General features: G+C 42.5%; 2 protein-coding genes and 1 long non-coding RNA gene across 10 annotated transcripts in view; 1 reads left to right on the plus strand and 2 right to left on the minus strand.

Moving 5' to 3' along the window:
• Positions 1 to 105,111: 105,111 nt before the first annotated feature.
• Positions 105,112 to 243,189, plus strand: CLDN10 (claudin 10). 3 transcript variants are annotated; one of them, XM_025364387.1, is made up of 5 exons: positions 105,112 to 105,560; positions 225,290 to 225,451; positions 225,540 to 225,621; positions 242,177 to 242,284; positions 242,848 to 243,180. In XM_025364387.1, exons 1-5 carry the CDS (start codon positions 105,347 to 105,349, stop codon positions 242,960 to 242,962), a joined length of 681 nt encoding a protein of 226 aa, XP_025220172.1. In that variant the 5' UTR covers positions 105,112 to 105,346; the 3' UTR covers positions 242,963 to 243,180. The 3 variants fall into 3 exon arrangements, with proteins under 3 accessions (XP_025220172.1, XP_025220173.1, XP_025220171.1); XM_025364388.1 differs by having other exon boundaries at positions 105,112 to 105,503; XM_025364386.1 differs by lacking the exon at positions 105,112 to 105,560 and adding an exon at positions 217,811 to 218,114 and having other exon boundaries at positions 242,848 to 243,189.
• LOC112610831 lies at positions 146,968 to 198,806 on the minus strand. The gene is made up of 4 exons (XR_003116495.1): positions 198,598 to 198,806; positions 193,038 to 193,133; positions 163,915 to 163,983; positions 146,968 to 147,486 (listed from the first exon to the last, which is right to left on the minus strand). It is a non-coding gene; the product is annotated as an uncharacterized LOC112610831 (long non-coding RNA).
• Positions 243,190 to 252,169: 8,980 nt separating the features above from the next.
• Positions 252,170 to 281,726, minus strand: part of DZIP1 (DAZ interacting zinc finger protein 1) — a 63,799-nt gene continuing 34,242 nt past the window's right edge. For 3 of the 6 annotated variants that reach the window (XM_025364383.1, XM_025364380.1, XM_025364381.1), the window contains 10 exons: positions 280,979 to 281,035; positions 277,225 to 277,281; positions 270,506 to 270,565; positions 265,059 to 265,201; positions 261,380 to 261,542; positions 260,908 to 261,037; positions 260,264 to 260,317; positions 258,641 to 258,831; positions 257,106 to 257,236; positions 255,651 to 255,983 (listed from right to left, as the gene is read on the minus strand). In XM_025364383.1, the coding sequence (XP_025220168.1) occupies positions 255,720 to 255,983; positions 257,106 to 257,236; positions 258,641 to 258,831; positions 260,264 to 260,317; positions 260,908 to 261,037; positions 261,380 to 261,542; positions 265,059 to 265,201; positions 270,506 to 270,565; positions 277,225 to 277,281; positions 280,979 to 281,035 (1,250 nt within the window). In that variant the 3' untranslated portion in view covers positions 255,651 to 255,719. Of the gene's footprint in view, positions 253,359 to 255,650; positions 255,984 to 257,105; positions 257,237 to 258,640; positions 258,832 to 260,263; positions 260,318 to 260,907; positions 261,038 to 261,379; positions 261,543 to 265,058; positions 265,202 to 270,505; positions 270,566 to 277,224; positions 277,282 to 280,978; positions 281,036 to 281,726 lie in introns of those variants that run through there. The other 3 variants (XM_025364384.1, XM_025364382.1, XM_025364385.1) reach the window with 2 other exon arrangements.

Below are 281,726 nucleotides of genomic sequence, written 5' to 3' on the forward strand. Positions count from 1 at the left end.
TTCATATAACCCATCTAGCAGCCTCAACCAAAGAAGAATCACAGTAACACCACCAGGAAATTAAAGTCAAGCAAACCCTATAAATAGTTCGAATATATTTGTGCACACGCTTAGTTCCCCAACATTGCTGTAAATTTGTCCTCTTTGTTGATTAAATGATACAAAAGTTTAGAGCTCCTCTTTTAATCTTCAACGCCATTTCCTTTCTTATCCCATCAGAACTGGGTGATTTAACCTGAGCCCTTTGGTTTTTCTTTTTTTAAATATTAGCCTGTATTGTCCCCCAACAATGTGAATTTGCTTCTTGCTCAATATGTCTATTACTGACTAATGATGCTTTAAAATTCTTCGTCCTGTGGATTGATTCAGATCCAACTAACTTTTACTAAATTCATAGAATACAGTGACAGTGCTTGGCTTTCTTAGGGGTGAAATTTCAGTTAATCCCCAACATAATTCTGTGAGGTGGGAGATATCGTCTGAATTTACAGGAAAAGAATCTGAGGCCCAGAGAAGGTCCCTGATATGCTGAGGCCACACATGTTTTCAGTGACAGTGACAGAGCTGGGCATACACCTGCAGTGTTTGATTCAAAACCAGTCATCTTGGCTTTTCACCAGCCAATAGGCCGTTCACTATCCAGATGTGGCTGTATTACCTTGGCGATGGTCAGTTTTATATGAGACCAAGCTAACGTTAACATCAGAGGGTACTACCACATTTGGGATTAAGTTAAAAAAAAATCAGAGGGTAAATTTGTTAAGGGTTTTTTTTGTTTTTGTTTTTTTTGTTTGTTTTTTTTTTGTTTTTGTTTTGAGAAAACGTCTTGCTCTGTTGCCGAGGCTGGAGTGCAGTGGTGCAATCTTGGCTGACTGCCTCCTCCACCTCCCAGGCTCAAGTGATTCTCACGCTTCAGCCTCCTGAATAGTTGGAATTATAGGCAAGTGCCACCAAGCTCAGCTAATTTTTTTGTATTTTTAGTAGAGACAGGGGTTTCACTATGTTCTCCAGGCTCGTCTTAAACTCCTGGCCTCAAGTGATCCTCTCACCTCAGCCTCCCGAAGTGCTGAGATTACAGGCGTGAGCCACCGCACCCTGCCGATTGAGAAGATTTGTCAGCAAAACCCCAAACAAGATGCAGAGAAAATGGAGACACAGGTAAGAGGAGGGCAGGATACCTGTCTTGGGTTCCTGGGGTAGGGAGGGTTGGCAGGAATAGGATTGGAAATAAAGAAACAAATAACTCCTAGTCATCATTTCATCATTCTGCTGCATTGAGCTTTCCCGGAATATTGCCCAGATAGGCCCTTGTTGCTCATGTATGATTGGGACCTCCCTTCTACCCACACAGTCCTGTGAAGCGTCACATCTGCTGGCCTGGGTCTCACACACATAAACCCATCTCTCCCAGTTCCCCTGTGTTAATCCACCCTTGCATTCCAGAAGCTGGACGCCAAGTTGAAGATGAATACTTTGTGCCCTATAACCCAGATGGCCTAGATTTATATTCATATCTTCTTTTACAGCTGTTCTGAGTCCAGCTGAACCACCCTGGGAAATTCACTTATATTTGCTGAAATCAGTTTCTCATCTGTAATATGGACACAAAAGTAGTACCTAATTCATAGGGTTATTGTTTTTTGTTTGTTTGTTTTTATGAGACAGAGTCTCACCCTGTTGCCCAGGCTGGAGTACAGTGGTGTGCGATCTCAGCTTACTGTAACCTCTGCCTCCTGGGTTCAAGGGATTCTCCTGCCTCAGTCTCCCAAGTAGCTGGGATTACAGGTGCTCCCCACCACCCCCGGCTAATTTTTCTATTTTCAATAGAGATGGGGTTTCACCATATTGGCCAGGCTTGTCTTGCACTCTTGACCTTGTGATCCGCCCACCTTGGCCTCCCAAAGTGCTGGGATTATGGGCATGAGCCACCGCGCCTGGTCTCATAGGATTATTGTTTATGCGACAGTGTTTATTACAATTCCTGGAACATAGAAGATGTTTAATGAGAAGAAGCTATTATGGTAAGATAATTTATCAAAATATTAAATTCAGTTGTTCCTATATCTCCACCCTACCTCTTCTCCAACTGCAAATAAAATAAATGAATAGCTAGATTTCAATTTCTTTCTTTCTTTTTTTTTTTTTTGAGACAGTTTCCCTCTGTCACCCAAGCTCACTGCAGTGGTGCGATTTCGGCTCACTGCAACCTCTGCTTCCCGGGTTCAAGCAATTGTCCTGCCTCAGCCTCCCCAGTAACTAGGATTACAGTTGTGTGCCACCATGCCCGGCTAATTTTTTGTATTTTTAGTAGAGACAGGATTTCACCATCTTGGTCATGGCTGGTTTCAAACTCTTGACCTCAAGTGATCTGCTTGCCTCGGCCTCCCAAAGCGCCAGGATTATAGGCATGAGCCACTGGGCCTAGCCGCAATTTCTTAATTCAGGAATTTTGGCACCAGAAGAAGGAAAGAGGAAGAGGTGTGTGGAAACCAGAACATACCAAAATCCCCACACAAGCATTCCAAACATCCAGAACCGTGTCTCCCAAATGGGGGTGATCTGCACTCACAGGGGACATTTGGCAATGCTTGGAGGCATTTCTGATTGTCACTACTGTGGGGAGGGTGCTGCTGGTATCTAGTAGGTACGGATCAAGGATGCTGCCAAATATCTAACAATGTACAGGACAGCCCCTCAAATGTCAGTAGTGCTGACGTTGAGACACCCTGATCTAGGGCCTTGAGGCTAACTTGCTTGGTTGACAGGTGAGAAACTTGAGTAGAATGTGAGATTGAAGTTGTAAGTGAACAGAGCTGAGCCTTATAAACTGAAAAAAATATAGAATCACTTTGAGAATTCATTAAGGGAAAGAGGATAACATAGACTAGTTTGGGGATAACAAAGATCATAGGCAGCATTTTGGGGGGAAAATCAATTTACGTATTTACCCTAAAGCGCACAAATCTTAGTATTGTAGCTGTTGATGAAATTATTTTGGCTGGGTACAGTGGCTCACACCTGTAATACCTATACTTTGGAAGGTCAAAGCAGAAAGATGGCTTGAGCCCAGGAGTTCAAGACCAGTCCGGGCAACATAGTGAGACCCCCATCTCTAAAAATAAAAATTAATTAATTAAAATTTATAAAGAAACTATTTTATCAGGCAGGGTTACTTTCCTTTTGCAATCTCATTTTTTTTTTTCAGTAAAAGCTCTGTATATATTTCTTGTGCTGCTTTTCTGCAGGATGTAAAAGAAGTCACTGGTGCCCATGTTTTTGTCCAGAATGTATGGTGGCAATAACAATCAGGAAGAGAAAGTGGACCTTCTCTTTCCTTTGACACCCTTGGAAAATCCGAGTTGCAATTTGTTATGCTCTACATACAAGATAAGGCAACAGGCCTTCTTGGAAAAACGGATTCTCGTGGCTGATATCAGACACTGGAACCCCCCAGCAGTGGACCCAAGAGCCCCAGAATCAATTCAGATCTAAATCTGCTCAGCTTGTCAAGTACACCCATTGGGCATCCCAACCCAAGTGTTGCCAAACAGAGTGGGATGACCATGGACCATGGACCCTTAAGAACTATTTATATTCTGCTTCATTACACATGTTCACTCTCAAATGCTGCCCTACATATTTTTAAAATGAAAAAACCAATAGCTATATACCTTTATTTATTTATTTATTTATTTATTTATTTATTTATTTATTGAGACAGAGCCTCACTCTGTCACCCAGACTGCAGCGCAGTGATGCGATCTCAGCTCACTGTAACCTCCACCTCCTGGGCTGAAGGGATTCTCGTACGTCAGCCTCCCGAGTAGCTAGGACTACAGGCACATGCCACATGTCTGGCTAATTTTTTGCATTTGTAATAGAGATGGGGTTTCAACATGTTGGCCAGGCTGATCTCAAACTCCTGGCTGCATGTGATCCACCTGCCTCGGCCTCCCAAAGTGCTGGGATTACAAACGTGAGCCACCACGCCCAGCCTAGCTATATTCTTTGAAACATATTTATTCCTAATATATAAACACCTTGTGTTTTTTTTCTCTTTCAGAATTTCTGTTTATGACTAACTCTGATTTATCTGAGTTTTAAACTGTTAGAGAAACTCTTATCTAATTTTTGCTTGTTTTACTTTTGTTTATTTTTTTTTTGAGGTAGAATCTTGCTCTCTTGCCCAGGCTGGAGTGCAGTGGCACCATCTCAGCTCATTGCAACCTCTGCCTACCGGGTTCAAGCAATTCTCCTGCCTCAGCCTCCCAAGTAGCTGGAATACAGGCATGTGCCACCACGCCTGGCTATTTTTTTTTTTTCTGAGACAGAGTCTCACTGTGTCGCCCAGGATGGAGTGCAATGGCGTGATTTCGGCTCACTGCAACCTTCACCTCCCAGGTTCAAGTGATTCTCCTGCCTCAGCCTCCCAAGTTGCTGGGATTACAGGAGCCCACCTCCAGACCTGGCTAATTTTTGTATTTTTAGTAGAGATAGGTTTCGCCATGTTGGTCAGGCTGGTCTAGAACTCCTGACCTCAGGTGAACTCCTGCCTTGGCCTCCCAAAGTGCTGGGATTACCTGTGTGAGCCATCGTGCCTGACCTGCCTTTTTTTTTTTTTTTTGTAATAGGGAAGGGGTTGCCTTGAACTCCTGACCTCAGGTGATCCACCTGCCTTGGCCTCCCAAAGTGCTGAAATTACAGGCATAAGCCACATGCCTGGCCTGCTTTTTTACTTTTGAAATGTTTGTTGGATATTCACCTTTCCATACCATCATCAGTTAATTGAATCTTTAGCAGAAATGTCATCTCTGTATCCTCATGCATCATTTCCTTGTATTGTCTCTAATAATACAATACAGTGGGTTGAAATCCTTAATGCAAGGGCAGATTTGGCACTCATGTTGTGTTTTCATGGTGCTCTGCCAAACTTCGGGGTGAGCATTGAGCTACTGGAGAGTCAAGGGGCCTGGGATTAAATCCTGACATCATGTTTTGGCAATAACGTATTTTTGGCGAGGCATCAAATACCTCTGTGCTTCAATCTCATGCCTGTAAAACAGGGGTCATCATTCCTACCCTGCTTATATAAAGGAAGATTCATGTGCTGAGCCTTGAGGGATGGGACACCTTCTAAATATGATGGTAGAGAAATGGCACCCTTGGGGAGAGAACAGCACGTGCAAAGATGAGATATATACAGGGACTCTAAGTGGTACACCTTTTACTGAAATGTAGAGTATTAATGAAAGAGGAATGACAGGCCAGGCATGGTAGCTCATACCTTAATCCCAGAACTTTGGGAGGCAGAGGTGAGCGAGGCACCTGAGGTCAGGAGTTCAAGGCCAGCCTGGTTGATATGGTGAAATCCCGTCTCTACTAAAAATAGAAAAATTAGCCAGGTGTGGTGGGGGGCACCTGTAATCCCAGCTACTTGGGAGGCTGAGGCAGGAGAATCACTTGAACCTGGGAGGTGGAGGTTGCAGTGAGCCAAGATCGCGCCATAGCACTCCAACCTGGGTGACAGACTGAGACTGTATCTCAAAAAAAAAAAAAAAAAAAAAAAAGAAAGAAAGAAAAGAAAGAGGAATCACAACAAAGACAGGGAAAGTGGGCTGAAACTAGATTTTTAAGGCAGTAGAATGACATGTTAAGAACATTTCTGCTGGACAGGCCAACTCCCTTCCTCTAAAAAAAAAGGAAAAAAAAGTTGGCATGGTGCTGTGGCTCACGCCTGTAATCCCAACACTTTGGGAGGCCAAGGTGGGCGGATCACAAGGTCAGGAGTTTGAGACCAGTCTGGCACATGGTGAAACCCTATCTCTACTAAAAAAATACAAAAATTAGCCAGGCATGGTGGCGTGCACCTGTAATCCCAGTTACTCGGGAGGCTAAGCCAGGAGAACTGCTTGAACCTAGGAGGCAGAGGTTGCAGTGAGCTGAGATCGCACCACTGCACTCCAGCTGGGCAACAGAGCAAGACTGCATCTCAAAAATAAATAAGTAAATAAAATAAAATAAAACAAAATTTTATAGGACAGGGTCTCACTATGTTACCCAGGCCAGTCTTGAACTCCTGAGCTCAAGTAATGCTCCTGCCTCAGCCTCCCAAAGTGCTAGGATTACAGGCACGAACCTCCACGACCAGCCCTAATTCCCTTCCTAGAAGCCTCAAAGTACTGCCAACAGTCCCTTCTGAGTGGGTCTTTACACACGGATGGCCATCCAGATGGACCACCACCTAGCCAGACAATGGGGGGACCTGACTCATCATCCTTTATGGGGTGGCCAGTAGCCTATGGGTACAGTGGCCTGAAGGCTCTTCCTCACAGGGCCCCTTATGTTAACTGATTACTGGTGGGACCATTTGTTCTCTTTCAGTGGACATATATTGAGTCCTTCAGCAGAATCAGTAAACAGAGAGAGGAGGTGAGTAACTAAGAAGTGGTAGGTGCCTGTTGATGGGGTGTAACAGCTCAACTGCTGGCTCAACTGTGCTACAACCTGAACGATCTTCTGCTTCTCGATTACCCGTGAGGGCTACCTCTGTGGAGTTTTTTTTGTTTTGTTTTTTCTTTTCCTTTTGTTTGAGACAGAGTCTCAGGCTGGAGTGCAGTGGCGTGATCCCCGCTCACTGCAACCTTGGCCCCCAGGCAATTCTCCTGCCTCAACCTTCTGAGTAGCTGGGAGTACAGGTGCACAACACCAGGCACAACTAATTTTTTTTTTTTTTTTTTCAGTAGAGATGAGGTTTTACCATATTGGCCAGGCTGGTCTCCAACTCCTGACTTCAGGTGATCCACTCACCTCGGCCTCCCAAAGGCTGGGATTACAGGTGTGGGCCACCACACCTGGCCACTTTTTAAATTTGTGGTAACACCTGTGTTCTGAACCACATCCCTGCTGTGAGCAATGACATATAAAGTGCGAGGTGCAGCCAGTGACCACAAGGCATTTATTTTGCCTGAACACATCCAGCTGTTACACAGAGCAAGCCTCACTTCTTCCTATTAGCAGAATCCTTTTCTACCCGACATGAGCTCGGTGTTGAATTTCAACCTTCATCTTATCCTTGAGCTATTGTTGGAGTTTCAGTTTTTCAAGACGCTCATAATCCTTGGCTTTCCTCTCAAGTAAAGAAAAAAAAGCAGCATTTTAATTTGTTTAAATAGAGATGGGGTTTCACTATGTTGCCCAGGCTGATCTTGAATTCCTGGGCTCAAGCGATCCTCCCGCCTTGGCCTCCCAAAATGCTGGAATTATAGCCATCAGCCACTGTGCCTGGCCGTTTAATTTTTCTTCAATTTTTTTTTTTTTTTTTTTTTGAGATGTTGCTCTGTTGCCCAGGCTGAAGTACAATGGTGATCTCGGCTCACTGCAACCTCCGCCTTCTGGGTTCAAGCCATTCTCTTGTGACTTTATTATTATTATTATTATTATTATTTTTTTTTTTTTGAGACGGAGTCTCACTCTGTCGCCCGGGCTGGAGTACAGTGGCCGGATCTCAGCTCACTGCAAGCTCCGCCTCCCGGGTTTACGTCATTCTCCTGCCTCAGCCTCCCGAGTAGCTGGGACTACAGGCGCCCGCCACCTCGCTCGGCTAGTTTTTTGTATTTTTTTGGTAGAGACGGGGTTTCACTGTGTTAGCCAGGATGGTCTCGATCTCCTGGCCTCGTGATCCGCCCGTCTCGGCCTCCCAAAGTGTGACTTTATTATTTATGATAACTTTTTAAATTTTAAGGAAAGAGACCACTACTACTCCTGCTGCCCTCCTTCGCTCACCTTGCCTAGTTCACAAGACAGGAGGAAAGAGAGAAAGGAGCAAAAGTAAGATAAATAGCTAGACAACCTTGGCACCACCACCCGGCCCTAGGAGTTAAACAAAGTAATAATAATAACATCAACCCCTGACTTAACTACTTGTGTTATCTGTAAATCCTAGACACTGTTTGGAAAAAAAAGCATTGTAAAACTTTTTGTTCTGTTAGCTGATGCATGTAGGCCCCAGTCACATTTCCCATGCTTGCTCTATTTATCACGACCCTTTCACGTGGACCCCTTAAAGTTCTAAGCCTTTAAAAAGGCCAAGTATTTCTTTTTTGGGGAGCAAGGCTCTTAAGATGCGAGTCTGCTGACGCTCCTAGCCGAATAAAAAACCTCTTCCTTCCTTAATCCGGTGTCTGAGGAGTTTTGTCTGCGGCTTGTCCTGCTGCATTTCATGGTTCCCTGACCGGGAAGCGAGGTGATTAAAGGACGGTCGAGGCAGCCTCTTAGGCAGCTTATGCCTGCCCTGTAGAGTATCCCTGCAGGGGACTCTGGCCAACTTGAGCGATGCGGATCCTGAGAGCGCTCCAGGGTAGGCATTTGCCCCGGTGGAACGCGTCGTCGAGCAGTGCACAGCAGGCCCCTGTGGGGGATCAACACAGTGGCTGAACACCGGGAAGGAACTGGCACTTTAAGTCCGGACATCTGAAACTTGGTAAGACTGGTCTTTGGAACTTGCCCACTCCATTTGAGTGGAAGCGTGGCCTGATCACCCACGGCGTGCCTGTACCGGCACTTTGGTTTTTGTTTTTGACTTGACTTGAATTAATTGCTCGATACTTTGGTTTTAGTTTTGATTTTGACTTGACTTGAATTGCTTGATAAACAGGGGTGCCTTTATTGGCACTTTGGTTTTGGTTCTGATTTTGACTTTGGCTTAAATTGCTTGACCAACAGGTGTGCCTTTAACAACACTTTGGTTTTAGCTTTGATTTTGATTTAGTGTGAATTAGGTGAGTGAGTGACTTTGAACCTTTCCTTCTTGTAGTGTGAATGTTGTTTTGTCTTGAGAGAAGAATAGATCAGACACAAAGTAAGCCCACTCCGCTAGGAACTGTGTTAAAAAATTTCAACAAGAGAAAAGGAAAGTCATCAAATCATCAAAACTTACTCTATTAAAATGCATGTTACAGAACCTTAAGAAAGGTTTTGCAGGAGATTATAGAGTTAAGTTAATCCCTTAGAGGTTAAGATCTCTGTGTGAATTAGAACTGCCTTCTTTTGGTGTTGGATGGCCCACCGAAGGAAATATAGACAAAGAACAATTGGCCATGTATTTAAGGTGGTGACAGGGGTCAGAGCACAGCCAGTGTACCTAGATCAAATTCCTTTATATTGACTCATGGTTAAATATAATGTAGACAAAACCAGCATAAATTTAGCCCTGTTTAACAGCTTATTGCAAAAAAGCCAAAAGTAAAAGTAAGAGCAGCTTCACCAGCAGACACGGAGTTAGAAAAGGGAGTCCCAGAAACAGCAAGAGAAGCCAGTTTTGCAGGAGCCGCCAGAGATAATAGAAATTCTTTCTCCATATGTCCCAGCCTACCGTGCTTTACTGAGGCCAATAGCTCCCTCAGAAACGAGATTCAGGAGCTCCCTCTCAGGGAGACACGAGGACCTGTCTATTACAATGACCAGGCCCACATGGCAGGGGTGGGCAACAGACTTTCATCTATCAGCCCTTTTCAACCATTGATCTACTAAACTGGAAACACCCTGAACCCACCACCTTGCTCCCGGCAGCTAGAGCCCTGTCGAGCACGACTGTGTAGAGGTGTTGGACTCAAGTTTACTCTAGCAGACCTGACCTCCGGGACCAGCCTTGGGCATCAGTAGACTAGGAGCTCTATGTGGACCGGAACAGCTTCATCAAACCACAAGGAGAGAGATGTGCAGGGTATGCGGTGGTAACCCTGGACACTGTCGTTAAGCTGAGCTCATTGCTTTAATTCGGGCCCTAGAACTCAGTAAAGGTAAAACTGTAAACATTTACACTGACTCTCGGTATGCCTGTTTAACCCTCCAAGTGCATGGAGAATTATATAAAGAAAAGAGCCTATTAAACTCTAGGAAAAAGGGGAAGAAAACACCCAGAGAATGCAACTCAGCTTCAGCGTTTACGGAGGTACTGAGAAGCACTTCTGCAGAGGCTAAGAGTTGGTAGAAAAAAAGCAAGTAATATAAAAAAAGATTCCAGGAATGCTTCAAGGAGCTGACAAGAGCCTAAGTCAGTTTTATAAGAGACTGTATAAAGCATTCTGGCTTTACACCCCATTTAACCCTGAGGCTGCTGAAAATCAGTATATAGTGAATACTGCATTTGTAAAGCAAGTCCATGGTAATATCAAGCAGAAGCTGCAGGCGTGAATACCACCTAGTCTATAAAAGTGGCCATCGAGGTGTATGTTAACTGTAACAAAGAAACAAACCTGGGAAAGAGCAAAAGAAAAAGAAAGACTAAAAGTAAGTGTAAAAAAAGAGAAATTAGCAACGTGAGAGGACATGGACGTGGATGTAGATATGAAAGAAGTCAAGTTAGGCAAAGATGCAAGAGCCGGACCAGGCTAGAGAGAGATTAATGTGCGAGATGCAAAAAGAAAAGGACACTAGAAGGGTAAATGTTCAAAAAGGCAATAAAGGAAATGGCCAAGGCCGCAAGACAAAGAGGCCATCAGCCAAGGGCTGCTGCACCTTGGAGGAACCAAATACTGATCTGATCAGACTGACAGGAGCTGAATAATGTAAAGACTAGGGCAGACTACGCACCTTCTCATTAGGCTCCCAGGAGCCCATGGTCACATTAGAAGTTAAAAGCAGCAAGATTCTGCCGTATCTGGATTCCAATTTCTCACTGAAGGCTAAGCCACTAAATAGAGTTACAAAGGGGGGGGTGGAGGGAGAAGAACCCCTCCTCTAAGAAACTTAGACAGTAAAAAGAACCCTACCTTGTGAAAACTTGCTTATGGACTTTACAGAACTGCCCCGTGCTGGAGGCTGTCGGTACATGCTAGTGCTTGTTTGCTCATTTAAGATAAAATCAGGTTTTTGCCTATGGTCCTCCTCCGAGTCAGGTGCACCCCCACCTAACAAACTAGGTATTTGCCCTATAAGATTTTGTTTGGTTGGCCACCCCCAAATCATAGGTCAAATTAAAGGTGACCTCCAGAAACTAAAGAAATTAACCTTAAGAAAGCAAATGCAGGTTTTAAAAATAGCCATACAAAGTGTTCATAATTAAATAAATGAAAATGCCTATAAGCCTGACACCCCTTTAAATCTAGTGACTCTGTTTAAAGTAAAATCTAATTTTTCTAGGACCCATATAGGATGGGCCCTATACTGTAACCTTGTCCACTCCCACTGCTGTTAAAGTTGCAGGTGTTGTGTCTTGGATCCACCACAGTCAGCTAACACCAGCAGCTCAGGGCAAGTGGACCAGCCAGCAGGACACAGATCATCCAACCTGGCTGACCCTGAGACGAGACCAAGCTGCTGCTGAGGATGACAGCCCTGTTCTGGTCACTCTGGATACTGACCAGTCTACGCACGGCTGAAGCTTGAGGAGACAACAAGCCCTGCTCTAGTCACACACCGGCAGCTGACTAGTCTACACATGGTCGAAGCTTGAGGACTTGTCAAGCAAGTAAATGTAGTTAAAAGTCTTAATAGTTTTCCTGCAATACTAACTGTTTTCCTATTGTTCTGTCGCTGTATTCAACCTTTTTCCCAGATAAGGACCTCTTTTGTCCTTGCTGTACATTGTTTTGTTGTTGTTACCCCCCATAACCACGCTAGAAGAAACACCTATATAAGGTGTCCCCACTGTACACATACTACTTAGGAAATCCAGACCCGTCCAGTCCAGCAACAATTCCGAGTCTTACAGTCATTCTTTAAACATATAAACCAGAAGTTACCAGCACCTCTTCCTTTAGCAAAAACAGAAAAAGCCTATTTGCTCAGTTGGCTGAAAACATTGCTGGCAGCCTAGATATTTCTTCATGTTATGTTTACAAAAAGGCTAACATAGGAGACCAATGGCCTTGAGAAGCAAAAGAGTTAATGCCTCAAGATAACTTTACTTTAACTAACTCTTTCCCCAAACAGATACCCCAAGTTCAAGCATCTGGCTCTTAAAAACTTCTGTTATTAAAAAATACTGTGTTACTCGCTAAGAAAAAGCTTTTCAGACCCAGTGACAAAACTAACCTGCTTAGGACATGACAAAGTTGATACATGTGCCTGTACAAGTTTAACACAGGTTTGATCCTCGGTCTTCATTTAGAAAACAGTTTCCAGCTATAAAAATTTAAAACCCTCATTATAAGTATATTACTGGTAATAGAAAGTTGCTTGCTGCTCCCTGTGTATTACACTTGTTCCTTCAAATGATAAAAGGTTTTGTAGCTACCATCGTTCATCAGAAATCTTCAGGACAAGTGTGTTACATAAAACACTATCGCTCTGTCTCACAGAGACTCAGAAAGTAAAAATAGAAGTGAGAACTCCCAGTAATTAGTGAAAATTCTCAAAGCGGGGGACAAGGTCTCTGTCACATGAGCTGGAATGCAGTGGCGTGATCGTGGCTTACTGCAGCCTCAACCTCCCAGGCATCAGTCCTCCCACCTCAGCCTCCTGAGTAGCTGGCACCACAGGCATGCATTAGCATGCCCAGCTAGTTTTTGTATTTTTAGTAGAGATGCGGTGTCACCACGTTGCCCAGGCTAGTTTTGAACTCCTGAGTCCAATCAATCCAGCCGCCCTGGCCTCCCAAAGAACTGAGATTACAGGCTTGAGCCACTGCACCCAGCCTATTTATAGTAATTTTTAAGTGGCCTAGGTCAGTGCCTCACAATCTTTAACAATCACGTGAATCACATGGGAGTCTTGTTGAAATGCTGATTCCAGGCTAGGCGCAGTGGCTCCCGCCTGTGATCTCAGCTCTTTGGGAGGTCGAGGTGGGCAGATCACTTGAGGTCAGGAGTTCCAGACAAGCCTGGCCAACATGATGAAACCCCATCTCCACTAAAAATACAAAAATTAGTTGGGTGTGGTGGTGCATGCCTGTGATCCCAGCTATTTGGGAGGCTGAGGTAGGAGAATTGCTCAAACCTGGGAGATGGAGGTTGCAGTGAGCCGAGATCACGCCACTGCACTCCAGCCTGGGCAACAGAGCAAGACTCCATCTCAAAAAAAAAAAAAAAAAAGAAATGCTGATTCCAATTCAGTGGGCCTGAGAATCTGCATTTCTTACACCACCCAGATGATGATGGTGCTGCTGGCTTACAGACCAAATGGGGTATAGAGCATTTTATCTACCTGTAATCGTTAATGAACTGATTAAAAAAAAAAAAACTCTCCAAAAATCAAAACAGCAGCTATTGATGTTTTCCTCTTACTACCAGGATCTTATGTTGCTTACAATATATTAAATATTCTGTCTATTTGTGGTTATCGGTCTCCTTGTCTAGATTAATCGTACTTATTAGCCCAGGAATCTGTGCTAAATCTCTAAAGCTGATTTAGGTCTCCATGGCAATTTTGTAGCTTTGCCACCCTCGCTGCTAGGTAGGCTACCAAAACTCCAGAATAAATACACTTTCCAGGCAACTTTTTTGGATCACTTCCTCCACTTCCAACCTGGCGGACCCAATGGCTGATGTTCAGGTTGTGCTTACGTACAGTGCTGAGCAGGGCACTGAAGACCCAGGTGGGCTAAATCCTGCTTGGCAGCTTCCTGTGATGTGTGTGTGGTTGTGTTAGAGGATTTTATTTTTTCCCCTTCAGCAGTTCTGATGGGATCTTTTGCCTTCTTGCACCATTTCTGAAGTTCCCGGGCCTGTTGTTTGACCCAGTGTGTCTCACAGTCATCCGCATCATGCCTGTGGTCTTCTTGGGTGACAATGGGAATGCCCTGGTGTTAGAACCCTGTGCTCCTGACATAAACAGCGATATCATAAACAGCGTGGTATCATTTTTGCGTCCCTGCAATCCCTTTGTTCCACTGTTGCCCTTTCTTTTTTTTTTTTTTTTTTTGAGACAGAGTCTCGCTCTGTCACCCAGGCTGGAGTGCAGTGGCATGATCTCAGCTCACTGCAAGCTCCGCCTCCTGGGTTCAAGCAATCTTCCTGTCTCAGCCTCCCAAGTAGCTAGGATTACAGGTGTGCATCACCACGCCCAGCTAATTTTTGTAGTTTTAGTTTTATAGGATTGGGGTAGGTAAAGGAAAATTACAGTCAAAGGGGGTTGTTCTTTGGCAGGCAGGGGTGGGGGCGTCCCGAGGTGCTCAGTAGGGGAGCTTTTGAGCCAGGATGAGCCAGGAAAAGGAATTTCACAAGGTAGTGTCATCAGTGAAGGCAGGAACAGGCCACTTTCACTTCTTTTGTGGTGGAATGTCATCACTTAAGGCAGAAACCGGCCATCTAGATGTGTATGTGCAGGTCACAGGGGATGTGATGACTTAGCTTTGGCTCAGAGGCCTCACAGAGACCATCCTGGCTAACACGGTGAAACCCCATGTCTACTAAAAATACAAAAAATTAGCCAGGTATGGTGGTGGGCTCCTGTAGTCCCAGCTACTCAGGAAGCTGAGGCAGGAGAATTGCTTGAACCCAGGAGGCAGAGCTTCAAGTGAGCCAAGATCACGCCACTGCACTCCAGCCTGGGTGACAGAGCGAGACTCCATCTCAAAAAAAAAAAAAAAAAAAAAGAATGAATGAGGTTGAGGTTGGCCAGGTGCAGTGGCTCACACCTGTAATTCCAGCACTTTGGGAGGCCGAGGTGGGCAGATCACCTGAGGTCAGGAGTTCGAGACCAGCCTGGCCAATGTGGTGAAACCCCATCTCTACTAAAAATGCAAAAATTAGCTGGGTGTGATGGCGGCGCCTGAGGTAGGAGTTGCTACTCAGGAGGCTGAGGTAGGAGAATTGCTTGAACCCAGGAGAAGGAAGTTGCAGTGAGCCGAGATGGCACCACTGCACTCCAGCCTGGGCGACAGAACAAGACTCTGTCTCAAAAAAAAGAAGAATGAATCAGGCATCTGTTACTACATAGCAATCCACCCTAAGACACAGGTGATTAAAAACAGTCATCGTTTACTTATTTATTTAGCACAATTGTGAAGGTTGATCAGGTAGTTCTGCCACTGGCCTCACGTGGACTCATTCCTACAGCTGCAGAAAGCTGAGGGCTCAGCAAGAGCTGGGAGTCCACAGTGGTCTCACTCACATGTTCAGGCTTCAGGTAGGACAGCTGGAAGAGCTGAGATGGCCTTTCTTCCCAGGCTACTTCACAGCGTGGTGGTCAGGGAGAGATTCTGTGATGCAGTAAGCTTTGAGCTGAGGTCTTCTGAGGGGTTCAAAGGCTATTGTAAGTAGGCAAAAGGGGAGAGGCTGGTAAGAACAAGGGAACTTATTTACAAGAAGGAATCACATGAGTTGAGAACCCATGAGGTGGGAAAGTGTATGATGGTTTCTAGAAATAAAGGAATAGTCAGTTCGGCTACTACACACAAGAAAAGGGGGAGCATGGAGGATGGATCACGCATGTTCAAGGAACTAGGGATTTTTTGTTTTAATTCTCATGCTAACATTACCAGAAAGGGGTCCCAATCCAGATCCCAAGGGAGGGTTCTTGGCTCTTGCACAAGAAAGAATTCAAGGCAAAACCTCAGTAGAAATTAACTCAACAGTATCTGGGTGGATAAAGTGAAAGGAAGTTTATTAAGAAAGAAAAGGAATAAAGAATGGCTACTCCATAGGCAGAGCAGCCCCAAGGGCTGCTGGTTGGCTATTTTTATGGTCAGTTCTTGATTATATCCTAAACAAGGTGGGGATTATTCATAAGTTTTCTGGGAAAGGGATGGGCAATTTCTGGAAATGAGGGTTCCCCCCTTTAGATTATATAGGGTAACTTTCTGATGTTGTCATGGCATTTGTAAACTGCCATGATGCTGGTGGGAGTGTCTTTTAGCATGCGAATCCATTATAATTAGTGTATAATGAGCAGTCAGGATGACCAGAGGTCACTTTTGTCACCATCTTGGATTTGGTGGGTTTTGACCAGCTTCTTTACCGCACCTTTTTTCAGCAAGGTCTTTGTGACCTGTACTTTGTGCCAACCTCCTATCTCATCCTGTGACTAAGAATGCCTAACCTGGGAATGCAGTCCAGTAGGTGTCAGCCTTATTTTACCCAGCCCCTATTCAAGATAAAGTTGCTCTGGTTCAAACACCTCTGGCACTAAGAATAATAGGAAACCACTGAGAGGTTTTTTTGTTTGTTTTAATACAGATGGTATTTTGCCATGTTGCTCAGGTTGGTCTCAAATTACTGGGCTCAAGCAATCTGCTCAACCTCAGCCTCCCAAAGTGTTGGGATTATAGGAGTGAGCCATGGTGTCCAGCCTGAAAGGTTTTAAGTGTAGGGAAGTTTAAACTTTCCCTCTGAAAGCTCAAACAAACTAATAGGCAGCTAACAAGAAAAAATGCATACAAATTTATTAAAGTGCCCATGGACACAAGAGACTCAAAGAAGGGCCAGGTAGTTGAGGCCTAAATAGCACTCTTTTCACAGGGGAAAGGGAGATGGAGGACATAGGTGATTGTGAGGGAATAATGAATGAGCCCAAAGAACAGAAAATGTCCTGGGACAAAGGTTTTCTGAGCTCTGAGGGAAGTTTCGGAAAGGGGAGGGGTGGAACTTCACTGAGAACAAAGGTTGTCTTATTATGTAGATTAAGTCTCCCAGATAATGTCTTAGAGCTTCCCTCAGGAGAATAGATGAAGTCTGTTGGATATGGTGATGGTGATGACTTTTAGTCTTTTCTCTGGTGGTTAATCATTCCCGGCTATTTGATGAGTTTCCTAGGGAGGGGGTTTTTATTTTTTTAATTTTTTTATTTTTTTGAGATGGAGTTTCGCTCTTGTTGGCCAGACTGGAGTGCTGTGGTATGATCTCGGCTCACTGCAACCTCTGCCTCCCAGGTTCAAGCGATTCTCATGTCTCAGCCTCCTGAGTAGCTGGGATTACAGGTGTTCACCACCATGCCTGGCTAATTTTTGTATTTTTAGTAGAGATGGGGTTTTACCATGTTGACCAGGCTGGTCTCAAGCTCCTGACCTCAGATAATCTGCCCACTTTGTCCTCCCATAGTGCTGGGATTACAGGTGTGAGCCACTGATAATTGCATTTCTTTTGAAAGAAGCTTTCCTCAGTGAGATAAAGTAACTTCCAGGGAGAGCTCCTCCCTGCACCAGGGGGAGAGAAACAAGAGGTTAGAGAGGCCTTGATTCTGAGCAGCTTCTAAGGCCCTCGGATTTCCATTCATTTAAAAATGCTCAGCATGCCCAAGTATCATACTTTTGGGTATCATTCTCTGTGCCCTAACATAAGCAATAGAGTGACATGATCTGACTTGCCCTTTCAGGAAACATCATGGTTCTATACATGAGGCATTGCAGGGGAACTAGAAGCAGAGCTTCTCAACCTCAGCACTACTGACATTCGGGGTTAGGTAATGCTTTACTGTGTGAGGTTGTCCTGCACATTGCCACATGTTTATCAGCATCTCTGGCCTCTACTCTGTAGATGGCATTTGCACCTCTCCCCCTCTTAGTTGTGACAACCAAAACTGTGTCCAGGCTAGGCATGGCGGTTCACGCCAGTAATCCGAACACTTTGGGAGGCCGATAGAGGAAGATCACTTGACCCCAAAAGTTCAAGACCAGCCTGGACAACATAGAGAGATCCTATCTCTACAAAAAGTAAAAAAAACAGAAAACAAAAAACAAACCCATTAGGCATGGTGGGGCATGCCTATAGTCCTAGCTACTCAGGAGGCTGAGGTAAGAGGATCGCTTAAGCCCAGTAGGTCAAGGCTGCAGGGTGCCATGCTCATGCCACTGCACTCCTGCCTGGGTGACAGAGTGAGACCCTGTCTCTGAAAAAAATGAAAAAAGAAAGAAAATGTGTCCAGACATTGGACATGTCCCCAGGGGGACAAAATTACCCATTTGGGAAACATTGTGCTAGAGTGAATACAGGGCTTCTCTCTCACTATTACAGTCATCCAGGAGAGAAATAATGATTACTTGGACTTGAGTGGCCAAGGTAGAGCTGGGGATGAGCAGATGGGATTTGAGAGACAAGGCGATGAACTCAACAGTATCTGGGTGGACAGAGCCATCACGGCAGCCCTATCCTCAACTCTCCTCTCTACTTTCTTCCTTCCACATTCTACCTGCTCTGAAAAAAGAATCCAGTCTAATTTGTGTTGATAAATACTCATAGTCAGACGGCAAAAAGGATAACACAAGGAATAGAGGGCTCATTTCCACTCTTCTGCAGTCGGTTGATAAAATGTGCATGGAGGGTTAAAGTCTGACCAAGGAATTGATTGAAGATCAGCGAAGCAGTGCATTTCCAGGTTTATGTTTGAACAAGGGAAGTCTAGATATGTGAATAGCAAATGCTGAGAGGTGACAACAGCGGAGGGAGAGTTCTGAAATGAAGTTATATGAGAGACTTCCAACAAACCTGGACCAGTAAGGGCTACAATTGTCCAGCCTCCCAACCCTCAGCCTGCCTGTCTGCAGAGGCCAGCTTGTTCTCTTTCATTTCAGCAGTGCCCCCCCGCTCCTTGGTTTTTATACAAAGAATAATAATAATTCCCTATCCCTTGCCTTCCTGTAAGGAAGCATTGTGAGGAATGGTGAGTTCCCATCCCTAAAACACTTGAAATTCATTCAACAAAACATCCTGCCTTTATTTCATTACCTATAGAGTGCAGTTTTCTGTAAGAAAGGAAAGGTTGCGGTTTTCGTTCCTATGAAGGAAAAATAGAAGCCACAGCCCCTTTCAAATCAAAGTTTTGTTCTTGAGTCAAAGGCACTCCTGAGGCTCCTGCCAAGAACAATGAAAAGGCTTTGTTTGATTCTCTAAAGCTATCAGAGTTCATAAAGGTCATCATTTCATTCATGCTGGGTTTGAGGACAGTGTTCTTTCTCTGCTTTTGACAAGCAGCTGGATTTGAAGGCTAAGTTTTCATTTTGTTGCTACTTGGCCCTTTTTCCTTTTTTTAATGTATATCTAATCACCCAGAAGGTAGTCAGTCATGTTATGATCTATTTTACTTTAAAAGTGTCATCATTATATAAGTTCATGGCAATGTAAGCATATCAAAACTCATAGTAAAATGACAAAACTGAAATCCAATTCCTTTCTTCAGGGTCAGAAGGCTGCTCCCTTTCCACGGGCCTAATTTCTCCCCTGGACAGAGGCAGCCATGAATCATCGTCAAAAACCAGCCAGGCAGCAGCCCCACTCTCACTTAAGAGTGGGCAGAAGGCTCCTTTATACAGGAAATTCCAGTAAATAAACCTAGAGGCGGAGCTGGGGACCCACAAATGGGATTAACAGACAAGTAGATGAACTCAAAAGTATCTGGAAAGAAAAGACGACAGAAACTTAAAACCACCTTGTGGCAAATACCACCACAATAATAGTTGCAAATACCACCCAGGTGGCTGGGTGTGGTGGCTCATGCCTGTAATCTCAGCACTTTGGGAGGACAAGTCAGGAGGCTCACTTGAGCTCAGGAGTTCCAGACAAGCCTGGACAACACGGTGAAAACTCATCTCTACAATAATTAGCCAGGCATGGTAGCATATGTCTATAGTCTCAACTACTTAGGGGGCTGAGATTAGCCATGATTGTACCACTGCACTCCAGCCTGGGCAACAGAGCAAGACCCTAATAATAATATAATATTATTATTATTATTATTATAGTTGCTAGCAAGAGTAAATGGTAAAATTATTAGTAAGCAAAAGCACAAAGGCAAATAGGATATTTGCACAGACTCAAAGTATAATCCCATAAGACTCTTCCTAAATTCAAAGTGAAATCTGTGATGGAGTTAACATCACCAGTATTGAAACATATCTACATCACGTATCTCCTAATATGATATACTGACAAGGACACAATATCATGTTTGTGGTATTCTGGCCCAAAACCCATAATCTTCAATTTTTTTTGTTTTTGTTTTTTTTGAGACAGTTTCATTTCTTGTTGCCCAGGCTGGAGTGCTATGGCACCATCTTGACTCACTGCAACCTCCACCTCCCAGGTTGAAGTGATTCTCCTGCCTCAGCCTCCCAAATACCTGGGATTATAGGCACTTGCCACCACATCTGGCAAATTTTTGTATTTTTAGTAGAGACAGGGTTTCACCATGTTGGCCAGGCTGGTCTTGAACTCCTGACATCAGGCGATCCACCCTACTCGGCCCCCCAAAGTGCTGGGATTACAGGCGTGAGCCACCACACCCAGCTATAACTTTGAATTCAATTATAAACAAACATTAGAAAAACACTAAGTGACTAATGACCTTTGTTAAAAGAAAAACTTTAGGCCAGGTCCAGTGGTGTGTGTCTGCAGTCCCAGTTACTCAGGAGGCTGAGATTGGAGGATCACTTGAGCCCAGGAGTTTGAAAACAGCCTGGGCAATATAGCAAGACTCTGTCTCAAAAAATAAATTTTAAAAAATTAGACAAATTAAATTTAACAGGCCAGGTATGGTAGTTTGTGCTTGTAATTCTGGCACCTTTGGAGGCCAAGGCAGGAGGACTGCTTGAGCCTAGGAGTCTGAGATGAGCCTAGGCAACACAATGAGACCCCCATCTCTACAAAAAATAAAATATTTGGCCGGGTGCAGTGCCTTCTGCCAGTAATCCCAGCACTTTGGGAGGCCAAGGCGGGTGAATCATCTGAGGTCAGGAGTTCAAGACCAGCCTGGTCAACATGGTGAAACCCCATCTCTACTAAAAATGCAAAAAATTAGCTGGGCATGGTGGCAGGCACCTGTAATCCCAGTTACTTGGGAGGTTGAGGCAGGAGAATGGCTTGAACCTGGAAAGTGGAGGTTGCAGTGAGCCAAGATCGCATCATTGCACTTCAGCCTGGGCAACAGGAGTGAAACTCTGTCTCAAAAAATAATAAATAAATAAATAAATAAATAAATTTGGCTCATGACTGTAATCCCAGCACTCTGGGAGGCCGAGATGGGTGGATCATCTAAGGTCAGGAGTTCGAGACCAGCCTGACCAAAATGGTGAAACCCCGTCTCTACTAGAAATACAAAAATTAGCTAGGTGTGGTGGTGGGCGCCTGTAATCCCAACTACTCAGGAGGCTGAGGCAGGAGAATCACTTGAACCTAGGAGGTGGAGGTTGCAGTGAACTAAGATTACACATTGAACTCCAGCCTGGGTGACAGAGCAAGACTCTGTCTCAAAAATATTTATTTTTTTGAGTCAAATGGTAGGCTGGTATTACAGGCAGGAGCCACCATGCCCAGCCTACACACTCTTAAATGTAAGCATACAACTCTTTCATTTACAACTCATCAGCCAGAATTGAGTCACATGGCCACTCTTAGTAGTAAATGAAGCTGGCCATATACCAAGTTGCAAACAGGGGTTCTATTATTATGGAATAAGAGAAGGACAGACACTGGGAAATAACTAACAGACTCTTCTACAAGTAATCTTTTTAAAAATTTTTATTTTTGCTCAGGCTGAAGTGCAATGACACGATTATGGTTCACTCCCTCCACCTTCCACGCTCAAGCAATAGCGCACCTTAACCTCCCAAGTAGCTGGGACCACAGGTGCGTGCCACCACACCTGACGAATTTTTTGTAGACATGAATTCTCACTATGTTGTCCAGGCTGATCTCAAACTTCTGGGTTCAAGCAATCCTCCCACCTTGGCCTTCCAAAGTGCTGGGATTACAGGCATAAGCTGGCCAAGTGGTCATTCTTATTACATCCTCAGGGTAGCCAGTGCAGAAATCAGATGGCTCTAGAATAAAAATGGTGGATTATTATAAATTTTATTAGATGCTAATGCTAATAACAGCTACTGTTCTAGGTATAATTCGTTCCTGGAGAAAATCAGCACAGCTTCTGTACTTGATATGTAGCAACTGAGCTGCCAATACCTTTCCCCTAACCCAATAAACAGAGAATATAAAAGGCAGACGGAGGGGCAAAGTGACTGACACCTGTAATTCCCAGCACTTTAGAAGTCCAAGGCAAGAGGACTACTTAAGCTCAGGAGTTTAAGACCACTTTGGGCAACATAGCAGGACCCCATCTGCTCAAAAAATAAAAAAACAGCTGAGTGTGGTGGTGCATGCCTATAGTCTCAGCTACTCAGGCGGCTGAGGCAGGAGAATCACTTGAGCCCAGGAGACTGAGGCTGCAGTGAGTCATGATCATGCACTGCACTCCAGCCTGGGTAACAGAGTGAGACCGTCTCTCTCTCTCTCCCTCTTTTTTTTTTTTTTTTTAAGGCAGTTGGCTCTTATCTGAGAAGGACATAGCCTCCCTTCATACCCCAGTACAGGATGACACGTTTTCTGGCACTATGCCACAGAGACCTTTATCGTCTCATTATTGCACAGGTTGTACAATAATGGCCCATTACGTAGATAATATCATGCTGATAGGACCAGGGGAGCAGGAAGAAATAGGCTTTGCACAGCATCCTTACAGCAGGGAGAGGTGAACTGCTTTGGTGTTGTCAGACACAGCTGGGGAAGAACACAATGAGTTGATGGGAAATCCTCACTGTAGGAAACAGTGTGAGTGATAGAAACATACCATTATCCACCTCCCCTAGAAAGCATGGCCTGAGGTAGGGGTCTATGACATTTCCTTTTCTCCCTCCCTCTTTTCTTTTTTCTGTTTATATATCCTTCCTTCCTTTCTTCTTTTTCTTTCAGTATCACACATTCCCTTTCACCAAACTCACCCGGCTGCTGTCTCTGCTGAGTGTCCAGCTCGCCCCCAGCAGCCACCAACCTTGACACCTCAATAGGGCACCGTATTTTGGGGGAGTCAGCCAGCAACCTTGTGACATGTTGATAACTTGGACCGTTCCATCATAGCTAGGACAGCAATTTGTCCTTTGTGGAATAGACACATTGTGGTTTGGATCTGATCTCCTATGTGCCATACTTCTGCCAGCCCTATCCATCTGTGGGACTGACTGAATGCCCTATTGTTTCTTTTTATTTTTTTGTTGTTTTTTTTAAAATTTTTTTTCTAGTTTTTTTGTTTGTTTGTTTCATTTGAGTGCCTTATTTATTTGAGAAAAGGTCTCACTCTGTCGCCCAGGCTGGAGTGCAGTGGCACAATCTTGGCTCACTGCAACCTCTGCCTCCCAGGTTCAAGCGATTCTCTTGCCTCAGTCTCCCGAGTAGCTGAGACTACAGGTGCGTGCCACCATACCCAGCTAATTTTTTGTATTTTTAGTAGAGACAGGATTTCACCATGTTGTCCAGGCTGGTTTCAAACTCCTGACCTCAGGTGATCTGCCTGCCTTGGCCTCCCAAAGTGCTGGGATTACAGGCATGAGCCACCGCGCCCAGCCTGAATGCCTTATTTTTTTATTTTTATTTTTAGAGGCAGTGTCTTACTCTGTTGCCCAGCCTCGAGTGCAGTGACGTGACTGTAGCTCACTGCAGTCTTGATCTCCTGGGCTCAAGCAATCTCCCTGCCTCAGCCTCCTGAGTAGCTAGGACAACAGGCATGCACCGCTGTGCCCGGCTAATTTTTTTATTTTTTGCAGAGTCAGGGTCTCACTATGTTGCCCAGAGTGGTTTCAAACTCCTGACCTCAAGTGATCCTCTTGCCTCAGCCTCCCAAAGTGTTGGTATTACAGGCATGAGTCACTCCACCTGGCCCTGAATACCTTATTTAAGGTGATGCATTCCACTCCAGAATTGATGCTAATCAAGAAACTCATTGATGCAAAAGTAGTAATGCAGAAGGCCCGGGCATGGTGGCTCACGCCTGTAATCCCAGCACTTCAGGAGGCCGAGGTGGGCAGATCACAAGGTCAGGAGTTCAAGACCAGCCTGACCAACATGGTGAAACCCCATCTCTACTAAAAACAAAAAAATTAGCCGAGTGTAGTGGTATGTGCCTGTAAGCCCAGCTACTCAGGAGGCTGAGGCAGGAGAATCACCTGACCTTGGGAGGCAGAGGTTGCAGTGAGCCAAGATCACACCACTGCACTCCAGCCTGGGCGATAGAGTGAGACTTGGTCTCTAAAAAAAAAAAAAAGAAAAAAAAAAAAGTAATGCAATGAACTGATACCCTTTGGATTTACTGATCTATCTTGCCACATACTCCATTGCCACAAAGCATGTGGCCTTAAAGAATAGTCCATTGAAACCTTAGCCATGTCCTCGGCTGGGAGGCAACTTACCTAGCTCGGTTGCATTTAACCATGAGCATGAGCATTGGACCACAATCTCGGCCCAATCCATTTCACTAGAATAGTTCTAATTGGCCAAGAATCTTGATTTCCTTGCAACGTAATTTCTTCAGTTTTACCACACCATCACCCATACCTTTTTTTTTCTTTTTTAACCTAGCAACTTTTCCTCCTCCAGAAAGACTATCTTCATCTAAGTTTTGATGACCCCACCTGACCCATTCTGAGAACTGTTGCTTCTTCTAGCCTCCAGAACGATGAGAGAATACATTTCTTTCTCCTTCTCTTCTCTTCCCCTCCCCTCCCCTCCTCTCCTATCTCTTCTTTTCTTTTCTTTTCCCAGATGGGGTTTCACTCTGTCACCCGGGCTGGAGTGCAGTGGTGCGATCTTGGCTCACTACAGCCTTGACATCCCAGGCTCAAACAATCCTCCCGAGTAGCTGGGATCACAGGCACATGCCACCACACCTGGTTAATTTTTGTATTTTTTGTAGAGACAGGGTTTTGCTATGCTTCCCAGGCTGGTCTTGAGCTCTTCGGCTAATGCGATCCTCCTGCCTCAGCCTCCCAAAGTGCTGGGATTACAGGCATGAGCCAGCAGACCCAGCCTAAAATTCTTTATATGTATATCTTGATATAGAGTCTCGCTGTCACCTAGGCTGGAGTGCAGTGGTACCATCACGGCTCACTGCAGTCTTGACTTCCCTGGGCTTTGATGATCCTCCCACTTTAGCCTCCCAAGTAGCTGGGACTACAGACATGCACCACCATGCCTGGCTAATTTTTTATACTTTATTGTAGAGATGGGATTTGCCATATTGCTCAGGCTGGTCTCAAACTCCTGGGCTCAAGTTATCCTCCCATCTTGGCCTCCCAAAATGCTGGGATTACAGGCATGAGCCACCACGCCCAGCCAAATTTCTTATGGTTGTTCTATACCACCCAGTTTATGCTACTTTAGTATGGCAGTCCAGGGGAACTAACATACCCATATTCATTCATTTATTTCAGAAATACTTATTGAGTACCTACTTTGTACTACTAAAAGAAAAACTTCATTTTTTTTTTTTAGATGGAGTGTTGCTTTGTCACCCAGGCTGGAGTGCAGTGTCATGATCTTGGCTCACTGCAACCTCCGCCTCCTGGGTTCAAGTGATTCTCCTGCTTCAGCCTCCCAAGTAGCTGGGATTACCACCCACCACCACACCTGGCTAATTTTTACATTTTTAGTAGAGATGGGGTTTCACCATGTTGGCCAAGCTGGTCTTGAACTCCTGACCTCAGGTGATCCTTCCGCCTTGGCCTCCCAAAGTGCTGGGATTACAGGTGTGAGCCACCAGGCCCAAATCTTAAAAGAAAAACTTTAGACAAATTTAACTGAACAGAGTTTAAATTGAGCAAAGAATGATTTGCTAATTGAGTAGCACTGCCCCCCTCCCAACCCCCGCAACAAACCAGACTAGGTCCAGAACAACTCTGGAACGGCCTCGTGGTCAGATAACATTTATGGACAGAAAAAGGAAAGTGATGAACAGAAAACAGAAGTGAGGTACAGAAACAGCTGGATTGGTGACCCCTTGTTTGCCTTAATTTAACAAGAGAAACAGGATCCTTGCTCCTATGGAGTTTCTATGCTAACAGGGAAAAACAGGTATAAATAAGCAAACAATAATTTTAGGCAATTGAGAGCTGTGAAATAAATACAAGAGAGGTATAGGATAGTGTGTTTGCTTCCTAGGGCTTCAAAATAATGTACCAGGCTGGGCAAGTTGGCTCACACCTGGAATCCCAGGACTTGCATGAGCCCAGGAGTTCAAGAGGCTGGCAGATTACATGAGCTCAGGAGTTCAAGACCAGCCTGGGCAGCATGGTGACACCCCATCTCTACAAGAAAATACAAAAATTAGCTAGGTGTGGTGGTGTATGCATGCAAGTGCAGCTATCGGGGAGGTGCAGGGGTGGGGTCCTGAGGCAGGAGCCCAAGAGGTAAAGGCTGCAGTGAGCTGAGATCAGGTCACTGTACTCCAGCCTGGGCGACAGAGTAAGACACCCATCTCTTAAAAGTAAAATAAGAATTTTTTTTTTTTTTTAGATGGAGTCTTACTCTGTCACCCAGGCTGGAGTACAGTGGCAGGATCTCAGCTCACTGCAAACTGCCTCCTGGGTTCAAGCAATTCTCCTGCCTCAGCCTCCCGAATAGCTGGGACTATAGGCGCCCGCTACCACACCCGGCTAATTTTGTATTTTTAGTAGAGACAGAGTTTCACCATATTGGCCAGGCTGGTCTCAAACTCCTGACCTTATGATCTGCCCGCCTTGGCCTCCCAAAGTGCGGGGATTACAGGTGTGAGCCACCGCGTCCAGCCAAAATAAGATAAATTTAAAAACCCACAGTGTACCACAGACTGGGTGGCTTAAAACAACAGAAATTGATTTTCTCACAGTTCTGGAGACTGCAAATCCGAAATCAAGGATGTAGGGAAGAATCTTTCCTTGCCTCTCTTTCAATTCTTGTGGTTGCCAGCAATCCTTGAAATTCCTTCCATTTCTATCTCTGGATTTAGGGCCACCATAATCATCTTAAGTTGATTATATCTGCAAAGACCCTATTTCCAAATAAGGTCACAATCAAGGCGGGTGGGAGGAGGGTAGTGGGTTAAGACCTTAACGTATCTTTTGTTGGACACAATTCAATGCACAACATAGTGACTGGGAGGAGTGACATTTCTGTAAAGAGAATAGGTAAACTAAGTCCCAAATGATAAGCCAAGCTCACAATACAACTGCAGTTTAGAACCCCAGTTCTGGGCCGGGTGTGGTGGCTCATGCCTATAATCCTAGCACTTTGGGAGGCTGAGGCAGGAGTATCACTTGAGCACAGGAGTTCAAGACCAGCCTGGGCAATATAGCGAGACCTCATTTCTATTAAAAAAATTTTTTTTTTTAAAGAAAAGAACCCAAGTTCTTTTAGCTCTTCTAGACTTAGAGCCAGGCGTGGTAGTGCATGCCTGTGGTCCCAACTACTCAGGAGGCTGAGCTGGGAGGGTTGCCTGAGCCCAGGAGTTCCATGCTGCAGTAAGCTATGATCTGCACTACCGCACTCCAGCCTGGGTGACAGAGTGAAACCACTTCTCTAAAAAAAAAATAAGACTTTGAAAGACTTTCCTTCACCTCCCTTCTTTTGGAATAGATTCCAAGGCATGGTTCTGAAACGATCCTATGTGTCCTGCTATGATTTCAGAGAATTTTGGTAGTCAGTGGGTTAACTAAATCTTGCCTCTAGATTGCTGTACCTGTTTCAAACCAACCTTTCAATTGAGAGGTTGTCAGAGCACCTACAAGTACAGACAGCAGGGACTTCGTGGAATTTATAGGACAGAATATGCGGTTTTATGCCTGCTTGTTCATAAATGTTTGCCTAATAAATGATTGTGTGTGGCAGAATTCAGTCTGAAATCAGCTCTCATTATCATCCAGGAACAAGATTGTAAGGGGTGAGTTGATTCTCCTCTGTCTGTTAATTTTTGGCAGCTAAAGAATCTGCCAAACGGAAGCTAATAGTTGTGCACAAGCAAGCGGCTTCTGTCAGTTCCTACCACCATGGGAACATTGCAAGCCAAGGCCTGGACAGTCGCTGAGGCTGTATTCTGGTGGCTCCAGGGACCTGTGCAGGCTCTGACTCCAGCCTCCATTCTGGCTCCCTTATTGGGCCTGGTTCTGATCATTTTTTCAGACTCACCCTAGACGTGGACATTCTTCTTCTCTCCTGGTTTCTTTGATTGATGCCTAGGGGGTGCAATCCCTGCCCCTTCTTCTCCTTCAGTTTCCCTCCAGATGCTATCTCCTGGCACATCTTGGCTCCAGGTGCTGCTGCTGAAATCTGGTCCTGTCCACCTAGGAGCTCAGCCTGGGTCCCAGGAACTGCCTGGAGCAAGCATCTTAGCTTCTCTTTTATGGTCAGATCATTTGGCCATGTTTTTTTCTTTCTTTCTTTCTTTCTTTTTTTTTTTTTTTACAGCCACAGGAAAACTTAAAAGCCAGTCCCTACAGAGTGTTATATATTCCATATTGACAGCTAGTCAATTTATAATGACACATTTATTACCTTGCATTTCAGATTGAATTGAAAAAACCAAGAGGCTCTGACTTTAAGCTGTAGTCCTTAAAAACATACTGAGGAGAGGGGTGGGGTGCAAGGCACAGTGACCCATGGCTGCACATTGGGATCTGAATGTTTATGCTCTAGTCTGGGCCAAGACCTTACTCTCTGAACTGCAAGATGCTATTGCTTGCTTGCCCCAGAGCTTACCCCAACTGGAATTTGGAACCAAAGAAGGTCAGAAATTCCAGGGGGAAAAAGCGTATTCCCCCAAAACTGACTTTGTTTATCCCTTTGAAAATTCAAAGGTAAAATTGACATCCAAAAACATTTTAATGAAAGAGGTCCTTTTTTAGTAAAAGTCATCAGGATATATTGATTTATAGCGCATTTATATTTAAAGCAGTTTCCTCTACAACGTATCAGCAGAAAACCAACAGCACTCGAAGGCAATTACAAATACATAGATGGGGCCTAATGTCAAATATGTAGATGGGGATATAAGGTAGAAACAACATTGTCTTCATGCAGGCAAAACTATCTTGAAGTTTCCATGAACTATGAATTCTTCGATACCTGACCCTTTTTTTTTTTTTTTTTGAAACAGAGTTTTGCTCTTGTCGCCCAGGCTGGAGTGCAGTGGTATAATCTTGGCTCATTGCAAACTCCGTTTCCCAGTTTCAGGTGATTCTCCTGCCTCAGCCTCCCGAGTAACTGGGATTACAGGCGCTCACCACCAAGCCTGGCTAATTTTTGTATTTTTTAGTAGACAAGGAGTTTCACCATGTTGGCCAGGCTGGTCTTGAACTCCCAACCTCAGGTTATCCACCCGCTTCGGCCTCCCAAAGTGCTGGGATTACAGGCATGAGCCATCATGCCCGCAACAAATAAAAATACATTAAAAATATATAAATATATATAATATATAATATATTTATATACTTTTTTTCCTGTTCTTTTGTTTTGTTTTTACTTCCCATACTATACAGATGTAATTACCTGAAATACCTGAAATACACAGGGTAGACCTGTGTTTCTAAAGGGATCAATCAAAAGTCCTCAAGGCTAGGATTAACCTTGGGCTGAGGACTAAAGAAACAGCCTTTACAAAATTATGACAGTAAGAGAAAACTACTATAGTTCACTCCATCTTGCTTCTACCTCCAAGCTGTCCTCGGTCATTCCTGGGCATAGTCCAAGGTAACTTTGGGAGGACGTTAGCTTATAATCTAACCTTAAGCAAGAATGATAATAATCCTTCCCAAAATAAACCACCTTTGTAAAACCAAAAACAGTCCACAAGGTTAGGATTGTGAGAAGGGCCGGAATTCTGCTAAGAGGTAGGCATAAAGGATAACCAGTTATTGCTCTGGGGGTCACAAGATTTGTGACTTCTTGAGCCACTCCTGTAAATAACATCACTATTCTACAATAGTAGAACGTAAGATTGTTTTTGAGGGTTTTTTTGTTTTTTTTTTTTTTAGGCTTTTGCATTTTTTGCTGGGGGAAGAAAAGATTTACCTATTGGTCAGACACTAATAAGGCATCAAATAGGAAACATACATTCTTTCATTCAACAAATACTTGTATAAGCACCTGTGTGCCACCAACTGTCTTTTTTTTTTTTTTTTTTTTTTTTTTTTGAGATGGAGTCTTGCTCTGTTGCCCAGGCTAGAATGCAGTGGCACAATATCGGCTTACTGCAACCTCCACCTCCTAGGTTCAAGCGATTCTCCTGCCTCAGCCTCCTCTAGTAGCTGGGATTACAGGCTTGCGCCACCACGCCCAGCGAATTTTTTTTATTTTTTCTTTTTTTTTGAGACAGAGTCTCACTCTTGTCTCCCAGGCTGGAGTGCAGCAGTGTGATCTCGGCTCACTGCAACTTCCGCCTCCCAGGTTCAAGCGATTCTCCTGCCTCAGACTCCCGAGTAGCTGGGATTACAGGTGCACGCCACCAAGCCTGGCTAATTTTTTGTATTTTTAGTAGAGACAGGATTTCACCATGTTGGCCAGGCTTGTCTTGAACTCCTGATCTCAAGTGATCTGCTTGCCTTGGCCCCTCAGTGCGCTGGGATTACAGGCATGAGTCACCGCACCTGGCCGAATTTTTGTATTTTCTGGTAGAGATGGGGTTTCACCATGTTGGTCAGGCTGGTCTCAAACTCCTGACCTCAGGTGATCCACCCACCTCAGTCTCCCAAAGTGCTGGGATTACAGGCATGAGCCACCACACCTGGCCTCAGCAACTCTTCTAAAGAGAAAAGAATGACACAAAACATCTGCCCTTCTGGAGCTTACATTCTAGTAGAAAATATTCACAAGATAAATAAGTGTATTCACAGCATGTTAGAGAAGAAGTGATAAGGAGGAACAGAAAGCAGGAAGAATGGATAAGACATGGGGCATCATTTTTTAAAAAACAAATCTTGGTTTTCTAGAAATATCTATTCTAAAATACCCCATAAAAGACACTTTTCTGTTTCCTAGTCTTCTTCTTTCTCTTTGACGTAGCTAATATAAAAGGATATTTTCATCACTAATTTACATTTCACCCCAATATCCAGACAATACACCTTCTATGAATCTATGCATTCACAAGTTGCTCATCCACACCACCTCTCCCAGTGGCAGAGAGTCCTTGATTTCCATTCTACAACTTACATTTTAGAGTTATCTGTTTTCTGCTAACCACTCAGGAAAAGTTTGAGACTAAGAGGTAAAGTTGCTGATACTGAAAATCTTGCAGGCACATTTTCTAGGAGGCTACAGCAGCACCCTTGGGTTCCTCTCTGTGATTTAGAAAGTGTCTTATCTGGTCGGGAGCAGTGGCTCATGCCTGTAATCCCAGCACTTTGGAAGTCTGAGGCAGGCAGATCACCTGAGGTCAGGAGTTTGAGACCAGCCTGACCAATATGGTGAAATCCCATTTCTACTAAAAATACAGAAATTAGCCGGGCACGGTGGCGGGTGCCTGTAGTCCCAGCTACTCAGGAGGCTGAGGCAGGAGAATCGTTTGAACCTGGGAAGAGGAGGTTGCAGTGAGCCGAGACTGCGCCACTGTACTCTAGCCTGGACGACAAAGCGAGACTTCGTCTCAAAAAAAAAAACACACACACACACACACACACACACACAAAACTAGCCAGGTGTGGTGGTCAGCACCTGTGATCCCAGCTACTCGGGAGGCTGAGGCAGGAGAATCACTTGAACCTGGGAGGCGGAGGTTACAGTGAGCTGAGATGGCACCACTCCACTCCAGCCTGTGCGACAGAGCAAGACTCTGTCTCAAACAAAACAAAAACAAAACAAAAAAACCAAAGTGTCTTATCTTCATCTGAGAAATCACTTCCACTGGAACTCCACGTTATATCTGGAAGCCCACTGATGCTCTTAGATGTGGTGGTTTCTTTTTGGGGTCTAGGGGATAATACAAGGCGCATGTCTTTTCAGCTGTTAATGACTGAGCAATGCTTCAGAGAGGACAGCAGCTACCCTTGCTGTCCTGAGACCTGCTGTTGCCTTTCTCCTGGAAAAGATGAGCATTTTTTTTTTTTTTTTAAAAAAGATGGAGTTTCGCTCTTGTCACCCAGGCTGGAGTGCAATGGCATGATCTCAGCTCACCGCAACCTCCGCCTCAACCTCCAACCTCTTAATTTATTTTTTTTTTTTTTGTAATTTTTAGTAGAGATGGGTTTTCTCCTTATTGGTCAGGCTGGTCTTGAACTCATGACCTCAGGTGATCCACCCGCCTTGGCTTTGCAAAGTGCTGCGATTACAGGCATGAGCCACTGCTCCCGGCCAGGATGAGCATTCTATATCCCAACTCATTTTTCTCTCGGGGCTGCGAGCACTGCTGTTGCCGGCATCTACCTGAACGCCGCCTCCTCAGCTCACTTCTGGTCCCACCTTGGCGAGCCCTACTGCCTTTGTCTTTTGCATTTCTGATGACAGGCTGACTCCATAAATTGTAACACAATCACAATTGGCCCCAGGCAGAACCTGACTCAACTCACAAGGACTGTTTATTACATCCCTGTGATGTTATACCCACCCAATCAACATTCCCCATTCCCTAGTTCCTGCCCACCAAACTATCCTTGAAAAACCCTAATCTCTAAGCCTTTGAGAAGACTGATTTGAGTAATAACTCTGTGTTCCATGCGGCTGGCCTTGCGTCAATTAAACCCTTTTTTTTTTTTTTTTTTTTTTTTTTAGTTTTTTGAGACGGAGTCTCACTCTGTCGCCCAGGCTGGAGTGCAGTGGCGCAATCTATGCTCACTGCAACCTCCGCGTCCTGGGTTCAAGTGGTTCTCCTGCCTCGGCCTCCCAAGTAGCTAGGACTATAGGCGCATGCCACTGTGCCCAGCTGATTTTTGTATTTTTTGTAGAGACAGGGTTTCATTATGTTGGCCAGGCTGGTCTCGAACTCCTGACCTCAGGTGATCTATCTGCCTTGATCTCCCAAAGTGCTGGGATTACAGGTGTGAGCCACTGCACCCAGCCAATTAAACTTTTCTTGTTTTTATTTTTGAGACAGGGCCTTGCTCTGAAACTGCCTTTGCAAAAATTATAACTGAGATAATTATGATAGTGAAAGAGAGCTGACCTAACTGATTCCATATTGCTTCTCACCTCCAAACTGTTCCTGCTCATTCCCAGGCATAGGCCAAACTAACTTTGGAAGGAACTTACTTTATAGTTTAACTTTGAAACAAATAAGATAACAGCCCTTTTTTTTTTTTTTTTTTTGAGATGGAGTCTCACTCTGTCGCCCAGGCTGGAGTGCAATGGCGTGATCTTGGGCTCACTGCAACCTCTGCCTCCCAGGTTCAAGCAATTCTCCTGCCTCTGCCTCCTGAGTAGCTGGGATTACAGGCATGAGCCACCACGCCCAGCTAATTTTTGTATTTTTAGAAGAGACGGGGTTTCACCATGTTGGTCAGGCTGGTCTCGAACTCCTGACCTCATGATCTGCCCACCTCAGGCTCCCAAAGTGCTGAGATTACAGGCATGAGCCACTGTGCCCAGTCCCCTTTCCTAAAACAAACCCCCTTTTGGCCTAGGGACCAGTTGGCGTTTGTAGAACTAACGAATTGCTTCAAGATTAGAAATTATGGTTTAGGGGTCATATATCTGGTGGTTGCAAGATTCCGAACCTCCCCAAATTGCTTCTGAGAATAACATCACTGTTTAAAACCTAAGAACAGACCGAGCGTGGTGGCTCACACCTGTAATCCCAGCACTTTGGGAGGCTGAGGGCGGGTGGATCACGAGGTCAGGAGTTCAAGATCAGCCTGGCCAAGATGGTGAAACCCTGTCTCTACTAAAAATACAAAAGTTACCCAGGCGTGGAGGCAGGTGCCTGTAATCCCAGCTACTCGGGAGGTTGAGGCAGAGAACTGCTTGAACCCGGAGGCAGAGGTTGCAGCGAGCTGAAATCACACCATTGCACTCCAGCCTGGGTGACAGAGACTCTGTCTCAAAATATAAATAAATAAATAAATAAATAATAAAACCTGAGATCAGTACTTGACTACTTTGCAGACCCTGCATTCTGGTTCTCATGCACCAGCGGTCGCCACCCAGATTGGTAATCTGGCTCAGCTGGTCTTATGGCCCCTACCCATGAGCTCATTCAGTGCCAGAGGACAGCTTTGACTCTCTGTGATTTCATCTTCCACCTGACCAATCAGCACTCTCCACTTCCCAACCATCTACCCACCAAATTATCCTTAAAAACCCCAATCCCTGAATTTGGGGAGACTGATGTGAGTAGTAAGAAAACTCCAATTTCCCATACAGCCAGCTCTGAGTGAAATACACCCTTCCTCTATTGCAATTCCCCTGTCTTGATAAACCAGCTCCATCTAGGCACTGGCCAAGGAGAATCTGTTGGGCAGTTACAGCTCTGTTGCCCAGACCGGAGTGCAGTGTTGTAATCACAGATCACTGCAGCCTCCACCTCCCAGGCTCAAGTGGTCCTCTCACCTCAGCCTCCTAAATAGCTGGGACCACAGGTACATGTCACCACACCTGGTGAATTTTTAAGTTTTTTGTAGGCACAGGGTCTCACCATGTTGCCCAGGCTGGTCTTGAACTCCTGCTGTTAGCGTAGTTAGGCAAACATGAGCAGGGCAGAAGAGGCCTCCCGCTATCAGGAATGTCAAGCAACCATCAGATGATGGTCAGGTAGTTGTTACACAGTCTCTCTAAAATAATAATTGGTTGCAACCAGTGCCAGAGAAATGCAGTCTTCCAATAGACAGAAAACACCTGAAGCTGGTGATCGGCAGTTTCCTGATGAGATCTCAGAAGTCGGGCGAGTGGGCTTAAGCATGTGCACTAAGAGGAAAATGGAGTTTAACTGGCATATGACCTTGCTCTAGGAATACTCGACTGGAAAGGGGAACATGCCTCAAGTGAGCATATGTACAACTCCAGTAAACAGGCTGTGCATGCGGCCCCTCCCCAGCACTGGCAGGCCACTGTGCAGGCAGACAGCCCGCCCCAAGGGAAGAGTCAAGGGAGGAGAGATGCAACCCCCAGAAACACGCCTACTTATAAAACCCCAAGTTAAAGTGAGAGGATAGTTCTCCTGACCTTGACCTCCTTCGTGGGCAGTAGCTGGAGTGGGTCCTTTCAGCCCACCGCTGGCCGCTCCTGGAGAGAGGGAGTGCAGGCAAGCATGTGAGTGCAGGAACCGGAGGGAACGAGCACTGGAACTGGCTGGTCGCTCCTCTCTGGCAGGAGCAGGCTCTGTGCAGTCCCCACAGCAGTATCCAAGCCCCTGCCCTCTCGGCACCCAGGTTCTTGTTGTTGTTGTTGTTAAGAGTCTTGCTCTGTCGCGCAGGCTGGAGTGCAGTGGCGCGATCTCGGCTCACTGAAAGCTCCGCCTCCTGGGTTCACGCCATTCTCCTGCCTCAGCCTCCCGAGTAGCTGGGACTATAGGCACCTGCCGCGCGGCTAATTTTTTTGTATTTTTAGTAGAGGTGGGATTTCACCGTGTTAGCCAGGATGGTCTCGATCTCCTTGGCTTCCCAAAGTGCTGGGATTACAGGCGTGAGCCACTGCGCCTGGCGGGCACCCAGGTTCTTGTCCGGCATCCAGGAAGAATCAGGTTCACACAAACAGATTGAAGGGTAGTATATGTGGAGTATTTTATTTGGCGATGGAAGCGGCTGTCCTCTGGACAGGAGTTGGAATGGGGATGGTGCAGGAAGGTGATCTTCCCCTGAAGCCGCACCATCTGAGGTTAGCCGTGTCTATCCATAGTCTCCAAGGCTCAGCTGCTTGTGTTGCTCTGCCAGCTGAAGTCTTTTTACGGGCACAGGATAGGGGCATGGCATGCCCAAAGGTAAACATTTGGATGGAAGAATAAGCGTCAGCTGTTTTCACTTGGGGGCTGCAGTTCCAGGCTTAAGGGTGGGGGGTTTAGCCAGGAGCCCAGCTATTCCCTATCAAAAGGTCAAACCAGGCACTTGGATCTCTCAAGTTGCCTGCTTGACCCTCTTCCAAGGGTACTTTACTTCCTTTTGTTCCTGCTCTAAAACTTTTTAATAGAACTTCACTCCTGCTCTGAAACTTGCCTCAGTCTCTCACTCTGCCTTATGCCTCTCAGATGAATTCTTTCCTCTGAAGGGGCAAAAATCGAGTTGCTGCAGACCCCTACGCCACAGACCCGCTGCTAACACTGGGCTCAAGTTATCCTACTGCCTCCCAAAGTGCTGGGATTACAGGTGTTGCAACTGCCCAGTGGATTCGCCTTGCCCAATGCCTAGACAGAGTCAATTTATCAGTACAGGGGAATTGCAATATAGAAAGAGTAATCACATAGAGCCAACTGGATGGGACACCAGAGTTTATAATTACTCAAATCAGTCTCCCCAAGCATTTGGGGACCGGAGTTTTTAAAGATAATTTGCTGGGTAGGGTACAGTGAGTTGAGATTTGCTGATTGGTTGAGTTGGAGATAAAATCACAGGGAGTCAAAACTGTCCTCTTGTGCTCAGTCAGCTTCTGGGTGGGGGCCACAAGACCAGATGAGCCAGTTTCTTGATCTGGATGATGCCAGCTGATCCATCAAGTGCAGGGTCTGCAAAATATCTCAAGCACTGACCTTAGGTTTTACAATAGTGATGTTACCCCCAGGAGCAATTTGGGGAGGGTCAGAATCTTGCAGCCTTTGGCTACATAACTCCTAAACCATAATTTCTAATCTTTTGGCTAATTTGTTAGTCCTACAAAGGCCAACTAGTCCGTAGGCAAGAAGGGGGTTTGTTTCAGGAAAGAGCTGTCATCTCTTTGTTTCAAACTATAAACTAAGCTCCCCGCAAAGCTTGTTCAGCCTACGCCCAAGAATGAACAAGGACAGCTTAGAGGTTAGAAGCAAGATGGAGTTGGTTTAGGTCAGATCTCTTTCACTGTCTCAGTTATCATTTTGCAATGGCAGTTTCAGTGTGAGCCACCAAGTCCAGCCTAGACTCTTTCTTTTTTTTATTTTTTATTTATTTATTTTTTGAGACAGAGTGTCTCTCTGTCGCCCAGGCTGGAGTGCAGTGGTGCGATCTCGGCTCACTGCAAGCTCCGCATCCCAGGTTCACGCCATTCTCCTGCCTCAGCCTCCTGAGTAGCTGGGACTATAGGCACCTGCCACCTCGCCTGGCTAATTTTTTGTATTTTCAGTAGAGATGGGGTTTCACCGTGTTAGCCAGGATGGTCTCGATTTCCTGACCTCGTGACCCACCCGCCTCGGCCTCCCAAGGTGCTGGGATTACAGGCATGAGCCACCACGCCTGGCCTAGACTCTTTTCTTTACTGCAGTGCTGAGGTCTCAGTGAATTCATTTTGTCTGTGCAGTCAGCAGGAAGAATCCATTTGGTGATTACACAAAAGAAACCCTCACAAGACCAACAGAGCAAAATCTAATTCCTCCAGTTGTGGAAAATTAGGAGAGACTCCTAAGTGTCAGCATCTGCCCTTAGGGAGGTTCAAAGACCTGCCTCCTCAGTCATGTGTGACTGCCTTTCCACTACCTCTCCCTGCTTTTGTCCTGGTAAAACCAAGAACAACCCCAGGAGTGCCCTGGAGACTTTACAAGAAGGCAACTTAAGGGAAGATGAAAAAGAAAGAGAGCTGGGCCACATTTTGCCCGGGTGATAATGGAGGGCTTTATGAAATCATCGATTGTAATGAGGGTCCTGGGGTGAGGGTGTTGTTGGGGCCCAGGACATACCACCCCAAACTATTCCTCTTTGGCATATTATTAGCCTGCTTGGCTTTTTTTTTTTTAGAAACCGCAGACAAATGAGCAGCTCTGAAAACCTGCCCTTTTGTAAAGGAAATTTCCATCTATGAAGGAAATTTTCGTTAGTAAATGTGCCTGCACCAGGAAGAAGGCTGTTCCGGGCAACTTTTATCACTTGAAAGACGTTTTTCTGCCTAACAAGGCAAACTTCATTTACCATACATTTCCCCTCCTGCCCTCCCATAATTTGTCACCCCTGCCCCTCTCCCATCAGGGTGCAATGCTTGTTTACATATAAGATAACAAACAAATCATGGAGAGATGTGCTAACTACAAGGGTTCATGATAAAGGATTAATCTTTGTAATTACCACCTTTTGGAAGAATCGATATTATTATCTTTAAAGTTAAACTTATTCTTGGACTAGGACTGCTTTTGTTCTTGAGATATGGGGACATCAGGACATTTCTGGGTCTCTTAAGTCCTGTGTCTGTCTAGTAAACATTATTAATTTGTTTCCTTAACCATAAACAGCTTGTGACTAAGAATGCCTAACGTTCTGGGAATACAGCCCAGCATGTCCCAGCCTGGTTTTTTCTCAGTCCCTATTCAAGATGGAGTCACTCTGGCTGAAGCAAATCGACAGTATTAATAGGAGGGTGCCTCCCTCCATGCCTGTGTGAGTTTTTCCTAAAGCTGAGCTGGAAGGACAACAAACACAGTTTCCACCTCAAGTGGCAAGATACCATCACAACACCCTGAGAGATACATGCTGTCAGCAGGTGACTGCTTGACTACAGTTAAACCACTTTTGCAAAATTTATAGCAGTGAGAAAATTATGACAGCAAAAGGGATCTGACCTGACTCACTCCATCTTGCTGCTTCTTTTTTTTCTTTTCTTTTTTTCTTTTTTTGGAGATAGAATTTTGCTCTTATTACCCAGGCTGGAGTGCAATGGCACGATCTTGGCTCACCACAACCTCTGCCTCCCAGGTTCAAGCGATTCTCCTGCCTCAGCCTCTCGAGTAGCTGGGATTACAGGCATGCGTCACCACGCCTGGCTAATTTTTTTGTATTTTTAGTAGAGACAGGGTTTCTCCATGTTGGTCAGGCTGGTCTCAAACTCCCCACCTCAGGTGATCCACCCGTTTCAGCCTCCCAAAGTGCTGAGATTACAGGCGTGAGCCACAGTATCCTGTCCTTTTTTTTTTTTTTTTTTTTGAGACAGAGTCTTGCTCTGTCACCCAAGCTGGAGGGCAATGGCACAATCTTGGCTCACCACAACCTCCACCTCCCAGATTCAAGCGATCCTCCTGCCTCAGCCTCCCAAGTAGCTGGGATTACAGGCACCTGCCACCATGCCCAGATAATTTTTGTATTTTTAGTAGAGACGGGGTTTCACCATGTTGGTCCGGCTGGTCTCAAACTCCTGACCTCAGGTGATCCACCTGCCTTGGCCTCCCAAAGTGCTGGGATTACAGGCATGAGACACCACCACCCGGCCTCCATCTTGCTTCTAACCTCCAAGCTGCCCTCGTTCATTCCTGGGTGTAGGCCGAACTAACTTTGGGAGGAACTTAGTTTACAGTTTAACTTTGAAACAAATGCTGACACAGAAGGTAGAAAGAAATTATTTGGGCAAATAGTGAGGGCAACAGAGTCCTCGGCAGAACTTCTCTTCTAACAAAAGCAGCCCCCAAATCATTTCTTTTCTAACAAAGAGCAGCCTGAAAAATCGAGCTGCAGATATAGATAAGGAAGCTAGAAGCTTGCAGGGCAAATGCCAGCAACTGTGCCAATAGAAAAGGGCTACCTGGTGGCCAGGCATGTCCAACATCAAGGCTCCATCTTCCCTTTTTTTGTTATCACATGTGCAGTAATAGAGAAATGGGCAACATGGCACAGCCCAGGCAGAGAACCTGCGTGCATGAAAAAGATTAGGTTGGGGATACAAGAAATTCACGCCCTATGCAAATGGCATAACCAGTTTTTTGTGCCCTATGTAAATCAGGCACCACCTCCTCGCCAGCTTATCTATAAACCCCCCTGCATTTCACCATGGATTTGGCAACCCATTTTTCCAGGACCCCTCTCTGCAGCAGAGAGCTCTTCTCATTCTTTTTCTTTTTAAACTTCTGCTCTTAACCTCACTCTTTTTGTATCCACATCCTTGTTCTCCATGACCATGGCACAACAAACTTTGGGTATTACTCCAGACAACAAGGCCATTTCAATACGATAACAGCCCTTTCCCAAAGCAAACCCCTTTCTTGCTGGGGACCAGACTGCCTTCGTAGGACTAACAAATTAGCCACAAGACTAGAAATTATAGTTTAGGAGTTGCCCAGGTGCAGTGGCTCATGTCTGTAATCCCAGCACTTTGGGAGGCTGAGGTGGGTAGATCACAAGGTCAGGAGATGGAGACCATCCTGGCCAACATTGTGCAACCCTGTCTCTACTAAAAATGCAAAAATTAGCCAAGCGTGGTGGCATGCACCTGTAGTCCCAGCTACCTGGGAGGTTGAGGCAGGAGAATTGCTTGAACCTGGGAGACGGAGGTTGCAGTGAGCCGATATCATGCCACTGCACTCCAGCCTAGGCAACAGAGCAAGACTCCATCTCAAAAAAAAAAAAAAAAAAATTATAGTTTAGGAGTCATGCAGCCCCAGAGGCCACAAGATTCCACACCTCCCCCATTGCTCCTAGGGATAACATCACTGTTGTAAAATCTAAGATCAGTGCCTGAGATATTTTGCTGACCTTGAATTCTGATGCACCAACTGACACCATCCAGTCCTGTAATCTGGCTCAACCAGTTCTGCCATCCCACCCAGGGACAGAAGACATCCACTTTGACCCCCTATAACTTTATCTCTGACCTGACCAATCAGCACTCCCCACTCCCTGTCCAAATTATCATTTAAAAACTCCAGTCTCATAGGAAATGGATGGCTCAGTATTATAAAAAAATGAGAAATGAAGAAAATTTTAATCACTTAAAAAAACTTAAAAAGTATGGCTGGGCACAGTGGCTCGTGTCTGTAATCCCAGCACTTTGGGAGGCTAAAGTGGGCAGATCACGAGGTCAGGAGGTTGAGATCATCCTGGCTAACACCGTGAAACCCCGTCTCTACTAAAAATACAAAAAATTAGTCAGGCGTGGTGACACGTGCCTGTAGTCCCAGATACTCAGGAGGCTGAGTCAGAAGAATTGCTTGAACCCAGGAGGCAAAGGTTGCAGTAAGCCGAGATTGCGCCACTGCACTCCAGCCTGGGCAACAGAGCGAGACTCCATCTCAAAAAAAATAAAAAATAAAAAATGAATAAAATAAAAAGTAAAAAAACAAAAACCCTGGTCTCTGAATTTTGGGGGAGACTAATTTCAGTAAAACTCCAGTCTCCTGTTCAGCTGGCTCTGCATGAATGAAACTTTTTCTCTATTGCAGGACCCCTGTCTTGATAAATTGGCTCTATCTGGGCTACAGGCAAGGAGAACCTGTTGAACAGTTACAACCGGAGGAGAGCCAAGGCTACTCATGAGCACAGGTGATGCTGTTTGGGAACAGCCTTGGAAACTTGGAGGACAGATGGATTTCATTGATGTTACAGATGGAAGCTGGGCCAGGGACTGCTAATGGGTCTCCATGATCTTACTTCACCCCTAAGCTAATGTGGCTGGACAGCTTCCTTGGCTAAGTGAGCCTTGGGTTCCCAGCTCCATTTCCCCTTTCTCAGTTTCATTATCTGTCTCTACAACAGCACCCAAAGTTCAATGACAGCAAGGACCCCAGCTTTTGCTACTGGAGGAACAGCTCATGGAAGTGTGCAAGGGAACATATTTTCTTTTTTTTCTTTTTTTTTTTTTTGAGATGGAGTCTCGCTCTGTCAGCCAGGCTGGAGTGCAATGGTGCAATCTTGGCTCACTGCAACCTCTGCCTCTCAGGTTCAAGTGATTCTCCTACCTCAGCCTCCTGAGTACCTGGGATTACAGGTGCCCAGCTAGTTTTTGTATTTTTAGTAGAGGCAGGGTTTCACCATTTGGTCAGGCTGGTCTTGAACTTCTGACCTCGTGATCCACCCGCCTCAGCCTCCCAAAATGCTGGGATTACAGGCATGAGCCACTGCGCCCGGCACAAGGGAACATACTTCTAAAGCAGATCCTGGCCGCAGGCTTTTGATTACTCCTAAACTACAGGATACTTACTGGAATCCCAACTGTGAGAAAAAGAACATGTGGTTATCTTGCTAGAAGATGCAACTATCATTTTTTAAATTTAATTAAATTTTTTTTGGAACAGGGTCTTGCTTTGTTGCCCAGGCAGGAGTGCAGTGGCATGAACACAACTCACTGCAGCCTCGACTTCCTGGGCTCAAGTGATCCTCCTGCCTTAGTCTTGCCACCTCAACCTGTGTAGTTGGGATCACAGGTGCAAGCCGCCATGTCTGGCTAACTTTTTGATTTTTTTGTAGAGATGGGGTCTCACTTTGTTGCCCAGGCTGCTCTCAAACTGACACAAGCAATCCTCCCACCTTGGCTTCCCAGAGTGCTGGGGTTATAGGTACGAGCCATTGTGTCCGACCTAACAACTATGATTTCTCTAGAATGTCAGAATTCACACAATGAGGAGAATGTTGGACATTCACTTTGGCATTATAGGCATCTCAAACCCCTGAACTTGTTTTCCTACCACTAATTGGAGGCCATTCTGCTTTTTTTTACTATTATTTTTTTTTGTAGAAAAAGAGTCTCACTGTGTTACTCAAACTAGTCTCTAATTCCAGGCCTCCCAAAGTGGTGAGATTACAGATATGAACCACCACACCCAGCCAGGTTGCCATTCTTGACAACCCTCTCTTTATTTTTCTTTCTAGCTGAGATTCTAAAGTAGTCATCTTTGACACATACCTTTCCCTTCCCTAATTTAGTCAAGCAAATATTCTGTTAATTTCCCCTTTGCAAATCTTTTTATTTTTATTGATTTTTAAAAATACTTTTTAATTTTATTTTTATATAGATGGGGTCTCACTATATTGCCCAGGCTGGTTTCAAACTCCTGGACTCAAGCAATCCTCCCCCGTCGGCCTCCCAAAATTCTAGGATTACAGGCATGAGCCACTGTGCCCCGACTCCCTTTGCAAATCTTTTCAACTTCAATGTTAAAACTAAAAGAAAACATAAGATTCAGTTCCTGTGATCAAGTAGTTACTGAGTTCTGAGCAACATGTAAAGACGGAATAGTCTGTGTGTGGTAGCACACACCTGCAGTCCCAGGTACTCAAGAGGCTGAAGTGGGAGGATCACTTGAGCCCAGGAGCTGGAGACCAGCCCGAGAAATATAGCAAGTCCCCATCTTTTAAACAAAACAAAACAAAAAAAACCTGTATGGTTTTGGCAAAATAGACTGCAATTGTGTTGGTTGAAAAGTTTTCATTTTTGCTTGGCTTGATTTTATGTATTTATTCATTCATTTATTGATCTTTATTAAAAGTCATCTTTACTAATTTAGCTCTGCAATTCCAGTCTTAGAACCTCCCATGAAACTCAAAGGAAGATATAGGAAGAGGTGAGGATGTTGCAAGTGGACGGGTAGTTCTCAACTTGGGGCCCCAATTTTGCTCTAAGGCAAAAAACACAGGCTCTAGCAAAGAAAAAAGTCACTGTGCCTGGGGATGATTGTTCAGATGGTAAAGGAGGCCCTCAAGAGTGGTCAAATCAGTATATTCAGAAGGTAGTGCTAGAGTTGGCCTCATGAACCAGGGGATTTCTTTTTTATGCATCCAAGTCCTTTTGAATTTCTTCAAGTTCTTTTTTTTTTTTTTTTTTTTTTGACGGAGTTTCACTCTTGTCACCCAGACTGGGGTGCAATGGCGCGACGCTGGTTCACTGCAACCTCTGCTTCCCGAGTTCAAGCGATTATCCCACCTCAGCCTCCCGAGTAGCTGGGATTATAGGCATGTACCACCATGCCTGGCTAATTTTGTATTTTTAGTAGAGATGGGTTTCTCTATTGGTCAGGCTGGTCTCAAACTCCCGACCTCAGGTGATCCGCCACGTCGGCCTCCCAAAGTGCTTGGGATTACAGGCATGAACCACCACGCCTGGCCGAATTTCTTCAAGTTCTTTAGCCAGATTTGGTTTGTCATAGTTCTGAGCCAGATGCATTCCAACCACGGTGTCCAAAGTAAATCCAAACAGGAACCAGAACATGATGTTGGGGCCAGGCAACAAGGGCGCAAAGGGCAGCTGGTTTATATTTCGATGGGATGTTAGCAGTTACCTTTTTTTTTTTTTTTGAGATGGAGTTTCGCTTTTGTTGCCCAAGCTGGAGTGCAATGGCACGATCTTGGCTTGCTGCAACCTCCGCCTCCCTGGTTCAAGCGATTCTCCTGCCTCAGCCTACCGAGTAGCTGAGATTACAGGCACACACCACTACGCCCGGCTAATATTTTGTATTTTTAGTAGAAACGGGGTTTCACCATGTTAACCAGGCTGGTCTCGAATTCCTGATCTCAGGTGATCCACCCACCTCAGCCTCCCAAAGTGCTGGGATTACAGGCGTGAGCCACCGCGCCCAGCCAAGATACTACCAGTCATTCTTTTTGTTTGTTTGTTTTTTGAGACAGAGTTTCACTCTTTTGCCCAGACTGGAGTGCAATGGCTGTGATCTCCGCTCACTGCAACCTCTGCCTCCCGGGTTCAAGCAATTCTCCTGCCTCAGCCTCACGAGTATAGCTGAGATTACAGGCATCTGCCACCACGCCCGGCTAATTTTGGATTTTTAATAGAGATGGGGTTTCTCCATGTTGGACAGGCTGTTCTTGAACTCCCGACCTCAGGTGATCTGCTCACCTCAGCCTCCCAAAGTGCTGGGATTACAGGCGCCCAGCCAATGCTACCAGTCATTCTTAAGGAATTACCCTTCCAAAACTGTAACTGCCCAATGGGTTCACCCTGCCCACTGCCTACGTTACCAGTGGAAGGTATCCGAGTTACTAGCAGTGTATCATATGGGTCTGCAGCAACTTCAATTCTTGGCTCCTGAGAAGAAAGAATTTGACCGAGAGGAGTAAAACAGAAAAAGAGACCAAGGCAAGTTTCAGAGCAAGAGTGGAAGTTTATTTTAAAAGGTTTTAGAACAGGAAAGAAAGGAAAGTTCACTTGGAAGAGATCTAAGACGCACCTGAAGGCCAAAAAGAGCATTTAACATTAATCTGAGGACTTCATAGGCCCACCTCTTTCCCATGGTTCTTCCCTTAGTGGGCACTTCCCGCTTGCACAGCGCTCCCTCTACCCTTGGGAATTGGGCATGTGCAGTGTGTTTAGGCGGTTCTACGCATGCCATCTGAGGCTCTCTTCCCTTTTCTGGTGAAGTATCCCCGGAAGGCCATATTTTGCCATTTTATCTCTTAGTGTGCATGCCCAGGAAGTTTCTTCTCCCTGGCATCTGCCTTCAATTAACACTTCAGTGTTAACAGCTGTGGATCATCAGGAGATTGTCTCTCCCAGGCACCCTGGCACCACGGCAGAGTTATCATTTTTAGAGAGACAGTTTGATAATTGTCTAATCACCTGACATTCCTAGTGGGTAGGAAGAGAGCCCTCTCCTGCCTGGCTCATGCCTATCTAACTACCTGTAACAACTAGACAGAGCTGATTTATCAAGACAGGGGAATTGCGATAGTTCATAAGATTCTCTTGACTCAGCCTCCCGAGTAGCTGGGATTACAGGCACCGGCCACAATGCCTGGCTAATTTTTGTATTTTTAGCAGAGATGGGGTTTCACCATGTTGGCCAGGCTGGTATTGAACTCCTGACCTCAGGTGATCCACCTGCCTTGGCCTCTCAAAGTGCTGGGATTACAGGCGTGAGTCACCATGTCCACCCCCAGAGCTAGGATTTGGACCAGAATCTGGCTTCAGAATTTGTGCTCTTGGGCCAGGCACGGTGGCTCACGCCTGTAATCCCAGCCCTTTGGGAGGCTGAGGCAGGCAGATCACAAGGTCAGGAGTTCAAGAGCAGCCTGACTAACATGGTGAAACCCCATCTCTACTAAAAATACAAAAATTAGTCAGGCATGGTGGTGCACGCCTGTAATCTCAGCTACTTAGGAGGCTGAGGCAGGAGAATTGCTTGAACCTGGGAAGCAGAGGTTGCAGTGAGCCAAGATTATGTCATTGCACTCCAGCCTGGGTGACAGAGCAAGACTCTGTTTCAAAAAAAAAAAAAGAATTTGTGCTGTTACACTCACACATCACAGAGTATGAATACTTTTTTTTTTTTTTTTTTTTTTTTGAGACAGACTCTTACTTTGTGGCACAGGCTGGAGTGCAGTGACACAATCATGGCTCCCTGCAGCCTCAAGCGCCCAGGCTCAAGTGATCCTCCCACCTCAGCCTCCCAATAGCTGGGATCACAGGTGCACACCAATACACTCAGCTAATTTTTTATTTTTTGTAGGGACAGGGTCTCCCTATATTTCCCAGGCTGGTCTTGAACTCCTGGGCTTAATTGGTCCCTGAAACCCAACCTCCAAAAATGTTAGGATTACAGGTGTGAGCCACCATGTCCGGCCCTTAATATGTATTTTTTCTTTTTTTCTTTTTTTTTCCTTGTGTTTTTTTCTTTATTTTATTTTATGTTATCTTTTTTTTAAATAGTCATTTTTAAATATTTTCTCTAGGTTGGATTTAGTTTTGCCATTTGTAGTTTTCTGGAATGGGTGCAGAAGCAACAGAATTCTTCCCTGAATTTCCTGCAAAGATGATTTGGCATCATGGAGAACAGGATGGGCATACTCTGTGGTCAAACAATCCTACTTTTCTTTGTTGAACTAGCTCTGTGAATTCTAACAGAATTGGCCAATAAATGAACTTCATCTTAATCATCAAATTGCTCCAATTTTGAGTTGTAACCATACGCACACAGCAAGTCAATATGCCGAGACATTGGGTTGCAGCAGAGAAAGGGTAATCAAAGTTCACCAAACGGATATATTAGTCAGTTCTCACACTGCTATAAAGAACTACCTGAGACTGGGTAATTTATGAATAAAAGACGTTTAACTGACTCAGTTCTGCAGGCTTAACAGGAAGCATGACTGAGAGGCCTCAGGAAACTTACAATCACGGCGGAAGGAGGAGGGGAGGCAAGCACCTTCTTCACAAGGCGGCAGGAGAGAGAGAGTGTGCAGGGGAAATGCCAGACAATGATCAAGCAACCAGATCTCAAGAGAAGGCAGTCACTATCACAAGCACAGCAAGGGGGAAGTCGCTCCCATGATCCAGTCACCTCCCACCAGGTTCCTCCCCTGACATGTGGGGATTACAATTTGAGGTGAGATTTGTGTGGGGACACTGAGCCAAACCATATCAGGGGAGATGGGAGGAAACCTCAAATCCATCTCCCTGAGGAGTTTGGGATAAGGTTTTTAAGGGTTTTGGGGTGGGCTGAAGTGTAGAGATTGTTGATCGGTTGAAGAGTGCAGGCTGAAGTTATGGGAAAGAAGGATGAAGAAGCTGTGTTCTCATGCTAATCCTGCTCCACAGTGGAGGACTTCAAACTGGTTGATTGAATGCAGTATCCAAAAACCATCTTAAAGGTGGCCAGGCACGGTGGCTCACATCTGTAATCCCAGCACTTTGGGAGGTCAAGGTGGATGGATCATTTGAGGTCAGGAGTTTGAGACCAGCCTGGCCAACATGGTGAAACCCTGTCTCTACAAAAACTACAAAAATTAGCTGGGCATGGTGTCACATGCCTATAATCCCAGCTACTCAGGAGGCTGAGGCAGGAGAATTGCTTGAACTCAGGAGGTGGAGGTTGTAGTGAACCGAGATTACACCAGTAAACTCCAGCCTAGAGAACAGAACAACACTCTGTCTTAAAAATAAAAATAAAAATAAATAAAAATGAAAAACATCTTAAGGGATCCTTAAACAAAAGACCCTTAAATTAAAATTAGAGTTAAACATAGTAACATATATAGAAATGATCTTATAGTAATAGCTTGATTCGTATTTTTCACATAACGTACTGATTGGACTTCATAAAAACTTACAAGACGTTACAGACCACAGGCTGTTTGACTCCCCATGTAATAAAAAGGTAACACTGGGCCAAGCAGATTTCCTAGACACGACTTTTATTTTGGGGCTTGTGCTCAAGCACAAAGGGAACAGCACAGGGCAAGGATCCTCAGAGTGACTCTTCGAAAAAGCTGGTAGAATTTTTTTTTTTTTTAAAGACAGTTTCACTTTGTTGCCCAGGCTGGAGTGCAGTGGCATGATCTTGGCTCACTTCAACCTCTGCCTCCCAGATTCAAGATTCTCCTGCCTCAGCCGCCCAAATAGCTGGGATTACAGATGCCTGCCACCACGCCCTGCTAATTTTTTCTTTTTCTTTTGAAACAGAGTTTCGCTCTTTTTGCAAAGGCTGGAGGGCAATGGTGAGATCTCGGCTCACCACAACCTCCACCTCCCGGGTTCAAGCAATTCTCCTGCCTCAGCCTCCCAAGTAGCTGGGATTACAGGCATGCGCCAACACACCCAGCTAATTTTGTATTTTTAGCAGAAAAAATACATGTTGGTCAGGCTGGTCTCAAACTCCCGACCTCAAGTGATTCACCCACTTCAGCCTCCCAAAGTGCTATGATTACAGGTGTGAGCCACCATGCCCAGCCAATTACAGCATATTTAAAGAACAGAAAACAAATTGGCTTCAGTTAATGGAATTTGTACAAAACGCATTTGTAAGAACCAAGTCAGGATCCCAAATTGATGCTATATTTATAGAATAAAGATTTTAAAAGTTGATTACTCAATTAAAGCAGTCCCAGTATTAAAAGATATAAACATTTCTCTTTTTTTTCCTTTTTTCTGATTTTTTTTTTTTTTCTTTTAAACAAGAGGTCTCATCGTGTTGCCCACACTGGTCTCAAACTCCTGGGCTCAAGTGATCCTACAACCTCATCCTCCCAAAGAGCTGAGGTTACAGCCATCCACTGTGCCTGGCCAAGAATTTCTTTAAGGAGTAATAATCTGTATGAGTGTCACAGATAAAAATTTCAGCATGTTTTGCATTTTCTCAAATCACACTCCAAAGACACGATATTCAGGACAATATGCCCAAGTTAAGCTCGGTTGTTGATTCCCCTCTTCCTTAATACTCTGCCATATTTCTCCTGTTCTTTCCTTCTTTTTCTTTTTCTTTTCTTTTTTTTTTTTTTTTTTTGAGACCGAGTTTCGCTCTGCCACCCAGGCTGGAGTGCAGTGGCGCAGTCTCAGCTCGCTGCAACCTCTGGCTCCTGGATTCAACCAATTCTCCTGCCTCAGCCTTCCGAGTAGCTCGGACTACAGGCACTTGCCACCACACCCGGCTAATTTATTTTTTAATTTATTTTTTATTTTTTTTGTGTGTGAGATGGAGGCTCGCCCTGTCGCCCAGGCTGGAGTACAGTGGTGTGATCCCGGCTCACTACAACCTCCGCCTCCCGGGTTCAAGCGATTCTCCTACCTCAGTCTCCCAAGTAGCTGGGATTACAGGCTCCTGCCACCGTGCCCGCCTAATTTTTGTATTTCTAGTAGAGATGGGATTTCGCCATGTTGGTCAGGCTGATCTGAACTCCTGACCTCAAGTGATCTGCCCACCTCGGCCTCCCAAAGTGCTGGGATTATAGGCGTGAGCCACCGCGCCCAGCCTTTCCTGTCCTTTCTAATTTAGTAGATGAGCTCCTTGTATTTTGGATGCAATGAACAAGGCCCACCAAAGGGAAAGATATTTATTTAGGGTTCCCAGGGACAGGGACTGATGAGCCATCTATGTCTGAGGCTATTCAGGGGCCAGGCAGCATGGGGGATTCTCACTAGCCCCTGGTTGCCCCACTTGCTTGCTACTGAACACCTCCGCCTCATGCCGTGCATGACTTCTGCCCTCCTTGTCTAATAACCCGCCAACTCTTTCTGCTTTCTCCAGCCCAAGAGGGAGCCCATCTGCTTTGTTCAGCCAATTGCCTCATCCTTGCTGGGCGGAATTCATTGCTCCAGGCTGCTCGTGCATTGATGTGCAGAAGGATAGATGATCCTGCGCTCAGCTGCCCAGGCCTGGTTCAAGTCCTGGTTTGACCCTGGGCAACTCACTTGATGTTTCTGGTTTTACTTTCTCCCCTGTCTAGCTACAAACACAAATCTCAGTGGCATTGCTTTGAGAATAAAATGTGCTGGCCCCTGAACTGCAAAATTTATATTCTTCCAAATGACTAAGGAGAAAACCCAAAACATCCAAGAGCAGCTTTCTTCAGCAGGAAACTGTAAACTGAGTGAATTTAAGGTCATCTGGTAAAGGGGCCTTAAAAATAAGCAAGGAAAGATAGCAAACATCCTTTTCAAAAGTTGTGAAACACTGTACGCACACACAGTTTATTTTAACCTTAAATTTCAGATCTGTACCTTGTTTTACCATCTCCTTTAGAATTCTTTTTCCTTTTTTTTTTTTTGGCCAGGCGCATTGGCTCACACCTGTAATCCCAACACTTTGGGAAGCCAAGGTGGGCAGATCACGAGGTCAAGAGATTGAGACCATCCACCGCCAACATGGTGAAACCCCGTCTCTACTAAAAGTACAAATAATTAGCTGAGCGTGGTGGCGGGCGCCTGTAGTCCCAGCTACTCTGGAGGCAGGAGAATCGCTTGAACCTGAGAGGCGGAAGTTGCAGTGAGCCGAGATTCAGGCACTGCACTCCAGCCTGGCAACAGAGCAAGACTCCGTCAAAAAAAAAAAAAAAAAAAAAAAAAAAAAAAGATTTCTGTTTTTTTAATACCCTCTACTAATACCCTTTTTCTAAATTTAAAGTAATTTTTTTAGATTGTTAGGGGTCAGTCATGGTGGCTCACTTCGGGAGGCCAAGGCGGGCAGATCACAAGGTCAGGAGTTCAAGATCAGCCTGGCCAACATGGTGAAACCCCGTCTCTACTAAAAATACAAAAATTAGCCAGGCATGGTGGCGGGCACCTGTAATCCCACCTACTCAGGAGGCTGAGGCAGGAGAATTGCTTGAACCTGGGAGGCAGAGTTTGCAGTGAGCCAAGATGGTGCCACTGCTCTCCAGCCTGGGCAACAGAAAGAAACTCCATCTCAAAATAAATAAATTTTTTTTAAAAACTAACATAGCTCTTATGGGCTCATTGTACCCCTCCTAGAGTTTCAGAAACAGAAAACCTTCCTGCATTGCCACCTACCATCCCCAGCAAGCACATGTGGCTGAATTTATTCATCAAAATGTTCTTTTCCCGTTTTTTTATTTTATTTTATTTTGCTTTGAGATAGGATCTCACTCTGTTACCCCAGCTGGAGTGCAGTGGCGTGATCTTGGCTCACCACAACCTCCACCTCATGAGTTTAAGCGATTCCCCTGCCTCAGCCTCCTGAGTAGCTGGGATTACAGGCGTGACCCACCACACCCAGCTAATTTTTGTATTTTTAGCAGAGATAGGGTTTTGCCATGTTGGCCAGGCTGGTCTCTAACTCCTAACTTCAGGCCTTGGCCTCCCAAAGTGCTGGGATTAGAGGTGTGAGCCATTGTGCCCAGCCTTTTTCCTTTTCTTTTTGTTTGTAGTGGGTAACCCCACTGTGTTTTGAAATTCTCAGGCTGTTGCAGACTCACTGAATCAGAAACTCTGAGACAGGGACTGGTGGTCTGTTATTTATTTATTCCTTTATGTATTTATGTGTTTGAGACAGGGTCTCACTCTGTTGCACAGGCTGGAGTGCAGTGGCACAATCATAGCTCACTGTAACCTAGAACTCCTCAGCTCAAGCCATTCTCTCACCTCAGCCTCCCGAGTAGATGGGATTACAGGCACACATCACCACCCCAGCTAATTTATTTTATTTATTTATTTTTTTGAGATGGAGTCTTGCTCTGTCACCCAGGCTGGAGTGCAGTGGTGTAATCTCAGCTCACTGCAATCTCTGCCTCCCAGGTTCAAGTGATTCTCCTGCCTCAGCCTCCCAAGTAGCTGGGACTATAGGAGTGCTGCACCACGCCCCGCTAATTTTTGCATTTTTAGTAGAGACGGGGTTTCGCCATGTAGGCCAGGCTGGTCTCAAAAAATCCTGGCCTCAGGTAGTCTGCCCGCCTCGACCTCCCAAAGTGCTCAGATTACAGGCATGAGCCACTGCGCTTGGCAATGTACTTTTTAAACTAATTGATACTGGTGCCTTACTGTCTCAACTCAAAGTCTGATATTTAACATTTTTTTACTGCCCCTGCCAGCATAAGGAGTGAAGTTACAGAAACTGCCTCTGTATTGGCTTAGCAAAGAGAAGTCAAGCACATGAGGACCAATTCTGCAATATTAATTGGAAAGTGAGTAAATACAAAAAACAGGCAAGAATTGAGACTTTTCTTTCCCAAACGAAAAACCTTGACTACTTTGACTTTATTACTATTTTTTAAATTTATTTTTTTCTTTCTGTAGAGACCTGGTCTCACTACCTTGCCCAGGCTGGGGTCGTTCTGGGCTACAGTGATCCTCCTGCTTCAGCCTCCCGAGTAGCTGAGACTACAGACACGCACCACTGAACCCAGCTATTTTGATTGTATTTATTAATTTTGAGACAGGGTCTCACTTTGTCACCCAGGATAGAGTGCAGTGGCATCATGTTGGCTCACCGCAGCCTCAACCTCCCAGATTCAAACAATCCTCCTGACTCATCCCCCTAAGTAGCTGGGACTATAGGCACACACCACCACACACGGCTAATTTTGTATTTTTAGTAGAGACAGGGTTTGCCATGTTGCCCAGGCTAGTCTCGAAATCCTAAGCTCAAGGGGATCTGCCTACCTCAGCCTCTTATATTTTGACTTTAATAATCCATTTGAGACTTGCCATCTGTAAGTATTAGTAGTCATTTACTACTTCATGAGTTTTGTTGCTTAATTTGTTTTAAATCTATAATTTTATCCTCTGAGATCAAAGGGATGACCAACAGAGCAAATGAATTCACCTCTTTGCTATCCCCTCAAGTATCATTGTGCTATTTTTTTTTACATTATTTTTCTTTTTATTTGTTTTTAGAGACAGGGCCCCATTCTGTCACCAAGGCTGGAATGCGGTGGTGTTATCATAGTTCACTGCAGCCTTGACCTCCTGGCCTCCTTAAGCAAGATCCTCCCTTCTCCACCTCTCAAAGTGTTAGGATTACAGGTGCGAGCCCTGTACCTGGCCTGTCATTGTCCTTTAAGGTCACAGGTCTAGGGAAGGAAGTGATTCATGACTCTTGTCTTTAGAGCTTGAAATCCTGTTGAGATGATAATATAAGTTCATAGAAAGATAAGTAAACATATGTCAAGCACCAAAGCCTGGCATAGACAGAAACAGAAGGAGCAATTTACATGAAGGAGCCAACTGTGTGGCCTCCAGTGTAAGAGACAAATCATTTAAGGCCATCGGTGTATCCGTTCATCAAGTCCAAGTACAAATGCAGTCATACCACTTTCATCTTTTCCAACAAACCACTTGTGCACCCACATATGCCAATAACTAGAAGTCTAGTGTGCCCCAGCTCTTTGGAGCATCTTTACAAACACCCCCCACCCCTGCTGCCTTGTTTAAGAGACCTGAGGTCTTAATCTTTCTCAGTGCAAAAGAACAATTAATTCTGTTTGCAAAAGCAAAGTAGGAAGAACTGAGTCTGATCGGACTACAGCTACTGTAACTTCTCACTCCTAGATCGTGTTACCATGGGACCACTGGAGGTTGGACCTGAAGTGTGACTGATAGAGCTTGTCTTCTGTGGCTGGGATGCTCTGCTGCTCTAGGTCTCTGCCCAGTCTCTGCAGATGGTGCCCTCTTTAGTGTGCACCCATCCATGTGCTGCCATGGTCACTATCAAAGTACAGCCCATGTCAGAATGGCTGGTTGAGAGGAATATGATATGCCCAAAATGTCCTCAGGTCCTTGTGTCAGAGGCATTTGAACCAGAGCAACTCTATCTTGAATGGGCTGAGTAAAATGAAAATGAGACCTGCTGGGCTGCCTTCCCAGGAGATTAGGCATTTTTAGTCACAGGATGAGATAGGAAATCAGAAGAACTGGTATAACAAGATAAAGACTCTGCTGATAAAATAGGATGTGGTAAAGAAGCCAGCCAAAACCCACTAAATCCAAGATGGCAACAAAAATGATCTCTGGTCATCCTCACTGCTCATTATACACTAATTATAATGTATTAGTGTGCTAAAAGACACTCCCACCAGTGCCATTACAGTCTACAACTGCATGGTAACATTAGGAAGCTACCCTATATAGTCTAAAAAGGGGAGGAACTCTCAGTTCTCGAAATGCCCACCCCTTTCCTGGAAAATTCATGAATAATCCACCCTTTGTTTAGCATGTAATCAAGAAATAGCCATAAAAACAGCCAACCAGCAGTCCTCGGTGCTGCTCTGCCTGTGGGGTAGCCATTCTCCTGTTTCTTCTTTTTCTTTTAAAATAGCATTTTTTCTTTCTTTCTTTCTTTTTTTTTCTTTCTTTTTTTTTTTTTTTTTAGAAACAAGGTCTCACTATGTTGCCCAGGCTGGTCTCAAATTCCTGAGCTCAAGCGATCCTCCCATCTCAGCCTCCCAAAGCGCTAGGATTATAGCATGAATCATTGTACCCAGCCATAAAACTTGCTTTCACTCTATGGACTCTCCTCAAATTCTTTCTTTTTTTTTGTCTTCTTTCTTTTGTTCTTTTTCTTTTCTCTTTCTTTCTTTATCTTTTCTTTCTTTCTCTTTTTTTTTTTTTTTTTTTTTTTGAGACAGGGTCTCGCTCTGTTGCTCAGACTGGAGTGCAGTGGTGTAGTTACTGCTCACTGTAGCCTCAACCTGCTGGGCTCAAGGGATCCTCCCACCTCAGCCTCCTGGGTAGCTGGGTTTACAGGTGCGTGTCACCATGCCCAGCTAATATTTTGTATTTTTTGTAAAGATGGAGTCTTACCATGTTGTCTAGGCCGGTCTCAAACTCCTGGGCTCAAGCAATCCATCTGCCTCGGGCTCCCAAAGTACTGAGATTAGAGGCCTGGAGCCAAATCCGGTCCCGAATTCTTTCTTGCATGAGATCCAAGAACGACCAGATTCCCCCTTTCTGGAAGGTCATTTCATTTTTGCACCTCATATGCTTGTTTAGCATGGGGTCATGGTCTAGGTCTCTTGAGCACCCTCACGCATATTTTCCTCATGTGGGTGCCTTTGCGAAAGTGATCACCTTCTTCTTTACAATCGGCTCTGAATATCAAGGGCTTTGGGGACTGGCAGCACTGAATGCATCATAAAAGGTGTTGTCACCCTCTCCCTCCTGTCCTTCCTTACCTAATTCAGCAGGGCTTTCAAATGACTCCTCCCTGAATAGCCAGGTCTCAGGCAGCCATGGAGGTGCACCACACAGCTCTCCTTCCCAGGAGAAGCTACAGCAAGGAGTCCAGCGAGCTGAGAGCCTACAGCTGCACAGCTTCGGGATCTGCTGCAGTAGAGGAACTGAGGCCATGCTTTTCTGGGTAGCTCCAGTCATGACTGAGCGTGGTGGGCTTCTAGGGTCTGGTGATTTCTGCCAACAGAGGACTCCCCAAAGGGAAACCTTTGTGCTGGAGCTCTCCATTGGGCTAGCTATGTGATGCCATACGTGATACCATATAGCTATATGATGGCCGCACAGCCATACAAAACTTTTCCTATCCAAACCCTTTCCTTTCCCCTCTCCTTCCACAGTTCTCAAACCTGCATCATGGCCTGAAGGCTTTCCTTGCTCCCATTTCCTTTATCTTTGCCTGGCTTGCCCCTAACAAATCTCTTTTTTTTTTGAGATGGAGTCATGCTCTGTCACCAGGCTTGGCTCACTACAACTTCCGCCTCCCAGGTTCAAGTGATTCTCCTGCCTCAGCCTCCCGAGTAGCTGGGACTACAGATGCGTGCCACCATGCTCAGCTAATTTTTGTGTTTTTAGTAGAGACAGGGTTTCACCATGTTGGCCAGGCTGGTCTGGAACTCCTAACCTTGTGATCCGCCTGCCTCAGCCTCCCAAAGTACTCAGATTACAGGCATGAGTCACCATGCCCAGCCTCTTGCACTTCTAACTCTACCTCATGTCTGCTTCCCAGAGGATTTGGATCAACACAGTCGCTTCTGAGGTGACCTGCAATCCCTATTCCTAGGTAGGAGAAATTGAGAATCTAGTTGTAGGTTCTTCTTTTTTTAAGAGCCTTATTGAGATATAATTCACATACTACACAATTTACCCTTTTAAAGTGTACAGTTAAATGGTTTTTAGTATATTCACAGATATGTACAACCATCACTACAGTACTTTTATTTATTTATGTTGAGACAGGATCTCACTCTGTTGTCCAGGCAGTGGTGCGATCATAGCTCACTGCAGCCTCTATCTCCTGGGCACAGGCAATTCTCCTGCCTCAGTCTCCCAAGTAGCTGGAACCACAGGTGCATGCCACCATGCTTGGCTAATTGAATTTTTTTTTTTTCTTTTTTTGTAGAGACAAGTTATCCCTATGTTGCCCAGGCTGGTCTTGAACTCCTGGGCTTAAGGGATCCTGCCCCATCGGCCTCCCGAAGTGCTGAGAGTACAGGCGTGAGCCACTGTACCTGGCTCTACAGTGCATTTTAAAACATTTTTATCACCTCCAAAAGAAAGACTGCTCGCCTTCCACAGTCAATTCCCTACTAGGCATCCCTCTGCCTCAGCCCCCAGAGACCACTACTCTACTTTTTGTCTCCACAGACTTTCCCAATCTGAATATTTCCTATCATATAATATGGGGTGTTCTGTGTGTGGCTTCTTTGGTTTAGCCTAATGCTTTCAAGCTTCATCCATGTTGTAGCATGTGTCAGTACTTCATTTCTCTTTATGGTGAAATCATAATCTATTGTATGGATAGAGAAGTCGTTTCTCACAGGAGCCTGCTGCCTCCCTCTGTTACTTACCGTTGGCCTCAGTCACTTGAGGCCTTCTTTCCATTCTCTCCATTCCCGCTCTTGCCAAGCTTAATGCTGGCATCTGGCCTGTGGACTCACTGTCTCTTCCACCTGCACACCTGCAAGGCCCTTCACCCAGATCCTTACCTCCTTCTCATTCAGATTGCAGGCATGAAGTCACCTCCTCAGAGAAGCCTTCCCTGACCACAACAATCTCACACCATCCAACATCCATAACCTCACCACCCAATTTTACGTCCTTCAAATCTCTAGTTATTATCTGAAATTATCAGTGCATCTTTGTTATTGTCTCTCTCTCCACTAGAACATGAGTTCTGTAGGAGCCATGACTTTGCCTTGTTCTGTTTGCCACCTACAGCAGAGCCTGGTACATCAAAGGAAATTAACAACTATTTGCTGAATGACTGAATGAAAGTTGTCTTTGATTTATAAAGAGAACTACAAAACACTGCTGAGAGAACTCATAGATGATACAAACAAATGGAAACCCATCCCATGATCATGGATTATAAGAATCAATATCATGAAAATGCCTGTACTGCCCAAAGCAATCTACAGGGTCTGTACAATTCCTATCAAAATACCAATATCATTTTTCACAGAATTAGAAAAAACAATCCTAAAATTCCCGTGACACCAAAAAAGACCCCAAATAGCAAAAGGAATCCTAAGCAAAAAGAACAAATCTGGAAGCATCACATTACCCGACTTCAAATTACACTATAAGGCTATAGTTACCAAAATAGCATGGCACTGATATAAAAGTAGACATATAGACCCATGGAACACAATAGAGAACCCAGAAATAAAACCAAATACTTACAACCAACTGATCTTCAACAGAGCATACAAACACATAAATTGCAGAAAGGACACCCTATTTAATAAATGGTGCTGGGAAAACCGGCAAGCCACATGTAGAAGAATGAAACTGGATCCCTGTCTCTCACTTTATACAAAAATAAACTCAAATCAACTCAAGATGGATCAAATACTTAAATCTAAGACCGGAAACCACAAAAATTCCAGAAGAAAAGCCTAGGAAAAACTCCTCTGAACATTGACCTAGGCAAAGAATTAATGATTAAGACTCAAAAGCAAATGTAACAAAACAAAAAATAAATAAATGAGACCTTATTAAACTAAAAAGCTTTTGTACAACAAAAGAAATAATCATCAGAGTAAACAGACAACCCACAGAATGGGAGAAAATATTTGCAAACTATACATCTGACAAAAGACTAATATCCAGAATCTACAAGGAACTCTAACAAATTAGCAAGAAAAAAAAAAAAACAAGTAATCCCATCAAAAAGTGGGTAAAGGACACGAATAGATATTTCTCAAAAGAAGATATACAAATGGCTAACAAATATATGAAAAAATTCTCAACATCACTAATCATAAGAGAAATGCAAATTAAAACCACCGTGAGATACCACCTTACTTCTGCAAGAACAGCCATTATTAAAAAGTCCAAAAACAATAGATATTAGCATGAATGTGGTGAAAAGGGAAGGCTTATACATTGTTAGTGAGAATGTAAATTAATACAATCTCTCTCTCTTTTTTTTTTTTTTTTTTTTGAGACAGAGTTTTTTTCTTGTTGCCCAGGCTGGAGTGCCAGTCTCGGCTTACTGCAACCTCCGCCTCCCGGGTTCAAACGATTCTCCTGCCTCAGCCTCACAAGTAGCTGGGATTACAGGCATGCACCAACATGCCCAGCTAATTTTGTATTTTCAGTAGAGTCCGGGTTTCTCCATGTTGGTCAGGCTGGTCTCAAACTCCTGACCTCAGGCGATCCACTTGCCTCGGCCTCCCAAAGTGCTGGAATTACAGGCATGAGCCACTGCACCCGGTCAATTAATACAATCTCTATGGAAAACAATACGTGGTCGGGCATGGTGGCTCATGCCTATAATCCCAGCATTTTGGGAGGCTGAGCTGGGTGGATCGCTTGAGGTCGGGAGTTCGAGACCAGCCTGGCCAGCATGGCGAAACCCCATCTCTACCAAAAATACAAACATTAGCCTGGCATGGTAGCATGCACCTGTAGTCCCAGCTAATTGGGAGGCTGAGACAAGAGAATCGCTTGAATCCAGGAGGCAGAGGTTGCAGTGAGCCGAGATCACGCCACTGTACTCCAGCCTGGGCGACAGAGCAAGACCCCATCCAAAAAAAACTCACTAAGTATGGCTCCAAGTCAATTGTAAAATACAAATGAAAGAAAGGCATGGATATTGGCCAGAGCCATAAAGAGAGTAGGTAAGGTTAGGTGATCGCCATCTAAAAAAATCCAAACTATTTGTTTAAGTATTAGGTTAGTGCAAAAGTAATTGTAGACTGGGTGCGGTGGCTCATGCCTGTAATCCCAGCACTTTAGGAGACCAAGGCAGGCAGATCACTTGAGGTCAGGAGTTCAAGACCAGCCTGGCCAGCATGGCGAAACCCTGTCTGTACTAAAAGTACAAAAATTAGCCAGGTGTGGTAGCAGGTACTCAGGAGGCTGACATAGGAAAATCGCTTGAACCCAGGAGGTAGAGGTTGCAGTGAGCTGAGTTTGTTCCACTGCACTCTAGCCTGGGCGACAGAGCAAGATTCTGTCTCAAATAAATAAATAAATAAATAAATAAATAAATGCAGTATTTACCATTTGAAAGTAATGGCAAAAACTGCAATTACTTTTGCACCAGCCTAATATAGCTGACGAGTAAAGCTGACATTTTAAAAAATAGATCAGTCATGTCTTTGTTAGATTGAATTTTGTCTTTCACATATTTGAATGCTCTAGTCCTTGAGTTGTTCTTTCATTACCTGTGACTTTCACAGGTGGTCTCAGTGATAAAAGCTGTAGTACCATTTCTACAAGAGGTTGTGTGTTACTGTCTGGGTAAGACATCTAGAATAGTTCTTTAGAATAAAGAGCACAATGGCCAGGCATGGTGGCTCATGCCTGTAATCCCAGCACTTTGGGAGGCTGAGGCGGGCAGATCACCTGAGGTCAGGAGTTCAAAACCAGCTTGGCCAACATGGAGAAATCCTGTCTCTACCAAAAATACAAAAACTAGCTAGGTGTGATGGCAGGAGCCTGTAATCCCAGCTACTCGGGAGGTTGAAGCAGGATGATCGCTTGAACCCAGGAGGCGGAGGTTGCAGTGAACCAAGATTGTGCCACTGCACTCCAGCCTGGGACACAGAGCTAGAGTCTGTCTCAAAAAAAAAAAAAAAAAAAGAAAAAGAAAAAAAAAAAAAAGTACAAGGCATTGCCTAAAATATCTGGTTGCTACATATTGCCAAGATGACACTTATTTAATGTCAGATTGGACCCCTTTCAGGTCACACTAAAGCATTTGATGATTGCCCTTCCTCACTCTCCCTGTTTTTTTTTTCATGCACCAGAGAGTAGAAAGGGCATAATCATTTATAAAATTATCTTTGGGAACCTGGTTTAAGAATGACTTTCCTGCCAAATTAGATGATTCTTGCTCCATTTTGATCTAACTTATTTTTATTTTATATTTATTTGTTCTTTTCTTTGAGACAAGGTCTCTCTCTGTTGCTGAGGCTAGAATACAGTGGTGTAATAATGGCACACTGCAGCCTCGACTTCCTAGACTCCAGCAATCTTCCTGCCTCAGCCCCCTAAGTAGCTGGGATGATAGGTGTGGTCCACCACCCCTGGCTAATTTTTGTATTTTTTGTAGAGTCAGAGTCTTCGATGTTGCCCAGGCTGGTCTCAAACTCCTAAACTCAAGTGATCCACCTGCCTCAGCCTCCCAAAGTGATGGGATTACAGGTGTGCCACTGTGCTCTGCCAAGGTTTTTTTTTTTTAGTCAACTCTTGAAAAGAAAATTTATGAATGTGCTTCCAGAAGGCAGTATTTCTCATTAACTTAGTCCCTTCCATAATTGTGGACTTGCCTGGTTGTTTCTCACCAAAAAAATTAACAGCTAATTTGTCAGCACAGTGGTTAAATTGCCAGCTTTACAGACTACCTTATCAACACTTCTAAAATTTATTATTAACATTTTGCAAGATCCTAATCTGTATTGTCACGAGAACTCTCCACAGTGGCTTAACAAATCCAATGTTTTCAACCAAAATATACTTATATACCGCCACTGTAAACCATTTACACATTGCACACCTTCTCTACACAAAATAAATGGGGATGTGCCCTAAATTGCCTTGCATACTAGAAGTTGTTGATATTCAATCTCATAACTGGCATGCTGTAATCTTTCCTTTACCACTGAGGCTGAAAATATGCAAACTACATGTCTCAGACTCACCTGACTGGTGAATTCTGATGGATGCCATGGGAGACATCCATTCAGATTAGAAGGTGGAGGAAGGTTGTGCAATTCTGTTTCTGGCAGAGGTGTTGGCAGGAGTTCTGGGCCGTGGGTCACTGTTAGGTATCAGTAACAGGGAGCAATCCCAGGCTCCAACTGTCCTGCCCCGTAAAGAGCAGCTCTAGCCTGGCTGTGGGCTTGGGGCTCTGGGTAACACAGCTGTCCCTGTAAGCTCCTCCAGCCCAGGAGCAGGAGCAGCTGCCTGCAGGGTAACACCACCCTTCCCCATTTGTCCCTATAGGTCTCCTGACCCCTTTTGTAACCAATTCCCTGTTTCAAGTGCTCCTATGCTCGAAAGGCATGTGTGTCAGGCACCAAAGACTGGATGAGACAAAAAGAGAAAGATTAATTTATATGAAAGAGCTTGACTCAGTGAGCCTCCAGTATAGGAGGCAAGTTATTGAACGCGTCAAGTTCAAGTACAAATATAGTCACCCCACTTTCATTTTTCCATCAAAACACTGGAGTACCCACCTACTCCATTAACCAGAAGTCCAGTATGCCCTGCTTTTCTTTAAATAACTTCACACACAGCCTTCTACCCCCTGCTGCGGTGTTTAAGAAACCTGGGATTTTAATATGATTCGGTACAGAAGAATGGTTTTTGAAATACATACAGTCAGGTTTTTCTGAACTGGATACTAACTGATACAGGGTTTGGTACCAGAATGGTATAAAAAGAAATGACCGGCTGGGCACGGTGGCTCACACCTGTAATCCCAGCACTTTGGGAGGCCGAGGCGGGCAGATCACCTGAGGTCAGGAGTTTGAGACCAGCCTGGCCAACATGGCAAAACCCCATCTCTACTAAAAAATACAAAAATTAGCCAGGCTTGGTGGCATGCGCCTGTAATCCCAGCTACTTAGGAGGCTAAGGCATGAGAATTGCTTGAATCCAGGAGGCAGAGGTTACAGTGAGCTGAGATTGTGCCTCAAAAAAAAGATTCCGTCTCAAAAAAAAAAAAAAAAAAAAAAAAAGACCCTCAAATATGGGAATCTCAATTTGGTTATTAAACTGATTGGGCTGGAATATAGTGGTGACTTCTTAGCCAGTGAAAAATAGGATACAGGAAGTCTATGGCATGCAGTAGCAAAACCGTATTTTAATTATGGACTGTGGTTGCCTGGGATAAAATGCTTATTGAGGACAAGGTTTTAGAACACCAGGTGTCTGCTGCATTTAACATTTATGTTGGGAATGGCACAAGGACCGTGAAGTTGGATGGCTCCCTCTGACTACCTTGAAGAGCCTTACAGAAAGAAAATGACAAACTCAGGACTTTAAATTCTCAGCCCAAGGCTATCAGAGAACCAGAGGACTTTGGCAGTGGCCCTAAAAGGATCTCTGGTTTCAGCCAAGCACGATGGCTTACAACTGTACTCCCAGCACTTTGGGAGGCCAAGGTGGGAGGATCACTGAACCCAGAAGTTTGCAACCAGCCTAGGCAACATGGAAAAACCTGGTCTCTACAAAAAAATAACAAAATTTGTCTGGGCATGATGATGCACACCTGTAGTCCCAGCTACTCGGGAGCCCGAGAGGTTGAGGCTGTGGTAGCTGAGATGGTGCCACAGCACTCCAGCCTGGGCAACACAGAAAGACCTGGTCTCAAAAAAACAAAGGCAACCTCTGCCTCCCAGGTTCAAACGATCCCCTCATCTCAGTCTCCTGAGCAGCTGGGTCTACAGCCACATGCCACCGTGCCCAGCTAATTTTTGTATTTTTAATAGAGATGGGGTTTCACCATCTTGGCCAGGCTGGTCTTAAAATCCTGACCTCGTGATCCAACACCTCGGCCTCCCAAAGTGCTGGGATTACAGGCGTGAGCCACCGCGCCCGGCGGGGCTTTTGTTTTTTTGTTTCTTTCTCCAGGGTCTAGAAAGGGAGGAGGATGCCATACAGGCCAAGGAAGAAATGAAGAATGCCCTTGAGGAAGAGGAGGAAGAGCTGCTGTCGGGAAAGATTAACGGGCATGAACATTACTTTAATCAATTTCACAGAAGGAACGAACTTTAGTCATCCCCATTGCAGATAAGGATGACTAGTAAAACCTCACTGCTACTTTAATCTATGTTTAAAACTCAAATGTCTACATGGTACTTTGTCCAATTTTCTTTGAAAAATGTTTCACGCTTCTCAGTGAGGTTGGTTGCATTTCCCCTGGTGACCCCCTTGTACTGAGAAGTTTCCTCTTGACAACTCCACGCGCTGGAAGCCAGAGGCCAGCAAGGGGCTGGCCAAAAACATGATCCCTTTTCTTAATTCTTAAAGTGTTTTTATAAAATAAAAGTTGGCCAGGCAGTGTGCCTCATGCCTATAATCCCATCACTTTAGGAGGCTGAGATGGGCGGATCACTTGAGCCCAGGAGTTCAAGACCATCCAGGCCAACATGGTGAAAACCTCTCTCTACTAAAAATACAAAGATTAGCTGGGTGTGGTGGTGCACACCTGGAGTCCCAGGTACTTCAGGCTGAGGCTGGAGGATTGCTTGAGCACAGGAGGTAAGAGGTTGCACTACTACACTCCAGCCTGGGCAACAGAGTGAGATGCTGTCTCATAGATAGATAGATAGATAGATAGATAGATAGATAGATAGATAGATAGACAGACAGACAGATAGACAGACAGATAGATAGGTAGATACATAGATAGATAGATACATAGATAGATAGATAAACTTATTTTGAAAAAGAACGATGTGTGCTATCTTCTGGTGGTGAGTCATTAACAACAAATAAGAAAATCTTCCAATATGAAATCTTTAGGCCGGGGGAAGTGGCTTGTAATCCCAGCACTTTGGGAGGCTGAGGCGGGTGAATCACTTGAGGTCAGGAGTTCAAGACCAGCCTGGCCCACATGGTGAAACTCCATCTCTATTAAAAATACAAAAATTAGTCTGGGGTGGTGGCATGCCCCCGTAGTCCCAGCTACTCAGGAGGCAGAGGCAGAAGAATCTCTTGAACCTGGGAGGCAGAGGTTGCAGTAAGCTAAGATTGCACCACTGCCCTCCAGTCTGGGCAACAGAGTGAAACTCTGTCTCAATAATAATAATAATAATAATACTAGTAATAATTTGTTCAACCAGGTGCAGTGGCTTACGCTTGTAATCCTGGCACTTCGGGAGGCCGAGACGGGTAGATCACAAGGTCAGAAGTTCGAGCCCTGCCTGGCCAATATGGTGAAATCCCATCTCTACTAAAAATACAAATTAGCCAGGTGTGGTGGCAGGTGCCTGTAGTCCCAGCTACTCGGGAGGCTGAGGCAGGAGAGTCGCTTGAACCTGGGAGGCAGAGGTTGCAGTGAGTCGAGGTGGTGCCATTGCAGTCCAGCCTGGGTGACAGCGCGAGACTCCACCTCAAAAACAAACAAACAAAAACGTCTGGTTTCTGGTAGCCATAGGACTGATATAGATCCAAGTTTTGGTGGTTTGGGTTGCAGAATTAATTTTTTAAAATATTTATTTATTTATTTATTTATTTATTTATTTATTTTTGAGACAGAGCCTTGCTCTGTCACCCAGGCTGGAGTGTAATGGCACAATCTCGGCTCACTGCAACTTTGCCTCCTGGGTTCAAGCGATTCTCCCGCGTCAGCTTGCTGAGTAGCTGGTATTACAGGCACGTGCTACCACACCCAGCGAATTTTTGTAGTTTTAATAGAGATGGGGTTTCGCCATGTTAGCTAGGCTGGTCTCAAACTCCCGACCTCAGGTAATCCACTTGCCTCGGCCTCCCAAAAGTGCTGGGATTACAAGCGTGAGCCACTGCGCCCGGCCGAGGTTGCGGAATTATGATAAGCTGATTTAGAAGCTGATGCAGGACAAGGAACCCCCAAAACTGGAGCTTGGCCTAGGAGTGTTCTTGGCTTCCTCCAGGAAAGAATTCAAGGGCAAGCCGGTGGTATCAGATGGCAATCTTTTATTGTCGTGTTCCTTGTGGAGCAGAGATAACTCAGAGGCAGTGTTCCCTGTGCAGTGTACGGGCTGTTGGGAACTATATTTATGCCCACTTTCAATTATATGCAAATTAAGGAGTGGGTTAATGCAAATTGAGAAGAGCGTTGTTTAGAACTTTCTAGGAAAGGGGCGGTAACTTTTGTTTAGTTACCCTGGCATTTGTAAGCTGTCATAGGCTGAAGGGAGTGTCTTACGCTAATAAGCCGTGAGGGCAGCCAGAGGTTTTCTTTGGTGCCATCTGCTGGTTCCTGCCAGCTTCTACCTTGTTTCTGGGAACCTGGGGCGTAAATTCAGAACCAGGACCTTGAGAAATTTTTTTTTCTTTTCTGTTTTTTTTTTTTTTTTTTTTTTTTTGAGACGGAGTCTCGCTCTGTCTTTCAGGCTGGAGTGCAGTGGCAAGATCTTGGCTCACTGAAACCTCCGCCTCCTGGGTTCAAGAGATTCTCTTGTCTCAACCTTCCAAGTAACTGGGATTACAGGCACGGGCCACCACGCCCAGCTAATTTTTGTATTTTTAGTAGACTACCAGCTTGGTCAGGCTGGTCTCAAACTCTTGACCTCAAACGATCCACCCGCCTCGGCCTCCCAAAGTGCTGGGATTACAGACGTGAGCCGCGGTGCCCGGACAATGTCTTTTTTTTTTTTTTTTTTTTTTTTTTTTTGTAGAGACAGTCTCCCTGTGTTACCCAGGCTGGTCTCGAGAACTCCTGGGCTCACGCAATCCTCCTGCCTCGGCCTCTCGAAGTGTTCAGATTACAGGTGTGAGCCACTGCACCTGGCTGAGAATTGGGGATATTTGTGTGGATTTGGACGAACATAAAAATCTTGAAACACCAAAGGCCCCTGAATACCCATTGCAAGTGGAATCACTCTTCTCTCCCATTTCTGAGAAGACTAGGCTCCTTTTCCAGGGTGAAAACACCCCATTAGCTGGAGTCTGTTCTATGTGATGGGGTATGTGTTTTGAACCAGCAATCAAAATAATATTTCTCTCATAGTCAGAACACGGGTCCAGGAATCAAGTGGTACAAGCTGGAATAGCTCCTCTCACTGTTAAATTTAGTAGTCCTAAGTTTTGCTTCCTGGTCCTGAATATTTTTACTTTTTTAAAAAAATCTTTTTTTTTTCTTTTTTTGAGACAGGGTCTCACTTTATCTCCCAGGCTGGAGTGCATTGGGACAATCTTGGCTCACAACAGTCTCAACTTCCTGGGGTCAGGTGATCCTCCCACCTCAGCATCTCAAGTAGCTGGGACTCTACAGGCACACATCACCATACCCAGCTAATGTTTTCATTTTTTGTAGAGACAAGGTCTCACTATGTTGCTTACGCTAGTCTCAAACTCCTGGACTCAAGCAGTCCTCCTGCCTCGACCTCCCAAAGTGTTAGGATTACAGGTGAAAGCCACTGTGCCCGGCCTTACAGGTCATTCTTTATTTCCAAGGGAAGAACGCTTCCACCAAGGGACACATTATTGTTTCCAAGTGAACCAACTATTTGGGGCTCTTTATGCCACTGAACCAATATGCAAAGAAAGAGGCAAAGCACTGACTGGAGTAATTAATTCCAATTACAAGAAGATGTAGAGTTGTTACTACGTAGTGGAGCAGGGAGGACTAAGTCTGAAAACCTCTCTGAATGATTCTTTAGTTTTGAGACAGAGTCTCAAAACCTTCATCTCCCAGGTTCAAGCAATTCTCCTGCTTTAGACTCCCAAGTAGCTGAGATTACAGGTGTGTGCCACCATGCCCAGATAATTTTTGTATTTTGAGTAGAGATGGGGTTTCACCTTGTTGGTCAGGCTGGTCTCAAACTCCTGACCTCAGGTGATCCACCTGCCTCAGCCTCCCAAACTGCTGGGATTACAGGCATGAGCCACCATGCCCAGCCTCTGAATGATTCTTAATACCTTCAAGCCCAGTAGTAATAGTTAAAAGAATGATTGCATCAACTCAATGAAGGCTGAGTGACTAGGACTCTGATTCATCAAGAATGAAGGTTTATGTCACACCATAAGGTAAAGAATCCCAGCTAGCTGTGTTCCTTGCTGTGGTCAAAGAGAAGGCAAAATGGGTAGTTGAAAAAAATTATAAGTATCAACTAAACCTTATGCTCAGTTACAAAAATGAGGACTGTAGCAGCTATGCATATTTTCTACTTCGCTTGTTATACACTTATTATTTATATAAGAATCATTGATGGAGTTTAAATTTATAATCTATTATTTAGGTAAAAGAATATTACAGGCCAGGCATTGTGGCTCATGCCTGTAATCTCAGCACTTTGGGAGGCCAAGGCACCCACATCACTTGAGTCCAAGAGTTTGAGACCAGCCTGGCCAATATGGTGAAACCCCACCTCTACTAAAAATACAAAAATTAGTCGGGCGTGGTGTCACACGCCTGTAGTCTCAGCTACTCAGGGAAGATGAGGTGGGAGGATTGGCTGAGCCTGGGAGGCGGAGGCTACAGTGAGCCAAGATTGTGCCACTGCACTCTAGCCTGGGTGACAGAGTGAGACTCTGTCTTAAAAACAAAACAAAACAAAAAACAAAAGAATATTCCAGTGGGATGATGACTGAACTAGAAAATAATTAACATAAACTAGAGACAGACTGAGTTATTGTTTAATGGGTGCAGAGTTTCAGTTGGGGAAAATAAAAAGTTCTGGAGATGGATGGTGGTGATGGTTGTATAACAATGTGAATGTACTTAACGCCACTAACATGAACATTTAAGAATGGTTCAAATGAGCTGAGCGTGGTGATGCGCACCTGTAGTTCCAGCTACTCTGGAGGCTGAGGTGGGAGGATCCAGACCAGCCTGGGCAACATAGCGAGACCTCATCTCTAAAAAGAAAAAAATGATTAAAATGGCAAATTTTATGTGCTCTATAATTTACTACAATTTTTTAAAAAGCACAAAACTATTATAGGATGCAAATTGGGATTCAAATATGAGTAGAAGGGTATGGCATAGTCAAAGGAGAAGGGGAAATTAGTAATCTAATGTCTCTTAGCCCTAAACCCATCCTTTCTCTCTCTCTGTTACCCTCTCTAGCATGTTGGGGCTGGAGTTCTGTAGACCAGGCATCCCAACCACTGGGCCACAGACCAGTTACTTGTCCCTGGGCCAGGAACTGGGCCGCACAGCAGGAGGTGGGTGGTGAGCTAGCAAGTGAACCTTCATCCGTATTTACAGCTGCTCCCCATCACTCTCATTACTGCCTGAGCTCCGCCTCCTATCAGATCAGCAGGGCATTAGATTCTCATAGGAGCACGAACACTATTGCAAACTGTGCTTGCGAGGGATCTGGGTTGCCACCTCCTTATGAGAATCTAATGCCTGATGATCTGTCACTGTCTCCCATCACCCCCAGATAGGACTGTCTAATTGCAGGAAAACAAGCTCAGGGCTCCCACTGATTCTACATAATGGTAAGTTGTATAATTATTTCATTATACATTACAATGTATTTTTTACTTTTATTTATTTTATTACTATTATTATTGATATGGAGTCTCACTCTGTTGCTCAGGCTGGAGTGCAGTGGCATGGTCTTGGCTCACTGCAACCCTCCCAGGCTCAAGCAATTCTCCTGCCTCAGCCTCTCGAGTAGCTGGGATTACAGACACGTGCCACCACGCCTGGCTAATTTTTGTATTTTTTATTAGCAACAAGGTTTCGCCATGTTGGCCAGGCTGGTCTCGAACTCCTGACCTCAGGTGATCTGCCTGCCTCGGCCTCCCAAAGTGCTAGGATTACAAGTGTGAGCCATCACACCCAGCCTAAAATGGTAATTTTTGAAGAGAGCATTTTCCAGAAGTGAAGAAAAGCAGGGGCTCCCAGGTCAAATAAGATTTAAAACAACAGTAAATTATGATAAACATAATGACACTGGAGGTAGAAAGAAATTATTTAGGCAGATAGTGAGGGCAACAGAGTCCTCATTGGAATTTCCCTTTTAACCAAAAGCAGCCCAAGATATATATATATATATATATATATATATATATATTTTTTTTTTTTTTTTTTTCTCTGAGATGGCATTTCGCTCTTGTTGCCCAGGCTGGAGTGCAATGGCAGAATCTCGGCTCACTGCAACCCCTACCTTCCGCGTTCAAGTGATTCTCCTGCCTCAGCCTCCTGAGTGGCTGGGATTACAGACGTGCACCACCATGCTGGCTAATTTTGTATTTTTAGTAGAGATGGGGTTTTCTCCATGTTGGTCAGGCTGGTCTTGAACTCCTGACCTCAGTTGATCCACCCTCCTTGGTCTCCCAAAGTGCTGGGATTATAGGTGTGAGTCACCGCACCTGGCATCTATCCAACATTTAAAACCAAACAATTAAAACTAATTTTAAGGGAGGCCTAGAGCATTGGGAGGGGCTGTTATGGCAACTTTTCATATCTGTCACAATTTTAGGGGGCCTGGTTCTGGCAAAAATGCTATGATGTTTGTTTTTGGATCGCATTCCATGCCCCATATCCCAATTTAAAAGCAGAGAGAAGTAACAAATCAATACCTCTGACCCTCATCCCATTTCTGTCCCCTCCCCTCCTTCACTTGCTCTTATGGGTAAAGCTGCTCAAATATCAAGGAACATACTTTTAAACCACATATGAGTTCACTTCAGAATGATTTTGACTCTGTGGTAGAACTCTAGAGAAGTCCTGAATGCATTTGAGGGGAAGCTCACGGGCAGGATACAAGGGCAGATGGGAATAGAAGGGCTGAGATGACAGCAGAAGGGGACAGTGGAGGATCTGCTGGGAGACTTGGGAGCTCTCATTCAAACTCTCTCCATCATTGTCTCTCTTTCTCGGGCATAAGTCCGCTCAAACATCAGGAGGCTGGTTGCAGAGGCATGGTGAGCCTTCTGCTGGCCTCAGCCTGGATTTTCTGGGGAAGGCAATGAGGAATTTGCTGTATCTCTGAAACCGCCCTTGCAAAATTATGCCAGTGAGAGAAATCTGACATGGTTGACTCCACCTTGCTTCTGACCTTCAAGCTGTCTTTGGGCATTCCTGGGTGTAGGCTAAGCCAACTTTGGGAGGAATTTAGTTTATAGTTTAACTCTGAAACAAGAATGATGACAGTCCACTCTAAAACGAATGCCCTCCCTGTTTTCAGGGCTGAAACCACCTTTGTTAAGACCAACAAGAGGTCCTAAAATAAGTGTGGTTTCTGTAAGCCCTTACTGCTCAGGAGTCATGGCCAGAGGTCACACAATAGGTGGACTTTTTATAATCCCTTGCTGTTTCAGGGTCATGTGGCCAGAGGTCACACGATTGGTGACCTTCCCAATTTCTCCTATAAATAACATCACTATTGTAGAACCTAAGATTGGGTTTTTGTGAGATGTTTTTCAGACTGACCCCACCTAGACTTGAGTCATGACTCAGCTGATGCTGTGGTCCCACCCAGAGGTAGACTCAACACATGAGGACCCTTTCCTACATCCCTACAATTTCATCCCCAACCAATCAGCAGCACCCATTCCCTAGCCCCCTGACCACTAAATTGTCTATAAGAACTTCTAGGCTGGGTGAGGTGGCTCATGCCTGTAATCCCAGCACTTTGGGAGGCTGAGGCAGGTAGATCACTTGCGGTCAGGAGTTTGAGATCAGCCTGGCCAACATGGCAAAACCCCGTCTCTACTAAAACTACAAAAATCAGCTGGGTGTGGTGACACATGGCCTGTGATCTCAGCTACTCGAGAGGCTGAGACAGGAGAATTGCTTGAACTCGGGAGGCAGAGGTTGCAGTGAGCCAAGATGGCACCACTACACTCCAGCCTGGGTGACAGAGCGAGACTCCATCTTAAAAACAAAAAAAGAACCCCTAACACCTGAACCTTTGGCGGGGGCTGCGGGGGAGGAGAGACAGATTTGAGTGACAACTCTAGTTCTCACATGTGTGCTGTCATGTCAATTAAACTCTTTACTGCAATGCCTCATTCTCAGTGGGTTGATTCTGTCTGTGCAGTGGGCAGGAAGAACTCATCAGGTGCTTACATCTCTGTAGGAAAAAGATGGTCATAAATGGGTGAGTAGGATACATTCCCCAAAGTCAGGAACAGCCCTTGGTGAGGTTTGTAGGAGTCTCTTCTCTCCATTCTCGGTGTGGGAGGCATTTTGCTGCAGCTACTAGCAATGTCTTTGGCACATTCCCATGTGATCTTTACATCAAGTTCTTATTTTTCTTCTTTTTAGAAATATATTTTATTGGTCAGGCATGGTGGCTCACACCTTTAATCCCAGCACATTGGGAGACTGAGGCGGGTGGATCACCTGAGGTCAGGAGTTCAAGACCAGCCTGGCCAAAATGCTAAAACCCCATCTCTACTAAAAATATAAAAAATTAACCAGGCATTGTGGTAGGCGCCTGTAATCCCAGCTACTCAGGAGGCTGAGGCAGGAGAATCACTTGAACCAGGAGGCAGAGGTTGCAGTGAGCCAAGGTTGCATCATTGCACTCCAGCCTGGGTGACAAGAGTGAGACTCCATGTCTATGAATTTGATTACTCTTAGGTACCTATGTGAGTAGAATTATCCAGTATTTGTCCTTTTGTGACTGGCTTATTTCACTTAACATAATGTCATCGAGGTTCATCCATGTTGTAGTATGAGCCTCTGTTGCTTTTTTGGAATTGCAGTAAAGAACACAATATAAATTTATCTTCCTAACAATTTTAAGGTTCAGTATTGTTAACTATAAACACATTGTTGTAAAACAGATCTCTAGAACTTCCTCATCTTGCATGATTGAAACTCTATGCCCATTGAACAACTTCCCTTTTTCCCGGCTCTCTGGCCCCTGGAAACCACCACTCTACTATATATGTGTGTGTGTGTGTCTGTGTGTGTGTATATATATATATTTGTGTGTATATATATAAAATATTTATTCCAGTCTAGGTTCACAATTTTTTTCTTTTAAAAATGTTTTATTTCGTTGTCTTTATTTAATAGAGATGGGATCTTGCTACGTTTCCCGGACTGGTCTTAAACTCCTGGGTTCAAGAGATCCTCCTTCCTCAGTGTCTCAAATTGTTGGGATTACAGGCATGAGCCACCACGTCTGGCGTAAGTCAAGTTCTGAATTAATTTGATCTCCTTCCCTAGGGAGCTCTGCTGCGTGGATTTTTTTGTGTAAGCTGATTTCTTCAAGAGATGTTCCTGTACCCTGCCAAACTCTCCCACAGCCAACTTGGGCAAAGGCCAAAGGAGGTCTTCAATTAATTCCATTCTTTCTGTGTTCTGGATTTATTGTAGAAATCAAGATGTCGTTTCCACATTGAAATTGGAAGCTCTGTTATTATGAATGAAAACAGAAATAACTTGTTAACAACACCAGTTCTTAATTGCCTGTTGTTTAGTCTGGCAAGCTTTCCTGCAAGAGAAGAAAAAAGATGTCTGCACAAAAAAAAGACGGGGTGGGGGTGGGGGTGGGGGGAAGCTAGCACTCATGGAATCTAGAGGGTCTTCTGGCTCTAAACTGAATGAGCTCAAGACAAGGAATCACCAGACATGGAAAGTGATGGAGATGGGCAGACTGTGGTGCCTATACCTTGTTTCTTCCTGCTATTTTGTATTTTCTCTGCCATCTATAAATCATTTCTAGGCTTTCTGGAGAGCCTCCACAGTTTTGTTTTGTTTTGTTTCCTTTAAAAAAATTATAGGAAAACAAACATAATACAATTTTTCATTTTAACCATTTTAAGCTTATGTTTCAGTGGCATTAAGCAAATCCATAGTGTTATGCAACCACCACTGCATCCCTCTCCAGAACTTTTTCATCTTCCCAAACTGCAACTATGTACCTGTTAACTCCCCATTCCCCCTTCCCTGCATAAATAACTCCCCATCATCCCTTTTTCCTAGTCCCAAGTAACCGCTCTTCTACTTTCTGTCTCTATGAATTTGATTACTCTTAGGTACCTCATGTGAGCAGAATTATCCAGTATTTGTCCTTTTGTGACTGGCTTATTTCACTTAACGTAATGTCATCGAGGTTCATCCATGTTGTAGTATGAGCCTCTGTTGCTTTTTTGGAATTGCAGTAAAGAACACAATATAAATTTATCTTCCTAACAATTTTAAGTGTTCAGTATTGTTAACTATAAACACATTGTTGTAAAACAGATCTCTAGAACTTCCTCATCTTGCATGATTGAAACTCTATGCCCATTGAACAACTTCCCTTTTTCCTGGCTCTCTGGCCCCTGGAAACCACCACTCTACTTTTCTGAGTTTAATTACTTTATACATCTCATGTGAATGGCTTTATGCAGCACTTATGTTTTGTGATTGGCTTTTTTCATTTAATGCCTTGAAGCTTCATCCGTGTTGTAGCTTATGACAGGATTTCTTTCTTTTTCAAAGCTGAATATTATTCCATTGTATGGACATACCACATTTTCATTATCCATTCAACCATTAATGCACATTTGAGTTGCTTCTACTTCTTGGCTATTGTGAATGCTGTTGCAATGAACATGGGTATGCAAATATCTTTTTGAGATCCTGTTGTCGAAATATATTCAGAGGTAGAATTGCTGGATTGTGGGGTAATTCTATGTTTAACTTTTTGAGGAACCTCTGTATTGTTTTCCATAGTGGCTGCATCATTTTTCATTCCCACCAACAGTGCTCAAGGGCTTCAATTTCTCCACATTCTTGCCAACACTTGGTATTTTCCATGCTTTTGAAAATGGCCATCCTAATGGACATGAGGTGATGTCTCATTGTGGTTTTAGTTTGCATTTGATTAGTGCTATTGAGCATCTTCTCATGGGCTTGTGGCCATTTGTATATTCTCCATAAATTTTTCTCTCACCCCACCCCTGACTTTTTCTGAGCTTTTTCCTTTTTCCACAGTCATACATCCATGCTAACAACAGATGAATCTGTTACTGTATTTGTTCTTATCAAGAGGAGGAAGCAAGATAACTGAAAATAACAAGATATATTTGAGAGACGAGCTAGAAAAAGAAAGCAGGTAGGAAAAATTAGAAAGTGCACAGTGGCCGGGCGTGGTGGCTCAAGCCTGTAATCCCAGCACTTTGGGAGGCCGAGCCGGGCGGATCACAAGGTCAGGAGATCGAGACCATCCTGGCTAACCTGGTGAAACCCCGTCTCTACTAAAAAATACAAAAAAAAAAAAAAAAACTAGCTGGGTGGAGTGGCGGGGGCCTGTAGTCCCAGCTACTCAGGAGGCTGAGGCAGGAGAATGGCATAAACTCGGGAGGTGGAGCTTGCAGTGAGCTGAGATCCGGCCACTGCACTCCAGCCTGGGCAACAGAGTGAGACTCTCTGTCTCAAAAAAAAAAAAAGAAAGTGCACAGTGGAGGGGCAGAAATGGGAGGGAGGGAGCAGCAAAGCAGAACTGGGGGTGAGAGGAAAGGACACTGCCACCACGTCCCCAGAAAATTCTGAGTCAGAGGTCTTCCTGATCACCTGCCTTACCTCCAAGCAATCTGCAGAGCAGAATTCCCATCCCTTGGTGCCATCATGACTCTGGAAAAATCTTCTGAGAAACGGGGCTACAAATAAGTCAGGACTCATATCCTGGTGTCTCTTAGGACAAACAAGTGTCGTCCCCAAACTGCCTCATTCATCCTCTGATGTGATCCATGCTGGAGTGGGGTTTTAGTAGAGATGGGGTTTTGCCGTGTTGGCTGGTTTCGAACGCCTGACTTCAAGTGATTTGCCCGCCTCAGCCTTCCAAACTGCTAGGATTACAGGCATGAGCCATTGTGCCTGGCCTGAGACTGGATAACTTATAAAGAAAAGTTGAATTGACTCACTGTTCTGCAGGCTGTACAGGAAGCATGAAGCTGCTATCTGCTTATCTTCCTGGGATGCCTCAGGAAACTTACAGTCCTGGTGGAAGGCAAAGTGGAAGGCAGCCAGTCACATGGCCAGAGCAGGAGCAAGAGAGCAAGGTGAGAGCTACACACATTTAAACGACCAGATCGGCCTGGCGCGGTGGCTCAAGCCTGTAATCCCAGCACTTTGGGAGGCCGAGACGGGCGGATCACGAAGTCAGGAGATCGAGACCATCCTGGCTAACACGGTGAAACCCCGTCTCTACTAAAAAATACAAAAAAAAATAGCCGGCGAGGTGGCGGGTGCCTATAGCCCCGGCTACTCGGGAGGCTGAGGCAGGAGAATGGCGTAAACACGGGAGGCAGAGCTGAGATCTGGCCACTGCACCCCAGCCTGGGCGACAGAGCGAGACTCCATCTCAAAAACAAACAAACAAACAAACAAAAAAGACCATCTCTACCAAAAATACAAAAAATTAGCTGGACATGGTGGCGGGCGCCTGTAGTCCCAGATACTCGGAGGCTGACGCAGGAGAATGGCGTGAACCCGGGAAGCAGAGCTTGCAGTGGGCCGACATCGTGCCACTGCACTCCAGGCTGGGCGACGGAGCGAGACTCCGTCTCAAAAAAAAAAAAAAAAGAAAGAAAAGAAAAGAGGCTCAATTGGCTCATGGTTCTGCAGGCTGTGCAGGAAGCCTTATACTGGCATCTGCTTCCGGGGAGGCTCCAGGAAGCTTCCAATCATGTTGGAAGGTGAAGGGGAAGCAAGCGCCTCATATGGCCAAAGCAGGAGCAAAAGGAGAGAAGGGAGATGCCACACACTTTTAAACAACCAGGTCTCACGAGAACTCACGATCGCCAGGACAGCACCAAGGGGATGGCGCTAAACCATTCATGAGAAACCCACCCCCCCCCCCGCGATCCATCCAATCACCTCCCACCAGGCCCCACCCTCCAACGCCGGGGATTACAAGTCGACATGAGATCCGGGCTGGGTCGCATATCCAAACCGTATCACCACTCTTTTTTTTTTTTTTTTTTTTTTGAGACGGAGTCTCGCTCTGCCGCCCAGGCTGGAGTGCAGTGGCCGGATCTCAGCTCACTGCAAGCTCCGCCTCCCGGGTTTACGCCATTCTCCTGCCTCAGCCTCCCGAGTAGCTGGAACTACAGGCGCCCGCCACCTCGCCCGGCTAGTTTTCTGTACTTTTTAGTAGAGACGGGGTTTCACCGTGTCGGTCAGGATGGTCTCGATCTCCTGACCTCGTGATCCGCCCGTCTCGGCCTCCCAAAGTGCTGGGATTACAGGCTTGAGCCACCGCGCCCGGCTACCACTCTTTTCCCACCAAATGGTCTGCCCTTAGCCAGTCCCTCTGCCTTTCTCAGTAAGAAAGTGGGAACTGAGGTGCCTGAGTGGCAGAGCTGGGATTGGAAAGCAACGTAGTGGACCCCGGAGTCAACATTACGTTTTTGGGGGTGGGGGTTGGAGGAGTTGGGAGCTCTTACTATATTGCCCAGGCTGGTCTCCAATTCCTATAGGCTCAAGCGATCCTCCCGAGTGCGGAGATTACAGGTGTGCGCCACGGCGCCCGGCTCCAAAGTCAACATTCTTAACTTCTGCCTTACGCTCTCTCCATGTTCTTAGCTTTCATCCACTTTCTCTGGCTCATCTGTCCATTTCTCTTCTCAGGGTCACTCACCACCTCCGCCAGACCTTTCCCGGACAGACCCAAGCCGGCAGAGCAGCCGCTCGCCCCAGAGCCGTGGTGTCTTCCTGGTGCGTGGGTGCCACCGCGTGGCAAAACAGGGCCACTGTAGGAATCGACTTTCCATCACTTTGGAGCTCATCAGTGCTTTTCTTTTAGGTGACAACAGAGTTTCCAGCAGGTTTTTCCTTTCTTTTCTTCAAGTAAGGTAACATTAGTTCACATCTGCTCAAAATAATTTATGTTCCTATTCCAACAGACTCATATGGCAGGAACAAGAAGTGCACATGCCAAAAGAAAGGCAGAGGGCTGCAAGATGGGTTGTTAGGGGCATGATGACTAATGCAATCCTGGCACCTCTTCTTCCAGCATTATAAGGACACAGTAGAATAATCGTGCATGAGTTATTGTGACAGTAGCACCTTTCAAAAATATATAGCATTGTGGAAACAGAACCCTCCGAATATATGTTCCTCACTGCAATAAATGTCTATGTAAAAGTAATATCCAAATCTGGTTATGTATCTGCTAGCCCTTACTTGTACATCTGATACTGTTCCACAATTCCTTTGCAGAAGCCGTGGCTGACTTTCCCACCTGGGGTGATTTAGGACAATATTAAGGTGCTTTGTTCTCCCTGTAAGGAAGCAAGTTAGATAATGTACACAACTAAAAGGATACATTCAGTATAGTTAATAAGTAAATTGGTGATCTGTAAGCCATATTAACATAAATAGAATAAACAGTATAATGGAACAAACAGCAATGTTCCTCAAAGATAGGAAATCACTCTGCACCCTATAAGCTGACAGCTGTGTCATGTCATGCCTAAGTCAACCACACATTGGTGATACCTAGTGTGGTCCCATTCTGGCCCCATATGCACTCTGCCCAAGAAAAGGGAGATAAGCCCAGTGCTGCTCAGTGGGCTGACTAGCCAGCTGCAGCCATGGGCAGGTATGCGTGCCCTGTGTCTTCTGGTGGAGGAGGGGATGTGTCGGCTCTGGGTGCAGCCATTTCTTGGGTCCCTCTACTGGAACTTCCATGCTGGTCCTTACATCCATGCTACCACGAGGCTGATATAGCTGAGAAAAGGATAGGACATGTAAACTTTGCATGATCTGGATCCAGACAGTGTGCTCCTTCTGTCCCACTTGCATCCTATCCTAAGCTTGTTAACCTTTTAGACTGTGTGTCTTTCTGCTTCACGACCCTGGGATGGCTCACCTTGGTAGTGCTCTGGGAGCTACTGGTGCATCTAGGTAATTTCCTATACAAGTACAGGTAAGGGTTAAGCTGTTTCGGTGTCAGAAATTCTACGTACGAGGGGCATAGGGAAAACAATTTATTTGGAAAAAGAGGCTGGAACGCTGGTCTTGAAGCTGTATTTTCTTCTTTCTTTTTCTTTTATTTTTTTTTTAGAGATGGGGAGTTTCGTGCTAGTCACCTAGGCTGGAGTGCGGTGGTACGATCTTGGCTCACTGCAGCCTTTGACTCCTGGGGTTCAAGAGATTCTTGTGCCTCAATGTCCCAAGTAGCTGGGATTACAGGCATGCGCCACCATGTCCAGCTAATTTTTTGTAGTTTTTAGTAGAGATGGGGTTTCACCATGTTGGCCAGGTTGGTCTCGAACTCCTGACCTCAAGTGATCTGCCCACCTCGGCCTCCCAAAGTACTGGGATTACAGTCATGAACCACCATGCCTAGCCTGAACCTGCATTTTCTTAGTATATTAGTCAGCTCTGGCTGCCCTAACAAAAAGCCACAGACCCAGTGGCTTAAACAAAAGGAATTTATTTTCTTACAGTTATGGAGACTGAAAGTCCAAGTTCAAGGTGCTGTCTGGGTTGGGGCCTGGGTTCTCTCCTTGGATTGCAGAGGGCTGCCTCCTTGCCTTGCCTCATGGCTTCTCCTTGGTGTGTGGACGGAGAGAGGAAGAGGAAGCAAGCTCGCTGGTATCTCTTATAAGGGCACTGATTCCATCATGCAAACTCCACCCTTATGATCTCATCTAGACTTCATCACCTCCCAAAGGCATCACCTCCAAATACCATCACAATGCGGTAGAGAGAGCTTCACCATAAAGACTTTTAGGGGGACATAATTCAGTCCACAGCATTTAGCAAACACGTTTTTTATTTAGAGTGATGGAGGTGGGAGGGGGCAGTTCTGAACTAGCCTTCACTGAAATGAAAAATATTTATTCCTGGGAGACGCAATATGTTGACCAAAATCCACACTAACCTGTAGGTGGCAGCGGGTCCCTGCCTGAGAGCAGCTTGGGGTTGGGGGCGACGAAAGAAGGGCGTGGGCAGGGGGTGCTGATGATGGGGGACTCATCAGACAGGGAAGAAAAGGGAGAAGAGAACACAGTCATCCTTAGGTTGGGAACCAGGGCAAAGACAAACTTCTGCCTAAATCACAACCCTGACTCATGGAGGTCCTGTTAAGCATCTGGCAAATTTTATAAAGAAGAATGTTCTGGGCCTCCCAACTACAGGTTTAAAAATCTACATTTTCTCCACGGCTAGTAAAATATGCGTTTCTCATCCCAAAGAGACATGGACATTACTTCCGCCATTCCTTCTACACATCACCTTCCCCATGTCCATCGGAAGGTGTGTACGAAGCACTCACCCTGGACTCCAAGGCTTGCCTGCGACCCAGCTCACTCCATCTGCAGAGTCCGTTAAACAGATTTTGCTACAAACTCAAGTTGATCCACAGCAGTTACAAATCCAGCACTCCAGGCCAGGCATGGTAGCTCACACCTGTAATCCCAGCACTTTGGGAGGCCGAGGTGGGTGGGTCACCTGAGGTCAGGAGTTCAACACTAGCCTGGCCAACATGGCGAAACCCCCATCTCTACTAAAAATAAAAAAATTAGCCAGGTGTGTAATCCTAGCTACTCGGGAGGCTGAGGCAGGAGAATTGCTTGAATCCAGAAGGCAGAGAAGGCAGTGAGCAGAAATCGCATCACTGCACTCCAGCCTGGGCGACAGAGTGAGACTCTGTCTCAAAAAAAAAAAAAAGCCAGGCATGGTGGCAGGCACCTGTAGTCCCAGCTACTCGGGAGGCTGAGGCAGGAGGACAGCTTGAATCCGGGAGGGAGGTTGCAGTGAGCCAACATCATGCCACTGCATTCCAGCCCGGGTGACAGAGCGAGACCCTGTCTCAAATTAAAAATAAACAAATAAACTAACAAGCAAATAGGCCCAGTTTGAAGGTAGACATGGGGTCATTTATATGGATGCAACTACTGGCCATTGATTGTATGCCAAGAACTGTGCTTGCTTTCCATATTTTTTCCTAGCTTTTTTTTTTTTTTTTTTTTTAAAACAAGGTCTTGGTCTGTCACTCGGCATGGAGTGCAGTGACACAAATGCGACTCACTGCAGCCTTGACCTCCCAAAATTGATCCTCCCATCTCAGCCTCCCATAGCTGGGACTACAGGCTCACACAACTATGCTCAGCTAATTTTTAAAATTAATTATTATTTGTAGAGATGGGGTCTCTCTATGTTGCATCTGGCCAAGACATCATTCTAACTTAAATATGCCAGTCACAAAAGGACAAATACTATATGATTCTGTTCATGTGAGATGCCTAGAGTAGTCAAATTTACAGAGACAAAAAGTAGCATGGTGGTTGCCAGGGGCTGGGGATAGGAGAAATGGGGAGTTATGGTTTAATAGGTACAGAGTTTCAGTTTGGAAAGATGAAAAAGCCCTATAGATGAATAGTGGTGATGGTTGCACAACAATGAGAATGTGTGTGGTGATATTGAATTAATAAGATAAAAAAGGTTAAAATGAGGCCAGGCATGGCGGCTTACACCTGTAATGTCAGCACTTTGGGAGGTCAGTGCAGGAGGATCACTTGAGTCAAGAGGTTCAAGACCAGCCTGGGCAACATGGCCAAACCCTGTCTCTACAAAAAATACAAAAATTAGCCAGGTGTGGTGGCGTATATCTGTAGTCTCAGCTATTCGGGAGGCTGAGGTGGGAGGATGAGCTGAGCCTGGGGAGGTCGAGGCTGCAAGAAAACAAACCGAGACCCTGTCTCAATAATAAATTTTATGTTACGTCTATTTTACCATAATTCTTTCTTTTTTTATTTTTAGTCTCACTCTGTTGCCCAGGCTGGAGTGCAGTGACATGATCTGAGCTCACTGTAAACTCCACCTCTCAGGTTCAAGCGATTCTCCTATTTCAGACTCCTGAGAGCTGGGATTATAGGTGTGCACCACCACGCCCAGCTAACTTTTGTATTTTTAGTAGAGATGGGGTTTCACCACGTTGGCCAGACTGGTCTTGAACTTCTGACCTCAAGTGATCTTCCTGCTTTGGCCTCCCAAAGTGCTGGGATTACAGATGTGAGCCACTACACCCAGCACCCCTCCTTTTTATTTTGAGACAGAATCTCACTGTGTCTTTCAGGCTGAAGTGCAGTGGTAGGAACACAGCTCACTGCAGCCTTGACCTCCTGGGCTCAAGCAATCCTCCTACCTCAGTCTCCCGTATAGTTGGGACTACAGGTATGCACCACCATGCCCAGCTAATTTTTGATTTTTTTTTTTTTTTTGGTAGAGACTGGGTCTCACTTTGTTGCCCATGCTGGTCTCAAACTCCTGGGCTCAATTGATCTTCCCACCTCAGCCTCCCAAAGTGCTGGGATTACAGGTGTGAGCCACTGCACCTGGCCCACAATATATATTTTTTAAAGTTTAAAGTAAGTGACTTTGTCTTAGATAGCACCTGCTGAAAAGTTTCTGGCCAACCCAGCTTTTTCTGGCCCCAAAGCTCCTATCTGTTCTTTGTCACCACAATACCCCACTCCTTAAAAGCAACGTCTGTCCTAGGCCCCACTCATAGAAGCAGAAGGTAGACAGGGCTGTACCTGTCGTTTCCTCCTCTTCACCCGAGCATCCCCAGCTTCTTGCTCATAGTCCATTGCTGTAGGTGTTTTGACAATGGGGCCAACCTCAAATGGCAGCTCGACTCCATATAAAATATAATTATGTTTTTTAAATTTTAGGTTAAGCTTTGAATCATTGCAAAATAATCAAGAAAAGGCAGTGGTGGCGCAAAATGATGATATAGTTATGAAATTGTCATCTGAAATCTGTCTAGAATGTATCGAAATCCATATAAATTTGGAAAGACGTAGAGAGAGGATGAGGTTTTGACATGTAATCTGGAGATGAGGAATCACTTTGGAAGGAGCTGTTGAGGGGTACAAAATATTGAACTAGGATAAAAATTTGCTTTGAATGATCTTTCATCTTCCTAAAGATGTCAGGAAGTTTCTCAAGGGAAGTTAGGGTGGTTTGCTATAGGCTAGCAACCCGACCTTGATCCATGCCATAATTCACATGGCTTCTCCACCCACTCAGGGAGGTGTAGATGCCACAGACGATTCTGGAGTCATCTCTCTAGGTTTAGATCCTATTGGGGTGAGTTGGGGAGTCAGTCTGAAGTGAGATCCAATAATATGTCAACCAATAACAAGAGAGGATTCTGGAAAAGAGATCTGGAATGTGTTTTTAAAAAAAAAAAAAGTTAAGCTTACATCCATACAGAGAAACAAGAAGATAGATGCTTGGGTGAGATAACTAACAATCTAGCCTGGGCACAGTGGCTCACACCTGTAATCCCAGCACTTTGGGAGGCCAAGGCTGGTGGATTGCTTGAGCCCAGAAGGTCAAGACCAGCCTGGGCACATGGCAAACCCTGCCTCTATAAAAAGTACAAAAATTAGCTGGGTGTTGGGGGCGCATGCCTGTAGTCCCAGCTACTCAGGAGGCTGAGGAGGGAGGATGGCTTGAGTCCAGGAGGTCGAGGCTGCAGTGAGCCATGATGATGCCACTGCACTCCAGCCTGGGTGACAGAGCAAGACCTTGTCAAAACAAAACGACAACATCAAAAAACAATCTAGAGGTGATGGTCAAAGGGTATGAAGTTTTAATTATACAAGATAAATAAATTCTGGAGATCTCTATACACATCGTGCCTACAGGTAACAATTCTGTATTGTATACTTAAAATTCTCTAAGAGGGTAGGTCTCATATTAAATGCTCTTACCACACATACACACAAATAATAATTATGATAGGAGTGAAAGGAAACTTTAGGAGGTGACAAATATATTTACAGCCTTGATGGTGATGATGGTTTCATGGGTGAATACTTATCCCCAAGCTCATTGGCTTGTATATGTTAAATATGCACCACTTTTTACATGCCAGTCTTACACCACTAAAGTGGTTTAAATATTCTGTTTTTAAAAAGAACAATTTGGAAATAGACATGGAATTTGAAAACAAATGCATGAATACAAATGTACAGGCCATTAATGAGAATTGAGTAAACTAGCTCTCTGAGTGGAAACAGCTGAAATTCTCCTAGTAAGCACGTTATCCACACCCAGTAGTGTTGTATGTTACATTTTACTCTCTTGTGTGTGTGTTATATTTTACAATAAAGAGAAGAAAAAGTGCACTGTCTGAGCATAAAGTGGGGGGGGGGGGTGCGTGTCTATCACTGCTTCATGTAGTCATCCCTGCTGTGTGTGTGATCTTCACCATGTTGCAATTCATTTAGGAACCGAAGACGAAGCCCGGTTGCTGTTTTAATGTTCTGCCTTCTCTGAAGTTGCAGGGTGGTTATGTTAATGCTGTGGTTTGAAAATGGAAGCCTGAGATGTCAGCAAAATTCCCGGCTCCCACCTGCCCTTCCGGGGATGCACAGGAGGAATATCCCACAAGGATCTCCATCCTGCACATTCCAGGGCAGATTTGGGCAACATCAAACATCAAGAGAACCAGCCGAGCTCACACTTGTCTGGATCCAGTGAAAGCTCTTGCCCGACTCTATAGCAAACAAAAATGCTTAGAATACTTGCTCCTAATTTTGTTTGTTTATTTGTAAGTAGAAAGGCATGAGTCTTTCCATCCTGGGTAAAAGCCAAATCAAGCAATTTGATTCATTATTCATGGTGCTACTGACCAACTTGAAATTAAGAAATAAGAACTGGGTGAAGGCCAGGCACAGTGGCTCATGCCTGTAATCCCAGCACTTTAGAAGGCCAAGGTGAGCAGATTGCTTGAGTTTAGGAGTTCGAGACCAGCCTGGGCAACATGGTAAGACCTCGGCTCTCCTAAAAAAATTAGCCAGGTGTGGTGGCACATGCCTGTAGTCCCAGCTACTTGGGAGGCTGATGAAGGAGAATCATTTGAACCCGGGAGGCAGAGGTTGCAGTGAGCTGGTATTGCAACACTATACTCCAGCCTGAGTGACAGAGGAAGACTCTGCCTCAAAAAAATAAAACAAAATAAAATAAAATAAAATAAAATAAAATAAAATAAAATAAAATAAAATAAAATAAGAAGGAACTGCGTGAAGACAACAGCTTTCTGTAAAACCTATAAATCAGTTCAAACCTATAAATCGGAACTATCTGAACCTTCCGGTTCTTCCTGTGTGCCTAGTACCATGCATCAGAGTATCTGCTGAATAAAATGATGAATATTCAGCAGCACGTTTTTATACCACCACACTCTTGGATGGGGTTGTTTGTTCACTGATCCCAGCACTGGTTGCTTTAGCAGACCTCTCTATTCAATTTACTGTCTATAATGAGTCCATTATATTTGTTTTGAAAGCCACTTTAAAATAAGCATGTCAAAGTGAAAACACATTTGGCAAGGCAATACATTTTATAATTTCCTGCAGCAAAACTATTATCATGACTTGTGATTACGTTAGTATAATCGCAGAGAAATAGATGCAGAATAGCAATGCTTCCTGATGTTGGATACTTTTCAGTGACATGGAGCAAAAAATACAGTTACTGTTAATAATGAGTTTCTCCAAGGGAGGTAGGTGTAGGAACATGCACGGATAATACTGTAAGCCTCTACTTCTCTACCCACTGTCAGCAAGCTCACTATTTTTTAAATTGGACTTCTTTACTCAAGAATACCTTACACTGCGATTTTTTTTTCTTTTCTTTTCTTTTTTTTTTTTTTTTGAGACAGGGTTGTATTCTACAACCCAGGTTTGAGTGTGGTGGCATGATCATAGCTCACAGAAGCCTCAAACTCTGTGTTCAAGCCATCCTCCAGCCTCAGCCTCCCAAGTAGCTACACCTACAGGTGTATGCCACCATGCCTGGCTAATTTTTAAAATTTTGATTTATCTTTAGCAGAGATGAGGTCTCACTCTGTTGCCTAGACTGGTCTCGAACTCCTAGGCTCAAGCAATCTTCCCACCTCAGCCTCCTAAAGTGCTGGGATTACAGGTGTGAGCCACCACTCCCAGCCTAAACTTAAGTCTAAGCACAAACAAGAGCATTACATTTGGTCGGGTGCGGCGGCTCACACCTGTAATCCCAGTACTTTGGGAGGCTGAGGTGGGCGGATCATGAGGTCAAGAGTTTGAGACCAGCCTGGCCAACATGGTGAAACCCCATCTCTACTAAAAATACAAAAAAATTGGCAGGACATGGTGGCATGCACCTGTAATCCCAAATACTCAGGAGGCTGAGGCAGGAGAATTGCTTGAACCCAGTAGGTGGAGGTTGCAGTGAGCTGAGATCACACCACTGTACTCCAGCCTGGGTGACAGAGCAAGACTACATCTCAGAAAAAAAAAAAAAAAAAAAAAAAAAAAAAAAAAAGCATCACATTTTTTAGGTAATTTAAGACCTAAAATGAAAGCATATATATCTAGCTATTTACTTTATTTCCATTCCCACGGTCTCTTCTTTATCTTACTGTTGCCTAAAAATGCTAACATTGTATTGTGCATGTTAGAACATTATTTGGAAGTGGAAGCCAAGTGAAAGTGTTTTACATTGTGAAAGTGGAGGTGAGCAGCCTCTTGGTGAACTGGAGTGTATGGGCCGGGGATGGATTGTAGGAGATAGAGAAAGGCATGGGCAGTCAGGGAAGAGCTTGGTTCTAGGATTTTGGACTGAACTGATGAAGGAGCACAGGAAATTCTACAGGCCTCCAGGCTGTCCAGTGTAAGGACCCTTTATGGGAACTCACCCTGCCTCACTGTTCTCAGCTTCACAGTGAAGCACACAGGGGAACCCTAGCATAGCCAAGCCATCAAGTTGCCACCTACTTTAGTGTCAAAAGGTATATCTCTCCTCAGTATCCACTTCTCTTGATGGCAAGAGACAAGTCCTAACCAAAAATAAACGTCCTGAGAAATCTTCACTCTATAGCTGGGCATGGTGGCAGGTGCCTGTAATCCCAGCTACTCGGGAGGCTGAGGCAGGAGAATCACTCAAACCCGGGAGGCAGAGGTCACAGTGAGCTGAGATCTCACCGCTGTGCTCCAGCCCGGGCAACAGAGCAAGACTCCGTCTCAAAAACTAATATTAAATAAATAAATAAATCACTCTGTTTAAAAGTTCCGAGCATCTCCTGGGCATAGTGGCTCACACCTATAATCCCAGCACTTTGGGAGGCCGAGGTAGGTGGATCACCTGAGGTCAGGAGTTCGAGACCAGCTTGGACAACATGGCAAAACCCCGTCTCTGCTAAAAATACAAAAATTAGTCAGGTGCTGTGGTGCACACCTGTAGTCCCAGCTACTCAGGAGGGTGAGGCAGGAGGCTCACTTGAACCCAAGAGGCAGATGTCACAGTGAGCCAAGATCATGTCACTGCGCTCTAGCCTGGGCAACAGAGCAAGACTCTGTCTCCAAAAAACAAAACAAAACAAAACAAACAAACAAAAAAATTGGGGGGTCGGCTAGAAATAAGGTGAGGAAGAATTAAGGAGAAAAATAAGCTCCTTTAACTTTGTGCTGAAAACTCAAGATCTGCAACTCAAAGAGAGCCAGAGGCTGCCAGATTTCTCCATGCTTATGACAGAAGCTGCCTGCGTGGCTCATGCGGCTCAATGTGGCAGGAAAGCAATGTCCCCAGTCGAGTTGTTCCATTTTTGTTTGTTTGTTTGTTTGTTTTTGAGACAGAATCTTACTCTGTCTCCCAGGCTGGAGTGCAGTGGTGCAATCTCGGCAACGTCTGCTTCCTGGTTCAAGCGATTCTCTTGCCTAAGCCTCCCAAGTAGATGGGATTACAGTCGTGTGCCATCACGCCTGGCTACTTTTTTCTGTATTTTTAGTAGAGATGGGGTTTTACCATGTTGGCCATCCTGGTCTCAAACTCCTGGCCTCAAGTGATCTGCCCACCTTGGCCTCCCAAAGGGCTGGGATTATAGATGTAAGCTACCGCACCCGACCCCCAAATTTATGTAAAGAGTCAGAGCTTTCCAGCTTAATTTCTGAAGCCCATGTAATCTTGATTCCCACATAAGGGACATTCAAGAAAAGAAAATTATAGGTCCATCTCATCTTTATATTAGGATGTACAAATAGTAAATAAAATATTAGCAAATTGCACCCAATAGCATATTAAAATAATACATTATGATCAAGTGGGGCTCAACCTAGTAAAGCAAGAAGCCTTGGCCATTAGAAAATCTGTCAATAGGCCGGGCGCGGTGGCTCACACCTGTAATCCCAGCACTTTGGAAGGCCGAGGTGGGCAGATCATGAGGTCAGGAGATCGAGACCATCTTGGCTAACACAATGAACCCCATCTCTACTAAAAATACAAAAAATTAGCCAGGCGTGGTGGCGGGTGCCTGTAGTCCCAGCTACTCAGGAGGCTGAGGCAGGAGAATGGCGAGAACCCGGGAGGCGGAGCTTGCAGTGAGCCAAGATGGTGCCACTGCACTCCAGCCTGGGCGACAGAGTGAGACTCGGTCTCAAAAAGAAAAAAAAGAAAGTCTGTCAATATCTTCCATCATTTCAATGGACTGAAAGGGAAAAATCATATGATTAACTCAATTTTTACATGAAAAGTAATTGATAAAGGGCATTATCTATTTATGATTAAGGAACAAAAAAAAAAAGAGCAAACTAAAAATAGAAGAGCACCTTCATAACTTGGTAAAGGCCCACTGCCACACCCCAGAGCAAATATTATACTTCACAGAGAAATTGTAGATGAATTTTATTAATATTAAGACTAGTAACAAGGTATTACTGTTGATATGTAGCCTTGAACTGGAGAGCTGAATAATACTATAAGGCAAGAAAAGGAAATAAGAAGATTTAAGGTTGGTAGAAAAGAGTCAAAACTGCCATAATAGGCCAGGCCTGTAATCATAGCACTTTGGGAGGCTAAGGCAGGCAGATCAATTGAGCTTAGGAATTCAAGACTAGCCTGGGCAACATATAGAGACCCCATCTCCAAAAATAAATAAATAAAATAAATAAATAAGTAAATAAATAAATAAATAAAAACTAGCAAGGTATGGTGGCATGCACCACAGTCCCAGCTACTCATGAGGCTGAACTCGGAGGATCACTTGAGGCTGGGACATTGAGGCTGTAGTGAGCCATGATTTAGCTACTGTACTCCAGCCTGGACAACAGAGCAAGACCCTGTATCAAATAAATAAATAAATAAATAAATAAATAAATAAAACCTGGTCAGGTGCGGTGGCTCACACCTGTAATCCCAGCACTTTCGGAGTCTGAGGCAGGCAGATTGCTGAGTTCAGCAATTTGAGACCAGCCTGAGTAACACAGTGAAACCCTGTCTCTACTAAAATACAAAAAATTAGCTTGGTGTGGTGGTGTGCACCTGTAGTCCCAGCTACTTGGGAGGCTGAGGCAGGAAAATTGCTTGAACCCAGGAGGTGAAGGTTTCAGTGAGAGGAGATTGTGCTACTGTACTCCAGCCTATGCAACAGAGTGAGACTTTGTCTCCAAAAATAAAAATTAAGAAAAATCTGTCATAATTTGCAGACTATATAAACATTCATCTAGAATAAACTAACCAGAATGAAACTATGAGGACTAATAATAGAACCTAGGCAAGCTACCAGATGTGAGATTAACATAGAAAGCTCAATAGCATCTCCTTACTTGAACAATAATTAACTAGAAAATATTAAAAAGCTATAATTCATAAAATTAATAAAAATCATAAAGTATTTAGAAATTAACTCAAAAGGGAGGGGGGAGGGATAGCATTAGGAGATATACCTAACGTAAATGACGAGTTAATGGGTGCAGCACACCAACATAGCACATGTACACATATGTAACAAACCTGCACGTTGTGCACATGTACCCTAGAACTTAAAGTATAATTTAAAAAAAAAGAGATTTTCACACACACACACAAAGAAATTAACTCAAAAGACACAACAGCCCTCTCTATGAAGAAAACTGTAATAAAAGACATAGAAGAAGATCTGAACAAATGGAGAGACAGTTCACTCAAAGAGTGATCACTTGCTGTTACAAAAATGTTAATCACCTTCTCATGAATCAATAGATTCAATGCAATACTAACACAAATTCCACTATGGTGTTGTGAAGGCTCACAACTATAATCCCAACACTTTGGGAGTCTGAGGTGGACTACTTGAGTCCTGGAGTTTGAGACCAGCCCGGGCAACATGGTGAAACCTCATCTCTACTAAAAACACAAAAAATCTAGCCAGGCATGGTGGTGCGCATCTGTACTCCCAGCTACTCGGGAGACTGAGGTGGGAGAATCACCACAGCTCGTGGGGTCAAGGCTACTGTGAGCTAAGATCGTACCACCGCACTCCAGCCTGGGCAACTGGAGTGAGACCCTGTCTCAAAATATAAAAATAAACATAAATTAAATGTATCTCAGAAAATAAAGGTTTACCTAGTTAGGTTTGAGGGACCTTTTGAATAAATTCAAAATTAGATGTGAAAATGAATATTCATTTACAATGAGAAAAGAAAGTACAAAATACTAGGAGCTTGGAAATTCAGGTCCCTTTCTTGTGAGTTCTCTTTATGTAACTTACCAGATGTGCTCACTTAGAAATGCTGGCTGACTGGAACTTACTTTTCTTTCTCCACCTAGAACATTTTACAACTCCCAACTACTTTCAGGGACCCCCAGATGTGTACAAATGAGGGACTTTGAAACTTAAGCTTCTTACTCTTCATGACAAATCCACCTCTGATACACAAATAGCAAAATCAACCTTCAAGGAGACTAGGGCTGTCTGGCCACCGAGGCAGGCTTTAGGTGTGCTGAACCCAAATTTCTTCACCATGGAGACCTAGGAGTTGCAACATTGGTGAGGATTCTGGTCAATACAGGGTTAATTTTGCCCAGGCTCCAGAGACCGCTGCTGAAGTGTGAAGGAGATAGGGCTGAAGAGGCTGGAGAAAGAAGAATGAATCTGCACAGGGCCCTGCTCCTCTCAGGGAAGCAGAGGGATCATGGAATGTAGTCTTCACTCCTGTCCCTGGAAGACTGGTTGCTTTGCTTCTGAGGAGATAAAAGCCCATTTAGACAATTCTCGATACACATTGTTAATGTTCTATGGTTTCCTTTTTTTCACAACATTTTGTTTTTAAAATTTGCAAACCAGAGAAGTTGAAAGTCATGTAAAGAACACCAGACACCTTCATCCAGTTTCATCAATTATCAACAACATCTTGCCACCTTTGCTTTCTATGTACTTACTCTTCTGAACCATTTGAAAGTAAGCTGCAGGCCAGGCGTGATGGCTCATGCCTGTAACCCCAGCATTTTGGGAGGCCGAGGCAGGCGGATCACCCAAGGTCAGGAGTTTGAGACTAGCCTGGCCAACATGATGAAACCCCATCTCTACTAAAAATTTAAAAATTAGCTGGGTTTGGTGGCGAGTGCCTGTAGTCCCGGCTACTTGGGAGGCTGAGGCAGGAGAATTGCTTGAACCCGGGAGATGGAGGTTGCATTGAGCCAAGATCGTAGCACTGCACTCCAACCTGGGTGACAGAGTAAGACTCCCTCTTAAATAAATAAATAGCAAAGAGAAAGGACTTATCTACCAGATAATAGGACATATCAGGAAGCCAAAGTAATAAAAAATAGTGTGGTACTGGCAGAAGAATGGAACAGAATGGAAAGACAGATTCACAGACATATGAGAACTTAATATAGGATGAAAACTGCAATGAACCAATGAGAGAAGGAGGGATAGGTGGTGTGGATAAAACTGGTTCATTATGTGGAAACAAATAAAACTGAATCCCTGTCTTACATTATACAAGGATGGACTCCAGATGGATTTAAGACCTAAGTATGAAAGGTGTATTTCTACAATCGTGTCTGGAATGCGTGGAGCCAGCTATATTTTGGAATTCAAAAGTTTTCAAATTTTAGAAAGTAAGATGGTGTATATATTGCATAACACCCTCAACTGGGTCTAGGGTAGCATCCTATAATCAAAGTCCTATGTATTTCTGCAGTAAATGGAGTAAAGAACTGCAATTGACTTGGCTTAGTTCCAGTTGAATTTTGCCACCAAATCAGTGTTGGGGGCTGTGCTGGGTTTCTTCAGTTTGCCCCTCTAGCCCCACTTTTTCCCCTTCCCTACCTTGCTCCTTACCTGGAAGGCAGCTTCTTTGGATGTCATTAATAGGCTTGCCCTCTAGTGGAAGATCAGAGTTAGGGAGGAGAGCAGGACTGAGCCTGACCCTCCACTGAGGGATCCAGATCTTGTAAGGCAGTGTTTTCCACAAAACCTCTCTGTCATCCGGTTCTGGGAGCCACTTCCCTCCCTCTGTTCCTTCCAGTCTTGGGGTAACAACCTGCAGGCTGGTATTAGCTCAAGGCACAGCGCTATCTCACTCAGGCTCTCTACCCCACTGGTTTTTAACTGAGAGCAATTTGGCAATATCTGGTGACATTTGTGGTTGCCATGCCTGAGGGGCGGAAGGGTGCTACTAGCATGTAGCAGATAGAGATCAGGGGTGCTGATAAATATCCTACAATGCACAGCTCCTCACAATAAAGAAATATCTGCCCCCAAATGTCAATAGTGCCAAGGCTGAGAAACCCTGCTCTTGGCCTGGCGTGGTGGCTCAGGCCTATAATCCTAGCATTTTGGGAGACTGAGGTGGGTGGATCGCTTGAGCCCAGGAGATTGAGACCAGCCTGGACAACATGGGGAAACCCTGTCTCTATAAAAAATACAAAAATTAGCCGGGTATCGTGGTGCACACCTGCAGGACTAGCTACTCCAGAGGCTGAGGTGGGAGGATCACCTGAACCCAGGGAGATTGAGGCTGCGGTGGGCCATGATCACTCGTGTTGCCCACTGCACTCAAACCTGGGCAACAGAGTGAGACTTTGTCTCAAAAAAAAGTAATAATAATAAAAAATAGCTGGCCGGACGCAGTGGCTCACACCTGTAATCCCAGCACTTTGGGAGGCTGAAGCAGGAGGATCTCTTGAGGCCAGGAGTTCAAGACCAGCCTGTGCAACATGGCAAAGCCTCAACTCTACAAAAAGTACAAAACTTAGGTGGGCATAGTGGCGTGCACCTGCAGTCCCAGTTACTCAGGAGGCTGAAGTGGAAAGATCATTTGAATACAGAAGGTCGAGACTGTGGGGAGCTATGATCACACCACTGCACTCCCCAGCCTGGGTGGCAGAGCAAGATCCCATCTCTAAAAAAAAAAAAAAAGGAAAGGAGGAAAATAGAAATGAGGAATGAAGATAAAAGGGAACAAATTAGACAGTAGCTTCAGAGAGTACAAAGAAGTTGCATTGTGAACTGAAGTATATGATTAATTCAACCTTCTGCATCTAAAATCAGAACTAGACCAGGTGAGGTGGCTCACACCTGTAACCCCAGCACTTTGGCAAGCCAAGGCGGGAAGATTGCTTGAAACAAGGAGTTCAAGACCAGCCAGGGCAACATGGTGAGACCCTATCTCTAAAAAAGTAATAATAATAATACAGAAAAATTAATGAGGCATGGTGGCACAGACCTGCAATTCTAGCTACTTGGGAGGCTGAGGCAGGAGGATTGCTTGAGCCCAGGAGATCGAGGCTGCAGTGAACTGTGATTGCACAACTGCACTCCAGTCTGGGCAACCAAACCAGATCCTGTCTCCAAAAAATTTTTTGATAAAAATAATAAATGAATAATAAAATCAGAAATGAAAACAAGAAAAGAAAAAAAGAAGGTGGAAAGAAGGAGGGAGGGAGGGAAAGGAAGCATGCATCTTAGCTTGGAAGATAGTTTGTACTAAAACTTAAAGGGAGGCATAGAACCTGCCTGGATCAGGGGACGGAAGTTCTGGAGGATGACTGTTAGCTGGGTGATTTGGAGCTTGCCCTCTGTGCTAACTGCTGATTGTTGCAGAGAACATGAAGGCAAGAGTTCACTTCAGTTTGCAGGCAGGTGTCCGTGTGAGGGGAAGATAAGGTAGAAAAAGAAAACGTGGTGGGCCTGTGACAAGAGGCGATTATTATTTGCTTGTGAAACATACGAACTCTGTCTGTTTCCTCCACCCACTCCTATCTCAACAAAAGCTAAAAGCCGCAGGCCGCTTACTTCCCCTGAGCCCAAGAGATTCCCAGGACACAGAGCCGTCAGTACGGAAGCCCAGCCAGCCTGGCCAGACTGAAACAGTGGGTCACTTGCATAGCAGTATCCTCATTTTTCTGGAAATATTAATAATAACAGTGATCGATGACATCTATTTAGCACTTACTCTGTGCTCTACATGTATTATGTCATTAATCCTCCCACCTAAGAGGAGAAGCCAGCTGGGCTTCTGGGTTAGGTGGGGACTCGGAGAACTCAGTCCAGCTCGAGATTGTCAAAACGGACCAATCAGCACTCAGTAAATTGGACCAATCAGCACTCAGTAAAATGGACCAATTAGTACTCTGTAAAATGGACCACGCAGCAGGATGTGGGCAGGGTCAAATAAGGGAACAAAAGTAGGCTACCCCAGCAGGCGGCAGCAGCACACTGGGGTCCCCTTCCACACTGCGGAAGCTTTGTTCTTTCGCTGTTTGCAATAAATCTTGCTGCTGCTAATTCTTTGGGTCTGCACTATCTTTATGAGCTGCAGCAATCACTGCAAAGGTCTGCAGCTTCACTCCTGAAGCCAGTGGGACCACGAACCCACCAGAAGGAACAAACTCCGGACACATCTGAATATCTGAAGAAACAAACTGTGGACACACCATCTTTAAGAACCGTAACACTCACCGGGAGGGTCCGCGGCTTCATTCTTGAAGTCAGCGAGACCAAGAACCCAACGAGACCAAGAACCCACCGGAAGGAACCAATTCCGGACACACCAACTAAGGAGGGAGGTATTTGTGATACAATAAAATTTATTAACCTAGAAGAGTTTGCCCTTCTAGAACAGATTGCCCCTCCCTTCAAAGAACAACATCCCTAGAGTTTTGTGTTCTGGGCTTTAAAATATATATATACACATATATTTAAATTTTTTTTTTTGGAAACAGGGTTTTCCTCCGTTGCTCAGGCTGGAGTACAGTGGCCCAATCTTAGCTCACTGCAGGCTCGACCTCCGGGGCTCAAGCAATCCTCCCACCTCAGTCTCTTGAGTAGCTGGTACCACAGGTACACACCACCACGCCCAGTTAATTTTTGTATTTTTTGTAGAGATGGATTTCGCCATGTTACTCAGGCTATGTGTTCTGTGCTTTAAACTGTTTTTTCCCTAATATTTCTGTCCTTGCAGACTTAATTCTTCCCCTTTTATATTTTCCTATGATGAGTTACAATTGAGTCACGTCACTGCCCTGCATTTACTTTTTGAATTCCAGGAAGCTTTATAAAATATCAAGACATCTACAATTTGATATGTCTTAGCAAATTTGACAATGGTTCGGTGAACAGTGTTGGCTGAATTATCCCAGATAAATAATCTCTTCTGTTTCCCCCACAGCGGGAGGTGAACTAGGAAGGCAGTCCTTGCCCAAAGCACTTGCAGGCTCACCCAGGTGATATTTCTCTCAGCTTTCTTTCTTAGGTGTTGATCTGACTCTTCACATAAGAAAGCAGACTCTAATATGTGTTTACATCTGAAAAAACAAATCAAAGTACTTTTTTGGCTAACAAAGTGAGAGACTATTAACTACTTATAGATAGAAATATTTATTTGATATTTGTTTCATTTTTTAGGTGTCTGGAAGATTTTTTTTTTTTCGAGATGGAGTCTCGCTCTGTTATCCAGGCTGGAGTGCAGTGGTGCGATCTCTGTTCACTGCAAGCTCCTATTTTTGTTTTTGTTTTTGTTTTGAGATGGAGTCTTGTTCTGTCGCCCAGGCTGGAGTGCAGTGGCACGATCACGGCTCACTGCAACCTCCACTTCCCAGGTTCAAGCAATTCTCCTGCCTCAGCCTCCTGAGTAGCTGGGATTACAGGTGCCCGCCAACACACTCAGCTAATTTTTGTATTTTTAGTAGAAACGGGGTTTTGCCATGTTGGCCAGGGTAGTCTCAAACTCCTGACCTCAGGTGATCTGCCTACCTTGGCCTCCCAAAGTGCTGGGATTACAGGCATGAGCCACCGTGCCTGGCCTGGACTAATTTTTTTAGTGTGCTCTGACTTAGCCCTGGAATCAAACTATTGGCAAATGAAGTGGATGTTAGTGTTTCTAAATTTTAAGAAATCTATTTAAAAATCTCATTTGAGCAATATAAGAAAATAGGTCCGTCCTTCCTTCCTTCCTTCCTTCCTTCCTTCCTTCCTTCCTTCCTTCCTTCCTTCCTTCCTTCCTTCCGTTCTTTTTTTTAAAGGCAGGGTCTTGCTGTATCACCCAGGCTGAAGTGCAAGTGGCATGATCACTGCAGCCACAACCTCTCTAGCTCAAGTAATCCTCCTGCCTTGGCCTCCTGAGTAGCTGGGACTATAGGTGCACACCACCATGACTGGCTACTTTTTTTTTTTTTTCTTTTTTAGTAGAGACGAGGTCTTACTAGGTTGCCCAGACTGATCTCACACTACTAGGCTCAAGTGATCCTCCCACTTTGTTCTCCCAAAGTGCTGGGTTTACAGGTGTGGACCACCATGCCTGGCCTAGAATTTCTAAGAATTTCTAACCACAAACTCACACTCACTCTGATTTAAAACCAGAATTCACAAGAGTTGAGTGGCTAGAAAAAGCTGAGAATTTAATTTAAAGTGGTTTGGGGTTGCTAGCTCCCCTAAGTAACCAGGCAGAAGCAAATATAAATTTTACCTGGGAGAACAAACCTTCAATTCAAACCTCAAAATATTTCCATAAATACCGTTGGAAGGAGCATGAGCTCACAATCACAACTCACAAAGCATGTGACTTAACAAACCACCAAGAGTAAGAGAATCAGTAGAAAAAATACAATAAATCCAAACTGAAGAAACAACAGATATAAGAATAATTAGATACAGAATATAAAATAAGTATGTTTAAACTTAAAAATAAAATGGGACATTTTTGAATAGCATTTGAATTATGACTAAAGAATAAGAGGTTGAAGAGGAAACAGGTAGACTTGAAAAAGAATAAAATAAAACCTCTAAAAATTTTTTTAAAAAGGATAGTAATAGAAATTAGATATTCTGGATGGGTTAACAGCAGATTATACATAGATGTCTATGTATAGATTCATCTATACGTGAGGTCAGCTGTACATCGACAAATATACCTGAAAATATTTCTAGAATGCTGCATAGAGAGATGAAAAATATTAAGGAGAGACTGAGATATAAGACAGACTAATAAAATTTTATCAGAGTTACAGAAAGAGATAAAGGATGGGGCAGAGGTAATATCTGGAGACAAAAGGGACTAATTAGGTTTCAGAATTGAAGATATGAATCATCAGATTCAAGAAGTTCAGTGAATCCCAAACAAGACTAAAAAAAAAAACAAAAAAAAACAAAACCCTTACTGCTGGGTGTGGTAGCTCACACCTGTAATCCCAGTAATTTGGGAGGCTGAGGCAGGAGGATCACTTGATACCAAGAGTTCAAGAGCAGCTTGCAATATGGTGAGACTTTGTCTCTACAAAGAAACCTAAAAATTAGCCAAATATAGTGATGCACACCTTTGGTCTCAGTTACTGAGGAGGCTGAGGTGGGAAGATATCTTGAGTCTGGGAAGCAGAGGTTAAAGTGAGCCGAGATCACACCACTGCACTCCAGCCCAGGCAAAAGAGTGAGATCCTATCTAAAAAAAAAAAAAAAAAAAAAAAAAATCCACATTAAGAAAATCAAAGTGAAGCTGTTAAAACCAAAAGCAAAGAGAATATTATAATCAACTAAAAAGAAAAAAGTAGATAAAAAGAAATAGCAAATCTTGGCCAGGCACGGTGGCTCATGCCTGTAATCCCAGCACTTTGGGAGGCCAAGGCAGGCAGATCACCTGAGGTCAGGAGTTCGAGACCAGCCTGACCAACATGGAGAAACCCCATCTCTACTAAAAATACAAAATTATCCAGGCGTGGTGATGCATGCCTGTAATCCTAGCTACTCGGGAGGCTGAGGCAGGAGAATTGCGTGAATCCGGGAGGCGGAAGTTGCAGTGAGCTGAGATTGCGCCATTGCACTTCAGCCCTGGCAACAAGAGTAAAACTCCATCTCAAAAACAAAAACAAAAACAAAAAAAGGAAAAAACAAATCTTGTTGTTGACTTCTCAATAGCAACAATTGCAGCCAGAAGTAAATGGCATTATGTTTTCGAAGTACTGAGCTAAAATAATTGTCTACTTTATTTTTAAATGTTTTTATTATTATTATACTTTAAGTTCTAGGGTACATGTACACAACGCGCAGGTTTGTTACATATGTATACATGTGCCATGTTGGTGTGCTGCACCCATTAACTCATCATTTACATTAGGTATATCTCCTAATGCTATCCCTTCCCCGACCCCCCTCCCCAAAATAGGCCCCAGTGTGTGATGTTCCCCTTCCTGTGTCCAAGTGATCTCATTGTTCAATTCCCACCTATGAGTGAGAACATGCGGTGTTTGGTTTTCTGTTCTTGTGATAGTTTGCTGAGAGTGATGGTTTCCAGCTGCATCCATGTCCCTACAAAGGACACAAACTCATCCTTTTTTATGGCTGCATAGTATTCCATGGTGTATATGTGCCACATTTTCTTAATCCAGTCTGTCACTGATGGACATTTGGGTTGATTCCAAGTCTTTGCTATTGTGAATAGTGCTGCAATAAACATATGTGTGCAAGTATCTTTATAGCAGCATGATTTATAGTCCTTTGGGTATATCCCCAGTAATGGGATGGCTGGGTCAAATGGTATTTCTAGTTCTAGATCTTTGAGGAATCACCACACTGTTTTCCACAATGGTTGAACTAGTTTACAGTCCCACCAACAGTGTAAAAGTGTTCCTGTTTCTCCACATCCTCTCCAGCACCTGTTGTTTCCTGATTTTTTAATGATTGCCATTCTAACTGGTGTGAGATGGTATCTCATTGTGGTTTTAATTTGCATTTCTCTGATGGCCAGTGATGATGAGCATTTTTTCATGTGTCTGTTGGCTGTATGAATGTCTTCTTTTGAGAAATGTCTGTTCACATCCTTTGCCCACTTTTTGATGGGGTTGTTTGTTTTTTTCTTGTAAATTTGTTTGAGTTCTTTGTAGGTTCTGGATATTAGCCCTTTGTCAGATGAGTAGATTGCAAAAATTTTCTCCCATTCTGTAGGTGGCCTGTTCACTCTGATGGTAGTTTCTTTTGCTGTGCAGAAGCTCTTTAGTTTAATTAGATCCCATTTGTCAATTTTGGCTTTTGTTGTCGTTGCTTTTGGTGTTTTAGACATGAAGTCCGTACCCATGCCTACAAACCACTGCTCAGTGAAATAAAAGTGGACACAAACAAATGGAAGAACATACCATGCTCATGGATAGGAAGAATCAATATTGTGAAAATGGCCATACTGCCCAAGGTAATTTATAGATTCAATGCCATCCCCATTAAGCTACCAATGACTTTCTTCACAGAATTGGAAAAAACTGCTTTAAAGTTCATATGGAACCAAAAAAGACCCCGCATTGCCAAGACAATCCTAAGCCAAAAGAACAAAGCTGGAGGCATCACGCTACCTGACTTCAAACCATACTACAAGGCTACGGTAACCAAAACAGCATGGTACTGGTACCAAAACAGAGATCTAGACCAATGGAACAGAACAGAGCCCTCAGAAATAATACCTCAGAAATAATACATCTACAACCATCTGATCTTTGACAAACCTGGCAAAAACAAGAAATGGGGAAAGGATTCCCTATTTAATAAATGGTGCTGGGAAAATTGGCTAGCCATAAGTAAAAAGCTGAAACTGGATCCTTTCCTTACTCCTTATACGAAAATTAATTCAAGATGGATTAGAGACTTAAATTTTAGACCTAAAACCATGAAAACCCTAGAAGAAAACCTAGGTAATACCATTCAGGACATAATTGTCTACTTTTGACTTTATACTGTTAAAGGGAAAAAATTATTCAATGACACTTGTTAAATATGGTAAGGCAGACTTTATTCAAGGAAAAGGGGGACTATTGCAATAGATATAGACACCACTGCAATGGGATTTTGCAGTAGAGGAGAGAGATTGGACCCAACTCTGAATACAGCATGGGCAAGTGAGAATTTATAGTCAAGGAGAGGGTAGGGGCTAGTAGATAGGAAATGACTAAGAGGAAACATCAGGGGAAGTGGGGATGCTGGCTAAGCCATTGTGACAAGATTCTTACTGAAGGCAGGCTGGGGTGATGAGAGACCACCTGTGGGATGGTGGAGCATGAGGAACCCAATCTGATACAGAGGGTGGTCAAAGATGAGAGATTCTAGCTAAACTGACTTAGCAGAATTCTTGCCAAAATTAGACAATCCAGAGACAAACAAGTCTAAAAGTCAAGGCCTACTTGAAAAAGACCTCAGGGCACCCTGAATAAAGTTTTGTTAAAAAGAATCTTTGTTAATACCTAGCAAAATTACCTAACAAAAATAAGCCCTGAATAAAGATTTATATCTATAGGTATAGATATATATCTATACATACACACATATATACATACAGATATCTATCTAATAGATATCTATCTCTCTATATATACATATATTTATCACTATATATGTATATATAGATATTTGAGATGGGGTCTCACTCTGTCACACAGGCTGGAGTACAGTGGTGTGATGTCGGCTCACTGCAACGTCTGCCTCCAGGGCTCAAGTGATCTTCCTGCCTCAGCCTCCCGAGTAACTGATACTACAGACATGCATCAATACACTTGGCTAATTTTTATATTTTTTGTAGTGATGAGGTCTCACTATGTTGCCCAGGCTGGTCTCAATCTCCTGAGCTTAAGAGATCTGCCTACCTTGGCCTCCCAAAATGTTGGGATTAGAGGCAGAAGTCACAGTGCCTGGCCTGAGTAAAGATATTATCTGACAAACAAGTTGCTCACTAAAGAAACTTCTCAAGAATGGCCTTTAGGAAGAAGAAAAATAAACTGACAGGGAAGGTTTAAGATACAAAATAGAATCACAAGCAAAAAAAAAAAGAAGATAAACAATGACAGTATATAATTGTAATAATGTTTGTGGGGCTAACATTTGTGTGACTAAAAATCCAGTTTCTGGGTCTAAACATCAAACAAGATAGAAGTAAAGTAATAACAGAAATCAGAAGAGGAGTAGTTCATGTTGAAACATCTTAAGGTTCTTAAGACCATTCAGGAGGAGAATAAAGACACTGATTACTTTTTTTTTTTTTTAAATTATACTTCAAGTTCTGGAACACCTGTGCAGAACATGCAGGTTTGTTACATAGGTATACATGTGCCATAGGTGTACACGTGCCACACCCATCAACCCATCATCTACATTAGGCATTTCTCCTAATGCTCTCCCTCCCCTAGCTCCCCACCCTCTGACAGGCCTTGGTGTGTGATGTTCCCCTCCCTGTGTCCATGTATTCTCACTGTTCAGCTCCCACTTACGAGTGAGAACATGTGGTGTTTGGTTTTCTGTTCATGTGTTAATTTGCTGAGAGTGATGGTTTCCAGCTTCATCCATGTCCCTGCAAACGACATGAACTCATCCTTTTTTATGACTGCATAATATTCCATGGTGTACATGTGTCACATTTTCTTTAACCAGTTTATCATTGACGGGCATTTGGGTTGGTTCCAAGCCTTTGCAATTGTGATTTTCTGAATAGTGCTGTAATAAACATATGTATGCATGTGTCTTTATAGTAGAATGATTTATAATCCTTTGGGTATATACCCAGTAATGGGATTGCTGGGTGAAATGGTATTTCTGGTTGTAGATCCTTGAGGAATTGCCACACTGTCTTCTACAATCATTGAACTAATTTACACTCCCATCAACAGTGTATAAGCGTTCCTATTTCTCCACATCTTCTCCTGCATTTGTTGTTTCCTGACTTTTTAATGATCACCATTCTAACTGGCATAAGATGGTATCTCATTGTGGTTTTGATTTGCATTTCTCTAATGATCAGTGGTGATGTCCATTTTTTCATGTCTTTTGGCCACATAAATGTCTTCTTTTGAGAAGTGTCTGTTCATATCCTTCACCCACTTTTTGATGTTTTTTTTTTTTTCTTGTAAATTTGTTTAAGTTCCTTGTAGATTCTGGATATTAGCCCTTTGTCCGATGGATAGATTGCAAAAGTTTTCTCCCATTCTGTAGGTTGCCTGTTCACTCTGATGATAATTTCTTTTGCTGTAGAGAAGCTCTTTAGTTTAATTAGATACCATTTGTCAATTTTGGTTTTTGTTGCCATTGCTTTTGGTGTTTTAGTCATGAAGTCTTTGTCCATGCCTGTGTCCTGAATGGTATTCCCTAGGTTTTCTTCTAGGGTGTTTATGGTTTTAGGTCTTACGTTTAAGTCTTTAATCCATCTTTAGTTAATTTTTGTATAAGGTATAAGGAAGGGGTCCAGTTTCAGTTTTCTGCATATGGCTAGCCAGTTTTCCCAACACCATTTATTAAATAGGGAATCCTTTCCCCATTTCTTGTTTTTGTCAGGTTTGTCAAAGATCAGATGGTTGTAGATGTGTGGCATTATTTCTGAGGCCTCTGTTCTGTTGCACTGGTCTATATATCTGTTTTGGTACCAGTGTGTCAAGCTGTTTTGGTTACTGTAGCCTTGTAGTATAGTTTGAAGTCAGGTAGCGTGATGCCTCCAGCTTTGTTCTTTTCACTTAGGATTGTCTTGGCACTACAGGCTCTTTTTTGGTTCCATATAAAATTTAAAGTAGCTTTTTCTAATTCTGTGAAGAAAGTCAATGGTAGCTTGATGGAGATAACATTGAATCTATAAATTACTTTGGGGAGTATGGCCATTTTCACGATACTGATTCTTCCTATCCATGAACATGGAATGTTTTTCCATTTGTTTGTGTCCTCTCTTATTTCCTTGAGCAGTGGTTTGTAGTTCTCCTTGAAGAGGTTCTTCACATCCCTTGTAAGTTGTATTCCTAGGTATTTTATTCCCTTTGTAGCAATTGTGAATGGGAGTTCACTCATGATTTGGCTCTCTGTTATTGGTGTATAGGAATGCTTGTGATTTTTGCACATTGATTTTGTATCCTGAGACTTTGCTGAAGTTGCTTATCAGCTTAAGGAGATTTTGGGCTGAGATGATGGGGTTTTCTAAATATAAAATCATGTCATGTCATCCGTAAACAGAGACAATTTGAATTCCTCTCTTCCTATTTGAGCACCGTTTATTTCTTTCTCTTGCCTGATTGCCCTGGCCAGAACTTCCTATACTACGTTGAGTAGGAGTGGTGAGAGAGGGCATCCTTGTTGTGTGCTGGTTTTCAAAGGGAATGCTTCCAGCTTTTGGCCATTCAGTATGATATTGGCTGTGGGTTTGTCATAAATAGGTCTCATTATTTTGAGATACGTTTCATCAGTACCTAGTTTATTGAGAGTTTTTAGCATGAAGGGGTATTGAATTTTATCAAAGTTCTTTTCTGCATCTATTGAGATGATGATTTTTTTTTTTCTTTTTGAGATAGAGTCTCGCTCTCTCGCCCAGGCTGGAGTGCAATGGCATGATCTCAGCTCACTGCAAACTCTGCCTCCCAGGTTCAAGTGATTTTTCCACCTCAGCCTCCTGAGCAGCTGGGATTACAGGCACCTGCTATCATGCCCAGCTAATTTTTGTACTTTTGTAGAGAGGGGGTTTCGCCATGTTGGCCAGGCTGGTCTCGAACTCCTGACCTCAGCTGATCTACCTGCCTTGGCCTCCCAAAGTGCTGGGATTACAGGCGTAAGCCACCATACCCAGCCAATTACTTTTATATATTAAGCTAAATATACATTAAAGCTTCTATTAGTAATCATTAAACAATGCAAATAAAGTGTAATTTCCGATTTAATGGAGAGAAAAATTGAAATGTGAAAAAAGGTCCCAATTTCAAAACAACTCAAGAAAGGAGAAAAACTATATGTGTACTCAAGAAAAAAACTGAACAAACTGTAAGTACAAAATAGATGTTAGAATGAGTCCTAACTTTAAGAATAAATATAATAAAAAAGTAACTATTTTTAGAAATTAAAGTATATAACTTCATTAAAAGCATTAAAGATGGGTTAAATAAATGAAGAGATATATGATGTTCATGAACAGGAAGACTTGATTTTATAAAGCTATCCATTTTCCTCAAACTGAATAATAGGTGCAAAACAATTGCAACAAACCTCCCAATCTATTTGTATGTGTATGTGTCTAATTTGATAAACTGATTCTAAAATATATAAGGGCCAGGCACAGTGGCTCATGCCTGTAATCCTAGCACTTTGGGAGGCCCAGGCAGGTGGATCACCTAAGGTCAGGAGTTTGAGACCAGTCTGGCCAACATGGTGAAACCCTGTCTCTACTAAAATACAAAAATTAGCCGGGTGTGGTGATGGGCACCTGTAGTCCTAGCTACTCGGGAAGCTGAGGCACGAGAATCACTTGAACCCGGGAGGCAGAGGTTGCAGTCAGCCAAGATTGCGCCTTTGCACTCCAGCCTGGGCAACAGAGTGAGACTTTGTCTCTAAATAAATAAATAAATAAATAAATAAAAATATATAAGAAATAGCAAAGAGCTAAAAAAAAAAATCCGAACATGCTTAAAAAAGAAGAGCAAGGTAAGCAAAGTAAAACACTCACCAACAAGATTTTGAGATATATTTATAAAATTAGAGTAGTTAAGAAAGTATTGTACTGGCCTAGGAACAGTCAAGCAGATAAATGGAACAGAGTAAAGAATCCAAAACCAGATCATGTGAATATTGATGCCCAGTATGTATGACAGAGGTAACATTGCAGATCAATAGAGAAACAAGGGACTACACAAGAAAATTGGAAAAGTGGGTTTCCACATTGCAAAATAAAATAGGTCCCAAATCACATGACACAGAAAAATCAACCTGGATTATTTAAACACTTAAATATGTAAGTTAGAAGTCTGAAGTTTTTTGAAGTGAAGAGGAAAAAAGTTATTTTCTTTTAGATAGAGATTTCTTTTTCTTTTTTTCCCTTTTTCCTTTTCTTTTCTTTTTTCATTTTTTTCATTTCTTTTCTTTTCTTTTCTTTTCCTTTCTTTTCTTTTCTTTTCTTTTCTGAGACGAGGTCTCAGCTCTGTCACCCAGGCTGGAGTGTGTGGTGCAATCATGGCTCACTGAAGCCTTGACCTCACAGGTTCAAGCCATCCTCCTCCCACCTCAGCCTCCCAAGTAGCTGGGACCACAGGCCTGCACCACAACACTCAGCTAATTTTTGTATTTTCTATAGAGCCAGTGTCTCAATATGTTGCCCAGTCTAGTCTCAAACCCCTGGCCTCAAGTGATCCTCCCACCTCGGCCTCCTAAAGTGCCGGGATTACAGGTGGGAGCCACCATGCCAGGCCCAAGATAGGGATTTCTTAATCAAGATCTCAAACCACAAATCACTTGGTGAAACTTGATAAATTTAGCTATATTAAAACCAACACTGTTTCTCAAATGGCCACATAAAGAGAAACCACAAACTGGGGGAAGATACCCGCAACATAAATAATCCACAAAAGATTACTACCTTGAGTATATAGATAACTAAAAATAAGTTATAAAAAGTCAAACAACTCAATAGATAGGTGAGCAAAAGTTGCATATTTCATTGTAGACAAAAACATAACCAATAAACACACAAAAAGATGCTCAACCTCCTTAGTAATCAGAAAATATAAATTAGTAATTATAATGTGACACCTTTATACCCATCAGACTGGCCAAAAGAAAAAATAACAGTCTCAACAACCCCACAGGTACTGTGTCATGAAGTGGAACACGGAGGACTTACCCACTGCTAGTGGGACTCTAAATTGCTGTAACTACTTAGTCAAACGATTTAGCATTGTCTATAAAGTTAAAGATGAGTGTTTCCTACATCCTAGCAAAATTCTGATTCTAGGATATGCCCTAGAGAAACTCTCGCTCACATGCACAAGAAGAAATGCCCAAGAATGTTTATAGCTGCGCCAATGGTTATTAGGGAGAAAAGGGAACAGCACGAATGTTCAGCTCTAGGAACATGAATAAATCGTGTTCCTTAAATTGCATTTAATGAAATACTATATTCAGCTGTAATAGTTAATGAATGACAACTACATTCCTGAGCATAGATAAATCCCTCAAATACAGTGTTATGTGAAAAAAAAATAGGTTATAGGAGAATTTCTACAATATGATTCAATTATGTAAAGATTCAAAAGCAGGTGAGACTAAAGCAATTGATCAAATAAGCCTTAACTGTTACTGTATAATTTGTACTTTGTAATATCTGGTAGTTGCACGGTTCGTTAAGCTTCAGGCTAACAGAAAATTAAGCATTAACTATGGTGGCAAGTTAAAAAAAAATCTGCGAAATCAAAACCCTTAAAATTCATCTACGAAATTTTAATAAATATCCGTGTAGAAAATCAGAACGACTCTTTCAGGCCATCTTTAAAATGACTTTGGTAAACCATACTTGATCCTAAATTCCTGTACTTCCTCAGGCCATCCGAGCATGAAACGCTGTCACCTACCCACATCCGCTGGCTGTGACGCTTGTCAAAGTGTTCTCTATCGGCTGCATGCCTAGACCACCAAAGCGTTCTGTCCGGACAGTGTCACTGGCGAAGGCGGCGCGACATGTCCAGGGCGCAGATCTGGGCTCTGGTGTCTGGTGTCGGAGGGTTTGGAGCTCTCGTTGCTGCTACCACGTCCAATGAGTGGAAAGTGACCACGCGAGCCTCCTCGGTGATAACAGCCACTTGGGTTTACCAGGGTCTATGGATGAACTGCGCAGGTAACGCGTTGGGTTCTTTCCATTGCCGACCGCATTTTACTATCTTCAAAGTAGCAGGTAAATATAATGGCTTTGTTTGGGGTGGAGGTAAAATGTACTTTCCCCCTCCAACTGTGCTGAAGTAGCTGTCTATGGCTGGTTGTTAACTCTCTGAAGACTGAGTGCTTAATCACAGTGCCACGATTTGCCTAGGAAGGATGGGGTGTATGAGTATTGGCTGAAAGAATGACATTATTTATTTTATTTGACAAAGGAGATGTAAGAATAACCTTACGGGGCTTTTGGAATACCCAGTGTGACTCCAGAGGGAAGAGTGGAAGTGATTAGATTGTTTTAAAAGTCAGTTTCAATTTGCCTTGAGTCATGGAGGAATCTTGAGGGGTCATCACCTCTATATAGGAAACGTTCTCATTGATTTAAACTTGTCTCTCTTCCTCTCTCTCTCTCTCTATATATATACACACACACACACACACACACACACAGAGGTATCTATATGTGTATATATATGCACACATGTGTATCTATACATACACATATATAACACACAGGTATCTGTATGAATGTATATACACATATACATGCACACACATATATAACACACATATATATGGAATATGCCATTGATAGATTGGAACTGGCAAATGATGGCAAATGGAAACTGGCTTTTAAAACAATGCAGCCACTTCCACTCTTTCCTTTGGAGTCACACTGGGTATTCCAAAAGGCCTGTAAGGTAATCCGTATGTCTCCTTACATCTACTTTATCCTAGATTCCTGATAACAAAGGAAGGAATTCTATTTTCAGAGGGGTTTCCATGTTTTTTTTTTTAAATGTTTGTCACAGCCTAGATATAAAACAAAACAAAACAAAAAAACCATATTGAATGATAAAATAACAGCAAGAAAAGTTTGAAAGCAGTTAAGTGAAAGAAAATGCTGTTTACTTTCCCCTTTGGTTACCTGGTTTTATTTATTTGTTTTAAAAATACATGGGGCAAGTTTTCATCGTTGTGCATATTAGAAATTCTATCACAAGTGTACATATCTCAAAGAGGGAACATGTATTTTTTAAGGACATTTTCATACTCCAGGATGCCTTCAGGGAAACAATTGTCATTTGCTTTCATATCATTATGAGAATTACTATCTGCCTCTGCTTTCTGCACATTTGATACATTTACAAATCTGCCACAAGTTGTGGGTTCATTATCTTAAAAATTGCTCCTTGTTTTTTGGTAAAATACAGACTTTTCACAGTCAAATAGTAAAACTGTACCTTGGCCCCAGTAAAGAAAATGAAATAAAATTTTAACTAGGAAGTTACTGAAGCAAAATGTGTTAGGAGATTTTGTGTCAAGTATGCACATCATTAGTCTACAGCGAGTGCCAGGGGATAAAGAGAGAATACTTAACTAAATCCAGGAGAGTGCTAATGACAATCAAAAGAAATATTCAAGCATGGATGCCTCAGTTAGGCCCTGAAATAAAATGGACTTTCCGAGGTACCCATTTGAGGAATCCATGCTGTGTCTCTCTTCAGACTCAACTTCTAAACTTATTTTGGGGTATTTCAACACTGTTCCTTCTGCTATAGAACACTGCCTAGAAAGGGGGGAATTTTTAAAGGGAAAGAAGAGTGTGTGTGGAGACCCTGTTGTCACTCTGCACGTCTTATAGTCGTTCTTTCTCCAGGGGCCCCCCTTGGCCCTTTTTCACCTAAGGAATCAGGTAGAAGAGATGGCATGTGGTAAGTCTGTTTGTTTTTAATTGGGTTCATCTTTTATATGTTCAATTATTTTATATATATATATTTTGAGATGGGGTCTCCCTGTGTTGCCAAGGGCGGTCTCAATCTCCTGAGCTCAAGAGATTCACCTGTCTCTGACTCCCAAAATGCCGAGATAATAGGCCTGAGCCACCGTGCCCGGCCTCATTTTAAAATGTCATTGGTAAACCATACTTGATCCTAAATTCCTGTACTTCCTCAGGCCAAAAAGAAACAGAAAGAAAGAAAGAAAATTGCCTTAATATGTTTCATTCTGTATTTCTTAATGAAACCCAGTTATTGGAAATATGTGTTCAACTTTAGTTTCAAAGTGGGTTAAAGAACCATGGTACATTTTACATGACTTCAACTCGCTACTTCCCCAAACACATCATCACAGAGTTAGGAATTTTATTACTAGCATTTATGATGGTCCAGATATCTCTCACCCTTAAAACCTTCTTAGTTTGTATTTATTGTTTTTGAGACAGAACCTTGCTTTGTTGCCCTGGTTGGAGCGCAGTGGTGCAATCTCAGCTCACTACCACCTCCACCTCCCAGGTTCAAGTGATCCTCCCACCTCAGCCTCCCAAGTAGCTGGGAGTACAGGCACATGCCACCACACTTGGCTAATTTTTAAAGGTTTTTGTAGAGATGAAGTCTCACTATGTTACCTAGGCTGGTCTTGAACTCCTGGGTTCAAGCAATCTTACTGCCTTGTCCGCCTAACGTGCTGGGATTATAAGCATGAGCCACCACCCTGGCCAAAACTTTATTTTTAAAGTTAACTTTGCTTCTTGATTGTAAAAATAATTTATTCTGTATCTCCTGTATACTCTGTGCGTAGGTGATTTGAAAATCTCACCCACTGACAATGCTTCCCCAAGAACAAGTACAATTAAATTAATATAATCTCTCTACCTTCTTCATCCTGAGTCACAATCTTTGTAAATGATACACTTTGCTGCAGAAATCTATTTTCAATGTCAGAAACACTGATTCTTATTTCCAAAGGAAACAGGGATTGACACATTTGGATTTCCTTTCCCATGGAGTCATTGCTGGTTGCTTTTCTTTTATTCCTATTTGAAAACATAACAATGAGGGAATTGGAAAAGCTATCTATGCCAATAATCTCTCCAACGTCGCAATAATTACAAATTGAGAAAAGAACTCAGAAGTCAATGAAGAATGAAAATGGTTATATCACCTTTTAAAATAATAAACTATTTAAGCCTGCATTGTCAATTTGAGACAAATCTTCTTAGACTTAGGCCAGATTAAACCTCCTCTAAGAAAGAACAGCAGAAAATCTTTCTAAGCTGTCGGGGTTGTATTTTTTTTTTTTCCTTGCTGATTATATAACTTCATTGCTGGAGTCATACCTTCTCATAGCTAACCCTCTTGAATGCTCCAGTGTAGCCACAGCTTTTTAGGGCTTCATTTGGATTAATAGTGACTACATCCCTTAAAAAGTTGATGTTAGCAAACAGCTTTTTGGGTGAGCAGCATTTATAGCTATTGTAAAAAAATACAGAGGCCACCTTCAACTGTCATTCTGTGAAATAAACCATAGGGACACCTGCAATTCAATTCTTATTACAGCCTGAAAGCTTGATTAAAATCCAAAGCCAATTCACTATCTTTAGACACTAAGTCTACCATAAACTAGGTCTCCTGTTTTGTTGTGTTTTGTTTTTCTCTCATAGCAACATTAATAGGAATGCTTTCACTGTGAAAGTAAAGCATCTCTCATAGTAGGGAGAGAAGCAGTTCTTTCTGAGGGGGAAGACTGGATCCCAGAAGCGTGGCTGCAGTGAGAAATTGAAGCAAATCATGATCACCTTGGGACAGGGGCTGGATCTGTCATGTTCCTGTCGTGCCCCTGGCACATGCTGGGTTCCAGATATAGAGCTGCAAAATGACTGAATAAGCCAAATAATGAGTGAGACTACAGATGGTTCACGGTGAGGGCAAAATTGTATTCCTGGAGGAAGGCTGGACTGTGCTGAATTGAGGAGCGAGTGAGGAAATGCGTGCAGGCAACCCAAAGGAAGGTCACTGGATTATGACTCAGCAGACTGAGCCTCACATTCTGCCTCCTTTATGACTTGCTGTGAGACTTTGACTTCAGCAATGACACCTTCTGTGCCTCATCCTTAAATTAAGAGAACGGGTCTCCAGGAGTTCCTTCAGATATCTTTCAACCTGAAGTTCAATTCGAGAACTTCACAGTGCTTGGCCACCTGGCAGTAGAAGTTTCCCAAATTATAGCCATAAAACTATCCTCTATTATAATGGTTATAGTTGCTCATGGGATTAAGGTCTTTCCTTCTGTTTTTAATTTTTGTTTTTTAAGACAGTGTCTCACTCTGTCACCCAGGCTGGAGTGCAGTGGCATGATCATAGCTCACTTCAACCTTGACTTCCTGAGCCCAAATGATCCTCCCATCGCAGCCTCCTGAGGAGCTGGGACTACAGGCACGTGCCACCATGCCCGGCTAATTTTACTTATAAGTAATTATAATTTTGTTTATTTATAAACAAAATTTGCTGGACATGGTAAAGACAGGGTCTTGCGATGTTGCCTGGGGTGGTCTCAAACTCCTGGGTTCCAGTGATCCTCCAGCCTAGGCCTCCCAGAGTGCTGGGATTACAGGCATGAGCCACCATGCCCTGCCAAGGCCTTCCCTGCCACCTGCCTTATCTATTATCTTGACCAGCTTCCTGTGTTCCTGACTGTTTACAGTCTTCTCTGCATCTGGGTTGAGATAGGTTTAAATGACCTTAAGTGACCACAAGACCCAAGTAAAAGTGCCAGGATTTCAGTGGAATGAAACCAAACAGTCATCTGGAAGCTGCAGTCAAATGATGCTGGCTGTCTACAGGAGTGTGAGCCTTCTCTCCTCACTTTCCAGCTGCTTCACCTCTCTCCCCACTCCCTTATTCGGCCATGCCATAAAAATGGGGGTAAAGAGGCCAGGCATAGTGGCTCATGCCTGTAATCCCAGCACTTTGGGAGGCCGAGGCAGGTGGATCACCTGAGGTCAGGAGTTCAAGACCAGCCTGACCAACTTGGTGAAACCCTGTCTCTACTAAAAATACAAACATTAGCCAGGCGTGGTGGCAGGTACCTGTAGTCCCAGCTATTTGGGAGGCTGAGGCAGGAGAATCACTTGAACCCAGGAGGCAGAGGTTGCAGTGAGCCAAGATCGAGCTGCACTCCAGCCTGGGTGACAGAGCAAGACTCCATCGCAAGGAATGGTACTTGCTAGAGAAAGAGGGTTTTCTGGGGGTTTAGTCACATCTAGGGAACAGCTGGGAGCCATCTGATGTCATCACTTTAGACTTCTTGCTAGTTAGAATGTATGCCTGTGTTAGTCCACTCAGGCTGCAATAACAAAACACCATAAACTGGGTAATTCATTAACACCAGAAACTTATTTCTCATAGTTCTGGAGGCTGTGAAGTCCTAAATCAAGACACTGGCAGATTCAGTGCATGGCGAGGGCCCATAGATGGCACCTTCTCACTGCATCCTCACGTGGTGGAAGGGGCACGGCAGCTCTCTGAGACCTCTTTTTTATTTTATTTTATTATTTTTATTACTATTTTGAGACTGAGTCTTGCTGTATTGCCCAGGTTGGAGTACAGTAGTGCAATCTCAACCTCTGCCTCCCAGGTTAAGCGATTCTCCTGCTTCCGCCTCCCAAGTAGCGGGGACTACAGGCGTCCACCACCACACCCAGCTAATTTTTTGTATTTTTAATAGAGACAGAGTTTTGCCAGGTTGTCCAAGTTGGTCTCAAAATCCTGTCCTCAAGAGATCTGTCTGCCTCAGCCTCCCAAAATGCTGGGATTACAGGCATGAGCCACCATGCCCGGCCTCTGGGGCCTCTTTTATAACAGCACTAATCCTATTCATGAGGGCTGTGCCTTTCTGACCTAATCACCTCCCAAAGGGCTCCACCTATGAATACCATCATTTTGGGGGTTAGGATTTCCACATATAAATTTGGGGGTACACAAAGAGTCACAACATAGCAGTGCCTTAGTCCGTGATTAAATAATAATAGTAAATATCAAACAATAATAATGAATAAATGAAAATGAATTACTATGTTAGTGAGGGAAAATTAATAAGTTAGATGCCTCCAAAATATTAACACTTTTCTTTTTTTTTTGAGAGAGAGTCTCGCTCTGTTACCCAGGCTGGAGTGCAGTGGCATGATCTCAACTCACCACAACCTCTGCCTCCCGGGTTCAAGTGATTCTCCTGCCTCAGCCTCCCAAGGAGCTGGGACTACAGGCTCGTGCCACCATGCCTGGCTAATTTTTGTATTTTTAGTAGAGATGGGATTTCACTATCTTGGCCAGGCTGGTCTCAAACTCCTGACCTGGTGATCCACCCACTTCAGCCTCCCAAAGTGCTGGGATTACAGGCGTGAGCCACTGAGCCTGGCCAATATTAATACTTTTAATAGATAACTGCACCCTTGGATAACACTTACCTTTCCATTCGCTAAGATCCTGATGCTGCTTTCTGAAACTAAGTTTCATTAAATAAACTTAAATTTAATTTCAGATTAGTTTTTATGCTATGTCCCAAATGCATATAAAATTATTTAAAAGTATAAAGAAGCTGGGTGTGGTGGCTCATGCTTATAATCCCAGTACTTCGGGAGACTGAGGCAGGAGGGTCACTTGAGCCAAGGTGTTCAAGACCAGCCTGGGCAACAGAGGGAGACCCTGTCCCTACAAAAAAAACATTTAAACATAGCCAAGCATGGCAGCACATGTCTGTAGTTCCAACTACTTGGGAGGCTGAGGTGAGAGGATTGCTTGAACTGGGGAGGTTGGTACTGCAGTGAGCTGATATTGCACTGCTGCATTCCAGCCTGGGTGAAGTCCAAGAAACATTTAACATGTTTCTGTTCCAACAAACAGGGGCATAATATTATATGTGTACTGACACAGTCATAACCCAAGGTAGGTGAATTGGACTTTTGCAGTAGAATCTGGACAGGTTGAGCCACTGTAAAATTGTCTCTGTATCAATATGGTTAGAAGGCACAATGCTGAAAAGTGCCCTAGCCTTACAGTGGTGAAGATGGCGCTGGAGTGGTCAGACTGACCTCAGTTGCCATAGCAGTGGACGATTGGACTGGGGATCCTAAGGCAGTGTGCTGCAGGCTGTTCTTTCATGGAAGCATCAGACACTTTTTAAAAGATATCTTGTCTCCACCCATAGCTCCTGTCTTAGAGGCTAGGACCTTATCTCATTTATCCTGGTCTCCCCCATACCTACGCTATGTCTGGCTTAGAAGGCACTCAACAAAGGTGTGTGGATTGAATAAATGGAAGGAGAAATTGTTCATTGAGTTAAATTCTGACATTTATATTGCAGAGGGAATCTCTTCTCATGTCACCAAGCTCTAGAAAAGGGAGAGAGTCCTAGGGAAGTGCTTAGAACAAGTAAAAGAGCCATGGATTTGTTTTTGTGGTCTTTTCTTTCCTTTTTGAGACAGGGTCTTGCTGTGTCTCCCAGACTGGGGTGCAGTGGCGTGATCACAGCTCAACTTCCTATGTTTAAGCAATCCTCCCATCTCATCCTCCTGAGTAGCTGGGACTACAGGTACATGCCAACCGTCCAGCTAATTTTCACATATTTCACAGTGAGACGGGAATCTCACTGTGTTGCCCAAGTTTATCTCAAACTCCTGGCTTCAAGCAATCCTCCTGTCTCAGCCTCCCAAAGTGCTGGGATTACAAGCTTGAGCCACCACACCTGGCCCACCATGAATATTTTTTGTGATGGTATCTAAGAAGCACAAACATTTAGAGTATTGCTTCTTGAAATGTGGTCCACCAGCCAGCAGCATCTATATCTCCTGGGAGCTTGCTTGAAATGCAGAATCTCAGGCCCCACTACAGACCTATTGAATCAGAATCTGCAATTTTATAAGATCGCCAGGTGTCTTCCATGCACATTAAATGTTTGAGAAATCTTTGCTTGGAGTTTGGTCTTAGGAATCTGATGACGTAACATTTACTAACGGGTCTTAATCCCTCTGAGCTTCAGTGTGCTTTCCTGTTAAATGGTGATTAAATAAGACACATATGGCCAGGCATGGTGGCTCATGCTGTAATCCTAGCATTTTGGGAGATGAAGCCAGGCGGATCGCTTGAGTGCAGAAGTTTGAGACCAGCCTGGGCAATATGGTGAAACCCCATCTCTACAAAAAAATACAAAAATTAGGTGGCCATGATGGTGGGCACCTATGGTCCCAGCTACTCAGGAGGCTGAGGTGGGAGGATCACCTGAGCCAGGGAGGTCAAGGCTGCAGTGAGCTGTGATTGAGCCTTTTCACTCCAGCTTGGGTGACAGAGTGAGACCCTGTCTCAAAAAAGCCAAAAACAACCAACAAATAACACAGGCAAACTGTCTTAGGTAGTACCAGACACAAATAAGGCTCTCCATAAACAATGGCGATTATGTCCATGAATATCTCTTTCAATGCCTTGAAAGGTCACATCTCAGCTGTAGGAAGGTGGCTATTACTCTGCTGTATCCATTTGTTTCCAACCAGGACTGCAGTAGCTGCCTCTTGGAATGCAGACCCTGATAGAAGCATGCCTTTGCTCCTTTGCCGCGTGCCCTATGTCATATTTTTCATGATGTGAAGGATATTGTGCTCATGATGTGAAGGATATTAGACTGTAGTTTGCCCTTAAGATTTGCTATTTTGTATGAGGCAAGACCACCTTGCATTTCAATGTCAACTTCTCACTAAAGACATGGATCTATTCCTTGTGTCAATCACACATTGTAATAGCTCAGAATGGGGAGAAAAGGCTCCCTTTGGGCTCCACAGGGGAAGGCAGGGCTCCGCCAAGCTTAGGATATGTTTGGTATGCCGGGCAGCCAAAAAGAGCAAATGTTTACTTGAGTATTCTTAGTTCTGAGGGCAGGGAAAAACTTTGGGACAGACAGTTTAATATATGGGTTTGAATCATAGCTCCACACAGAGCTAACAGTGCAAACTCGAGCACATTCCTTAACTTCTCATAGACTCAATCTTCTCATTTGCAAATGGAGGTAATAATACTAATTATTAATTAATGATTATTAAATCAACTCATAGGGTTGTTGTCAGGGTTAAATGAAATGATAATGTAAAATACTTTACATCATGAGCAGCTGTCACGATCATAAGTTAGCCGTCATGTTATTCATTGATGACTTTAATCATGTAACATAAAGTCACTGGTTTTTAAATGCATGTATACAGTGTGTTTTACAAAGTGCTTTCACATACATTGTCATAGTTCTCCAGAAGACTGATACTCTGTAGTCTCCATTTTATATACGAAGCAACTGAGGTTCACTGGGGACCATATTTCTAACTTCCTATGGGCTTCTGCAAATCTTTTTGGGGAAATGGCCAGCATCTGGTACTAGCCCCCAAATTTGTGTTTAAGTCCCAGCTTGGCCATGTTTTGTGGACCTTCGGTGAATCCCTGGCATTTGCCCTTGTTTCCCTTTCTTAGCTGTAGTATAACGATGATGATGATGTTGTTGACAATGATGATGTCTAGTTACACACTTCAAAAGCTTGTGGGGAAGGTTAAGGAAAAGAATCTTATTCTATGACGTAGACTAACCTGTGTTTAAAATGAACTGGGGATTTGTTTTAATCGGGTATGGTAAGATGCACAGACATGGAAATGACTGTCAGGAAAGAAGTTTTATACTCGTTGATCCCGACAAGTGGGAGACACGGCATGGCATGCGGGGCCACGCAGGGAAGAACCAGGGTCATTCAGGAGCTGGGTGGGAAACTCATGTTCATGAGTCCTTGTTGTGATTTTTGTGGGAAGGAATAAGCCAGGCTGGGAAAACTAAGCAGGTTTAGGATTGGCTCGTTTTAATACTTTCAGCAGGCTCTGGAGTGTAGGAGTCCCAAGTTGTAGGAGTCCCAAGTTGTCTGGTTGCCACCCTGGGGTGATTAGGGCAAGGAAATACCTGCTTAATGGGTAAACACTTGGGAAAGGAGGTAGTTGGGGGTGTGGTCTTTGGGATGGTTGGTTTGCTTATGAAAGATGTGCTTGTAGGGAGTCATTTACTATCTGTAATAACTGGCCAGCCCTTGGGTTGGAGGAGCAGTTTCCCCCAAGTCAGCGAGGCCCCAGATGCCAGAGCATGGAGAATACAGAAAACAAGAAAACAGAGTTAATACAGCGTAGATACCAGAGCCCTTGGTGGTGTTTGGACTGTAGGACAGCAAGGCATGGATTTTGCTGTCCCCCACTCCTTTGAGACTTCATACTTACCTGATTTTCTCCTGGTGAACATGTAGCATAGAAAAGGTTCAGGTTTATCTTTCACAAGGTTCACAGCTCCTCTCCCTGCTCATTGCCCATCTGGTTGTCTCCACTGCACAGCTTTCCTCGCGCCTCATAGACTAAATTGTATCCTAAAAGAGATGTACTTGAGGAACATCTTCTGAGCAAATGGTGTGCTGGGCTTAGTCATTTAAAACCTTCCTGCCCCTGTGCCTGTGTAGGTAATGTACATTATAGGAAGCGCCACTGCTCCTAAATGAACTTGGGATAATTGACTTGATTTTCAGAAGCCAGCAGGTCTACAATTAAACTTTTGACAGATTTTTATGTGCATTGCAGGAAAAATTGATTACTGAAGGATGATAATTTGGCAAATCATTCAGTGGATTCCTAGTGCAGAATATAGGCTCTGAGGACTCAGGGAGGAACAGGACAGGGGCAGGTCTTCAGATATATGCTGTTGGCAGTAAATTTAGCAATTAGCCCCAAAAGCTAAATGTTATTGGACGGTTACGTTCAGAGGGAGGCAGTCTTCCCAAAGAGCTGAGGCTTGTACTGTCTTGAAAGATGGGCAGAAGTTTGATAGGAAGTTTGCTGAGGAAAGGAGGGCATTTTAGGCTGAGGGACTCATCAGCTGCAAAAATCATTAACTGCCTGTTTCTGGGAAGAACGGTTAACATTTGAGCTCCCTCATCTATTTTTTGTTTCAGTTTGGTTTTCTTTTTTCTTTTCTTTTTTTTTTTTTTTTTTTTTACAGAGTCTCTGTCACACAGGCTGGAGTGCAGTGGTGCTATCTCAGCTCACTGCTACCTGCTCCTCCCAGATTCAAGCGATTCTCGTGCCTCAGCACAGATGTGCACCACCATTCCTGGCTAATTTTTCTGTTTTTAGTAGAGACAGTGTTTCACCATGTTGACCAGGCTGGTCTCGAACTCCTGACCTCAGGTGATCCGCCTGCCTCGGCCTCCCAAAGTGCTGGGATTACAGACAGGAGCCACCATGCCTGGCCTGAGCACTCCTGTCTGTTAAATGGGAATATTATCTACTTCAGAGGATGATGGTGAGGACTGAATGTGTGAATTTGCATACAGCGTCTAGAGCAATGCCTGGGACATACAAGCAAAGCCCTAAAAGCAGGAGGAAGGCAAGTGCGTGCAGGAACAGGAAGCACATAACTGGAATGGCTGATAGCTAAGATGTGTACGGAGGGAGGGAGAGCATCTGGCTGCAGACGTCGATAACAAAAGCGCCCAAAGAGACCTTTAAGCCCTCCAAGGGGATCCAGACTTTGTCTGGAAGAAGCTGAAAGCTATTGAACCATTGAAACCCTTGGGATTTGCACTTAACGTGTTAGAATCTGAGCAAAGGGCATAGCAGCGGGAATACAAAGGAAGATATTTAGAGGCAGAATTGTTGAGTCTTGGTGACTTGTAAGGAATGAGAGGGGTCAAGGATGTCTCCAAGGATTCCTTCCAGGAAACTTGATGGGCAGTGGGATAGAGAAAGCTGATCCCAACGTAACCTCTAGTTCCTTCTCCTGCGGTGTTTTCCAATACGTACCAAGATCTCAATCAGTCAGTTTCTTAACTTAATGGGGTTTGGTCTTGAAAAACCAATTGTAGACAGTGAGACAGATTAGCTTAACTGAGTTTTTTTTTTTTTTTTTAACTGTGCTCTTTAGATGTCTAATACAAATCAAGAGGAAAATGTGATAGCTACAAAGATTAATGCAATTGTAGGTGACACTAATAGCACAGGAATAACAAAGTGAGATGGGTAATAGTCCCCAACTACTCTGTAGTCAAATTGCATAGTTCTAATCTTACACACCATATATTTTAAGGGACATGAACATAAACCAATTCACTGATTCTAGAGGAGGGTGACTAGGAGGATGAGAGATTTTGAAATCACTTCCCATGGCCATTTGTTTCACCTGGAAGAAACGGAAACAAATATATAGGGCACAGAGTGGGAGAAGATATTGAGTAGATGTTTCCAGAGAGTCTGGCTTAGGATCACTTTGAAGAAGTCATTTCTATCAGAGTTGCCCTGCAATGGGACAGGCTGTCTCACAGAGACCCGGCTAGAAGTTTCCAGAGGAGGCTGATGGTAGTCTGCTAAGAGGCTGTAGAACCCCTTCTTGCACTGGCTGGGAAGGTAGACGAGGTAATCTCCCAAGCAATTTCCAGTGTGAGAGGTCTGAGGTTCTGTGCACATGTACAAATAAACACAAATATTTAAAAATCTATGTCTTTGATTTGCATATTGACTTCAGTAGTTTTGAACAACTGCCAAACTCTGTGCTAGATAACTTGGAATACAGCAATAAAAATACCTCATCTCTGCCCTTAGATGTTCACAGCCTAGAAGGGACCAGGAATTGAAGCAGTAAATGTTATATATGTTATGTTAATACCATTCTATTTAAACCTATATGTTAATCAATGTTAGAATTAATATAAGAAGTCTGGATGCAGTGGCTCATGCCTGTAATCCCAGCACTTTGGGAGGCCAAGGCAGGAGGATCACCTGAGGTCAGGTGTCTGAGACCAGCCTGGCCAACGTGGTGAAACTCCGCCTTTTCTAAAAATACAAAAATTAGGCCAGGCACAGTGGCTCAAGCCTGTAATCCCAGCACTTTGGGAGGCCGAGACGGGCGGATCACAAGGTCAGGAGATCGAGACCATCCTGGCTAACACGGTGAAACCCCGTCTCTACTAAAAATACAAAAAAAAACTAGCCAGGAGAGGTGGCGGGCGCCTGTAGTCCCAGCTACTCGGGAGGCTGAGGCAGGAGAATGGCGTGAACCTGGGAGGTGGAGCTTGCAGTGAGCTGAGATCCGGTCACTGCACTCCAGCCTGGACAACACAGCAAGACTCCGTCTCCAAAAAAAAAAAAAAATACAAAAATTAGCCTGGCATGGTGGCAGGCACCTGTAATCCCAGCTATTCGGGAGGCTGAGGCAGGAGAATCGCTTGAACCTGGGAGGCAGAGGTTGCAGTGAGCCAAGATCATGCCCCTGCACTCCAGCCTGGGCAAGAGAGCAAGACTCTGTCTCAAAAAAAAAAAAAAAAAGGGTTAATATAATTAATATAAGAAATATGTAGCTCTCCATCTCTAATTGATATCTGGAAGGGTGCTAAGAAGCCCATAGTGTGTGCCATCTAACCTTTTCTGGGAGATGGGATGACTACTTCTAAATCTAGGGACAGAGTGATGGTGGGGGCGGGGGGATACAAGAGAACAAGTCCTGCCTTTAACTAAATTTCCTTGGGTTATTTTTAGTTTATACTCACCAAATATAGTCCATGCATAAAAACGGACCCGCCATCCTACTGGGAGGCTGATTTTCTCCAGAACACAGAATGTGGACCTTTGTGAGGTGGGCAGGGGAAAATGGAAGACAATTTTCTTATCTTACTACCGCCAGATGTTCCCCTTCATTTCCACCAGCAAGCCTTGAGCCAGTCGTATCAGGGGATTTCAGCCTGCACTGGAGGACTCCTACAAACGTCCCCACTAAACTGACTCTGCTGCAGTGGCCGAGGTCCTTCCTTGACGCTGCGCCCTGGCTCTGTGTTTGTGCCACTTTGCTCAGCCTTCCAGCTCCTGGAGGTCAGCTGCTGCCCACTCTCCTGTTTAAACCTGGACTGCAGACCTCTCACTTTTTTCCTGGCGACTGATGTCTGGTTCCAGGTGGTAGATCTGTCTTTCGACGGTCCCATCCCCCAACTCCAGCATGCCTGGCGGCTCAGTTCTGACCCAGTGCCTGTCCTGAACATTATGCTCTGGACATCATTGATCTGCCTGATCCCCAGTGCCTCTCCTTTGCCTCCCTGCTTCAGGTCCTTCACCAGGACTTGCTTTCTCTTACCCCACACCTCGGGAAGAACTGTCAAAGCATGGCTCCTAGCTGTGAGAATTTGGGAGAAAATGAGAAAGGGGAGGGCACGTGTGTGTATGTATGTGTGTGTGTATGTGTGTGTATCCATTTTTTCACCTGGAAAAATATGCATGTTATCCTAGTGGCTCCCTCTATTCCAGCTTCAAGTCAGGAGTGTCCGTGACAGCAGGTGTGGAGCCGGAGAAAGTCCTCCCCAGGAGTCTTCCCATCCTACCTGCAGCCTCAAAGCTGCCCTGCGGGGGTCCCTGCGGGGGTGCAGCCATGCAGCCTCTCCCTTGCCAGGCTCTTTCTGCCTCTGCTTCCTGTGCCTTCGGTGAGCCCTCTTGGGAGAGGTAGGGTGATCTTCCTTTGCACAGGTGCTAAGCTATCCAGCTTTTGCTCCAATTCCATCTAGTATTATGAAATAAACGTACACTAGACTGCCCACACCACACAGGCACACACATGCACACGCATATGCCAGGCAGGTTCTACAGCTAACTACTCATACACACAATCTCTTACCATGCAGACACCTCTACACACTACACACGCACACACAGAAAAATACACACTCACCAGTCAGCACATACACATCACACATACATGTGGACAACACACACACACAGCCATTTGCCATACAATCATAAACACAGATGTGCATTCACCATACAGGCAGGCACCACACACACATAGACACCCATTGACCCAAATACAACAATGCAAGCTCCACACCTAACTACATACATATACATACACCATGCACCTTGCAGACACCTCATACATATCACATGCATAGTCTTCAGAAGGAAAGAAAGACTTAGGGACCAAGATTTTCACAGATGGTGAGGAATCTGACCCCCCTGAACAAAAACAGCTGGGGATGGCTGCTTATCCACACTATGCTCAGAAGTCATTCATATCGGGGCAGGGGTCAGCACAGAAAAGTTAGCTCCTGCCTCCCCAGATGGCTCTCACAGGCCTATGGGGTGCCTAGAAGTGACCTTCCATCACATCATCATCTTTGTCCACTAAGCCATATTATATTATATTATTTTATTTTATATTATATTATATTAATTTTGAGGCGGAGTCTCTTTCTGTTGCCCAGTCTGGAGTTCAGTGGCGTGATCTCGGCTCACTGCAGCCTCCACCTCCCGGGTTCAAGCGATTCTCAGTCCTCAGCCTCTTGAGTAGCTGGGATTATAGGCACACGCCACCATGCCCAGCTAATTTTTGTATTTTTACTACAGATGAGGGTTTCACCATGCTGGCCAGGCTGGTCCCAAACTCCTGACCTCAAGTAATCCGCCTGCCTGGGCTTCCCAACGTGCTGAGATTACAGGCGTGAGCTACCATGCCCTGTCCCACTAAGCCATACTTTAAATCATCTTACCTCCTTCCAAGTCTCCCAGCTTCCTAAGGACTCCCTTGGGAGAAATTTGGAGTCTGACAAATTATAAATACTCCATAATGATCCATTTCCCTCCTTTATTCCTTCCAGACCACAGACCTCGAAGCCTGACATCCTGTTGAAATCCCAGGTCTGCTGCTACTAGCTGTACTACCAACCTAGTGACTTAACCTCTCTCTGTGTTTCAGTTTTTCTTTTTTTTCATTTATTTATTTATTTATTTATTTATTTTAATCTCGCTCTGTCGCCCAGGCTGGAGTGCAGTGGCGTGACCTCAGCTCACTGCAAACTTTATTTCCCAGGTTCAAGTGATTCTTCTGCCTCCGCCTCCCGAGTAGCTGGGATTACAGGCATGCACCACCACACCCAACTAATTTTTGTATTTTTAGTAGAAACAGGGTTTCACCATATTGGCCAGAATGGTCTTGAACTCCTGACCTCAAATGATTCGCCCGCCTCTGCCTCCCAAAGTGCTGGGATTACAGGCGTGAGCCACTGCACCTGGCCACTCAGTTTTCTTTTCTTATTGTTTTATTTTTAGAGACAGGGTCTTGCTCTGGCATCTAGGCTGGGGTGCAGTGGTGTGATCATAGCTCATTGTAACATTGAACTCCTGGGCTCAAGGGGTCCTCCTGCCTTAGCCTCTGAGTAGCTGGGACTATAGGTGCACACCACCATGCTGGCTAATTTTTAAATTTTTTTGTAGAGACAGGGTTCTCCCTATGTTGCCCAGGTAGGTCTTGAACTCCTGGCCTGAAGCAATTCTCCCACCCTGGCCTTCCAAAGTGCTGGGATTACAAGCATGAGCTACTGTACCTGGCCTTGTGTGTCCGTTTTCTTATCTGTAAAATGAAGATAATGGCAGAATCTCCCTTATGTGAAAGTTAATATATGAGTTAGCTTTTGTTGTTTGCTCTGACAATTCTAGCTTTTCAAGACTGCTTTGAAACCAGACTTTGTTACAGTGTTTGTGTTAGCTAATCTCCCAGTTTGGCATCACCTAAAACCCTTCTGCACATTCCCTCTGGGTCTCTGTGGGAACCCTGCAGGGATTAAGAGCCCTCCCCCATTTTTCTCATGTTGCTCTGAGATGTCTGAATCCAGGAGGGTGGCAGCACATTTCTCTTCTCCTCTCTTTTCCCAGAGCGCTGATCCCAGGCTCTCGCCAAGCTCCCTGCTTTCGAATTCCATGTTCTTTGCCATGTGTCTTCCTCACAGTCCCCTTTGACTTGCCTGCTTCTCCATTCAGCTGGTCACCCAGGTTAGACACCTGTAGCACGTAAGGCCCACCTGCTGCTGCTTCAGACTGCACACACGGCCAATGCCAAGTCCCGTCAAATCTGATGGTCACCCCTCCCATTCTCCCTGGAGGGAGCTTCGCCCTGTCTCTAGCTCAGGTTATTGTCTACCTGGGCTCAGCATCAAGGCTGTCCCTGCTAAGTTTAGATTGTGGTCAAATAGTAAAAAGAAACCTATTCGCCGTTCTACTTGCTCGAATCAAGGCTACAGATGAGACCCCCAAAGGCAGAGCTTCCTCCAGTTTAAACCTGGGCTTTGTTGAGCTGCATTGAGAGCATTTCCTCTGTGCATGCACCACTGTAACTATGACCTCGCTTGGTTCCCAGAGTGAGCTTTTGTACTAGGAGCTTTACCCATGCCCGTTTTGCAGGTGAGGTCACTTCATAGAGCTTGGAGAAGGGCCATAATTTTCTCAGTGTCATGGCTAAGGTGGTGGCCGTGGCAGGATTCAAATGTGAGACTGTATAATTATTGAGTCCCAACGTCCTATCACCCATCAAGGATGCCCAGAAATGTCCAATTCCTGGCAGGAAGAATGCATCACAACAGCCCTGACTGCCCTTTTCAGTCCTCCTGCTTCTCAGACTGGACTTCGAGATTAGCTTCTCCCTTCTCTGTGCCTCTGCTCATGCCATTCGGGGCAAACACCTGCTTATCACTCCACCTCTCTCTCTTCCTTCAAGCTGCACCACCAATGACATCTCTTATGCAAAGCCTTTTTAATCTTCTAGCTAGAAGGACCTTTGTCTTCAAGGTCCCCCTGGCACTTGGTACTATGCAGGAAGGGCACCCTGCATAAAATCCAGGCTGTATCCATGTATATGTTGAGTTAGTGCAGAACCATTTGTTGAGTTGAATGAGTGAGAGCAAGAAGCAGACCACAGGGCAGAGAAAGAACCTGGAAAGAAGAGACTTTCCAGTTTCACCTTCCTTGGTGTCGTTACCAAGTCTATCGGAATGGTTATCAGCCCAACTTCAACCTTCTTGTCCAAAGCATAGTGTGATAGATGTTTCAAGGCATCCTAGCGAACTTTTCAAAAAAGAAAGCATTTGATACACATCTCTTGCTCTTAGAGGCTCACCCTGGTTCTCAACAGGAGCCCCTTTTATCCTAAGGTTCAAACACCATCTCTTTAATGATCTATTCTCAAATTTTCCTATCGTTTGCTACCAAGCTAACAATGCTATTATCAAAGCTACCAATTGTTATCATTGGCAATTTTCAAAATGTACCCTTTTGAAATTTGAGACATTTTCTTAACCCCTAATTTTCTCCCTGCTCACATTTTCCTTCATTGTATGATCACATCTGGTCCTTTCATATAGATATTAACATGAAAAATCTCAGGCACCCTTCAAAATGTTGTCTTTGGGCAGTAAGAAACAGCCCTCCCTGTATTTGAAAGGTGCTGCTGAGAAAAATCATAATTTATTATTTTTATTTTTAAAAAGCCTCTGATTATTTGAACAGATTCCTTCCCTGAGGACTTTCATCCTCTGAGTGATTCTGGGTTAAGTCCCTCTCTTGGTCATTAATGAATTTGAGATATGGATGTGGTTGTTGGTCTTGCCCATAAATTATCCAGTCATGCATGACCGCAGTCAGCAGAAAAAGAACTTCCCAGCTCTTCAGCTGCTGGATTCAGAAAAGTGACTGGGTTGTGTGGACATTTCTATGAGGGCTCCAGTCTCTGAATGTTATGAGCAACTTAGTAAAAGTGAAAGGTAAACATAAAGTACCATTCACTGAGAGCAGACTAAATTACTAGCCATAACCTTCTCGAGATAACCTGGTACCATTTGGGTTATCTCTTTTATAAAACGTGTCTGAGGATGATTGGTCTGGAAATAGTTGTTCTTTCATGTGTCTTACTCTATTTTCCTTTGACTCAAATGGTTAAGATGAGAAGTGGAAATAATTTTCTAACAATAAATTATTTCCTATCTGAACTTGTTTTTCTGTCAGGACTTTCTGTTACTTCCTCTGTCTCCAACCACACTCACACTCCCCAACTCAAATATTGCAAATAGTGTGTTTCTTAAAATATTTGTAATTACCTTTTATTATTAACTTCAGTATACAGGTCTTGCCTTCCTATTTATAAACCTTGATTCTTCCCTTAATCAGCATGTTTTTGTTTTTGTTTTTTACTTTTTAACCTCTCTTATATCTCATACTTTTAATTTTATTTTTGTAAAAGGTATTCTCTGTAATATACCAGCCTATGGGAACAAATGCTATTATCTTTACATTTATGCCCCAATTCACATGAAATCTAGGCAGAAACTCCAGACTTTTCCAGGAGTCCCCTCCCTAAACATCTCTTCCCTAGCAATATTTGTAATTATCTCCTCTTCTCCTACCTGCTCTTGTCTGTCGGGAGAACCCACTCTCTTGTCAGCAGGAGTGGGCTGGGCTATCATTCCACCAACATCCTCACCCACCAGCCTCAAATTCCATGAGCCTTACCTCTAAATAAACAAGCACAGGCCGGGCTGGTGGCTCAAGCCTGTAATCCCAGCACTTTGGGAGACTGAGACAGGCAGATCACCTGAGGTCAGGAGTTCCAGACCAGCCTGGCCAACATGGTGAAACCCCATCTCTACTAAACATACAAACATTTAGCAGGTTGTGGTGGCACACGCCTGTAATCCCAGCTACTAGGGAGGCTCAGGCAGGAGACTCGCTTGAACCTAGGAGGTGGAGATTGCAGTGAGCTACGATTGCACCACTGCACTCCAGCCTGGGCAGCAGAGTGAGATCCATCCCAAAAAGAAAAAAAAACACACACACAGTGATTAAAAATTATATGTTTTATGCTCACACTGCTTCTAGAAAAGGTCCATAGGCATGGCTGTCCCAGTAACATTTCTGCATATGAGCTCTTCCCACTTGAGATTCTAGTGCCTTGCTGGGCATGGTGGCTCACGCCTGTAATCCCAGCACTCTGGGAGGCCGAGGGAGGCGGATCACCTGAGGTTGGGAGTTTGAGATTTTACTGCCAACATTGCCCCTCAATCTCATTCCCCCATGCTGCCTTCTGATAGCTCTAAATCTACCTTCTCTTTTTCTCACTCTCCAAGGGTCCCAAGCGTGGTAACAATTTCAATTTATCTTTGGACAAGTGTTTGCCAGAAGATCTACCCGCAACCAGGTTGACCAAGTCAGGATAATTTGAGTGCAGGTGTCCCCTGGGCCAGGCCTGCACTTCTCCCCAGTCATTGAAAGAAGGCTAGGCCAGGCGAGGTGGCTCACACCTGTAATCCCAGCACTTTGGGAGGCCGAGGCGAGTGGATCACCTGAAGTCAGGAGTTCAAGACTAGCCAATATGGTGAAATCACATCTCTACTAAAAATACAAAGATTAGCCAGGTGTGGTGGTGCATGCCTGTAATTTCAGCTACTTGGGAGGCTGAGGCAGGAGAATCACTTGAACCCGGGAGGTGGAGGTTGCAGTGAGATTGCACCATTGCACTCCAGCCTGGGTGACAGAGCAAGACTCTGTCTCAAAAACGAATGAACAAAAGAAAGAGAGAGAGAGGGAGGGAGGGAAAGCAAGCCTGATGCTGAGTCAGAATCTCTGGTGCAGGCTCCCCTCCCCTCTCCCCACCCAAGGAAAGTGTTCTTTTTGTATACTCCAGCCTTGTCACAGAAGATTAGTGGAGAGGCAGCAGAGGGGATGAGGTGTGAGTGTGGAAGGATGAAGGGAGGGGTGTGGGAGCCTTGTCAGGGTCCTGGACCCTTTCAGAAAACTTCTTGACTCCTATGAAAATTCATGAATCTGAGGGTATACTAAGGGCAAAGATGCTGTCCAACTTTATAGGCAGCTTCTGGTTTTTAAATGCAAATGAATATTTTGAGGGAGATGTAGCACCTACTTCCACCCCTTCACAGTCAAGTTTGAGTCACAAGCCTGCAAGTCCAGTCAAAACAATATCTTTGGCTGGGCATGGTGGCTCATGCCTATAATCCTAGCACTTTGGGAGGCCAAGGAAGGAGGATCACTTGAGGCTACAATACAAGTTGGAGACCAGCCTGGGCGACATAGTGAGACCTTGTCTCTACAAAAAAATCTTAAAATTAGCTGGGTGTGATGGAGTACACCTGTAATCCCAGTTACTTGGGAGGCTGAGGTGGGAGGACTGCTTGAGCCCAGGGGTTAGAGGCTACAGTAAGCCTTGATCACACCACTGGGATTACAGGCGAGTCACCGGGCCCAGTCAAGGATTATTTTCTATAGCCTCTAATGGGGGAAAAAAAAAAAAAACTATTTTAAAATTCTCTTCCTGCAGCCTATTGGCCAGTGGCCACAGGATTCTGTCTAGCCAATACACACATATCCTGTCCAGTGGTGCAAAGTACAAAAAAGTGATTTTGTTAGGCTTTTCCCACAGAGAGCATGTAATGTCTTCTTAAAGGTATAAGGGAATTGTTCATGGTTTATTTCTTCGTGAAGTTTTTGATTGAATTTAAACACCAATATAAATTGGACTTCAACTGTCTAAGAGCAAATTTTCTATAATAAATAAACAAAATTCTGAATTTCTAGAGAACAGAAACTATGGCTTATAGTTCTGCCCCCACTGCACAGTACTTACCTAGCTTCGTGCATGGTAAAAATAAGGGTTCTGTAAGTTCATTTGTTGGATGAATGGATTTATTTATTCATGAATAAATTCTTTATTCATGAATAAACTTATTTATTCACTCATTACATTTCTTCCTTTGCTTGCATTTTACCTTTCATTTTCTTTATTCTTTGGACTCAGTAACACTTTTCATATCATTTTCAATAAAAGAGTTGAATAACTGTATATTGACCTGAATTGAAAAGAGAAATAGAAACAGAAAATCTTTAGCAAATTGAACTAAAAATCTCCCAGTGAGTTACAAATTAATCCAGTGAAATGTTCCGGATGTTTTGGATGAGGGAATTCTATTTCATACAGGTCACACTCCCTTACTAAACTCAGGCCTGGCTGAAGGAAGATTCTTCTAATCCAAAATATCCTGCAATTTTAATTTAATTATGAAACAGCATGTTGTGCAAGCTAAGTTAGACTTCAAGATGACTTAGCAGAAATTCCCTGGTTTGATAATAAATACAGATACCATCCAGTGCAATAAAAATGACTGCATCAGGCCAGAGGCAGGTACAAAAATGCTGAAAGAGGCTTTTATTTATTGTGATGCCAGAGACAATAAAATTGTGTGTCATTTGGGGTGAAACTTTTAATTTCATATCCTGTAGGTATTAAACTACACTTGCTATCTGCACATCCAAGTAGATCATCTCCCATCTTTACTCCCTGTCTTTACTTTCCCAAAAATCTTAATCCTGGGTTCTGCCAACACTGCTTTCTTACCTATTCCTTGTCTGTTCCTTGTCTCCACAAATCTCCCAACCCCTTTCCCATATCTACTCTCCTATTCCACCCTACTTTTCTCTAAGGAACTCCAGGAAGCCGAGGTAAAACCCCTGTCCAAGAATATTCAAATATGTATTTATTCCTTCATGCAACAAAAATCAGGTGAGCATGGTGGCTCACTCTTGTAATCTCAGCACTTTGAGAGGCTGAGGCAGGAGGTTTGCTTAAGGCCAGGAGTTTGAGACCAGCTTGGGCAACATAATAAGACCCCTGTCTCCACAAAAAAAACTTTTTAAAAAAACTTAGCTGGGCATGATGGAGCACAGCTGTAGTCTCAGTTACTTAAGAGGTTGAGATGGGAGGATTGTTTGAGCCTAGGAATTCAAGGCTGCAGTGAACTATCATCATGCAACTACACTCCAGCTTGTGCTACAGAGGGAGACCCTGCACCAAACGAAACAAAAAAAACCAACCAAAAAAAAAAAAATGAAAACATTCATTAGGCATCTTCTATGCATAAGGCATTTTGCTTGGTTTGTAAGGGCAGATCACAGAAAAACAAGTTCTTGTGTCTTTTCTCCAAGGGAGATTTAAATTTGCAGGCAGCATTGAAGCAGAATGGGAAATAGGAAAAAGATGGAGCTGATATGTACAAATATGTAAGACAGGCAGTGTCCCTGCCAGGCTGTAAATAGCATAGGTCCCAAACCAAACTCATCATGTTCCTCTGCAAAAGCACTTCCTTCCACAGCCTTCCTGTTGTGTCCTAGTCCCACAAGTGTTCCTGTGATCCAGAAGCATTTTATTGCACCCATCTTCTGGTCACCTCTGTTGCTGTGTATGCATTTGCTTGCTTCTTTAGCAGGACTGTGTCTTAACCCTGGCATATGGAGGCAGATCCAATTCCTAGTCCATCCACATCTCTGGAGATTATTCCAGTTTTCAGGATTATTGCATACTAAAAAAGTTTGTTGAGTTAAATTACATTCTTACCATTGCACAAGCTTACAAAATCTGCTTCAGATGAAACAGCCAACTTCTACATTGCAGAGTTTGTTTCGTATGCAAATGGATCCTCTTTCTTTGAGAAGCTGGGTGTGTAGAAACTCAAGGAGGACCAAAACAAGGTGCCGGGGGCTCTGTGTTCTCTGCAGTCTTGGGAACTGACAGGGAAGTTGTGGTTATCTGTTTGACCTTGTATTTGGCGAATCACATACTGATATAGGGGGATTCCCTGTTGCTACCACTGTTTGTTCCATTCTCTAGTTTCCTACTCGAGTTTCAGATACTCTGCAGCTAGAAATGATCTTAGTTCTTCCCAGTTATCAGATATTATTTTCTGACCCTCAGTTCCCCTGGGGTTCCCACTAGCCTGGCATCATATGAATGGTTTCCAAATAAGGATCTCTTCCAAACAGAAGAGGCAGCCTGGGTATATAGTTATGGTTTCTGCCCTTTTCCTTGGGTGTACTCCTTCAAGACCCTCAAGGAAGCCAAAACTGAACTGGGCATATCTGCAGCAATCTCTGTCATCTCATAAGGGTATGTTGAAAATAAGTCGACATGTGAGTTAGCTATTGTCAGAAAATTGCTATGTAACCGACAACCACAGAGCCTCATGGTCAACAACAATAATGAACATTCATTTTTTGTACCTCTGAGGTTCAGCTAATCTAGGCTGGGCTTTGCTGATCTCAACTGGACTCAACTCATGCACTTGGGGCCTAATGGGGGTTTGCTGATGTTAGATGAGGTTGGCTGGGGTGACTTGGTTCTGCTCTGTCTACCTCCTAGGACCAGTAGGCTAGCCTGAGCACATTCTGTTCATGGCAAAAGTACAGCAGAACAAGTCTAATCACATGAGTGGTTGTGTAGACCTCTGATTGTATCATGTCTGTGACATCCCATTGGTCAAAGCAAGTCATATAACCAAACACAGAGTGAAGAGGTGGAGAAATAACCTCCGTGTTTTTGTTGTTCTTGTTGTTTTGTTTTTTGAGACAAAGTTTTGCTCTATGACCCAGACTGGAGTGCAGTGGTGATCATAGCTGTATTAGTTCATTCTCACATTGCTGTAAGGAAATACTTGAGACTGGGTAATTTATAAAGGAAAGAAGTTTAATCGAGTCATGGTTCTGCATGACTGAAAAGTCCTCAGGAAACTTACAATCATGGTGGAAGGTGAAGGGGAAGCAAGGCACCTTCTTCACAGGCAGCTGGAAGGAGAAGTGCTGAGTGAAGGGGGAAGAGCCTCTTATAAAACTATCAGGTCTTGTGAAAATTCACTCACTATTATGAGAACAGCATGGGGGAAACTGCCCCCATGATTTAGTTACCTCCACCTAGTCTCTCCCTTGACACGTGGGGATTATGGAGATTATGGGGATCACAATTCAAGATGAGATTTTGGGTGGGGACACAGCCAAACCACATCATTCTCCCCCTGGCCCCTCCCAAATCTCATGTCCTCACATTTCAAAACATAATCATGCCTTTCCAATGGTCCCCCAAAGTCTTAACTCATTCCAGTATTAACCAAAAAGTCCAAGTCCAAAGTCTCATCTGAGACAAGGCAAGTCCCTTCTGCCTCTAAGCCAGTAAAATCAAAAGCAAGTTAGTTACTTCTGAGATGCAATGGGGGAAGAGCACTGGGTAAATACACCTGTTCCAAATGGGAGAATTGGCCAAAACAAACGGGCTACAGGCCCCATGCAAGTCCAGATTTGGCAGGGCAGTCATTAAATCTTAGAACTCCAAAATGATCTCCTTGGCTCTATGTCTTACACCTCTATGCCAGAGGTGGTCTCCCATGACCTTGGGCAGCTCCACCCCTGTGGCATTGCAGGGTACAACCCCACTCCCAGCTGCTTTCATAGGCTGGCATTGAGTGTCTACAACTTTTCCAGGTGCATGGTGCAAGCCATCAGTAGATCTACCATTATGGGGTCTGGAGGACAGTGGCCCTCTTCTCATAGCTCCACTACTCTATGCCCTAGTGGGGACTCTGTGTGGGGGCTCTGACCCCACTTTTCCCTTCCACACTACCCTAGCAGAGGTTCTCCATGAGGGCTCCACCCCACCACAAACTTCTGCCTGGACATCCAGGCATTGCCGTACATCCTCTGAAATCTAGGCAGAGGTTCTCAAACCTCAGTTATTAACTTCTGTGCACCTGCAGGCCCAACACAACGTGTAAACTGCCAAGGCTTGGGACTTGCACCCTCTGAAACAATGGTCTGAGCTGTACATTGGCCCATTTTAGCCATGGCCAGGATGCAGGGCACCAAGTCCTGAGACTGGACAAAGTAGCAAGACCCTGGATCTGGCTCATGAAACCAGTTTTCCTCCTAGGCCTCCAGGCCTGTGATGGAAGGGGCATCCATGAAGACCTCTGACATGCCCTGGAGACATCTTCTCCATTGTCTTGGTGATTAACATTTGGCTCCTTATTACTTATGCAAATTTTTGCAGCCTGCTTGAATTTCTCCCCAGAAAATGGGGTTTTCTTTTATGTTGCATTGTCAGGCTGCAAATTTTCTAAACTTTATGCTCTGCTTCCCTTTTAAATATAAGTTCTAATTCCAAATCATCTCTTTGTGAATGCATACAACTGAATGCTTTTAAGAGCACCCAAGTCACCTCTTGAACACTTTGCTGCTTAGAAATTTCTTCCACCAGATACCCTAAATGATCTCTCTCAAGTTCAAAGTTTCACAGATCTCTAGGGCAGGGGCAAAGTGCTTCCAGTCTCTTTGCTAAAGCATAGCAAGAGTCACCTTTATTCCAGTTCCCAACAAGATCCTCATCTCTATCTGAGACCACCTCAGCCTGGACTTCATTGTCAATATCACTATCAGCATTTTGGTCACAGTCATTCAACAAGTCTCTAGAAAGTTTCAAACTTTCTCACATCTTCCTGTCTTCTTCTGAGCCCTCCAAACTCTTCCAACCTCTGCTTGTTACCCAGTTCCAAAGTTGCTTCCACATTTATGGGTATCTTTATAGCTGCAGCCTACTCTCTGTGGTACCAATTGACTGTATTAGTCCACTCTCACATTGTTATAAGGAAATACCTGAGACTGAGCAATTTATAAAGGGAAGAGGTTTAATTGACTCATGGTTTCTTGTGGCTGGGAAGGCCTCAGGAAATTTACAATCACGGTAGACGGCAAAGGGGAAGAAGGCACCTTCTTCACATGGCAAAAAGGGAAGAGCCCCTTATAAAACCATTAGATCTCATGAAAACTCACTCAGTGCCATGAGAATAGCACGGGGAAAACCACTTCCATGATTCAATTACCTCCACCTGGTCTTTGCCTTGACATGTAAAGGTTTTATGGGGATTATGGGGATTCCAATTCATAATGGGTGCGGACACAGCCAAACCATATCAATGGCTCACTGCAGCCTCAACCTCCTGGGTGCAAGCAATCCTCCCACCTCAGCCTCTCTCCTCTGGAGTAGCTGGGATTACAGGCACATACCACTGCACTCAGCTAAACTTTTATTTTTTAGCTTGGCGTGGTGGCTCACGCCTGTAATCCCAGCACTTTGGGAGGCTGAGGCAGGCGGATTGCCTGAGGTCAGGAGTTTGAAACCAGTCTGGCCAACATGGTGAAGCCCCGTTTCTACTAAAAATACAAAAAAGTTAGCTGGGTGTGGTGGTGCATGCCTGTAATCCCAACTACTCCAGAGGCTGAGGCAGGGAATTGCTTGAACCATGGAGGTGGAGGTTGCAGTGAGCTGAGATCAGCCCACTGTACTCCAGCATGGGTGACACAGCAAGACTCTGTCTCAAAAGAAAAAAAACCCTATTTTTTAGAGACATGGTCTCCCTATGTTGTCCAGGCTGGTCTCAAACTCCAAAGCTATCCTCCCACCTCAGCCTCCCAAAGTGCTGAGTTTACAGGTGTGAGCCACCATGCCCAGCCTTGCATTCTGTGTTCTTAAATAATAGTGTGACCTTGAGTGAAGTTCAGCTAAAACACTCCAGTACTTCTCCACCTCATTCTATTGCTCTTTGATTTGCTCTCATTCTATTGCTCCATTGAGTCATTCAGGAGAGGGAAGAACAGATACTTCTTGAGGCCTTTATTTATGCTAAAAGAAACTTTACCTTTTTCCTTTGCCTTTGATTCCTATTCACTCTTGTCCTCAAGTTATTTGGCTTTTTTAGTTCTATGGTGGTGTCTCCAGCATCCTACTTTAGAAAAGGAAGTTAGTGGTCTTTCCCCTGTCCCATACCATGCCCCATTATCATTAGCATGGCTGTTTTCCTGACCTGGTCATGATTTGTGAATCCCACAGTTCCCTTGGAGAACTGAATTATTCCAGGTAGAAAACTTTGAGATAAAACAACTTCAGCTTCCTCAACCAAATTCCTGATGACAGTTCTGCTTTATAAATCAAAGCTACCACTTGATCTCACAAGTGCAAATGCTTTAACTGTGCACTTCTGTGAGACACAGAACAGCAGAACTTGTTCTTAATAAAACACTTGACCACGCATGATGACTCGTGCCTGTAATCCCAATACTTTGGGAGGCCAGTGCAGGAAGATCACTTGAGGCTAGGAGTTCAAGACCAACCTGGGAAACATAGCAAGATCCCATCTCTACAAAAAAAAAAAAAAAAAAAAAAATTAGCCAAGCACAGTGGTGCCACTTGTAGTTCCAGCTCCTCAGGAGGCTGAGGTGGGAAGATCACTTGAGCCCAGGAGGTGAAAGCTGCAGTGAGCTATGACAGTGCCATTGTACTCCAGCCTGGGTAACAGCGAGACCCTGTCTCAAAAATAAAAATAAACACTTTACATGCAGTAGTACGTAAACTCTATTGAAGAATTTTGTGAGGTAAACCCTGTAAAATCCAGTTGTAATACTTCACAGAGTCCTGCATTAATTAATCATAACTACTAATAAATAACTCACGAGTTAGTGATGGTCATTTGTGTTTGTATGAGAGTTATGATTTTACCTCTTTAAAAATTGCCTTTCAATACGACATTGCTAAATCACATTCAGATTATAATCTTTATAGCCGCTTTTACTTATTTGGTTCATTCTGCCTGTAATGAAAGGTATTTAAATTTATTAAAACCAATATTGATTTCATGTCATCATTCTCTAAACACTTTTCAGAAGTAAATAACTTTCATAAAGGCAAAGACTTGGGTATCAAAGTAAGCCAAGAGGCCCACAATAAACATGTGGGCAGGACCTAGGGTGGGCACAGCCCTATTACACGGTTCCCTTTACAAAGGTGGTTAGGAGTCTCTTAGAAGCTGGAAGTGAGGAAAAAGGAGTCAGGGCCTGGGGACCACTTGGCAGAGGAGTTAGTTTCTAGGCCAGAGCACACAAATCTGTTTGAGGCATTAAGTATTTGGAGAAGAAGACAAAAAACAGAAATGGTAGCCAAGTTCCACCTCATTCTAAACAACAGCTGAGTTTTAGGTAGAAAAAGGAAAAGAAGAATGTACAAAGGGAACTGGAAGCAACCAGAAATGGGGAAATATAAACAACTCAAAAGATACTGTGATGCTATAATTCCGCTTCTAACAGTCCAGTTTCTGCAAGGTTCTTACCTGATTGGAAGAAGAAAAACAATCTATGGGCTCAGGGATACAAAAGAGTAATGCCTCATTTATGCCTTGTTCCCCTCATCGGTGGCTGTAAGCTGCTTGCCAAGGACTGAGGCCTTCAGAGCCTTTGTGTTTGGCTATGTTGATGCTTCTGAAATGTTTCTCATATAAATCCTTGTCGACAGGGCAAGCCCCCTAACCAGGGGCCCACGTCTCTCTATAGTAAAGTCCTTAAGGTTTTCTCCATTGTTTTGCCCATGAGAGCATTTGAGTCTGACTCTTAACTATTAATATCTAACTATCTACCTATCTATCATCTATCTATCTATCCACATACATATATGTATATATATTTGTGTGTGTATATACATATAGTTGAGTCAAAAGTGCAAACTCTTTATATATTAACATATATATGACATATATATATATATATATATATGTCTTTTTTTTTTTGAGGCAGAGTCTCCCTCCGTTACCCAGGTTGGAGTTAATTAGCGTGATCATGGCTCACTGCAGTCTTGGCCTCTTGGGCTCAGGTGATCCTCCCACCTGAGCCTTCCGAATGGCTGGTTCTACAGGCACGTGCCACCACGCCTGGCTAATTTTTGTACTTTTTGTAGAGATGGGGTTTCGCCATGCTGCTCAGGCTGCTCTCAAACTCCTGGAATCAAGCAATACTCCTGTTTCAGGCTCCCAAAATTCTGGAATTACAGGCATGAGCCACTGAGCCTGGCCTTAACTATACTTTAAAGCAGGTTTTGAAACTACTTACACAGCTTTAGCCATGTGACACTATTTACAGCAGTCAGTCAGAACTGAAGGAAGTTCACACTCTGCCTCCATATGGACAACATCATCCCTTGGCAGTGACCCAATACACAGGCTAACGACTTGCCCTGCAAAACCCTTTTTTTTGGACAACTCAGCTAGGGCTATCATTTGTTTGTGCCACTTATGGGTTTATCTGAAATACACAACTCCCGCAGTTGTCTGAATCAAATTTCACTCTGTGATCAAACTTTTGTTTCATTTTCAAGGTTATTGGAGCAAGGTTATTCATTACACAAGGACATTAGTCATTCTTAACTTGGTATTATGAAGCTGTCTAGTCTAACATTTATGTATACAACTGGCAAACCTAATAGTCCCAAGAGAGACCTGTGATTTTTATGGTCTTGGATGTTGTTCATGATGACAAGGGTGTCCGTGTCCCAGATGCCGTGCTGCGCATTTCAAAGATACTGTGTTTTTGCTTTTTTTTTTTTTTTTTTTTTTTTTTGAGACAGGGTCTCACTCTGTCATCTAGGCTAGAGTGCAGTGGTGTGATCTTGGCTCAGTGCAACCTCTGCCTCCTAGGCTTAAGTGATCCTCCTCTCTCAGCCTCCCAAGTAGCTGGGACTACAGGTGTGCAGCACCACACATGACTAATTTTTGTATTTTTTGTAGAGATGATGTTTCACCATGTTGCCCAGGCTGGTCTCGAACTCCTGACTTCAAGTCATCCGCCTACTTTGGCCTCCCAAAGTGCTAGGATAACAGGTTGTATTAGTCCATTTTCACACTGCTGATAAAGACATACCCGAGACTGGGAAGAAAATAGGTTTAATGGACTCACAGTTCCATATGACTGGGGAGGCCTCACAATCATGGCAGAAAGCAAAAGGCACTTCTGCCGTTTGGTGGCAGAAAGACAGAATGAGGCAGATGTGAAAGCAGAAACCCCTTATTAAACCAGCAGATCTTGTGAGGCCTATTCACCACCATGGAAACAGTATGGGGAAAACTGCCCCGTGATTCAAGTATCTCCCACCGGTCCCTCCCACAACACAGGGGAATTATGGGAGTACAATTCAACATGAGATTTGGGTGGGGACACAGAGCCAAACCATATCACAGGTGTACCATGCCCAGCTGATATTGTGTCTTAAAACCCTCACCTTATGGTAGCAGAATTATTATCCTAACTTTAGAGATGAAACAATAAGCAAAATGCTGAGACTTTAAGGTTAAGTAATTTGCTTACAATGACACAGCCAGGAAAGTTAAGTTTAAGTCTAGAGTGCTTGCCCTAAACCTTCAAGCCATTCACTTCAAAAATACTCACTGGCCACCTGGCAGGTGAATAACTATGCCAGTGGCAAAGGAGGAATACACACATTTTCTATCGTTTAAGTTTTCATTCTACGCTCTCTTAGATCTTGGATAAGTCATTCATGCTGGCATTGTTTATGATCAAAGCAGATTTACAAAGACTTTCTCCACTAGATTCAAAAAGATATTTTTTCCTGTGGCAGTCTCTGAGATCCATTCACTTTTGATACTCAGAGTCTTTCTTCACTACTGTCATCTCCTTATGTTTAGAGATCCTCCAAAACAGGTGCTCTTAATCTGGGAGTTATGAACTTGGGTTTTGTCAAATGCATTTCTGTGTCTACTGAAATGATTGTATGATTTTCTTTTTATTCTATCAATATAATGTATTCTATTAATTGATTTTCTAATATTAAACCAACCTGGAATCCCTGAGATAAATTCCATTTAGTCATGGTGTATGTTTATGTTTATTTATTTATTCTACTATTAAAAAAATATTTTTATGTTACATATATTTTACCACTATTTATTTTACTATTAAAAATAGTGTTAAAATATATATAACATAAAATTTGCCATTTGAACCATTTTCAAGTATATAATTCTTTTTATATGTGTCTGGATTCAGTTTGCTAGTACTTTATTGAGGATTTTACTATTCATTACAATGTGGATATTAGTCTGTAGTTTTCTTTTTCTGTCTTTTTTTTGATGTCTGGTTTTGGTATTGGGGTAATATTGGTCTCATAAAATGGATTGAGAAGTGTTTCCTCTCTTCTATTTTTTGGAAGAGCCTGTCTGATGTGTTGGGTAGAGCTTGATTATGATAGGCTTTGACTGTTAAAGTGAGGCTGCCTGGCTGTATAACAAGGCAGTGAGAACCCACTGGAGCTTGAACCAGAGAATGTGCATTTCAGTAATAATTTTGAAATAATTTAACAAATCACTACATGTAAATATGTATGACAAAGTAAATGGGAACCCTTCTTACGAGATAAAGGAGAGCTGAAATCATATATTTGAGGAAGCTAATGAAAAAAAATCATACAGTTTAGGAGGCAAGTGGAAACATATGTGTGATAGACAAGAAAGGAATAAGTTGTCACTGATGCCTTAAAAATACAAGTTTAATGTTGAGGTAGGCAAAAAAACTAAAGCATTTACTTGCAAAAATTTTAGTATAGAAATAATGTACAAAAGTAGAGAAAATAGTATAATAATCCCCCATATTCTGATCTTGTATTCTTCAACGATTATCAACACTTGACCAGTTTTGTTTCCTCTATATCCCCTCTACTTTTTTTTTTTTTTTTTTTTTGAGACAGAGTCTCGCTCTGTCACCCAGGCTGGAGTGCAGTGGTGTGATTTTGGCTCACTGCAAGCTCCTCCTCCTGGGTTCACACCATTCTCCTGCCTCAGCCTCCCAAGTAGCTGGGACTACAGGTGCCCGTCACCATGTCCGGCTAATTTTTTTTTTTTTTTTGTATTTTTAGTAGAGACGGGGTTTCATCATGTTAGCCAGTATGGTTTTGATCTCCTGACCTCGTGATCCTCATGCCTTGGCCTCCCAAAGTGCTGGGATTACAGGCGTGAGCCACTGCACCCGGCCACCCCCTCTATTTTTAACTCATCCTCCTACTCTTGATGAATTGTTTTGAAGCAGATTCCAGATACTGAAATTATTTTATTCATAAGCATTTCAGTATATATCTCTGAAATTTAAGGACTTTTTAAAGCATAGCCCTGTAAATGTCATTGCCTCCAAAAAAATCAACAATATTTCCATAACATCATCAAGTATCCAAGCAATGTTCCAAATATCCCTGATTGTCTCATAAGTTTTAAAAAACTTGGTTTGTTCAAATAGGAATCCAAACTAAGGCTCCTCCATTTCATTTGGTGAATACGCCTTTTAAATCTCTTTTAATCTATAAGTTACCCTTCCTGTTGTTTTTTTGGGGGGAGACAATTTATTTGTTGATAAGTAATAATTTCAGTTGGCTTATAAAATGTCCTATACTCTGCTTTTTGTTGATTTTATCCCTGTGGAGGTGTGGCTTAGCCAAGTTTCTCCAGAGAAACAGAACCAATAGAAGAGAGAGAGAGGAGAGGGATTTAGTATAAAGAATTGGGTTGGCCGGGCGCGGTGGCTCACGCCTGTAATCCCAGCACTTTGGGAGGCCGAAACGGGTGGATCACGAGGTCAGGTGATCGAGACCATCCTGGCTAACACAGTGAAACCCTGTCTCTACTAAAAATACAAAAATTAGCCAGACGAGGTGGCGAGCGCTTATAGTCCCAGCTACTCGGGAGGCTGAGGCAGGAGACTGGTGTGAACCCGGGAGGCGGAGCTTGCAGTGAGTAGAGATCGCACCACTGCACTCCAGCCTGGGTGACAGAGTGAGACTCCGTCTCAAAAAAAAAAAAAAAAAAAAAGAATTGGGTCACAGAATTATGGAGGCTAGCAGGTCCCAAGACCTGCAGTCAACCACCTGGAGCCCCAAGAGAGTGTAACCTGAAAAACTGAGAAACAGCAGAACTGATGGTGTGGTTCAGTCCACAGGCACGGGCTCAAAACTCAGGAAAAGCTGATGTTTCAGTTCTGGTTCAAAGACAGGAAAAACGTTGATGCTCCCTTTGGAAGGCCGTCAAATGTGAAGAATTCTCTCTTAGTTAGGGTGGGTCAACCTTTTTGTTCTATTCAGGCCTTCAACTGTAGGATGAGGTCTACAATGATCCATACAGGGAGGAATCTGCTTTACTTAGTCTACCAATTTAAATATTAATATCATCTAAAAACACCCTCACGGAAACATCCAGAATAATGTCTGACCAAATATCTGGGCACACCATGGTCCAGTCAAGTTGACACATAAAATTCACTGTCCTAGAGTGTATTTCCTATAAGTTTGTAGTTAGTAGTTAGATTCTGATTAGATTCTGGTTTCCTGTTTTTTGGGTTTTTTTGTTTGTTTGTTTGTTTTTTCTGGTAATTGTCTGACCTCTGGCCAATAGGCTCTTCAACCTGGTTCCTAAGTCTTTTTGGAACACTCTTATGGTCTTTGATAGTTTCCTTGCTGGATGATATGACAAGATGTTCCAAACTTATCCCTGATGTTGAATCGACCATTTCTCCAAAGAACTCTGTTCCCTTTAGCCAGAAATGGTATTTAGAGTGCATGAGGCCAGGCCAGATACAGTGGCTCAGGCCTATAATCCCAATACTTTTGGGAGGCTGAGGTGGGAAGATTGCTTGAGGTCAGGAGTTTGAGGCCAGCCTGGCCAACATGGTGAAACCCCATCTCTACTAAAATTACAAAAATTAGCTCGGTGTGGTGGCGTACACTTGTAATCCCAGCTACTTGAGAGGTTGAGGTGGGAGGATCATTTGAACCCCAGAGGTGGAAGTTTCAGTGAGCCAAGATCATGCCACTGCACTCCACCCTTGGTAACAGAGAGAGACCCTGTCTCAAAAAAAAAGGAAGAAAGAAAATGGCCTGGGTGCTAAGGACATTCTTTGCTACTGTTAGTCAAGGTATCTAGGCCTTTTCAACAGACAGAGTTAGGAATAATGTATTTTAACATAAAATACATCATGTGTTCTCATTAGTATTTCCAGTTCAAACTTAGGATAGAGGTTTTTATTTAACTTCTTTGATTTGATATTTATATTTCTTTTTTCTTGCACTGAAAACCTTAGTTCCTAATGAAATAATGTAATTTTTCTACTAAATATATTTTGATTTCATGATAATCATACCTTACTATCAAATATCATATGAGAGAAAAAATTATTCTAAAAAGAGAATTACTGAAGACCACTTCAGATTTCTTTACAGTTTTTTGGTTTTGTTTTCTGTTTCTTTTTTTTTTTCTCCTTTGGCATTTACCCCACTAGGATTATGTGGTCTCATGACTGTAGTTTAAAAATAGAATCTTAAAAAAGTCTAGATTCAGCTGACACCAGGCATTTTAGCCAACTATGAAGGCAGAAATGATGTGCCATGGAGAGGTTATGATCTGAGTGATGCAGCCAACTATTTATTAACCCAAGTTTCTGCGAATTCAGGGGATGTGGACAGCTATAGTTCATATTTAACTTCGCCATCTATATTTAGTAGGAGCACATTGTTGCTACTGATTAGTTATTCAACGGGATGAGAGTTAAATTCACTCATGAAGCTTTGGCTTTTAGAGGAAAGCACAAAGTTTTAGAGCCACAAAGGGTTGCAGTGGTACTAAATCTTGAAGGCCACCTGGTTTAATCACCATAGTCTACAGAGGAGGAAGCTAAGATCCAGCAGTGTCTAGCAACTTGCCTAAGAGCTCACCACTAGTTAGTAGCAGGGATAGAACTGGAAACTGATCTGTTGTCTCCTTTCCATTGATCTGTGCTGTTCCCTCGCTCTCCTTGTGTAAATGCTAAAGAGGATCATGATGAGCCCAGGATGAGCAAGGGAGGCCCATTCTGAAAGTTCAATCTGAAGACTGAACACACTCAAAAAAATGCTTATGAGACATTTGGTGAGCTATTTGGTAAATATTCAGTAATTGGCTCTAAGTATATAGCAAGACAGCCTTTATTGTCTTTTTAATTTTTTACTTGCCCAGGTAATAAATTGAATAAGTATCTGGTACGATCTGAAAGCTGGAGACACAATTTCAAACATTTAAGACAATCTTCTCACCATATTTTGTTTTTAAAACAATACAACAGTACTTGAAAATAATTTCTAAAGTCTTGATTATAAATGTTGTCTGTGTTCATGTATCTCATTCAATAAACCACCACTACATACAAGATACTGGGCTACACAGACTTTTTCAACAACTAGAACCCTGCAAATAAGGAACTAGGCTGTCCCACAAGTTAGTGAAGTGGAGAACTGACAGCTAGTGGATTAGTGAATTCTTATCAGAAATCTGCACAGGGAATACCTGTAGAGGTCAAAGGATGGGACTTGATGACATCTGGTGTCCTTGTCCTTTCTAATCCTAAGATTAGATTGTTTTTGTTTTGCTGTTTTATTTTAGACACAGTCTTGACATGTTAACCAGGCTGGACTTGAACCTTGAACTCCTGGGCTCAAAGGACCTCCCACCTCAGCCTCTCAAGCCGCTGGAACCATAGGTGCACACCATCATGGCTGGCTAGATGACAGACCTGTATTCTATAATTTGTGTGAAGCCCCTATTAAAGTAGCTTGTTTGGGGAGAGAGTAGTAACCATTTCTACAAAGAGACGCAACATGTTCTTCTCTCCCCTTTTTCTTCTAAGTCCAAGTTCAGTCTCTATTTATAGCCAACCCCCAAAGAGTCAACATACCAGAGAATAAGGCATAGTGAGCCCTTAGGGAAGGTCTCCATGGAACTGGCATCTTAGGACCCTCTTCACAAATGAAAAGACATGCTTTGTGGGAATCACAGCATCTTCCTGCTGGCCGTGCACATCTTGCCCATTGCGTTCTCCTCTCTCCAGCTGTCTTCCGTTTCAATCACCCACTTGTCTCTGTTACTGATACCCCTTCCCACTCCAGGTTTATTAGTAGCTACGTTCTCAGCCCGAGAGTGAAAGAGAAGCAAGTGGATCGTTTTGGGACCTGGAAAGTTATTTAGCCGGTGTGCTAGTTCACGTTAACGTCAGCCAACAAATGCATGAGCCCCTGCTGCAGGCCCAGCTCTGAGATAGGTGCTGGGGAAAGTGAGGGAGACACAGTTCCTGCTCTTCCAGGCTGGAGGAGGGAAGGAGATGAGAAAGGAGAGGTTACAGGAAAGCCCGTGAGCATGAGCACGGAAAAGGGTAAAGTCCTAGCCTCAGAGAGGATTAGAAGCCGCTCTGAGCCAAGTGATTTCACTGTGACCTGAAGGAAGAGGGGAGGAGAATCTCCAAGCAGGGGAAAGACAGATCCAAAGGTCCAGAAAAATGGAAGTTCAGGGAATTCGAGGAACTGAAAGAGTAAGGCGTGTTGCAGCAACTGTCTCGAGATGACTCAAGTGAGGAAGGCAGGAGTTAGACGGTAGAGGGGCTTGTCACAGAATTCTCAAGAAGTGCTCACCAGAACTTCAGGTCTGACTTATGGATATGTGTGTGTATAACAAACCTACACATCCTGCACATGTACCCCAGAACTAAAAATTAAAATTAAAAAAGAAATAGCAACAAAATCTAACAAGGGCTGAGGAAGAGATGGGCCTCGGGTGCCCCAGGCAGCCTGCATGCCAAGTGATGAGGACGGGGAACCAGGGAACAGCTGTGCCCTGGGCCACTCACCACCCCGGGATCCTTCAGTCTAAGCTGAGTAATAATAGCAAATTCCATTCACATGATATTTCATTAGGTTCTCACGTGCCTCATTCAGCTGACCTCTCGTGAGAGCGTGCCTGAGAATCACCCAGAAGGGCTGCAGGAACGGAGGGCCGGGTGCCATCCCCAGAGCTCTGACTCGGCAGGTCAGGGCGGGACTGAGAATTGCATTTCTCACAGGTTCCCGGGCCCCGATATGCTGCTGGTTCAGGGACCACACCTGGAGAATCACTGGTGAACTCATTTCATGGAAAACCTTCAAAGGCCAGCTCTGCCGCCAGGCTGTTAAGCTTCGGAGGGAACAAACCCCTGCCCTCAAGGGGCTCGCCCACAGTGGAGGAAACAGAAATAAATAATAAAGTATTAGAATGTAACGCAGTAGAACAGCGGTCCCAGCCTTTTTGGCACCAGGGACCGATTTCGTGGAAGACAATTTTTCCACTGACAAGGGTCGCAGGGTAGTTTCAGGATGATTCAAATGCATTATATTTACTGTGCATGTTATTTGTATGATGACATTGTAATATATAATGAAATAATTATACAACTCACCATCATGTAGAATCAGTGGGAGCCCTGAGCTTGTTTTCCTGAAACTAGGCGGTCCCATCTGGGGGTGCTGGGAGACAGCGAAAGATCATCAGGAGTGACAGATCATCAGGCATTAGATTCTGATGAGGAGCAGGCAACCCAGATCCCTCGAGTGTGCAGTTTGCAATAGGGTTCATGCTCCTATGAGAATCTAATGCCCGGCTGAGCTGACAGGAGGCGGAGCTCAGGCAGTGATGTGAGCCATGGGGAGCAGCTGCAGATACAGATGAGGCTTTGCTCACCTGCCTGCCGTGAGGCCTCGTTCCTAACAGGCCACAGACTGGTATCAGCCCATGGCCTAGGGGTTGGGGACCCCTGCAATAAAACAAAGGCTCAAATGGAGGTTAGAGGAGGCTGCTATGAGCGCAGAGCGGAGGAATGGGCCCACCTCAGTCAGGGAAGGTAAGAACAGGTGAGCCGTGCCTTCTAGCAGGGAAGAGAGTAAAAGAACAAATCCAAGAAGCAGCTGTGTACTCAGAAACAGCAGGGAGGCCTGCAAGGGCAATGCCCTGTCTCAGTGAAACTGGGGAGGAAACCCATATGTAGAAAGGGACCGGGGAGAAGAGAATGGAAAAGGCAAGCGGAGATTGATAAGTGTCCGAGGAGGAGTGAGACCTGGTAAGATCTGCCTTTTTGGAAGCTCACTCCAGGGGGTAGGGAGGAGGAAGATGGGGGCGGGGCGGGCGTGGAGCCAGGCTGGAGGAGGCTGTTCTGTGCTGCAGGTGCCAGAGGGAGGCTTGAGCCCAGCAGAGGCAGGTGGGTGGAGGGGCTGAGCCTAATGGGATCTCAGGGATCTAGCAGTATACATCTCACATCTTGGTGGAGAGGAGGGTTCAAAACTTGCAGGTCCCTTGTGTTTTGGCTTCACAGACAGAGTGAATCGGCTCCTCTCTGCTAAGGGGTCAAGAACACATCATGCTGGTGCCACACAGAGGAGGAAACCTATAAGCCGGGAAGTAGGAGCACACACCCAGTGCTGTCCCACAGCTCAGGTCAGACGGCAGCAGCTCCCTGCCAGGGATTAAGAGCCAACCCCTGCCCCGTGCTCCCTTGCACTCTACATATTTGTAGGGATGGGGTCAGGGGACATCCCTGTGATTATGGAAATTCCTTGGTTGAGAGAAATGACCTTGGTTCAAAAGGGGAGCAACTGCAACCAGCCCGACCTCCTGGGAACCTGGGCAGATCTGCTGAGCCTGATCTCCGCTAAGCTTGGGAGAGGGGAGATGAGGCTCCGCAGCCACCATCCGATGCCCCAGCCAATTCTTGGAGACGGAGAGTGCCAGGAGCTTTGCCAGCCCACCTCAGCTGTGCTGACTGAGCACTGGCCACCTGTGGGCTTCTCTGCTGCTCCTCTAGGGAGGGAAGTAGCCAGCAGGGTTTGAAAGAGTTTCAGTGCTCTTTGCCCCAGTGGCCTCTGGGGCCCTGGTGAAGGTGACTGGCTTGGAGCTCCAGGAAGGTGGCAACAGCTCCATTCCCACCTCGTGTCCTCCAGCTGCCTTTCTCTGGGTGGTGTCTCAGTGAAGCCAGCCTGGGGTCTATCTTCGTGCGCTCCCATGATCCCAAGTCCACCTGCATGGGTCAGAGCTCCCTGCTTCTCTCCCTCTCCCTCTTTCCACCGCCTCGCTCTGCCTGTTGGGACTTGAGAACCATGGCTCTGCTGTGATGTGACTTATGATTGATGCTGCCCCCTGAGCAAGCTGAGTGGTCTTCTATGCTTGTCACAAATCTCTGCCATCTAATTTTACCCCACATTGCCCAGATTGCTTCCTTCCAGATAGGGGAATTGGTTGGGATGCAGACGCTGGGTTGGTTTTTATTTGCAAAGCACACCCCCAGGAGGACTCCTTCCAGGGGCAGGAGGACAGTGAGGGAGACATATTATTGGGTTGCCCAGAGCAAGGTGTGTCCTGCAGATGCACACGGGGCAGATGTTAAAGCATCAAGTTTACAGAAAGGAGAAACATGGTTAATACAGAAGCAGAAAAGGAATGCAAAACAGCTAGAGAACAACTGCAAAGGTGCACATGCGGAAACACAGGATGATGGCCTGCCAACCCAGGTGTGGATGGTCTGTGGACCAGCAGCACCTGGGACTTAGAGATGCAGCATCTCAACCCCACCTCAGACCTAATGAATCTGAATCTGCATATTAACAACACCCCCAGGTAACCCGTGCGTATCTTAAGCCATGATAAGTACTGGCGTCAGCTGCAGACAGGCCCACGGACAGATGGAGGAGGAAAACGTGTGGTTCATTAGGGAGGCTTCTTGGAGGAGTCCTCTAGCAATGAATGCCAGCTTCTATTTGAAAAGAAATGAGATCTTTTGCCTAAAACGGTGGTTCTCAAAATTGACTGCAAATTGGAATCACCTGTTGTGTTTTAAAAAGCTCTGGAGGCCAGACACAGTGCCTCACGTCTGTAATCCCAGCACTTTGGGAGGCTGAGGCTGGCAGATCACTTGAGTCAGGAGTTCAAGACCAGCCTGGCCAACATGGCAAAACCCCATATCAACTAAAATAGAAAAAAAAAAAATAGCTGGACATGATGGTGCATGCCTGTAGTCCCAGCTACTTGGGAGGCTGAGACATGAGAATCACTTGAGCCCAGGGACCTGAGGTTGCAGTGAGCCGAGATTGCACCACTGCACTCCAGCCTGGACAACAGAGTGAGACTCTGTCTCAAAAATACATAAGCAAGTAAATAAATATAAAAAGCACTGGTTCCTGCTTCCAAGCAACGGAGATTCAGATTTAATTGAGATAAGGCCAGGATGTAGAGAGTTTACGGAACTCTCCAGGTGATTTAAACATGCAGCCAAGTTAGAGAACCACTGGCCTTTGCCATACGGAAGATATAATGTGCTGTACCAGGACCAGAGAACAGAGTAACAGAGGAATCAGATGGTTTGAGAGCAAGACCAGGAGTGTGCATGTCTGCCTGGTGGGTGGGGTGAACAGGGAGGGTGCACCTAGGATCCTTCTCCCCTCCCATCCCCATTTGGCTTCCTGGGCCACATTCCTCAGTGCTTCCTTGGTTCTCACCTGGATGCTTGTATTCTGCTTCCCCCTAGTGGTGACTTGCAGTATGGCACAGGTGTCGCTGGCGGTTTCATTAAGGTTCGGCGTTCATCACTAACCTGTGACAGTGAGTCCCAGGCTGTGGTCAGGTGGGATCATCCTAAGAATCATGTCCTGTGAGCATCTTGGCCGTGTGACTTCAGGAGTTGCTTCCTCACAAGAAGCCTCAGGGAGTTAGAGGTCACTGGCCAAGCACTGCCCGGGCACAGGGCTGCAACTGGAGCCTAACTAGCCTCCTGTGCATGAGGTTTAAGGAAAGTCATTTTATTAGCCAGTGGTTAAGTGCCTGTGAGAGCAATCATCAGAAGGTGCAGTGGTAGAAGATAACAAGCTTCCTAATAAACAGTGGCTACTGGTCGGCCACGGTGGCTCATCCCTGTAATCCCAGCACTTTGAGAGGCCAAGGCGGGTGGATCACGAGGTCAGGAGTTCAAGACCAGCCTGACCGACATGGTGAAACCCCATCTCTATTAAAAAATATAAAAATTAGCAGGGTGTGGTGGCAGGCGCCTGTAATCCCAGCTACTTGGGAGGCTGAGGCAGGAGAATTGCTTGAACCTGGGAGGCAGAGGTTACAGTGAGCCGAGATCACGCCACTATACTCCAGTTTGGGTGACAGAGCAAGACTCCACCTTGGAAAAAAAAAAAAAAGTGGCCACCGCTTAGATCTTTGTGGCAAGAATGGGTTTTACTTAATTATCATTTCATTCCAGTGACAAGCCTAGAAGGTATTAGGATTGTCAAATATTTTTATTGCAAATATGCATTGCTAAGGCTTATTTTTAAAAAACACATATAAAGTCATATTCTTCTCTGACATGGACATTTAGCAAAAATAAAGTCACAGATTTAATATTATAGTTAGTCATGAATAAATGTTTTAAAATTATGAGTGAGAAAGAACATTAACTCTAGAAAATGTTGCTGCATCACTTTCAAAACAAGCATGTATTTTAAACAGACATGGTTTGCAGAAGAGGATTCTCATCTTACAGATAAGAAAACAAACCTGGAGACCTTAAGGAACTTGATCGAGGTCACATAGCCAGTGACAGATGCAGGGTTTGAACCCACATTGGTGGGACAGCACTGTCTGTATGTACAGCTCCTCCCATGTCACCTGCAAGAGTCCAGGGGTTCTCACCTGCTCACGGGTTTGCAACAGAGACTTCACCTGAATCCTTGATTGAGTCTCTGTGGTTCCTCCAAGCTCCCCTAGTTCCTCTTTGTATTAGTCCATCTTCACACTGCTGATAAAGACATACCTGAGACTGGGGGATTTATAAAGGAAAGAGGTTTAATGGACTCACAGTTCCACATGGCTGGGGAGGCCTCACAATCATGGCAGAAGGCAAGGAGGAACATCACATTCTACATGGTGGCAGGGAAGAGAGAACTTGTGCAGGGGAACTCCTTCTTACAGAACCATCAGATCTTGTGAGACTCACAATCACAAAAACAGCATGGGAATGACCCGCCCCCCATGATTCAATTACCTCCCACCGGGTCCCTCCCATGACACATGGGAATGGTAGGAGCTATAATTCAAAGCGAGATTTGAGTGGGGACACAGCCACGCCATATCTCTCTTCTTTCCAGTTTCACATTGACTCAGACACTTTCTTAGGTAGAGCAGTCTCTGAAGGCCCCATATTAGGGAGAGAATGCCCTTGTCCAGTCCTGGCGGAAAACTTCTCTCTGCAGCTCATGCCCAGGGCTGGGTTCAGGCCAGATGAGGAGAGAGATAATGAGAGAAATAGGAAGCGTTTGAAGCTGGCAGCCAGTGTGGTCCCCTGACCTGGCTGGTTCCTTTTCTTCTCCCCTGGGAGCCAGCTGCTGTCCACCCTACCCCATTACCAGAGTTCCTGAAACTCTGGTGTGAACCAGACGCACTGGGAAACTTGTCAGAATGCAGATCCCTTGGCTCCACCCTCAAAAAATCCTGATTCAGGATCATCAAAAGTGGGACCCAGGAATTTGCATTCTAAGCAAACAACCCATGTGAATTCTGCTGCACGGGGTCCTCAGAACACACATTGAGAAACATTCAGTAGACATGCTATTCACATTCAAGAGTACCAATCAAGGCCCATAAGCTATGCTGAAATATTTAGAAGTTACGTATCAAGTGAATAAACTGTCAAATATATATACATAACTACATGGCAGGCTAGAATTCCTGGGCTCTAGAGCCCAAGCCAGAAGGTAATGGGACAGCAAGAGCTATAACCCCCAGCCCCCATCCTTCCCCTTTGTCTTTCCACTTTATGCCGTGAGGAACTTGCTGCTTGAGCGAGAGGACACACCATCCATAAATTCAAGCACCGGCACTCTCCTCCCGCCCTGTAACAGCTGCATCTTGACCACCTGTTGGGCTAGGATGGACCCCAGAGAGGAAGCTGGCATTGACCCTGGAGGCGGAAAATTCCCAGGTACTCAGAGCATGGTCTAGATGGGGAAGAGGTTCCAGGAGGATGCATGCCCTTGACCTTGTGAACTGCCTGCACTGAGGGGAGGGGCAGCAGAGGATGGCCAGGGCAGAGCCCTCTAAGCTGGCATTTCTCTAACATTCGTGGGAATAGAAATTTCCTGGGATCTGAATCAGTAGGTCTAGGGCAGGGACCAAGATTTCGTGTTTCTAACAGCCTCCCAGGAAAGCTGGTGAGGCTGGTCTTCAGACCACAGAGGGAAGCAGCAACGCTGTAAAGCAGGGGTCAGTACTAGGTAGTAAATTTTTAGTCTCTGAGGGCCATGTGGTTTCTGTGGCAATTATTCGACTCTGCTGTTGGGCCTGAGAGCAGCCACAGATGACATTTAAGAGAATGAGCATGGCTGTGTTCCAGGAAAACTTCACTTGTGAACACTGAAATTTGAATTTCAGATAATCTTCCCATGTTGCAAAATATTCTTCTTTGGAGCTCTTTCAATTATTGAAAAATGTAAAAACTCGATCAGGCACAGTGGCTCACGCCTGTAATCCCAGCACTTTGGGATGCTGAAGTGAGTGGATCACCTGAGATCAGGAGTTGGAGAGCAGCCTGACCAACATGGCAAAACCCGGTCTCTACTAAAAATACAAAATTAGCTGGGTGTGGGTGCATGTCTGTAATCCCACTTACTTGGGAGGCTGAGGCAGGAGAATCACTTGAACCCAGGAGGTGGAGGTTGCCATGAGCGAAGATCGTGCCACTGCACTCCAGCCTGGGTGACAGAGCGAGACTCTGTCTCAAAAAAAGTAAAAACTCAATCATAACGTAACTTAGTTGTACATTTACAAATAAAAGAGTATAATTGGATTGTTTGTAACACTAAGGATAAATGCCTGAGGGGATGGATACCCCATGTTACATGAGGTGCTTATTTCGCATTGCAGGCCTGTATCAAAACATTCTGTGTACCCCATAAACATACACACTACTATGTACCCACAACAGTTACAAATTTAAAACTTTACCAACGATTTTTAAAATGTAAAAGACATTTTTTACATGGGCTGTACAGAAACAGGTCTGGATGGGGAGGTTAGATTTGGCCCAAAGTCTGTAGGTTGTTGACCCCTTTATATGGCCCAAGTCAGGAGCCGTGCATGGCTGGGTCTAAAAGCTGTGCCGATCTACAGAGCCCACGTGAAGCTGCGGTGGCAGAAAGGGTCTAGAGCCTCACTGAGTCATGTCTTTTGTGGGTAAATGGGTCTTCTAGGTGCCCATCAAATCACACCTTCTCAGGCTGCCTCCAGTACACACCTATGAGACCAAGCTTGCTGGTACAGGGCAGGACGTCTAGTCCAGATCCACCCTGCTGTGTTACGCAGGAGCTCAGATTCAGTCTCAGAACCATCTGGATTGTTTTACTTTCATGATGAACTTAATCCTGATGGAAGTATAAATGAATAAGCTGACTGGGCACGGTGGCTCACGCCTGTAATCCCAGCACTTCGGGAGGCTGAGGTGGGTGGATCACCTGAGGTCAGGAGTTTGAGACCAGCCTGGCCAACATGGTGAAACCCCCATCTCTACTAAAAATACAAAAAATTAGCCGGGCTTCGTGGTGTGTGCCCGTAATCCCAGCTACTCTGGAGGCTAAGACAGGAGAATCTCTTGAACCCAGGAGGCAGAGGTTGCAACGAGCCAAGATCGCGCCACTGTACTCCAGCCTGGGCAACAAGAGCAAAACTCCATCTCAAAAATAAATAAATAAATAAATAAATAAATAAATAGGCCCATTAAACATCCACAAATTTAATGTGAGGCCAACATTCTTACTAGTGAGAAATGATTCTCGATTGTTCTTGGGAGAAGGTGACTCTGCCCGTCCTCAGGCCTGGGAGCTGCCGAGGAGGGGAGAGTGAGGAGGTTGGTTTATGTAAAAGGCGTGAGCACTGCCATTCTGTGCAGATTTCTGGAGCGTTCACCTGACTGTTGATTTTTCATTGAACAGTTTTCTCCTCATTCAGACTGTGGGCTCTCTGAGAAGATGGGGAAACATTATTTGGGGAATTTAACCTTAGGGTAAAAATCATCTAAGCTTCTTATTTCTCAATTTCCCTCTCCTCCCCTCATTTCCATCTCTATTTTTTTTCTTTCTTTTTTATGAAAAGTTTTTGTAGAGGTGTGATCTCACTATGTTGCCCACGCTAGTCTTCAACTACGGAGCTCAAGCAATCCTCCTGCCTTGGTCTCTCAACGTGCTAGGATTATAGGCATGACCCACTGTGCATGGCCTCTTCATTTTTTCAGTGTCACAGCTTGTATCCCCAGAAACCAGACTCTAAAGAGGCATTTCATGAAGGGGTGCCTGTGGAGGGACCACACCTGTGGAAGCTAGGGGACAGAAGCAGGAGTGGGCAGAGCAGTGACGTTAAGCTACAACCCAAGGCCGACAGTCTCTGCAAACCTCACCAAGAGCTCTGGAGTTAGATGGACTTTCAGAAACATCCCAAGCATGGCTGTGCTGGCCAAGCCCTTATGCTCCACCATCTATTGGTCACTCGATATGAGCTTCCCCAGGCAGAGGGGTGCTATGGTCTAAACATTTGTGTCCCTCCAAAACTCATTTGTTAAAATCCTAACCCCCAAGGTGATGGTATTGGGATCTGGGGCCTTTGGAAGGTGATTAGGTCACAAGGATGGAGCCCTCAGGATGGGATTAGTGCCCTTATAGAAGACACCCCAGAGAGGTCCCTCCCTTGCCCCTTCCACCACATGAGGATACAGTAAGAAGACATTGTCTATCAGTTAGGAAGCCAACCCTCACCAGACATCAAATTTCCTGGTGCCTTGACTTCACAGCCTCCAGAATTGTGAGAAATACATTTCTGTTGTTTTTGAACTACTTAGTCTCTGGTAGGATAGCAATGCAAAAGGACTAAGACAGGGCATGTCCTTAGGTGAGGCAGCTTTCTGCAGCTCAGGCACTTTCTGAGAGGGCTAAGAGCTACAGGTTGAGTGTGGTAGCACTTCCAGCAGCTGGGGCCTGATGTCCTTCACTGTCCTTTCTGGGCAGCGTATCACAGTATCCACTGCACACCACTCGGCTATCATTCTGTTCAGATACTTCTTGACTGGTCTTTCTACTTCTAATTTGTTCCATGTAGAATCTATCCTAAACACTACCTCCCTAATCTTTCTTAAAAGAAAGTATTGGTAAAATTTTTCATAATACATCATTATGAATAATTTTACATGTCATTCTCCTGAAAAGAGGTGTCACAAGGTCAAGATTTTTCAGTTACACAGGAAATGTAAGTGTGTGAAAAAGCAGGTGTGTGGCCAGGTGTGGTGGCCCATGCCTGTAATCCCAGCACATTGGGAGGCCAAGGGGGGCGAATGACTTGAGGTCAGGAGTTCAAGACCAGCCTGGCCAACATGGTGAAACACTGTCTCTACTAAAAATACAAAAAAATAACCCACAAAAATTAGCTGGGTGTGATGGCAAGCACCTGTAGTCCCAGCTACTCAGGAGGCTGAGGCACAAGAATCGCTTGGACCCAGGAGGTGGAGGTTGCAGTGAGCCAAGATTGTGCCACTGCACTCCAGCCTGGGTAACAAAGTGAGACCCTGTGTCAAAAAAAAAAAGAAAAGAAACAGGGTGCAATACTACATGGTATGATGGAGTCTTATCTAGTTTGCCTCCACTTCACCCCACTGGTGAGGGAGGGATTCCCACCCTAGGGTTGAGAGGATGGTTGAATGTACGACATCCAACCCTAGACAGATGAGATGGGCAGCAGGTAATTCAGAGGCTCACAGCCCAGCGGAGAACAACCCTGCCCCACACAGAGCCACGTGGAGGTTGCAGTCGGGAACAGAGTGAACCATCAGGAGCTGTGGGAGGCAGGCTTTGTAGTAACAAGAGGGCGAGGTGCCCCTGGTTCCTGTGGGAGGATGTGTTGGCTTGCTTGGATAATTCTGCAGGCTGATGGGGACCTGAAGCCTAGCATTGCACCTGGTCCCTTTGACAAGGAGGGTTGCTTGGCTAGAGGACCTTATATACCAGGAGCAGAGCGGGAGAACTTGCAGTTAATCCATTTGAGCCTCTGTACCCTGATTTTACCAACCTTCATGGTCAAGGCAGTACTTAGTTTTGAATCTTAATTTCAGGCCTTACACCACAGGTCTGTGAGTCATTGGAGCTGAATTTCCTATCCAAAGGCATTCAAAATTTTTTCAAATCTGATCTAGCCAAACAATTCTATCATTCATTACTGGTTTTCAAGCCCGGGCCCACTCCAGATTCCCTAGAGTGGCACATCAGGGTATTCATAATCAGGCCTAATCCATATCTCCTTTCTCATCATGCCTGCTAAATTTCAGCCTGAGTTTACTCACATTCACTGGACAAATTGTGTTTTTGGCATACATGGCTGTATGTTTTTACTCATTCTATTTCCTCCAGATAAGGACTAGAAATTCTAGTCATCTTTTGAGGCCAACTCAGATGCAACCTTCTCTGGGGTGACCTTCCTGGACATTGTAGGACAAGTGCCTCAATGGCCTTGATAACCCAGCTCTTCCCCCATTTTTCACTTGTAGTTCTCACAATAACTGTAGAATGTGCCAGAAACAACATTCAGAGATAAGGAAAAGCTGTCCAGAACATGCCAGATTCTGTTTCTGTTCCTCTGAGAACAGGATGTCCTCCAGTGTTGTGGTCCAGTGATCCCAATCTGCCCCCAGGGTATAAAACCCAGAGTGGAGAGATTTCAGGGTGCCTTGGCTGCGGTGCAATGTGGGGCATGTGCAGACAAGACTCCATCCATTCTGAGCAGTTTCCTGAGCCTTGCGGAATCAGCTCACAAAGGATGCCAGGCTTCTGTTGTGCCTTGCTGCCTATCTGTGATGAATAAAGTTGCTTTGCTCAACTTGTTCTGTGAGTGTTCTGTCTCACTCAACTCCTGCAAGTGGTAGAAACTGCAGCCCAAGATGCAATAGGTGCACTTTAGGAGGCCGATGTGGGAGGATCACTTGAGGTCAGGAGTTTGAGACCAGCATGGCCAACATGGCAAAACTCCAAAAGTCTCCACTAACAACACAAAAATTAGCCAGGCATGGTGGCGTGCGCCTGTAGTCCCAGTTACTCTGCAGGCTGAGGCAGGAGAATCACTTGAACCCGGGAGGCGGAGGTTACAGTGAGCCAAGATCACGCCACTGCACTCCAGCCTGGGCGACAGAGTGAGACTCCATCTCAAAAAAAAAAAAAAGAAAAAAGAAAAACGCAATTGGTGGAAGTATCTGGACTTCCCTTCCTGGTGGCTGGCATAGTGATGATCTTTGCTACCCTCCATGTAGTGGGATCTCCCCTGGAACTGGTAACCAGAGTACGGTGAACCTGCCTCACAGGCATCTCAAACAGGATGAAAGGTGCCTTGCTTTTCATTCCTGAAGCTTTTTCTTTTTCCATCCTGGCCATATGATTCAGTAGCCACATTTTAGCCTCTCAGTTGTGCATGTGCCTCCACCCTGCTGCACTGTGAGCTCTTTGGGGAGGCGGAACTACACTCTCCCTTTACAGCCTCCGTGCTTAATGTGGTGCCTGATACTTGGGTGCTCAATGAATGAGTTGCACATGGAAAACTTAAAGAAATAAGGTTTTTGGTGGAGAAAAGAAGTTGAAAGTCATGGCCAAAATGAGGTGGAGATTTTGCTGTTGTCGCTGCTGCTATTGTCTTTGTGTTGCATTTCACGTGGATTTGAACTGTCCGTGTCCAGCCTTTTTCTCTTTAGCATTATTCTAACCTACACCTATGGGTGTTCTCTGCATCTATCTCCTGATTAAGCACATGCTATTCTCATGGGCAATTTGTTCTGGCAACCTATGATGTCATTTGTAGGAAAACACTCTTGCTCAGTCTCTGCTATCCTAGCATCCTCTTGCTCAAAACTGAAGTTTCCCAAGAAGAGTATCTCCTGTTTGCAGGATTTACTTTTCTGTTTCCCTTAGAGGGTTACCTATGAAGAGAACTTTACAGATATAAAGTCATCACAAAATCGTTTTTGAATATTCAGGACAAATAATGCTGAAGACTGGCTAAAGACTATGTTATTACTGCTCTAAGCTTTGCATTTGGGTTCATCTGTGGAAGCATAGTAATTCTTGAAATTTCCTCCGCACTTCTCTTAGTTTATCTCTTTCTGTCATGTAGAAGTTATTCATGTTCACATTTTATCTTCCCTCCTAGACCAGGAGTTTTGTTAGGAAAAAAAGAGATTTTTCATTATAGAGGATTTGAAACACATACAAAAATAACAGAGAAGAGTATAAACTCTCACGTACTTCATAAACTCATGGACAGTCTTGTCACATCTGTAATCCAATTCTCTATGGTTCTAATTTTTTCTAATTTTTTAATTGTTGAGATGAGATCTCACTCTGTCGCCCAGGCTGGAGTGCAGTGGCGTGATCACGGTTCACTGCAGCCTTGACCTCCCAGGTTCAAGTGACTCTTCCACCTCAGCTTCCTGAGTAGCTAGGACTACAGGTGCACACTACCATGCCTGGCTAATTTATTTTTATTTTTTTTGTAGAGACAGGGTCTCACTGTGTTGCCCAAGCTGGTCTTGAACCCCTGGGCTCAAGTGATCCTCCTGCCTCAGCCTCCCAAAGTGCTGGGATTATAGGTGTGAGCCACCGCGCCTGGCCTAATTTTTTTTGTTTGTTTTTGAGATGGAGTCTTGCTCTGTCACCCAGGCTGGAGTGCAGTGGTGTGGTATCGACTCACTGCAAACTCCACCTCCCAGGTTCAAGCAATTCTCTACCTCAGCTTCCCGAGGAGCTGGGATTACTGGCACCTGCCACCATGCCCGACTAATTTTTTTATTTTTAGTAGAGACGGGCTTTCACCATCTTGGCCAGGTTGGTCTCAAACTCCTGACCTTGTGATCCACCCACCTCAGCCTCCCAACGTGCTGGAATTACAGGCGTGAAACACCATGCCTGGCCTCAATTTTTTTTCATAAGTTATTGGGGTACAGGTGGTATTTTGTTACATGAGTAAATTCTTTAGTGGTGATTTGTGAGATTTTGGTGCACCCATCACCCTAGCAAGATACATTGCATCATAATTTGTAGTCTTTTATCTGTTGCCCCTTCCCACTCTTCCCCCCAAGCCCCCAAAGTCCACTGTATCATTCTTATGCCTTTGCATCCTCATAGCTCAGCTCCCACATATCGGCGAGAACATACGATGTTTGGTTTTCCATTCCTGAGTTACTTCACTTAGAATAATAGTCTCCAGTCTCATCCAGGTCACTGCAAATGCTGTTAATTCATTTCTTTTTATGGCTGTGTAGTATTCCATCATATATATATATATATACACACATACCACAGTCTCTTTGTCCACTTGTTGATTGATGGGCATTTGTGTTGGTTCCAGGATTTTGCAATTGTAAATTGTGCTGCTGTAAACATGCATGTGCAAGTATCTTTTTGGTGTAATGACTTCTTTTCCTCTCAGTAGATACCCAGTAGTGGGATTGCTGGATCAAGTGGTAGTTCTACTTGTCGTTCTTTCTTTCTTTTTTTTTTTTGAAACGGAGTTTCTCTCTTGTCACCCAGGCAAGAGTGCAATGGCATGATCTCTGCTCACTACAACCTCTGGCTCCTGGGTTCAAGTAATTCTTCTGCCTCAGCCTCCTGAGAAGCTGGGATTCAGGCACTCACCACCATGCCAGGCTAGTTTTACTTTTTCATAGAAATGGGGTGTCACCATGTTGGCCAGGCTGGTCTCGAACTCCTAACCACAGGTGATCCACCTGCCTCGGCCTCCCAAAGTGCTGGGATTACAGGCATAAGTCACCACTCCTGACCCTACTTTTAGTTCTTTAAGGACTCTCCACACTGTTTTCCATAGTGGCTGTTTACACTGTTTTCCACTGTGGCTAGTTTACATTCCCACCAGCAGTGTAGAAGTGTTCTCTGTTCGCTGCATCCACGCCAACATCTACTGTTTGTTTAATTTTTTGATTATGGCCATTCTTGCAGAAGTGAGGTGGTATCATATGCACTGTGGTTTTGATTTGCATTTCCCTGATCATTAGTGATGTTGAGCATTCTTTCATGTGTTTGTTGGCCATTTATATATCTTCTTTTGAGAGTTGTCTGTTCATGTCCTTGGACCACTTTTTGATGGGATTTTTTTTTCTTACTCATTTGAGTTCGTTGTAGATTCTGGATATTAGTCGTTTGTCAGATGTATAGATTGTGAACATTTTCTCCCACTCTGTGGGTTGTCTGCTTACTGTGCTGTTGCTTTTGCTGTGCAAAAGTTCTTTAGTTTAATTAGGTCCTAGCTATTTATCTTTGTTTTTATTGCATTTGTTTTTGGGCTCTTGGTCATGAAATCCTTGCCTAAGTCAATGTCTAGAAGGGTTTTTCCAATGTTATCTTCTACAATATTTATAGTTTCAGGTCTTAGGTTTAAGTCCTTAATCTATCTTTAGTTGATTTTTGTATAAGGTGAGAGATGAGGATCCAGTTTCATTTTCCTACATGTGGCTAGCCAATTATCCCAGCACCATTTATTGAAAACAGTGTCCTTTCCCCCACTTTATGATTTTGTTTGCTTTGTTGAAGATCAGTTGGTTGCAAGTATTTGGGTTTATTTCTGGGTTCTCTATTCTGTTGCATTGCTCTATGTGCCTATTTTTATACCAGTACCATGCTGTTTTGGTGACTATGGCCTTATAGTATAATTTGAAATCAGGTAATGTGATGCCTCTGGATTTGTTCTTTTTGCTTAGTCCTGGTTTGGCTACGTGGGCTCTTTTTTGGTTCCACATGAATTTTAGAAGTGTTTTTGCTAACTCTGTGAAGAATAATGGTGGTATTTTTATGGGGATTGCATTGAATTTGTAGATTGCTTTTGGCAGTATGGTCATTTTCACAATATTAATTCTACCCATCCATGAGCATGGGATGTGTTTCCATTTGTTTGTGTCATCTGTGACTTCTTTCAGCAGTGTTTTGTAGTTTCCCTTGAAGAGGGCTTTCAACTCCTTTGTTAGGTATATTCCTAAGTATTTTAGTTTTTTGCAGCTGTTATAAAAGCGGTTGAGTTCTTGATTTGATTCTCCGTTTGATCGCTGTTGGTGTATAGAAGAGCTACTTATTTATGTATATTAATCTTGTATCCGGAAACTTTGCTGAATTCTTTTATCAGTTCTAGGAGCTTTCTGGAGGTGTCTTTAGCGTTTCAAGGTAAACTATCATATTGTCAGCAAACAGTGACAGTTTGGCTTCCTCATTACCAATCTGGATGCCCTTTATTTCTTTCTCTTGTCTAAGTGGCCTGACTAGGACTTCCAGTACTATGTTGAAGAGGAGTGGTGAGAGTGGGCATCCTTGTCTTGTTCCTGTTCTCAGAGGGAATGCTTTCAACTTTTACCCATTCAGTATTATGTTGGCTGTGAGTTAGTTTTGATGGCTTTTATTACATTAAGGTATGTCTCCTGTATGCTGATTTTGCTGAGAGTTTTAATCATAAAGCGATGCTGGATTTTGTCAAATGCTTTTTCTGCATCTATTGAGATGATCATGTGATTTTTTGTTTTTAATTCTGTTTATGTGGTACATCACATTTATTGACTTGTGTGTGTTAAACCATTCCTGCATCCCTGGTATGAAACCCACTTGATCACGGTGGATTATCTTTTTGATATGTTGTTGGATTCGGTTAGCTAGTATTTTGTTAAGGATTTTAGCATCTATATTCAGCAAGAATACCAGTCTGTAGTTTTCTTTTTTGGTTGTGTCCTTTCTTGGTTTTGGTATTAGGGTGAAGCTGGCTTCATAGAATGAATTAGGGAGGGTTCCTTCTTTATCTTGTGGATAGTGTCAAAAGGTTTGGTACCAATTCTTCTTTGAATGTCTGATAGAATTCTGCTGTGAATCCATCTGGACCTGGACTTTTTTTTGTTGGTAATTTTTAAATTACTATTTCAATCTCACTGCTTGTTATTGGTCTGTTCAGGGTATCTAATTCTTCCTGATTTAAACCAGGAGGGTTGTATTTTTCTAGGAATTTATCCATCTCTTCTAGATTTTCTAGTTTATGTGAGTAAAGGTGTTCATAGTAGCCCTGAATGGTCTTTTGTATTTCAATAGTGTTGGTTGTAATATCTCCTGTTTTGTTTTCTAGTGAGGTTATGTGGATTTTCTGCCTTCTTTTCTTTGTTAATCTTGCTAATGGTCTATCAATTTTATTTATCTCTTCAAAGAACCAACTTTTTGTTTCATTTATCTTTTGTATTTTGTTTGTTTCAATTTTATGTATTTCTGCTCTGATCTTGGTTATTTCCTTTCTTCTGCTAGATTTGGATTTGGTTTGTTTTTCTTTCTCTAATTCCTTGAGCTCCGGGCTGGTAGTGGGTGTTGTCTGCACAGAGTCCTGTGATGTGAAATGTCTATGGGTCTCTCAGCCATGGATACCAGTACCTGTGCCAGTGGAGGTGGAGGAGGGTGCAATGGACTCCACAAGGGTCCTTAACTTTGGTGGTTTAATGCTCTATTTTTGTGCTGGTTGGCCTCCTGCCAGGAGGTGGCACTTTCTGGAAAGCAGTAGTGTGGAAAGGGACTGGTGGTGGGTGGGGCCCTAGAACTCCCAAGATTAAATGCCCTTTTGTCTTTCAGTACCGGGGTGGGTAGGGAAGGACCATAGGGTGGGGGCGGGGCTAGGTGTGTCTGAGCTCAGACTCCTTGGGCAGGTCTTGCTTCAGCTGCTGTGGGGGATGAGGGTGGGATTCCCAGGTCACTGGAGTTGCCTACCTAGGAGGATTATGGCTGCCTCTGCTGAGTCATGCAGGTTATCAGGGAAGTTGGGGAAAACCAGCAGTCACAGGCCTCACCCAGCTCCAACACAAACAGAAGGGCCAGCCTCAATCCCACCATGCCTACCCCAACAGCCTCAAGTCCGTTTCCGGGTGGAGGGTGAGATGGGCTTGAAAACTTGCCCAAGGCTTTTCGCCTCCCAGCTGTGAAAGAAAAGGGCTTCATTTCTTCCCCCTGCATGTGAAGTCTGCACGCCAGATTCATGCTCTCCCCCAGGTTCTGGCCAGGAGGCTTCTTGCCCCTTTCAAATTGTTATAAAGTTCAGATAGAGAATGCCTTCTCCCTGTGGAGTTTTACCCCCTGCTCCTCTGGCCACCCTCCTGCTGGATCCCTGTGGTGTCAGGCCGGAATGGGCTGCTTGGGGACCCAGCGAGCTCCCAGGGCCTTTCTGCTGCTTCCTCTACTCTTGTATTTTGCTCGGCTCAGCTCTCTAACTTGACTCCGCTTGAGGTAAAGTCGGAAACTTCTCCCGAAAACAGACCTTCAGCTTCCCCAGTGGAGGTGTGTGTTCGGAAGAAGAGGGTCTCCCTTTCCCGCTTCTGCAGTTGGGGCACTCACAGTAGTTGGGGTGTCTCCTGGGTCCTGCAGGAGCAGTCCGCTTCCTTCTGCGGGTCTGCGGCTCCTCTCAGGATTGCTGCTTTGTTCTTGCAGTTGATCTGGAGGGTTACTTCTCCAGCTGAGGGTAAGGGTCAGTGGACCCTGCAGCTCTGCAGTTCCACCTCTGCCGCCCCTGCCTCTACCACGGAGCCAGTGACCTCAGGTACCCTCCCTGCCCCACCCACCCAGACGGGTGCCCCTTCCTCACCGGCCCGGGTGCACCCACCTGGCCCTAATTTTTTTTTATTGTGCTAAAAAATACATGTCATAATTTCCCATTTTAATCATGTTTAAGTGTACAGTTCAGTGGTATTAAAGACATCTGCATTGTTGTGCAACCATCACCACCATCCATCTCCAGAAAAGAGTTCTTACAAAACTAAAACTCTGGACCCATTAGATGGTAACTCCCCACTTCCCCTCCCCCAGTCTCTGGTAATCATCATTCTACTTTTTTCTCTGTGAATTTGACTACTCTAGATACCCTATATATTTGCCTACTCCCACTTTTTTTTTTTTTTTTTGAGACAGAGTCTCACTCTGTCACCTAGGCTGGAGTGCAGTGGCACAATCTTAGCTCCACTGCAACCTCCACCTCCCAGGTTCAAGCAATTCTCCTGTCTCAGTCTCCTGAGTAGCTGGAATTACAGGCACATGTCACCATGCCCAGCTAATTTTTGTATTTTTAGTAGAGATAGGGTTTCACCACGTTGGCCAGGCTGGTCTCAAACTTCTGGCCTCAAGTGATCAGCCTGCCTCAGCCTCCCAAAGTGCTGGGACTACACGTGTGAGCCACTGTGCCCGACCATATTTGTCCTTTTGTGTCTGGCTTATTTCACTTAGCACATTTTCAAGGTTCATCCACGTTGTGCATGTATCAAAATTGCTAATACTATTTTAAAGCAAGTTACACATATCACTTGCGCTCATTCAGAAATATCTTACTAGGTGTCTCTAAAAGATAAAGACTTTAGGTTAGGTTTTAACATAACCACAATACCAATGTCACACCTAAAAATAAACAGTAATTCCTTACTACCATCAAATACCCTTCCAGTGTTCAAATTTTGAATTGCCTCATAAAAGATAGATTCTCCACTGTTCTTGAGTACAGAATTCCTGTTTAATTTGTCCTAACAACCCTCCTCTCCCCATAGCAGCTGTCTTGTACACAGAAGATGCTGTCATACTACATTTCACCAATAGATGGCACAAATAATCATGACATTTGCTAAATCCAATTGACATTTACACAAGAGGAAACATCACTTGGCAGAAAGTCGGCAATTATAGGTAAATATACAAACACAGAAAGTGAAAATAGCCTGTTTGCTCTGTGTAACATGCATAAAACCTGAATACATCCCAATTCTAAGGGATAATTATTGGTATCAGACAAACTTTCTATTTGTTTTAAGGAGAACATGGAAAACATATTTGTTGGTGTTGACGTTTATCTCTACCATGTCAACATTTTTGGTATTAAATAATTGAGGCCACTTATGTTTATTTATTCTTCCGCTTAATAAAAGAAAAAGCAAATAGAATCTACTTGTACAATTGATTGCTGTGTAAATGCCCATTACAAATGTATTGTCTAAATTGTATTAACTGTACTAACAGTTGCTTTCCCAAACTTCCTCTAGCATGTCCTGAAGAACAGAGAATCATAGGATGGTAGATATGGATAGGGTCTTTAAGACCATCTGGTCTGGCCCCATCATCTGACAGATGAACGGACATGAAACCTCATCATAAGATCACACGACAACTTGATGGCTTTTTGTGTAATTTGCTATCTTTCTGTCAGCAATCTCACCTTCTCCCCTCCACCCCACCCTAAAAAACTAACTGCTTGGTGAGCCAAGATTGCGCCACCGCACTCCAGCCTGAGCGATAGAGCAAGACTCCATATCAAAAAAACAAAAAACAAAAAAACAAAAAACTGTTTGGTAAAATTAATATTTCATTTTAAGGATGCAAAACCCAAATTGTGCAATTAATCCTCCCTTTCTTGTCCTTTCAATATATATATATTTATTTATTTATTTAATTTTTTCTTTCTTTTTTTTTTTTTTTTTGAGATGGAGTTTTCTCTGTTGCCTAGACTGGAGTGCAATGGCACAATCTCAGCTCACTGCAACCTCCACCTCCTGAGTTCAAGCGATTCTTCTGCCTCAACCTCCTGAGTAGCTGGGACTACAGGCACACGCCACCACCTCTGGCTAGTTTTTGTATTTTTTTGTAGTGACGGGGTTTCATCATGTTGGCCAGGCTGGTCTCGAACTCCTGACCTCAAGTGATCCGTCCGTCTTGGCTTCCCAAAGTGCTGGGATTACAGGCGTGAGCCACCGTGCCCGTCCCCTTTGAATATATTTAGCAAACATTTATTGGGTATTACCAGGGCTAAGCAAGATCTTGTTCCCTTGGTCAAGTAAGCCTTTTATTTGAGTTCATATCTTGTAATTTCCTAGAAAGAAATGAAGCTGACTTTAGGAAATCAGCCTGTAAGGAATTTCTAATGGGAAGTAAATATGACACTTTCCAGCCCAGATGACATAATAATTCTGTGAGTCATTTTTTATCCTATTCTCCTATATTCAAATTAACACTTAATATTGGACTGTTCTTTCTGTTCTTAAAATCAGCTCCTCCAACCAGGACAGGCCCTAAACTCTGCCTTGAAAGTAAGTTCTCACCAGATTTATCCCAAGAAGAACTTCCTTTTATCTTCCCCAGATGTTCCGGAATATCTGGGCTCTTTTCCCTGCAATGGCACTTCCCACCTGTTGGATGCGGCCCCCTGCCCTTTCTCAGGCTCTGTCTGCATTCTTCTCTCCTCTTTTCAACTACCAAACCCTTGCCTGTACCACTTTATGGCTTCATTGGGCAGTTCATCCCACCTGGAAAATAAGCACACATTCATGTCTGAGGCATATGCTTCACTTCCAGTAGTACCTTCCCAGTGTGTTCTTTGAGATATTCATAAGTGGGAAGATGTTCCATAGTCAAAAAGTTTGAGAAGCAATTGTTTAAACAAATTTAAATAGCTTCCTTTATTGCAGGACTTTTCAGAGTCTTTGATTTCAATAGGCATCATTGGTCCTTTAAGATAGGAAGATAGTACTATATGGGACATTTTCAAAATTGATTTGATTAAAAAGCACTACCCCTTGTCTTACTGTGCTCAGGCTGCGATTACAAAATACCATAGACTAGGTGGCTCAAACAACAGACATTTACTTCTCATGGCTCTGGAGGCTGGGAAGTCCACAGTCAAGGGCCAGCAGATTGAGTTACTGGAGAGGGCCCTCCTCCTGGCCTGCAGATGGCTACCATCTCACTGTGTGCTTATGTTCTGGAGGGTGACCCAGCTCTTGTCTCTTCCTCTTCTTATAAGGGCACTAATCCCACCACAGGGGCCCCACCCTCATGACCTCAGGTAAACCTAATTATTTCCTGAAGACTCCACCTCTAAATGCCATCACATTGGGGGTTACAGCTTCAACATATCTGAGTGGTACCCAAGCCTCCTGTACATGACACTCCTTTTGTTTTCCTCATTGCACCATCTGCTACTGGGTTCTGTGGAATGCACCTAGGGACACACAAACTCCAGTGCAGGCTCTGGGTCTGAAAACAGACAACCTGAACTCATTCCTAGTTCCACCAGTCCCTGGCTGTGGGACTTGGGTAAATTTCTCAATCTCCCCAGGCCTGTTTTCCAGCTGGAAAACGAGGATAATAGTACCTACCTCACAGAGTTGTTGTAAAGATGAAATGCTTCTATACAGGGCAATACGGGGCCACACACAAAGGAAGCACTAAAAAAAAAAAAAAGTCAGCTATAATCATGAAATGTTAGTATCAATAATTAACTATAATTAAACAATCTATTGTATTGGTTATTAATAAACATATTAATAGTGAATAATACTTATTATCTGGCAATATTTAATTTCTATTGAGGCTGAATATTGAATTCTATGAAAGGATCATGGTCAAGCCTCTATTTTAGGCTCTTAGAGGGCAATGTAGCATTGGAAGAAAATCACAAGAGAAGCCATGGCAAGCGTGAGCCAGGAATCAGAAACAGTGTGGCTGGGCTTAAGGGAGAAAGGGCCACTGAGCTCAGTGCCAGGACTCTGTGCCAACCGTCACAGCCCTGACAGGAAGCAGAGTTGTGATTCTGCAAAGGACAGACCAGCCGCACAAGGAGGGAGGCAGGCCTGCCTGTCCCCCCGGCTTTGTGCAGATAGATTTGAACTCGTGGTAGTGTCATCTTTGAATGTGCATTGCAATTTCACATCCATATCTACCTCACCAAATAATCCTAGAATAGTGAACTTCAACACAAATGTCCCCTGCAATTTCAGGGGCTTAAGGGGTCCCTTTATGTAACAGGCAAAGGATTAGGGCCAGCTGGGAAATCCAAGTGTTTAAAACCTGTTCAGCACTTTTGCAGCCAAACAGTAAGTTGCCAAACATTTTTCTCTCAAAAGAAAACAGGCCACTGAATACTAGAAAGGAGAATTCCGGAAAAAATAAAATCAAAGAAGAGAAGAGAAGGGACATCTTGGGAAAAATAAAATGATGTTGAATTTAAAGGTTTAAGACATTGAGATGATGAACTTAAATGAACATTTTTCTTTAAAATAAAAATACAACAAAAAGAGAAACAATCCAAGATGATTTTAAAAAGCAAACCAAGGGAAAATGTTTATAGTCTATTAATTTCTAGATGTAATAAAATTAAAACACAGATTCTTGGCTAACAGATCCTAGGAGCTTTCAGAGTTACGTATCAGGCTTTTCCTGAGAGGCAATCTGAAGGTCAATGTGTGACCTGAGGAAGGCACCTCCTTGAGCTCCCCAGCAGCCCTCATCTCCCAGCATGACTATCCTGCCTTCTCACTACTGTTTCATTGAATCCTCCTGGGATCCACAACGCAAAACTCTAGATCCTCATTCCTTTAGATCATCCTCCGGCAGCATCACAGTAGGAAACATTCCAAAGAGAATTTCAGTTTCCATTGCAACTACATACACAGTATGTGTATGGGCAAAATATTCTATGGGCAATATACTCTTTTTCTTTTTCCTTTTTTTGAGACAGGGATTGCTCTGTTGCCCAGGCTGGAGTACAGTGGTGCCATCACAGCTCAGTACAGCCTCGACCTCCTGGGCTCAAGTAATCCTCCCACCTCAGCCTCCCGAGTAGCTGGGACTACAGGCACGTGCCACCACACCTGGCTGATTTTTGTATTTTTAGTAGAGATGGGGTTTCGCCATGTTGACCAGGCTGGTCTCAAACTCCTGGCCTCAAGTGATCCACCCATCTCAGCCTCTGAAAATGCTGGGATTACAAGCATGAGCCATCATGCCCGGCCTATTCTTCTCCTTTATAATTTTTAAATTGTGATAAAATTAAAATATGCACAACATAAACTTTACCACGTTGACCACCTTTGAGTGTATAGCTCAATAGTGTTAAGTACGTTTACACTGTTGCACAAGCAATTTCCAGAACTTTTTTATCTTGCAAAACTGAAACTCTCAATCCATTAAAGAACTCATTTCTGCCTCTGCCACTCCCGGGCAACCATCGTTCTATTTTCTGTCTCTATGAATTTGATGACTCTTGATACCTCATATAAGTGGAATCATACAGATATTGTCCTTTTGTGACTGGCTTTTCACTTGGCATGATGTCTTCAAGTTTCATCCATGTTGTAGCATGAGTCAGAACTTCCTTGCTTTTTAAGGCTAAGTAACATTCTATTGTATGGATAGACCACATCTTGTTTATCCATTAATCTGTCCATGCCAGGAATAAGTTTTAAAAAGTCCACGAAAATGCATGGAGTTGTGTTTAAAAGGGTTTTATAAATCATGATTGGCAGCAATTATTCAACACCCTTCTCTGATTAGCCAGCATTGAAAATAGACAGGACTGGCCAGGCGCGGTGGCTTACGTCTGTAATCCTAGCAATTTGAAAGGCTGAGGCAGGTGAATCACCTGAGGTCAGGAGTTCTAGACTACCCTGGCCAACCTGGTGAAACCCCGTCTCTACTAAAAATACAAAAACTAGCTGGGCGTGGTGGCAAGCACCTGTAATTGCAGCTACTTGGGAGGCTGAAGCCGGAGAATCACTTGAACCTGGGAGGCAGAGGTTGCAGTGAGCCGAGATCATGCCACTGCACGCCAGCCTGGTTGACAAGAGTGAAACTCCATCTCAAAAAAAAGAAAAGAAAATAGACAGGACTAAGTGATTTGGATCTGCATGCTGACAGGCAGATAGACAGGCGCTGGGGTAGACCTAGTGATCTGGCCCTGACCAGCCCTGTTGCCAGTGGAGGTGGAGGGTTCCCAGGAAGGCCTGAGAGTCTGGGAGGGAAACTGCCTAAGGGGGCAATCAATGGAATCAGCAGCGGGAGCCCCAACACTGACTCAGGCACTGACAAAGCAAGCCTGACACGTTGGGAAGGGATTTAGCACTAGAAAAAAGTTCCTTTATATCAAGGGTGTCCGATCTTTTGGCTTCTCTGGTCCACATTGGAAGAATTGTCTTGGGCCACACAGAAAATACACTAACACTAATGATAACTGATGAGCACAAAGAAAAAAAAAATCGCAAGAAAATTTCATAATGTTTTAAGAAAGTTTACGAATTTGTGTTGAGCCTCATTCAAAGCCGTTCTTGGCCCACAGGCAGCCCGTAGGCCAAGGGCTGGACAAGCTTGCTCTATACTAAATGTTCCCACCCACCTACCATTCATGTAGTCCACAAATACTTACTGACTGCCTGCCACGTGCCAGGCACTGTTCTAAAATTTGATAATATATCCTTAAATAAAGCCCAAAAGCTCCCCATTCTCCTAGAGTCTACATTCAATAGAATGTAACATCTAACAGATAATGTAGACACTAAACAGATAAATAAGGCTGAGAGATGTGAGGTCAGTAAAACAGCATCATGCAAGTGAGTGAGGCGGGGTCTGCATAAGAATGGGAAGTTAGAGAAAGCATCTCTGTGAAGTACCTATGTGGCCCGAGACCTCAATGGCTCAAAGGGGTTAGTCACCATGCCATGATCCAGGAAGGAGAGTGCGTCTGGCAGAGGGAATAGCAAATGCCAAGAGTGAACCTCAAATGGGAGCCAACTTGCTACATTTGAGGCCAGTGTTGGAGTAGAGTAAGGGTGGAGTGGGAGGATGGGAGAGGCCAGTTTATGCACAGCTTGTAACTGAGTACAGAAGGATGTTTCAGGAATGTGTGGAGGAAGGTAAGGGAGGAGGTCTCTGACACGTGGAGGAAGGATGCACAGAAAGCAGCACTGCTTGCTGAGGAACAAGAAGCAATTGCTGTGAGTGAGGTCTGGCATGAGTGATGATCAGTGAATGACAAAGCTGGAGAGGTGGGTTGGGGCAAGCCTTTGAGGCACCAATAAGAAGCTAAGGAAGGGATTTAAACTTTATCCAGCTAACCACCAGAAACCATTAAAGGTTTTTAATTAGAGAAGTGACCTCATTTTCGTTTTAAAAATAAACTTGTTGCTGGGATGGATTTGAATGGAAGAGTGACACCATTCTCCTGGGAAACCAAGAAAATTGAACTGAGCAAAAGGAGTAGAAGAAGCAGAGAAGACATGGCATGTAAGGGATACCATTGAGGGCAGATTATTTTGGTCTTTAAAAATATATTTTTTTAAATTCTTAGTTTTTCTTTCTTTCTTTTCTTTCTTTTTTTATTTTTTCTTTACAGAGTCTCACTCTGTCACCCAGGCTGGAGTGTAGTGGCATGATCTCAGCCACTGCAACCTCCATCTCCTGGGTTCAAACGATTGTCCTGCCTCAGCCTCCCAAGTACCTGGGATTACAGGTACATGCCACCACGCCTGGCTAATTTTTGTATTTTTAGTGGAGACAGGGGTTCACCATGTGGGTCAGGCTGGTCTCAAACTTCTGACCTCAACTGATCCACCCGCCTTGGCCTCCCGAAGTGCTGGGATTACAGGTGTGAGCCACCACATCCAGCCCATTTTTTTGTTTTTAGAGATAGGGATCTCACTGTTTCAGGATGGACTGCAGTGGTGCAATCGTAGCTCACTGCAGCTTTGACCTCCTGGGTGCAAGTGACCTTTCTGCCTCAGCCTCTAGCTGGGACTAGAGGTGTGTGCCACCATGCCCAACTTTTCTTGGTCTTATTGTAAACTGACCTTTTTATCATGAAATGACTCTCATCATTTTTAGTAATTCTTCTTGTCTTGATGTCTTCATTGTCTGAAGTCAATACAGCTACTCCAGCCTTCTTGTGATTAGTGTTTGCATGGATATCTTTTTCCATATTTCTACTTTTAACTTGTCTGTTTCTTTATATTGAAAGTGCATTTTTTATAAACAGCATATAATTGGGTCTTGCCTATTTTTATCTTTTTAAAAAATCTAGTTTAATAATCTCTGCCTTTATTTGAAATGTTTGGTGGTCCATTTACATTTTATGTAATCACTGATATGGTTGGGTTCAAGTCTGCATCCTGCTGGTGAGGGGTTTCTATTTGTTCCAGCTGCTTTTCGCTCTTCTTTTCTATCTTCTCTGTTAATTGAATAATTGTTAATATTTCATTCTATCTCCTTTATTGATCTTTTAGCTATACTTCTTGGCATTTTAAAATAGTTGTTCTAGGGATTACAATGTATACCCTTAACTTATCAGGGTCTACTTTGAATTCATATAATCTAATATAAGGATTTTACAATAGTTGTGTTTCATTTATAACCACCACCACTGTCCCCCTCAACCCAATCCTTTAAGCTATAGTATTTTACTTCTGCACATGTTAAAAAGGATAGATTCACTTGGAAACTTGTTAGATTTTAAAGGTGAGAAAAAAGAAGTTTAGCTCAACTCCCAGGTTCCTGACTTGGGCATATAGTCTACAGTTCATCTAGAAAAGAAATCACCTGTCTGGGAGTGCAAATGAGATCATAATTGCAGTAATACCTCAAAGCTTGATTTTTTTGTCTTCCCACCTGCTTAATTACAGGAAGTCTGGCTTTACTTGTGATTTCCCACCTCTCAAATGTCTGGGAAGCCCTAGGGAGTGGCTGTACAAAACTGTGAATCAGCCTAGTCACTCCTTCTCTAGAAAGTTTTCCCCGCTTCAACTGTTGCCAGCAGGTTTATGGTGAGGAGCAGCTTGGGAGCATGTTTTTTGTTGTTGTTGTGTTGTGTTTTGTTTTGTTTGTTTTTTGAGGCAGAGTCTCACTCTGTCAGCCAAGCTAGAGTGCAGTAGCAGTTGCCCGCCACCACACCCAGTTAATTCTTGTATGTTTTAGTAGCAATGGGGTTTCACCATGTTGGCCAGGCTGGTCTTGAACGCCTGACCTCAAGAGATCCGCCTGCCTTGGCCTCCCAAAGTGCTGGGACTACAGGCATGAGCCACTTTGCCCAACCGGGAGCATGTTTTAAGTGAGAGGGATGTGCAGTCTCTCGATGCATTATGCTTACTCAGTAAAAGAGGTCTTCAGCAAAGATGTCCTGTTTCTGGAGCATCTATCTCTTCTGATGGACATATTTGTACGAATGAATGAAAGGGATGGGAGTAAAACTCAAAGTCTTAACAGGTTCCCAGTGCCCACCCAAGCATACCATCCTCTAACTGTTGGTTCGCTCTATCTTGTGGGAGGGTTAAATTTGCTCAAATGCTTCCTGTGTAGGGTGAAGAGAAATGGATTCACAGATGGAGTCTGTCTTGGGCCTATATTTTGGATATTTGCCCATTGGAGATATTTAATATATAGATAAATATTTTGATCTCAAGACAGAAGCCCGAGGTGAATATGTAGATTTTCATAGAGATGATAATATTAATAAAAGCTACAAGAGTGAATGTGTTTACCAAAGGAGAAAATGTAAAGAAAAAAACATTAGAGGGTCAAATGCTAAACCATGGAAAGTGGCTAATATTGAGGGTTAAGAAGTATTGAAAAAAATACAGGTACAATATTCAAAAGAATGCATTTTTGAATAAAACCAAAGGGAAGGATGTTGTATCAAGGGCTGTCCATAGGTTCCTCAAAAAATTAAAAATAGAACTACCATATGATCTAGAAATTCCACTTCTGGTTAAATACTCAAAAGAATGGAAAGCAAGGTCTCAAAGAGATATTTGTACACCCATGTTTATAGCAGCACTGTTTACAAAACCTGAAACATGGAAGAAACCCGAGTGTCCATGGATGGATGAATGGATAAGCAAAATGTGGTATATACTTACGATGGAATATTATTCAGCCTTATAAAGGATGGAAGTTCTGACTCAAGCTACAACATACATGAATCTTAAGGGCATTATGCTAAATGAAATAAACCAATCACAAAAAAAAATGCTGTATAATTCTACTAATATAAGGCACTTAGTCAAAATTATAGTGACACAAAGTAAAATGGTGGTTGCTAGGGGAAAGAGGGAGGCAGAAATGGTGGGCTGTTGTTAACGGTACAGAGTTTCAGTTTTGCAAGTTGAAAAGAGTTCTGGAGACTGGTTGCACAACAATGTGAATATACTTAACACTACTGAACTGTACACTTAAAAATTGTTAAAATAGTAAATTTTATGTTACATGTATTTTATCAGAACTTTAAATATTGACATAAAAATGAGTAGTCATGGGTACTACATGGAATTACAGGAAAATGCACACCTTAAGATATTTCTTGGATTTGGACATTGAAAAGAGTTTGAAGTACAGATTGTCAATAAAGCCAGCCAAGCAAGCAAATATCATTACTGAAGAAGTATGACAATTAAATCAGAAAGAGGACTACAGTGAGGTGAATAGTGTAAGTTATGGAAGATGATATATGGGCATATTTATGGACAGGAAAACAGGAATATTCTCTTCTGTCTGCCTACATTTTTTACTTCTGCAAGAAACATTACGTCCTCTGCAAGAAACAATCACATTTACTAAAATATGAGATGACATTTACATATTCTTATTTATTTATTTATTTTGAGATAGAATCTCACTCTGTCGCCCAGGCTGGAGTGCAGTGACCCGATCTCAGCTCACTGCAACCTCTGCCTCCCGGGTTCAAGTGATTCTCCTGCCTCAGCCTCCTGAGTAGCTGGGATTACAGGCGCATGCCACCATGCCCAGCTAATTTTCGTATTTTTAGTAGAGATGGGGTTTCACTATGTTGGTCAGACTGGTCTAGAACTCCTGACCTCAGGTGATCTGCCTGCCTTGGCCTCCCAAAGTGCTGGGATTACAGGCATGAGCCACCACACCCAGCAATTTTTAAATATTTTTAAAAATTTTTATTTTTCCTTTCTATAGGGATAAGATCTCACTATGTTGCCCAGGATGGTCTCAAACTCCTGAGCTCAAGTGAGCCTCCCACCTCAGCCTCCCAAAGTGCTGGGATTATGGCTTGAGCCATCACACTGGCCAGTTTTGCATATTTTTTAAAAGCATCCATTTTGGTTATCTGCATAAAATCACTGTTGATTATTACATTGAAAATTCTCACTAATTTGAAGAAGTAGAAGGAGACGTCAGATTAAAGGTGGTGACATTTACTTTGAGTTTTAACCCTACTCTTCCCCCAACTCAAGAACATTTATCTGTTGAAGGTAGAAGAAAATTAGGATAATAGCCAAAATTCACAAATGGATCAAAGGAATATTTTTTGCCAGTAGAGAAACTTGGGTATTTTCAAAGGCAAACACATGTTTCTGTATTCACTCTTAATTTCCATGAAAAGGTGTGTTCCTTGGGATAATTCTAACACTATGTTGAGACTGCAAACCCATGTGATAGGATGGTATCGGGTTCTGAGGGTCCACAGGGAGAAAACAAGGAATTTCCTAACTAAAAATATAAAATCAGATCTTCTGGTTCTCTCTCTGGAAATTTAGCAGAACCCACTCATTTTTAAAGGCAGGTATTGTTGTAGCCCCATTGTTTTCCCATTGCTCAAATGCAGAGAGCCACATTCCAGGGATGTCTTACAATGGGCATGCGGGGACTTAAGGTTGTTGGCTGACTCACTTTCTTTAGTGCGCAGCTGTGAGCTCTTATTCATATAAGTACTATGGTCTTTGGAAGTTGATTTTGGTTTCAGCCCAGGCCAAGTACCTTTGTGGCTCATCTGAAGGATATTTTTGGCTCCAGGGTGGTTGTTGGCAGACAGTGATGCAAATACAACTCAAAGCTCTCACCGCTGTCGGATCACTGCCATAACAGGTAAAATGAACTAAGGAGACAGTGGGCAAAGCAGATGTTTACAAAGTGAGGACTAATGCTCGAATAAACATAAAATAGACACATTTGTAATTTGGCTTGTGCCAAGACCCTTTCCCTTCTTTCTTTTTCTTTTTTGAGATGGAGTCTTGCTCTGTCGTCCAGGCTGGAGTGCAATGGTGCAATCTCGGCTCACCGCAACCTCTGCCTCTCAGGTTCAAGTGATTCTCTTGCCTCAGCCTCCTGAGTAGCTGGGATTACAGGTGCCTGCCACCATGCCCAGCTAATTTTTGTATTTTTAGTAGAGATGGGGTTTCACCATGTTGGCCAGGCTGATGTCGAACTCCTGACCTCGTGATCTGCCCGCCTCGGCCTCCCAAAGTGCTGGGATTACAGGCGTGAGCCACCGTGCCCGGCCGGACCTATGCACTTTAACAGGAAATTGGCTGGGGGTCAGGTCTGACATCGAGGAAAATTGAGCAGAATGAGATCACCCCTGAGGTTCCTTAATTCAGAGGCGAGTGGCAGCAGTACCTGCAGGTGGTGCCAGAATTCATTAAAGAATTGTTTTGGATCTGCTCCAATGAACAGAGAAACAAATGACTGGTGACATAGCAAAGCAACAATAATTTTAGCTTCATAAAGATGTTAGGTGTCGGACCAAATGTAAGCAGACTTTTAACATCTTAAGTCAGCACTCATATAGTAAGAGCACTAAGCAACTCTGCTTTTCCCGACGATTCCAGTCCCTTCTGGACTCATCTCTTTCCCATGAATTCGTGGGTGACTCACTCGCTCTTCTTGATGGTCATTGGTGGTTTCCTGCCACCATTGGCTCTGTCTCTACCTCCGACTCCTTACTTGTTTCTTCTGGCCCACTCCCAGAGATCTCCTTTCTCTTCCTCTCACAAGCTGCCACCATAGCTCCCTGACTGTAAAATGCACAGCTTCTAGATGTGCTGGTGGGTAGGATGGGCATGGGGGACTGATTTGTAGCATTCGTCGTTTTCTGTGGTGTAAATACTCACACCTTGGCTGATTCTAAACTACCAAAACTACCAACGTGTTGTCATTTACTTCCCCAAAATGGCAACGGGAAAGCTCTCTTGAGCTTTTGCAAGCAGGTTCCAGTACACCACGGCTTCTGAGCCTGAGTTGAGTCACATTTAATGTGGTGGTGTTCCTTCCCCTTCCCCAGAGGGAAACCCTGGGATGATATGGAGAGTCTGGCTTCTAGTGAAGAACATTTGACGAGGGAGAAAATCTAGACATTTCTGCCTTTGAGTTTTGCTTAGGCCAATCTTACACTTCTCCCTCTTTCCACATGGTCACCATCTTCCCACCTAAAGAGCACTCACCTCCTTTGAGAAGCCTGTGCTTGTCCTGACCCCTCTGAGCACACTTTAATGTTTATGAATTCATTCCTTCCTTTGACAGTTCCAGAAGATCTTTGTATTTTGCACAAGGACTCTGGTTCTTTGTGCTAGCGTCAAATTAGAGACTGTTTGTTTTCTGTTTTCCCAGGTTAATGGTAAATGTTTCAAGGGTAAAGATCTTATCTTTACATAGAATTGATTTTTGAACATTTATTTATTAAGCCTTTGCTCATTTGTCTTACCATAATCTTTTCTATATCCTCGTTTGAATTGTTTTTATGACTTAAGTGTGTGTGTGTGTGTATATTTTATATATATATAATTATATAAAATATGTATATTCTCTTTTATACACTGTGAAAACTATTCTTGTAAGCACATAAAATGTCTTTTCACAATAAAGATATCTTTTAATATTGATAATTCATAAATTATATTGCTAGGAAATTAAGTGAAAATTTGTTGGAGTAAGTCTCCAATGAACCAGTAAATCTCCAATAAACAAGTTGGAAACTTACTCCATTACTGACTACCTTGCTTTGTGAGACAAGTTATTCAGGCCTCAGTCCTCCAAGTATAAACCAAAGGTACTAAGAAAGTTTTCAGGGTGTTGGAAACACTCTGTCAGCCAAAAAAATGTAAAGCACCTGAAGTCTAATAGAAAAGTACTCTATGAATATGACGTATTTGTCAGGCATAAGAATTTTCTAGAAAATAAAATATTTCATGACAGGGATCATTTTTTAAAGCTCAAGAATTATTGGAACATCTACAGAATTAGGATTTGACAACCAGTTTTTCAAGAACTTGGTCCAATTTTTTCATACATCTGAAAGTCAGTCAGCTGTAAGAACTCAAAATAGCAAGAAGTAAAGTGAGATACTGTAAACACAGATTAGTATCATTTTATCCAAGCCATTGTGGGATTTTCTTTAGGTGAAAAAGCAAAACCTATGATAGAATGGCAGAGAACAAAAAAAAAGGAAAAAGAAAAAAAATCCTAAATCCTTGTTCTGTTAATAAACAAATATAGGTTTGGAAGTCCTAAAACAGGGAGGACTTCCAAACCTATGTTTGTTTATTAACAGAACAAGTGTTGAGAACTTGAGTGATGTGAAGGAAACTGGTTTCACACAAAAGTGTTTCTTTGTGAAAGAGTTTTCTGCAGTAGGCAGAGGTGAGAGAAAGAAGAGGGGAGGAAGCTTCTCCTTTGGTGTTTCAGACCCAGGCCAATGATACAAGTAGAAAAAGTCATCTTAGACAAAGATTATCTCTCCTTTTTTTTTCCTGTTTTGTATTTTGTTTGTTTGTTTTCTGTTTGTATGTCTGTTTTTGATGTTAATATGAGCAATGTGTTTGACCAACAAGGCTAGGACCAATGATATAACTAGGAAAAGTCATCTTAGATAAAGATTCCCTCTCCTTTTTTGTTGTTTTTTGTTTGTTTTAGGTTTGTGTATCTGTTTTCGATGTAAATGTGGGCAATGTGTTTGGCCAACAAGTCTAGGAAGGGAGAGATGGGAGAATAGGGGGATAGCGAGGGTTTTAACTTCTCTTGAGGGAGATGATTTCACCCAAGGACTGTATCTTAGTTTGTGCCACACAGGATGATATCCTCGGAATTTCCCAGGGGCCTAGAGCAGTATCAGCTGCAGCCCTGTGCCACGTCCCCCAGTCACCTGGTACTGTCTCCTCTCTGCCACCTCCACCATGCTGGCCGTGCTTTCAAGCAGGCTAGAGCACTGCACTTGTGTGTCTGGGCTTAGGGCCCTATAGGCTTCCTTAGGAAAATAGACTGAACCTGATTGCAGAAACATCAGCTTTTCACCCACAGAAAGTGCCAGGCATTTTGATTTTTGTTTTCACCAATACCTGGTATACAGTAAGAGTTTTATTTTATCTTTATTTATTTATTTATTTGGAGACAGGGTCTCACTCTGTTGCCCAGGCTGGAGTCCAGTGGCACAATCTTGACTCACTGCAGCCTCAACCTCCTGGGCACAAGTGATTCTCCCACCTCAGCCTCCTGAGGACCTGGGACCACAGGAGCATGCCACCACGCCCAGCTAATTTTTAAGTTTTTTGTAGAGCACAGAATCTCACTATATTGCTGCCCAGGTGGTCTTGAACTCCTGGTCTTAAGCAATCCTCCCATTCTGCCTCCCAAAGTGCTAGGATTACAGGCATGAGCCACCATGCCCAGTCCAATAAATGTTTTATTAGCTTGAATTGGGAACTTTCCTACCATCGTAGAACGACCCTTAGGATCCATAGTCAAGAGCATTATTTATTACTTATTATTTACATACCCCTCTGGCAGGCGCTGTGCTGGGCAGGAGGCACTGTGATGAAGAAGAAATTTTACAGTTTAGGTAACAAGGGACAGAATGTGTTCTATGCTGAAAATAAACTTGTTTTCCAATTAACATGACGACTAAAAATCATTTCACTACAGGGTTTCAAACTATAAATTCCTTCCACGTCATATTGTATGACACCCTTCTAACAAACCCTTCCAGCCCTTTCTTCTTTCACGCCCTTCTTACTCAACATCCTCTCTCCCTCTTGGCTTCTGGGTGTTAAAAGCAGTAAAATAGAGCTTTTTCCCTGAAATAAAAAATTATTTTTTTAAAACTTAGGAAAACTAAGAAAATGAAAATGCTGTAAAAGGGAAGACTCATGTGTACAGAATGAGCTCTTATCATTCATTCATAAATACATATTGGATATATACTACATTGACAAGCATTGGACTAGGGTTGAGATAGACCTTTTTTCATGGAATTTACATGGTAATCTCTGTCAATAAGCTTTAGAGATAAACACAAAAACAAGTGTAGAAACAAGTATATAATCTGACAGCTTTTCATGGGTGCCTTAAAGGAAATAAGCAGTGCTGCGTGATAGAGAATCATGCAGTGAAGAGCTGGAGCCAGCTTGCATCAGCTCTCAAGAACTGACTGTTATGCTTCAGAACTCTTCCAGCCTATTACCAGGCATGGTGGCTCATGCCTATAATCCCAGCAATTTAGGAGGCCAAGGCAGAAGGATAGCTTAAGCTCAGGAATTCGAGACCTGCCTGAGCAACACAGAGAAACCTCATCTTTACAAAAAATCAAAAAATTGGCCCGGCATGGTGGTGCATGCCTGTAATCCCAGCTACTTTTGGAGGCTGAGGCAGGAGGATGGCTTGAGCCCAGGAGGTGGAGGTTACAATGATCTGTGATGACACCACTGCACTCCAACCTGGGTGACAGAGCGAGACCCTGTCTCAAAAAAGAAAAAAAAAGAAAGAAAAAATCTTCCAGCCTATTGACTTCAGACTGATAGCTAGAAATTAGCTGTGGTAGGAGAATTTACACCACAGAAATAAGCAAGCACTAACAATCAGGGATTCCTCCACCTACTCCACCCACCCCACCTGTGAAAGCCAGTTGCTAAATGTTTACCAGCACACAACCAATAATGGGGAGGTAGAGGAATTGCGCTATGTTTTATGTAGAGGGTGGGTGACACCCTGTCTGTGGAGAGAGTATTTAAACAGACCCCAAGGTTTGAGAAGACAGGAGTAAAAGCATTTCAGACCAAAGGATCCCTGAGTGCAAAGGCATTAAGGCAGGTAGCCTCAAGGGTCTTCTAGCACTTGTCAGCAGGTGAGAGTAGCTGGTGATGGGGATGAAAGCCAGATGAGGCCTGGATCAGGGAACATGGGGCTTTGTAGGTCAAGGTCATGCATTTAGGTGTTAAGAGAAATGGAAAGCCCTTTAAGGGGTTGAAGCAGGTAAGGGTGTGTGTGACATGATTTGCTTCATAAGTTAAGAAGCTCACTCTGGTTACCGAGTAGGAGATGAATTTTAAGGTGACAAGGGCAAGCATGGAAGCCATTGCAGTATCTCAGTTGTGAGATGATGTACCACAGACTTGCATGGAGATGGCGCTGAAGATGGTAAAGAGGAGACAGATTTGAGATATACTATGGAAGGTGAACTTGCAGGAGACTTGGCTGCAACTTGCAATCATTATGAGATGAGGTCTTGCTACGTTGACCAACCTGGAGTACAGTGACTATTCACAGACATGATCATAGCGTACTATAGCCTTGAACTCCTGGGGTCAAGCAATCCTCCTATCTTAGCTTCCCGAGGAGCTGGGACTGGAGGCACTCACCCACTGCACCTGGCTAATTACTTTTTGTTTTGTTTTTTTGAGACAGAGTCTCATTCTCTCACCCATGCTGGAGTGCAGTGGTACGATCTCAGCTCACTGCAACCTGTACCTCCTGGGTTCAAGCGATTCTCATGCCTCAGGCTCCTGATCAACTGAAATTACAGGTGTGCACCACCATGCCCGGCTAATTTTTTGTATTTTTAGTAGAGACGGGGTTTTGCCATGTTGGCCAGGCTGGTCTTGAACTCTTGACGCCAAATGATCTGCCTGCGTTGGCCTTAATTACTATTACTTTTAAGACAGAAAGATGTTACACTCAAGAACAGAACGGACTGTCTTTTGTGGCATGAATGTGAGTCTTTCCTACAGGTCCTTCTCCACTGTGTGAAGTGAGGCTCTGAGTCAGGGGCCCTAACCAAGAGAAACTGTGGTCACTGAAAAGTCTTGGATTCATCTCAGAGCTCACCTTCTCTCTGTCCCATCACACAGCTAGCTACCTCTTGATTAGATCCTTGGGGGAGGTGGCTGACATAGTTCCAGCTTGGTTTGCTTGATGATGGCTTATAGAACATGAGCCCAGAAGAAGGACCTGACTGGCTTGGGAACAGAGAGTTTCTTTCTACTGCTCTGCTGACTTTCTGCCTACTTGGCTCCAAACTGACAGGCAGGTGGATCACGTGAGGTCAGCAGTCTGAGACCAGCCTGGCCAACATGATGAAACCCCATCTCTACTAAAATTACAAAAATGAGCCGGGTGTGATGGAGGGCGCCTGTAATCCCAGCTACTTGGGAGGCTGAGGCAGGAGAATTGATTGAACCCAGGAGGCGGAGGTTGCAGTGAGTTGAGATTACACCACTGCACTCCAGCCTGGGTGACAGAGCAAGACTCTGTCTCCAAGAAAAAAAGAAAAACAAAAGATCTCCTTTATAATTTCAAAATTATATGTGCTAAAATATTTAAATAAATAATTGCTATGAATACAAATGCATATCAATGAAATAGTAGGAAAGAACTCCAGCTTCACAGTAATAGAATATTTCTCATCTGTATTGAGAGTCCAGTAGCCTAGATGTTTATATAGTATCATGACATTACATCCTACACCTTCAGGCAGATTAACCAGTATTATAAAATATAAGAAACAGCATTTAAGTCCAACTCTTTGAGAATTTTGAAGCTCAGAGCTTCAGGCAGAATGGATCCACAGAGACCAAGCAGCAGATTAAGGTTTGTATTGACTGCAGGATTTGGATTCAGACTAAAAGACAACTTCAAATAAATAGCTGTGTTTTGAGAGCACATTGCTTTGTGAATGCTTTCAAGCTTTTTCTGTTTTAACTTCCTCTGAAATCCAAGAGGATAATGTTTTTACCAAAAATATTTACCAGGAAATGGGAAATTTAAATGATCCCCAAAGAAAACCAGCTTTTAAAAACCCTTAAAGCCCTATTATTAGGCAAACAAAGATTATACAGAGATCCTGCTCCTGCTGCCAGTCTCAAGGACTTCTTCAGGGCAGCAGTGAAACCTGTCAGGCAGCTATGGAAAAGGCTTTGGATCTCTGTGTGTGCACAGAAGGGCATGGAGGGGAATCTCATCTTCTTAAGATCTTCATCCTTAATATAAGTTTCTGAATTATTTGCTCTATAAACCAAAACTTTAATCAGAATTTATGTGGGAGGGGATAGTGTCTCCTACAGCCAGACATACGAGATGATCTGATAACCATGGGCAATATTTACCCATACAGACCATTGTGATGAAGCCATTCTCTAAGTTAATAGATTATCTCCTTCCTTCCTTCCTTCCTTCCTTCCTTCCTTCCTTCCTTCCTTCCTTCCTTCCTTCCTTCCTTCCTTCCTTCCCTCCTTCCTTCCTTCCTCCCTCCCTCCCTCCGTCCCTTCCTCCCTCCCTCCTTCCCTCCCTTCCTTCCTTCCTCTCTTCCTTCCTTCCTTTCTTCCTCTCTCCCTCCCTCCCTCCCTTCCTCCCTCCTTTTCTCCCTTTTTTCTTTCTCTCTCCCTTTCTCATTCTCTTTCCTACCCTGTCCTCCTCTCTCCCTCCCTCTCTTCCTTTCTCTCCCTTTTTCTCCCTTCCTCCCTTCTTTCCATCTCTTTCTGTTTTTTCATTCTTAATTTTTTCTCTTTCCTAACTTCCTTCCCTCTCTCCTTCCTTCTTTCTTCCTGACTTCCATGGCCATTTACTGAGCCCTTGCTTAGGTGCTGGCCATACAGACAAATGAGTCACAGCCATTGCCCTTGGGGAGCTCTTCCTACAGACAAAAAATGGGAGTGTGTTGGGGTAGACACTCACCAAATCTAGGGATCCGGTGGTGGGAGAAGGGTGCAATCCAGGAAGGAAAGTTGATGTTTGAATTGAATATTAAAAGCTAAACAAGCTGGGCACGGTGGCTCATGCCTGTAACTCTAGTACTTTGGGAGGCCAAGGCAGGTGGATCATCTGAGCCCTGAGTTTGAGACCAGCCTGGTCAACATAGTGAAACCCCATCTTTACCAAAGATACAAAAATTAGCCATGTGTGATGGGTGCCTGTAATCCCAGCTTGGGAGGCTGAAGCAGAAGAATTGCTTGAACCCAGGAGGCAGAGGTTGCAGTGAGATGAGATCACATCACTGCACTCCAGCCTGTGCGATAGAGCGAGACTCCATCTCAAAAAAAAAAAAAGCTAAACAGAAAATTGTCAGTGAGACAAGAAGAGAATGATTGGTCTAGGCAGAGGCTAAAATATGTCCTATTTTTTTCTGGTTGAATTATAAATAGGAATGATATTAATAGCTGTGCTTATCTCTTCCAGGAAGAGAATGGCCATTAGAATCTTTAGCTTGAGCATTTAGATAATATGAACACATCAAATATCAAAAACAGCATTTTTAAGGCTTTCCTTACTTTCTGTTTCCAAAAAGGTTTTTAAAGCAACTTATAAAAATATAAGTAATATAAAAGGAAACATTAATAAATGATGACAGAAATATAAAAAGAAAATCATATTAAGAAAATGAAATAAAGCTTACTGACTGCATGTCATAGGTCATTCACAGTTAAGGGAGGTGGCGAGCAGATATGGCTCAAGCCTCCTTCACACCATGTGGAACAGAGTCATGGTATCCATAAAATAAAATCTGGCCACAATTTCTCCCACAGATATTCCAAAATGGACTGTAGTGGAGTCTGCTGTTTTGCTGCCCAGTGTCCATCTACTCTACACTGATTACAAAACACTTTTGCTCTGAAGTCATCCTCTCCCCACCCACAATCTCTGTTTGTAGTGTGGATTTAGCTCCACTCCCACACCAAGGGTTGAGTATGTGACTCAGACAGGACCATTCAAGGCATTGCATTCCCCTGGTCCACAGAGGTTGGTTCAGAGATGTGCATGTGAGAGAACCAGAGCTAATCAGACCACTTGGACCTCTGTAAAAGAGATTCTGAACTTGCACAGGGGAGAACCTGGAGAACCTGAATCCTAGAGCTGCTGCTGCTATTTAGAGACCTCAAGAGCAAGGCTTACCTGAGAATGGGGTGAAGACAAAGAGAGAAGGAGTGAGGACATCTAAATCCCACTGCTATCATTTGAGCATGGATCAGGTAGTCCTTGAAACTTACCCAGACTTTTCAATTCCATGAGCCAACCACTTCTGATTTTGCTTTCACCAGTTGGTGTTGGGTTTTTTTGGTCCTTCACTCATATAATGACATTGTGTGATGGAGCAGAAAATACTCTCAATGAGATCATTACAGTAGACACAAAAGCAAGTGTTGTAGAATTCTCTTGTGCCATCCCTCAAAGCAGGTCAGTTGCGATTGTAAAATGCCAAAGCAGGGTAAAGTCAATTCCAAAGGGAACTAAGACAATGTAGTCCCAGATGATGAAGCTGTCTTGAGTCAAGGATATAGATACACTTCATATTCTTCAGAAAATTCTCAATGATGACTGTATCTTGACATCACACTATATAACATGCAGGGAGAATTTTCTGACAAGACTCTGAAGCGTAGATACTCTGTGTTACCAATTGAGAGACTGAGGTTAGGCACAGTGGCTCATGTCTGTAATCCCAGCACTTTGGAAGGCCAAGGCAGGTGGATCACCTGAGGTCAGGAGTTTGAGACCAGCCTGGCCAATATGGTGAAACCCCATCTACTAAAAATGCAAAAATTAGCCAAGCATGGTGGTGGGATAATCCCAGCTGCTCAGGAGGCTAGGCAGGAGAATCACTTGAACCCAGGAGGCAGAGGTTGCAGTGAGCTGAGATCACACCATTCCACTCCGGCCTGGGCAACAAGAGCAAAACTCTGCCTCAAAAAAAAAAAAAAAAAAAGGAAATTGAGCATATGAGGATATGTTTGATAATTAAGGAATAGTTCATTTTAAAAGTTAGGACATATTCCTAAAGCCAGCCTTTCAGGGTTCAAATTCTTTTTCTTCCATTTTATAGTGATTAAGAAGTCTGGAGCAAGCAACTTAACATTTCTTGGCTTTGATTTTTTCACCTGAAAAATGGTGATAATAACATTACCTGCCACAGCGTTGTGAGGATAGAATGAGCAAACGCGTGTAAAGTGATTAGAAGCATGCCTAGCACATAGTTACTACTCAATGTTTAGTCGCCATTCTTTTTTATTATCATGTCCTCACAGAGAATCTTTATAGGCAGGGCCAAGATGTTACTCAAACAGTTTTGGGTCCACTTCAAGAAACCTGGAAAAATTGATGATCTAAGTCGCAAAGTTCTGTTATAGATCATATCCACAATTATTTACATGAGAACATTTGCAAAACCTGGATTTACCAATTGCAATCATTAAGAAAAAAAATCTATACATAAAAATGTCTAATTTTAGGCTGGGTGTGGTGGTTCATGCCTGTAATCCCAGCACTTTGGGAGGCGGAGGAAGGTGGATTGCTTGAGGTCAGGAGTTTGAGACGAGCCTGGCCAACATGGTGAAACCCCATCTCTACTAAAAATACAAAAAAGTTTTTTTTTTTTGGGGGGGGCATGGTGGTGGTGCATGCCTGTAATTCCAGCTATTCAGGAGGCTGAAACACAAAAATTGCTTGAACCCGGGAAATGGAGGTTGCAGTGAGCCAAAATTGCACCACTTCTCTCCAGCCTGAGTGACAGAGTGAGACTGTCTCAAAAAAAAAAAAAGAAGTCTAATTTTAGAAAGCTCAACTTCCTGATGACTGCTCTAAGACAGAGTGGCTGCAACATGGACCCTAGGTAACTCAATGATGTGATCAGAGCTATAGAATATTGGCTGATAATTATTTTGGTCACAAAATTATTTTGGTTTAGAGTGTGATCTTGTGTCATCTTTCTGACTATAATTAAATAACTGAATCAATTGTTGAGGCCTCTATGAGTACGTGACAGGCATCGGTAGAGCCATGTGACCTTGAGTAAATTGCTTAATCTCTCTGCACCTCAGTGTCCTGTAGGAGAGCTGTCCTGGGGTATCAAAGAGCACAACGCACATCAGGTCCTTAGTGTAGTGTCAGGCACATCATACAAGTTCATTAGAGCTTAGTGTATTAGTTCAGAATTGAATTTACTTGCAGATATAGAAAACACAGGTAACAGTGGCTTAAATATCCGGGATTTTTCTGTCACCAAACAAGAAGTATGAAGGTTGGTGACCCTGAGCTGGTCCGGAGACCTAAAGAAGCAGATGGATGCAAGGTCTCTGTGACTCTCCGGGCCTTTCTTTCATGTCTGGTCAAAAGGGCTGCTGCCACCATTGCATCCATGCTTCCTGCTTTAGGCAGGAACATATAAATCTGAGGTCTGTTCGTTTTAAAAGAAAATTGGACAGAATTGATATGGAAGTGTTTGCTACAGTTAGCTAGAAGTTACATGGCAGTTGATCAACCTAGATCTTCATAGTAGCCCTGGAGGTAGGAATGGGAGGTACTCTTTCTATTTTACAGATGTGGAAACTGAGGCCAGAGAGGTGAAGAAATTTTCACAGTACCATACAAGTAGTCAGTAAGTGGCAGACACAAATTTGTAACTTAGTCCTTGTTCAAGCTGTTAGTTTCTAACTCTTAACAGTGCACCAAGCTGCCACGGGGCAAGTCTTTGTTGGAGGCTCAAGGATGAGTTTTAAGACAACAAATAAAAAGGTTAATGGAAGTCAATATCACTAAATCTAAATGTAAATAATGTGCTCTAACATACTAGGAGCATCTCTGGGCCTAGATAAAGAGGAAAGCGAGAGGAAAGTTTAACAACATAAGAAGTAAATGAGATTCAGACATGAAAATCATCCATGGAAATCATCTATGAAAAGTGTATGAAAATCCAAAGTGCAAAGAAGGAGTTGCTCATACAATCACAATTTTCTGTTTTTCTTTACAATGTTTAGGTAATATAGTGTGTGTGTGTGTGTGTGTGTGCATTCGCCCATGCGCACGTGTGCTTGTGTTTGTGTTCGCTCAGATGAACATGTGTATGCACGTACTCTAGTGATTGCATTCACATGCATGATAATAGACCCCACCATATTAACCCCAACCCTAAACCTAATCAGAACTAATACCAGATTAATCTTTCTGGGTTATTAATAAAGCCTCTCAGTCTACGTAGATTGATTTTGTGCAAAATTTCCATATTAAAATATGTTTCTTTTTCATGTATGTATACATTTGATATGATTTAAGACATTATGCATAGAGATCTCAAATATTTATTTTAAAATTTATTTCTAGTTATTCACTATTTTTAGATGGAAAAAAGTTCCCGTTTATTTATTTATTTATTTAGAGATGGAGTTTCACTCTTGTTGCCCAGGCTGGAGTGCAATGGCGCAATCTTGGCACACTGCAACCTCTGCCTCCTGGGTTCAAGTGATCCTCCTGCCTCAGCCTCCCAAGTAGCTGGGATTACAGGCGCCTGCTTCCACGCCCTGCTAATTTTGTATTTTTAGTAGAGATGAGATTTCACCATGTTGGTCAGACTGGTCTCAAACTCCTGACCTCAGGTGATCCACCTACCTCGGCCTCCCAAAGTGCTGGGATTACCAGTGTGAGCTACAGCGCCCGGCCAAGTTCATGTTTTAAATTGTTTGGATGTGGCCGGGCGTGGTGGCTCACACCTGTAACCCCAGCACATTGATAGGCTGAGGCAGGCGCATTATGAGGTCAGGAGACCGAGACCATCCTCACCAACATAGTGAACCCCGTCTCTACTAAAAATACTAAAATTAGCTGGGCGTAGTGGCACGCGCCTGTAGTCCCAGCTAGTTAGGAGGCTGAGGCAGGAGAATCATTTAAACCTGGGAGGCGGAGATTGCAGTGAGCTGAGATGGCACCACTGCGCTCCAGCCTGGGTGACAGAGCGAGACTCCGTCTCAAAAAAAAAAAAAAAAAAAATGGATGGATGCATCTACATTGAAATTCAATGAATTTTTATGTGTTGACTTTGGATCTAGCAAACTTGCTAAACTAATATTAATACTAATAATTTATCAGTAGATTCTCTTGGATTTTCTATACCTACAATCATATATAATTTGTGAGTTTCAATAATTTCATTTCTTCCTTCCCAATTCTTACACCATTTGTTTCTTTTTCTTGCCTACAACACTGGCTAGGCCACGGTACAATTTGAAAAGAAGTGACAGTAGTAGGCATCCTTGTTTTGTTCCTGATTTCAAAAGAAAAATTTCAATGTTTTATCAATAAGTATAAGGTTTGCTTTGGGGATATGTATCTACCTTTCATCAGATTCATAGAGTTCCTCTCTGTCCTTCTTTAATAAGATTTTTATAAATCATGAGTGGGAGTCAAATTTTATTCAATGTTTTTTTGTCATCTATTGGGATGGTCATATTATTTCTCTCTTTTAATCTGTTACTGTGATGAATTCATTGGTTGATTTTCTAATATTAAACTAAACTTTGCAATGTCAACTAAACCCAGCCTGATATCGCAGTGAGCCGAGATCGCCACTGTACTCCAGCCTGGGCAACAGAACAAGACTCTGCCTCAAAACAACAAAAAAAAGACTGATGTTATTTCTTCTTTAAATATTTGGTAGTTCTTACCAGTAAACCCATCTGGACCTAGAGGTTTTGTTTTGTTTTGTTTTAATGGAAAAGATTTAAATTGCCTCTCTCGGTTATGAATTGTTAGAGGACTATTTCATTTTTCTATTTCTTCTTGTGTTCGTTTTGGTGTATTGTAATTTGGGGAATAAATTTGTCCATTTTTTTCTAAATTTTTTTATTTATTGTCCATAAGTAATTCATGAATCTTGTTTCTTTCTTCAATGACTGCAGGATCTATACTGATACCTCCTTTTTCTTTCATGATACCATTTGTTTGTGCTGCTTCTTTTCTTTTTCTTTTTTTACTCAGTCTCACCAGAAGTTTATCAGTCAATGTCTTCAAAGAGACAACTTTTAGCTTTCTTGATGTTCTCTGTTTCCTGTTTCATGAAGGCTTGCTTTACTATTTCTTTGGTTTTAATTTGCTATTCTTTTTCTGTTTATTTGAGATCATGCTTGGGTGATGAATTCTTATTCTTCTCTTTTAAAATATACATTTTATGGTTATAAATTTCCTCTAAATACTGCTTCACTTGCATTCCATGAGTTTTAATGTCTTATATTTTTATTATCATGCAGCATAAAATTTATTCTAAATTTTATAATTTCTTTTTTGACAACTGATTTTTATAACTGTTTTCAAATAGGTAAGATTTTTCTATTACATTTTTCTCATAAATGTCTAGCTTGATTTTATTGCAGTCAGAAAACATACTCTGATTCTAACTCATTGAAATTTATTGAGATCTGTTTTTGTGACCTAGCATACAAAGTAAATGTTCCATGGGTGCTTAATTAAAACTGTGATTCTTGGGTGAAGTATAGCCATCCAGAAGGTAAAGTTTGCTGGTAGTGTTTCTCAAGCCTTATATATCCTTACTGAGTTTTTAGATTGTACACTAAAGCCCCCCATTATGGTTGTAGATTTTTCTGTCTCCTCTAGTACTTAGGTCAATTTCACCTTATTTTTTTGAGGCAATTTTGTTAGGTATATACTAATTTAGAATTTTTATATATTACTAATGAACTGGGTTTTAAAAAATCATTATAAATGACTCTCTTTAACTGTGTGATGATGTTTTTTGCCCTAAGTAGTTTGTCTAATATTAATAGACATCAGTCTTATTTTAGGTAGCATTCACATTATACATCTTTTTCATTTTTTATCTATCAACTTTTCTGTATCTTCATGTTTTTGTTTTGTCTCCTGGGTTTTGTTTTTTATTTTTTATCCAGCCTGAAAATCTTTGACTTTAGTTCTTTGCCCTTAGGAACATTTAGTTCATTGACATCTAATATATTTATGACAATAATTTGTATTTAAGTTTACTATGTTTTCACCCTCTTTTTGTCCCATACATTTTATACTCCTTTTTCACTCCTTTCTTTCCTTCTTTTGTATTCATTTGCTTATTAGTCTATCTTTTTTTGTTGTTAATTTAGAATTTATACTCTTTTTTTTTTTTTTTTTTTTTTTTTGAGACAGAGTCTCGCTCTGTCGCCCAGGCTGGAGTGCAGTGGCCGGATCTCAGCTCACTGCAAGCTCCGCTTCCTGGGTTTACGCCATTCTCCTGGCTCAGCCTCCCGAGTAGCTGGGACTACAGGCGCCGCCACCTCGCCTGGCTAGTTTTTTGTATTATTTTTAGTAAAGACGGGGTTTCACCGTGTTAGCCAGGATGGTCTCGATCTCCTGACCTCGTGATCCGCCCGTCTCAGCCTCCCAAAGTGCTGGGATTACAGGCTTGAGCCACCGCGCCCGGCTAGAATTTATACTCTTTTACTAGTCTCTTAGTTGTTCCCCTAGAGTACAACTGACTTATTGATTCTAATGCTAAATGGTACTATCACTCTCACGGTGAACCAAAATAAATCTCAGAATACTTTGATTTCATTTACTCTCAGCTTGACCTACATGTAATTCTTGTAAATGTTAATTCTATATGTATTTTAAATCACATAAGGAATTGTTACTGTTTAATGTTATTATTGTCCGTTTAAGTTTACTCACACATTTGCTATTTTCATTGTCCTTCCTGCATCTTCAACTTTACTTGTGGGATTATTTTCTTTTACCTGAAAAGATCAGGTAAATATTTGCCATTTATTTCCTTTGATGTGGATCTACTGATAGCCAATTATCTCAACATTCATTTGTCTGCAAATATTTTTTATTTTATATACATTCTTCTTTTTTAGAGATAGGGTCTCATTATGTGGCCCAGACTATTTTCAGCCTCATGGCCTTAAGTGATTCTCCTGCCTCAGCCTCCTGAGTAGCTGAGATTATAGGAGTAAGCCACCAATGCTCGGCTTATTTACATTTTTGAAAGATATGTTATTGCATGATTTCTCGACTTTGGCGCACTTTATTTTTTTGGCCAGATAACTGTTGTTGGGGCTGTCTTGTGCATTGTAGGACATTTAGCAGTTTCCTTGACTTCTACACATGAGATGACAGTATCACTTCCCTTCTAGGTTGTGTCAACTAACAATATCTCCTGGGGAACAAAATTACCTTAGTTGGGAACAACTGGTCTACCGAATGTAGAATTCTAATTTCATGTAACATGTTTAAGATATAATTTCATTGTCCTCTGGCTTTCACTATATGTCCAACTTTTGGTCTTAGGTACTTTGACTGGCTTTTTTTTTTTTTTTTTTTTTTTGAGATGGAGTCTTGCTCTGCTTTGACTGGCTTTTAACATTTTTATCTTTGACTTTGATATTCTGTTTTGTCACAATGATGGCTATAGTTGTGAATTTTTCTTTATTTGGTTTGGAATTTGTTGAGCTTCTTGAGTTTATGAATGAGGCCTTTCATAAGTTTTGAAAAGCAGTCATTAACTCTGTTTTTCTACTTAATTATTTTGAGATCTACGTCACATAAAATTTACCACTTTAAAGTGTATTAGTCAGTGGCTTTTAGTATATTCCTATGTTGTGCAACCAACATCATGGAATTGTGTAATATGTGGTCTTTGTGTCTGGGTTCTTTCAATTAATATAATGCTTTCAAAATTCATTCATGTTGTAGCATGTAATTTCATTCCCTTTTTGGTTAAATTATATTCCGTTGTATGGAAATACCACATTTCGTTTATCCATTTATCAGTTTATAGAAATTGAGGTTATTTCCACCTTTGGACTATTGTGAATAATGCTGCTAAGAACATTCATATACAAGTTTTTGTGTGAACATGTATTTTCAATTACCTTGCATATATACCAATAAGATAATAATTGCTGAGTCATATAGTAATTCTAGGTTTAACTTTTTGAGAACCTGCCAGACTCTTTTCCGCAGTGGCTGCATCATTTTACATTTTCACTAGCAATATATGAGGGTTCTAATTTCTCCACATTCTCCCCAACATTTGCTATTTTGTACTCTTTTATTATTTATTTATTTATTTATTTATTTGAGACAGAGTTTCACTCTTGTTGCCCAGGCTGGAGTGCAATGGCGAGATCTCGGTTCAACGCAATCTCCACCTCCCGGGTTCACGCAATTCTCCTGCCTCAGCCTCCTGACTAGCTGGGATTACAGGCGTGCACCACAATGCCCTGCTAATTTTGTATTTTTAGTAGAGATGGGATTTCTCCATGTTGGTCAGGCTGGTCTTGAACTCCTGACCTCAGGTGATCGCCTGCCTTGGCCTCCCAAAGTGCTGGGATTACAGGCATAAGCCACCACTCCTGGCCTATTTTGTACTCTTTTAAATTAAAGCCATCTTAGTGTGTTTGAAATGGTAACTCATTATTATTTTGATTTGCCTTTTCCTAATGACTAACGACGTTGAACATCTTTTCATATGTTTTTTGGCTATTTATGTATCTTCTTTGGAGAAATGTCTATTCAAGTCCCTTTTCCATTACTAAATTGGGTTATTTGGTTTTTTATTATTGAGTTGAAAGAGTTCTTGATATATTCTGGACACTAGATCCTTATCATATTTGCAAATATCTTTTTCCCATTCTGTAGGTTGTCTACTAACCCCAAATGAGATGTAAGTGAGCAACAAATAAATCTTCATTGTTTTTTGTTTTTGTTTTTGTGAGACAGAGTCTTTCTCTATCGCCCAGGCTGGAGTACAGTGGTGTAATCTCGGCTCACTGCAACCTCCACCTGGTTCAAGCTATTCTCATGCCTTAGCCTCCAGAGTAGCTGGGATTACAGGCATGCCCCGCCGCGCCCAGCTAGTTTTTGTATTTTTAGAAGAGACCAGGTTTCGCCATATTGGCCAGGCTGGCCTTGAACTCCTGGCCTCAAGTGATCCGCCCACCTCATCCTCTCAGAGTGCTGGGATTACAGGGATGAGCCATCATGCCCATCCCAACTCTCACTGTTGGAAGCCACTGAGATTCTCGGGCTGTTATTGATTGCAGAATAACCTTATTAAAATTGACTAAACAACTTGCATCTAGCTTTGTGCACCTGCACTTTCCCATGCAGCGAGGATTTCTCCTCACTGATTCTGGGTCTATAAATCCTCCTATTAGGATGTTGGATCTCCTGGATCATTCCTTTATATTCCTTGTCTTTCTCTTCTATTTTCTAAGTCTCAATGTTTTCGCACCTCTTTCTGGAAGATATTGTTAACTTTGTCTTCCAAACCTACCATTGTGTTTTTATTTCTACTGTGATTTTTTTAATTTCCAAGAGAGTGTTTGTGTGCCTCCTCTGAATGTTCTTTAGCTGTTCTTATCTCATAGATGCAATATTTTCTTTTGTTTCTGTGAAAATGTTAATTATAATTGTTAGATTTTTTTTCTCCCCACCTAGGGTTTTCTCCACGTTAGTTGTTACAAGTTACTTTGTTCGTTCATTTGACTTCTCTGTTGGAAATTTCTTCAACTGTCTGCCAGTCAGTTCTTCAGCATGGGCATTGAAGAATTCATTAGCAGCTCTGAGATTGTAGGTGGACTTGTCCACTGAGGCTCACAGTGGATGTCTGTAGTGAGCCATTTTACTAGGGAAACTCCAAAGTCAGTACCTTTAAGTTGTTCCTTATGAACCTGTCCATTCTCTAGAGATGGATCTTTCAGTCAGTCTCTTGTATACAGAGTTTAGTCCGGGCTGCCAATGTTTTGTGTTTTGAGAACCAAATGTAGAAAAATGGCAAGAAGGGACCAGCCTGGACAACATGGTGAAACTCCGCCTCTACTAAAAATACAAAAATTAACCGGGTTTGATGGTAGGCACCTGGAATCTCAGCTATTCAGGAGGCTGAGGCAGCAGAATCACTTGAACTGGGAGGTGGAAGTTGCAGTGAACCAATATTGCGTCATTGCACTCCAGTCTGGGCAACAAGAGTGAAACTCCATCTCAAATAAATGAATAAATAAAAATGTTGAGAAGGAAAGGAGAGCTGTCTTTAGCATTTAGTGTAAAATTTTCAGTTAATCACACTATTTTAATAATGAAACTCCCTTCTTCATTTGGAACAGGTGTTCCCCAGTTCAACAACCAAAATTTCATCCACCCCAGAGTATACTTCCAGCTTTCTGTTCAGGTGAGGAGGGAGGATTTGCTCCCATTGAGCAGAGCTGAGTAGGAAATATGCATGTCAAACTTCTTCTAAATGGACTTTCAACAAATCCTCCTGTTTTAGACCCATTTTTCCCACCTTCTTCTAAAGCTTCCAGGGGTCTGCTAATTGTGGCAGTTCTACAATAAAATTTGGGTTGTTTCTTGGTTTTCCTTATTGCCAATTTAGGGTCAGACCTCTCAGTTCTGTTAGGCAGCTTACCATCCATGAATGTTATTTTCAGCTTTCATAAAAGAAACGTTATGTTCTTGTTTGCCTCCTTTTTATTCTTGATGGTTTTAAGCAATAATTTTTAAGAAATCCATTTACTGTCTTTTTAATAAAATTTCATGAGGAAACAAATACAAATGTGTGTGTCTCCTACCCTTAACCAGAAGTCCACCTTCTTCTCTCTTTAAAATTCTGATATAGAAAAAACAAAAACAGGCCAGGAATGGTGGCTCACGCCTGTAATCCCAGCACGTTGGGAGACTGAGGCAGGTAGATCACCTGAGGTCAGGAGTTCAAGACCAGCCTGGGAAACATGGTGAACTTCATGTCTACAAAAAAATACAAAAATTAGCCAGGCATGATGGTGAGTGCCTGTAATCCCAGCTACTCAGGAGGCTGAGGCGGGAGAATCACTTGAACCCGGGAGCCGGAGGTTGCAGTGAGCTGAGATCACACCATTGCACTCCAGCCTAAGCAACAGAGCGAGACTCCATCTCGAAAACAACAACAACAACAACAACAAAAATAAACAAAATTAAAAAAAGTCTGTGGCCAGTATATATCATCTTATGGTGAAATATCATTCTATGCATCCAAAGGCAGAGCGTGTCAGCTATAGCCATTCATTCTAACAGGAGTGTGACATTTGTAGGGGAAAGTTTTTTGCTATTTGACTGCTATCATGGAATTGGATGTATGCTGAACCATTGACCTCTAAGATTGGTGGCAACCTGGAGACTTCCTGATTCTAGGGTCTGTGCTGTGATCTGACCGCATGTTTTCTGGCTACCTCAAGTAGTTGTTTCCATGCTTTGTTCAACTCTTTTTCCTTTGCCTGTGTGACTGACTGTATCTGTCTCTATAATGCCACCATATGCAAGTTGATATGGTTTGGCTGTGTCCTCACCCAATTCTCTTCTTGAATTGTAGCTCCCATAATTCCCATGTGTTGTGAGAGGGACCCTGTAGGAGACAATTGAATCATAGGGTAGTTTCCCCCATACTGTTCTTGTGGTAGTGAATAAGTCTCATGAGATTTGATGGTTTTATAAGGGGTTTCCCCTTTCACTTGGTTCTCATTCTGTCTTGCCTACCACCATGTATGATGTGCCTTTTGCCTTCCACCATGAATGTGAGGCCTCCCCAGCCATGTGGAACTGAGAATCCATTAAACCTCTTTTTCTTTATAAATTACCCAGTCTCGGGTATGTCTTTATCATCAGTGTGAAAACGGACTAATACACAAGTGAATCATACATTTTGGTGTCAGATATTTCTTGCTTTTCCCATATAGTATAGCAAAGAAGGACATCAGCTAGAGGAAGCAAAGAACTAGATGGATGATCCAACCATCTGCCAAAAGATAAATTCAAATAAGGTATCAGTAACAAGTAAGATCAAACAGAAATAAACCAGATGATTCCTTCTCCTGCAAGACTGATAGCCATATTGAGTAAAGCTAAGGAAAGGCAGAATGTCATGTATGGAACTCATGGCAGCAGAAACAAGTACAGACACCACGGCAAAGCCCCTGAAGGAGATCTGACTGCATTAATGAGCCATTTTATTCAATGGGTAGTTAGCAATAAAAAAAAAAGTTTATTCAATAAGTTGGCAACACCAAGTTAAAGAGAGAAGTTAGGTAGGTCATTAAGACACCACAGTCACTAATATTTAGAGCTTGAACACAGTATGAATTGGTTGTCTACAGAGAGTTAGAAAAGGTGCCAAGACACATAACTGAGTGATGGTCAATCAAGGGTGTTTTGTTTCTTTCTGAAACAAAGCTGGGAACAATGTTTTCGTTGTTGTTGTTGTTGCTGTTGTTGTTGTTTTTAATGTAGAACTGGTTGGGTCAGTAAGATATTGCTGCCCACGTCTAGCATTTTTTCTAAGATTTTTGTCTTAATATCATATGGAGGCATGCTGTTACCTGTAAATTTACCTATAAATTTCTAAATGTAAAAGAAATCCTCAAAATAATCAGAAGAAAATTCAACAGATACTATTGAGATCTCTTTTTGCTCTGTTGATCAATTTATTTCTTCAGTCAGTAAGTTAGTGGTGCTTTCTTTTCCTTTGGCAGTGTTTCGTCAGATCTTCTGGAATACTTCTACTTAGGAGTAAGATTTCTAACTAATTAAAGTGAATAAACACGTTTCTTTCAAAAGAATGTACTGCGTTACATAGAAAACAGGGCTTGAAAGGAATTGTTAAGAACCATTAGCCTTATTAATATGTTATTTTTTTTTTTGGTGCTGTCAAGGGCATTGGGAACTTCAGTCCTTTGCAGTAGAATTCTTAGCTTCTAGGTAAGCCTGCCTCTAGACTGGAATAATTTAGTCACTTGACTTTCCTGTAACTCTTATTATTTTTGGCTTCATGAGGTAGTATTCATGCAGAAGTGGTCCTTTTTCACTCCCCAAAAGTCTTTTGTAGGACACTGATAATCTCTTTTGTTTCCCTACTCCTCTACATGAAGTGTGCAAAAATCTCTGGTCATATCCAGAATTTTAATACAAATAAGTAGGTTACAGTTAATATTCCAATTTTGCTTTTTTCCCCAAATAATTTAGGGTTTAACATTGTTATTTCTTGGGTTATCAGGAGATAGCTCTCCCTTGAAACTAGCTTATTAGATGTGAACAGTTGGTACTGCTTTTTAACAATTCTGGTGAGGAAAACATTGTAAATTATCCTAGAGTCAAATGCGATCTAATTATTATAGGAGGTCACTTTTACTACTTAAAACATTGAGTTGATTATATTTAAATCAAAAAAGATATTAAAGGTGAATAAATGTCACATGTTAAAACCTCAAGCCACATGCATATAAAGCTTTTTAGTGCCCACAAACACCAACGAAAGTGTGTGATTAGGTTCCCATTTTCATGCACCTGTATTTGTTTTCTCTTGATTCACCTAACCACTTTGACAGGAGAGAAATGGGGAGAGGGAGCAGCTTCAAAAAGTTTCTACAGTGCACCATGAGATATTTAAATTCATCTCACAGAATCCATTTCCCGTGCACTGAAAGCCCTGCGACATTTCCAGAACTGCTGTTTACTTTGGGATGTAGAGATGTAAAAATTTTTTGTGTTTAAACCACAACATTTATGAGTGGCATGAGACAAAGACTCATGGCAGGTTGTAAGTGGTTGGGCAATCCCTGCCGGAAGGAAACTGGCTATTGAATTACTGGACTCAAGAGCAGGCAAATCCATCTGGGTTGGCAAGCCCAGGGAAGGCTGCCAAGAAGGACTTAGAACCAGTCTTCGCCCTTCCCTGCCTGAGTATACTCATCGAAAGGATCCTGTGTGTCTATCTTCATTAGGGCAAAGAGCTCAAATCCCAAATTTCATAAAGGAGAATGCCAATGCTATGGTCACAAGCTTTTACACAAAGAAAAATACCTGCTACATAGACATTCAAGGAAAACATCTTGTGTTTATCAATACCTTGTGCTTATGTTTTTTATTTTATCCATATGTTTTCATAAAGTATGGCCCTGAAATTCACTGATCTTTACAATACCTTATTATAATAGCAACAGTCTAAGAACTATTTTCTTTCTTTACAATTAAAAAATAAAAGATGAAATTAACTTACCTAAGTTTATATACTGAGTTCCTTCCTAGAAACCTCTCTAGCCCTTCAATCGTATTAGCCTCCAATGAGAAGAAACTGATCTTTTTTTTTTTTTTTTTTTTTTTTTGAAACGGAGTCTCACTCTGTCACCCAAGCTGGAGTGCAGTGGTGCAATCTCGGCTCACTCAGCCTCCCGGGTTCAAGCAATTCTCCTGCCTCAGTCTCCTGAGTAGCTGGGACTACAGGCATGTGCCACCACATCCGGCTTATTTTTTGTATTTTTAGTAAAGATGGGGTTTCACCATGTTAGCCAGGATGGTCTCGATCTCCTGACCTCATGATCTGCCCACCTCAGCCTCCCAAAGTGCTGAGATTACAGGTGTGAGCCACCACACCCGAATGATCATCTTTCTTAAATAACAAAATATAGTAGACTTTAAATTAGGATATAATGGCAGTAACATAATTTTTTATTTTGCATTTTTAAGGCCAACTTAATTTTCAAGTAAGGATTCCAATGCATTTGATTAGCGAGATGAAAGTTATATCGCTGAAAGAGAAAGAAACTGATTCATATTTTAAAGAAGTCATAGGGCATCAATTTTTCTAGTAGGCAGTCAAAAGTCATTATATCCTCATTATTAAATTCTTATCCAGATCTCAGGATGACAGGATGTAAAATTTAAATTAAAAGAAGGAAACTTTTGGATGTTGATTGCTCAGTATTTCCTTTTTTTTTTTTTTTTTTGAGACGGAGTCTCACTCTGTCACCCAGGCTGGAGTGCAGTGGCGCAATCTTAGCTCACTTCAACGTCCACCTCCTGGGTTCAAGCGATTCTCCTGCCTCAGCCTCTCAAGTAACTGAGACTACAGGCACCCACCACCATGCCTGGCTATTTTTTTTTTTTTTTTTTTTTTGTATTTTTAGTAGAGACAGGGTTTCACTATGTTGGCCAGGCTGCTCTCGAACTCCTGACCTCATGATCCACCCATCTCAGCCTCCCAAAGTGCTGGGATTACAGGCATGAGCCACCGCGCCCAGCTAGTTATTTACATTTGTAAAAAGATAGAGGAATAGATCTGCGCTTACACATGCATTTGATTTTCCACAAAGGCACCAAAACAATCCAACAGGAATTTAAACAAATGGTGCTAAAGTAGCCAGAGAGCCATATGGAAAAATGAATCTAACCCCTGATTCATACCAAACAATAGTTAGAGATGGATCACAGGCCACATAAAAAACAGCTAAAATCAAAGGGTTTTAAATGAAAATACAGGAGAATATCATCATGACTTGGGGGTAGGCAAAGGTTTCATAAGATAGGTCATAAAAGGCCAGGCGCGGTGGCTCACGCCTGTAATCCCAGCACTTTGGGAGGCCAAGATGGGCGGATCACAAGGTCAGGAGATCAAGACCAGCCTGGCCAACACAGTGAAACCCCGTCTCTATTAAAAATACAAAAAATTAGCCAGGCGTGGTGGCGGGCACCTGTAGTCCCAGCTACTTGGGAGGCTGAGGCAGGAGAATTGCTTGAACCCAGGAGGCAGAGCTTGCAGTGAGCCGAGATGGCACCATTGCGCGCCAGCCTGGGGAACAGAGCGAGACTCCATCTCAAAAAAAAAAAAAAAAAAAAAAGGTCATAAAAAAGCAATAACCATAAGAGAAAAAATTTTTTATATATTAGACTTCATCAACATTTAAAACTTCTGCTCATCAAAAGATGCCTTTGAGAAAATAGGCAAGCCACACACTGAGAGAACGCATTCACTAAGAATATATCTGATAAAGGCCTGGTATAGAAGGAGCTCCTACAATAACAAAGAAACAACTCAGTAGAAAAGGAGCAAAGAATTTGAACAGGCACTTCACAAAAGAAGGTATTTGAATGGGCAATAAGCACACGAAACAGTGCTCAACATCATGAAGTTATCAGGGAAATGAAAATTAAAATCACAGTAAGATATCATTGAATACCTATAAGAATGGCTAAAATAAGAGACTGATAACATCAAACCTTGGCAAGAATGTACAGTACCTGAAAGTTTCACACATGGTTAGTGGGAATGTAAAATAGTACACTTTGCAAAATGGTCAGGTTATTTCTTATAAAACTAAACATACACTTACCCTCCCACCCAGTAATTCTGATCCTAGATATTTACCCATGATGACATGTTCACAAAAAAACCTGTACAAGAATGTTCATAGCAGCTTTATTTGCCCAAAACCCAAAACTGGAAATAGCTCACATGTTAATCTGCAGAAAAATGGATAAACAAACTGTGATATCTTCAGATACTGGAACTCGACTCAGAAAAAAAAAAAAAAAAAGACATGAACTACTTATATATGCATCAACATAGATGAGTCTTAAAATATACTGAATGAAAGAAGCCTTATACGAAAGAGTGCATGCTATTTGATTCTATCTAGATAAAGTTCTAGAATAGATAAAACTAGTCTACTGTGGAAAACATGAGAACAATGAGGGGAGTGGGTTCGACTGGTAAGGAGTATGAGAGAACTTTCTAGAAAGATAATAAGTGTTTCATTTACACAGATGTATGCATTTGTCAAAAGTCAGTGAATATACACTTAAGATTTATACATTTCATTTTATGTAATTTTTACATCAAAAGAAAAATTAAATATCTAGCTAGTGATATGCTTGCTGAAGGATTTAGGAGAAATTGTACTGAGGCCTGCAATTTATTTTAAAATATTCCCAAAAAAAAAAAAAAAAAAGCCAAAAACGATGGATAGAGGGAGGGAGGGGGGAAGAAGAGAGACAGAGAGAGCGAGAGAGCAAAGCAAATAAAATGTTTATGGTAGAATGTAGGGGTTGGGTATGATATACGGGGTGTTTACTGTAAAATTCAACATTGCTATATATTTATAAAGTTTTATGAGAAAATGCTGGGGAAAACGAAAGTAGATTTTTAGAAGAAAGAACCAGTTTTCAATAATCTTTAGATCTAACACTCCCATAATACATTTGACAGAATTATTTTCCAATGGGACTATTTGATAATAAATTACTAATTTGTTCAATCCATTAAAAAAATAAATCATGCTGGTATCTTGAGTCTCTTCTAGTAAATCTATGGGTATAAGAAGGTGGAGGGGAAAACCTGTAGGTCAAATAAATTAGGAAGTATTCATTGAGCTTTTACTATCTGCCTACCCTGTGGGATACAGAGACATCGAGACTTAGTTAGATCTTACCTGCAGGGGCCACACTCTCACTGGGCAGCCATGAAGAATGAAGCAAAGGTCAGGCCTGCGGGCAATGCAGGGTAAGGATGAGGACCCACATGCTCAGCAGCACCTTCAAGGCCCCAACCCTGCTTCTCCCCTCCACTCTGATCTTCTCTCTTGCTCCCGCCACAGGTCCTTCTACCCAGACTTCTGGCTCTGTCTGCCAGACTCTCCTCCCTGGCACCAGGCTTGAGTATTCTGCCTCATTCACTAAGCCTCGGCCCTCACCCGTTTCCTCAGGGACATGCTCCCTGACCCAGAGCAGAGATCACGTTCTTTGTTATACCGTTTCAGAGTACAGTAGTCCTTTATGAGACAGCGTTTGATTCAGTTTATAATTACATGGTCACTGAGGGATCGTTTGGGTAATGTGTGTCTCCCCTACTAGATTTTCAGCTCCATGAGAAAAAGAACTGCATTTCCTTTTTAATTCTCATTACATCCTCAGCAATTTAGCAGCATCTGCTATGTAGAAGGTTATATATGAAAACACACAGAAAGCATTGGGTGTTTTTTTTTTCCTTTAAATAGGAAAGAAAACAAAGAAGAAAACATGGTTATAACCATATGAAGCTACTGCCAGGACAGTATGTTAATAAAATAAAATTAAGAAAAGATTTATTAAAATCAAAAGAGGAAAAATATTTGTAGAATTATAAAATCTTATAATTGGGAAGGGATATTGTGGGTCATCTGGTCCACCTAAGCTTAACTGTACTCCTGTCAAATTTACGAATATCTTTAGTAGATATCTTTAATTATTTTACATTTTTAAAAATAGCTTTTTATATCAAACTGTTAAAAATTTGAAAAACCAAATCAATTCTTCATCTTCAGAAACTGATTATTATATAAAGCATTTAGTATAATGTATGATTCACAGTGATAGTTATAATAACTACTATTAGTAGGAGTATTACCAGGAAACCTCTAAGTTGTAGTGCATTATTTTGATAGGAACTTGGGTTTTGGATCATTTAAATAAAAAAGGGGGGGATTAAATTATAACTCTGCCTCTAAATGGCAATACATCTTTGAGCAATTTGCCTAATATCTCCAAACTTCAGGGTTTTTTTTTCTCCTGGCATTCAATAAACGGTAGCTAATCATGGTTATAATGTAACAACAGCAGTGAGGATGAATACGAATCTGTGTTTATTCTCAAAGCGCTCACAGCTCAGCAGGGACGTGGATAGAAATTCCGATTCTGCGCAGTAAATGCAGCAATGGAAGCATGCCACCAGGAATGAGAGAGTGACTCTCAGGCCTGGTCTGCTGGGGGAGGAAAGAGTTTTGTTTAAAAAGTAATTAAAAGGAATTCTCCAGGCTAATTAAGCAAAAAAACATCCTGGGTGGAAGAACACTGCCATGCGTGCTTGCTATGATCCAGCAGAGTATTCCAAGGTGGGGCATGGCAGGAGATGGGCTGAAGATCCTGGGATACCTTTCATGTCATGATAAAATATGCGGATTTGATGCTGCAGGTAGTGAGGAGCCCGTGAAGGGTTTTAAAGTGGTAGAGAAACAATAAGGCTTATCTTTTAGGAAAATCAGCTGGGGAGTCATATTAGAAGGAGTGAGCCCTGGGGCAGGAAGACCAGTCAGGCTAGTGGATGGAAGAGGTGATGAGGGTCTGAACTGGCAAGAGTAGTGTGGGCCTAGAGAGGTGAGAATGACTCATGGCAGTTCAGAAAGACTGTCAACAAGATTGAGTGATGAAGAGTACAGAGGGAAGAGAGCCATCCAAGATGACTCAGGAAGACTCATAACTTGCTTGGCAGACTGAGTGGGTAGACAAACAAATATGGTTCATGGTTCAGTGGAGAAAATATAGAAGGGAGCTGTGGGGGAGGTGGGGGTGAGAGGTTTAGTTGTAGACCTAATTGAGATCTCTATACCTGTGAGCCACCCGGAGAAAGGAGAAGATGTCCCATAGGCAGGTCCTGGAAATCAGAAGAACTGATTCTGTGTCAGAGAATCCCATTATGGAGCCACCAGTTGGTTCAGGGAAAGAGCGTGATGTGAAAAGGGATTAGTGCCAAGTATAGAATGCTGGGGATACCAGCCCATGAGGAAACATGGAGACGAATTGTGGAACAGGCAGAGAAATCTAGGCAAGAATGGGGCTATGGAAGTCAAAAGAAGAAAATATTGCACAAAGAAGGAACTGAGCAACTATGTAAAAGGTACAGAGAAAACAAGATAAAGCATGGGGTCTGTTCACTAAATCAGGTAGCACAAAACCACTTGTCTCTTTTGCCTATGATGTTTCAGTGGAAAGGGAAAGATAGCAAAGATGGCAGTGGATGGAGAAGTAGATGGATGGTGGACAGAGAGACTGTGATACTGTAATAGACAAGTCTATTGAGATGGTCAGTTAAAAAACAAAAATGAAGAATATGTTTAAAATGTCCCCCATGATATCTTTAAATACATTTGTGCATTTTCCTAATTTGGAAAAAAACAAAACAAAACAAAACAGTCCTTAATATCTGCTTCATCCAAGCAGAAAGATCACCTGAGGTCAGGAGTTCAAGACCAACCTAGCCACATGGTGAAACTCTGTCTCTACTAAAAATACAAAAATTAGCTGGGCATGGTGACACACACCTGTAATCCCAACTACTGGGGAGGCTGACACAGGAGAATCGCTTGAACCCAGGAGGTGGAGGTTGCAGTAAGCCGAGATCACGCCACTGCACTCCAGCCCGGGCGACAGAGCAAGACTCTGTCTCAAAAAAAGAAAAAAGAAAAATCACCCACGGGACAATTTATCCTTACCCATACAAAACTTACAGCCTCAAGAGGAAGATGAGCTTGGACCACTGTTTTCTAGAGAAAATTGGTCCTAAAAATCATTACTTTGTAATGATTGGCACAGTTTCCCAACATATCTTGATTAAAAGAAAATGATAGATTCCTAATTTGAGGCCCTTCATAGTGCCATCTTTGCGTCACAGTTGCAAAATCTTCACCTTCTAGTTCTGTTAATGTTGGCTTTGCAATGTCCTCACACCTGTCCTTTCTCGTCCTTTCCCACGGTCCTTACAATAAAACTGTTTATTTTTAAACAACTACATGCCTTTTTTTAAAAAGTTCACATTGAAATGTCTTAACAATCGTTATCCGAAAGAGGGCGCAAATTTCTCATGAAATATAGTGCAGTATTTTACAACATGTCTTTGCTGCTAGTGGTATTTAAATTTCACAGCTGCGGTAATTTAATGCAGAAACAGTAATCCTGCGGCATGTGCATGTGAATTCTGTTCTGTTGTGTGTGTGCTAATTAAGAGCCTTTTGCTTCTTCAGAGGAGTTTCAGAGAAGAGCTAAGCCTTGCTGAAGTTAAGAAGTAAGTTGAAGCTAACATTTTTCTATTCTGGGTAGCCAAATCAAATTAAGATAGAATATTTTAAAATTAAACATTAAGTGGGTGGGGAAAAAAAACCTCTCTGTTTACAATCTTCTAATTTTAGGATGTATTTCCATTCTACCACAGATTAAAGAATGCCTAATGAAGTTAATATAATTCAGACTTTGTGTGGGGTTGGTTAATAGCTAATCAGTTTCAGCAGGGGGGGTTGTTGGTTTTTTGTTTTGTTGCCAGAGCTGGAAACATTCATAATTCAATGAATGCCCAGTATGCACAGCTCTTCTTGCATACAGGAGGCAGTATGAATTGCGAACAGAGGGAATCAAGTGGATTCCGGTCTCAGCTATTCCTTTAGCTTGAGTCCCACCATAATTTGTGTACGTTTTCTGATGGGGACAATATGCCAAAGTGGTGCTGAAGTAGAACTGGGTGTCACAAATATGAACTGTGCAAATGGAAGGAAGTGCAAAGAGGAAACCATTTTTGAATGGTAGTAATGTACCACAAGTCTCCGTTACTGAACAGAAATTCATTTAACCGAATTCTGTACTTGAAATATATAGATTAGGGCACAACTTCACTCCACAGAACGGCATTTCCAAATCTGAAGTCCTGTGCTTATTCTTGCTTCTGTAACTGGCTTGGATTCCAAATTCCAGGGTTTTCATCACACCTACCTGCCTGGTAATTTGCTGGGGTGCGGTAGCCATGAACTACTCGTGAGTAACACTCACTCACCTGTAATTCGGATTGGCTTCCGACCCTAAAAGTGAAACCAATTATAAGTAGAGAATCCCTGAAACTTTAGCTGCCAATTGATTAGCACTGGTGGCTATCAACTAGAACCGAAAACTACATTCTCCAGTGGCAACATACAAACAGCACTAAATGAGGGCAAATGCAGAGCTACATTCATAGTCCCTTTATATGTACCAGTCTAAAACGACATTGCCAAGTAGATCTGCAGAAATTTTTGATAGAGAACCAACATGACAACAAGAGCCAAGCATTATTTCCAGCTTTCATTTGATTACAAATCTGCGACCCATTGACTTTTTTTTTTGAGACGAGTCTCTCTCTATTGCCCAGGCTGGAGTGCAGTAGCAGAATCTTGTCTCACTGCAACCTCCGCCTCCTGGGTTCAGGCGATTCTCCTGCCTCAGCCTCCAGAGTAGCTGGCACTACAGGTGCCCACCACCACGCCCAGCTAGTTTTTTTTGTATTTTTAGTTTCACTATATTGGCCAGGCTGGTCTCGAACTCCTGACTTCATGATCCACCCACCTTAGCCTCCCAAAGTGCTGGGATTACAGGCGTGAACCACCTCACGCAGCCAACAAACAGTTTCTATGAATTACCAACGAGCATTCATACCTCCTCTCCATATATGATGATAGAGTGATATCAATTGATTCATCATATTGGTTTCCACTTGTCAGTGGCCAAACCTACCTTCATCGTGCACCCCATGCGGCTGCAAGGTCAATGTGTGTGTTCGCTCTGAAATCCTCACACTGCATCTTGGCCAGCTTCCTCTTTTCCTGACTATAAGATCTGATCTCTTCTTCTATAGGGTGGAGTCTGGATCACATTTTGTTTTCTGGATTTCTGAGGCCATGACTCCTCCTCTTCCTCTGCCTGCTTCTATAGCCAACACCATTGTTCTGCTGTACCACCTTATGGCAACAATCCTAACACCTTAGATTCCATTCCTGTAGACTCCACAGAGAAGTCGATTTTTAAGTACCCAAGTTGTTTGATAATGCTGAACTTCGTAACATTTCTTTTTTTTTTTTTTTTTTTTTTTGAGACGGAGTCTCGCTCTGTTGCTCAGGCCGCAGTGCAATGGCGCAATCTCGGCTCACTGCAACTTCCGCTTCCTGGGTTCAAGTGATTCTCCGGCCTCAACTTCCTGAGTAGCTGGGATTACAGGCACCCGCCATCATGCCCGGCTAATTTTTGTATTTTTGTAGAGATGGGGTTTCACCATGTTCGCCAGGCTGGTCTTGAAGTCCTGACCTCAGGTGGTCCACCCACCTCGGCCTCCCAAAGTGCTGGGATTACAGGCGTGAGCCACCGCGCCCAGCTGAACTTTGTTACATTTCTAAAACATTTTATAACTCTCCAAGAATAGAAACCAGATCAAATGTTTGAGGACAGCAATGTCAAAGTAGAGGGTAGAAAGGAACCAAAGTCACTGGACTCTTAAAACAACACAGAAGAAAACGTGAGGATGCTGGCATTACAACTGAATTTTGAACCTGTTTTCACCTTTAGTATTTATACTGAGACGTGGGAATACAATATTGTTTCAATATGCCTTCTCTCAATGATCATTTTTTAGTTGGTACATGACTAAAAGGTTTGCTGTATTCATTAGAGTAAAATTCACATTCTGAATTAATTTGCTTAGAAGATGAATCTGATTTTATAATAAAAATTTTAAAGGAGTCAATTAGAAAAGTGCAGCTAGAAGAAAGTTATTGCATTATTTAAGGGCTTGAATAATATATAAAGGTAAGTTAGTAATAAAAAGCTAACTACAAGATGGCTTTATTTCTTATTGAAACTGTATTTTCTACCTTTCCAGAATATTGTCCTGAGAACACTTACATATTCCTTTTTTTTAGAAAAGCTGTTGAATAAAGAAGGCACTCATTATTTTCAGCTCCCATAGTTATAATTCTCGTTTCCATAGAAATTTGCAGCATCCCACAGAGTACAGTATTTTATTCAGCTTTCAAAAGATCATCTTGACCCTTTAACACATGTCTACTTTTGGCTGGGCAAGGTGGCTCACGCCTGTAATACCAGCACTTTGGGAGGCCGAGGTGGGAGGATCACCTGAAGTCAGGAGTTCAAGACCAGCCTGAGCAACATGGTGAAGCCCCTTCTCTGTCAAAAATATAAAACTTAGCCTGGCGGGGTGGCATGCACCTGTAATCTCAGCTACTTGATGGGGACTGAGGCAGGAGAATCGCTTGAGTCTGGGATGTGGAGGTTGCAGTGAGCCAATATAGCACCACTGTACACCAGCCTGGGCAGCAGAGCAGAGACAGACTCTGTCTCAAAAAAAAAAAAAAAGTTTACTTTTAAGAACTGCTTACATTAGTTACAAAAGACCACTTTTTAGTTGTTAATATGGTTAGATAGCAAATACGTCTCAAAAAAAAAAAAAGTTTACTTTTAAGAACTGCTTACATTAGTTACAAAAGACCACTTTTTAGTTGTTAATATGTGTTAGATAGCAAATACTTGGCATATATGCATTCTTTGAAAATATCAGACAAAAAACTAAACAAAAATTGCATGCTAGCTAGTGGCGCTGACTGGGAAATGAGAAGTAATGTTAATTCTTAACGTTGGCTACGTTTGTCACCTGTAAAATATGATCAAGCCTATTAGTCTACTTAATAGCTTGAGTAATTGACATAGGGAGTGTAGTTTTATTGGGGGCTGGGGGAAGACATTGCTTTTTTCCACTGACACTGACGATACCAGTTTACTACTGTGTGATACTTTTTGCTTAGAACTGGAAGAGATAAGTAGTATTTTTCAAGTTTTGAGGTTTGAGTGTTCGGCTCTTGTGGATGTGTCATGTTTAATAAAGCTTGTTCACAACTACTGGCTTAGGAAGTGGCTTGCAGTTAACAAGTATGTGACTTGGAACACCGGGTGGAATGACCACGTGGCCCAGTGGCCCAGGGCCCACACTGAGAATTCAGCAGCTGTGCATGCTAAATCTGGCTCCGTCATTAACCTGCCGAGGAACCTTCTACAAATGCTTAATTCCAACCATGAAAGTAAACATAGGCACCAATGCCTGAGAATAGTTGTAAAGGAAATCAGACCTTGTGCAGAAAATAAATAGAACTCGTCTGCCTTTCCTTTGTAACACTTGTTGGAGGCAGGGAGGAATTCAGAATGACCAGGCTGTAGGTTCCTGTTCTTTGCTTCTAATTAAGAGGCAACTATACGCAAGTGAGCATAATTAGGAGAAACTGGGGCAGTTGGGGCAAGTATGGGCAAAACTTAAGCCAACTTTGAGAACTAAAGGGCAAATCTCTGGAGTGGTGAGAAAGAGATTTCTCCATGGTTCTGTCTCTTGCTAGTTGCATATGTGTACAATGACCCCATCACACTCTGCATCTGAGCCTTCCTCACTTTCTAGTTGTTTTCCTTGTCTCCCCCGTTCCTTCTTGTTTTTGCTTTGTTTGCACTGCCTGAAGGGGAGGAGGAAACAATATTCTCCCATTGCATTTTTTATTTCCTTCCTCTATCACTAGAGCTAGGCAGAGCTTTTGAGACTCCTTTCGACACACTCACTTTTTTTCCACACTCACTTTTTAGACGGGAAAAATGGGCCCAATCACATGTAAATATGAACAGCAAGGTAGTGACAGCTAGAACAGATGGCAGGTCCTTTAAATGCCAGTTCAGTGCTATTTCCATACATTGCACCCAAGTTTAATGATTAAGAACAAACAATAACACTCCCAAGGCTGAATTGACCTTATATTTTTCATATGTAAAAATGTATTCTATGTTTGTTACTTCACAACTGTGTTAGTCCATTTTCACATAGCTATAAATATCTGAGACTGGGTAACGTATAAAGATAAGAGGTTTAATTGCTAGGTTTTGCAGGCTGTACAGGAACATGATGCTGGCATCTACTTGGCTTCTGGGCAGGCCTCAGGAAACTCACAATAATTGTGGAAGATGAAGTGGAAGCTTGCATGTCACATGGGCACATGGCCAGAGCAAGAGCAAGAGAGTGAGGTGGGAGGTGCTACACACTTTTAAATGACCAGATCTCATGAGAACTCATTCACTATCACAAGAATAGCACCAAGGGGATGGTGCTAAACCATTCATGAGAAATCTACCTCCATGATCCAATCACCTCCCATCAGGCCCTACCTCCAATACTGGGAATTACAATTCTACATGAGATTTGGTGCAGACAGATCCAAACTATATCAGCAACCACAGGAGTTAGGGCAGGTGGAGAATGTGACAGCATTTAAACACCATTATTTCATCTACATGGAATTATGTGATGTAGAGTATGAATGTACATACTTTGAAATTCAATGTGATTTTGAAGTATATGCACAAGTGTGGTTCATCTTTGGCCCAGTTTGGCCAGAAATAAAATACTGCACTGGAAATATGTATGCTACATTCACTAAATAATTTTAAAATGAGAGTTAAAGGTCATAATCATAGTTATGAACATAGAGGCCAAGGTGGGTGAATCACTTGAAGTCAGGAGTTCAAGACCAGCCTGGCCAACATGGTGAAACCCCATCTGTACTAAAACTACAAAAATTAGCTGGGCATAGTAGCACACGCCTGTAATCACAGCTACTAGGGGGGCTGAGGCAGGAGAATCTCTTGAACCCAGGAGGTAGAGGTTGCAGTGAGCTGAGATGATACCACTGCACTCCAGCCTGGGCAACAGCGCTAGACTCTGTCTAAAATAAAAATAATAATAATAATAATAACATGTATTATTATATTATAAATAACAAATACAAGTTATGACCATAGCAAAAAAAAAAAAAAAATCAGTACAAACCCACATTCACATTTGTCCAGTGAGAGGTAAAGCAAACACCAGTATATATGGAAATTTAAAATCCGCCCTTTAGGCTGGGCATGACGGCTCATGCCTGTAATCCCAACACTTCGGGAGGCCAAGGCAGATGGATCACCTGAGGTCAGGAGTTTGAGACCAGCCTGGCCAATGTGTTGAAACCCTGTCTCTACTAAAAATATAAAAATTAGCCAAGGGTGGTGTTGCATGCCTATAACCCCAGCTACTCGGGAGGTTGAGGCACGAGAATTGCTTGAACCTGGGAGGCAGAGGTAACAGTGAGTCGAAATCGCGCCCTTGAACTTCAGCATGGGTGACAGAGCGAGACTCTGTCTCAAAAAATCAAAAAAATAAATAAAATCCACCCTTTTGAGAAGTCTTCTGCCCTGAGAGTGAGAGTCAGCCAGAGCTTTTCAGGTGCTAAGTAACAAAGAATGGTGCCATTTAAAATAGGTTGAAGTGTGGAGGTACATAACACTTAGAGCTTAGCTTGACTTTCCCTAAGCCAATGAAATACAAGAGTCTTGAAAGTCAAAAGTAATTGGCATTAGGAAAAAGAGTATAAGAAACTGGTGAGTCTAATTTGTGAGTGAAGTTACCATACACCTATTCCAGGTAGCAAAAAGAAAAAATACTGCATTTTCCAAAATTCATAAAATTTCCCAAATTCATAAAATTTATGAATTTAGGAAAATGCAGTATGTTTTTCTATTAGTTTGCTTTTTCTATTAGTTCATTTATGAATTAGGAAAATTCATAAATTTCATGCCTAAAATTCATATTTAGGAAAATGCAGCATGTTTTTCTATTAGTTCATATTTTCTATTAGCTCATATGTTTTTCTATTCATTTCATATTAATATTACATGATTCCAAACTATCTGTAGAAAAATTATTTAGTGATAAACATTTATATGCATATATGCAATCGATTGTAAAAGACAAAAAAAGCAATTACTTGAGGATTAATTTAATTATTTAAAGTATAAACTGACAAAGCCTTATATTCATAAGATTTTAATTTGAAAGGATATGACATTCCTTCTTCATGTTAGAAGATTATATTCAAAAGAGCAAATAAAAATTAGACATTTACAGTTTGTTTTTGAGAGTTCATGCTTAACATTCTACCAATATTAATCATATATCCTTTTTTGACTAATAAATTCAATAACAGTTAGCAAATGCCTATAGTATACCCAGTTCTATAATATCTATTCTTTAATTTGTTGAATCCTCTCAATCACATCTGGAAATTAATATGAAATAATAAAATTTTATTATTTGCTTTTCTCCTCTACAGTATATGAACTCTAGAAACTCAAGAATAAACAGAGTATCATTCAGGTTGCTTAACCAAATTTCATTGGCTGCTTTATTTAGCCTGTCAAAAAATTACAATATAATCTTTCATATGGTGTTTTGATTGGAAATAAAACATTGCTTAACTCTATAGGATTACATATATGGATGAATTGTATGGTGGGAGGCAGCTGACATAGGGCATGGTTGTTTGTCAGAAAGATTTATGCCAGAAATCCTAGAGGTGTGGCAGTTACAGGAAAAACATGACATCAACTTTGTTCTTTAGATCTTTTTCTTATTCTTCACAAACCCTAAATCAAACATAGAAATAGCTATTGCTTTGAACCACAAAGAGAGGTGTGTCTATTATCAGTCTGCCGTGTTATCAGCATACAATTCCATTGTGATTTCCTTTCTTTTTATGTTACTATTCAGAAGTCATGTATAGAGACGACTGCATGAACCTGAATCACAAAGCCTCCTAGTAATACACTTGTAAATATTTTATTGGGGGACATAAATATATCTTTGAGGAGAACCTAGATGAAATAGGGTAGTTTTCAACATTTTTTTTTTTAGATACAGTCTCATTCTGCCGCCCAAGCTGGAGTGCAGTGGTGTGATCTCAGCTCACTGCAACCTCCATCTCCCAGGTTCAAGCAATTCTCCTGCCTCAGTCTCCCAAGTAGCTGGGATTACAGGCGTGCGCCACCACACCCAGCTAGTTTTTGTATTTTTAGTAGAGACAAGGTTTCACCGTTTTGGCCAAGCTGGTCTCAAACTCCTGACCTCAGGTGATCCACCTGCCTCAGCTTCCCAAAGTGCTGGGATTGCAGGTGTGAGCCACTGTGCCTGGCTCAACTTTTAAATATTATTCAAATCTTGCTTCTAATTCAGATTTTTCTTCAGCACCAAACTCAGATAATTTTTCAGATTTATACATTTTTGAAAAATATTAGCAACATGCAAAATGTTATTCCAATTGATATACTACTTCAACATATGCTTTATGACCTAATGTGCATTAAGAAGTCATTTTTGAGTCCAGGCACAGTGGCTCACACCTGTAATCCCAGCAGTTTGGGAGGCCACGGCAGGCGGATCACCTGAGGTGGGGAGTTTGAGACCAGCCTGACCAACATGGAAAAACCCTGTCTCTACTAAAAATACAAAATTACCCAGGCATGGTGGCACATGCCTGTTATCCCAGCTATTCGGGAGGCAGGAGAATCACTTGAACCCAGGAGGCGGAGGTTGCGGTGAGCCAAGATCGCGCCTTCGCACTCCAGGCTGGGCAACGAGAGCGAAACTCCGTCTCAAAAAATAAAAGAAAAAAGGAAGCCATTTCTGGGTCCCAGTTTCCTCATTTGAAAATATTGAATTAGGTAACTTTTTTTTTTTTTTTTTGAGACGGAGTCTCGCTCTGCCGCCCAGGCTGGGGTGCAGTGGCCCGATCTCAGCTCACTGCAAGCTCCGCCTCCCGGGTTCACGCCATTCTCCTGCCTCAGCCTCCCGAGTAGCTGGGACTACAGGCGCCCGCCACCTCGCCCGGCTAGTTTTTTGTATATTTTTTAGTAGAGACGGGGTTTCACCGTGCACCGTGTTAGCCAGGATGGTCTCGATCGAATTAGGTAACTTTTTTAAGGTCCTTTCTAACTTCAGCATTCTAGAAATAAAAATGTATACCTTAGTTTGATGTCCTTTAAAATAACAATATTTTTATGGCTATTTTAAAACCATTGGTTTTTAAATGTTTTCACCAGAAAACAAAATGAACATGAGAAGGAGAGTCCACAGCACAGTAAATGATGCCCATTCAGAACATCCCCAACTCAGGATGGCAGGGAAGAAGGGTGGGCGCTCACTAGCAGAACATTCCCATTCAAGTCACTGGGCCAGCTCCGTTTGGCTGAGAGCACGGGCCAGAGCTCAAAGCATGCAGAAGACAGATTTAAGAATTCTCTAATGAACTCTTCTTAGTGTGTGTGTGAACTCAAAGAAAAATGTTCCAGGCCCAAACTAACATAATGAATGACCCTTGCTCAGGACACCATTAAACAGCATATTATTGAACTTCAATTCACCTACTGCAAGATCTTGACATATACTGAAATGAAGTAAGGAAACCAGGTACCCTGTTCAAATACCTCGATTATAAAAGCAATTTTCCTGAAAATAAAGTTAAATCAAGTTATCCAGAATTGTCTTAATGCATTTTGTGCATGTTCGTTCACACACTGTAGATATTGACTATACTCTGTACACAAACTACAAAGAGTTGTCTTGGTGGGAGGCAACTTCTCACAAGGAGTGGAGACTCTGGAACTGAGCTGGCTACATTGAAACCTCACCTCCACCACCTTCCAGAGCAAGTGACTTAATCTCTCTGTGGTTCAGTTTCCTCTTCTGTACAATGGGAGTGAAAATACTACCCCACTGCATGGAGTTGTTATTAAATAGTATCTATTGCATGGAGTTGTTATTAAATAGTATCTATTGCATGGAGTTGTTAGAAGGTACAAGATCAGTGTTTATTAGATAGAAATGAGATAATGCCTACATTTTGAAGGAAAAAAAAACCTCTCAAAATGAAACACTAGCTTATAGGTATGTTTTTGTCAGAACATGCGTTTTTAACCCTGAAATAATTCAGTTTAAACTTCCTCTGATTTTCCCCACAATGTGAGCCACATGGTAACTTGGAATAAACTTTGCACCTGCTCTATTGTGAGGACTGGGGAGAGGAGCAAGTATCTCCATTTGGTAACAGACACTAGACTGTATTGCTTCCCACTCCTTACACCTAGTCATTGAGAAAACCAAGGGATATGGAAATCATTCACTCTGTCCTTAGTGTCCTCTGCTCAGCTTCTCGTCCCAGTGCTGTCTCCCTCTGATTTCCCGCTTCCTCTCTCCTTTATCTTTATTTCTTGCCCCTTGCTTTTCTCTTTGCAATTTTTGTTCCCCTTACTCTCTCTGCCTTATAATTGGTCACTTCTTTCATTTGTTTTTACTTTTTTTAGAGACAGGCAGGCTGGTCTTGAACTCCTGGCTCAGGCTCCTGAAGAACTGGGACTACAGGTGGCTGGCTTTTTTTTTTTTTTTTTTTTAAGAGATGGGGGCTTTCCCTGTGTTACTCAGGCTGGTCTGGAACTCCTGAGCTCAAGTGATCTCACTGCCTCAGCCTCTGGAGGGGCTGAGAGAGATTACAGCACCCAGCTGTTCACCCTTTTAAATTTTAACTGCCCTCCGGTTTTATTTCTCACTTTGCTTTGCAAGCCCCGCACCCCCCACCACCTTTGCTACCCTGGACTAACCTCTGCTCTGACTTCCTGGTTTCCCTCCCTCTGCCCTCACTCTGGGCACCAGCCCCTTCCGTGTTGGCATTTGACTCCACACTTTCTGCTTTCCTACTTTGAGATTTACAATACACTTCATCCTTACTCACTGCTGTCAGTCTGACTGATTAATACCACTTTTATGAAAAATGTAATTTTATCTCTTTAAAGAGACACAAGGAAATGAGAGGCATGAGTGAACTAAATAATATTCATTATTTACTAAGCATCTACTACATTCCTGTCCTTCATATACATTCTCTCTAATCCTCACAACACCTTTGAAAGAAGCTGTCATTTAGTCCCGCTTTATACTTGAAGAAGTGATGCTGAGTGAGATTAGGGGACCTGCCCAAGGGCATTCAGAGGTAGAATTTTATCTCACATCTTTCTGGTTACATCATCTACCCTCTGTCCACTATATCTCCCTGATTCTTAAGTGAATGAAACTACCATACTTTATCACATGTTTCTCCTAAACAGAAGGAAAAAGTGACAATAAGTCTACATGTAGAGATTTTAGATTTTCTCCATGCACTGCCTCCCACGTACACATCTATACGGACGCCACCTTTAAATTTAGCAAAGGAGGGAGGCAGAAAGTGAGCGGGAATAAAACAGTAAAGACACCAAAGGAAAACTGCTTCTCTCCTCTCCTTGATGTTATCTGTGAATGACTGAGTTCGTTAGGAATCCTAGACTCAGGGGTTTTTGGAGTTGAAAGTGGTCTCGGAAGCTATCCAAAATAACTCCTCTGTTTTACAAATGAGGGAGCTATAACTCAGAGACATAAAATCACTTGCCCAAAACATATAGATTAACATACTGCCCCGACCTGGGTGGGAGGTTAAATTGATATTCATCAAGTGCTTATGGACAAACACAATGTACCCAACCTGTCTACAAGCCCTGGAAGGTTCTAGCCTCCCAGAGTGAGGGTCATTCCAGGCTCGAAGGGTATTCCTGTTGGGACCCAAACCGTACCCCTCCCCTCAAGGGGCTCAAGAGGAGTCTAGATGATCCTAAGATAATTTAGAATTGGGAATGAGTGTGTTTCAAATGAATGCATGAAAAACAAATCCACAAGGTATATGGCATTGACTTGTAATAGGCCCATAGAAACATTCTGGTGGACTACGACTTCACAGGTTGCCAAATGACAAAATAAGGCAACTGTTTGTATAGTTATAATTTGCAAAAAAAATTATATATATATATATTTATATAAATGATGGTGATGCAATGGTGAGAATAAGTGTTCATTCTGTAACTATTCCTATCACTCTGTAGCTTTCATGCTAAGTAGATTACAAATATCACTGGATTTGCATAAAGCATTAAGATAAATGAAATGTTAGGGAAAATGGAAGGAAAAAGAACACAGATATGCTCTTTTAATATCTTGGTACCAGCATTAATGTCTTATTTAACACATTGTAACAATACTTGGCTCCTGGGCAGTTTTTTGTGTGTGTGTGTGTGGTTTTTTTTAGTTAAAAAAACAACTGCCCAGGAGCCAAGTATCATCAGGAATTCAGTTTCTTCCCACCTGATTAGCAGCACGCCACCTCACTGGAATCTAGGAAGGAGCTAATGTATACTGAAACCAAATGTGATGCTTAGAAAATCCTTGAGCTATTGAAAGGCACACCTGTGTTGCTTGGTAGGTGTACCGAATCTCAATTAAGGAATTTCTGCAAATCTCCTGTTTAGTTGGCTAAACTGGTTTTCACTCCTACTGAACAACCCCAGGGTGGGGGGATCCTCTATTTCTCCTTAATAACCATAATAAGCCAAAGAAATAATTTTCAATGCTAATTCCAGTGACTTAGACCTCAAAAGTGGAAAGGTTCAGCATATGTTTCAGGGCATTATATGTCTTTGGGTCAAATTTATTAATTTATAGATCAGTTAGTAGTTCTCATATTGGAAAAGATCTACAGCTTTTTGTAAAGGCTAAACTATTGTTAACTAAGATGTTACTTTGAATAATTTAGAGGAGGCAACCTTTTTTGATGTATTCACTTTTATATTTAAATTAAGAAGAGTCTGTTACGAAATTTCAGTGAACTGAATCCTAAAGAAAATAAGGAAGCATTTATCAGTCAAAAGTACTCTATAAATCGGTTTGCAGATTAACTGCAAAGGTTATTTGGGAACTGTATAATCTTAAAGCAAAACAAGCCATTTATCCATTACTTCTTCTCAAAAATCTCTATTTGGTCCATTTTTATTTCTGGACATTCTTTTTTTAGATTATATGCTACTCCATAATATCTTTAGAATTCTCCTGACTAAACTAGCTTGAGAAGCATAAGATGTAAGACATTCTAAAATAAAAGTGTTTGATTCATTACATAATATTATCTAGATATTAAAGAAAGTTAACATTTTTCATTCTTTGGTCAGGCACTTCACGGTCTCTAATATACAGCTTTCCACAGTAACTATGTAGTACATTCTAGGGAAGAAAAAGAAAAGAGTTTAGGGTTGTCCAGCCTCATAGAAAGGAGAAAGGAAAATTTAAAAAGTCCACAGGCATGACGACCCTAGTCTGTTTTAGCTGGCAAAGGAACTAATAGTGCTGCCATTTAAGTCTTAATTTATGGATTGTTTGTGGTGTTTCCAATCCCTTTTAAGTTGAAATTGTGTGTTGCAATCTCTACAGTAATAGAATATTTCTTTTTTCAAAGTTTTCAACAACGAGATTAATAGTCTTTCTTCCTGTGATGCATACCACCATGTGTTATGCTAAATTAACTGCTTATACACATAGACACAAAGCTCAACCAGTCAGAGCTGTGGTTCTCAGCCTGAGTACACGTTAGAAGTTTTGGAAATACTGCTACCATGGCCACCCCCAGAGATTCTGGCTTCACTGGTGTGGCGATGCAGCAGAGAGAGAAGAGTGTTCCAAGTTGGAATTCAGAATTTGTTTCCTCTGGATGCTGTGTTGCAACAGTAATCTGGGTTTATGGATTTTTAAAGTATGATAGGTAGAACTACATTATATGTTAAATAAACTTTGAAGACTGGTTTAAAACACCAAACCATTCTTCAAAGTTCTTTCTTTAAAACAAACAATGTGCCTTTGGATCCAAACACAGTGGAATTTATAGCCAACTAGGTGATAAATTAGGAAGTGCTGGAGTCTTAAAGGTCACAGCACTACACTTGTTTTGTGTCAAAAGTAAGTCAGGGTTTTGTCTAGTAAAAACAAAGAAATAATCAATTTAGTGAGTACCTACCATAGGCAAGTCACAGTAAACAAAGGGACTATCAAACAAGGCCAGGAAATAAAGTATTAAATTTGTATAATTTGTAATTTTAGAAAAATCAGTAAGAAATGTTATGGTTAATGGGTTTTTGTGTTTTTCAAATAGTAATTGGATCATAAATAGGCAGATTATTCAGAAAGGAATATGGCATAGAACTAATAGTGGAAATATGCTGGAGGGCAAAAAAACAGATGATAAAACACTTTTAAAAGGCAAGCCATACAAAAGAATAGAGGATGCTTTGTAGTCATTGCTCAAAGGTGACTGATTTGCATAGCAAGGAGGATGAGAAGGAAGAGGTTAGGAAGATACTTCTCAAACTCGGTTTTTACCAGTGAACCTAACATGATACATCAGGACAAGTTGGGGTTCAGAGCAGAACAGTAGGGTAACTGTGTCTGCATCGTCACCCTTGTACCTATTCACGAAAGCCATGGACTGTTAAGCACATAGAAGCCCACCACCTACCAGCCGCTGCATGGCTGCAAGAGTAGGACTTACTTTGTGTTCTCAGAGCACAGATTACAGCATTTGATAGACATTGAAGACAGACAGATTTGGGCTCAATAGGAAGAAAAGCTTTCTTAAAAGGGCTGTCAAAACATGAAAAAACACAGTAGATATTTTGCCATGCGCTGAACTGCAGGTCCTGAAGGGTGGAGCATGGGCTAAACATTATCTCTAGAAATAGACAGGATAATTGTTTTGAGTGTGGAGCGTGTCCTGCTGGTCTCCAGTGGTTCTTCCAATCTAAGTTTTGATGATTCCATGTCCAGCTTCCTCTCTTCTCCAGTCACCTTGTCACCTCTAATTTCACTGGGCACTCATTTGGTTTAAAAAAAAAAAAAAGTGACAAAGGGAAATTAAGAAATTCTTCACATTGAACCAGAGTGTCTCTACCTAAAGATAGTGACACAGAGGGTTAGTACGAGATTTATCACAGCAGACTGATTGATAGGTTTTAGACCTTTCCTTACTTTTGGCAACAAGTGAACCCTGGAAGCTCATACCAAGAACTGCAAGAACTTTTTTTTTTTTTTTTTTTGAGACGGAGTCTCGCTCTGTCGCCCAGGCTGGAGTGCAGTGGCCGGATCTCAGCTCACTGCAAGCTCCGCCTCCCGGGTTTACGCCATTCTCCTGCCTCAGCCTCCCGAGTAGCTGGGACTACAGGCGCCGGCCACCGCGCCCGGCTAGTTTTTTGTATTTTTTAGTAGAGACGGGGTTTCACCGCGTTAGCCAGGATGGTCTCGATCTCCTGACCTCGTGATCCGCCCGTCTCGGCCTCCCAAAGTGCTGGGATTACAGGCTTGAGCCACCGCGCCCGGCCGAACTGCAAGAACTTTTAAGTGGACAAATAATAACCCCAGTGTCCTTGTTCTCTCATTTATGCCCAGATTTGTGGCTTCAGGAGCCAGAAGTACACCCTGATCGTTATGTTTACTTTTAGACAGCAATGAAGGGATGAAGGAATGAATCAGTTTATATTTCAATTAGGCGTGAGAGGTGGAGGTGGTTTAAAACCAAAAAAAAGTCAAGATGGCAGTTTTGACTGGGATAGCAGCATCCTTTCATAGACCTGGGAGCTGGAATGGACCTACAGGGAAAATGTGTTAAACAAATGCCCTCTGTGTAGTGCATTGGTATGAGTACACCAGCAAGATCAAGATTGTCAGGATGCACCATCTGCTGCTATCTTGACTTTAGGCCTGTGCCACGCACCTTTTTGCCATGACTTTCCGCATACCACCAGGCCAAAAAGAACTGCCGAGTTTTGAGGGCAAGGCCGGTTTCCAGCCCAGAATCTGCACAGTGATCCCTCCTTGACAAGTCAAACAGAGTCACCCAAACAAGCGTGGCACGCAAACCTTTAGAGTTCAGCAAACCGAGGACTGAGTTGCCAAACCGTGTCCTTTCAGGGCACGCAAAAGGCTTTTCCTGCTCTGCTTCTACAAGGTAGTCAGGAAGCCAAGCTATTTGCCTTGGGTAGGGCTGGGTCGGGGTGGTGAGGTGGGGGGCGCAGCAGGCTGTCCACACCCGGTGCCAGTCTGAACCTGAGCCGCTCCAACAAGCGAGCTCTTCTCCGCGGCCCTTCGGCGCAGGGGAGCGCAGGCCGGCCTTCCTCCCGCACGCGGGCGCTGGCCAGCTGCAGGTGGAGAATCCGGGGGCGACCGCCAGCCTTCTGAGCCCCTCACGGGCCGGGGCATGGGTGTGCCGGATCGCGCGCGCCCCCTGGCGCCGGGTCCGGTGGGCGGGGCGGTGGGCGGGGACAGTGGACGGAGGCGGAGGCGGGAGGCAGAGCCGCGGGGTTGGGAGTGCGGGGGTCGCGGCGCAGAGTGGGAGCGCGAGAGCGAGCAGGGCTGCAGCGGGCGGCATGGCTAGCACGGCTTCGGAGATCATCGCCTTCATGGTCTCCATCTCGGGCTGGGTACTGGTGTCCTCCACGTTGCCCACCGACTACTGGAAGGTGTCTACCATTGACGGCACGGTCATCACCACCGCCACCTATTGGGCCAACCTGTGGAAGGCGTGCGTTACCGACTCCACGGGCGTCTCCAACTGCAAGGACTTCCCTTCCATGCTGGCGCTGGACGGTCTGCATCCCCGCGGCCCCCGCCCTCGGCCCTCCCTCCTCGATGGCCAGCCCGCTGGGCGCCCTCTGGTCCCCAATACTCCCAGCGGGACCCCCGGACTGGACTCCTCTGAGGCCCGACCCGTCTCTCTCCACAGGGCCTTAGGGAGCCGGGGACGGTCCCTGGTGCCCGTCCTCTCCTGACGGCTATCTCGCGGGGCGCCTGTTCCGAGCCCGGGACCCCGGGAGGGGGGACACGCAGACAGGCCCGGGTTGGTGACTCCCGGGCGTCGGGGGATGGGGGAGCTTTGCCGTCCTGAGAGTCGAAGACGCGGCTGCCCCTCCACCACCCATATCTTGGGGACTGCTGGGACCCACAGTTCATGCTGCAGGGACTTGTCTCCTCCACTTCCCCTACGTTCCCCGAAGGCTGGGTTCTAATGAAAACGGTGTCATTGCAAGCCAAATCCGCTTGTCCTGCCCTCCCTTGAGCTATTTCGTTGGTTCTTTTAAAAGTAGGCGGGGGTGGGGGGTGCGAGGTTGGAAGGGGGAAAACATATTGCAGGGTTTGTTGTTGTTTCCCTTTAAAGAGCTTCTACAAACTTGTCCGCCGAGGCAACACTGCAAACACTTCCTCCGAGTTTTAGGAAAATAATAGCCCTTGCGGTGCCGCAATGAGTCGGCAGTGGGTAGGGAATCTTGGGCAGTGCGAGCGTGGCGCCCGGGAGCTGACCAGTTCTGCATCCGAGTCCCCGGTGCCTGCTGCTGTCCTGGGTTATTCCTTTGTGGAGGTTCACCTGCGTCGCTCCGGTTAGGCCTTATGCTGGTAGCAGCTGGTGGATATTCACACAGAACTCTGGCTCTGTTGCGTTTCAAGACAACAGCCGATGTCAGCCCGGTCCCAGTGATTGCCCAAGTTCTAGGCTCTTTGCTTAGAACAGCAAACGGATCCCGGCAGAAACTTGAGGAGTTATTTACATTACGTATTTCTAGATTTCAGGTGTTTCTTTTTCTTTTATTACCGCACTTGCAGTTTTTGTTTACACAGCTGTGTAAATGAAAGAAAATAATTGATTCCTCTAAGATGGGGTTTGCCACGAAAAGCAAACTGTTGCTCAACGTGGTATTTGATGGAACACTCCGTATAAGGAATACGCATCTAGTTTTAGAAGGGTGGCGCCCGGGTCCGTGTCCTGTTGGGTAAAATAGGCAGCCAGAACAGTGTTTATTCCGCCAGCATTACCGGTGAGTTTTCTGTGGTTTGTAGAGCACGCATCCAGGTAGATGAACAGGCATTCTCTTGTTTCTGTGGTTTATAGTCAGCAATATGTTACTGTCCTCTGAACACTCTTCTGTTGTAATACTCTTCTATTGTTCCCTGAGATGGTGCCAGATAGGTATGCTTCCTTCTGTAGGACAGCCGGGGGACAAAGGAGATAAGGAAATAAATGCTCTATGAATATTATTAAGTGCAGAATAATAAAGTTTTCTCTTACATGTCTGCAGTGAGAGTGGAGGTGGTACCAGACCTGTTTGGGGGCAGATCAGGGAGTGAAGAGGAAGTAGGAATAGTTGTCCTGGTTAGCTGGGAGGAGAGCAGAGAGGAGTGACATTCATATGCCATCCAACTTGCAAAATGGTCTTCCTGTGTGCTCATGTGACTAAAAAATGACTTTTAAAAACATAAATGGCATGACACTACCTACTGTTGTACAACACTTTAAAATAAATATATTTTTCCAAGTAAGTAGTTAATAGAAGTGACTCTGTGTAACCGATGTATGGTATATTCATTAGACTGCATAAAATGGCTCAGTTAACCATGGATCCATTGTAGGCATTGGACCTTTTCCAACTTTTCTTTGTTGGTGGTGCTTTACTGAAAATCTTTATATTCACCTCTTTGTATGTGTGTGTATTTCTGTAGACTCCATTCCACTGAGAAATGGTTTTGTAAGAGCAGTAGAATACACGTGCATTTTAATATTCAGTTCATACTGTCAAATTACTTTCCACTGACAGTGTATGAAAGTACCTGCTTCTCCACATTCTCACCACTCTGTTAATCCAGTTTTTGTTGTCGGTTTTTTTTGTTGTTGTTGTTTGTTTGTTTGTTTGAGATGGAGTTTTGCTCTTGTTGCCTAGGCTGGAGTGCAATGGCACAATCTCAGCTGACTGCAACCTCTACCTCCCAGGTGCAAGTAATTCTCCTGTCTCAGCCTCCCAACTAGCTGGGATTACAGGCATGTGCCACCATGCCCGGCTAATTTTTTTTGTATTTAGTAGAGACAGGGTTTCACCATGTTAGTCAGGCTGATCGCGAACTCCTGACCTCAGGTCGTCCACCCTCCTTGGCCTTCCAAAGTGCTGGGATTACAGGTGTGTGCCACTACGCGTGGCCATCCTGTTATCACTTTAGTTGGAATTTCCCTTATTGCCATGGTCAAAATCATGGGTTATAAAAATGGTCAAAACCCATCTTATTGTATATTTACTGATCATTTGTTTTTTTCTTTTGTGAATTGGCGTCCATATCTTAGGCCCATGGTTCTGTTGTTTCTTTGTGGTTTTGATGATTTGTTCAGTCCTTGATTTGTGATGCAGGTTGCAATTTCACACCATTGTTTGTCTTTTAAATTTGTGGTGCCTTTTCTCATACAGGACTTTGAAATTTGTAATAGAATCATATGTATCAGCCTGTTTTTTGATGACTTTGCCATCTGTGGCTTAAGAGGGCATTTCTTACCGCAAAACAAACTTACTTTTCTGCATCTCTCAGAATAACATTTTGGAGGGTTAAATCACGCAACTGTGTTTTCCTGTGGAGGGGAGTTGATTCCCCCATCTGCAAGTGGAGGCTTCCAGGGTAGGGCCCCTCTGTTCGTCCTCTCTACCTTGCATTCCCAGGGCAGCCGTATCTGGTGGGTGCTGGTCCTGACATTGCCTTTGGAGAAAGTTGCCATGGTGACCTGAGTAGAACAGCCCTGCCCTTAAACCCAGGCATGAGCTCTAGATTGGGAAGACGATCCAGGAAGGGAGAGAGAAGGCTCGTGACTCTTGCCTATCTTGTGTTAGGTGGAAGAACTCTTGGAGTCAAATGATGAGGTCATTATTCTGAATTCCTTTTTTTTTTTTTTTGAGACAAAGTTTCACTCTGTCCCCTACGACAGAGTGCTATGCCATGATCTCTGCTCACTGCAACCTCCGCCTCCCAGGTTCAAGTGATTCTCCTGCCTCAGCCTCCTGAGTAGCTGGGATTACGGGCACCCACTGCCACACCTGGCTGATTTTTGTATTTTTAGTAGAGACAGTGTTTCACCATGTTGGCCAGGCTGGTCTTGAACTCCTGACCTCAAGTGATCTGCCCGACTCTGCCTCTCAAAATGCTGGGATTACAGGCGTGAGCCACATGCCCAGCCCTAAATTTCTTATATAAAGAAATCTCTGATTCCCCTTCCCTAGGGGTATCATTGCCACTTGTTTTCCTTATGAGGAAAATGAGGCCTAGCAAAGCTATATGTCTAGATTTAATGTTATGCCATGTTAAGAACCCAGCTCTAATTTCTGCTTAGAATCCATTGTAGTATTATAATATGAAGGGATGCTTTGATGACTTTCATACTACTCAGCAGACACCCATATTATTCATCCTGTGAAGGAGGTGCTGCTATCCCTGTTTTACAGATGAGAGAACTGAGCCTCAGACAGATTAGGTCCTATAACCAAGGGCATACCTCGGGTAAACAGAAGCACGAGAGGTGAAACTTTAGAGTTCCTGCCCTCCTCATACCAGTGTTCTCTCAAAGGATTTGCAGAAGTACACAAAGCTACCAGGAAAATAAAAGCACATTCTTTTTTTCCCCCCTAAAAAAAAAAAAAAAAAAAAAAAATGCATCAACTAGCACAGGTGCTATTAGCAAACTGTCTCCACCAAGTGGATGTTTTCGTTTTTTGCTGATTTGCAATTGAAAATAAAGTACACATAATTTGGAAAACACTTAACTTTTAAGGAACACCTTGAAGGTTTCCTCCAACAGAGTTCATTAATTTAAAGTCGCTGTATTTTACTATTTGAAAATTTCACAGTTGAATGAGCTTGTGATTTCTGTTTATTGTTAACCCATACTCCTTTCAAAGTACCACTTGAACTTCAGCTGAGAATAATTTTCAGCCAGTTTGTTTTTAGTGGATGCCATCTATTTTTGCTAGTGGGAATGCTTGCTATTTCTCCCCGGAGAACTAACTATAAATTATACTTCAGAGAACTTCTAAATAAATATGTTCATGCCTCAGCACCTTAATGTGTTCATTAGCTATTAACAGTGTCAGTAAATTAGACCTGTCAAAAATAATGGCCTCCTTGACTAGGTTTTTACTACCACTTCTCCTGCTGGTGTTACTTGTAAGTTTTGCCCTCAGGAACGGTTAAAAAGCAAGGCTGTAGAGGTCTGCTTTGCAAAAGATGAACTCTGAAAGGGTTTGTTGGAATCATCTTGGCTCTGATCTGTGGGTGCTGTAAGGACTGGTAGCCTTAGAACATGGAGAATTTACAAATCTCAGGCTTACGAGCAACTCCATTACATTTATGGTTGGCAGGGGAGTTTATCTCCAGCTCTTTGCTCTCCATTTCAGAAAATCTGGCCAATGATTGTCCTTGTAAATTGCCTTCTTTGTGCATGCGCAAAATTAGCAAGTTATTGCTACTGTTCATGCTGGAGAAAGGTACCTCACTTTCCAAATCCAGGTTCTGGTTGGCACAAAAGAAGGACCTGACCAGATCAGAATCTGCACTGCCCACTTCTCCTCTCATGCTTGTGTCAAGAGACCAAAGCAGGTCCTGCTGCCAATACCAGGGCTGAGACAGGGCATCTCAGAGTGAGAAACTTGGGACAAATATTATGAGTGGTGATTACATAAAGTTTAAAGACTACTGTTATTTTCCCTGTCGTATTAAGAATCAAATTGGTTGGCCTGGGATTCTACCCACTGTTTATCATCTGGGAAATGCATTCCGCGTTCTCAATGACCAGACTGTCAAATTTAACCTTTGGTAAATTCCTGACAACTTGCACTTTCTGTTAACAAAGCATGGAAGATAACTAAAGGAAATGCAAATTAGGGTACATGCTAATGTTTCCTGGGAGTATATATAAATAGATGAGTCCCCCATTTTTTGTTTATTTAATGACTGCAGTCAGAGTCAGTTATAAAACCTCAAAACCAGAGATTAAAATGAATTTCACAAAAAGAGTGAAACCACACTGTCCGAGTAGCCCTGGTGGCAAGTGATGAACCAGTCTGGGTTGTCCTCGCAGGCTCTCTTGAATCTTGTAAGGGACTGACAGGCTTCCCCTCTCTGTCTTGCCTCTACCTGCTGTCTGGGCTCTGGCTGGGGAACTTGAGGACTGAAGTTTAAAATAGAGCTGGTTCAGCATTTGGCAGTGGAGACCCAAATAGCCCTGCAGCACAATGTTTGCTATGAAAGAAGCCTTCATTATCCTGTTTTCCTAAAAATAAGTTTGTTTTGCTGTTTTTGATAGCCACGGTGTTAGTGAAATTGTTTTTTGTATGGAAATAGTTCACACTACACAATAGAAGGTGACTGTCCTTGCAGTCTGCATCTGTGGGAGTCTAAAGTGTTTACAATTAAGTAGAGCAGCTCTTAAAAAACGGGTCCAAGGAATAGGATTAAAACTTCAATTTCATTCTTTTCCAAAGAAACAGACTGGGGCCAGGTGCGGTGGCTCATGCCTCTAATCCCAGCATTTTGGGAGGCTGAGGCAAGAGAATCACTTGAAGCCAGGAATTTGAGACTAATCTGGGCATTATAGCGAGACCCTGTCTCTAGAAAAAAAAATTAAAAATTAGCCACAGGTGGTGGCAAGCGCCTATGGTTTCAGCTACTCAGAAGGCTAAGGCAGGAGGATCTCTTGAACCCAGGAATTGGAGGCTGCAGTGAGCTATGATGACAAAGCTGGGTGACAAAAGTAAGATCTTGTCTTTAAAAAAAGAAAAGAAAAAGAAGAAACTGAACTGGAGGCCACTAGTATGTACTCCCTAAATTCATGATTATCATGATCTTGGAATTATTATTTATTGTGGCTTTGCTTGAACATCACTAATAAATGACTCGTCATATATTGGCACATGAGAGGTTTTTTCCAGTTAAAAAGTTTAATTCCAAATGTAAATCTGATGTAGGTATATATGTTCATTTGCTTAGCAAATATTTACTTACACCCAGTATGTGCTACTATCACTATTTTAGATTGAAATATGGCATTGTTTCAGGCTGAAATGAAAATGACTTATGTGGTAAAAGCTTATTAGTTTAAACCCTGTTAATGTGAAAACCTGGACAGAAGCCACACTAAAGTTTACCCTGTACCGTGGCTGTGCAAATAAAAATACGTGACTAAGAAAAAGAATAACACAGGAAGGATGAACAAACGAACTTACAGAACATACTTTTTAGGGTACTTTAAAGGCATTCATTTATAGGAGAACAGTTGACTTAATCACTATAAATGACTCTTCTACAAAATAGTGCTTTTTAAAACCCAGTTTTATTATATATGCCCTGAAAATAATAGTACTTCACTAAAATATTCCCTTAGACACCCCCCCATGGTTCATGATGATATTCCAGTTAGTCTCCTATTAATAACCTTCCACTAATATTGGAAGGTTTGACCCTTTGGAGCTCTTTCTGCTGCCCAGTTATAAATCTTATCATTTGATAATGTCAAAACCATTGAAACACATTTTTAAGGTCCAATGAGCGGAGGAGCTACAGAGTTGTGATGGTGGCAGATGATGTTTTTTCACAGTACAAGGCAATATTATATGGAACTTGTAGTCTGATGTGGGATGGAATCCATGTCTGCTACTTTCTAACTCACCTCTTAAGTCACATAACCTTTGTGTGCCTCAGTTTCCTCATCAGTGCATATGGAAATAACACTCAGAGATCTGTCCTGAGGATTCCGCATAAACTGCACTTCACAGTGTGTGACCTAGAATAGGGCACTCCCTGTAGATTAACTTGCTTTCCTTTCTTGCTTGTCTTGCCACATGTTTTCACCATTACAGTTATCTTTTTGGAAAACAAACATCCAGAATGACAATGTAAAATGAGGATTTCTCCCTGGACAGCCACATGCTTTATGTAACGTAAATGACCTACTCTAATTGCAGGTTATATCCAGGCATGTAGAGGACTTATGATCGCTGCTGTCAGCCTGGGCTTCTTTGGTTCCATATTTGCACTCTTTGGCATGAAGTGTACCAAAGTCGGAGGCTCCGATAAAGCCAAAGCTAAAATTGCTTGTTTGGCTGGGATTGTCTTCATACTGTCAGGTAAATAGTAACTTTCTTCCAAGCAAGGTAATTGATGATGTGAATGAGATCACACTAACCATAGTGCTTTCCCTCTGATACTTGTTAGGGCTGTGCTCCATGACCGGCTGTTCCCTATATGCAAACAAAATCACGACGGAATTCTTTGATCCTCTCTTTGTTGAGCAAAAGTAAGTACTCCTCTCCGTCTGTTTCCAGCTCACAGGAAATGTATATAAATTAATATTCTCAACCAAGAGACATGAATTTCCTACATGACTTTTGAAAGTAAGACATACTGATAAATGGTAACCGATGACATCATTCAAGATTAATTGTGTTATATGCCACATACACAAAACATACATTTAATTACTTTGCTAGTGTTGCAGTGTCTTGTCTCTAAACAGTTCAAGGCATCAAATTTAGAACTATAAACTTCATCATCGGCTGTACATCATGAAACTGAGGTCAAGTAGAGGAAAAGTGAAAGGTGTCAGATGGGGAGGAAAGAATGATGCGGCGTGCGAATAGAAAATTAAAACTTGTCTCGATTGCTGCCCACTCAAAATGATATTTGCCAGAAGATAGTTTCTGGGTCTTTTAAATTTGCTGTATTAACTACTGTCTTAACAAGCTCCACCTAATAAGCCTTTATAAAGAAACTGTACATGATGCAAGGTTTTTGAAAAGTGTTGTAGGAGCACGGCACCTTTACCCAAATATGGTTGGTCGGTCTTGCAGATGAATGCTTTGGAATTAACAGATCAGTTTGCTTGTTGGTGTTGTTTTTAAACTGTGGGCTATTGCTTTTTATAGTTTCCCTAAGCTTATTTCTTTGGATTGGGAAAACCCCAGGGATACCAAATCAGAATTAATATATTAAATATTTTGTCTTGCCTAAGAGTATATCTCACATCCCTCTTTAGGAAGCCTCACATATATATGTGTGTGTGTGTATTGCTATCAATGAGGCTGGTAATTTTATTTTAGACTTCAGGTCAAATTTTATAGAATTTTTAAGGAGTATATTACTGAAATAGCTGGTCAGCTGGGCTTTACTTTTTTTCTAGTGGTTTTAGGAATCTTCAGGAAATTGATTTTCTAGTTCTGTCTTAAGTGTACCTTATGCATAAATAGTAAATGCTTATATCATGAAATATAATGAAAATAATAGCTAGTGCCTGTTGAGTCTCCACCAGGAGCCAAGCAGAGCACTGCAAATATTATTTTATTATGTTATTTTATTTTATTCTTAAAACAACCTTATACCCTTATTAAATAGGTCCTCTTGGTACTCTTTCTTTAAATTGAGGAAAGAGGCCAAGTAATGTGTTCAAGGGAACTTGGACCAAACTAATAGGCTGATTGAACTGTGATTCAAACCAGGCAGTTGAACTTCAGAACACTGGCTCCTAAAATGCATGATTTATAATATCTACTATTTTGTAATTTTTGTGACAATATTCTATATATACTGTTCATCAACTTTCATTCTTTTTTTTTTTTTTTTTTTTTTTTTTAAAGAGATAGGGCCTCTTTCTGTCACTCAGGCTGGAGTGCGGTGGTGTGATCATAGTTCACTGCAGCCTTGCACTCCTGCACTCAAGTGATCCTCCCACCTCAGCCTCCTGAGTAGCTGGGACATGTATGTGCCACCACAACTGGAAACTTTTTTTTTTTTTTGAGATGGAGTTATTGCTGTTGTTGCCCAAGCTGGAGTGCAGTGGTGCGATCTCGGCTCACTGCAACCTCCATCTTCTGGGGTCAAGCGATTCTCTTGCCTCAGCCTCCTTAGTAGCTGAGATTACAGGCACGCACCACCACGCCCAGCTAAATTTTTTGTATTTTTAGTAGGGACAGGGCTTCGCCATTTTGGCCAGGCTGGTCTCGAAACTCCTGACCTCAGGTGATCTGCCTGCCTCGGCCTCCCAGAATGCTGGGATTACAGGCATGAGGCACTGCGCCTGGCCCCGGATAATTTTTCCACGTTTTAATGGAGACAGGTCTTGCTATGTTGCACAGGGTTGTCTCCAGCTCTCGATCTTCAATGATCCTCCTGCCTCAGCCTCCCAAAGTACTGGGATTACAGGCATGAGCAGCCATGCCCAGCCTTTTCTAGACATTTAAAAATCGTTTTTATTCAGAAATGTTATTAAATGGGAAACAAAAACAAATGTTTTAGACCCCAATATAACTTTTTTATCCCTTGCCTATGATACAAAAACATATTCTGATTTATTAATTTTCTCCTGACTTATCTTTCAAATGAGATTTGCACAGATGTACATGGCTGCAAATGTTGAAATGAAAACCGAGGCTGTATTTCTGAAGCTTAGAAATATTTTAATATTTAAATGAAATAATTATATTTAAATGATACATTTTTATTTTAGGGTTTGATATCATAAATATGCAACAAACCTGTGTTTCTCATGGTTTATTAAACACATTGCTCACTCTTCTACATTATCTTTCCTGTATTACTGGTTTTATTTTCCTGACAATTATTAAGGATATCTTTGTCTAAATCTTAACAATCATTGGAATCTTTCCTCAAATAGTCAAGGCTAAGTTGTGTACAAACAATAACTTAAGGCTATCTTTGTGTGACTGTTTTCTGTGCTTGCTATAGCTCAGTCACCTAATTCAGTGTAGTGCCATTGGAATTTCTTACTCTCTTTTCAGATTTTGATTAAACTCAGTTCAGTAATTAGGTGCTGTGAGAGGTTTTCCTCTTTTTCAACCTCTTAGTGCTACATTGAGCTATTCCACCGTCATTAGCTTCTCGGAATTTCTCTTTCCATCTCTGCCTACTCTCTCTCTCTCTCTCTGTCTGTCTGTATTCTCGTCTGTAAAACAAAGATAATAATAGTACCCCTCTCGCGGAATTGCTGTGAGAGTTAGGGGAGATATATACATATATATATATATATATATATATGATTGGCACAGAGCAAACACCTTGTATTAGCTTTTATTGTGTTATATTAACTATTATGAAGATTGTTTTTTAATTCTGTATAGTATGTAAGATGTGGCTTATCTTCATAGATGCCTTTATTAGCTCTTTTCTGAGGTGGCTTAAATATATAACATCTACAATTCGCCAATTTACCTAATGTAAGTAAAAGCACAAGAACCAGGGGTCATGAAAAACAGCACTGCTTATCCATTGGTAATATTTACAAATAACAGGCCCTTTGCATCAAGGTCTATAGAAAATATAGACTATAAAAAACCTGATATTGAGAATGAGTTGACTCCTTGAGATTGGGGCTTTCTCTCCTTCATCTCTGTTTTCCCTGCAGTGACTTTCACAAAGAAAGGTCCTCCATGATTTCAACAAAATCCAGCTGGATCAAGGAATTATCAAGGCCTGAGAATTGTAGATACCATCAGATTCTAATTACCTACAATGATATAAAAGAGGCATAAAAATGACACGACACCCACAAGAACTCACACCTCATTTAAACAAAACATACTTGTATAAAAACTAATAAATTAACATGACTTCATTTGGTTTCCCTTTATCAATACCTTCTAGTAGAGGGGGTAAAAACTGGGAAGATGAATAAGCTGTAAATTGGCTACCAGCACAAAATGAACCGATTTCCTAGGTCTGAAATGTCATCTTTAAAGCAATATTTTATTTCGGCTTATTCTAGGGATAGCACTTCTTTGGCTAGCATTTGCTGGAATTTGATAATTGATGCTTCTGGTTTTCCTTGTACGTGAACTTAGAGAGGAATACGTTGTAGAATCAAAGCTTATGGCAGGGCCAGCCCTAGATGGGCTGGGATGTGGAGGATGCCACTGTAGGAATGTTCTGACTATGTCTTTGGTGTCTTAATCAGCTGGCATGAGAATTAAGTTCCTTGAGGTCAGAAAACGTCTATACAACTCTATCTTCTTTGCCTAGCACAGTACCTAGAAGTGAAATTCTTGTCTGTAGACCTAGTCCTTTCAGAATTAGCAGAGATAATTGTCTCAGTGGATAGAGGGAGCCTTCGAGAGGACGGAGCAAGAAAGCTCTCTTCTTCCCATTATTATCTTACGTGAATCTTACAAAAACTAGCTGCCACTAAATACCATCTCTCCCTGCAGGAGCATGTGTGTTTGGGCCCTCAGGAAGCGCAGTGAGAGACAGCTACTTGCCACATGTTCTAGTTTACATTTCTGGTGAGCAAATACTTGCTCTCCAATACCCAAACCCTAACACTTTGGAAAACAGTTTAGATCTCAGAGCACGGTTTTGTTGTTCTTTTTTTTTGCTGCTGCTGTTGTTTTTCCTTCAGATTTGTATGCTGTGTTCATTGGATCTTCTTTGTAGATTTCCAGGACAACTTTATATAAGGCACATCTTGCTTGCCCAAGTTAGGAAAACACAACTAAGCTCATGAACCAAGTTCCCGCTACATTCCTGCTATATGCAAGGAACTCAGCAGGGAGCTTCGTTGATGAGGAAAAAATGAGTGGCTTCTTGCATGGCATTGGAGTAAAGATTGCAGCAGGCACACAACAGGCCGTATTGCACTTTATGTTCAGTGGCTACTTCCTCTAAAAGCCCTTCCTTTTCCACCACATATTTGGGAAGATTTTTCTTCCAACCTACAATCATTTGACAGAACTGCACTCTGTAAAGAGGTTGATCGTGTTCTGCTATTTCCCTGTTTTTCCCTTTTGTTTTGCTTTCTTTCATTCGAGCTATGACTATGTTTGATGACTCCAGCATGAGCTCTTGCAGAGCCTTGAAAACTGTTTTTCAACTCTTCCCTTTAGGCTGTGTCAAACTAACTTCCTCCTTATTAAAACAAAACCTAACAAATCTGAAAAAAAAAAAAAAAAATCTCCTACAAGCTTGTAGTAATAGCTACTCCTTAGCATGATTCACCATACCAGGATGTTGAAATTTAATTATGTTATTCCCACTATTGTTTTATTGTCCAAACCACTAGCTTTCTGAATGTTCTGCTTTGTTTTCTTAGATAAACTATTGCAAATAAGAATTGATCAACATTAAGAAACTCCTTTTCAAATCATGCAAAGTTATATGACTTAACTGATTGCTCTGGCTGAGGAAGTAGAACAGAATTGTTATCTTAGACTTATTCCTTTTTTTTTTTTTTTGTATATGAGATTTACTGTTAATATTTTGGCCCAGATATTCTTGTGTTGGGTTCTTATCATCCTCTAGGCTTTTTTATTTCCAGACTTTTCAAAATCATGTCACACTTCTCATTCCTGGCATGTATTTGGTTTCTACTTTAGGATTTAAGCTTTATATAGATAAAATCTTTTCACCATTGTGGCTATTTAGTAGTTAGAAATAAACAACTACCTGCTTGCTTTTTTTATTATTATTTAAGTTCTAGGGTACATGTGCACAACATGCAGGTTTGTTACATAGGTATACATGTGTCATGTTGGCTTGCTGTACCCATCAACTCGTCATTTATATTAGGTATTTCTCCTAATGCTATCCCTCCCCAAGCCCCCCACCCCCGACAGGCCCCAATGTGTGATGTTCCCCGCCCTGTGTCTATGTATTCTCATTGTTCAGTTACCACTTATCAGTGAGAACATGTGGTGTTTGGTTTTCTGTCCTTGTGATAGTTTTCTGAGAATGGTTTCCAGCTTCATCCATGTCCCTGCCAAGGACATGAACTCATTCTTTTTTATGGCTGCATGGTATTCCATGGTCTATATGTGCCACATTTTCTTAATCCAGTCTCTCATTGATGGACATTTGGATTGGTTCCAACTCTTTGCCATTGTGAATAGTGCTGCAATACATACATGTGCGTGTGTCTTTATAGTAGCATGATTTATAATCCTTTGGGTATATACCCAGTAATGGGATGGCTGGGTCAAATGGTATTTCTAGTTCTAGATCCTTGAGGAATTGCCACACTGTCTTCCACAATGTTTGAACCAATTTACACTCCCACCAACAGTGTAAAAGCATTCCTATTTCTCCACATCCTCTCCAGCATCTGTTGTTTCCTGACTTTTTAATGATTGCCATTCTAACTGGTGTGAGATGGTATCTCATTGTGGTTTTGATTTGCATTTCTCTGATGACCAGTGATGATGAGCATTTTTTCATGTGTCTGTTGGCTGCATACATGTCTTCTTTTGAGAAGTGTCTGTTCATATCCTTTGCCCACTTTTTGATGGGGTTGTTTGTTTTTTTCTTGTAAATTTGTTTAAGTTCTTCGTAGATTCTGGATATTTAGCCCTTTGTCAGATGGGTAGATTGCAAAAATTTTCTCCCATTCTGTAGGTTGTCTGTTCACTCTGATGATAGTTTCTTTTGCTGTGCAGAAGCTCTTTAGTTTAATTAGATCCTATTTGTCTATTTTGGCTTTTGTTGCCTTTGCTTTTGGTGTTTTAGTCATGAAGTCTTTGCCCATGCCTATGTCCTGAATGGCATTGCCTAGGTTTTCTTCTAGGCTTTTCATGGTTTTAGGTCTTACATTTAAGTCTTTAATCCATCTTGATTAAAGACTTAATTACACCTTTTTGTATAAGGTGTAAGGAAGGGATCCAGTTTCAGCTTTTACATATGGCTAGCCAGTTTTCCCAGCACCATTTATTAAATAGGGAATTCTTTCCCCATTTCTTGTTTTTGTCAGGTTTGTCAAAGATCAGGTGGTTGTAGATGTGTGGTGTTATTTCTGAGGCCTCTATTCTGTTCCATTTGTCTACATATCTGTTTTGGTACCAATACCATGCTGTTTTGGTTACTGTAGCCCTGTAGTATAGTTTGAAGTCAGGTAGCGTGATGCCTCCAGCTTTGTTCTTTTGGTTAGGATTGTCTTGGCTATGAGGGCTCTTTTTTGGTTTCATATGAACTTTAGTTTTTTCCAATTCTGTGAAGAAAGTTATTGGTAGCTTGATGGGGATGGCACTGAATCTGTAAATTACTGTCAGCAGTATGCCATTTTCATGATATTGATTCTTCCTATCCATGAGCATGGAATGTTATTCCATTTGTTTGTGTCCTCTTTTATTTTGTTGAGCAGTGGTTTGTAGCTCTCCTTGAAGAGGTCCTTCACATCCCTTGTAAGTTGGATTCCTAGGTATTTTATTCTATTTGAAGCAATTGTGAATGGGAGTTTACTCATGATTTGGCTATCTGTTTGTCTGTTATCAGTGTATAGGAATGCTTGTGATTTTTGCACATTGATTTTGTATCCTGAGACTTTGCTGAAGTTGCTTATTAGCTTAAGGAGATTTTGGACTGAGACGATGGGGTTTTCTGAATATACAATCATGTCATCTGCAAAGAGGGACAATTTGACTTCCTCTTTTCCTAATTGAATACCCTTCATTTCTTTCTCTTGCCTGATTGCCCTGGCCAGAACTTCCAACACTATGTTGAATAGGAGTGGTGAGAGAGGGCATCCTTGTCTTGTGCTGATTTTCAAAGGGAATGCTTCCAGTTTTTGCCCATTCAGTGTGATATTGGCTGTGGGTTTGTCATAAATAGCTCTTATTATTTTGAGATACGTTCCATCAATGCCTAGTTTATTGAGAGTTTTTAGCATGAAGAGCTGTTGAATTTTGTCAAAGGCCTTTTTTTGCATCTATTGAGATAATCGTATGGTTTTTGTCGTTGGTTCTGTTTATGTGATGGATTACATTTATTGATTTGTGTATGAACAACTACCTTATTTCAGAGAAATTATCTCATTCTTGTCAAGTTGAATGGACACTAGACAATGTAAGAAGTAAATTTCTAGATTATACAGATTTTTCTGGGTGAGGATGAAAAGAATATTGACCTCATCAGGTGACCTTGTCAAGATATTTAATTTCTCTCTTCTATACTTATTATAATTTAATACACTATGGATGTTTGTTTATTTAAGTTTACTCCATTCATGAGGTTATTTGGAGGATGAACTAATGTTGGTAGCAATCTCACATATTCTCAGATAGGAGATTTCAGATAAGTGCCAAGTGGTAAGAACAAAACAGAGTTCAACTGTTGAATATTAAGAAAGTGTTATTCAGTGGTTTCAGTTTGTTCAGAAGTAGTGTAGGCCACCTCAGATCACCAGAATTACTTTGATGCTTTTTGTTATGCTAGCATGACGTAAAAATCTGCTTGGGAACTAAATATTTGGCACTGTCTTTTGTTTTTACTGACTAGTGTGTGACATCATGATTTCTGCCAGTGTGCCCTGCTTTCTGGTAATTCAGCTCTTACCTCCATTGCTCCTCCCCTTTTCACATCCTGGCTAACCTCTGATCAACCTTCAGAACCTGCATTCTTGGTGAGGTGTCCCTGTTTTGGGTGTTCCTTTTCCACCTCTTGCTTCCATCCTAACCCTACTGGGTGGTTTGCACCTGCTCATTTATTGGCTGGTCTCCTTAACAAGACCACAAGCATCTAGAAGTCGAAACGATGTGTTGCTCACTTTGGAATCTCTTGTAGAGGACCCATGCTCCATGACCCTTACAGCAAGGACGGTAAATCCGCAGTGGTGTAGGACTGTCTACCTGTCTGCATCTCTCCTAGAATGGTAAGACGGAGCATGCTTGTGGTGATCGCCTAAAGGAACAGGGAGAGGCAGCATGGCACACTGTTCAAGAATAAGGACTCTGGATCCAGGCTGCCTGAGAGTAAACCTTCCCTTTGTCACTTTCTAGCTGTGTAACCTTGAAGAAGTTACTTATCCTTTCTGTGCCCAGTGCCGCTCATCAGTAGAATGAGGATAATACATACTAGGAGGCTGTTGTCAGGATTAAATGAGATAGTATACTTCAACTGTTTAGAATCATGGTAGTTCATAGTAAACACTTACTCAATGCTACTATTTTTAGGGATACTGACCCTAATGCAGAGTATACTAATATATAGTATATTACCTTATGTAGTCTATTAAGTTAGCCACAGAGAAATGTATGTTGAAATGTTGGAGACCTAGTAGAAGAGATAATCATTTTAAGACACTTGGCTCTCAAGTAGAAGGCACATTTGAAGGGGACCTAACACGAAACCATAAGGCTTGGCTGGGTGCAGTGGCTCCTGCCTGTAATCCCAGTACTTTGGGAGGCCAACGTGGGTGGATCCTTTGAGGTCAGGAGTTCAAGGCCAGACTGGCCAACAAGGTGAAACCCTGACTCTACTTAAAAATACAAAAATGAGCTGGGCGTGGTGGCGGGTGCTTATAGTTCCAGCTACTTAAGAGGCTGAGGCAGGAGAATCACTTGAACCCGGGGGGTGGAGGTTGCAGTGAGCCAGGATTGCACCACAGCACTCCAGCCTGAGCAACAGAGGGAGTGAGACTCTGCCTCAAAAAATAAATAAATATATATAAAATAAAATAAATAAGGCTTGTGTAATTTAAAAATTGTTGGTCACCTCTGTCATACCATTGAGTTAGAGATAAGTAATAATTTAAAGTTGTCAACTGGATACTCTTGGTTCGATTGTAAAATATGTTCAGGTAGGTTACTTGAAGACTGAATAAAATGTCAGATATACTTTTGATTGACCCAAGCTGCTTTTGCTGCAAGTCCATCTGTATATTTTTACCTCAACACAAAGCCATGTACACCCACATCCACACACGGATTCTTGACCCAAGCTTAGCAATACTGGCCATGCCCTAAGGCATCTCAGGACAGTATTTGTTATTTTAGGAATTTCCCATCTTGAAGCACAGCCTTCTCTGTGATGTCAGTTTATTCAGACTTAAAAATCTGCATGTAAACCTGTTACTGTGCCTACTTTAACTATTATGACTCAGTGCCTCATTTCTCACTTACGGCCAAGCAAACTCCCCAATTATCCACACACGAATGGAGATGTGGCATGGATGGTGCTAAGCAACAGATTTGGTTTTGAATTGAACTATGTGACTTTGGGACCATGAGATGTCCCTTTTACATTACAGTTTACTTTGGCTAACAAAGAGTAGCCAACATTAGATTTAGTCCTACTGTGGATGGTTTTTAAATTTCTGTGAATAATTTTCAAGAATTAGTAGTCCTATGTAGACACTCACTGATCACTTTACACACTATTAGAGAGGCAGGTGGCGGAGAGGAGAAGGGTGAGGTTTTGGAGTATGACTCAGCTCTGATCCTGGCTGAATCCTTGTCCTTGCTCTCCTGTTATATTAGGTAGAGTGCAGTTGCCTTGACTGGATAACAGAGGTAGTATTTCCTGTTCTGAATGTTAAGAGGATGAGAGAAGATAAAATATTGGGGAGATATTGGCCCAAAGATGTGAAATTTCAGTTAGATAGGAGGAATAAAATATATACATAATTTTAAAATGTATATATATACACACACATATATATAGAGAGAGAGACCAGTTTTATATCTATTTATAAATTCAGCATTCCTGATTGCCTAAATATGTTTCCTGAAGTTACCTTTGGACAATGTGTAACATATTAGGTTGGTGCAAAAGTAATTGCAGTGTTTGTCATTACTTTTAATAGCAAAAACTGCAATTACTTTTGCACAGACCTAATATTTCTGCTTCCCTAATTAGGTAATGAGCTAAATAAAATCCTTGAAACATGTTCATTTTAGAAAATAAAAAGAAAACGTCTATAAAGCATCCACCACAGCGACACATGGTAGGTAATCAATCAATGTTACCTGTTATTAATATATGCAACTTATAGAATTCTGAACTACCCTAATGAAAATCACAGCACATGGAAGGATAATGGGCGTATGTCTATTATAATCTAGCCACAGAAAAGCAGTTTTTTTGTTTAGGTACCCCCTACCAAATGTCTTTATTTTGGGTTTCCTAAATGTAAGAATTCTCTATGAAGTTTCCATATATAAGTAGACACTTATAATTTAAATTATTCCATCCTACTTTCGCCACCATTTGGGAGGCACCTGCCACTATTTTGCAAGTCTTGTTGGATGCCTCGGGTAGGAAGTACTGTGGCATCTGCCAGGCAGTGGGAGAGAACCCAGCAGAGGGGGAGGCTGAGCGTCTCATAAGAAAGACTGGACTGTGGCAGCCTCAGAGACACACAGGATGAGCGGGCACCCCACATAACTGGGGCCCCAAAAGAATGAGGTGTATTTTGGGGAAATGCAGATAATCGCTGTAGAATACTTACTTATATAAAAATAAAATCAATTCATGCAGTTATATAGATCTTGGATTGTATTTAATATAAGACAATGCATTGGATAAAAAGTTTTATGTTAGACCAATAGAATTCAATTTTGAAATGTTATATTTGATAATATATGAGTGTACTTTCTGGATTTTAAACTTTGTAAAAAAAAAACAAACTTACGTAGTTATTGTAAGGTAATTGGAAAATGTGTCTTGATTAAAATGAGGAGCAGGACACTATGTTTGAAAAACACACAATATTGAAGGATGGCAGAAGACCTGGCTTCTAGCTCTGTGACCTTCAGCAAGGTCACTTCACTTCTCTGGGGATCTTAAAAGGATGAGGTGCTTTCGTTTGTTAAAACCGATCTTGCTTTGTTTTGGGAGGGGCTGCTCTTTCCTTTTTCAGCTCCAACATGCCCTGATTCTAATTGGTATCCTCACCTCTTTTTGTCCCGGAAGAAAAGGCAGTCCGAGGGCATTCATTAAAAAATCCCGTGCCCTGAAGCTCTTGAGCCACTGAGAACTTAACGAGCCAGGGAGAGAGAAAACTCCCATCTTTCTGAAATGACAACTTAAAATATGTTGCATTGATTGGGTTTTTAATATTTATAAAATCTTTTACTTAAAGTGTACATAAAAGGATGATGGCGTGACAGTTAAGAGCTTCAGTTTGGAATCACAGTTATGGGTTTTAAATCATGGGTCTACCATTTATTTGGCTGAGACATGAAAGAACAAGTAATTTAATCTCCCAGAGCTTTAGTTTCCTCATTTGTAAAATAAGGATAGTAATACGTATCTCCCAGGCTTGTGATGAAGATTGAATATCATAATGTTTGTAAAAAAAATCTTAGCACACACAGAAAAGTCCTGGTACAATGAGCTGGCAGTAATAGTAGCTGTTGTTAGCATGGACATCGACTTGAACCACATCTGAGTGTGTTTGGGAGAACCGTGGTAATGTTTACTTTGCAAAAACATGCTCTTCTTATTGTTTCATCACACTTTACTGTAATTATTGGTTTAATGTCTGACTATCCCCAGTAGACTACACAATCTGGATCTGTGAGCCAGGGCCATGTCCCTCTTATCTGCCCTGAACACCTGATTAGCACAATACCTGGCATATCATTTCTGTAGAGGTAACCAGAGGAGGTTATACCAGCTCCCCAGAGATGGCAAACCTAAATCAGAATAGGGATTTGGGTGCCAGGAAGACAAAAGTAGGAGGTGAAAATAAGTTGTTCGGCATTCCATTTCCTTAAGATTACTCTAAATGGCTCAAATATGAGTTGAAGTATGAAATGCATCAGAATCAAGGTCTCTAGGTTGGTGTAGCTCTGGCCAGCTCAACATGAAATGAGAGCCATGCGCAACAGCCTACAGCACCACATACAGCTGGGTGGAGAGTGACTTCACCTTAGATCTTTATGGTTTCTTCTTTGAGAAAATTATAAATTGTTTTCTGTGTTTTAATTTCTGTTAGAAGTAAATTTGTTCCCCATTCCATTTCTAAAGTCACTTAGTGACGTTATTAATGTATATTGAAGTTATACGTGCAGCTTTTCATTAGTCCATCAACCGAGATCCTCTAAAAACAATGTTTTCCTCCATAAATGAAGTTCTGTCCTCAACCTGAAAGTCATGGATATGGATTGGTCCAGTGTCATGTAGATTTGTAACCTTTCAGAATAATGAAGAAACTTTGGTGTTAGTCATAAAGAGGGCACACTCTGAGCAGGAAGGCTGGCCGAGGGCCAGGAGGATATTGTTCACAAAAGACCTGCAACAGAGAATCTGAAATTTGGATAATCTTACCAACGTGTTGAAATCAGCTTCTTAGTGTTACCAAAACGGAAGAAAGATTTCCAGACAGAGACTAAATAAGTCTCCTAATCAATGTGAAAGAATATGTGCCTGGGAACAAACTGGAGTGGATAGTATGTTCACCTCTCTCAGTCCTATCTTTCAATAACACATGTCAGTTTTTTTTTGTTATTTGTGTTTTTTTATTTTTATTTGTGTGTGTTTTTTATTGTACTTTAAGTTCTAGGGTACATGTGCACAATGTGCAGGTTTGATACATAGGTTTACATGTGCCATGTTGGTTTGCTGTACCCATCAACTCACCATTTACATTAGGTATTTCTCCCAATGCTATCCTTCCCCACTAGCCCCCACCCTGTGTCCAAGTCTCATTGTTTAATTCCCACCTGTGAGTGAGAACATGTTGTGTTTGGTTTTCCATCCTTGTGATAGTTTGCTGAGAATGATGGTTTCCAGCTTCATCCATGTCCCTGCCAAGGACATGAACTCATCCTTTTTTATGGCTGCGTACTATTCCATGGTGTATATGTGCCACATTTTCTTAATCCAGTCTATCACTGATAGACATTTGGGTTGGTTCCAAGTCTTTGCTATTTTGAATAGTGCCGCAATAAACATACAAACACATGTCAGTTTTTGCCAGATACACACGGAGAGATGTGAATTAAAGTCACTGTTGAGTAAGTTTGTGATATATCTTTCAACAGAAAGAAGGAAAAGTCTCTGAAAGAACATGCCACTAAATTAAAAAAAAAATTCTGGGGTAGACGTATGGTTTCTGAAATCATCTCTAAATGGATACTGTCTATTAAATGTTTGTCTCCAACATAATTCACACTGAAATTCAAATGGAAATGATTTTTTCCTTGGAATAGAGTCAATTTGTAGTGACTTAAGATATTTTTCAAAAAAGGCCATGTGTGGTGGCTCACACCTGTAATCTCAGCCCTTTAGGAGGCTGAGGTGGGTGGATCACCTGAGGTCAGGAGTTCAAGACCAGCTTGGCCAACATTGGGAAACCCCATCTCTACTAAAAATACAAAAATTAATTGGGCATGGTGGCACACACCTGTAATCCCAACTACTGGGGAGGCTGAGGCAGGAGAATTGCTTGAACCCGAGAGGTAGAGGTTGCAGTGAGCTAAGATTGCACCATTGCACTCCAGCCTGGGCGACACAGTGAGACTCCATCTCAAAAAAGAAAAAGATACATAAAAAGGATATATTTTAAAAGATATTAAATATTAATATAAGCCAAACTCATGATTCCTAAATTCCTCCAGAAAGTTTCAATATGGCTTAAATTAATGTAGACCCACTTCCTCATCTGCCTGGGTAATTTATCCTGTAATTTGTAGTAATACTGTATCTGTGTTTGTAATGCTTCTTTCAGTGAACTCATTGTGCCAAGCTATGCTTATGATTTCTATCATCTTCATCCCCCAACTGGCCACTCTTAATAATTCGATATTTATTTATTTGTAATCAACCATGGTATCTGGCACTGGCATTCTATTTTAGTGAAGTTCAATATTTTCAGAAAAATCTCAGACCATGTTTTCAGGGCATATTTACACTAAGAGTAATATTAAGGTATAGTTTCAGGAGAGAAGATAGCCTAACCTGTACTGGGAAAAAAAAGCAGAGAAAAATAGCAAGTGTTATACAATTATAGTCATCCTATAATAATATACTTCATGCAGAACTTTACAGTTATGCTCACTCCTTTAGCTGTCTGCAGTAAAAAGGGTGCCAACAGACAGATCTGATGCCATCTTCTAGGATTTCCAGGTGTTTCAGGGGCCAAATGACATGCACCTCCAGTTTGGCAGGCATGCTGCTTGTTGTCTGTGCATAATCTCGTTAAAATAACATAAAAGCAGGGCTGACTGCAGAAATCCAGGGCATCTTTTTCAGATGTGTAACACAATATTTAATGAAAGTATCTTTTCTGAAACTCCCAGTTCAGCATTCCTGATCTGGCCAACTCTTTTTTCACTTGTGGATATCGTGCTCAGTCCTCCTGTGTGTGTGTGTGTGTGTGTGTGTGTGTGTGTGTGTATGTCTGTGTGTGAACTAACATGACAGCAAAAGCAACCTTTCGTTTTCTAACTACAGTCTGCCTACATGATTTGCGCTGCAGAACAGAATAAACACATGGAAAGCTTGGCAAGGTTAAGGCAGAGGGTGTGTGTGCAGACCGAAGTGTTTGTATCCCCACTTATACAAACCCTCTGTCTCTGCCATTGCCCCTTAACGGAGCCCGCTTACGTTTCTCAGATGCCAGAGCACAGTGAGTGCTCCAGAGCAGGAGGGGCTTCCCCCTAGTTGTTCTGTTGCAGCGGTTCCTTGCCCCATCGATCACCCTGATGTCCCAGGAAAGGCAACACAAGAGTGAGTAAAGAAAGGCTCACAGAGCAGCATTATTGTGCACATAACTCCATCCCAACTGCAAATGCACACGTGGGCCCCGTGTCCCTGATCAATGTGTCTTAAAATACTGAGGTTCACTAAAATAGGATGCCAGTGCCAGGTACCATGCATGCTTGATTAAAAGCACACCCTGCTTCCTGCTCTCCTGGCTAGTGATGGGCCCATCCTATTACACCACTCTGCCTGCCACTCAGACCACACCAGAAAGCCTGCCCATGTGCAGAGCCAGAGTTCAGAGATAGTGACGCTTCAAGTAGGAGGGGGTGCAGCAAGGCTCAGGACAACTCCAGGCAGCACTGGGTGGCCTCGATCTGATACTGAAGCCTGGCCTTGGCTCTTGAACTTGGCTCCCCTGCGCCCTGGGGATGGAACTAACCTTGGGCCCTGTGTTGCCTTCTCCTGGACCTCTTACTCTCTTGCCTCATTTCCCCTATGGATTCTGTGCTATCAAAACAGACCCTCCGACCCTGGCTTTATTTTACACTGAAAAGCACCGAGATTTCTTTTGTCTTGCAATGGAAGTTTATGGGCCCCAAATGAGAGTTACTCTTTATAAAAACAAACAAAAACCTAAAATCAACCTATTCTTCTGGAGAAAGCTAAACAAACATGAGAACACACATAGTCGCTGAGATTCTGGTGTACTTTTCTCATTCCTTGTTCTCTGGGTGAACTGAAAGGATTTCCTCTAGTCCGCTACTGTAAGTGATCTTGTTTTTTGTCCTCAGGAGCACTGTTCATACATTTGTTTCATGGCCTTCCCCGGGAAGGACTGTCTCGTTTATCTTTGCATCTGCTCCTGCTGTGGTCATCGGCAGAGCACTATGACCTGCCATCTGGGAGATGCTTAATAGTAATTTATCACTAAATGATAGCTATTGATTCATTTCCCCACTAGACTGCAGTGATTAATGACGATTTGCACATAGCAGGTGCTTAGTAAACATTTACTAAATTGAACTAACATGACAGCAAAAGCAACCTTTCGTTTTCTAACTACAGTCTGCCTACATGATTTGCGCTGCAGAACAGAATAAATAGATGGAAAGCTTGGCAAGGTTAAGGCAGAGTGCAGAGGAAAGGTGTTGGCTGAGTCAGGAGACCCTGGCCGTGACTACTTTTGCTTTGACCTTGCCCCCGTGGATGCCCTCATTTCCTTTCAGGAGGTTGGGATGGTCTAATGGCTATAAAAATACTTTGGGAAGAGTTTACAGCATTTTACAGCCACAAGGTGTTATTATTTCCTTTACAATTTTCAATAGCAAAAAAACATAATGAGCATTTAGTAAATGTTGACTCTCAGTGTTAAATACTGTTTACTCCCCCAAATAAGTGAGCTGTAATACTTGTGTAATGCTTTCTCACAGGTATGAATTAGGAGCCGCTCTGTTTATTGGATGGGCAGGAGCCTCACTGTGCATAATTGGTGGTGTCATATTTTGCTTTTCGATATCTGACAACAACAAAACACCCAGGTATGAAAAAGAGACAAAAATGATCTGTTAAAAAGTCGAAGGCTATTCTAAATCATGACACGTGGGACAAATTACAGATAGTTCATCTGATTCTTAGAAACTTCCAAAACCCAGAATTGGAAAAGGTTAGGAGTACAGTTAATTTTTTACAGTTTTACCATTATTATATTCCAAAGAAAATTCTGTAAGAAATAAGGGTCTGAATATGAGGACATGTTCTTCACTTTGGCCTCATCATAATTTTCCTGTAGGTAGGCAGGAATGTTGATGGCCTCCACTAAGTCTCCTAGGTTCCAGGAAGACGAGTTTTAAAACATGGTTTTGTAAGAGGATAACTGAACAAATGACCAAGTCATGAGTTTCTTCTGCAGAGAGTGTCCATCCCACCAGTTATTCAGAAATGACACTGAAAATCCTTCTTGGGGCAAGAGAGAAGAAAGCTATCTAAGAAAGAGGAAGACTTACATTTAGATATCGGCAAAGACGGGCTGAAACAGTTTCTTCCCGTTTTTGTTTGCCCTATGCGTAGAATAGGACCTACCAAACTATGTTTTACCTTTCAGATACGCATACAACGGGGCCACATCTGTCATGTCTTCTCGGACAAAGTATCATGGTGGAGAAGATTTTAAAACAACAAACCCTTCAAAACAGTTTGATAAAAATGCTTATGTCTAAAAGAGCTCACTGGCAAGCTGCATCTTGAGTTTGTTATAAAAGCGAACTGTTCACAAAATGATCCCAAGGCCCTCCCATAATTAACACTCAAAACTATTTTTAAAATATGCATTTGAAGCATTTGTTGATTGCAATGGATGTAAGTGTTCTTACACAGTTATATACTAATCATTTTCTGTTGTGGCTTTCTATAAAAAATAAACAGGTTATTTACAGGATTTGTAAAATGTTTTCTACATTTACTACCAAAAGTTCAAGAAGTATTCGTACTCTAGCTTTTTTCATCATTCATAGATAGAAGTCTTCATACCCACTCCTTATGTTTCTTTTCATTCATACACAGGTATATAAGGAACAATGTCTTATAAACAGCATGGCGGCAATCTGAGAATATTCCTCAAAAGGTGTCCAGGTTAAATAGACATGTTATTGGCTGCATACAGGCAAATTCTAGTTTTTGTTGTTGTTGTTTTTAGTATTCTACAACATGTATTTAAAAAGCTAAATATTTTTGTTGAAGCAGCAAGTTATCTGGCATAACTTAACTTCTACAGGATCAGAGAATCTTGCTCATTCACGGCCATATCCACATGCCCATGGCCGCTCATATTGTTGAAAAAGCAAAGCCACACCATTCTCTTTGATGTATGCAGAGAGTTACGTAGCAGGGGATGTTCTCTGATTTATTCCACTGGCACCATTAGTGACTGTTTAGTTGTTTTCATAAATGATGCTGCGATGAAGACTCATGTACATATTTAGCAAATGTTAGTTTCTTACATGTGTCTGTCATGACTGTAATTCATTATGACTGCTCCAGGAAGGGCTACTGGGGCCAATATATTATTGCCTGTCATGTGGCACATCCATGTGAAGGGGCTGAGCGTCCCTGGCACAGAATGCAGAGCCCTGAACTAGGGCATCAGCAGAAGCTGAGATAGAGATATTGGTCGTGGTTGACTGTGGAGCCAATTAAAACCTGTTTATGCCTAGTGTTCCATTATTGGAATGCTAAGCATGTGGGAGTTATTTATATCCTACTGCTCAAGGTCACTGCCAAGATCTGATTGGAAAAATTCAAAAAATTGCAACCTTAGGCATAAATGGGTTAAGGACATCCCAAGCCCACGTGGTATGTGCCTCACTCAGAACTGACGGGCTGAGTTCTATCTAGTCTGTCTTCCAGAACCTGTTTATGGAACTAACTGGATAACTGAGACACTTGTCATTTCTAAAGACATTTAAGTTGTTCCAGGGATTTCTGAACAAAGACACAGCCTTCCTCCTACAGCCAGCCCTATATAACATGCCCACAAGGGCAACATTTATCACAGTTAATACATGCCTTTCATGTCCTGTCTCTCTCACTCCTCACAGCCATCCTAGGAGATACATACTGTTTTCATCCTGCATTTACAGAAACAGAAATGAAAGCACAGCGCTTAAGTAATTTGCCACAGTGATGTCAAAACTAGGCCTTTGAACCAGACAGTCTAGGGTAAAATATACTTTCAAAATATGAGTAAGAATTGGTATGTGTTATCTTTGAGTAAGAAACTGATATCAATCACAACATGGATGAATGTAGTATTTTCCTGAAGTGTGAAAGACTTAAAAGAAAAATCACATTGTTCAGAGGTGCTCAATGGAAAGAAAAGGAAATGAACAAGTTTGTTAAAAATAAAAAAAAAATTCCATACCTTGATAATCCTTGAAATATCTTTTGCAGAAATACAAATTAACTGAAAGACATAAAGGTAGATTAGGTCCTACAGGCCAGTGTGGGACAGGGTTGTGTCGGTTTGCATTTCAAACAAATTTGTTATTCAAAACTGGTGAAGATAACGCTTAGATTATACTGAAGAATTTAGGGAGGGTGGGGGATGAAGGTCCGTTAGAAACCAGAAACACATTAGTTGGGCATCAGTAAGGGGCAACATAAAGGAATGGTTCCCCTCAAAAACGAACAAACCAAATTTTATACAAAAAATGAGATGCAGCCGGGCGCGGTGGCTCACGCCTAGAATCCCAACACTTTGGGAGGATAAGGTGGGTGGATCATTTGAGGTTGGGAGTTCGAGACCAGCCTGGCCAACATGGTGAAACCCCGTCTCTACTAAAAATACAAAAAAATTAAACCAGGCATGGTGGTGGGCACCTGTAATCCCAGCTACTCGGGAGGCTGAGGCACAAGAATCGCTTGAATCTGGGAGGCGGAGGTTCTAGTGAGCTGAGATGGCACCACTGCACTCAAGCCTGGGCAACAGAGTGAGACACTGTCTCAATTAAAAAAAAAAAAAAGATACAACTCACCAGGTAAGTTAAAAGAGGGCTTTTAAGACACAGATGTAGTGACTTAATTTAAATACTGGGTTTACTTAGCAAAAGTTTATTTCCCCAAGCCCTTCTGCTCAGGAATGAAAACATGGCAGACACAAAACACGGAATAGAGACCTGGCTTACAATCTCCCCTTGACACTTTGTACCTGCATGGCTTCTGGCAAGTTACTTAATCACTCTCAGTTTCTCACACCTTTAGGATGAGGATTATAACAATAACGACATCACAAAGTTGTAATTAAATGAATTAGTGCATGTTCAAAACCAAACCAGACCAAGTGGTTCTATAAATATCTTTTTAAAATTTATTTATTATTATTATTATACTTTAAGTTCTAGGGTACATGTGCATAACGTGCAGGTTTGTTACATATGTATACTTGTGCCATGTTGCTGTGCTGCACCCATCAACTCGTCAGCACCCATCAACTCGTCATTTACATCAGGTATAACTCCCATTGCAATCCCTCCCCCCTCTCCACTCCCCCCTCCCCATGATAGGCCCCGGTGTGTGATGTTCCCCTTCCCGAGTCCAAGTGATGTCATTGTTTAGTTCCCACCTATGAGTGAGAACATGCGGTGTTTGGTTTTCTGTTCTTGTGATAGTTTGCTAAGAATGATGGTTTCCAGCTGCATCCATGTCCCTACAAAGGACACAAGCTCATCCTTTTTTATGGCTGCATAGTATTCCATGGTGTATATGTGCCACATTTTCTTAATCCAGTCTGTCACTGATGGACATTTGGGTTGATTCCAAGTCTTTGCTATTGTGAATAGTGCTGCAATAAACATACGTGTGCATGTGTCTTTATAGCAGCATGATTTATAATCCTTTGGGTATATACCCAGTAATGGGATGGCTGGGTCATATGGTACATCTAGTTCTAGATCCTTGAGGAATCGCCATACTGTTTTCCATAATGGTTGAACTAGTTTACAGTCCCACCAACAGTGTAAAAGTGTTCCTATTTCTCCACATCCTCTCCAGCACCTGTTGTTTCCTGACTTTTTAATGATCGCCATTCTAACTGGTGTGAGATGGTATCTCATTGTGGTTTTGATTTGCATTTCTCTGATGGCCAGTGATGATGAGCATTTTTTCATGTGTCTGTTGGCTGTATGAATGTCTTCTTTTGAGAAATGTCTGTTCATATCCTTTGCCCACTTTTTGATGGGGTTGTTTGTTTTTTTCTTGTAAATTTGTTTGTGTTCTTTGTAGGTTCTGGATATTAGCCCTTTGTCAGATGAGTAGATTGCAAAAATTTTCTCCCATTCTGTAGGTTGCCTGTTCACTCTGATGGTAGTTTCTTTTGCTGTGCAGAAGCTCTTTAGTTTAATGAGATCCCATTTGTCAATTTTGGCTTTTGCTGCCGTTGCTTTTGGTGTTTTAGACATGAAGTCTTTGCCCATGCCTATGTCCTGAATGGTACTACCTAGGTTTTCCTCTAGGGTTTTTATGGTATTGGGTCTAACATTTAAGTCTCTAATCCATCTTGAATTAATTTTCATATAAGGAGTAAGGAAAGGATCCAGTTTCAGCTTTCTACTTATGGCTAGCCAATTTTCCCAGCACCATTTATTAAATAGGGAATCCTTTCCCCATTTCTTGTTTCTCTCAGGTTTCTCAAAGATCTGATGGCTGTAGATGTGTGGTATTATTTCTGAGGACTCTGTTCTGTCCCATTGGTCTATATCTCTGTTTTGGTACCAGTACCATGCTGTTTTGGTTACTGTAGCCTTGTAGTATAGTTTGAAGTCAGCGTGATGCCTCCAGCTTTGTTCTTTTGACTTAGGATTGTCTTGGAGATGCAGGCTCTTTTTTGGTTCCATATGAACTTTAAAGCAGTTTTTTCCAATTCTGTGAAGAAACTCATTGGTAGCTTGATGGGGATGGCATTGAATCTATAAATTACCTTGGGCAGTATGGCCATTTTCACGATATTGATTCTTCCTATCCATGAGCATGGTGTGTTCTTCCATTTGTTTGTGTCCTCTTTTATTTCACTGAGCAGTGGTTTGTAGTTCTCCTTGAAGAGGTCCTTCACATCCCTTGTAAGTTGGATTCCTAGGTATTTTATTCTCTTTGAAGCAATTGTGAATGGAAGTTCATTCATGATTTGGCTCTCTGTCTGTTACTGGTGTATACGAATGCTTGTGATTTTTGCACATTAATTTTGTATCCTGAGACTTTGCTGAAGTTGCTTATCAGCTTAAGGAGATTTTGGGCTGAGACAATGGGATTTTCTAAATATACAATCATGTCATCTGCAAACAGGGACAATTTGACTTCTTCTTTTCCTAACTGAATACCCTTGATTTCTTTCTCTTGCCTGATTGCCCTAGCCAGAACTTCCAACACTATGTTGAATAGGAGTGGTGAGAGAGGGCATCCCTGTATTGTGCCAGTTTTCAAAGGGAATTTTTCCAGTTTTTGCCCATTCAGTATGATATTGGCTGTGGGTTTGTCATAAATAGCTCTTATTATTTTGAGGTACGTTCCATCAATACCGAATTTATTGAGCGTTTTTAGCATGAAGGGCTGTTGAATTTTGTCAAAAGCCTTTTCTGCATCTATTGAGATAATCATGTGGTTCTTGTCTTTGGTTCTGTTTATATGCTGGATTATGTTTATTGATTTGCGAATGTTGAACCAGCCTTGCATCCCAGGGATGAAGCCCACTTGATCATGGTGGATAAGCTTTTTGATGTGCTGCTGAATCCGGTTTGCCAGTATTTTATTGAGGATTTTTGCATCGATGTTCATCAGGGATATTGGTCTAAAATTCTCTTTTTTTTGTTGTGTCTCTGCCAGGCTTTGGTATCAGGATGATGTTGGCCTCATAAAATGAGTTAGGGAGGATTCCCTCTTTTTCTATTGATTGGAATAGTTTCAGAAGGAATGGTACCAGCTCCTCCTTATACCTCTGGTAGAATTCAGCTGTGAATCCATCTGGTCCTGGACTTTTTTTCGTTGGTAGGCTATTAATTATTGCCTCAATTTCACAGTCTGCTCTTGGTCTATTCAGGGATTCAACTTCTTCCTGGTTTAGTCTTGGAAGAGTGTAAGTGTCCAGGAAAGTATCCATTTCTTCTAGATTTTCTAGTTTATTTGCATAGAGGTGTTTATAGTATTCTCTGATGGTAGTTTGTATTTCTGTGGGGTCGGTGGTGATATCCCCTTTATCATTTTTTATTGCGTCTATTTGATTCTTCTCTCTTTTCTTATTAGTCTTGCTAGCGGTCTGTCAATTTTGTTGATCTTTTCAAAAAACCAACTCCTGGATTCATTGATTTTTTGGAGGGTTTTTTGTGTCTCTATCTCCTTCAGTTCTTCTCTGATCTTAGTTATTTCTTGCCTTCTGCTAGCTTTTGAATGTGTTTGCTCTTGCTTCTCTAGTTCTTTTAATTGCGATGTTAGAGTGTCAATTTTAGATCTTTCCTGCTTTCTCTTGTGGGCATTTAGTGCTATAAATTTCCCTCTACACACTGCTTTAAATGTGTCCCAGAGATTCTGGTATGTTGTATCTTTGTTCTCATTGGTTTCAAAGAACATCTTTATTTCTGCCTTCATTTCGTGATGTACTCAGTAGTCATTCAGGAGCAGGTTGTTCAGTTTCCATGTAGCTGAGCGGTTTTGATTGAGTTTCTTAGTCCTGAGTTCTAATTTGATTGCACTGTGGTCTGAGAGACAGTTTCTTATAATTTCTGTTCTTGTACATTTGCTGAGGAGTGCTTTACTTCCAATTACGTGGTCAATTTTGGAATAAGTGTGATGTGGTGCTGAGAAGAATGTATATTCTGTTGATTTGGGGTGGAGAGTTCTATAGATGTCTATTAGGTCTGCTTGCTGCAGAGATGAGTTCAATTCCTGGATATCCTTGTTAACTTTCTGTCTCGTTGATCTGTCTAATGTTGACAGTGGAGTGTTGAAGTCTCCCATTATTATTGTATGGGAGTCTAAGTCTCTTTGTAAGTCTCTAAGGACTTGCTTTATGAATCTGGGTGCTCCTGTATTGGGTGCATATATATTTAGGATAGTTAGCTCTTCCTGTTGAATTGATCCCTTTACCATTATGTAATGGCCTTCTTTATCTCTTTTAATCTTTGATGGTTTAAAGTCTGTTTTATCAGAGACTAGGATTGCAACCCCCGCTTTTTTTTGTTCTCCATTTGCTTGGTAAATCTTCCTCCATCCCTTTATTTTGAGTCTATGTATGTCTCTGCGTGTGAGATGGGTCTCCTGAATACAGCAGACTGATGGGTCTTGACTCTTTATCCAGTTTGCCAGTCTGTGTCTTTTAATTGGAGCATTTAGTCCATTTACATTTAAGGTTAAGATTGTTATGTGTGAACTTGATCCTGCCATTATGATATTAACTGGTTATTTTGCTCGTTAGTTGATGCAGTTTCTTCCTAGCCTCGATGGTCTTTACATTTTGGCATGTTTTTGCATTTCTGGTACCGGTTGTTCCTTTCCATGTTTAGTGCTTCCTTCAGGGTCTCTTGTAAGGCAGGCCTAGTGGTGACAAAATCTCTAAGCATTTGCTTATCTGTAAAGGATTTTATTTCTCCTTCACTTATGAAACTTAGTTTGGCTGGATATGAAATTCTGGGTTTAAAATTCTTTTCTTTAAGAATGTTGAATACCGGCCCCCACTCTCTTCTGGCTTGTAGAGTTTCTGCCGAGAGGTCTGCTGTTAGTCTGATGGGCTTCCCTTTGTGGGTAACCCGACCTTTCTCTCTGGCTGCCCTTAAGATTTTTTCCTTCATTTCAACTTTGGTGAATCTGGCAATTATGTGTCTTGGAGTTGCTCTTCTCGAGGAGTATCTTTGTGGCGTTCTCTGTATTTCCTGGATTTGAATGTTGGCCTGCCCTACTGGGTTGGGGAAGTTCTCCTGGATGATATCCTGAAGAGTGTTTTCCAACTTGGTTCCATTTTCCCCCTCACTTTCAGGCACCCCAATCAGGCGTAGATTTGGTCTTTTTACATAATCCCATACTTCTTGCAGGCTTTGTTCATTTCTTTTTCTTCTTTTTTCTTTTGGTTTCTCTTCTCGCTTCATTTCGTTCATTTGATCCTCAATCGCTGATACTCTTTCTTCCAGTTGATCGAGTCGGTTACTGAAGCTTGTGCATTTGTCACGTATTTCTCGTGTCATGGTTTTCATCTCTTTCGTTTAGGACCTTCTCTGCATTAATTACTCTAGCCATCAATTCTTCCACTTTTTTCAAGATTTTTAGTTTCTTTGCGCTGGGTACGTAATTCCTCCTTTAGCTCTGAGAAGTTTGATGGACTGAAGCCTTCTTCTCTCATCTCGTCAAAGTCATTCTCCGTCAAGCTTTGATCCGCTGCTGGCAATGAGCTGCGCTCCTTTGCCGGGGGAGATGCGCTCTTATTTTTTGAATTTTCAGCTTTTCTGCCCTGCTTTTTCCCCATCTTTGTGATTTTATCTGCCTCTGGTCTTTGATGATGATGGTGACGTACTGATGGGGTTTTGGTGTAGGTGTCCTTCCTGTTTGATAGTTTTCCTTCTAACAGTCAGGACCCTCAGCTGTAGGTCTGTTGGAGATTGCTTGAGGTCCACTCCACACCCTGTTTGCCTGGGTGTCAGCAGCAGAGGCTGCAGAAGATAGAATATTGCTGAACAGCGAGTGTACCTGTCTGATTCTTGCTTTGGAGGCTTCCTCTCAGGGGTGTACTCCACCCTGTGAGGTGTGGGGTGTCAGACTGCCCCTAGTGGGGGATGTCTCCCAGTTAGGCTACTCAGGGGTCAAGGACCCACTTGAGCAGGCAGTCTGTCCCTTCTCAGTTCTCAGCCTCCGTGTTGGGTGATCCACTGCTCTCTTCAAAGCTGTCAGACAGAGTTGTTTGCATCTGCAGAGGTTTCTGCTGCTTTAGTTGTTGTTTAGCTGTGCCCTGTCCCCAGAGGTGGAGTCCACAGAGACAGGCAGGTTTCCTTGAGCTGCTGTGAGCTCCACCCAGTTCGAGCTTCCCAGCGGCTTTGTTTACCTACTAAAGCCTCAGCAATGGCGGGTACCCCTCCCCCAGCCTCACTGCTGCCTTGCGGTTAGATCGCAGACTGCTGTGCTAGCAATGAGGGAGGCTCCGGGCGTGGGACCCTCCCGGCCAGGTGTGGGTAATAATCTCCTGGTGTGCCTGTTTGCTTAAAGCACAGTATTGGGGTAGGAGTTACCTGATTTTCCAGGTGTTGTGTGTCTCAGTTCCCCTAGCTAGGAAAAGGGATTCCCTTTCCCCTTGCGCTTCCCAGGTGAGGCGATGCCTCGCCCTGCTTCAGCTCTCACTGGTCGGGCTGCAGCAGCTGACCAGCACCGATTGTCCGGCACTCCCTAGTGAGATGAACCCAGTACCTCAGTTGAAAATGCAGAAATCACCGGTCTTCTGTGTCACTCGTGCTGGGAGTTGGAGACTGGAGCTGTTCCTATTCGGCCATCTTGCTCCACCCCCCTCTATAAATATCTGTTGAATAAATAACTGAATGAACAAAGTGACACATGGGTCATCTTAGGTATGGTGTATTTTTGTAGATTGCCATTCTCTGTCCTACTACATGAAACTTGGATTCAGCCTTCACTAAAGCTTTTAGAAACATACATATAAAGTGAGTATATCTGCATGAAATAGCCCCTTTAGGAAGTTGGAAAAATTTTTTTAGAGGGCAAGTATGGCTTACAAGTAAAAAGGATCCCAGGGTGGGTGGAAACAGATAAAGATTTGTTCTAACCATTAGGACAGGATGTGATATGGCATAGCTGTCAAGGCCAGATTCTCCCTCTGTAAGACCTCTAATAAGTATAAATTTAACTCAGAATTCATCTCTAATAACACAGCCACAGTCACAATGACATAACGGAGTGCTTTACTGAAAAGGTTGACAAATGAAAAGAGATCTAAAACCCAACAAATCTTTTAGTTAAAAGGTTACTTTTTCTTGGAAACAGAATATAGTACCACCAAGTTATAAAAATGCAAAAAACAGTTTATATGAACTTTCTGACTTTCGACAATGTCATTGTTTAAGAATGTAACTAAATTACTTTTGAGGTATTTCATAATACATGTTGGGTATTTAAAAAGTAAAAAAAAAATACATGAATTCAGTAATGACTCAAATATTTTCTATTTAGTCTGATAAATTGGCAATTAAAATAACTACACTTTATTCATAAAATATCCAAGATAAAGAATATACTATATAAAATAACCAACCATTTAATAGTAACATGCTTACAGTTTCTCAAAGCTGAATGTGACAAATGTACTTCAGGAAAATGTATTTAACATTGGACTTAGCTATATTCTAATTCTAAACTTACTTTTTTGGGGTGTGGAGGGGTGGAGTCTTCTATATTGCCCACGCTGGTCTTGAACTCCTGGGCTCAAGCGATCCGCCCACCTCAGCCTCCCAAGTAGCTGGGATTAAAGGTGAACACCACCACACTCGGATTAAACTTACTTCTATATGAAAAATAACCAGACTAACTTTTAGGGACTAGTGGTTCCACCAATTCAATTTTAAGACTACTAACAGAATTTTATAAACACCTATGATGTTACAGCATACATAAGAAAAATATTTTTTAAAGTTTTAGTAATTCAAACCAAAACCTGCTGTACGTTAAAAAAAAAATTCACTTAAAAATTAGTTGGAAAAAAATACACTTAACACTAGAGTACCGTTCTGAAGAAAAAACTTTTTATGACTTCAATGACATGTTATTTTTAAGCAGCAGCAGAAGTCTTAAACACCTTTATATGCTTCGAAATACTGTTGATGATCTGATTTTCAATACTGTAATGAGTGCCATTAAAGAGACCATTGTTCTTTGAATCAGTCTCTGTGTTGCTGTTGGAAACACAGTAAGGCAGAAACACTGGAATCATGGAGGCAAGTTACTGAAACACTGTGATACTGAAATACTGCTGGCTTCTGGAAGAATCTTCTGACATGTGGAATCAGACATCTGAAGAATCGCTCCAATCAGTCACAGTTACTAAGCTGCTTTTTAATGTGCTTGATTCATTTTCTTGAAGTCCTGTAAGTGGTGGGGAAAGGCAGGAGAAGAGAAGGCCTCAACGGTTAAACAAGCACATTGTCAAGTCTATAAAAATCCATAATTTCATATTGTCATTAATCACTCAGTGTCTAAATGTGTTCATGAATCCTCATCTCCCAACCCCCATGAGCTATGTATAGGATGCCACTTTAAAATCCAACCATGAATTGGTCGCATCTCTAGGATACACTCACAGGACCCTTGGATGCAAGCTTCCACCCTGCAGCCTACAAACAGCAGGGGCCACATCCTGCTTCCCACTCCTTCCCCAGCATTCAGCTCAGGGCCTGGATGTTGAAGGTGCTCAGTACATTTGTGTTGTAGTTACTGACTCTGAGTGAATAGATGGTAAAGAAAGAAGGATGAAATTAGCAAGCCAAGTAGGGATTAAGTATTAAAAAACAGATTTTCTAGGGTAGATAGGCTTAACAATGAAGTCAATTTTAAAATGCCATGATTTTGAGCCACTGAAATAGAGTGCAGAGAATTCCACTCAAGTTTGACTGTAGAAATGTGTTCCTCCAGGGGCACAGGTTTATGATGTTGGAGTAAAGAGACAGGAGATTTCCTTAGGGCATCCTCTTGGCCGTGTAAAGAGTCACTGTAATGCAAACAGGGTCTCCTGGTTTTCAATAATTAGAGTTGACGCTTAGACAGCACAGATAACTGATGCCAGTTATGCAACAGCTATGTTATAACTGGACAATGTGAGAGAAAAGGTATCGTGAAGGACAGAGGCAGCAACAGCTTATCTTACAAAGGGGCGAGAGGCTGCTGAAAATGAAAAGAGCAAGGGTGGAGATGTGCAGGTATTAATTTAAAATTACAGGCTGGGTGCAGTGGCTCACATCTGTAATCCCAACAGTTTGGGAGGCTGGAGCGGGAGGATCATTTGAGCCCAGGAGTTTGAGACCAGCCTGGGCAACCTGGTGAGACCCCCATCTCTAATTAAAACAAAAAAAGTAATAAAATTATACGTAGGAATACAAAAACAGTGAAGAAGGCATGAGAGGTGCGGTGGGTGGTGAAAATGAGCCAAGTCCCCATCTGTCTTTGCAGGACATCAACAGTTAATATCTAAAGTCGATGAATCAACAGAGTGGTTTAAGGCCGTTACTAAGAGGCACAGAGGTACCACTAATGAAGGTGGTGCGATGGCAAAGAGAAGCCTTCTGAACTACTCAGCTTTCAACATGTGCCAGAATTACTTTGACAAAATATTAAAATTTTCTAATTTAAAAAACTTTACTGAGTTATTAGGCTTATCTAGGCTCTAGATTGGGGGATATGAAAATCATTTCAAGTAATTATCTCATAGTATTTCATCCTACTGACTACAATGCTATAACAGAAAACTCCCTTGGGAGAAAATGAAGAAAAATATTTAATAGGGAAACAGACTAATACAGAAAAACTGCCAGAAGAGTGGTCTCATTCAGGTATATGATCAGAAATTTTAATTCCTAAAAGGCATCTTCATGACGAGAATATGGGTATAGACATTTTCAAAAATAACATAAAAGCCAGGCATTGTGGAGAACATCTGTAGTCACAGCTACTCAGGAGGCTGAGGCAGGAGGATTGCTTGAGCCCAGGAGTTTGAATCCAGCCTAGGCAACATACTGAGACCCCATAGCCTAAAAAAAAAAAAAAAAAAAAAAAAAAAAATTTTTTTTTTTTTAGACAGAGTCCCACTCTTTTGCTAGGTTGCAGTGCAGTGGCGTGATCTCAGCTCAGTGCAACCTCCGCTTCCCAGGTTCAAGTGATTCACCTGCCTCAGCCTCCTGAGTAGCTGGGACTACAGGTGCGCACCACCACGCCCAACTAATTTTTGTATTTTTTGTAGAGATGGGGTTTCACCATGTTGGCCAGGATGGTCTCGATCTCTTGACCTCGTGATCTGCCCGCCTCGGCCTCCCAAAGTGCTGGGATTACAGGCGTGAGCCACTGCACCCAAACAAACAAACAAAAAAAATGTAAAGAATACAAACAATTTGGGGGCTACGAGTGGTGGCCCATGCCTGTAATCCCAGCACTCTGGGAGGCCGAAGTGGGAGGACTGCCTCAGTTACTAGGGAGGCTGAGGTGGGAGGGCTGCTTGAGCCTAGAAGGTTAAGGCTGCAGTAAGCCATGACAGCACCATTGTACTCCAGCCTGGGTGACAATAACACCCTGTTTCAAAAAATAAAAATAAAAATAAATTTAAAAATTTAAAGACTAAAGATTAGTCCTATAATTAAATAAAAATAACAATATATATGAATCAGTAAGTTATACATATCCACTCCTTATTTAAATAACATAAAGCACTGACAGCTTTCTTTCTTGTCTGATGATATACTAGCATAAGTTAATTAGATATTTATAAAGATGAAACACAACTAATAAGAAAATGGACTGAGCTTGTATTAGAGGGGAAAGCAGCGAACCTTCTCCCTTTGGCCCCTTAGGATTAAATGCGCCCCAGGCATTTAGCACATGAGCAAAATGTGGCTCATTTTTCACAGGTGGAGGTTCCTTCTGTTCTTTTCCAGATTTTTTTCCCAAAGATATCTCCTCCTTTAGGGATGATATGTCCCAGTCTTCATCCTCCACATCTGCACACTAAAAGAAAGGAATGGAGAATAATTAATGTTTCTTTAAAAAAAAAAAAAAAACCCGGTGCCCCTCAATCATTTCATTGGTTAGACTGAGCATCTAACATTGAACCATAAGGAAAGAAGTGGGGAACTATTAATACTTCCAAATCTAGTCATTACTGCAGGGCAATGAAATGGATTTGGAAGTTGGTATTCTGAAATCTGAATCATCTATTTTTCATTTCTGCCATGGAAATATATGTTTCCTACTCTACTAATCATGAATGTAGAAAATTCCAGAAATACTACACTGTAGGGGTACGAAACGCTAAAAGGCAGGGTGCTCTCGAGTAGGAGTGAGGTCTGCTCTCGCTTCTTACCTCTGTGATAATAATGACATCTAACTACCGACACATCACACCAAGGCCTGGAGAAATAGCCCCCAACCGGAAGGTGCACACAGTTCTAGCATGTCCTTCCTAAAGAAAGATGCTTTTGCACTCTCTTGAATGACACAGGACTTTCTGTCATTTTTGGCTTGTGTAACACAAATAGACTTAACTAATAAAAGTAATCTGACAAAATGCCCTGGACTGGAAGACCAGTTAACACAGATGATTCATTGCTGTGCCCAGAAATACAATGGGAGAGCTCCATCCACAGAAACACTTCTGGCATCTTGGCTGTTAGAACCGCTGGGAAAATGTTTGGGCTTCTTCTCTAATGCAGACAGAGGAGCTTGAGCTCCACCCTCACTTCAGCTCCCAAGTGGGGCTAAACCCTTAAAAGTCCCTAAGATCTCATGTGAGGGTAGTGGAGAAGATCTGAAGGGCCCTGATTCTGGTCAGTCACAAATTTCTTTGTACAAATCATTTGATATCTGCAAGTATCAAATAATACATGTGACAGGATTTTGAAAACCTGTAAAGTGTGATGCTTATTATGTATTGTTGCAGTTATCACACCAATATCTTTGACTGTCTATGGAATGGAAAGAAATGCAATACTGAGAACAAGAAAGGTGAAAATCTCAACCTCTACTATACCAGCTAACTATCTGTTTTATATTTCACTACAAAAAGTGTGACCACTAAGGTGTTGTCAAAAGACAAATAAATGTATATCTAGAAAGTAAAAGTGATTTCACCTTTAGTTCTTGTAATTCTTCTTTTTTGATAAACATCTCAGGAACATTAGTTCCACCAACTGGTTTATTCACATTTTTGCGATGTGAAAACATCTTTTCAACTTTTTCAGTAGGTGTTTTAATGGTGGCTCCTATAAGATCAATAAAAATTAGGCAAGTGAAGTATTTAAAAATTTCATCTATCTTCAATTCCAAAATAACCTTACAGGAAACTTTGAAAGAGTCTAAGCTTTGGAAATAATTATGTATTACTTCCAAGTCAGTTGATGTACTTTGGGGTTAAAAAATTAAACACATAATCCTTAAAATAATCATAATCCTTGAGACTATGAGCTATAAAGTTTTCATTTTATTTAATTAATTTAAAAAAATAGAGACGAGGTCTTGCTATGTTGCCTAGGCTGGTCTTGAACTCCCGGGTTCAAGCAATCCTCCTGCCTCGGCCTCCCAAAGTGCTGGGATTACAGGTGATAGCGACTGTGCCTGGCCTAAAGTTTTCATTTTAAATCAAAGAAAGATGATCTCATTCAAGTGTGTGGTCAGAAATTAATTTCAGTGAGATAACCTGCATGAATGGAATATTCATAAGGGTATTTACAAAAACAATATGAATTTTTAAATGAATTCATTATATTTTATCTCATTACACAAATACATGGTATATACACATTATATACAATACAAATTACATCCAAAATATATTAAATATAACAAATTACATACAATATATTAAATATAATAAATTACATCTGATATGTTTAAAATATATAATTTTAAAATTGCATTAAGTAGAATTTTTTTTAAAAATAATGATCCATCAGCTCTACTTCTCTTCAGCAAATATTTGCAGTGACAGGCTAAGATCTTTCTTCCTTTAGTATTACTCCAGCTCCAAGAGGCAGCACAGTGTATTAGAACAGCCATTCTCATAGTCACCCAGTGTCCTGGGTTGAATTGTGTCCCTCTAAATTCACATGTTGAATTTCTAACCCCCATTCCTTAGAATGTGACCTTATTTGGAGGCAGTGCCTTTGCAAAAGAAATCAAGGTAAAGTGAGGTCATTAGGATGGGCCCTAATCCAATGTCCTTATACAAACCAGACATCTGGACAGAGATGCACACAGAGGGAAGATGATGTGAGGATGCACAGGGAGAAGACAAGTCAAGGACAGAGACGTGGAACAGACCCTCCCTGGCAGCCCTCACAGGAACCAACAGTGCCTACACCTTGCTGTTGTACTTCCAGCCTCCAGAACTGTGAGGCAATAAGGTTGTGTTCCTTAAGCCACCCAGTTTATGCTACTGTTATAGCAGCCCTAGCAAACTAATATACCAGGTATCATTCCCAACTCCTTCTTCTCCTTCAACTGGAAAGTGCTAAGCCCTGCCCATTTTCCGTGGGCGCCTTTGGGATCCGCTGCATCCGTTTCTTGCGCACCCTCCCAGAGCTCAGACTCCCAATGCTCGGTACACCCGGGTGAGGGCCACCGTCCTAAATAAAGTTTCCAGAGAGTTTTCCAAGGTAACAGCTCACCTGTGGGCTTGGGAGAATCATCAGTGTCCTCGATCTCGCTTCCCTCGGTCCCGTCCGCGTCACTTTTCACTGCGTTCTTCCCGAAGCTGCCTTTGTTTTGCGATGGCGGCACAGGAAGTGGGCCTGGGGATGCGTATGCCCGGATGAGGTCGTCGTCCTCCTGCTCCTCCTCTGAACTAAAGGGAGGTGTCCTACACAAATCAACACCGAGACAGGGGTGCTGTTTTCGTAATGCTTCAAGATTTATGATATTAAAAGATATGCCTCTTAAAGTGGTGGCACCTTTCTCAGGTAATTCCCAGTGGGCACAAGTGCCTTTGGGGTTATGACCAAGATGGCGGCAAGGCCAGAGGTTATACCCATGACTGAAGCATCCTCCCACGCCCAGATCTCTGCCAGCAACGGGGCATGTTTATCAAAATGGGCTGAAGCTGGGGCCTGTCTCCTCTAAACCCAAATGTGTATATTCTTAATAATTTTGGTTTTCATACACCTAAGAAAAACATTTCTCAAAGAAAAACATTCCTCAGTATAACCACTCATCTTTTAAAATTGTGTCATTACTTAGTTTCTTTATACTGCACTTTATTGTAAAGAACTTTTACATACACAATCTCATTTGTATCATCACATGAATTATTACCCAAATTTTAAAGTGAAATAGAAGTTCAAAGCAGTGTTTGTTCATTTAAATAATATTTATTGGGCACCTAAATTCCAGACAATGTGTCAGTCTTGTACATGTTGATTCATTCACACCACATCCCAAGAAATAATGCTCTTCCCATGAGATTATGTATAAGAAAAGTGCTTTTGAAGGGTGAATCATTGTTTATTGTCTCTAATACACAGTACCTCAATGAAGAGAGATTTATGTCATCAATATCTCCAGAATAAGGCAATGATGATTAAATTATTCATGATCAAATTAGTCTTACTCATAATTAGTAACAATATACCTACAATTTATTGAGTACCCACAAGTGCCAAGCACTGAGCCAAGCCCTCTTCATACATTCCCATTTAATTTGTAGAACTCTCTTGTGAAAAAGGCAGCATTATTCCATATTGCAGATAAGGAAATTGGGACTTAAAACATCCCATATTACAGATAAGAAAACAAGCTTACAACAGTAATCAACTAAATCAGTAGTACACAGGTGATGAGCAATTGAGCTAGGGTTTTTAGTATCCTAAGAGGATCTAAGAGAGGAAGAGCTACTAGGGTCATTATTAACTTCCACAAAAAACTGGAACACGAAATTATTACATTTAAAACAAAGTTACATTGTCACAGGTCTAGGCATAAAAACTCAACATCAGCCATTTAATTTAAATGTACTTATTGAGAAATTACTCAACATTGTCAGGGGGCGGATATAAGAATGACTCAGGTGTCTCTCTTCTTAATGGAATCCATAATGTGGTTAAGGGCTATTGACTTATGTACTAACTGATAAAGACAGAAAGACATGTCACAAATAACGTATCACAAAGGGACAAATTATGATAGTAAATAATTATGGCTTCATTCAACCATAATGAGCATACTACTTTAAAATGAAAGGAATGTTCAGTGAAAATAATTTTTAAAATGACCTTCCCATCCCCATCAGTACTCACGTAATAGTTGAAGACTTTCTGGGAAAATGATCTTCCATGATGTTTTTCTTAATTCTAAAAAACAACAGAAAAATATTTTTAAATTGCAGAAGTTAATAATATAATTTCAGATACATTTCTATGGAACTGGTGACTTTTGCTTTTGACATATACTAACGAGGAAGAGCAGCAACAAAAGTCACCAACTGTCAACAAGAGACTGGTAGGAATTACAAGTGTGATTCTCTGTTGGACCAAACACTGTTATGGACTCAATGTCTGTGTCCCCCCCGCCCCAAATACATATGTTGAAGACCTAACCCACAGTATGATGGTATCTGGTGGGCCTTTGGGAGGTGATTAAGTTTAGATGAGGTCATTGAAGATGGGGGCCCCCATGATGGGATTGGTGCCTTATAAGAGGAAGTGAGGCCAAAGCTCGCTGTATCTCCACCATCTGAAGGCATGGCAAGAAGGCAGTCGTCTGCAAGGCAGAGAGCCTTCACCAGAACCTGACTATACTGGTATCCTGATCTTGGACTTTCAGCTTCCAAAATGGGAATATAAGACATTTCTGTGAAGCCACCCACTCTATGGTATTTTGTTAAAGCAGCCTGAGCTAAGACAAACATTGATAAAATAAATCTGAGGGCTGAAATACTCACTTTGAAACAGATGTCCTATCAGTAGAAACAGCTTTTTGTCTAATCAGTTGTCTGTTTTTGGGAGGAAGTTGTATCATTTTGGGTACTTCTCCAGTTGAAAGGGTATCCATTTGAGAAACACTGTACTTATCTGGAATAGAGTGTCATTCATGAGTCTCCATTGCCTTTATGGTCAGTAAGTGAAAAGCAAAGGTAAACAGTGTAATACACCCTATGCTGCTGTGGAAATGAACAATCCCATCTCTAGGGTTTAAAGCCAGAGTCGAGGGTTGTTGTTTTGTTTTTACTGTAAAAACAAAATCCAAGACCCAGCATTTAATAGTACAAACAGTAAGAGAGTTGTCAATGAAGTGGCAAAGTTTGTTAACCATTTAAAATTATAATAATTTAATGATATCTTGTGGTGAAAAAAAGAAGAAAAAAGAAAAAGTTGTTAAATTAAGCTCCCATTTGCAGTAGGTAACAAGCTTACCTGAAGATAGTAGTGCTTTCTCCTCAATTTTACAGCTGACTTGATGTTCAAGGAATTCTCGAATTTGATGAAAGTTAGGTATTTCTCTTTCTTGTTTATGTCTTTCTGATTCCACACTTTTTAGTACTCTATGCAATTGATCACTTGAAATGCCATGTACATCCTGAAAGAATAAGATTGAAGTTGGCCAATTATCCTGGGAGGTTTCATTTCATGGGGATATATCAGCATTAACTATGCCAACATTTCAATCCATCCTTACAGGACTCCAGCTGTGTGTAGAGGGTGAGGGTGCCCCAACAAGTAACACACTCTCCTGGCCCCAAAGAGGCCATGAGTTCAGTTGGGCACATAAGGCATGCATATGTTTATGACTGGCCGACCAACGAGGCTATGTGTCATAAGAACCCAATGAGTCTACAAAGGCTAGAAGAATTCCAGGGAGAGAGGCCATCGAAGGCCCCAGTGGCCAGAGAAGCCTGAAAGGGAAGGCTGAGCTGTGGCGTGAAGGACAGGTGGAGTCAAACAAGCAAAAACAAGGAGAAATTTCCAGATGGGTAGGCATGGGGTACGGACACCTGTGAGAAAGGAAGGTGTCGAGGCAGAAACAGGCAAGGCACATCCCACAGGTTAATGCTTACAAAGACCTGGGTGATGAAACCAGCAGAAGAGACTAAATGCCAGCCTAAAAGGCTGAAAGGTTATTCTACAAGGAACAATAGGTCATCAGAGCATCAGAGGTGACTTTCTTTCTCTCTTTATTTTTATTTATTTATTTATTTATTTTTTTTTTTTGAGACAGAGTCTGGCCCTATCACCCAGGCTGGAGTGCAATGGCACGATCTCGGCTCATTGCAACCTCCGCCTCCCGGATTCAAATGATTCTCCTGCCTCAGCCTCCCTAGTAGCCGGGATTACAGGCACCCACCACCACACTCAGCTTATTTTTGTATTTTTAGTAGAGATGGGGTTTCACCGTGTTGGCCAGGCTGGTCTCAAACTCCAGACCTCGTGATCCACCTGCCTTGGCCTCCCAAAGTGCTGGGATTACAGGTGTGAGCCACCGCACCCGGCTAGAGGTGACTTTTAACTATGCAAATAGCATAATTAAAGAGACAATATGAGAAAAGTCATCTGGATTTGATGAGAATCTAGACAGAAGAAAACTAGTTAAAGGGATATTTGTTGAATAACAGTGTCTCACACACACACAGCTACCTATCATCTTTGTCCCCATACCCCTTGCTTCCCTCAGCCTTCCCAGTCCCAGGTACTGGCCCTACCACCCACCTAGTTGCCCAGGACAGAAATCTGCATCATCAGATTAAGTACCACCTCCAAGAAGAAGTTTTCTCTGACCTCAGTTATTCAATCAACCCCCTCCTCTACTTTTCCTTTATTTCACTTCATACAATCTAAATTAGAGATCTCCCATTTGTCTGGACAATCATTTGTTTTATGCCTATCTTCCTATACCATGTAGCTGGAGGATAAGGCCTAATACTGTACAAATGTCAATCCTTCCCACTTAATATACAAAACTGGAAACAATTTCAATCAGAATCCCAACAAGCATTATTCTGGGAGTTGAAAAGTTATTCCTAAAGTTCATTGGAAAACAAGACATGGAAGAACTACCAGTAAATTTTTGAAATAAGAAGACTAATGAAGAAGGCATGGCCTATAAAAGATACTAAAACACAGGACAAAGCCACTACAATTAAATTAGTATGGTGTGGGCAAAGGAACACACAAAAACCAAGGTAAAACAGTTGAAAGTCCAAAAACAAATCCAAATATATATAGGGATTTCCTATATGACAAAAGTGTCCTTTTAAATAAATGGAGAAACAATGGATTATACAACAAATGATATTGGGACACCTGATCCAACTGGAAATTAAGTTAGCTCTCCAAATCACTGTTTCAAAACCTAATTCTTAAAGCCCCGATAGACAAAAACAAAATAAGGCAAAACAAAACAAACAAAAAACTAGGAAAACCTCTCCAAGCATTAGGAAAAAAAAAGAAAGTTTTAATAATCTTAGGATAAAAGAAAATGTCCCAATTAAAATTAAAACCCAAAAAGCCACTTGCAAACAATCAATATGGAAAACTACAGTTTCAAGAAACAATCTGTGTAGGATGAATGTCTTTGATTTCCACTGCCCAAAGGGTGGTCAAAACCCACCTAAAAAGGGTCTATGTGCAAATTTAAAAAGACTGAGTTGATGAAAGATGTGGAGCAACTAAACTCTCAAACACTGTTAGGGACAGTGTGAGTTGGTACAAAGACTTTGGAAAACTATTTGACAACACCTACTATACTAAACATATGCCTACCCTTTGACCCAGCAATTTTATCCCTAGATATATATTCAAGAAAAACAAATGCCCATGTTCACCAAAAGACACGTACAAGAATTAACAGCCAAGAAGAGCCCCAAAATAAAAACACAAATGTCCATCAGCAGGGAAGAGATAAACTGCAGTATAGTCACACAATAGAATGCTATAAGGCAATAAGCTATAAGCTATAAGAACAAACTACTGCTACATGAAAGAACAGGTATGAATCATATACATAAAATCATAAGCAAAAGAAGATATAAAATATTACACAGTGTATGACTCCACTTTTATGAGGTTCAAGAACAAGCAAAACTAAGTCAGAATACCCTTTCTCTCCAACTGGGAAGTAGGGGGTGATATTGACAGGAGAAGGTAAAGAGAGTCTTCCAGAGTGTTGGAAATGTTCGATCTCATCATTTGGGTGCTGGTTTTAGATCGTACACACACATCCATGTAAATACAAATCCGCCTATATACATAAAAGTATACAAACATGTATATCCACAAATATAGCCACATACACATACATCTGAAAACATACATAATCTATATACATACATATACACAAATGTATATACACATATAATATACATAAATGTGTATACACATACAGATATCTGCATATATAAGGATACATACATGTATATATACATATCTACATACACACATACACACTATACACATCCACGTGTGTGCCCATGCATGCATATGTGCTCACAAGCTTTGCATATGTATGTATATATGCATATTTAGATGCACTTTTTTATATACATATAAACTAATGAAGTTCAATTAAGGTTTGTGTCTTTTATGTATGTCAATAAAAATAGAAAAAGCAAAAAGAATCTATATGATAGGATATACCAAAATTATTCAATCTGGCAACAATATGAAACCGTATCCATTCATCCATTCATTCAACATGTATTAATGAAGTGCTGGTTTTGTAATAGGCAATGATTTGAGGTTAATATCAGAATGTAAGCAGCACTGTGACTGCCTAGATACAAACCCTGGCTCCTTCATTACTAGCTGTGTGACGTTAATCAAGTTACTTACCTTTTCTGTAAACTGTCAAGATACTAATGTCATTTATTTCAGAGATTTGTTTCTATGTTTAAATGAGTTAATATTTGTTAAGTTCTTAGAAGTGTGCCAGCCACACAGTGAATGCTATTCAAGTGTTTGATAAATAAAGTAGGTCACATTAGCCTCTGGTCTGCAAACACGGACAGAATTGATGTGCTTTCTTCTCTTCTCTGATCATTTCTAATTTAGAAAACAAAATATAGCAAAACTAAAATATTCCAAAAATGAATGAACATACTGCATTAATCCCCAAGGTTTCCAGTTTCTCCATCAAGTTCTGCTCCACCATTGTTCTTAGTCCCTTAGTGAGGGAGGAGTTACTCTTCAAAGCTTTCCTTAAATGCATTTTGTTGTTATTTAATTTCTGTTCATTTTCTCTTCCTGAAATAAGGTTTTAAAAATGTGTTAAAAAATGAATTAAGCAAATACATCAAATCTCTAAGCAGAAAATGACAAAGTACAGCTTTTAAGCAGCAAGTATTTGTGATGTTTTAAAACTTTTGGATATTGTAGTCACTCAGCACAATACAGAATGCTTAAGTTACGTAGCTTTTAAAACTATTTTATGTCTACTTTAAAACTTCAGTATTTTTAAAGACTCTGGATCACTTAATCAGATGACAACTATAGATATATATGTATCTACAGAAGCATGATGAAAAAAATTATTTAGGAGTTTAATGTTTTATCACTAGAATTATATCACTATCTCCTGAAAAATTCATCTCTAAGCTCACTCTGTTAGAATTTACATATCATCTTATGAAGAAAAAGCCGAATTTACTTTAAATAATTAAAAATTTTTGGCCATCTCAGTGGCTCACACCTGTAATCCCAGCACTTTCAGAGGCTAAGGTGAGTGGCTCACTTGGACCCAGGAGTTTGAGATTAGCCTGAGCAACATAGTGAGGCCCCATTTCAATTTATTTTAAATTAAAAAAAAACACTTTTTCAAAGTTTTTTAGTTTACTAGAAGCTAAGTACATATAAAACTTCAAGATGTGAAAATCATTATCCCCCTCAAAATATTTACCAAAATGAAAAAGGATAACAAAAGTATTAGCAAAAGTGTATTTTGTTTAAAACAACCTGTAATTAAAAACAAAGAAACCAAAACCAACAGGACATACTCTCCTCACTTCCATCCCTACCCCTTTTTTATTCCCCACTAAAAAAAAAAAAATGTCAAGTTCAAAAGAGTTTGGAGAAGAATGATGGCATGACCTTTAAAAATCTGAGTCCTTATGTACAAAGGAACTAAAGACTTGATTAAAGAGATGCGATGTTTGGCAGTTCAGACCCTTACTGACTGTCCAAAGCCTGATCTGGGAGAAATGTGACAACTATACTACCATTCTGGAGCCTAATCTCCTAGCAGGGGCATTTTGCCCACCAAAGGATGGCATCAAATGCCATTTCCTAGGTGTAGGGCTCCAGGCCGCCTGAGAGACTCTCCCTTCGCTGCTACCCCACCCATCTGAGTGGATGGGATTCTTAATACCCATAGTACTTGGATTTGCAGGAGATCTTGAACAAAATGTCTTTTTGTTTAAGAGGTTTTCTAAACACCAGTTCAATTCCCACATTAAAAAATATTTCTATTACATAAATAGATGGTTTTACTGAAAGCAAAATTAGATTACTTTTTTGTACATTAAATAGAAGAAAAAAACCCTGCACAAAAATACTATTCTATGTTTTGCTATTGCAGCTTGCTAAGCTGAAGTGATAAAACTGCATATAATTATATATTAAAAGTCAGAACTAATCTTAAATTGTAGTCTCAGCAATCATGCTGCTGTTTAACCACCAATGTTTACAAATATTCTGAAACCACCAAAAAAAGCACTTCTACAAAATCATAGCTGCAGCCACTATGTCGCTGGCTTTGGCTTTTAGGTGGCCATCAAGTGTGCAACTGTCTAGGGCCAAAAATAAAAAGAGGCACCAAGAGACAGCCTGGAAGTCTTGGTGCCACCATTGAAATAGACATACCCCCTACCCCAATTATGCAAATAATCTTTTGGCCAATATCTCAGATAATGAAGGACATACACAGAAGCATCGCCTAAAAAGAGGCTCTGGGCCCAGTTTCCTCTGGGACTTGGGGCCACATACAGGGGCAAGCAATGCCTGGAATGACTTGGCCGCAGTTAGAAGAGTTGTAAAGCCTTTGCTGTTAGTTGTTGAATTCCTTTGCCAATGTGTCTCTGATCACCCTCAACTCTGATGACAGGTTCATTTTGATGACTGAGTTTCCCCAAACTACTGCAGATTAAGCATTTCCCTCTATCCTCAAATTCACCTTATATACTGGTGCTTGCTTTGGGAAATCATTTATGAATAATTACAGCACCCTTGGTAAAGATTCTTACAAGGCTGGGACTGGCCAATGGAAGCAAGAGAAAGAATGTAGAGTAGGCAGGGAAAAATAAAGTTTTTATGTAGAAGTGGAATTAATCACTTGAAAATCAACCACAGCTGAAGATTTTAGTTAAAGCACATATTGCTCACCAAGACCAAGGCAAAACTTTCTAAAGACTAGCATTTCCTTCCAATACAAATTTTCAAACACAAGCAAGCAGATGGCCAGGCTAATGCACAACAGTCCATACATGGGATCAGTTTTATCAGACACACAACATCCCATTTATGGTAAACAAATAATTGTAGCACGAAGCAAATGATTTTTAAAAATCCTTGAATTTCTGAGTTGGAAAGGACTTTATCTACCACCTAGTAATGATAGATTTTTCACATGAGGATACTAGAAACAGCAGTACAGTAACTTCCCCAAAGGTCATCCAGATGGTCCTGTAGAGGCCACATCAGCTTCCCTTTCTCCATTTGCTCTCTGCAGTAAACTATGGACAGTAGAAAACCTGGATGTTGTCACTAATTAAACTCAACAACCTGAAGCAGGCTCTTAATCCCCCTATGTTTTCTTTCTGGAAAATAAAATGGCCTCTAAGATCCCTTCTGGCCCTCACATTCTAGCATCTATAAAACAGCAAGATCAAATATGCCTCTGCTCAAAAAGCAGGTACACAGAAATATGCGTGTGTGAGTTACTTTTTAGTAAAGGCCACAGTGTTTTTGCAAATCACTGCCAAAATTGAGCTTCGCAAGCACTTATCTGCAAAATGTTAGCACAAGCTGAGGAATTTATTGATGGCAATTAATCTGCTGCCAGTATGTTAACTCCACAGAGGTGCTAGAAGGAGGCAGTCACTGGTTTCTGCAGCGGTGCACGTGGACCCTGAGGCATTTTCCATGGTCCTCAGCACTCTCCTATCTACTGCCAGAGCTGTACACATGGAGCATGGCAAGGGTTATTTTCTTTTCCAGTCCAGCCCCCTAAATGTGGCAGCAACCAATAGTGGTGTTTGCTGTCAGTGATTCCAAGCTACCCTCTTACATTGACTGGAAGAACTCTAAAAGCACAGGTAGAGGGATGCAGCGACTGAAACCTGGAACTGGAAGTTGGAAGACCACTCTGGGTGATGGTGGACAATCATGATTCCTATAGGAACCCTCACTAGTCATTTTTTAAATGAGTGAACTACATGACCTGAAGTTCCAGTTTTGAAATTACGAGACCTTTTCTATGAACCTCCTGACATGTTTCACAGATTCTTCAAAGAATACGGGATTGTATGTCTTGGACATCAGTAAATGATATGTATGTAGGAGAGAGGAAGCATGTTACTTGCAAGCAAAATGATGTGTCATTATTCAGAACTCAAATAGGGTAAGATTTGTTCATCCCGTTTCTGGGAAACCAACAGGGTTGGTTGAAAATCACTTAAAGACAGTATTTTTAAAGCACTGTTTCTCTTCAACTTTATAGGGCTCAGAAGCTCAAATGCCTACATAAAGCAAAGAAGGCAACGTGGGGCAAAAGAGTTGAGGGGGATTATGGCAAACCGGAGGTTGCTTCCACAGTCGGCAGTGGCGGCTCAGCCCTGCTAAATGTTGCTCAGTAGACCATGACCCAGGGTTTCCAGGGTATTGTATTGTGGCATGAAGCCAATAATTTAAAAAACAACAACAACAACCAGAATTTCTGAGTTGGAAGGGACTTTATCACGTAGCGATAGATAATTAAATTGTGTAGATTGCACTACAATTAAATATTGGCAACCGATCATAAAATATTTGCCAACAGTGCAGCTTGAATAAATCAGCGTCTGTGGAATCGATTTAGCCTGCAGGATCTCGTTTGATGCCTGGGTTGTGGCCATCTTTAAGGTGCTGGAAGTATCTGGGAATGACCCACCCCAATTTATTTGCTTAACAATGGAACAAGGCTGAGGACCCCATAAGAAGGTGACAATATCTTTTAAAGTTATGCTCATCACAGTACCCCAAAACTTCCCTCAACAAGTTTTTATGGCTTTTTATAATTTAATGCACCTATAGTCACTCTTGTTTCTGAAAGAAGCAAGTTTCTAAACATTGGAACAGCAATTACAAAGAAATAAGCAGGAAATGAAGCAACTAAAACCAAACTCTTCAAAATCAGTGCCAAACATGAACAACTATTGGGACAGGAAGATATGCAATCCTAAGCTAAATGGTCTGTCTAAAATATACAAAGTCAAGACAAATTACAAAGATACATGGAAGCAAAATAAACAAACCCCATAAAAACATCAACAAGTGACTGATCACTAGCATAACAAGATTAGACTTGAAAGTATACCTCATATAGGTATTATGAATATGCCTGATCTAGTGAATTCTCAATTTGTAGCCTTATAAAAATAAAAATAAAAAAACTGGTAAATGTCTAGAGAACAAGGGAAGAGTTATAATAAATATTGAATTTACATATTAGAATACATATCATTTGACTTCTCTTCCTGACAAAACTGACAAAACCAGAATCCATATAAGTATTGACAATTTGCTTAAATTCTCCTAAAGAAGTGACATATGGTGATATATGACAATTCTCCTAAAGAAGTGATATATGGTGAATTATTATAATTAATAAGAAAAAGTTACGATAAATTGATTCAAATATAATTGTTTTCAAAATCTACAAATCTAGCATTAGAAAATGTTCCTTATAATTAAAGCTTTCTTCATAAATTTTAAAAACTGATCAACAGAAAATAATTTTTAGGACTATCAAATAAAATGAGTAAGCAGTAATAATTATCTCCCAACACCCGTAACAGCTCCCAAATTCCACCATAAAGATATTGTTTTGCATATAAATATTCCACATCCAGAACTTAGACATTATGCTTTTCTTGCTATTAAAAATAATTTGGAAATAAGCATTTCACCAATTCATTTCAGATTAAGGGTATGATAAATCACCACTATGACACAAATCTTTTCAGATCATCTGGTACACATGTATGCGTCAACATGTCATCTCATCAGAAAAATCTGCATTAAAATAAAGACTTAAATATTTTTTCAAGTTCCCTGACACAGAAAATTTCTTATCTGCTTGCACAAGAATACTGTGAAGCAGGGGAAAGCAGAACAGAATATTAGGGGAATAGGATAACAGAATACTCCATGTGGGTTGGAAGTAAAATCAAAATCTAAATGTGTTTCCTAATTTTGATGTAGTGGAATAAAAACCACTGGCTCATATTTTCCAGGCCTGGGTTTTGATATATAAATATAATATGTGCAGGTAAACCTGATCAAGCCCTTTGTTACCTTTTTCTTCCTCTGAAAGTTCTTCTATTGGTTCCAGTATGTGCGACGAGAATGCCTGTTCTATTAACAAGGAAAAATAAGAACAGTACAAACAGGACAACAGCAAAGTAACATTAGTTTCCTTTCAAATGATTTAGAAAGATATAATTCCATAGCATTTTAATCATGCCTAAATAGCAAATATTTACTGAGGAAAAAATGTTGAGGCAATCAGTCAAAGATGGTCACCTTTTCATGGTATCTTCAATTTCTATGTACTTTCCATTAACTAAACTCTACAGAAAGTATAGTTTTAAATAATTAAGTTAGAGTTTCTTATTCATCAACCTAGTATGCAATAGCCTTTTACGACACAAGGGCACAACTGCAAAAGATCTTCATTACTTATAAAGTATTTCGATCAAGTGGCTAAACAGAAAATTAATGAAAATATTTCAACTACAAAAAAATAAATAATTCCCAAGGCCCTGGGATTCCCACTTGTTCCCGGTGCTAACCCCATGGTATCCAAGTGGTAAGACCAACAAGATAAAAGAGGAACGACAGGAGAGAAGTCAGCAGCAAGACTGAGAGTCATTCTTCGACACCTGCATGGATACATTTCAAGACCTAGTTCCGGGGCTGGAGAATGCCCTGGCCCCACAGCTGGGCAGATAAGGAAGGACTCTTCACAGTCTCACCCCAGAACGTCAACTGCACTCAGGGGAGATGAGGTCTTTGGATGACTATTCCCAGAGAAATGTTATATGTATACACAAGGAAACCTGCCAGCAGCAGGCATAAAACCAAACCCTATCCCATCAACTGAAGGTAATTTCCTTCATGGGGAAGGTCAGGTTTTGGGTGAAGGTTTAATGATGGTGGTCAGGCATTACACATGGAATGAAATGCAACTAGCAAAGTTGGTGCATGGTTCACTCACCTTCAGCTTGGAGACTGATACAGTGCACTTCCCCCCACCAGCTCTCCACTTTTACCTCCAAGTGGGAGGTCACTGCATTCTACCACCAGACCTGGGAGTGGGTGACGAGCCAGGGTAAAAACGGCCAACAGTTACTGAGTGCTCATCAGGTGGCCGGGCAGGGATCCACATGTGTGGTATCTCAAATTTAATGCTTCCCACTTTAAAGGGTCTGTTTTTTATTCATTAAAGGGTATTTCTAGAACTCTATTTCAGATAGATAAATGATAGAGAGATGATAGAAAGAGAAACAGACAGACAGATTTAGGTATATATAAATAGGTTCTTACAGCTTAGCCAGCAACCTAGTCAATGTATGTAACATTGGCTGTATGGGAGAAATGCATCTGAAACTACTTTCAAGTGAACTTCTGGAATGCAGCCTATGACTGAGTAAGACCACCTTAATGCTGAAGTGTGGACATAGCCATGAAGAAGCGTTTAAGTCCACCAGGTACCACAACTGGTGACCACCAAAAATGTGCTTTTCAAATTTGTTATAGAGCATTAAGATTTTGCAAAATTATACAAAATAGGTTATATTACTAGTTTGAATAGTTGAAAACAGAGATTTAAGGAGGATAACTAATTTCAGATTTTAAAAAGTCACACCATTTGTATTTTATTGTACTTGTGATCAAAACAAGGTCACAAGGAAACTTTTACTAAAATTTTCATGAAATCATCTCACACATATTTATCATTTCATTGCAGGGATACTCCCATGACTTATTTCTCTAGAGTCAGGATAACTGCCAGGTTCTGACGTGTTTCCCTCTGTGTAGAGAGGAAGAGTTCTGGTAGAAGGGGAGATTCCCGAACAGGATCCCATCACAAGGGCTTGGGAAAGTGAGACTGGCCAAATCCCAGCTCCCAAAACAAGCAGGCTGATGTCCTATATCAGGAGGGAAGGACCTGCCCTGCTCATGCTTTGTAAGCCACCAGTCTAGCCTTCAAACGTCCCAGAACCTGTCCTGAGCTGAGATCCAGGGTGAGAGTCAAAACACTCAGAGGTCTGAGTCTCCGGTGAACTTGCTGAAAGCTTTCAAAAAAATCCTTGTCAGTTTCCTACCATTGTCTCCAGAAGAAAGGCTCTTGGTCCTCTAACTAGCCCTGCCCTTTTGTCCCTGGCTGACTTCAGCGGGACTTCATTGTGCCCACCTTAGAAGCTAACACTGGCCAGAGCTTACTCAGTGGCTTGTGCCTTGCTGGCCCATCACAATGGCCACTACGGTAGCCATGGCTGCTCTCTGCACTTGGTAGGAAAAGTCCCTAAGCCCACAGCTTAGAGCTGGGCTGTGAATCTGGATTGCCTGCTTCCAAAGTCTGGGCACTTGGCCACAAAGCAATGATGCCTGCCCACTGGCGCTCACTAGGCTTGTCTTCCTGACTTCTTCAAATGCCACCGCTGTCCACCCATTATCAGAGTTCACTGTGCTCTGACCTTCCTTGGCCTTGGCCCTGGTCCCCAATCAGGTGCTCAGCCTTTCTGCCAACTCCACCAAACCGCTGGTCTGTCCACTCCTTCTCCACTCTCGTCACCACAACCCAGACTCCTGGGGAGGAATCTCAAATGCAGGATCACCCACACCCACAACTGGTCTCCCCAGCTCAGATTCTCTGGAGACGCTCTGGTCAGGCCAAGCCTCCCATAGCCCAGCTCTCTAATTCTGCACACCCAGCCTCAAGAGCACTCAGCGGCTACACACTGCCCCAAGAACGACCCTGGACAGCTGCCGCCTGGCACTCAACAGCTGCCATGAACGCCCTCAACCAACCTCACTTCCCTCACGTCTCCTCCTCTTCTCTATGCGTGGCCAAGTAATTACTCTGCACTGCTAATACACATCTAGTGCTTTCCTGCCACCTTTTCCTTCTTACTGTTGGCTTTGCCTAGGATGCCATCCCAACATATTCACCTCCTACTCGGCTCAAATGGCCAAATATCAGCTACGCCAGGAAGTCTTCCCAGAGTCTCCCAAATGGAGAAAATCTCTCCCCTGCCTGGATACCCATTTCATTTCTCAGTGGCTCTCACCTTGCACCACATTTATAAACATGTGGTCTCCTTTATAAGCTATAAGTTCCTTGGGGACAGACTTCGTTTGTGATTCGTTTCTGTATCTCTGTCATGCCCGCCTTGGCGTTACCCTCAGGAGTGGCCCACAGCTGTCATTACCCAGTGGTCGGTGACGGAAGGAAAGCAGGAGTGGCGGAACACCACTAGAGAAACAGATAACTACACGTGGCATGTTAACTCCTGTCAAAGACATGTTCACTGAAGACTCTTCTGAGCTTTTCCAGGATATATGTCTAGGAGATCTTATTGGCATATCCAAACATTTCCCCTTGTGACTGCACGTAAGCATGGTCACCTGACAGGGAACAGGCCCATTCTCCTTTAGAGGGTGGAATTCCACTGAACTGAGACTTCCTTTCAACAGTCCCCATCCCACTTCTGTAACACTATTTGGGCCGGTGGTGTCCAGTGGGGGAAGCCATCTTTCTTTCCATCAAGAGACACAATACGCCAGAAGTCTAGAGCACACCACCTGTCATGTATTGGAAAATCAACTATTGCTTGTGTTAAGTGTCAGTATTTCAAGATGTAGAATACTTGCTGTGAGAGCAAAACATAATAATTGTAAAGTCTAATAAAAATGTTTGTAAGTTGGGTGCAGTGGCTCACACCTGTGGTCCTAGCACTTTGGAAGGCTGAGGTGGGAGGATCACTTGAGTCCAGGTGTTTGAAACCAGCCTCGGCAACATAATGAGATGCTGTCTACACAATAAATTTAAAAATTAGTCAGGTATGGTGGTGCACCCCTGCAGTCTCAACTATGTGGGAGGATCACTTGAGCCCGGAAGGTTGAGGTTGCAGTGAGCTATGATCATACCAGCACATTCCAGCGTGGGCGACAGAGAAATGCCCAGTCTCAAAAAAAAAAAAAAAAAAAAGTTTCCAGTTTTTGTGGTCATCATTGTAGCTATATACAATTAAAGTCATGTATACACAAGCCCCTCACAATTTATAGGCCAAATTAAAGGAGGGCTTCACGTGTAGGTGGAACCTAGCAGGTGCCCAGAGACTTTGGGGAAAGTGGTTATTTTGCATCCTCACTGCACTCGTCGCTCTAAAAGTGGGCCATATTATCAGGTCAGGCAACCTAAGCAATTGGTGTATGGGTCAGTTTAACAGCAACAAAGTCTACTTTATTTACTGGGCATCCTAATACCACCATTTAGTCACAACCCCATGAGCAAAGAGAAAAGTGGTCTCCAGTGGTGAAAATACTACAAAAAGTTATTTGAGGTTTGTCCAGTAAAAACACATACTAGGGGATGGGGATCAAGCATGATTGTTTATCTTCTCCAGAATCCGTGTTTCATCCTATCAACTGCCTTCAAATCAGAATCTGATTGTTTATCTTCTCCAGAACCTGTGTTTCATCCTATCAACTGCCTTCAAATCAGAATCTGATTGTTTATCTTCTCCAGAACCTGTGTTTCATCCTATCAACTGCCTTTGAATCAGAACCTACTGCCTGTACTGTTCAGCTTGTGTAGCAGAGTTGAAAGCAGGGAGCCATCAGGGTTCCCATTTTACCTAGATCCTATCAGGACAGAAGCACTGGGAAGGTTGGCTCCTAGCAGCTTACAGTGGAATTCTTTCCAGGCTGCTTTAGCTCACTCTCTCCTCAGGGCAGCCCCCATCAGATGAGAAATCAATGCAAGGGGCAATGGCCCCCACCCCTGCCTCAGTGGAGGACAAGCCGGAGCACTCATCCCAGCTCTGCAGCTCTGAAGCAGGGCTGGCTGAGGCCTCCACTGCAGCTGCACCTGGGTTTAACGTCCCCTTCGCCCAACACTGCTTCTCTCACAGGTGCTGTCCGAGGGCACCCCCCGTCCCACCTGTAAACTTCTGTATCAGTCTGTTTCCCAGGGGACCCGACCCACAATGGTAAGGAATCGCAAGATTTTTCATGGTAAAGAACCTCATCAAGCTTTGAGATGGAACAAAGGACAGAGAGCGAACGGGCGAATAAACATTATGCAATCCATGACTAACCTGCCCTGCCCCTGCCGCCCTGGGGAAGCTGGCCTGATGGGGTGGGGGACGTTGGCGGGCCCTGGCCAAGTCTCTTCCTAGCTCCTGCCCACTGAGATGCTCACAAATCAGCTTTGATCCCCATCCAAGGGCTGTAGGCCCTGTGCCAGGTCTGGTTGGCATTTAAAACTAGCATTTCAATCCCAGCAGATGCCAGGAAGGGGGCATGACTGATTCATGCAGCTCTGGGCCAGTGAGGGTAGGGTCTCCAAGAACACATGCTTTAGAAATGATCGATTTGTCCAAACCCTTGAATTAACCCCAGACAGCTTAATGTACCTACGGGGGTGTCCTTTAGTTAGCAACAAAAATATATGACAAATAAACTGGGACCTTGTGTAATGTCATACAGAAAGCTAACGATAACAAAGTAGAGGGGCGGGGAAGTAAAAGAAACTAAAATACACTGTTGAAGTACAAAAGAGAAGTGGCCAGTAGTGCTTTACAAAAGGACGCAACAGAGAGATTTTAGACCTGACATAAAATAATATGAATACCGAATGATTGCTAGATACTTTTCTTATACATTCAATATTAAAGCAAATTTATTTATGTCCAATGTGCTTTTATCTGTTACTGGTCTAAAGGAAAAAAACTGCATGCTCTAAACACTTGTAAATAAGAAGATCAATATGTGGAGAATTTATACATCACATATTGTGATCACATACTTAAGACAACTGATCCACCTGAAATGATCTTCGGGAAAAAAAATAAGGTGCAATAAACACTTCATGAGTCAGTCATGAGTAAAAAGGATTATTACTAAAGTTCATGGTATACAGACCATGATATTTATGAAGACAAAAAGTGCCACTATACTGACCAGTTAGATCATGGATTTACGTGTAACCTTTTTAAAAGACCAAAAATGAAAGAAGACTGAAGTAATCATTGGATTCCACAGCAACTGTATGTGAGACAGGAAAAAGATGGCCCTTCTCCCATCTTAATGCATTTGTGATATCCAACAGACCACAGGAAAACATCATGTTAAAGTACATACTATAAAAACTGTAATCACTTTAACTGTATAAAAAGTGAAATACAGCTACAAATATTCAGCCCGTCTATTGGATCATGTGAATAACAATTATCACCCTTTTGATCTGGTCCAAGAACTGAACCCTGGCAATGATTTCACCCAGTGCTTCCTATCTGTTTCCTTTAGTTTCCATTACATGTCTTTTCTAGATTTTCCCAACCAGTCATTCAAACCGTTTGTTTAGAAAAGGTGACTTGCTGCCACATTGAAAGTTATAAAAACAGCCACATATGCCCTGTGGCATGTGCTGGTTGGCTGGTCTGGTAGCAGACCATTCTTACCCAACACCTACTGCTTTCCACAAAAATCATAAATAACCAAGACACTACTCAAGTTAAAATCTCTACTTGTGAGTCTGGCAACCTTTTATACCTATCTACACCTTTTATACTTTAAGACTTTGGAGGATATGTCCAGTTTACAACAGTATTACACACGAAGACTGCAGTTTTAATAACTGTTTTTAAAAACTGTTTTAATAACTGTTTAATAACTGTTTCCTGTTTTATTATAAATTACCTCCACAGAATCACTTTTGGTTAATAAGTTATCTAACTCCGGGTGGCAACTGCACATAAAACGCTGAGACTATTACTGAAACTTACCTTGTGCCATTGGCAGACTAGATTTAGTCTCTGAAGTGTGCAGGGCTGGGGCATTCACTGAAACAGCATAAAAAGGAAAAACTCAGAGGTTCCATAATTAAAGCATAAGCATCCGAACATGATGATAGCCAAATTTGCCTCAAATTAGTCAAGATACATACAGACCATAAGGGACAAATATTTCAAGTGACAAAGATATTACACAACTAACATAAACTTATATTCATAACAGCTTTATGGAGATATGTTCACCTTTTAAAAATATACAATTCAGTGGTTTTTTAGCATATTCACAGGGCTGTGCAACCACAACCACTGTCCACTTTTAGAACATAATCTTCATCACCTCCCTCAAAATACCCATTCCCAATACCCATCACACCTCATTTCTGCCCCTTCCCCATCCCCAGGCAACAATTAATCTACTATCCATCTCTATGAATTTGCCTATTATTGACATTTCATAGAGTAAATGAAGCCATACAATATGTGGTCCTTTGCATCTGGATTTGCTCACTTAACACAATGGTATCAAGGTTCATCCATGCTGTAGCATGCATATAAATGTCAGTATGGATTTTTATGGGCAAATAATGTTCTGTTTTATAAACTGACCACATTTTATTTACCTTTTCATTAGTTGATGGACATATAAGTTGTTTCCACTGTTTAGCTATTATGAATAACACTGCAATGAACATTCATGCACAATAAACCAGTTTTGAAAAGTACTCTAATCACTGGGCTGGAAGACATTATGTGAAGGTATTAATTTAGTCACTGCCTGTGGAAAGAGGTTTGCCCAACTTAACTAAGACTAAATGCTCTCCAATTTAAATTTCTCCAGAAAATTAGATTCCACTGCCTTCTTCAAATATTTGACAATTCTTATCTGAGAGTCCTCTCTGGACTATTTATTTGTCCAGTTTGTTTTCACTAAACGGTATTGGTCTATTAGTTTACTGCTTCTTTATTTTATCAAGACAGAATTTTAATTCTAATCTTACCCTAAAAAGTACTGGCCACAAACCTCAGCTACTTTTTTTTGAAACAGAGTTTCACTCCCATTGCCCAGGCTGGAGTGCAGTGGCATGATCTCGGCTCACTACAACCTTTGCCTCCTGGACTCAAGCGACTCTCCTGCCTCAGCCTCCTGAGTAACTGGGACTACAGGCATGCAGCACCACGCCCAGCTAATTTTTGTATTTTTAGTAGAGACGGGGTTTCACCATGTTGGCTAGGCTGGTCTCGAACTGGTGACCTCAAGTGATTCACCTGCCTCGGCCTCCCAAAGTGCTAGGATTACAGGCATGAGCTACCATGCCCGGCCATCAGCTACTTCTGTGGGTATACACTTTTTATCTTCACAATGGCTTCTAGTGAAAGTGTTCAATTCCTATTTGTAAATTGCTAACAAACTCTGGAAATACTGCCTTTGTACCCATTTGCAACTTGCATAATCTAGATCAAGTTCTGGCAAACTATAGCCCATGAGACATACCCAGTCCACTGCCTGTTTTTATTGGAACATGGCTCCTTCATTTAAGTATTGTCTATGGCTGATTTTGCACTACAATGGCAGAGCTGAGTAGTTGCAAAACAGACCATCTAGCCTGTGAAGCCTAATGTAAATCACTATCTGGCCTTTTACAGGAAAAAAAAAATACAGAATACTAACTATTCCTGATCTAGATATTATTCCAGCTTACAGAATCAAAAGATCTGATGCTGTTAAACTGATCACAATTTGGTCTTTTCTCTAAACTACAGAATTCATTCCCTTATTATGAAAGGGTAGTAAATCAGTAAATGACTGACTAGTGTCTAAATCACCAAGGGTATAGACAGGTGGAATCAACAGGTTTGACCATATCTGCCTTATATTAGACATTACAAATCTTCATTTTACTGGGTATAGGTCTGATTTATTTATTGCATATCTCCTAAGCTGACTTTCACTTTGTGATTTAGATTTTCTGATCTTAGAGTGTATGTTTTCTTTTAAGTGATGAAAACTTCCCTGCCATCATTAGAACCTTGGCCTTTAGATCTTTTTGTATGCTGGGAAGAGGAATGGGATGAGCCAGGGCCTCACTTGGAAGGGACCCCTACCTATGGGGCTATGGGCTTATTTTTTTTAATTATTTTTGGAATTTTCTAGAGCCAGTGGCATCCGTAGTTTTTGACAACATTTCCCGATCAGTAAAAGTTTCCCCAGAAATACACATATTTATTTAAATGAATTTCATATGTACTATAATACAAATATGTACATTTTAAAACAAAAAAATTTGAAAAAAGTAAAAGGGTAAGATTTATTTGTTTTGTTTTTTTTTTTTTTTTGAGACGGAGTCTCGCTCTGTCACCCAGGCTGGAGTGCGGTGGCCGGATCTCTGCTCACTGCAAGCTCCGCCTCCCGGGTTTACGCCATTCTCCTGGCTCAGCCTCCCGAGTAGCTGGGACTACAGGCGCTCGCCACCTCGCCCGGCTAGTTTTTTGTACTTTTTAGTAGAGACGGGGTTTCACCGTGTTAGCCAGGATGGTCTCGATCTGCTGACCTCGTGATCCGCCCGTCTCGGCCTCCCAAAGTGCTGGGATTACAGGCTTGAGCCACCGCGCCCGGCCAAGGGTAAGATTTATTAATACATAAAAATAATCTCTAATAATTTTTTCCCACATTCCAATAGATAATTTTGCATACTCCATTTGGAGAAAACCACTCTAACTAAATATAGCCTTGTTTTTGTTTTTGTTTTTTTTTCTGCATATATATTTGAGTCTGGTCAGCTGCCAAAGATTGTTTGTTTGAATAAGTTAGTATTTGACTTTTCTATCCTTCTCTGAAATGTGTTTCTTCCTTCATTTCATAAGATGCAAGTTCAGCATCTCTTCCTCTCTCAGCCCTGCTCTTGGCACTTAAACTCCGCTCCTCTCCTTAACTACCACTTAACTTCTTCAGCTCCAAGAAGCAACGAGAGGCTTCAAGAAGCCTCCGAGAAGACTGAGAGGTTAAAACCATCAGCATTTTCTGGCCAGTAGTGCAAATTCCAAAACACGGTCGAGAATGTCCTTTGGTCACTACACAGTGCTCTTGAGATCCCTAGGCCCATGTGTGTGGTGCCATCTCCCTGCGCTCAGCCTCAGCCCATACTCCTCTTGTGGTCATATTGCTGTGCACATGGCACGGCTATCTGCCCTTACTCCTTCCTGAATGGAAGCAAAACTATCTCAACTATTTAGCTAGTATTTTTAAACAACGACCTGTCAGTTTCTAAACTGTAAAGATTATGTCCTTTTGGTTTACTGCAGAATCTTGACAGCTCCGGGAGATAGAGCAGATGGCCAGGCTGACCACAAGTGGGGACTGACAGGACACCTGTCAAAGCCTGCAGCAGTAAGAGTGTCAGCAGTTTCAAAGTGTGGTGACACCACACACAGTCACACAGTCACCCAGTGTGTCACTCTGAGAAGTCTACAAGTATAAAGTGATGCCAAGGAATTTTTAGTCATCCCTTTTTAGACAAATTGTGAAATAATAGCTATGGCTAATCAAAATCACCACAACATCACGTGGATATTCATAGTCTTGAGTTTTAGAATGAGGTCAAAACCAAGAATCAAAATAAATCATTATGCGATCTCTAAATACACTGGTTTTCAAAGAAAAGTCTCGAAAAATAGTAAGTAAAAGTTATGTTTTGGTTCAGCATTTTAAAGATACCTTTGGAGCCCTGCATCTATTATAGGAACTTACTAGGCACAGCTGGAACAGCTGGCTGAGATTCAAAAGCCTGCCAGGCTAAAGGATTTCCTGAAATGACAGAAAAATAAATGAACAAAAAAAATCACAAGCTATGGATTAAATTTTTGTAGCCCTTATCCTAATTTGTGCCCCCATGAAAAACAATAAAGGAAACGTACCAACATATAGCACATCACCAGGAGAATAAATACGCGTAACATAAATCTTTCTGAAGCTAAATTTTTCCCAGAATTATTTTTCAGTCAAATATTTATGATATCTAGTTAATTTTGCAAGTATTCCTCCCTACCTGAGCTCTTGTTATTTTGAGAGGAGTTAAAGGGAACCACAACCCTCTTTCCTCAACTCTATCTCAAAACAAGAGTGAGGAAACCCAGCTCATACACCCCAGCACCACCCCCAGGTGGCATCCCTCAAATAGACAAAGATGCCTCAACAACCTGAGACGTGCAGGAACCAGGACTGGAATCACCGGGAAGAAAACTAGGCAGAAGTGAGACCCTGAACCTATGGCTTCCAGTCTCCCTTCTGGTCTCTTTTTTATTTTTTTTTCTTTTGCAAAGTCAGCTGTTGCCCTGGTCTTGACTGGTTTAGTGTGTGTATGTGTGACAGAGAGAGAAGGAGGGAGAGAGAGAGAGAGAGGAAGAAAGGGAGGGAGGGAGGGGGAGGAGGAGAGGGAGAGAGGGGGAGAGGGAGAGAGAGAGAGAGAGAGAGAGAGAGAGAGAGAGAGAGAGAGAGA

The sequence above is a fragment of the Theropithecus gelada genome, chromosome 17 (assembly GCF_003255815.1).
Source record: "Theropithecus gelada isolate Dixy chromosome 17, Tgel_1.0, whole genome shotgun sequence".
NCBI classification, from domain to species: domain Eukaryota; kingdom Metazoa; phylum Chordata; class Mammalia; order Primates; family Cercopithecidae; genus Theropithecus; species Theropithecus gelada.

Bases quoted from the DNA above. Each gene is read 5' to 3' on its own strand.
- CLDN10 (XM_025364386.1), top strand. From the start codon at position 217,895: ATGGCTAGCACGGCTTCGGAGATCATCGCCTTCATGGTCTCCATCTCG. The intron at 218,115-225,289 runs GTCTGCATCCCC...CTCTAATTGCAG, and splicing joins TTCCATGCTGGCGCTGGACG to GTTATATCCAGGCATGTAGA. The intron at 225,622-242,176 runs GTAAGTACTCCT...GCTTTCTCACAG, and splicing joins CCTCTCTTTGTTGAGCAAAA to GTATGAATTAGGAGCCGCTC.